Source organism: Colletotrichum lupini, chromosome 7 (assembly GCF_023278565.1).
Source record: "Colletotrichum lupini chromosome 7, complete sequence".
Lineage (NCBI taxonomy): Eukaryota > Fungi > Ascomycota > Sordariomycetes > Glomerellales > Glomerellaceae > Colletotrichum > Colletotrichum lupini.
Window position 1 is genome coordinate 3422015 of NC_064680.1, and position 280490 is coordinate 3702504.

The 280490-nt window shown below is 40.9% G+C and overlaps 68 protein-coding genes and 1 non-coding gene across 69 annotated transcripts, besides 1 other annotated feature; 36 read left to right on the forward strand and 33 right to left on the reverse strand.

Moving 5' to 3' along the window:
* Positions 1-12130: 12130 nt before the first annotated feature.
* Positions 12131-12289, reverse strand: CLUP02_14063 (uncharacterized protein; the record flags this gene model as incomplete). The annotated part of the gene is made up of 1 exon (XM_049292996.1): positions 12131-12289. A coding segment is annotated over one exon (159 nt), but the record flags the coding sequence as incomplete, so codon positions are not given.
* Positions 12290-16689: 4400 nt separating this feature from the next.
* Positions 16690-17990, reverse strand: CLUP02_14064 (CFEM domain-containing protein; the record flags this gene model as incomplete). The annotated part of the gene is made up of 6 exons (XM_049292997.1): positions 16690-16934; positions 17002-17072; positions 17132-17403; positions 17542-17730; positions 17849-17887; positions 17964-17990. 6 exons carry the CDS (start codon positions 17988-17990, stop codon positions 16690-16692), a joined length of 843 nt encoding a protein of 280 aa, XP_049150143.1.
* Positions 17991-19369: 1379 nt separating this feature from the next.
* CLUP02_14065 (methyltransferase domain-containing protein) lies at positions 19370-21029 on the reverse strand (the record flags this gene model as incomplete). The annotated part of the gene is made up of 10 exons (XM_049292998.1): positions 19370-19424; positions 19495-19914; positions 19964-20101; positions 20150-20187; positions 20253-20290; positions 20347-20476; positions 20551-20573; positions 20665-20750; positions 20803-20837; positions 20904-21029. The coding sequence occupies 10 exons, from the start codon at positions 21027-21029 to the stop codon at positions 19370-19372; spliced, it is 1089 nt and encodes a 362-aa protein (XP_049150144.1).
* Positions 21030-21561: 532 nt separating this feature from the next.
* Positions 21562-22479, reverse strand: CLUP02_14066 (uncharacterized protein; the record flags this gene model as incomplete). Its single annotated transcript, XM_049292999.1, has 2 exons — positions 21562-22232; positions 22287-22479. The coding sequence occupies 2 exons, from the start codon at positions 22477-22479 to the stop codon at positions 21562-21564; spliced, it is 864 nt and encodes a 287-aa protein (XP_049150145.1).
* A 366-nt stretch (positions 22480-22845) lies between these two features.
* On the reverse strand, positions 22846-24020 carry CLUP02_14067 (alcohol dehydrogenase; the record flags this gene model as incomplete). The annotated part of the gene is made up of 2 exons (XM_049293000.1): positions 22846-23755; positions 23821-24020. 2 exons carry the CDS (start codon positions 24018-24020, stop codon positions 22846-22848), a joined length of 1110 nt encoding a protein of 369 aa, XP_049150146.1.
* Positions 24021-24058: 38 nt separating this feature from the next.
* Positions 24059-27921, forward strand: CLUP02_14068 (chitin recognition protein; the record flags this gene model as incomplete). Its single annotated transcript, XM_049293001.1, has 15 exons — positions 24059-24079; positions 24136-24254; positions 24345-24656; positions 24760-24864; positions 24942-25026; positions 25083-25539; positions 25612-26150; positions 26201-26540; positions 26599-26698; positions 26840-27065; positions 27157-27184; positions 27221-27410; positions 27514-27556; positions 27624-27657; positions 27755-27921. The coding sequence occupies 15 exons, from the start codon at positions 24059-24061 to the stop codon at positions 27919-27921; spliced, it is 2766 nt and encodes a 921-aa protein (XP_049150147.1).
* Positions 27922-28156: 235 nt separating this feature from the next.
* On the forward strand, positions 28157-28660 carry CLUP02_14069 (uncharacterized protein; the record flags this gene model as incomplete). The annotated part of the gene is made up of 1 exon (XM_049293002.1): positions 28157-28660. The coding sequence occupies one exon, from the start codon at positions 28157-28159 to the stop codon at positions 28658-28660; it is 504 nt and encodes a 167-aa protein (XP_049150148.1).
* A 1665-nt stretch (positions 28661-30325) lies between these two features.
* CLUP02_14070 (uncharacterized protein) lies at positions 30326-31916 on the forward strand (the record flags this gene model as incomplete). Its single annotated transcript, XM_049293003.1, has 4 exons — positions 30326-30591; positions 30653-30675; positions 30728-31133; positions 31226-31916. 4 exons carry the CDS (start codon positions 30326-30328, stop codon positions 31914-31916), a joined length of 1386 nt encoding a protein of 461 aa, XP_049150149.1.
* A 1493-nt stretch (positions 31917-33409) lies between these two features.
* Positions 33410-33814, forward strand: CLUP02_14071 (uncharacterized protein; the record flags this gene model as incomplete). Its single annotated transcript, XM_049293004.1, has 3 exons — positions 33410-33476; positions 33524-33635; positions 33751-33814. 3 exons carry the CDS (start codon positions 33410-33412, stop codon positions 33812-33814), a joined length of 243 nt encoding a protein of 80 aa, XP_049150150.1.
* A 535-nt stretch (positions 33815-34349) lies between these two features.
* Positions 34350-34922, forward strand: CLUP02_14072 (uncharacterized protein; the record flags this gene model as incomplete). Its single annotated transcript, XM_049293005.1, has 2 exons — positions 34350-34425; positions 34702-34922. 2 exons carry the CDS (start codon positions 34350-34352, stop codon positions 34920-34922), a joined length of 297 nt encoding a protein of 98 aa, XP_049150151.1.
* An 809-nt stretch (positions 34923-35731) lies between these two features.
* CLUP02_14073 (uncharacterized protein) lies at positions 35732-36271 on the forward strand (the record flags this gene model as incomplete). Its single annotated transcript, XM_049293006.1, has 1 exon — positions 35732-36271. One exon carries the CDS (start codon positions 35732-35734, stop codon positions 36269-36271), a length of 540 nt encoding a protein of 179 aa, XP_049150152.1.
* A 922-nt stretch (positions 36272-37193) lies between these two features.
* On the forward strand, positions 37194-37512 carry CLUP02_14074 (uncharacterized protein; the record flags this gene model as incomplete). Its single annotated transcript, XM_049293007.1, has 2 exons — positions 37194-37274; positions 37333-37512. 2 exons carry the CDS (start codon positions 37194-37196, stop codon positions 37510-37512), a joined length of 261 nt encoding a protein of 86 aa, XP_049150153.1.
* Positions 37513-45071: 7559 nt separating this feature from the next.
* On the forward strand, positions 45072-47025 carry CLUP02_14075 (uncharacterized protein; the record flags this gene model as incomplete). Its single annotated transcript, XM_049293008.1, has 3 exons — positions 45072-45226; positions 45334-46113; positions 46197-47025. 3 exons carry the CDS (start codon positions 45072-45074, stop codon positions 47023-47025), a joined length of 1764 nt encoding a protein of 587 aa, XP_049150154.1.
* Positions 47026-47260: 235 nt separating this feature from the next.
* Positions 47261-47549, reverse strand: CLUP02_14076 (uncharacterized protein; the record flags this gene model as incomplete). Its single annotated transcript, XM_049293009.1, has 2 exons — positions 47261-47344; positions 47406-47549. 2 exons carry the CDS (start codon positions 47547-47549, stop codon positions 47261-47263), a joined length of 228 nt encoding a protein of 75 aa, XP_049150155.1.
* Positions 47550-47596: 47 nt separating this feature from the next.
* CLUP02_14077 (WSC domain-containing protein) lies at positions 47597-51466 on the reverse strand (the record flags this gene model as incomplete). Its single annotated transcript, XM_049293010.1, has 2 exons — positions 47597-49890; positions 49942-51466. 2 exons carry the CDS (start codon positions 51464-51466, stop codon positions 47597-47599), a joined length of 3819 nt encoding a protein of 1272 aa, XP_049150156.1.
* A 1355-nt stretch (positions 51467-52821) lies between these two features.
* Positions 52822-54378, reverse strand: CLUP02_14078 (nicotinate phosphoribosyltransferase; the record flags this gene model as incomplete). The annotated part of the gene is made up of 3 exons (XM_049293011.1): positions 52822-52954; positions 53023-54082; positions 54183-54378. 3 exons carry the CDS (start codon positions 54376-54378, stop codon positions 52822-52824), a joined length of 1389 nt encoding a protein of 462 aa, XP_049150157.1.
* A 1521-nt stretch (positions 54379-55899) lies between these two features.
* On the forward strand, positions 55900-58638 carry CLUP02_14079 (U3 small nucleolar RNA-associated protein; the record flags this gene model as incomplete). Its single annotated transcript, XM_049293012.1, has 2 exons — positions 55900-56875; positions 56930-58638. 2 exons carry the CDS (start codon positions 55900-55902, stop codon positions 58636-58638), a joined length of 2685 nt encoding a protein of 894 aa, XP_049150158.1.
* Positions 58639-66771: 8133 nt separating this feature from the next.
* Positions 66772-67026, forward strand: CLUP02_14080 (uncharacterized protein; the record flags this gene model as incomplete). Its single annotated transcript, XM_049293013.1, has 1 exon — positions 66772-67026. One exon carries the CDS (start codon positions 66772-66774, stop codon positions 67024-67026), a length of 255 nt encoding a protein of 84 aa, XP_049150159.1.
* Positions 67027-67842: 816 nt separating this feature from the next.
* CLUP02_14081 (PNG1) lies at positions 67843-70377 on the forward strand (the record flags this gene model as incomplete). Its single annotated transcript, XM_049293014.1, has 5 exons — positions 67843-67911; positions 68167-68555; positions 68621-68745; positions 68824-69442; positions 69498-70377. 5 exons carry the CDS (start codon positions 67843-67845, stop codon positions 70375-70377), a joined length of 2082 nt encoding a protein of 693 aa, XP_049150160.1.
* Positions 70378-70418: 41 nt separating this feature from the next.
* On the forward strand, positions 70419-70739 carry CLUP02_14082 (uncharacterized protein; the record flags this gene model as incomplete). Its single annotated transcript, XM_049293015.1, has 2 exons — positions 70419-70587; positions 70678-70739. The coding sequence occupies 2 exons, from the start codon at positions 70419-70421 to the stop codon at positions 70737-70739; spliced, it is 231 nt and encodes a 76-aa protein (XP_049150161.1).
* Positions 70740-78344: 7605 nt separating this feature from the next.
* CLUP02_14083 (9-cis-epoxycarotenoid dioxygenase 1) lies at positions 78345-80200 on the forward strand (the record flags this gene model as incomplete). The annotated part of the gene is made up of 5 exons (XM_049293016.1): positions 78345-78554; positions 78670-78793; positions 78881-79257; positions 79320-79457; positions 79529-80200. The coding sequence occupies 5 exons, from the start codon at positions 78345-78347 to the stop codon at positions 80198-80200; spliced, it is 1521 nt and encodes a 506-aa protein (XP_049150162.1).
* A 7857-nt stretch (positions 80201-88057) lies between these two features.
* CLUP02_14084 (glycosyl hydrolase family 7) lies at positions 88058-89595 on the reverse strand (the record flags this gene model as incomplete). The annotated part of the gene is made up of 4 exons (XM_049293017.1): positions 88058-88427; positions 88520-88732; positions 88794-88882; positions 88957-89595. The coding sequence occupies 4 exons, from the start codon at positions 89593-89595 to the stop codon at positions 88058-88060; spliced, it is 1311 nt and encodes a 436-aa protein (XP_049150163.1).
* Positions 89596-90565: 970 nt separating this feature from the next.
* Positions 90566-91760, reverse strand: CLUP02_14085 (myo-inositol 2-dehydrogenase; the record flags this gene model as incomplete). The annotated part of the gene is made up of 3 exons (XM_049293018.1): positions 90566-91291; positions 91371-91655; positions 91719-91760. 3 exons carry the CDS (start codon positions 91758-91760, stop codon positions 90566-90568), a joined length of 1053 nt encoding a protein of 350 aa, XP_049150164.1.
* Positions 91761-92951: 1191 nt separating this feature from the next.
* On the reverse strand, positions 92952-94690 carry CLUP02_14086 (hexose carrier protein; the record flags this gene model as incomplete). The annotated part of the gene is made up of 2 exons (XM_049293019.1): positions 92952-94115; positions 94193-94690. 2 exons carry the CDS (start codon positions 94688-94690, stop codon positions 92952-92954), a joined length of 1662 nt encoding a protein of 553 aa, XP_049150165.1.
* A 2075-nt stretch (positions 94691-96765) lies between these two features.
* CLUP02_14087 (uncharacterized protein) lies at positions 96766-98110 on the reverse strand (the record flags this gene model as incomplete). The annotated part of the gene is made up of 4 exons (XM_049293020.1): positions 96766-97137; positions 97205-97585; positions 97667-97941; positions 98062-98110. The coding sequence occupies 4 exons, from the start codon at positions 98108-98110 to the stop codon at positions 96766-96768; spliced, it is 1077 nt and encodes a 358-aa protein (XP_049150166.1).
* A 982-nt stretch (positions 98111-99092) lies between these two features.
* CLUP02_14088 (uncharacterized protein) lies at positions 99093-101534 on the forward strand (the record flags this gene model as incomplete). The annotated part of the gene is made up of 7 exons (XM_049293021.1): positions 99093-99135; positions 99207-99221; positions 99371-99526; positions 99783-99856; positions 100213-100873; positions 100964-101075; positions 101267-101534. 7 exons carry the CDS (start codon positions 99093-99095, stop codon positions 101532-101534), a joined length of 1329 nt encoding a protein of 442 aa, XP_049150167.1.
* A 1396-nt stretch (positions 101535-102930) lies between these two features.
* CLUP02_14089 (glycoside hydrolase family 93) lies at positions 102931-104157 on the forward strand (the record flags this gene model as incomplete). The annotated part of the gene is made up of 2 exons (XM_049293022.1): positions 102931-103493; positions 103563-104157. The coding sequence occupies 2 exons, from the start codon at positions 102931-102933 to the stop codon at positions 104155-104157; spliced, it is 1158 nt and encodes a 385-aa protein (XP_049150168.1).
* A 1155-nt stretch (positions 104158-105312) lies between these two features.
* CLUP02_14090 (uncharacterized protein) lies at positions 105313-106601 on the forward strand (the record flags this gene model as incomplete). Its single annotated transcript, XM_049293023.1, has 3 exons — positions 105313-105418; positions 105534-106479; positions 106517-106601. The coding sequence occupies 3 exons, from the start codon at positions 105313-105315 to the stop codon at positions 106599-106601; spliced, it is 1137 nt and encodes a 378-aa protein (XP_049150169.1).
* A 46-nt stretch (positions 106602-106647) lies between these two features.
* CLUP02_14091 (uncharacterized protein) lies at positions 106648-107541 on the reverse strand (the record flags this gene model as incomplete). Its single annotated transcript, XM_049293024.1, has 1 exon — positions 106648-107541. One exon carries the CDS (start codon positions 107539-107541, stop codon positions 106648-106650), a length of 894 nt encoding a protein of 297 aa, XP_049150170.1.
* A 473-nt stretch (positions 107542-108014) lies between these two features.
* CLUP02_14092 (uncharacterized protein) lies at positions 108015-109094 on the reverse strand (the record flags this gene model as incomplete). The annotated part of the gene is made up of 2 exons (XM_049293025.1): positions 108015-108840; positions 109003-109094. The coding sequence occupies 2 exons, from the start codon at positions 109092-109094 to the stop codon at positions 108015-108017; spliced, it is 918 nt and encodes a 305-aa protein (XP_049150171.1).
* An 8634-nt stretch (positions 109095-117728) lies between these two features.
* Positions 117729-122811, forward strand: CLUP02_14093 (methyltransferase CmcJ; the record flags this gene model as incomplete). Its single annotated transcript, XM_049293026.1, has 10 exons — positions 117729-118019; positions 118084-118291; positions 118350-119532; positions 119602-120633; positions 120694-120907; positions 121409-121996; positions 122047-122134; positions 122204-122294; positions 122348-122595; positions 122714-122811. The coding sequence occupies 10 exons, from the start codon at positions 117729-117731 to the stop codon at positions 122809-122811; spliced, it is 4041 nt and encodes a 1346-aa protein (XP_049150172.1).
* A 329-nt stretch (positions 122812-123140) lies between these two features.
* CLUP02_14094 (uncharacterized protein) lies at positions 123141-124058 on the reverse strand (the record flags this gene model as incomplete). The annotated part of the gene is made up of 5 exons (XM_049293027.1): positions 123141-123333; positions 123547-123634; positions 123735-123818; positions 123879-123973; positions 124048-124058. 5 exons carry the CDS (start codon positions 124056-124058, stop codon positions 123141-123143), a joined length of 471 nt encoding a protein of 156 aa, XP_049150173.1.
* A 380-nt stretch (positions 124059-124438) lies between these two features.
* Positions 124439-126025, forward strand: CLUP02_14095 (uncharacterized protein; the record flags this gene model as incomplete). The annotated part of the gene is made up of 1 exon (XM_049293028.1): positions 124439-126025. The coding sequence occupies one exon, from the start codon at positions 124439-124441 to the stop codon at positions 126023-126025; it is 1587 nt and encodes a 528-aa protein (XP_049150174.1).
* Positions 126026-126272: 247 nt separating this feature from the next.
* Positions 126273-128167, reverse strand: CLUP02_14096 (3-hydroxyacyl-CoA dehydrogenase; the record flags this gene model as incomplete). Its single annotated transcript, XM_049293029.1, has 2 exons — positions 126273-128032; positions 128092-128167. 2 exons carry the CDS (start codon positions 128165-128167, stop codon positions 126273-126275), a joined length of 1836 nt encoding a protein of 611 aa, XP_049150175.1.
* Positions 128168-129412: 1245 nt separating this feature from the next.
* On the reverse strand, positions 129413-131089 carry CLUP02_14097 (major facilitator superfamily transporter; the record flags this gene model as incomplete). The annotated part of the gene is made up of 4 exons (XM_049293030.1): positions 129413-129583; positions 129673-130720; positions 130790-130893; positions 130967-131089. The coding sequence occupies 4 exons, from the start codon at positions 131087-131089 to the stop codon at positions 129413-129415; spliced, it is 1446 nt and encodes a 481-aa protein (XP_049150176.1).
* A 3675-nt stretch (positions 131090-134764) lies between these two features.
* CLUP02_14098 (uncharacterized protein) lies at positions 134765-134923 on the reverse strand (the record flags this gene model as incomplete). The annotated part of the gene is made up of 1 exon (XM_049293031.1): positions 134765-134923. A coding segment is annotated over one exon (159 nt), but the record flags the coding sequence as incomplete, so codon positions are not given.
* Positions 134924-144467: 9544 nt separating this feature from the next.
* On the reverse strand, positions 144468-145197 carry CLUP02_14099 (uncharacterized protein; the record flags this gene model as incomplete). The annotated part of the gene is made up of 4 exons (XM_049293032.1): positions 144468-144576; positions 144627-144718; positions 144790-144877; positions 145070-145197. The coding sequence occupies 4 exons, from the start codon at positions 145195-145197 to the stop codon at positions 144468-144470; spliced, it is 417 nt and encodes a 138-aa protein (XP_049150178.1).
* Positions 145198-145546: 349 nt separating this feature from the next.
* Positions 145547-147840, forward strand: CLUP02_14100 (amidase; the record flags this gene model as incomplete). The annotated part of the gene is made up of 6 exons (XM_049293033.1): positions 145547-145742; positions 145913-146217; positions 146311-146722; positions 146796-147458; positions 147528-147671; positions 147731-147840. The coding sequence occupies 6 exons, from the start codon at positions 145547-145549 to the stop codon at positions 147838-147840; spliced, it is 1830 nt and encodes a 609-aa protein (XP_049150179.1).
* Positions 147841-148022: 182 nt separating this feature from the next.
* On the reverse strand, positions 148023-148838 carry CLUP02_14101 (alanyl-tRNA synthetase; the record flags this gene model as incomplete). Its single annotated transcript, XM_049293034.1, has 1 exon — positions 148023-148838. One exon carries the CDS (start codon positions 148836-148838, stop codon positions 148023-148025), a length of 816 nt encoding a protein of 271 aa, XP_049150180.1.
* A 1095-nt stretch (positions 148839-149933) lies between these two features.
* CLUP02_14102 (uncharacterized protein) lies at positions 149934-150703 on the reverse strand (the record flags this gene model as incomplete). The annotated part of the gene is made up of 2 exons (XM_049293035.1): positions 149934-150493; positions 150550-150703. The coding sequence occupies 2 exons, from the start codon at positions 150701-150703 to the stop codon at positions 149934-149936; spliced, it is 714 nt and encodes a 237-aa protein (XP_049150181.1).
* Positions 150704-152926: 2223 nt separating this feature from the next.
* On the forward strand, positions 152927-154099 carry CLUP02_14103 (uncharacterized protein; the record flags this gene model as incomplete). Its single annotated transcript, XM_049293036.1, has 4 exons — positions 152927-153004; positions 153061-153120; positions 153196-153310; positions 153363-154099. The coding sequence occupies 4 exons, from the start codon at positions 152927-152929 to the stop codon at positions 154097-154099; spliced, it is 990 nt and encodes a 329-aa protein (XP_049150182.1).
* A 2906-nt stretch (positions 154100-157005) lies between these two features.
* Positions 157006-157089: a sequence feature (Short protein (CLUP02_14104, UQC88579.1) was converted to a misc_feature.).
* Positions 157090-159897: 2808 nt separating this feature from the next.
* CLUP02_14105 (uncharacterized protein) lies at positions 159898-160080 on the reverse strand (the record flags this gene model as incomplete). Its single annotated transcript, XM_049293037.1, has 1 exon — positions 159898-160080. A coding segment is annotated over one exon (183 nt), but the record flags the coding sequence as incomplete, so codon positions are not given.
* A 455-nt stretch (positions 160081-160535) lies between these two features.
* Positions 160536-160685, reverse strand: CLUP02_14106 (uncharacterized protein; the record flags this gene model as incomplete). The annotated part of the gene is made up of 1 exon (XM_049293038.1): positions 160536-160685. A coding segment is annotated over one exon (150 nt), but the record flags the coding sequence as incomplete, so codon positions are not given.
* Positions 160686-183653: 22968 nt separating this feature from the next.
* Positions 183654-184223, forward strand: CLUP02_14107 (uncharacterized protein; the record flags this gene model as incomplete). Its single annotated transcript, XM_049293039.1, has 4 exons — positions 183654-183670; positions 183891-183969; positions 184060-184101; positions 184182-184223. 4 exons carry the CDS (start codon positions 183654-183656, stop codon positions 184221-184223), a joined length of 180 nt encoding a protein of 59 aa, XP_049150185.1.
* Positions 184224-184541: 318 nt separating this feature from the next.
* CLUP02_14108 (uncharacterized protein) lies at positions 184542-186106 on the forward strand (the record flags this gene model as incomplete). Its single annotated transcript, XM_049293040.1, has 6 exons — positions 184542-184550; positions 184745-184863; positions 184934-185096; positions 185182-185267; positions 185390-185720; positions 185786-186106. 6 exons carry the CDS (start codon positions 184542-184544, stop codon positions 186104-186106), a joined length of 1029 nt encoding a protein of 342 aa, XP_049150186.1.
* Positions 186107-189632: 3526 nt separating this feature from the next.
* On the reverse strand, positions 189633-190640 carry CLUP02_14109 (zinc-binding oxidoreductase; the record flags this gene model as incomplete). Its single annotated transcript, XM_049293041.1, has 1 exon — positions 189633-190640. One exon carries the CDS (start codon positions 190638-190640, stop codon positions 189633-189635), a length of 1008 nt encoding a protein of 335 aa, XP_049150187.1.
* A 7929-nt stretch (positions 190641-198569) lies between these two features.
* CLUP02_14110 (uncharacterized protein) lies at positions 198570-199313 on the reverse strand (the record flags this gene model as incomplete). Its single annotated transcript, XM_049293042.1, has 1 exon — positions 198570-199313. The coding sequence occupies one exon, from the start codon at positions 199311-199313 to the stop codon at positions 198570-198572; it is 744 nt and encodes a 247-aa protein (XP_049150188.1).
* A 4251-nt stretch (positions 199314-203564) lies between these two features.
* CLUP02_14111 (C6 zinc finger domain-containing protein) lies at positions 203565-204914 on the reverse strand (the record flags this gene model as incomplete). The annotated part of the gene is made up of 2 exons (XM_049293043.1): positions 203565-204767; positions 204849-204914. 2 exons carry the CDS (start codon positions 204912-204914, stop codon positions 203565-203567), a joined length of 1269 nt encoding a protein of 422 aa, XP_049150189.1.
* Positions 204915-205534: 620 nt separating this feature from the next.
* CLUP02_14112 (uncharacterized protein) lies at positions 205535-206566 on the forward strand (the record flags this gene model as incomplete). The annotated part of the gene is made up of 3 exons (XM_049293044.1): positions 205535-205709; positions 205801-206049; positions 206124-206566. 3 exons carry the CDS (start codon positions 205535-205537, stop codon positions 206564-206566), a joined length of 867 nt encoding a protein of 288 aa, XP_049150190.1.
* Positions 206567-207682: 1116 nt separating this feature from the next.
* Positions 207683-208003, reverse strand: CLUP02_14113 (uncharacterized protein; the record flags this gene model as incomplete). Its single annotated transcript, XM_049293045.1, has 1 exon — positions 207683-208003. The coding sequence occupies one exon, from the start codon at positions 208001-208003 to the stop codon at positions 207683-207685; it is 321 nt and encodes a 106-aa protein (XP_049150191.1).
* A 16233-nt stretch (positions 208004-224236) lies between these two features.
* On the forward strand, positions 224237-229504 carry CLUP02_14114 (ABC transporter; the record flags this gene model as incomplete). Its single annotated transcript, XM_049293046.1, has 15 exons — positions 224237-224296; positions 224349-224892; positions 224972-225195; positions 225269-225548; positions 225615-225848; positions 225907-226646; positions 226712-226852; positions 226953-227328; positions 227410-227533; positions 227632-227703; positions 227770-227820; positions 227888-227952; positions 228014-229100; positions 229160-229371; positions 229425-229504. The coding sequence occupies 15 exons, from the start codon at positions 224237-224239 to the stop codon at positions 229502-229504; spliced, it is 4290 nt and encodes a 1429-aa protein (XP_049150192.1).
* Positions 229505-229614: 110 nt separating this feature from the next.
* Positions 229615-230548, reverse strand: CLUP02_14115 (uncharacterized protein; the record flags this gene model as incomplete). The annotated part of the gene is made up of 2 exons (XM_049293047.1): positions 229615-230063; positions 230155-230548. The coding sequence occupies 2 exons, from the start codon at positions 230546-230548 to the stop codon at positions 229615-229617; spliced, it is 843 nt and encodes a 280-aa protein (XP_049150193.1).
* Positions 230549-231804: 1256 nt separating this feature from the next.
* CLUP02_14116 (guanyl-specific ribonuclease N1) lies at positions 231805-232494 on the forward strand (the record flags this gene model as incomplete). The annotated part of the gene is made up of 2 exons (XM_049293048.1): positions 231805-232129; positions 232265-232494. The coding sequence occupies 2 exons, from the start codon at positions 231805-231807 to the stop codon at positions 232492-232494; spliced, it is 555 nt and encodes a 184-aa protein (XP_049150194.1).
* A 186-nt stretch (positions 232495-232680) lies between these two features.
* Positions 232681-233303, forward strand: CLUP02_14117 (uncharacterized protein; the record flags this gene model as incomplete). Its single annotated transcript, XM_049293049.1, has 3 exons — positions 232681-232708; positions 232774-232983; positions 233077-233303. 3 exons carry the CDS (start codon positions 232681-232683, stop codon positions 233301-233303), a joined length of 465 nt encoding a protein of 154 aa, XP_049150195.1.
* A 60-nt stretch (positions 233304-233363) lies between these two features.
* CLUP02_14118 (heterokaryon incompatibility protein) lies at positions 233364-235823 on the forward strand (the record flags this gene model as incomplete). Its single annotated transcript, XM_049293050.1, has 3 exons — positions 233364-233697; positions 233767-234483; positions 234553-235823. The coding sequence occupies 3 exons, from the start codon at positions 233364-233366 to the stop codon at positions 235821-235823; spliced, it is 2322 nt and encodes a 773-aa protein (XP_049150196.1).
* A 42-nt stretch (positions 235824-235865) lies between these two features.
* CLUP02_14119 (uncharacterized protein) lies at positions 235866-236229 on the forward strand (the record flags this gene model as incomplete). Its single annotated transcript, XM_049293051.1, has 3 exons — positions 235866-235887; positions 235950-235959; positions 236166-236229. The coding sequence occupies 3 exons, from the start codon at positions 235866-235868 to the stop codon at positions 236227-236229; spliced, it is 96 nt and encodes a 31-aa protein (XP_049150197.1).
* Positions 236230-236344: 115 nt separating this feature from the next.
* CLUP02_14120 (uncharacterized protein) lies at positions 236345-236757 on the reverse strand (the record flags this gene model as incomplete). Its single annotated transcript, XM_049293052.1, has 2 exons — positions 236345-236420; positions 236480-236757. The coding sequence occupies 2 exons, from the start codon at positions 236755-236757 to the stop codon at positions 236345-236347; spliced, it is 354 nt and encodes a 117-aa protein (XP_049150198.1).
* A 2786-nt stretch (positions 236758-239543) lies between these two features.
* Positions 239544-241125, forward strand: CLUP02_14121 (glycosyl hydrolase family 43 protein; the record flags this gene model as incomplete). Its single annotated transcript, XM_049293053.1, has 5 exons — positions 239544-239636; positions 239690-239733; positions 239810-240197; positions 240253-240417; positions 240469-241125. 5 exons carry the CDS (start codon positions 239544-239546, stop codon positions 241123-241125), a joined length of 1347 nt encoding a protein of 448 aa, XP_049150199.1.
* A 7491-nt stretch (positions 241126-248616) lies between these two features.
* Positions 248617-249480, reverse strand: CLUP02_14122 (uncharacterized protein; the record flags this gene model as incomplete). Its single annotated transcript, XM_049293054.1, has 1 exon — positions 248617-249480. One exon carries the CDS (start codon positions 249478-249480, stop codon positions 248617-248619), a length of 864 nt encoding a protein of 287 aa, XP_049150200.1.
* A 1322-nt stretch (positions 249481-250802) lies between these two features.
* CLUP02_14123 (FAD binding domain-containing protein) lies at positions 250803-252130 on the forward strand (the record flags this gene model as incomplete). The annotated part of the gene is made up of 3 exons (XM_049293055.1): positions 250803-251812; positions 251842-251917; positions 251954-252130. The coding sequence occupies 3 exons, from the start codon at positions 250803-250805 to the stop codon at positions 252128-252130; spliced, it is 1263 nt and encodes a 420-aa protein (XP_049150201.1).
* A 2505-nt stretch (positions 252131-254635) lies between these two features.
* CLUP02_14124 (aminotransferase class-III) lies at positions 254636-256031 on the forward strand (the record flags this gene model as incomplete). The annotated part of the gene is made up of 2 exons (XM_049293056.1): positions 254636-254947; positions 255009-256031. 2 exons carry the CDS (start codon positions 254636-254638, stop codon positions 256029-256031), a joined length of 1335 nt encoding a protein of 444 aa, XP_049150202.1.
* A 370-nt stretch (positions 256032-256401) lies between these two features.
* CLUP02_tRNA252 lies at positions 256402-256491 on the forward strand. Its single transcript has one exon. It is a non-coding gene; the product is annotated as a tRNA-Phe (tRNA).
* Positions 256492-259378: 2887 nt separating this feature from the next.
* CLUP02_14125 (HET domain-containing protein) lies at positions 259379-262198 on the forward strand (the record flags this gene model as incomplete). The annotated part of the gene is made up of 5 exons (XM_049293057.1): positions 259379-259490; positions 259589-260091; positions 260866-261704; positions 261903-261987; positions 262193-262198. The coding sequence occupies 5 exons, from the start codon at positions 259379-259381 to the stop codon at positions 262196-262198; spliced, it is 1545 nt and encodes a 514-aa protein (XP_049150203.1).
* A 24-nt stretch (positions 262199-262222) lies between these two features.
* Positions 262223-263203, reverse strand: CLUP02_14126 (fructose-bisphosphate aldolase class-II; the record flags this gene model as incomplete). The annotated part of the gene is made up of 3 exons (XM_049293058.1): positions 262223-262614; positions 262704-263044; positions 263109-263203. 3 exons carry the CDS (start codon positions 263201-263203, stop codon positions 262223-262225), a joined length of 828 nt encoding a protein of 275 aa, XP_049150204.1.
* A 1371-nt stretch (positions 263204-264574) lies between these two features.
* On the forward strand, positions 264575-268719 carry CLUP02_14127 (uncharacterized protein; the record flags this gene model as incomplete). Its single annotated transcript, XM_049293059.1, has 8 exons — positions 264575-265150; positions 265198-265336; positions 265397-266571; positions 266625-266778; positions 266832-267392; positions 267449-267690; positions 267747-268133; positions 268195-268719. 8 exons carry the CDS (start codon positions 264575-264577, stop codon positions 268717-268719), a joined length of 3759 nt encoding a protein of 1252 aa, XP_049150205.1.
* A 134-nt stretch (positions 268720-268853) lies between these two features.
* Positions 268854-271711, reverse strand: CLUP02_14128 (peptidase S41 family protein; the record flags this gene model as incomplete). Its single annotated transcript, XM_049293060.1, has 5 exons — positions 268854-269774; positions 269851-269976; positions 270045-271060; positions 271115-271504; positions 271558-271711. 5 exons carry the CDS (start codon positions 271709-271711, stop codon positions 268854-268856), a joined length of 2607 nt encoding a protein of 868 aa, XP_049150206.1.
* Positions 271712-271813: 102 nt separating this feature from the next.
* Positions 271814-272125, reverse strand: CLUP02_14129 (uncharacterized protein; the record flags this gene model as incomplete). Its single annotated transcript, XM_049293061.1, has 1 exon — positions 271814-272125. The coding sequence occupies one exon, from the start codon at positions 272123-272125 to the stop codon at positions 271814-271816; it is 312 nt and encodes a 103-aa protein (XP_049150207.1).
* An 885-nt stretch (positions 272126-273010) lies between these two features.
* On the forward strand, positions 273011-275422 carry CLUP02_14130 (uncharacterized protein; the record flags this gene model as incomplete). Its single annotated transcript, XM_049293062.1, has 3 exons — positions 273011-273232; positions 273456-274048; positions 274234-275422. The coding sequence occupies 3 exons, from the start codon at positions 273011-273013 to the stop codon at positions 275420-275422; spliced, it is 2004 nt and encodes a 667-aa protein (XP_049150208.1).
* Positions 275423-276472: 1050 nt separating this feature from the next.
* CLUP02_14131 (late sexual development protein) lies at positions 276473-277641 on the forward strand (the record flags this gene model as incomplete). The annotated part of the gene is made up of 2 exons (XM_049293063.1): positions 276473-276808; positions 276895-277641. 2 exons carry the CDS (start codon positions 276473-276475, stop codon positions 277639-277641), a joined length of 1083 nt encoding a protein of 360 aa, XP_049150209.1.
* Between the last annotated feature and the right edge of the window lie 2849 nt (positions 277642-280490).

Here is a 280490-nt window from a genome sequence, read left to right on the forward strand (position 1 = left end):
ATGTACGTGATAGCCCCACTGGACTTTAAGTGGTCTGGGCTTACCTAAGGACCTCAAGAGCGATAAGGCAGTGGACTCAGCAACGATGCATGCATGATTTTAGCGAATACGACAGCAACTTCACTTCCCAGACGCTTCCCAAACTACATCAGAGTAGCAAACGTATTCAGGAGGTTAGATGCTTAACAGAAGCAGATTGCCAACTAACGTGATGTATGGATGCTTCCATACCAACGGAAGCTGTGTTCACCTGCCGTTGCGGGTGCTCGCTCCGTCCCGCGCGTGCACGCGCCACATCCGGCCCGGAGCCTGGTCAGCGGTCCCGATCCGCCAGTTTCAAACGGTAGCTGAAAAACAAATACAACCAGTGCCGAAACAATGCTGAATCCCACAGATATATCACCGATCAAAGCGTAGGAACTGCCACCATTGAAAATCTACATGAGCTCAATCATCTGTTTCTCTGCCTTTGCCTTGTCCCATCCCAAGCCAACTTCCTCCCCTGTACCGGGCCAGCCAGCTTCCCGCATGATCTTTTGCCTGAGACCATTGCCGTACGTCTCGTCAAGCTCTGTTTCTGCGGACCGGTATCTCTTCCCAATGTGGCCAGCCCATTCCATTTTTTGGCATCCAGTTCATAACCTTCCATTGCTCTTGACACATTTTGAAAAATGTATTGATGCGATAGGTCGGCGAATATCTCCAATTATGACCGAGTAGATATAAGTCGACATCCTCCTCACTGTCTTCACTATCCTCTCCGTCACTTTCATCGTCTTTTTCATCCTCCGCCTCGTCTTCATCATCTCCGTCCCATTCGATATAATCCTGTTAGTATCCCTATTATAGGGTAGTTAGTTCAAACCGTAGTTAACGAAGAGATTAATTAAACTATATAAATATTTACGTAAGTATAAGAAGGAGGTTCTAATCGTAAGTTAGGCTAGCTATAATAATCGTAAATAGGGCCCCTAATTAGCCCCTACGTAGTTAGCTATATACTATAGTTAAATTAGATTTCTAATTTAATACTAACTTTCTCTTTTTTTTATTAATTTAACTACTATAATTAAAAATCTAATTCGACCTCGGGCCCGTTTACTAAGTCGTCTCCTTTTCCTCCTTTTTTTTACTCTTTTTATATAACCTATCCCTCTATTTATATAATAACTTTTTTATTACTTATAAATTATTTTAATCCCTTATTTAATATTATTTTTATAAAAACGTTTGCGAGGTTATTTTTATTATTAATCTAACAAATCTTAAGTATCTCGCGCTTTTTATATAATTACCTAACGGCTATAATATTAATTATAAGCCTCTTTTTTTTTTTTTTTCCTAATTTAATAAGGTATTTATATAGTAAGTAAGAATTAATATAAATAACCGTTAAAATAAGTAAAAAGCTAATTCGATTAGTAATCTTCCTTAATATTATTAAAATTATATAAAAGAGGTTAACGCCGTTAACTATACTATAAACCTCTAATATTAATATACTTTTATAATAGATTCGGGATACGGCCAGCAATAGGACGCTAATAACTTAGCAACTAATATACGGATCTTATTATAAAAGAACTTTTTAAGAAGTAGAGCCCTTACGAAGGACTTTATAAGCTTTAGTTTTATAATATACCTATATTTATATTATAGCCTCGCTAGTTAAGTACTCATAGCCTAATCTCTTATAATTTTAAAACTTCTATTTTTACGGAGTAATTAGTATAAGTAATAATAGATTACGGAAACGAACGGAACGTCGACGAAATAATACCTAGCTATTAATAAAGAGCCGTTAGTATTAACGAGCTATAGCTATCCGGAGTTGACTACTTAACCCTATTCCGTCCGAGAGAACGAGCCTACTATAGGGCGAGTCCTATTTAAATATTAGCGTTTATAAAAGAGCTAAATAAAAAAGATAATTAGGGTAGATTACCCTTATAGGCTAGTTACTTTATTAATACCCTAAAGACTTTATTTATTATAAACGGGGCGTTTATTAATAACCGATCGCTAAATATATAAGGTTAAGGCGCGTATAAAGGTACGGGTAGTACTAAGATAGCTAGTTTAGTAAACCCTATAGGCCTAATAATAACTTATTTTTATAAAATAATAAAAATAATAATTAAAGATCGAAACTAAGAACGGCGTCGATACGAAGAGCTCGTCTAATAGCTTACCGAGCGGCTAGCGACGCGTCTAAGTCGACGAGAATATAAAAAGCCTCCTTTTTATAACTATAAACCGATCGGAAAAGAGTCTACGAGTACCTAGGTAGTAAACTAGATTATTATTATAGAGGTAAGTAATAAGCTTTGTATAAAAAGCACTATAAAATAGTATATTAAATAGGCCCTATTTAAGATATCCCTATTACTATAAACGTAATAATATAATTACGAGAAGAGCCTCTAGGATCCCCTCTCCTAGGGCGACTTCTTAGCGTTTATTTACTAATAGTACATAGACCCTAAGACTTAGGAACGGGAATATTATAAAGAGCTAAGGATAAAGAGGCTAAAAGAAGGCTAGACCCCTACTTAGTTCCTCACTAAGTAGTTAGCGATCTATTATAACCTAAGTATAAAAAATATAAAAAATTTAAAAATAGAAGTATACTAGTTCTTCTTTAGACTATTATTTTAGCTATAAGACGATCTAATTCGTTATAAGGTCTTAATTAAGAGAGTACGTAATATAACTTACGAGGCTAATAAACTATAGTCGTTAAATTAGTAAAAGGGCAGCGACTAGTTATAAAAAGACGGTAAGAAGAGGCTATATCCGTTATTAAAATAACCGCGTTAAATATCCCCTTTTTATAAAAAAAAGAGCAGGGAGAGCTCTAAGGGGCCAGGCTCTAGGGACTCGCTAGGAGTAATATTATAAAAGCCGTATAATAAGAGTGCTCGTACCGAGCTATTATAAAAGCGTCGTAATAGCGATATTAAGTACTTTATATATAATAAGATAAGCTATATATTTAATAAGTACTAAAAAAATAAGTCGGGAGGTAGGGGCGATAATAAGCTAACGTACCCCTAATTAAAACTAACGTTAATAACTATCTAATAAGTTATTACTAAGCCGAGAGTTATAGAGGTCGACTCGTTAGAAAACGAGTAGGCGTAAGTAATATACCTAATATACTTACGCTAAGTATTAAGAGGGTATTAATAAGAATAATTACGAAGGGTAGGGCGATAGTTCTACGAGGTATTACTAAAAGGCTAGTAAAAGTTAATATAGATATATACTCCGAGATAGATATTATTAGTACTAGGCTCGTAACCTACTTAGGGTTAACCCCGGCTACTACTATAGCTCCCTCGTTAAGGGACTTCTAGGGTAAAGCCGTAGGCTAAAGGAAAGCCTATTAGTTAACGCTCTTCTTTATCGACTACTATAAGTAGCTAAAAAAGATTTAGCGACTATTCGCCGCAGTTAATAAGGATAAAAGAATAGTAGACCTCTTATTATTACGACTATCGATAGGCTAAGAGGGTATTTATATTAATATAGCGACGAATATATAGTCGTACGAGCCTATCTCGGTCGCCGAACTAGAGGTAATAGCTCGTAATATCATTAAGAATTATAAGAGGGTATATATATTATATATTACTACTATAAAAAGTATCGCGGGGGTAACGGAAACTAAACTATAAGGGGGTCTATTACTAAAACTTTAATTAAAAATAGAGACGTTTAATAAGTAGTTAGTAAAAGGACCGTAATTATATAGCGGGGCAGAATACTCTATTAACTTAGTTCTAGATACTAAACTACTATATAGTCCTATTTATCTATTAAGTAAGAAATAACTTAATAAGCTTTGCGCGTATATTATTAAAAACCTAGCGAACGGTCGTATTATACTTTTAGTTAGTAAGGCTAGGGCACCGATCTTTTTTATATTAAAAAAGGACGGCACGCTACGCCTCTACGTAAACTACCGCGGGCTAAATAGGGTAACTATAAAAAATCGATACTTACTACTACTTATTAATAAGCTCCTAAATAGGCTTCGCAGAGCGGAATAAATCTTAAAAATAAATATTAAGGATACCTACTACCGTATCCGAATTAAAAAAGAAGACCGATAGAAAATAGCGTTCCGGAGCCGATATAGTTACTTCGAGTATATTATTATACTTTTTGGGCTAACGAACGCACCCGCGACGTTCTAAGTATATATTTACTAAGCGCTCGCCGACTTACTAAATACTTACTATATAGTATATATAAACGATCTAATAATCTACTTAATAATAAAGGAGTAGTATACGGAGGATATTAAAAAGGTCTTCTGACGTCTGCGTTTATACGGGCTTTTTACTAAATTATTAAAGTGCTCGTTTTATTAAAAAAGGGTTAAGTTCCTAGGTTATATTATTATATTAAAAAGAATCGAAATTAACTCGTCGTAAGTACAAACGATCGCTAACTAAAAAGCGCTAGAGTTTATTAGGGATATCTAAGTATTCTTAGGGTTCTATAACTTCTATTAGAAGTTTATTACTAAATACTCGGGCATCGTTATACTAATAATAATATTACTAAAAATAGAAAAGGGGTAGATAAGGGACTTTTAGTAAATTAAGGAAGTAGACGAGGCGTTTAATTAACTAAAGGTCGCTTTTATCTCAGCAACCGTACTTACGTACTAGAACTTATAACGTATTATATAAATAAAAACCGACGCTTTAGTTAAAGCTATTATAGTAATCTTATCGTAATAGGCTAATAGAGAATAGCGACCCGTTACTTATTAGTTACGGAAGCTTATAAATACGGAGTAGTAATAGGCTACGGGTTAATAAGAACTACTTATTATAATAAAAGGGCTAGAGCACTAGGCTCACTACCTCTAGGGCCTTTTATAAAAGTTCATAGTCTTAATAGACTACTAGGTACTTAAAAAAATAATCGGCGTATTAGCGTAGGACCTTTAGAGAAGGCTCGCGAGGTAGGTATATAAACTATTAGTATTTAACTTTAACTTAGAATACTAGCTAAAAAAAACGAACCTAGCGGACGGTCTATTTAGAAAGCTAGACTATATAGAGGGGGAAGTGCTTTATAAAGACGTTCTCTTTACGCTAGCTTAGAAGCTATGTCTTATTAATAAACTACTACCCGACGTTTAGTAAAAAATAATTAGCCTAAAAAGATAAAATAATACTATTAAGGCATACGTTTAAGTAGTTAAGGCCTCTTTTTGCGATCCCGGCTAGATATTAGCTAGCTCTAGGGACGGGGAATCCTCTCCCCTATATTAATAACGTATTATAGGGCGTACTAATAAAATAGTAATAGTTACTATTATAACGATTTAAAATAAAAAAGTAAGAGAGTTATTAACGAACGCTCGTTAATAGTTTAGTAAAGATAAAGAGGAGTCGGATAAAGCTAGGGTTATTATATTAAAATAGTATATCTTACGCCCTATTATAAAGGAGCTTATAAGGGGCAAAACGGTATTCGCTTCCCGTCTCTTACTAAAGACTAAGGAGCTCGTTAGAAGACTATAAACTAAAAACGAGTTTTATATATTATAATTAATAAGAGTTCGCGCTACGGCCGGCGAGCTAAGAGTATATTCGCTTAATAAATAGAGTATACTATTTTTTTAAAAAAAGACTTATTATTCTTTAAGTAAAGTCTCTTTAAATAGAGATCCTTTATTAATACTACGATAACTATAGGGCAGGTTATATAAGAGCTACGAAAACTCTCGAACTAATTTAAAAGAAGTTCTACTAAAAAAATATTTAACGAGATATCTAAAAATACGTTAAGAACTATAAGTATTATTTAGGAATTATAACTTTAAGATATAAGCCGTACGGGTAGCTATAGTTATTACTACTACTCTTATACTTATTCTAAGAAATATTTATAGACTTTATTACGGGGCTATTACCGAGCGCTCGTAATAACGGCATAGAGTACGATAGTATCGTAATTATTATCTATTATATAATAAAGTTCGCAAAGTTCTTACTTACTATTAAAATACTTAACGTAGTATAAATAGTAAGTATCTTATACTAAGAGGTCGAATATAAGTTCGGTACGCCTAAAGGTATTATTACGGATAAAAATAAGCTCTTTATAAGCGCATTTTAGGAAGAGTTTGCTAAGGAACGGGTAATACGTTACTAACTATCTACCGCGTATTACTTATAAACGGATAGTTAAATAGAGCGAACCTATTAGATATTAGAAAAGTATTTAAGGATTTATACCGAGGGCTTACCGAATAGGTAAGTAGCGTAGTTAGAAAAGGCCGAGTTTATATATAATAATAGTTAATACTCTATTATAAAAGTATTCCCGTATATAGTACTATACGGCTACTACCCTAAGTACGTTAAATATATACTTAATTATAAAGCTATAGTTTAGGGGGTTTAGGAAAGGGTCTAGAAAATTAAAGAGATTAGAGCCCAGGCTACGCGAGCGTAAGCATAAGCCTTTAAGAGCTAAGTAGCTTATTATAATAGAAGATATATTCTAAAGGAGTTTAATTATAGAAAGGTCGTTAGCTTATTAATAAAGAATATACGATTTAAGAATAATAAACTAGCGCCGAGATATATTAAAATAGTAATAGCTAAAAGGGTAGGGAAATAGGCTTACTAAGTATATTTATTAAAGTAGTATTAGAGAATATATAATATTTTCTTAGTTTCCTAGCTTAAGCTATAGGGAAATTACTAAACGGTCGGCGACTAAATAGCGAATCTCCTAGAGTTAGAGGATAAGTAAGACGTTTAGAAAGTTAAAGAAATCGTCGCGATATAAAGTAAGAAAAGAAACTTACGATACTTTATTAAATAAGCTAAGTAGCTTATTAAGTATAATACGTAGGAGCTTATTAAGTATCTTAAAGGGGTAGCGGAAGTAGTTAATAAATTCGAACGCTATAAGAAAAGGGTATATATAAAATAGGATAATAAACGTTAAGTTCGCAGCGAAAAGTCGCTAAAAATAAGTTAATTAATAATATACTATAAAACCCTTTTTATTTAGCCTAGCGCAATTTTTAAAAAAAAGATATAATATTATAACCCTCGGCGATATATTATTAAGAGATTATTAAGATCTAGCTACGTAAGGGGAGTAACTTATATAATACTAGCGGTAGTAATAGCGGCTCTAGCGTATATTTCTAAAGCTTAATAATTAGTAATAGTAGTCCGCTCGGTAAGCGAGAAGCGGGGAGGCTTCGTACGCGTACTTAGTTAACTACTCGGAGTAAGGCCGTTAACCTTATTAATACTACGATAAGTAAAAGGGAGGTAGTTAAAGTTACGTAAAGTATTATATATATTAATAATAGCGGTTCGTAGAGCGTTCGCTACCTAGTCGCCGTTAGAGGCTATAATAAGAGGTATAATAAGAGCTATAATAAGAGGTATAACGGGAGCTATAATAAGAGGCGGAGTAAGAAGCGAAGTAGGGGCCGTAATGCTATTATTATTAGTAACGGGTTGGGAATAGGGACGTTATCCGAGGCGACGCTCTCGTAGTCCTAGTTAAGCTAAGGGACCTTAGTAATATTAATATTCGTAAGGAGCTTAGTAACGTCGAACTACTTATTACGACCCGTAGTTTTAACCTTAGTACGAGTAATAACCTTATTAAGCCGTTATAAAGCCTTTATTTAGAATAAGAGGAGCGTAATACTAGCCTTATTAAGATCTAGAGTAATATAACTAAGGGCTAGGGTACCCTTATCTATACTAAAAAGAGCGTCGTAAATAGGGGTTAATAAGTTATTAACGTTAAAATAATAACGCTTATTACGACGCTAAGAAGGAAAATTCTCTAAGTTGCTACCGAGCTTTTTAAATTCGGTATCCTCGTATTAGGACTTATTAAACTTAAACTTAAAGTCGTCCTACTCGTTATTATTATTGAGAACATAGTTAGTAATAAGAATACGCTTCTTAATAAGAGTCCGAGTCTCGGGACCGTAGGAAATAGGGGTAGCGCTATATATAATAATAATATAAATAAGTACCTTATTTACTAAGAACTTAGCGACGCGTTTATAAAAAATAAAAAAAATAGGAAACTCCTAAATACGTATAATAATAACGCCCTTAGGAGTCTCTTTATAATACTAAACTAGAGCGTCGAGGTTATTTCGTAGAGCGGTTATACGGCTATTATTATAAAAGTAAGCTAGTTAGAGGTAACTAAAATAAGAAATAATCTTAGTCTTATTATTAGTATTAAGGATACTAGCCTAAGAAGAGAAATCTAAGTTAATAAAAAAAAATTCGCTAAACGATTGCCGATAACTTATTATAATCGAAATTAATAAGTTTAGATACTCGCGGTTAGTAGCGAGCTCTTAGAGAGTAGCTTATTTAAAATAGACCTTTTTTATTTTACTACCCGCCGATAGGTTAGTAATATAAGTAGTTACCTTTTCTTACGTACTAGTAATATAGCTAAAAATATAAAAAACGTAGCCGCGCTTATAAAAGTTAAGGCTACCCTACTCCTCGGTATTACGGAACTTTATAAGGGTATTCTAAGTAAACTAGGTAGCGCTATATAGCTCCTTAGGAACCTAAGAAATATCGTTAGTTAATATTTTAGTAATAGATTAGCGAGGACTCGACGACTTATAGTAAAATATTTTTTCTTATTAATTTAATAAATAATATACTTAGTAACGTAAGCGTTAGTAATATAAATAAGCTCGTCAATATCGCAATATAAACTAACTAAGTAATATATATAAAGAGTACTACCGCGGAGACCGTAAAAGCCTTTCTTAGGATTATACTCTATATTAAGTATATCTTAAATACGCGAAATAGTAAATATTTTAGTAAATACTTAGCGATAGTATAGTAAAAGAGTCGTAATTAGGAAACGATGCGGAATTAGAATATTATAAAAAGAAAAGTATAATTATATAAAAAAGAATTCGCAGAACGGTCGCTAAATAAAAAGAGGGAAAAAAAAGTAAATACGTAACTAGTAACGGACGAAAAATCTTTTATTATAATTAATAACTTAATAATAATAATAACCGCGAGGTTAGGCGGGCTCTTATATATTACGACGGTTAGAATACTTTATTACGAATATATACTACTAACTTAATAACTAATCGGCACGCTATTACTAAATAATAATAATAAAGCATCCGTTAGATAAGGAAATAGGAGTAATACCTTATTCCTAAGTAAAAAAGGATATTATTAACGCCTTACGGAATCTATTACGAATAACGACGTTAATAGCTTTATTATTAGCGTTAAAAAAAGATATTACGTAATAACTTTAGGGACTAAAGTTACGTAAAGGGGGAGTAATTATAATAAATTCGGGATACGGCCGGCGATAGGATACTAATAACTTAGTAATTAGTATATAGATCTTATTATAAAAGAACTTTTTAAAAAGCAGAGCCCTTACGAAGGACTCTATAAGCTTTAGTCTTATAATATACCTATACCTATATTATAGCCTCGCTAGTTAAGTGCTTATAGCCTAATCTCTTATAACTTTTTATTATTTATTTATTTTTAATTAACGAGTAATAAATTATATTACTATATATAATAAATTTATTCTTACCTATACTCTTATTAACTAGGATAATAATATACCCTAATTACGAAATAAGGTCGTTATTATTTATAAATAACCTATTAATAAAAACGTAAAGCTTACTAATCGTAAGGTTAATTAGGTAATAAACGAGACCTTAATTAAGATTTATTTACTACTACTTAAGCCGCTTATTAAGTACTTTAATATTTTATTTAGTTAGATTTATAGCCTATATTACCCTAGCGTAGTTAAAAATTACCTTAGGCTAATAAATACTTATAATATATACCCCTTATATAAGCTTAGCTTTATACCGCTTCTTAACGTTAGTTATGTTCGGATTAATAAGGTTAATCTTCTTGCCCTACCCCTTTTATTAAAAAATAACAGTTTTTTTTTTAATTATAAGAATCTTATTATTAAATACTAGGGGGGTGTTTATTATAAGGACCTTTTTTAGTTTTATTACGAAGCCCGCTTTTTAAAGCTCCTTATCCTCTTTTTTTATAAAATTAATATTAAATAGGCTTAATATATTATCGGTTTATATTTTAATAATCTTAAATTAGTGACTTTCGTACTCCGTAATTAGTAAGTATAAGTCGTACGTAAAAGTAATTATTAATAATTAATTAATATAAAAATCGTAATAAGTAGCTTATTAATAAGTACCCGATTTTACGAGCTTATATAATAACTTAAGTACTTTAATAATCGTACTTTTTAAATACTTACTAGCTATTTCTTTTAGTAAATAGGCTAGGATTTTCCTTATAAGCCCTATAGCTAATTAGGTATAGGCCTAGGTAATATTACGGCTCTAAATCTCGTATCCCTTCTTCCGTAGCGATATTATTAATACTATTATTAATCGTTAGCTATAGCGCTATATAATAAGCGATTATATAAGTAGCGTCGCTTTTTTAATATTACTATACCCCTAAATTACGTATTTAAACTTCTCGTATAGCTAAGGTATTCCTTTCTTTTTAATCTTACGAACTATTCGTAATTTAAATATATAGAGGTTTATATATTTTTCTAAGTTATATAAAATAAATTAATAAACCCCTCGATCGTAAAGAGTATCTACTTTAATAAGATCTAATCCCTTATATAGCTTTTTAGTAATTATAATTATACCTTCTTTACGTAATTTAACTACTAGCTCAAAATCGGCTTTTTTTATTATTATATAAAAGGTATTAATTACCTCGTTACTAATAATAAATTACTATGTTAGGGCTTACCGTTATAGTCTTCCGTAATATCTCGCTAGTAATATTAATACCCTTTTAATAATTTCCTCTTCCTTATCGTCTATTAATACTACTATAACAATTTCGTTAAGGATAATTTCCTATACCTCTACTATAAGTTATATAATTTCCCCTAGCTCTTCTTCTTTTTATAAATTAAAAATTACCTTATTTAAATTTATATAATACGGTCTAATTACTATAATTAATACTTTAAATAGCTAGTTATAATCTCTTACGACTATATAAGAGCGCTCGTTAATAAAAATTAACTTATATAACCTAGCCTATTATTAAGTAATTTCGTATTATACTTATATATCCGAATTTAGTAATATATCTAAATTACCCCTTATATTAGGCTTATTACGTATAATAATTACTTCGTTAACTTACTTTTTTAACCTTACCTTACGTAGTACTTATATTACTTTTTTAACTACTTAGGCTCGTTAGCTTATACTTAATAATAGTAGCGAGGCTAAGGTCGTTTTTAAATATACTCTAAATACTAATAACATTAATATAAGTCCGTTAGGCCTTATAGTATCGTTATAATATTTAAGTACTATTTAAAAGCATTCGTCGTTAATAGAATCTAGATTTTCCTTTTTAATAATTCTAAACGCCCTTTTTAACTATTAATATACCCTTTCTACCTTTTTAATATCATAATACGCTTTAACGGGTACGATTTTTAGCTATATACTATAAGCCGTCGTATTATTCCTAAATTTTACTAATTTAAAACTAATATTAGCGTTAGTTTTAATACTATCTAGCGGTCCTTAGTATATATTAATCTAGCTTTTTAATAGGGCTACTTATATTATTTTTATTTATAAATCCTAAAGGAATTACCCTACTTAAAAGGATATAGCTACGTTAATTATATATAGTACTAGCCGACTATTTAAATAGAAAATATCGATAACGATTTCCTAATTAAAGTTAAGCTTATTACGTAATTTAAATTTAAATCTACGTAGGCTCTACATATTTATTTAATATTAATAATATACTTTTGTTAACTACTTTAGTGCCCCTATTTCGATATTATTATTACCTAATTACTTTAAGAGGTTATATAGCCTCGTAATTAATAAGTACCTAAATCTCTAATATAATCTTCTAAGCTTACTTTCCGTTAAGTAATTAATTAACTTCGTATTATTAGTAAACTTTATAAACGCATACCCCTATTATTATTCGACTATTTTAAAGTATTTATTACTAAAGATTCTATTCTTTATATTATTAAATATAATACTTAGTTAATCTATATTTTTTAAATATAAGAGAAATAGGGTATTAATAAGTAAAATATAAAAAGTTATCGTTCTAAAATACGTCTCTACTTCTATTATACTTAGGGTAACGATTTCTTTACCTAAGCTAAAACTAATCCTTATAATACCCGCCGTTAATATATTAAGTATTATTAACGTAATCTTTTATAGCGTTTAGAATTACCCCTTTTTTCTAATTAACTATTATAATACCTTAGTATTTAAAATAATCTTATAGAAATTATTTAAGCCGTACCTTTTACTTATATAAAATACTTATACGAGCTTAGTATTTAAAGGATCTAAGTAATATAAAAAAGACCCCTCTAACTACCCTTAAATTTATTTAGTACTATATTCTTTTTTTTTAAATATTAAAAGAAATAGCGTCTTCTCTAATTATTAAGAAAATAGGCTTTAGCCTTATTAAATTCGCCTTTTTAACCGCCTCTATATCCGTTATTTAAAAAACCTTTTTTTATTATTTATAAATAAAAGCCTATTTATTAAAAGCTTTTATTACCCTCTATTTATTTAACCTCGTATATTTTCTAAAGGCTAACGGGGCAAAAAAAGAGTAGTTAATGTTATTAATTTCGTTATAATCTAATTCGTTAGTATAGGGGGTAAGATTTTCCTTATTTTCTAAATTTTTTATAAGGGGTATATACTTTAGGCCGCTACTTTAGCTACTATTACTAAGTTCTATACCCCCGGATTTACCTTTATATATAATAAGGAATTAATTAAACTAACGAGGGCTAGTTTTACTATCTATTATCCTCGACTTTTTATACTATTTATATAATTTAGTACGCTCTTTTTTAAAATAGTTACTTAACTAATATCTATCCTTTTTATAAATATAATATTACCTCTTTTATTACCCTACTTATAAATTAAATCTTTACCTATTTAATAAATCTAGGCCTCTTTATTAATAATTACTATATTTAGCTTTTTTTCCTTTCTTATTATACGTTTAATTAACTTAATATTATTAATAAGGGCCGTCGTATACTTAAAAATAAGTTTAGTACGGCATTTTCGCTTTAATATTAAAGCTAGATCTTAGCCTCGAGTAAAGCGTCTTATAGTTTTTAAGTACTTAGTATAGGGTTATTTTTACTTCTAATATACGCTAAACTACGGTATAAAAATATCTAACTTTCCGCTTATTTATCCCCTTATTTAGCTAGGTTTTTACTAGCTTATTAATTTAATTAATAAGCTTTTTAAAAATCTCTACTTATAATTTACCCTCTATTATCCTAGCTATAAATATAAAAGAAATCGCTCGTAGCTTAAATAAGAGCTCTAAGTTCTTATTATAAGTCTCGAAGCGGCTTTAAATTATATTAATTATACTAAAAAAGTCGTTTTAATCGAAATTACGTACCGCTTCGTAATAATAATTAAAAGCTTTACTTACGAGTATGATATTAATTACTAAATAGTACTAATATTCCCTAATTCTAACTTTTTCGTAATAATTATAAAATATCGTCAGGGTTTTTTATAAGACCTTATACTTCCCCCTAGAATATAATCTTTTTTTAAAAAGATCTTTTTAAAGTCTATAAATTACCTCGTATTTATTACTAAATTTTCGGTATTTATATATAATCCCTATATTACTACGTATTATTAATAACTTCGGGTTATTTACCTCCTTTTTTATTAGCCGATCGGTACCGAATTTCGTATTAATAATAGTAATAAATTATAAATCGAAATAAATAAAATTATTAATTATCGTACTTCTAATACTATATTTTACCCTAGTATATCCTTTTATAATAATAAATTTCTATTAATAATTATAAAAAAGAAATTTAGGTCGCTTACTTTTTTTTAAAAATTTATTAAAGCGATTATACGCTCTATTAACCTATACTTAGTTCTATAATACGAATTCCTTTTTTATAATTATTGCTATTAATACTTTATATAGCTTTTACGATTATAATTACGCTAATAATACCCCTTACTTATAAAGGAATTTATTAACTATTTTTATAATTCTTAAGCTTGCGCTCGCGAACTATTTATTTAATTAGTAATTAAGGTTATTTATAATCTTATAAAATAGGGGTTACCCCTATAGCCCCCTTTTTTATAAACCTTAATTAAATAGATTAATACTACGTTAATTTGCTTATTATTAAGCTAATTCGTAATTTTATATATCTACGTCCCTTAATAATCCGGGTTAATATTTACTTACTTATAAAGGATTAGGATTCTATTTAAAATCGGGTTTTATCCTCTTTTCTTTTACCCTAACTCGCTAAGGGTCGTGCTCTAGCTTATACTTATATTAGTAATTATTAGTATATTTAATTTTAATAAAAATATATTTAATTTGCGCACTAATTATAATAAATCCGTACTTTTACTACTTAACGAATTTATTAAGGTCTAAGAGATTCTTATTTCTTCTTACTATCTCGCTACTACTCTCGTTTTTACTATTTTTAATAATTATGATTATTTTTTTAAATTACTAGCTATTATACTTACTAAGATCCTCTTTTTTATTTAGTATAAAAAAGTAGGTTTTAGTAGTTCTTTTTTATAATAATAGCAGTAGACGTTTATGTTATTATAAGAAGATATAATAATTAGTCTCGGGATCTTTATTAATTACTAATTTCTATTATTTTATATATTTTTAGCCTCTTAAGCCTCGTACTTTTTATAATTTCTAAATAGCTTTTTTTTTTAACTTATTCTTTTTAAAGTAGTATTTTATAAACATAATTAAAAATAAATACCGGGCGGCTTATAAAAAAGCTATATAAGCTATTAAGAACTATATAAGCTATTAAATATAGTTAATAAAATTAAGCCCTTTTTTTTATAAAATCGTAAATTTTAAAAACTTATTAAAAATACTTACTTATCGCTCGTACGTAATAGGGTTAAATATTTTAGAGATTTTATTTTTTATAGCCTCTTAGTACCCTATTTTATATCTTTTAAGTAGTCTTTTTTATAGCTTAATTACGGTTAAGTAATTATTACTTATTAACGATCCTTTTTATTATTTAGTTAATTTTTTAAAATTAGTAATTTTATACTAAGAGTTAATATAAAAAGAAGCCCTTTAGTAGCCCTCTAAAGGATTTTTTTCTTTTCCCCTTAAATCCTCGTTTTTTTAGCCTTTTTTTAAGCTAATAATAACTCTAACGGGAGGTCGTAGGACTATTTTAAAATAGCCGCTTTTTTTTTAAGTTAATTTCTAAAATCCGTAATACTCTTAACTTAATATTATTAAGATTTTTAAATCCCCTCTTTTTTTATTAAACCGTTTTTTATATTATATTCCTAAGTAATACCCGGGGGGTAGTTAAAGGAGTTATAAAAAGGTCGTTTAAATTACGGGCTTAAAGTCGTATTTATAAGATCTTTATAATAATAAACTTTTTTATATACCGTAAATCTCTTAGCTTAATAATTTTTATAAAATTACTTTTATTACTAAATAAGAATATCTATATTTAGAGATCCCCTTTTTTAATTATATAATACTTTTTTATATTATATTATTAAGCTCGTTCGTTATATTAATTAATTAAGTAAGTAGTTATTATATAAGTATTTCTTTTTACTAATTTAACTAGTTAATTTCTAATCGCGGGCCGGCTATAAAAAAGTCGTTTAGTAAAAAAGCTACTCGGGGTAATAATAAAAAGCTAGTTATTTAAATAGTTTTATTAATTAACGTAATTTAATATAATAAACGTCGACTTTTTATAAGTAATAAAGGGCTACGATTATTTAATTCCGTACGGTATTTAAAAATTACCTCTTTTTTTATTTACTTTTATAAAATTAATTAATACGAATCTCTTATCCTATATAGTATTAAAAAGTCGTCTTTTCTATATAACGAGATACCTTACTAATTTATAATAATAAAATTTAACTACTAATTAATATTAATATCCTTATTATAAAATAGTTAGTTCGAACCGTAATTAACGAAGAGATTAATTAAACTATATAAATATTTACGTAGTAAGTATAAAAAGGAGGTTCTAATTATAAGTTAGGCTAGCTATAATAATCGTAAATAGGGCCCCTAATTAGCCCCTGCGCAGTCGGCTATATGCCGCGGTCGAATTAGACTTCTAATCTAACATAATCATTATTAAACTACGTATAGCACCGATAAGGCTTAGTAATTTTTCGAGGTAGTTTAATAAAGCTGCGCTTGAATGCAGGAGCCCACGATCTGACGAATGAATTTCTGGAGAGACGGCGACTTTTCCTTTCACCTTGTCTATCCTCGAAACAATACTTAGGCAGCAACAATATACAAACGACAAGATTTAGGCTATGGTCAATCAAGGTGATCAGATTCCACAAAGTAACATTCCATAGGAATAAGATAGCCATAGGAAAAGGCAGTCCAGCTTCTTCCACTGCGGGTAGCAACCTTAATCTTTGATATCTACATATACCAACATTAAGTCTACACTTAATTATTATACATACGGACGAGGTAAGCCCTACAATCTTACTCTCATACTATGATTCTATGGAGAATTATGGTGGCTGCTCTCGTCTATGGTGTCGAGCTCGCTCATTTGCTGCGACCCGCCCTTCTTGGGCGTGAGCATTGAGCCTCTATACTCAGCCGCAGCTGAACTCAAACGCTTCTTCTTTTCTGACTGTTGAAGGATGAACCGAACAAAGAATTGACGAAGAGTCGGTATGCAAGCTGTGAAAATTCCAACGTAAAGCTCAAGGTCCGTCCAAATGACGCTCGGCATCATGGCCACTGCGATGGAGTGAAATGCATCAGTACTCAGGCTTCATCGTGTGGAGCGAAGCAGTCAGGGGCTTACCGGTAGGGTTGAGCGGATCTTTCCTAAAGTCCAAGATTGCTTTGATTCGGATGCAGCTTACGACTGTGAGACTGAACCGAATGTGTCAGTGATCCGCGATGCTTAATGAGATGAACGCTGAGTTACTCACAATAGACCGAGACTGAACATGAACATGATCGCAAACTTCTTGCGGCGAGCCAGATTCATGCCCCAAACTTGGGTCAGGGGTAGAATGAGCATCCAAACATCCAGCGCAATGTTTATCCCTGCGTGTGCCAGCGCGAGATATACAATGTTCATGTTGGTATCCCTATTACAGGGTAGTTGGTTCGAACCGTAGTTGACGAAGAGATCAATTGAACTATATGAATATCTGCGTAGTAGGTGTAAAAAGGAGGTTCCAACCGTAGGTTGGGCTGGCTACGATAATCGTAAATAGGGCCCCCAATTGGCCCCTGCGCAGTCGGCTGTATGCCGCGGTCGAATTGGACTTCCAATCCGACAGTTCATACACTTCCCAGTCGCATCCCCTGTCCAGAATGTCCATGCAAGACTCACGGGATTGCACTGGAACAGGCCAACGAAGATGAAGATGATGCCGTTCATGAGGTTGAGGACCTGCGTGACCCACAACGCAATGGTGATCTTTTCGCCAGGCAGATGAAAAATCCGAAGGTACATGAAGAGAATCGATGCCTTGATGATGTCGATGCAGGAATGATATAATGTTTGTAGTGCATAGAAGCCCTATAAGATTTGATGTTAGCAACAGTAGCCCCAGATACAAGTCATACAGACGATATGACGTCCGCGGAGAAGCGGCAGGCGTTGAATACCTTGAAGAAATGGGTAATCTCTGAGTTACTGAGAGTCCATAGATCTCTCCCGGCACCGTTATCCTCGACTGTTCAATAATGTCAGCGCACTTTCGGAATTGAGAATCCCTCGGTGGCTTACGAAAGACATGCAATGACACGTACGCCACAAGTATAATCTTCAAACATCATATTAGTGTCTTGGTCAGGCCTTTCCGGACTGGTCGGCGACCTACGTATGCCACAATAATAGTATAGTCATCCCAACCCCACGGCGATAACCGAGCAAACTTCGTTATCAGCCGAAGGATGATGGCGAGTGTTGGAAGCATCGCGAACAGAACGATCCGAGCTACTTTCGTGGCTGGTACCTCATTGTGCAGAGGGAAATCACACGCGGTCCAGGTGATATTTTGCGTGACTGAAGTAGACGTCAGACAGATAACTTCCGCACTGGGGCGGACTGAGACCTACTGATGGCGTATTTCAGCGGGCAGCTCATAACAACACATCCTTCCACGAATTTGATGAAGTCGTCATCCTGACACAGACATGTTTGATCATTCGTGGGGCAGTTCGTTTGATTGAGGCCTCCGAGGAGGCAAGGCAGCTTCACTTCAAATTAACACCGCCGTATCTAGTTGCCGATGGGGTGGTTCCAGTCTTCTTACAGCGCATGGGGGATTATCGTCGAGTGAAAGACCGGGAACATCGGGTAGAGTTGGCTGTTGGGCGAAGATTGTCGTCACACCGACGAGAAGGGCCACCAAGGTTGTCCGCATGGTGTCAATCAACGGCGGTGACTCTGATAAGCAATCTCGAAGTTGATCTCTGGTGAACGCCAAGAAATCGAATATGGCGCGTCCTTGACGGTTTTTGTGACACCCGAAAAACACTTTCAAGAGAAAGAATAGCACCATCAGACAGGTTAGAGAGGGGGTCTTCCATTAAAACCATCACTCGTTGCACTCTGGCAACGAATAACACGCATTCCGGACAAAAGGTCCACGAGACATGGCTGCAAAAGGGTCCATCTCGGCGGCATGGCTGTTCAAAGAGCCACCTCTCCCAGGCTGACAGTCTCGCTTGATTCCGGCTACCATCGTTCGGTTTCGGTGAGGTGTCTGGGGCGAGACTCTCGTCAAATAGCAACCAGGGCGTCGATGGCTTGGAGAATCAGCCCGGATGGATCGAACGGGAGCGGGCTTGAAGACGCATCGGGCCTAGTTTGCCGGAGCGGGATCTTCATCGGTTCCATCCGGTACCTATAAATGAGCACCATACCTCGAGATCCCCGTTAGCAGATGTGATGTCTCACCCGGAATTGCCCTGAACAGACGCTAGTTCACCCGCATTCTGAGTTCGATCGCGCGCGATTTCAAGGCGATTATGCTCTGGCCATGACATGTGAGCCACACTGTAGCACAAAATTGAGTTTCGCAATCATTATTGTTCTTAGAAAGACGATTCTAATGCATGCGCTGGAGCAGACTTGAGTGAAGTAAACCTCGGGAAAGCGATCAATCCCCCCATCGATATGTGTAATATTTGTGCCATCCACTTTCCCGCGATCAAGAGGTCTCCTCCACCTCCTCTTCATCTGGTTTTTGTGCATAAACCACGTGGCTATCAAAGACAGCGTCAGTCAACTCTCCCATAAATAAAGACTAGTCGAAGCAATTGAAAGGAGACTTACATCGCAGTATGGGCATGGAAGCTCCCGGCCTTTAGCTCCTTGCGTACCTCGGCTAGCAGTACCAAGACTTCCTCTCTGGTCCATCCATGGACGCCACAGAAGGTCCTCAAACTGAATGCTTCCAAGCCATCCATTAGCTGAATGAGGTTCATCATACCAATCTCTTTGTAGTGAGGATCTTTGGCCCATGGCCCGATGGGCATCTTGAACTTCTGATGGACGACATCGACGAATCCTGTTTCCTTAACCCAGCCTTCGAGCAACGGTCCGATGCAGGGATCACGGCCAATCTTTCTGCAGGCCTCGATCAAGAGTTTACTCCACCGGTCAGTGTGGTGCTCTTCAGTCAGTGTTCCGTCCTCCGAGACATAATTGATGTCGTAGTCTTGAAACTCGACCCAGCCTCCAGGCTTGAGATTTCTAGGACTTTGGTCAGTATTGGCCTATCGACCGTCTAGAGGAGGCATACGCGTAGATTTGTTTCATGAGCTTGGGCCAATCGACAATAGAACCGGCCATGTATCGACAAAAGATGAAGTCGAATTTCTGCTCGTTTACCCAGGAGCTTTCAACGTCGTCAATTTCAAACTTGACGTTCGGCGGAACCCTGAAAATTGGTCAATGGGAAGTACTGCCTCAAATCCACAACACTTACCAAGATGGCTGAATCGCGCTCAAATCGTTTCCTAAGATCTGTGAAGAGTAGACTTTTATGAGCAATTAGTTGGTTAAGGACACAAGCATAGCGGAGCGCGTACCTCTGCGTTGGGAAAGACGTCTGCTGCCTCGATGGCCCCTTCATACTCATCTGGTTAGCAACAATCAACCAACTTGATCTCGGGCGTTGCTTACAGATGCCAGTACCGGTGCCAATGTCAAGAATCCTATGGGTGGTCTCGGATGGAATTGGAGCCAAGAACAGCCTCCTGCCGAGGATCTTCACCATGTAGGTGTGATGAAAGTCCAGTCGGTCCATCTCTAACTGTATATACGAAGTAAATAGTCAATGATTGTTCTTGCTTTCTGGGCGCATATATTCTCAGGGTTTCGGAATACCTCGTCATTCGGTCCCAAATATGCTGGTTCTCTGTTAGTCACTGGTAGAGTCTCTTTGCCCTGAGCCCATGTTGGTGCGAAATTAGACCCAAGCAGGTGTATCGAGTCACTTACCTCCCGCACGAAATGCATGATACCGTCGGCCGTATTCGGTGGGATAGTCTATCGCGCTGGAGGTTAAAGACGCCGTGTAGGTCGAGCTAGTTACGGCGTTAGTGTTGCGTCACCAAAATCATGAGCAATATCTTCTACATTTGATCACTGATACTGGAGCCCGATGCGTTAATCTAGAGTAAGGCAGTTTCCAAGTCAGTTGACCCAACTTGATCGGCTCGAGAAACAAGGCTACGAACGCTAGCTGTATCATCGACCTCTAGAGTAGCAGCTTCGTTGGCCGAGGTCAGGGCCTGTTCACGATTAGGCGATGCTGTTTCTGACCTGTCATTCGCCGCCACCGGGCTGGGTGAAGAGTTGGTCATCTTCGATGTCAATTGCTGGTGCTCTGTTTTGAGATGTCGGGCAAGGACAAGCGCAATTGGAGACTGGAATGCAAGTATCACCGGTCAACCCGTGACTCAAGTAGACGAGACCTGGGTAAAGAGGGGTTCTCAAGGGTTGCGAGTCCCTCGCCGGAGGATACACCGTTGTTGGTGCGAGCGCCTGGAATATGCATGCAACATCACTTATACGATGTTATTTCACTTGCCTGGTTCCATTTCCCTGCATGGAACAAGGATGAAGAGCAAATCAAAAACCTACCAGTTGCCTCGCAGTGGGACTCCTCAACGGCGCAGCCAACATGCAACGATGTGTGAATGCGGGCAGCCGGGACGCGACCAACAAGACCCAAGATGGGACCTCATCCCCGCATGTGGCAGAGCGAGAGAGAAAACAATCACTTGCAATAGCAATACCTAGCAATGGAGTTCGAAAGCTGATTGCGTGGCTCGGAACTTAGCAACTTTGAACAGTTTAGATGAAACTCTAGACCATTACGGCAAGTTTCAACTTCTATGTGCCCAGCATACCTGCGAGCGTGTCGACTACCTCACCAGTTCGACGTGAAATCAAACTGATGTGCGCCTCTTCTTGAACGACTCTGAGTTCCGCACCTCGAATCATCCCCGCTGCCTCCTGTGCCATCCGCAATGGGACGTTGACATCCTTGCCCGCATGCCAAATAACCAACTTCCCTTCCTGTACAACCAAATCCTTCAACTCGAACCCCCAAGGACTCCCAAATAGCTTCGCTTCCCATGCAAATCCACAACTACTCTCACGAAATGCCTCGCGTGTACTCTGCTCCAACACTCGCAAGATCTTGCCATCATCGGCGTACAGTGCCTCCCGATCCTCAACCGGACGGCTCTTGAAGGCATCAGCCGTCGCTCGGGCGAGCCTTTCCGGGTGTTCAGCATCTCGAGCGAGTTTCCCCACTTCCCAGTCGGCGATGCTCTCAATGAGACCCGGTGACCACGGCGCAATGCTGAAGAGCAGGCGGTTCATGAGCATCATGCCGCTCAGACCTAGCTCCGACGGAAACATCCCGGAGACGATTGCCACGCCGGAGAGCCGTGGTGGTGGAATGGAGTGCAGGCATGCGAGGGCGTACGGAGCACCGCCGGAGATACCTAGCACGGCGAAGCGCTGGATTTTGAGGTTGTCTGCTAGGTGAAGGACATCTTGCGGGAAGGAGAGGATTGTGCGGTTGGGTTGGAAGGTTGAACCGCCGTAGCCCGGGCGTGTTACGGCGACAACACAGATATTGCGCCTGGTGGCTTCTTCATGGACGGGTTGGCCTTCGTGGTGGGAGCCTGGGAGGCCGTGAAAGTGGAAGATTGTTAGTTGGTTTGGTTGTGGGGTGATGCCGAATGTGGTGTAGCTGAGGGTGCGGCCATCTGGGAGGCGGAGAGATTGGTCTTTTGACATGAATGCGATTGCGAAAAGTCGTGTGATGAACCTCTCAAACTATTTACCGCCGTCCTGGTAAGTTGAATTGACGTTGGATCAATCTGAATGCTGATGGGCGCCACCTGAGCTAAATCGAGGGATGCGACACGATTACGTACACGAATCCTTCGATACCAAGCCAATGACAGTTTCTCATTCTGTCGACGGCCTTCAATTCCGAGTATGAGATGTAGGTCTGTTGAGGCGCAATCGAATGGATCCTATTACTTGGCAATGCTAAGAAACATAGTGAGATGAGATGTCGATTCCTTGATATATCTGCATTAAATTATGTGCATGATGTTGATGAGAAAGTTTGTCGTAAGCTTCGAATGAGACGGTTCTTCAAGACTCGACCCTTATTATGCATCTCCCAATCCCTCCCTTGCCACTGTTCACCTTCTCACACTCTTCCTTCACCGATTTCAAGTCCGCCAGGTCCACCACTCGAAAGACGCCCTTGACCTTGCCAGTAGCGATAAGCTCCCCAGCCTTCTCCAAGTCCTCTCTGTTCTCGGGATTGCCAGACACGAATTCATGCTTGATATTGGTGCCGCGTAACAAGAACGAGTACCAAAGCTGGGCCAAGTTTAACACCCAGACAGCCCAGAAGGGAACCAGTGCTGGCCCAAGGAGCTCTTTTGTCAATGTTGGCGGGGGAATAGATGCGATAGACATGAGTATGCCCGTCTTGGGATTGAGAAGAGGTATTGCGGGACCCATAGTATTCCACTGCGTGTTGAACATGAAGTCCACGCTTCCTTTGGGTATCACAGAGCCGACGTCCGTAGTGGTGTAATCAATAAGTTCATCAACCATCCCCGGAAGATGCTGCTCAACGAGGCTCATCTTAGGAGTCGAAACCGTGGAAGTAATCTTCCTGGCGCCAAAGACATTTTTGGCAACTTGGATCGCGCTGAAGCCTCCACCGCTCAGGGCTCCGGGAATGAAGACGGTCTTGCCTTCCAGCGTTTCCTGTCCTGCGATGGCGAGTCCGCGTCTAATGGCCTGGTACGCCGTGACGGTGTATCCCAAAAGAGATGCAGCCTCTTCAAAGCTCATATGCGGCGGCTTGGGCAGGAAAAGTCTCTCCGGCCCAACGGCGTACTCGGAGCAGAAGCCTGGGTCGGGGATGCTGAAGGCTGGCCGCGTGAAGCACAGCCCGTAGACTGCGTCGCCTACTTTGAGGGTTTTTACGTCCGCGCCGACAGCTACGACAATCCCAGAGCCCTCGCAGCCAATCTTGATGGGAAAACTGAAGACAACAAGTTGTTAGCCCTACAGATGAGGTTTTGGCCCATGGGCCAGTACTCAACGTACCTTTCTTTGCGTAGCGCAACGATCGGAGAACCCTGAGATCTCTGGCAGTCGCCCTTCATGACAGCTCCAGCCTTTACTCGAATTATCACGTCCGTGGGGCTGGTAATGGTCGGCACCGGCACTTCAGCTACTTCCCAGCCGACAGGGCTGCCGTGCTTCGGCGCGACGAGAGAGCGCATCGTCTGAGGGAGGAGGACCATATTTGAAATTCGTCGTTCTGAAGTCGATGGTGTCTAAGATGAAATCATCACGAATCGAGGTTCTTTTAAGTTTGGATAAAGGCAGGCAGCAACAAGTGTGCGACGGAGTCTTCAGGTCTCGGTCGGCGGTTTCGGTGGGGCATTCGGCGGTCTCGGCGGCACGGCCCCACCGAAAGCCCCGAATGTTTCGGCCGTCCGGAAAGGCTCGATCGCGGGGTTACACGAAGCAAAGGAGTGATGGTCTTCGAACCATTCAAAATGACGCTGAAATCAACCTCGATAGTCAATCCAGTAGATCCCGCACATTTCTGACGCGTCGCGTAGAGGATGGCTCCAACCCCCTCTTCACGCGATCTTGCCCTTTATCGGCTTTGGTGGCAGGATGAGTCAAGGGGTAACGGTCGCCCTTGCAGAAAAGAGGGAACGTGACGGGGAAAGTTGGATTGACGACGCCATCGGACTCTGTCGCGGAATTCTGCATCGCAATAACGCCCAGCGGGGAGGGAGGACTATTCCCGCCGCATTTCTTTTCTGGACACTTTCCGCCCACGGCAGGACCGCAGGAGAGAAGGAGGAGCCGTTATGGAGGGGGTCCGCGCCTGGCTCTTGGAAGATGGAAGATGTAACTTGCGGGAGGTGCGATTGTCCCTTTACTTTCTAGATGTTATTTAGAGAAAGAACTACCCTCGAAATGCGTTCATTATGGAGAAGCAGCCAGCAACTGCACTCGCCTTCCCAGTTTCCTAGACTTGGGCGCCGACGTCATCGTTACTGAAGTCCGCATTGCCTCCAGCATCACGAGGACTCCTGTGTTCAAGCCAATATTGGCTGTCAGAAACCTGTCGTCCTCTTCTGTCTCTTTCTTTCGCTTGTCTGCCCTTGATTCCCCATATACCACTTTGCTGCAATGGCGCTGCTCAGGATGTTCGTCTTGTTGAGCATAGCAGTCTCATGGTGTTCTGCAGCTTTCGACCCAACTTCGAAAAACAATGTTGTTGTCTATTACGTAAGAAGACTCATTTTCAAATCGTCTTCGTGACTCTGGGACTGACAATGTAACAGGGGCAAGGTCCGAATCAGGGCGACCTAATAAACCAATGCCAGCAGCCCGAGATTGATGTAATTGTCCTCTCGTTCGTGCATCTTTTCCCAGCCCAGGCAAACGGATACCCTGGAACAAACTTTGGCAATCGATGCGGCGGCCAAGTTTACCCAGGTCCTGGCTTCAACGGTGTCATCGACCCTTCCAAAGATCAGTTGCAGTCAAATTGCCCTAGTCTCAACGCTCAGATTCCAGTATGCCAGCAGCAGTATGGCAAGAAGATATTGCTGTCACTCGGAGGTGGCGTGGTATCATACCAGCTTACAGGCAGAAACGAGGGTGAACTCCTGGCAACTTACTTGTGGTACATGTTCGGACCGAAAGATCCCAACTGGACAGGGCCTCGTCCATTCGATTACAACGGGCAAGCGGTTGAGGTTGACGGATTCGATATGGATATAGAGCATCCATCCACAGGTGTGTTAACATCTTCGCCGTCCCCTGGTCGATGCGTTCCATGAATGGCAGCTGATGCTTAGCTACCTGCAGACAATTCGGAAGGCTACATTGCCCTAGTGACCCTTCTGCGTACATTCTATGCCACAGCTTCGAAGCAATACTACCTGACTGGCGCTCCTCAATGCGTCGTTCCAGATGCCAACATGGCTGCGATGATCTCCGCCGCCAAGTTCGACATGATCTTTGTCCAATTTTACAACACCCCTAGTTGCTCAGCTGCGACTTGGGCAGCTAGCAACCCATCCTACACCCCTGGTTCAACATATCAGCAAGCCGGGTTCACGTTCGATGCCTGGGTTCAATGGCTATCGAACACCCCAAGCAGAGGCGCAAAGGTGTTCATCACCCTACCTGGTTCTTCAGATGCCGCCAATGCTGGGAACTATATCACCCATCAGCAGGCAAATAATCTCATCAGCGCGTACTACTGCCGGCCATCTTTCGGAGGCGTGGCTGTTTGGGAGGCAACTCGCGGTGACGGCAACCCCTATAACGGCAAATCTTTCCAGGCCACCATGAAAATTTGGCTGCAGGGAGCTGCAGCAGACACGCGACTCGCGAGCTGCCAAGTAGGTGAACGAATTCCAGACAGAGTATCACCCCGCTGACAAACAAGTAGGCACCATCAACAACGACAGCATCTTCTAGCCAACCGACGACATCGACAACACCGACACAGCCCAATCCAGGCGAGCCTGGTTCTTGCGGTCCCGGTGTTGGATCTTGCGGTAGCGGATACTGCTGCAGTGCATATGGATATTGCGGGACGACAAGTGCTTACTGCGGAACTGGTTGCCAGCCGGGCTTTGGCACATGCAGCGCGGGAAGCAGCTCCGGAGGCAGCTCCGGAGGCAGTTCAGGAGGCAATTCAGGAGGCAGCTCTGGTGGCAGCTCCGGTGGTAGTTCCGGCGGTAGCTCAGGCAGCGGTGGGAGCTCAGGGCTGCCGGTCGCAAGAGACGGTGCGTGTGGTGCAGGAATAGCTACTTGCCGAGGCAACGGTGACTACCAATGCTGCAGCAAGAATGGATGGTGTGGTAATTCGGATCTCTACTGTGGTGCTGGGTGCCAACCCGGTTATGGCATTTGCAGTTGATTTCGAGAGCAAAACTGGGGTCCGGTACATAGATATCTTTGGCGTGCTTGTACATGAAAAGGAATGACACCATAGTAATACAAGAGCTTAATGTTAGTTGATAAAGCTGGAGCTTGTAATTGACTGTGCATAATGTCCATGGTATGGACCGACCACACCTTTGAGAGGCTGTTACGTGAAATGGGAGGGTGATGTGCGCATCAAGCTCTTCCCTGGGCAGCAGGCAGCGAGCACAGATGCCATTCTCCACCTGCTGGGATCTTCCTCCACGACTCCACAGCCTCCCACCGTTCCACTCCATCCATCCCACTGCACATCGCCGATCCGATATTCCAACTTCACTGCCTTACTACGCACGTATACACTTGCTCTCGAATTACAACTACCTCTTGTTAGATGACTTGGACCACAACATTGGATGACAACTTATCTCCTGGAGACGGCGAGCGAAGGCCTCGGATGGGACGTCGTCGAACCTTTAGATTCAAAGCCCGTTACTGAAACTCTCTAGTTGCCCGCGGCCCGAAGATTACTAACTAATTGTAGTAGATGCTGCCGACATGCATACTCGAAACACAGATGACAGATCCGGGCTCCTCGCCATACGGCAGTTGACAGACGCCGGAGTTTTCCCCGAATGTTACCTCATTCGCGTCTTACGACCAAACCTCTCGGCTCTCGGTGCGCCATTCGATAATGGTGGGGACACTTGGAAAACCTTCTGTGTTGTCGTTCTGTCCGTCCCATCTCGCCAGACCACTAGAAACCTCACAGGCGGCTAGACTGAGTCCAATGACTCGCCAACATCTGCTTACTCCTTCTTATTCCCACGCGTCCAGGACTACTGTGGTATGCCACCGGAACGTCAATAAGAAGCTTCTTGTAATTCGCCGAAAAGCTAATCGGCTGCCGGGCTGACAGACTGGCGTTCGACTAATCGGCCCCGAAGATGGCGGGAAAAGATGTTTCCTATTACCGGCCAGGTAATTGGACCTCTCTAAAATCGATACCCACCCCTTTGCACATCTGTCGCACATGTGTCGTCCATCGAACAAAATCATCACGACTTGATTCATGAAGTGGTGGTTCCCCCGCGTATGCACGACAACCCTACCGCTATTGCTGCCGACATCGCTGCCGGTCTCTCCGCTAGGTTGATGCGGCCAACGGCCGAGAAAGATGTCATCCCCATGCGTTGGGACCTCGAGCTAATCTTGGAGCCATTGGAGCCAAGATGGGAGAACTAGCCCCATCGTGAAACCCGGCTTCGAGAAGATTTGCGGACGGCCCGCTCCTCAGGGGCTCAATGCCGCAGCTTTCTTTCTTGTCAATCAGCCTCTAGCCGAACATATTGCGGGAAAGGAACCATAGCCTCGGTGCGACCTAGACTCACAACGACATCACAAACCATTACGTGATGTTCTGGCTCCAGTGCGCTGCTTGTCTTTTGCATGCCGCTAACCTTCGGATGCCCCGCAAACGATGACTCGAGTACCCTACGGATATGGACTTTTGGCAGGGGGGCTAATTATGCCGACAACTTTCGGTTTGACTGCAGCATGCGATTGTATGCAGAGACATGTGTCTTTCGCCAACACTGTATTTGCGCCTTACTGCAACGCTGCGAGATACCGAACTCCACCGAATCTCCCCGCTCAAAAGAAAAAGAAGGAAGGAGATGAGATCCGTGCCGGCTCGCTAATCCATGCATCCCGTCTTTTCGATGGAACGTTCCTAGAACGCGCGTTTAAATCCTTCCAACGAAAAGCCGACCTGCCACACCAATATGACCTCGGCTCAAGGATGGGGGCGACGTGCTCCAAGATAACTGCCCGAAACCTCCAATATCCGATAGCTATTATGCGTAAGCGGAGCCAGGAGGACGGCAAATGCAATGCAAGCTTTCCATCTCTTCAAACCCCAAGCAGCCGCGGATTCCATCTTCCAATTACCAAGACGATAGTCGGCGCACGTTCCATGGGCTAGATTTGGGTCGAAACCTTCACAGTCACTTCCGACAAGCACATCCATGTATCCCGAAGCCTGAGGGAATACGAAGTCTTGTTAATATGAAATGGCCCTTACTTGGACAATTTCCAGTGCCCGGAGTGCCATATCCGGCACCGCTACTACGGCTCGTCCAGGAGGTTTTACGGGGTTTGATCAGGAAACCTCGAGATGGTTACACGGCGCCCGCGGCATTCCCGCCGTCTTCTTGCAGAACCAGATTAACTCCTGAGAAGCATACGTTGCCAATCTAGGGTGGGAGTTTCGCGCGAAGCATCAAGAAACTCTGCTTTGTCCTCAAGATACAGGAGGTTGTCGGCCACCTCCGCCAGCTCAGGGCTAATCCGAGCAGCTTCTTGACTCCAGATGCACGAGCCACGTGCTCCCCGTACTTCTTTTCAACTATCCGTACGGACTTTTGAAATAGAAGAAAAGACCGGCTTGGGTGATCCCGGAGCCAACAGTAGCATCTCGTGTTCGATTCGTCCATGTACGTTTCTACGCTGACGAGAAGACAGTCCCCAAGCGCAGAATTCGCAGCGAAGATCAGATGCCAAGCTTTCTTCTTTCTGCCCACTCCCTCCCTTCGTTAGGCCTCTCATCCCTCAGCTTCGCAGCCACGAAAGTCTCTTTTGGGGTTAAGTCGCCCGCCCTAATGCCGACGACCAAGTCATGTCCCAATGGCACCTTGCCAGGGATCGACGCCTTAAGCAGCTGCAGACATGTCCCTCACCGCTCCCATGGCCGATCTTCTGCCGCTCTCGCATTCCATGTCGTTCAATATTTGGCTTCGCTCTCCACTGGCACCATCAGCAGAGTTTTGGCTGCTCCCTCCACGTTGTCAGCCAGCAAGGGCCATCTTCTTTCAGCAGGAGACTGGGGGACTGGAATTGCCCTGTGGAGGATGACCATTTTGCTCACATGCTTTGCGTTTTCGCGATTGGGGGGGAGAACAGCACCCACTAGCGAACGTTACTTCTGATCCTCATCTCCCATCGGAATGGCCGGGGCTGCATGGTTTCTTCTCTGGCGTTAACGCTTACCCCGACTGGGCTTCGCCTTGGAAGGATGAAGCCGCCGTTTACTTCCAGCGTGGGTTACCTGCGGAAGAAGGCTGGTTTTCTTCCATGCTGCAGTGAAAAAACGTTCTAGTGCTAGTGTGTGTTGGCTCGTTGAAGGCGACGCCATCCGTACCGTTGTGCGTGTACCGTTCCCTGACTCGCCCATGAAACACGACGTCTTGGGTCCGATCGCAACGCTACTCTGAGTGTTTGCTGCTAGACTAAAGTGCTCGCCTCAAAAACACCAGCCCTCTGCGCATTCTAACTCTCAGCCCCCTTCCTGTGCTCGTCCGCTCTCCGTTCTTGAACCGGCCACGAACGAGCCCAACTTTTCGAACAGTCAGATCGGGACCCTGCTAGACATTTTCCGAATTTTCACTTCCAATCGTGCATGACGTCGTGGAACCACTCTTTGTTGACCATGCTATCGGTAAGTTCTGTTGTTTAATCCCTTTTGTCAGTTCTTTTCCCTTCTCATCTCAACTATCCACTAACATCCACCTTCTCCGATCATGAAGCAAAATACGGAATAATATCTGTTAATGTCTCAGCCTCGCTGCTATGATGTTCAGGCTGGTCAATCATGATGACCCTCCTCTCCCCACACTTCAAGCTCGAAGAGGTCTCCGAAGATGACATGGTCATTGCATCTCTGGCCTGGGGCTTCACTCTCGGCTTCGGCTGGCTCACAGTATGGACGGCGATCAAGCAGACCACCGCCATGTACAGGCGGCAAGGCGATCGTATCTACCGGAACTCTTACATCTGGATGATTTGGCTAGAGATCCTCGTGTGTACCATCTTCAGCATTATATGTTGGCTGCATCTCAAGGGCATCATACCGCCAAGGTAAGTCATCAGTACTACTTCAAGATGTTGTCGATTTGATACTTACTGCCGACATGTTCAGCTTTGCATTCTACTTTTGCATCTGTAAGTTACTTTGTACGACCTTGTCTGCTGGGCCATCCACTGACCACCACAGTGACCACTTGGGCTCTCCAGGTTCAATTTCTTCTCCAAATTATCATTAATCGATGCGCCATTCTTCTTACCAACCAGAAGCGGGCATGGCGACTTAAAGTGGGCGTCGCTGTACTGATTACCGCCATCAATATTTCCGTCTACAACATTTGGGTGCCGGCTCGGTTACAGGTATCAGAACGATATATCGAAATCAACGAGTGGTGGGATCGCTGCGAAAAGGTCATTTACCTGATCGTCGATGGCGCGCTCAACATTTACTTCGTCCGCATCGTACAGAAGAACTTGGTCACCCACGGCCTGACGAAGTACAAGCGACTGACGCAGTTCAACATGTTCATCATTGGGTTTTCTTTGAGCATGGACGTGCTCATCATTGCGATGATGAGTCTCAACAACACATTTGTGTAGGTGGTCTTGCGCGAAACTCAAATTCTCATTGTGGACATGGCGATGGATTTTGGGTAAGTGTGTACCGCGTACTAACGTTGCTCTATAGTTATATGCAATTCCACCCTTTGGCATACATGGTCAAGCTCAAGATCGAGATGTCGATGGCCGAGCTGATTGGAAAGGTTGCTCGGAAACGCGATCTCGGCATTCTCTCTGCTGCCGACTTCAACGGCAACAACCGAGACTCGTACCAGCCATCCGAGTACAGCTTGCAGTTACCCACTTACGCGAGAGGTCGCCCCGTTGGTGGCATCGATGCTACGATCAGCAGCCAGCCTCCGAATCCCATCGAACTCAACAACGTTGCGAAGCCAAAGATACCCGCACTGCGAGGCGTTAACGTCGCTGCCGTCAGCTCCGGCCCAAGCAGTAGGAGACCTTCGATAGGTGCCGCGAACGCTACCGATGCAGATGGACAGCCCAAGATGGCGATTTACAGAACGCGGGAGGTAGTCGTCGAAATCGAAAGGGTCCCTCCCAATCAAGGCCACCAACCGAGTACGAGCCAGGCGAGTCAGCTCACCCTCGACGACTCTTTCGATATCACCAACTTTGAGGACGATTCATCGATCAAGGGTCTCTCGGCGGCTCAGAAATCACTGGCATTGCCAAACATCCAAGCCCCGTGGGCTACACAAGAATTTAGCACAAAGATATGGGACGGCACGAATTGCGACGAGGATCCCACCCTGCCGACAACGATCGCGAAGATTGGATCATGGCCAAAGGACACCTGAAAGAGGGGTTACAAATCAAGCGCACTACACCATCGAAACCACACAGCCGAGGCACATCGTCTGGCCAAGGTGGACCCCGACCACGCTCAGACTGAACCGAGCGGGTGATGCGGCGGGCGAAGCTTGGATGACGACTAAGGAACGCCACACATCACCCAATCGCTAGATCTATCGCTGAGTGGGAAACCCTAAAAAGAAATCGGTTGAACGCCTCCTCTCCTCCCCCCTTTGTACGCCACATTCCCTCGTGCGGCTGTCTCAACCCTTTGAGTCTCGACGCTGTAGCGGAGGGAGGGGATGGAGGATTCGATACGCCTGAGACCCCCGTTCCTCGTAAGGCTCGATGGCGTTCAGTTTCAGCACTGCGGTTTCACAAAACGTTGCTGCAGAGAACTAGATCCGTAGATCCGATCTAGAGAGTCATCATTGTCGACTCGACGGGCTACTTTGTGGGGTGAACGATTTAGTTGGGGACACCTATCGGCGTGCTGCCGAATCTGAGCCCAACCCAGCACTCCATTCCCCTCCGACATCTCCACAAATACATTTACCAACATGTTATGAATCAAAATTAGACGAAGGCGAGCATGGCAGGCAAGACCTCGAGCTAGGTCTAACCGGTTGCCTCTGAAGTGCTACTTTCACCGGTTACGAGCGACGGAGTAATTACTTGGATCTTTGATTTGGGCTGCATACACCAAAAAAAGCCACGGTCACCGAGCAAGGCGTTCTACGGCCGGGGACAAACTTTTGCGAGATATTCTTTTTTGTGATTTTCATTTAATGATACATGGGCACAGGAGCGCGAGCTCCCATTGTTATCTTTCAGGAATACCCCCGAGCTAGGATAAAAATATGAAATTTGGTGTTGATGAGCCACTCGTGGCTTCATCGTTGATAAAAAAAAAAAAGATTTCCAACATGCTTCGCACATTGTGATGACTGAGGTATTGTGAGTGAGTAGCATCCAGGGTGCGGCTCTTTGCTACCTCGAGGAAGGGAGTCGGAGAATAGGTACTGACACGTCCGCGGGGGAATATTCGGAGCCAGCGGGATGGCACGGGTATCCTGGCCGTTTGTTGCACCAGTGTTTTCCCTTGGTGAACGTTTCGACTATGTTGGATTTTATGGTGCTTCGTAGGCTGGGCGCGGCGGCTGGGTCCTGTACGGAACGGTAGCACCCGCTTCTCCCGTTCCCCCCTCATCACGGTTTTGTGAAAAGAAGGCTTTGTAATGGGTGATAGTTTCATCGTTTGTTGGTTACCTGGTCTTGGTGGCTGTATTTGCTTCGGGTACGGTGCCTAGGCTATAGGCTGTGTGTAACATGATGAGAGGTAGGGAGTCTCCGAGCTAAACGACTGTGGAACCTCAATGTGTAAGTTCTAGTGATATGCTCATCTTACAAGCATATATGACTGAGTAGGACTGGATCTAGAGCACGAATAGTTGAGACTCAGATCTTCGATTCCAAGCGGGCGGCAAGCATGGTCACGATGGGATATGCTACCTCGATTATACCAGCCTCCCTCAGCCTTCTAGATAAGCAAACCCAAGCGGATGGTAAATGATTTCTCCCAAACTGACTCTTCTACGTTCAATCTGCCTAGTCTTGGCTATCTACTCTTACATCTCTGTCTTATTCTACATGCAGGCTACCTCAAGCCAGGTCAAGAGCTTCCCGTCGTTGGTTAGGTCGCTTGGCCTGGGGCATCACAAGTCGTGGCAAGCTCCTTGAACGTTTTCCTCTTTGTGCAAGCTTCGCTACTCTAATTTTATCCCTGTTGTACGTGTTTCTTTGGAACTATGCGTACCGTGTTCTGATGAACGCAGACAGGCCACTTGAAGAGCCGGCGTCTGGGCGACCCACTTTCACCGGCACTCGGATCCGGAAACAATGAACGGCTCCGAACGGAGAAGCATTCACCGGCAGACTAGAAAATAAGTCCCGCACCTCAGCCTCGCTTTTCCCACTGCTATTTGAAGATGGGGGTAAGTGATTCGCTGGAGCAGGTGAACTGTGCCTCTTTCGGATGAGTTAAAAATGCAGTGCATGATGCAACGCCCAACAAGTCAACTGCAGTTTTCAAGCCGACCCCCTTCCCCTCACCTCCCACCTCTCTACTACGTACTCATCTCCTCTGCTTGCCCAATAAGTGAGCAGAGGCCAGCACTCCAGCATTCCACAACCCTCTAAATAAGTTGAGAATGCTGTTCCGGACTTGATCTAAGACTGCATCGAAGATGTAAGTGGTGCGTGCAAATCGAGTGTAAAAACCACCAGCCTGCACCAGCGTCCAAGCCCTCACAACTGGTGGACAAAAATGAGGTCGGAGTCGCAGCATGCCAAGCGTCCACAGCGACGCGCATCCAGCGTAACTCGCTTTGTTTGAAGAATTCGAACTACATTACCATCATCTGGAAAGTCCAGAGAAGATGGCCAACTTTGGAGAGGATCCGCCGCTAACGTTTGTCTTCAGCCTATTCGAGAAGGGTGTTGAAGACCCTCCGCGTGAGTTAAGAATGCAGTGAACTACACCGCCTTTCCACTTTTCACGCAGAAAGGAGCCGAGTAAGCATCCCATTCGAGATCTCTTTGGGCGGGTTAAAGATGCAGTGAATGTGAGTGTTATGTGGCTGGGCTGAGTTGGTAACGCCATCACGATTGCCTTGGACGCCTTTTTTCGGTAACGACGGAGGGGCTGTGGTACGCGGATGACTTTGGCGGACGTGTCCGGTCGCCCAGTGGAACCCCTCCCTCGTATCGCAAACCCCTCTAATTGGTCAGCCAATAAACTCGACAAATCCCGTCACGAAGCCCGGGCGACCTCGGTGCACGCGGGGTACCGCACCGGCTCCCTCCCGGGAGCTCCGCTGAGGACCGGTGGGATAGTTATGGAACCAAGAGAGTTCCCGATGGTGGCACAGATGGTGGCACAGCACCACCAGCATCCACCCGACAGGCCTCCCGAGTTCCGAGTCCTTTGGATGCAACCATCTAATTGTTAGTGCCTCCCTTACCTCCCCGATTGCCGGTTGCCGGGCAGCGGCCAGTCCCCGTGGCTGCGGCCGATCCGACGCCAATGGTAGCCCAGCACATCAAACCATTCAGTAGACTACTGCACGTCGGACGGATGTAACGACGTGGGCTGGCAAGCTTCCGTAGCTTGGGGAGCCTCCAACCAACGGCTCAACGCGATGTTTCCTTCTCCCTTTTTTCCCTTACGTTTTTACCCTTTCTCCACACAAAGGAGGCTCCTCCTAGGACTATAACCACGCCATTATGGGCCATTACGGGGAGGATCGACTCCCACCAGACAACGGGACCAGTCTCCCAATCAACGGCCCAAATATTAATAGGATCGACCGCGGGGAAGAAAGAGAGAGAGAGCATGGTGGATGCACAACTAAACCTGCATTGCAGGCTTGCGGCTGGAGCACTGCCGGGATGAGCAGAAAGGCTTTCAGCTTTTTCGTTTGTTGTCACACGTCAGACTGGAGCCACCGCGCCCATCAGGATCCAGAGCAGGGAAACAATACACGACAAAAAGCAGGGAAACGAAGAAGAAAGAAAAGGGATGGGATTTCCTTGGACTCGCTAAAGACTTGGTAGAAAGAACAAGATCCATATTTACTTACCTCCCCGTCCCCCTTTATGTCCAGCTCCAGTGATTCTACTCCTTCTTTCTATTCTCATTCCGCAGCCGCCATCACCAATCACTGAAGCATCAAAAAACGAACATCACGACACCTCAACTCCTAATACCAAATCACAACCACGCCCACACACCAAACCACCCCAAACAAAAACCGCAAACATGTCTTCCACAGCAGTATCAACAGGCACAGCCGCCGCCCCCTCCGCAACCTCGACCTGCACCGCAAGCCTCTACGACACCCCCGAACACGACCGCGTCTGCGCGATGCCCTACGGCGGCAACCACACAGACATCATGTCCGCCTGCTGCAACGACGCAGACGTGGTCGCCTACTACGACAACTGCGGCCTCTACTGCCTCGCCCTCGACCAATCCGTCAAAGACCTCCAGGACTGCCTCTTCGAGCAGGGCGCGGGCTACACCGAGGTCTTCTGCCGCGACAACGGCAACGTGAACGCCTCCGCCACGGCGACGGGCAACGTCGACCCGCCCGCTTCGGCGCAGGCGAGCGTCGTTGCGTCGGGCGGTTCCGGGTCCGGGGCTTCATCTTCGGCGAGCGGGAGTAGGAGCAGCTCGAGTTCCACGTCTTCCGCTAATGCGGCGGCGGGTGTGCATGTCCCTGCTGGGGTGAACACGCTTGGACTTGCAATTGGCGCTTTGCTTCTTTCTGCCGCAACGTTCGGCGCTCTTCAGATCTAAGAAGAAGATCAATTATTCGAGAAGGAAACAAAGCTTTAAAATTGGGGCGATGGAAATGAACATGGCTGGGCTATGGAGGTCCCGGATATGAAGTGACAAACGGCCGATCAACATAATGAGACCACATCACAACAGTACGATATTATTCGGTAAATACGGCCGAAGGCAGCTAGCTACCAAGTCCAGCATAATAGCAGCAGAGTACGGAGGAAATTACGCGATATCCCGTCTGCGTTCACGGGAAGAAATTGTATTTAGCATGTTGTTTCAATCAAGTTAGTACCGAAACTTTTGGAAAACAAAACCGCCTGCTGCGTTCACCGTTCCGTGGAGCACTTGAAATCATTGTAAGCTGGCGAGTGTTCCTCGCGAATTCTCACCCGAGGCTCACAGCCCTGAGAGGCGCCCAAAGTGACCTGCAGTCGCATAAGCGGCACCTACCTTTTGTACATAGTAATTACCTTGGGAAATGCACCATCTCGCAACCTGCGCGAACCTGCTAGCGCCCGTCTTTCCTCTGGGATTGGATAGTCATTAGGTCTATCGGCCGGTCCTCCATTCCAGTCCAGTCAAAGCAAGGTACGATGCAAGGACTTCACTGCAATTTAAACTCACTCAAAGTGTCTGCGATGTGCTCACCTGAGATGGTAGGTAGGGAGCAAGAGTCAGCGGCGGCGGCGGCGAGAGTGGCGACTGCTCCCAACTTACTAGAAGGAAGCGGAGGGACGTTTGGCACGGATAATGATCGGAAGGGGCAGATTCGACTGCGAACATGTCGCCTCATGGGCTGACTTGTTTTGTGATTGAACCTCGCTATCGCAAGCCATCACTGCTACACCGTGAACCTGGACGCTGATCCGCATGTCCGCTCTTCCGGCATTTATGCCGCTCAGCCTCTATATCCTGCAGCGTAAGCAACGCTATGGGAGTATACGAGTTCACTGCATTGATGATTACGGCGGAGAGCCCGGGAGTGCTGAGGCACCTGCCTCAGCTTTGCTGGGTGAGTTTCACCCATACGGGCGGTCCATCGAACGCCTTCTTTCGCTCATGACGAGAAGATATTCGTCTTCGTGGCGTTCAAGAAGGACGCGCTGCGCTTGAAGGCTGCAAATGGGTCCAAAGTGTTTTGCCCCGACGAGCCAGCGAATGCCTCCCGCTCGGTGATTCCGGACCACCGCGACCGCCGGCTGCCGTTAGAAAGTGGGCCCCGGGCCGTCCCCCCGCACCCCCGAGACTGAATGGCTCGCTGCTCACCTTGTTCGTTCGACGCATACATTCATTCCTCTAAGAGGAAGTAAATCAACGCTCCCAGTGATTTCACTTCATTCATGGACAAGGTAGGCGCACTTATCACACCAAGGAACGCCATGACCAGTGGAACCAGTCAACCAGGTAGATGCCACAGTACTAGGACTTAGAGGAGATAGAGGGGCCTTTGGTTTACGGTATGAACCATACTGCCTTACGTTCTGTAAATAGACATATCCGGGAGTTTATTCTGTCGTAACATACACGATGGAGAACTTGGAAGAAAGCGTGAGAAGGTGCGAGGCTAGATTGCGGGTAGCGAGACTATCGATAATATAGTAGCAAGGCCGTAGAGAGACTTTACCCAATACCAGAGAACGAAACCCCTGCTGGACTGGCAATGGCCTTGGATGATCCTGAAGCTTAATAGAGCCGTCATGCACCACTAACCACAAACTCGGATTCAGACGTCTCCAGACAGAAATGCTGCGTCAAAGATGCATTACCCTCGGCTACCATTTGTTTATTTATTTATTTGTGCTATTTTATGCCGTGGTGTCCTTAAGTAAGGCAAAAGGCGACTATATTATATTAAATTATAAAACCGTGTACCGTGCCCCGTAGAGCCTATATAATACCCTTTTATAAGATAGTATAATATATAATTTAAGATTAACCTTTTTAGTTATATATAGCCCCCCGTAATATCTTATAACTTAGGGTAAATATACTTAGCAAGGTTTAAGTATTACGCTAGTAATATAATAAACTAACTAAGTAGTGTTTTATATATCTATAAGAAGACCGTCGTTATATTATAATAAGTATTACTACTCGAAGTAAAAAGTCTAGCTCTTTTAATAAGTAAAGAGAGAGTAGTATAGTATAAAGTATAAAGTAATAAAATAGGGGGGGGAGGTATATAATATATATTATAATATAAAGTAATATATTATATTATATAGTGAGGTAAAGTGTTAATATAGCGTAAATAAAGAGTAATACTACTATTAATACTGCTATAAATAAACGTAAGCTTTATAAGGCCGACGGGGTATATAGCTTATTACGTATCCTAGTTAAACGAGCCGTATTAACGTACTCGCTCTATAAGATTAATATCTATTAGGGGAGCTAACGGCCGTATAAATAAACTTATTATAATAGGGGGGTTTAGTTTAAAAGGGTTTATTTTAAATAATTAGTTAGGATATAAACTATATAGCACGTCTTATTACGTTAGTTTATTAATATAAGGGTTAAGGGGGGTACCCCGATACCTCTACTATAGCCGTATTATTTAATAATAAATATAGGTTTAGTATTACTATAGCTAATTCCGTACGCGCTAACCTAATTTTAATAAATATTAGTTTATTTTAAGTAAATATTAATAAAGAACCGGGAGCTCTATAGTAGTATAATATAAATAGACTAGTTTTTACTAAGTTAATGCTAAACGAAGTTAGTTTAAGTAAATTATAATATACCCCTACGTAAGACTAAACGGTAGTAGTAAATATAGTTAAGTACTTTTTCTTTTTTATATAAGTAATAGAGGTTAATATTATTATAGTTATATAGGTAGTAGTATATAATATAGTCCCTATAGCTAAACCTAGCTAAGAGGAGCTAGTAAAGCTAGCGTTATATAAGCGACTTTAGCTCGGGGTTCGCTACGTTATTAATAAATAAAGCAAGGGCCTTATAAAAGTCTAGTTAATAATCCTCTTACTAGCCCCGGAGTATAATTAGCTATTTTTTTTAAATACGACGCTTAATATAAGCGGTAGTTAAGGGGCGTATAAGTAAGTTAAGGAGACTTATAATAATACCTTTTTTAGCTAACTAGTCTACTATCTCGTTCTTTATAATACCCTTATAGCTAGGCATTTAATAAGAAGTAACGGGGACCTTAGCGTTCTTAATAAGCTCCTTAAACTTAAGAATAGCTTATTAAGAGAATAAGGGGGGGGTATTATTTAGGTACTTAATAATAGCCTAGTTATTTAAGTAGACCGTAATAACTATAATAAATTTATTTTTAAGCTTTAATACTACGCAAAGACCTATAATAATCCTTTTTATTTTAATATTAAAGACCTTAGCCCGGGGGAGGTAGTAGTACCCGAGATAAATTAGTTACGGTCCTTAGTAAATAGTATACCTAAAGCTTATAGCCTTTAGAGTTATTTATAACTTATTTATATAAGCTATAATATACGTAATAAAAAGAGATTTATACTATTTATAATAGCTTTATATCTCTTCTATCTTAGTTACTTTTTAAGTATTATTAGAGTTATTTATAATTAAGAAGTTATAAAGTAATAAGGCTAGTTATAGGGGACGTTTAACTTAACTAGCTACTTAAATAAGCGTAATTAAGTAAGAGGGGTTTTTATAATTATATAATAGTTTATAATTACGAATTTTCTAAATTAGGGAATAAGAGTAGTTTAATATAAAAAGCTTAATAATATAATAATTTCTAAGGGAGTTTAGGAAAAGCTTTATTAATAATATATTCGCTTTACGTAATAGCGCCGTAATTAGTATAGTCTATTATATTAAGAGGGAGCCCCTTAAGGTAATATTAATAGGGGTTTAGAGGGTTTTAATAACTAATTTTAACCCGTATTAAACTTCTAATTAGGTACATATCTTAGAGTTAACCCCAACCTTAAAAGTAGGTCGGGTTAGGCCGGGGTACTATAGCTTAGTACCGTATAGGGCCTTAAGAATAATAATAGTATAAATTACTTTATATATAGTAATTAAGGGCGTATTATTAAAGACTTTATTAAGGCTTTTAATATAACTAGTTATAGACCTAGCTTTATTTTAGTAATTAGTAATATAGTTATAAAAAAGTAGCTTTTTATTAAAAGTAATACTTAGTTACTTTATAATACCCTTTTCGTAAAGTCTAATTTTTTTATTACTATAGTAAATAGGGGGGGGGGTAATATCTCTAGCCCTTAGTAAGGTCCGCTTTATAAAATAAAGGACTTTAGTTTTTTTAAAATTAAACTAAATAGTATTATCCTTACCCTAAGTAATAATATTATTTAGAATTTATTATACCCGGGAAGTGGCCTTAGTAAGGTCCTTTTTAACGCTTAGTATTATATAATTATTAATATAGCCGAATTTAAAAAACTCCGGGCTAATTTAATAAATTTACTTAGTATATAATAAAAAAAGGATAGGTAAGATCGGTAACCCTTATAATAAATTATAAAAAAGGGGGGATATAAGAGTTTAGTATTTTTTATAACGGACTAAGGCTCGGCGCAACTAGTTAAAGTACTATACTTAAGTAATAATATTCTTAGGCTAACCCTATACCTAGAGCCGATTATATAGCCGGTTATATAATACTAAGTTAAAGGCTTTTTTAATATTTATTATAATAATAATAATAACTAGCTTTTTATTAAAAATAGCCTATATATTATAAGCTATTACCTTAGTTATATTCGTAGCTAATTATTTAAATAGTGCCCTAGTTATTTATAAATTAAGTATATTTTAAGTAATAATAATATAGGATATCTTCTTAATTATAAAGTACTCTAGCCCCTTCTCTAGGGTCGCTAAGAGTAAGATTAAGTACTAGCCCTTATAAGTACGTATATCCTAGTTAGGCTTTAGTATTATTATTATTTTAGTATCTTACTAGGCCTTAGGGTAGTATTTAAATACGAGATAGGCTTAGTAAAAGTAATAGACGTAGTTATTAATATATAGCTAATAGGCCTATAGTATTAAAACCGTAATATTATCTATACTAGGGGTAGTATTTCCTATGCTAAGTACTATATTATTTATTTTGCGCTAATAAATAATAAGATCCTAAGGTAATAGCTATTAAGGGCATATTATAAAATTAAAATATACGTTATCTTTTGCGGTTATACGCTCTAAGAGCTTTTTTTAGAGGAGTATTGCCTTTTTAGTAAGTTTAGTAACTATGTTTTTACTATTTTATAAAGAAGGGGATTAGACCTAAGGCCTAGGCCGGTTCTAATTTATAATTTAATATATATTTAAATTCTTTTTAATAAAGGAGACTATTTTAGCCTATATAGTAGCCTTAGCCCTCTATATAGTATTATTATATTATTAATTAGCTATAGCTATAATAAGAGATTAGGGGTCGGTTACGTATACTATTTTAAAGCGTTTATTAACTTTAGTATATAATTCGTCCTACTACTTTATCCCCTTACCCCCTATATAGTATAGGGTAAAAGAGGAAATATAAATATGCTAAAGTACGTTATTAAGGCTCTTTATGGTTAGATCGAGGTCTTATATAGTATTATATATAATATATAATACCTAGGTTAGCTCCTTAACCCTCTTTACGAACTATAGTATATTTTCTAGTTTAATCCTCCGCTTTTTCTTTTTTAACTAATACGTATTACTTAAGCTAGCGGGAGGGGGCATAGTTATAATAAGGGTATTATAATCCGATTTAGTATATATATAGCTAGTAATCTAAGTCCGGGCTAGGGGGACGTTAGAAATAGCTAAGTTAAGCACGTTACCCGCTTTATAAATAGGGACCCCTATAGGGTTTAGTATAATAAGGTAGTAGCCGTTTATTTAATTAGTAAAGTAGTTCTTAGGGGTATATAAGGGGGTCCCCGGCTACTAGTTAGTATAATAGGAGTTTAAATCCCCTATAATAAGTAGTTTTTATAGGGGGGTTTAGTAATTAAGTACCGTTAATATATACTTTTTATTAAGGGCGTAGTAAACGTTAAAAATATAATACTTTAAAATACGTACTCTAAATAAGTCCTAGTAAAAGAGCTTTATAATATTAAATATTACTAAGTACGGGAGGGTCTAGCGGACGTATATAAGGACCCGGGGTTTATTAGTAATCATAGCCTAGTTCTAAATTAATAAGTATAGGGTAAAGCTAAGGTAAGATTTAGTAATATTTTATAGTTTATTTATATTATATTATAGCTTTTATAGTAATAAAATATTTACTTATTTAAATTTAATAATAATAAGGGCGTAGTCGTATTTATAGCTATTTTTTTATACGTTAGCCTATAGTATTTTAATTTTAATATATATTAAATATACTAGCTATAGGTAGTTATAAAGCGCTTACGTAAGGCGCTTTTATATTTACTCTTACTTTTTCTTTTTAGGGTAGGCTTTTAGTATTTTAAACTATCTTTAGGGGGGAGTTTAGAGCTTTATTTTTTAAAGAGAGGGTAGTTACTGCTTTTTAAAATAGAATTTATAGTACTATTTAATTTTATAATAATTAAGTAGGTTTATTCTTATCTATTTAGGTAGTTTTTAGTATTATACGTAGCTATATTAATAATTATAAACCCCTAAATAATATTTTTAGCGAGTCTTTTTATTTTAATACTTATAATTTTATCTTAGAGCTGGGCGCTTAAGGACTTTATAAAGTTTAACTTAGGGGTAGGGCTTAAAAAGAGGTCGAGCTTCGTAGCTTACGTATAGAGTTCTTTACTTACCTTACGTAGGAGTTTTTTTATTAAAAAGTCTAGCGGATAATAATACTATTTTTCTTTTAAAAGCGTATAAAGTAGCTCGTATAATTACTTATATATAGCCCCTAGTAATTTATATACTAAGGGATAATCGTAGTATAGTTATTATTATATCTTAGCTTTTTATAATAGTAGTAGCGTTAAGTTTTAGTATAGTCCTTAGAGCTATACTAATCTAAGTAGACTTAGTATTACTTAGGAAGGGGTCGGTAGGTAAGTAGCTAGGCTACTACTAATTTAAAAATACTAAAAAGCCTTTTTATTAGTTTTAAAAAGGATATAATATAAGTTATACGGGGGCTATTTATTAAGCTAAAGGTCTAGTAATAGAGGGGGGTTATCCTTATTACTACTCTAACTTCGTTTTAGATATATATATTAAAATCGAGGGGTTACTTATTAAGGCTAGGGATTTAAGTTTTAACGCTTTTAATAATATAAGTAGACTAAATCTTAGATTTTTTAATAATAATTATATTAAAAAGTTTAAGTAGCTAAGTATAGTAACTAAGTATAGCTTATTATACTCTTAAGGTTTTTAGGGTAAGTACGTAACTAGTTAGAACCTTAGTTACCGGGCTAATATTTTTATTTTTAAGCGAGTAGTTTTTAATAACTTCTTTATAAATAAACCGTATTTTTATTTAGTAATAGGGATTTTTAAAGTTAAAGCGGATAAAAATATAAGTATTAAGGGAGGGAAGTACGTTTTTAACTCTTTTTTATAAATTACTTATTATACTTAAAGCTCGAGCTATAAGCCCCTAGGGCTAGTAATTAATAAGATATTAAGTATAGTAATTAGAGCTCTAAAAAAGTACTTTAATAAAAAAGAGGCCCGTTATAATTTTATAATCTAGCTTATATTAAGAGGTTCTAGCGGGTAATAGCTAAGGTTTTTTAAAAAGAGCCTCGAGCTTAGTAATATAATAGCTTATAATAATAACGTATTTAGAGTTTTTTAGTAACTAAAAGGACTCTTAAATAGCTACGAAGGTAATATCTTTTATAAAGTAGAGGCTAGAGAAACGGGTCTTAATCTCGTTAATAATTATAATCTTATTAAAACGCGCTCTATAGTTAGGGGGGGGGTTAGGTTATTATTATTAGTTTAAACTAAGTTATAATAATAAATACGTTTAGCTTAGGTCTCGTAATTAGAACTTTTATAATTTTAGGGGTTATAAACATTACTTTAGTAAAGTTTAGAATGCGGTATTTTTTAATTAGGGACCGAAGTAGCGTAGACTAAATAATCGTAATAAAGCTTAAGAGGGTATTAAAAGTATTTAAAGAGGGTAATAACTATAGTAGCGTATAGCGGCCGTTACCTAAGCTAGTTATAGTTAGTATAGGAGGAAGGGGGTTAAAATAGGCCTTATTAAGGAGGTTAGTGTAGTAGAGTAGCCCGTACTAATAGTGCGTACTAAGAAAAAGTATGTAGGAGGAAGGTTGCCTCGGCTAGGACATGATACTAGGCCCACACGAGCCCCAAGAGATGGCAGTTTGCCGCTGGCCCTTCCCCATCGCGGGAGAATGCTAAATGATACGGATGACGACGGTCTACGGGCCCAGCACTCTGGTAATCATTGTGCGAGGGCGTCGGGGAAAAGCAATGACCCCCCTTGCGGGGAAACAATCTGGGGAAATCGCAGCGCACCCCAGAGAATCCCCACATTCTCCGCATTTCGAACAGCATCTAAGCATCTTTCTCGAGCTTCTTTCATCTCTACCCCATGTCGGCAGTTCATCTGATCTCGACTTCTGCTGAACATTCTTCCTGCCATCCTTGCCATGCCCATGTTTCCCCCCCCTCCGCGATCTCCAGCTTGGCTCCAGCCGGGCTGCCGGCCAGCCGGGCCTCTGCCGGCCATTTGGCTATAAAGATCCCATCGCGTCCTCCCGCCAAGACCTGATCTGAAGCTGGATCTCGGGCACGGCATCGCATCTCCAGAGGAAAGGCGAAACACCAAGCTCAATCAGACTTCGTCATGCAGTTCGTCTTGACTGCCAGCGCGGCCGCGCTGCTGCTCGCGGCCTCGCCCGCTCTTGGTGCCGGCGTTCCACCGAGCGGTAATGCCACCAACCCTGTCGTCAATCTTGGCTCGGCTGGTTCTTACCTAGGCGTGGTTCAGAACAACGGAACGTATGTCGGAACTCTAACTCTAACCTCGCACCCTTGTCCTTCCTTGTCTTTGATCCTCCCGAGACGAACTACATAGCTGACTCTGAATTTCTTGGGTTCGCGAAAAGTGTCGCCTCCTGGAAGGGAATCCCGTACGCCGAGCCCCCCGTCGGCTCGCTCCGCTTCATGCCCCCCAAGGCCCTCGCGGCTCGCGGCTCAGACGTGATCGACGTGACAGACAACGCCCTACGGTGCGTCCAATTCGCCGGCGCGCCGTACGGGGTCATCAACAGCAACATCGTCGGTCCGCGCTCCGGCCCGGGCCAAGAGGACTGCCTCAAGCTGTGGATCTGGAAGCCCGCCAAGGCCAAAGCCGGCGACAAGCTCCCCGTCATGTTCTACATCCACGGCGGCGGCCTGCAGTACAGCGCGGCGCCCAACAACGACTTCAGCGACTGGGTCGGCCAGAGCCAGGACTTCGTCGCCGTCAACGTCGGCTACCGCCTGGGGGCCCTCGGCTTCATGGCCCACCCCGACCTGCCCTCGGCCAACGCCGGTCTGCTCGACCAGCGCCAGGCCCTCCGCTGGGTCAAGCAGAACATTGCGGCCTTTGGCGGCGACCCCGCCGACGTGACCGTCATGGGCCAGTCCGGCGGTGGCTACGCCGTCGTCTCGCAGATGGTGCTCTACGACGGGGACAACCAGGGTCTGTTCTCCAAGGCTGTGCCCCGTTCCGTGCAGAGGTCTCCCAGCTTCCGCGTCGACGAGCTCGCGGACCGCAACGCCGAGTACTTTAAGCTGCTCAACTGCACGGGCGGACAGGCTCAGTTGGACTGCTTCCAAGGCGCCTCTGTTCCTGCACTGGTGAACGCCTACAACGCCTTGCTCAAATACAAGGCTTCTTCAGGGTATGAGACCACCACCTTGAAACTCCGATATGCCGGCAAAAGAAAACAAGTCCCTCTGCTAACGTAATTCTCGGACCCGCCAGCGAATTCAACAACCTCACCTTTGGCAGCTCAGGCGCCTTCCTGCCCATGATCGACGGCGTCACCCTAACCGACTCAGTCTCACGGCTCTTCAAAAAGGGCAAAGTCGCAAAGGTCAAGACAGTCGTGGGCTTCGTCAACGACGAGGGCGCCAACACGGCGCCCCGCAACACGAGCGCCCTCGACCCGACCACGAACGGAATCTGGAACCTGACCGACAGCCAGGTCAAGCAGGCCGCCAGCTACTACCCCAACAACTCCACCTTTGGCTACGCCAGCCCGGACAACTTCTTCCTGACCCTCTTCAAGTCGTACATCATGGCCCTCAGCCCGTTCGGGGAGCAAGGCATCACCGGCTCCGAGCGCCTCGTGGGACGATACCTGTCCAACGCCGTCGGCGAGAACAACGTCTGGGCGTTCCGCTTCAACGCCCCCGGCGTCGGCACGAATTACTCCAGCACCAACCCGTACCCGCTCAACTACGTCGCCCACTCCGCCGACAACAGCTACCTCCAGAACGCCACGGCCGTCATGACGCCCTTTGAAAAGAGCCTCGCGCTCGAGTGGCGCGCCTACATCGGTAGCTTCATCCGCCGCGGCGACCCGAACAAGGAGAAGCTCGCCACCTCGCCGACGTGGCACAGCTACGGCGCCCTGGGAGCAGGGGAGTCTGTCGAGTCCCCCGTGAGATTGGTCCCGCAGTTCGCGTACCAGAGTAACGCGAACGCGAGCTTGCCCACGAGCACGCAGCTCGAGGTGTCGCAAAAGGCTCAGCTCGAGAGGGTGGATTGGTGGTTGACGGATGCCATTTTGGATGCGACTCGCGTGTGAACAATGAGGGAAGTATTTAGTGCAGCCGTGTTCAAATTCTGTCTCTGCCTGTTCCATCCAATGTGCTTAGAAAATAGATAATTCCCTCAGTCTCGAGGTGTGAGGCGTCATAGCCTGCTATCACGAGCCCAAGGTCTACATATAGTTAATGTTGAATGACTAGTACTTAGCTATCTCATATTCTCACTATTCTGTAGTGTGTTCAACAGGTATGGAAATTCTAGGATGATCCAATTCAGCAAGCCGACCGCACACCACGGGAACGATAGCTTGAGGGAGCATTGAGGACGCGGAACGGAGGTGGGTGTATTCTCAAGTTCTAGACCTCGCAGTCTCATCTGATTTATTACAAAGTGGACAAGCTTGAAGATCAATCAAACAGTGTTCTTCAAGATGGAACGTTCAAAGTCATGTTTCATTACATTATCTGAGGCCAGGCAATATTCATACGTCAAAGCCCGCCTCTTACCAAAAACTTTCAGTAACCGTAAGTGCAGAAACGAGAACCCAGCATCCGTGATCATAATTCATACATGATGATAACGTCGTGATAACATGAACTTCTTTCCTTCTAGACTTGAGCCTTCGCCAAGCAATCGCCATCATTCCCATCTTCTCCAACGCAGACAATACCGTCAAACTTCGCGGCCGCTCGCCGCCCTATGATACTGCTGCGCTTCATGTTCCGGCTTGGCACCTCCTTGTTTTCGTCACCATAGCGGCTGAGTCCTTCCATAGGGTTGATAGGACCCGGACCCATCATCGGCGAACCTCCCGCACTGTTATCGGGAACCGCAGAGTTGGCGGGAAGCGCGAGTCCATTGCTGTCAGACGACCCAGAGTCCCTTGCTCCAAGACTGCTGCCGTATGCACCATCAGGGGGGGCCTTGGGCAGCGCATTGATGATACTCTGGATGAGAGAAGCAATGTCGATCTGAGGCTGTGGTGCAGGATTTGGAGACGCAGGAGGAGTGCTGCTGTCTTGAGGATTTCCTGCCGGGGGTGGTGGACGCTGACCTTGACCTGGTGTCTGAGGAGGTGATGCAGGCGGTACGGAAGGAGGTGCCGCAGGAGGTCCCGCAGCAGGATTCTGAGGTGCAGAAGGTGGGGTGCCGGCACCTCCATTGTTTCCGGTGCCGGATCCACTGTTGCCGTTGCCATTGCCGTTACCGTTGCCACCGCCGGCGCCATTGGCAACGTCGTCATCGGACGGCAAGCTCAAAGCCCGGCCGCTTCGACTGTAAACGGTAACAGCCCAGTCACCTCCACAGATGTCGGTTGACTTGCCATCGCAGACTTCGTTGCACTGCTCTTCCGGGATGCGTATGGCCAGCTGGAACGCAGTGCCACACCAACACTCCTTGCCGTACTCCGTGCCGGCGAGCTGGAAACCCATCGAGCCACAATGTGCAATGCACTTCTCATTGGACATGCTCCCTGTGAAATAGATGGATGGGTCGCCATCGAGCGTTCGAACGGCAGAGTCCTTGAAACATCCAAGATACTCCCAGCCAGTAACCTCAGGAGCGGGTTGAGGTTCACGGTTATCCGGAGATTCATTGCCAGATTCTGCGCCTGCGTTGCCAGATCCTGCACCTGCGTTGCTGCCGGGTCCTGGAATTGAAGGGTCGGTGTTGCTAGGGGCTCCGTTGCCGCTTGGTGCACCTGAGCCTGAGCCGTTACCAGGTCCATTGTTTGAGTTACCGTTGGCAGGGTTCGCAGGGTAACTACCGTACCCAGCTGGAGGATTTCCGTTAGGTGCCGGGGAGACAGGACCGGGAGGTTGGTTAGGGCTAGCTGGAGGGTTTGGATTGGACGGAGGGGGAGCAGGAGATGCAGCCGGTGGTTCGGGGATGTTGGCAGGACCACTGTTTCCAGAACCATCTCCAGAGCCACCGTCAGACCCAGATGGATCCGTGGGTTGGCCACCGGTGGTTGTGCAAGGCGTTGATGCGGGGTTGCCAGGATTGCCGTTGCCTACGTCCCCGCTACCGCTACCGTTGCCGCTACTGTTGCTATTACCATTTCCATTGCCGCTGCCGCTGCCAGAGTTGTCCGGGTCGGAATTGGGGGCCGAGCCGGCACCATTTCCTGGAGGGCCGGTGTACTGACCATTGCTCGCCGTCGTGCAAGGCGTAGATGCAGCCGGAGAGCCGCCATTGCCAGCGCCAGGGTTGCCAGGCGCTCCATTGCCGTTGCCGTTGCCGTTGCCCCCGTTGCCCCCGTTGCCATTACCACTGTGGCCAGAACCGTTGGTGTTTCCACCGTCTCCGGTACCACCATTGCCGACTCCAGTAGGTTGGGGAGCGACAAAAGCTGTCACAGTCTTGATCACAACGACGGGAGGATCGTTTGCGGCAGCGGGTGCCATGTTGTTGCTGTCGGGAGCACAGTACCAGCCACCTTTGCAGTGGTAACAAGGCCATCCCATTCCGCAGGGCGCTGGCAGCATTGGAGTTTCCTCTGGGGGACAAAACCATCCATTGAGACACTCTGAACAAGAGTAGCCTCGACCAGGGCAAGGACATGAGCCGGAAGGAGGCTTTTCTGGGGAAGCCGGGCATGCAGGGCATTGGACAACGGCAGGGCAATCGGAAATGGGGATGACTGGTGTGCCTGGTGGTATGTTGTTTCCAGAGGAAGGATCTTGTCCCTCGTCAACTCCGAAGACCGAGCCGCCTGCCTGAGACGTCGGAGAAGGGCTCTGTCCGTTTCCGCTGTTGGCTGGCACGCCGTTGGGATTGGAGACAGGTGTTCCGGCAGCGACGGTCAACGTTGTTGGGGGGCTGGCTGCGGGAGCTGGCGAATGTCCTGCACCGCTACTTGCCTGGTTGGGGGCTTGAGTGGCAGCAGGTGAAGGATTGGCTAGGGGAGTAAGTCAGTACACTGTGCAAATCGAGATAGACTGTCTCTTACCTGGCTTGGGATCCACCGGACTCGAAGATTGCACAGGTGATTGAGGCTGGCCTGCTGGAGCAGTATTCTGCGGTTGGTCATTGTTGCCAGGACCTCCAGCTCCAGCTTGCGTCGTAGGATTGCTGGAAGGAGAAGTAGCGTTTGCGCCACCAGCCGGAGACGATGCTGTTGGAGGCGGCTGCGAAGGTCCAGCTGTCGGAGTTGCTGCAGGAGTGGAAAGGCCAGGTTGAGAAGATACAGGAGGCTTTGCTGGGACGACTGCAGAATTCGAAGCTGGGGCGTTAGACAAAGGCGCCGCCGACGTGGCGGGAGGAGAAGACTGCCTAGGGCAAGGAACAGCAATGAAAGTAGGAATTCCGCTCTCATACAAAACTCCAGTACAAAGATTTCCGTCGGTAGGCAAGTCTTCAGGGAGCTGAGGAGCTGTCGTTGGAAGCGGCATAATGACTGAAGCTGACTGCAGGACACTCGCAACTAAAGACGAAAGGCCTGGGACAACTGCGGTGGCACCGACGATGTCAGATACCGGAATCAGTGAGGGAAGGCTGTTAACAGCTGAGGGAATATGGCCGACAATGGAGGATACAACGCTGACAAGCACTTCTGGAATGTTGGTGATGATGGAGGCGCCGTTGCCAATAGCCGCAGTGACCTCAGAAACCGGGATGCCGCCAACGACTTGTGTCGGAAGAGGCACGGGCAGTCCAGACCCGGCAGGCAGAGGTAGAGCGAAGCCATCAACACCGACGATGCTGTTGACTGCACTCTGGATCGGAGGCAGGAGTCCACCGTTGGATCCTTGGACATTCGGGATGGCTGTTGGAATGACGGGGCCGCCGCCAGGCTGGAGTAGGGACACAACCGGCGCGGGTGCAACATTGGTGACAACCGGTACGACATTTCCAGGGTTGAGGATGGATGGAACCGGAGTCACCACTGCCGCAAGTGCTGAAGTCAAAGAAGCGAGCAGGCTGGGAATGACATGGCCAACTTGAGGAATGACACCGCCAAGAGGACCTTGCTGTTGTTGGTTGTTAGGGGTGGGTGGTGCAGCCGCAGGGAGAGGAGTAGTGATGGCGGGTTGAGCAGGATTCGCAATGGTGGTAGTTTGACCACCGCCAAAGATCCATGGAAGGAATTGCCTGGCCTGGACGATGTTGTCTCTCTGAGAGAGGGTGGACTCTTCCTGGGATGGTCGAACAGCCTGGCTCACGGCAAAGGCAGTGAAGAGGGCCAAGATGACGAGAGCGATGCCGGCTGCTGTCTGGCTTTGGCGTTGTGAGGGCATCGAGGGCCCAGGGAGCCGCATGATGATGGTGTTTTGCTGCTGAAAACGCCCGAGAATAGAATGAGGGGAATGACAAGACTGTGTTGTATGGACAGCACTGCCCGAGGAAATGAAGGTTCCAAAACTTGGGTTCCAAGAAAACGAGCCAAAATTGAAGCGAGAGTGTGATGTGTTGGAGAGAATGAAATCAAAACGAGGTGGATGGAAGAGAAGAAGAGGTTGAAGTTGGGATGGCATGGAGGTATGGGGATTATATGCGGTTCGTCATGTTGGGCACACCGCTGCTGCTCATTGCACAAAGGGGCGAAAAGCAGGAAGCAAGTGATGGAGGAAGAATGAGAGAGGGCCTTCCAGATTTCAAGTCAGACGCTCAAGAGAGCAGGAAAGGATGGTCCTCTTCCATTTTCTGCAATCATGAGAGGGAAAGAAGAGTACGCCTGTAGGCATTGACATTGAGCATCTTACCTAGTCTTGCCTGTATCTTTTCATGGTACGCTCACCATTTCCATCTGGGCAAGTCAAGAACCAGCCCCTAAGTGTGTGTGTGTGTACCTTTCTGTTGAGATTTTGGGACATCAGAAGCATTAACGTCCGGCCGCAAAAACACTGGAATGAAAATCAAAAAGGAAAAAGAAAAAGTAAAAAAAAATAAACAGGGATGGAGGGGGGATACTGACCTTATAATTCACGCCCCTATTCGGATTCGAACAGCGCGCCCCTCGTTTCCAGCACGGAAGTCATTGGAGTATTTCATTTACTATCGACTCTGCGTCAGAGTCTAACCACCCGGCCAAATGGCCGGATGGGGTGCTGGTGACAGGAAAGGCGAATAGGCCCCCCTAAGTACCCTCTCATCCTCCTTGGGAGGAAGGAGACGCGTGGAGGCGGGAAGGTGCTGGTGGGGCCGCTCCTGGGTGATATTCACCTGCCTCAGGTATCTTGCCAAGGGACCTTCCTGGCCTTGAACACTCATTCATTGCAAGAAGGTGTCTCACCTAGGAGTACCTTCCCTTGCTCCTGGATTTGGAAAGGAGGAAGTAATACCTTCCCTTCCCGTAGTGAGGCTGGAGGCACTCTTCCCTCTCACGTCGACTTTCCGCTTTGAGTAGTACATCTTATTACTCTTAGTAGCAGGTGGCCGGATTTATCGAGGCACAAACACCAGTAAGATGGCCAAGAAGTCAGACGATAGAGCTTGAACTTGGGTTTGCTTCCCCGAGGAATTCATGGCATCGATCACACATGTCTATTGCTTTGCTCGTGGTCGACATATTCAAACACTCATCACAGAAGCGAGCAGGCCACAAAGATATCGAGCCATTGCTATTCCCAAGAAGCACACATCTGACGGAGAAGGAAGAAATGTCCAATGCCAATGCTGCTGGCCATATGCCACTGCTTCGTTTATCCAATAGGTATCTCGCGAGGTCTACACCTGCTACCGTCATTACCAATGCGTTTCCAATTCCACCATACCTTCCCACCTGTGTCTCGTAATGCTCATCTAGGTACTTTCTTGCAATATCTTCCTCCCTCCTTGGCTCTTGCATAATCTGTCGCCAGACGAGCTCTAAGTGGCACTCACCACATATCTATGCCTTGCTTTCGTCCTTGCCCCAACGCTGGGTCTCGTCACCGCCCTTCCACTCCTTCTCAACGTAACCAAGCTCGCCCTTGACCTTGTTCACCGTCGCCTTGTCACCGGTGTTCTTGCCAATATTGTCGCTGGACAGTCTCCGTTAGCACACGACACCAAAATTGCAGTAGGAGAAGCAACAAGGGATGGAACTGACCTGATCTTGATTGCCGGGTTTCCGTTGGCGGAGCTCAGCTTGATAACGATATTCAACGGCACCGACTTGGCACCCGTCTTCAAATGCTTGAAATCATTCGTCAAAAACGTACCAACGCCAAACGTCGGCGTGAAGCCCGCCGCCTCCGAAATGGCCTGGTACTCCAGGCACTTTTCAATATCAAGCGAGTCCGAAAACACCATTGTCTTCTTATCCTTGATCCCCTGGCTGTCGTAGTACGTCCGCAACATCTTGACATAGTCCGCCGGGTCGCCGCTATCCTGGCGCACGCCCTGGAACAGCTCAGCGTACGTCAACAGCCTGCTCCCGTCCGCCGTCTTGAACTTGCTCTCGTCGCCATCGAGAGCGTGCACCGGCTGACTGAACGACCTCAAAAACTCCTGCGTGCCAAAAGTATCCGTCAGCGCAATGCCGAGCTTACCGCCGAAGCAGCCGACCCAGTACCGCAGCGCCAGCTCCGTCGCGGCCTTGTAATCGTTGTGAATGGCAGCGATGCCCATGAACCACTCGTGCGCGACGGTGCCCACGGGCGGGATCCCGAAGCGCATGGCCAGGTGCACGTTGCTCGTCCCCGTCAGCTTGCCCTTGAGGCCCTTCTTCTCCCCTTCCTTGCTCGCCTTGACGAGGCCGCGGAACACGAGGGCCTGGGTGTGGTAGTCGCGCCGGCGGCGGGTGCCAAACTCGGAAAAGGTGCAGCCGGCCTCGAGCAGGCGCATGCCTTTGGCGAAGGCCTGGTCCTCCTGGCCCTCGTAGCTCCAGTCCGTGTCCATGAAGCGGAAGTAGGCCTCGGAGGTGAGGGCGAGGAGGGGGATCTCGTAGAGGATGGTGTCGAGCCAGGCGCCCTTGATCTCGACGTGGAGGTCGCCAATGTCCGAGTCGGCGCCCGTGTCGTCGCCGACGGGGTGGAAGGTCGCGACGGCCTGCTCTCTCGGCCGCAGGCGGAATTCCTTGAGGAACTGGACGTATTCGTCGGTCAGGTAGGTGCAGTGCGTCTTGAGGAAGCGGTATTCTTCGTCGGAGAGGGAGATGTTGCCAAGTTCTGTTCAGGTGCAGCGCGGGGTGAGTCAGTCACAGGTATTTTGCGTCTCGATAGTCGTAGGTGGGGGTTTGGAGGGGCTTCTCTCTCTCTGTCGACTCACTTCGGATTTGCTCTTGGAGCCACTTAAAGGCAGCTCTCGAGAGTTTCTTCTCGGGGGTGCGGTTCGTGAATGCATAGGATACTGGGACGTCTTTGAAGTACTTGAAGACGGCGCATTGCATCGTCAGCTTATAGAGATCAGTGTCCAAGAAGGATATGACGCCCTCGGGGAAAGGCGACGAGCTGTTGAAATCCATGGTCGCGGATTGCAGTGGTGTGTCGGTGGTGGTGGTGGTGGCTGGATTCCGCGCAATCGCTGCAATGTGGGTGTCGCGGTTGCAATGCGATGCAATTAAAGAAGAAAAAAGGGCCGAGTTGGTTGCAACGCAAGATTGGCAGAAGAAAAAAAAAGAGTCTGCAGGCGAGGTCGGAATGCGCGTGTCACAACGGCGCGGTCGTGACAAAGCTCGGAGCAAGGAGGAGGAGGGGGAGGGGGAGGGGTTGTGTACTTGTGAAAGAGGAGGATGACGACTCTGTGGGACTTTTGGCAGCTGCTGCACGACACTCCTAAAACCAGCAAGCTTTCATGCCCAGGAATGTGACGGGACGGAAGCTGATTGATAAGGCACACTCATGGACTTAGGCAGTCGGTTTGCATTCACACTGTCAGATGGGCGAGCGGATGAGCAAGAGAGCAGGGGTTGCCAAAGTTCCCATGCGACTTTTAGTTGTCGCAGTTTCAACTCGGAGACAAGGAATGAGGGGCTGCAAAAAAGGGCCAAGGGATCCCTGAAAGTTCCAACTTCCATTGGGACCATCAAGGTAAGTGACTTCCCACTTGGCACGTCTACTAAGGTACCTATGTTTACCATATTGAACATATTGGGTATTCATTCATGACCATACTGACCAAGTACCAAATGATAGGTACGACACGAAACATGTCCAGGTCGAGTGCAAAGCAAAGAGCGCAAGTATGACAACCATCGGAGTTGGCCGGCGCATCGGTTTCGACGGGTCCCGCGCTTCCCACGACTAAGGTAGAACAAGCAGCAACCATCGTTGCATTTTACTGGCGCGCAGTCATCACCTTAGCCTTTGCAGATGAAAAGGGTCCAGCCATGTTTGCAGCCAATAATGGATGCTTCTCTGGACTGCCGCTGCGGAAGACGCCGTGGCTCAAGTACACCTCGATAGACTTATGTAAGCGAGAGTATGACATAAGCAGCAATAGCAGCGCATTCTTTGCGGAGTGAGGTGTAAGACCTTACATATGAAGCAACATAACAAATGTACCTCCTGTAGTCGGAAAGAAAGTAATTATAGATATATACCTTACTGAGCATCATGTAGGTAGAATTATCAGCATCATACTTTGCAACCAACTCCTTCAGGAATCGAGACTCAAGAGATGCGACTTGGCGCTCTCGTCCTCTCAGATGCGTGCCGCCAGCGGGGTGGAGGGGCACAAGGCGCACATACCACACCTTAATTATTTTTTTGCATCCTCCGACCGCCGACAAAACTTTTTGGCAGCCGTAGATTTTTTTTATTTTATTTTTGCCAAAGCAGGACGAGTAGAGGTCGCAGGAAAAAAAAGACAAGCTGCAACCCGCCAAACCTCGCCAGCCTCACCACCACCACCACGCCGAACCCCAAGAGCTTGCTTTCAACAGCTGCTCCTCGCGAGATCGATAGGGCCGATCAATCTTACTACCAATTGACCACCGGAGCCCACGATCGCAAGGCCTCGAGGCCAACCCACGGTTCCCTTCGCAATGGACCTCCATCGCTGCCGCTTCGTCCCCTACCCGCCCTCCGCCATCAACGCCCTCGCCTTCTCCCACCCCTCCACCCGCTCAAAGGCCCAAGCGACCGCCACCCGTCTCGCAGTCGGTCGCGCAAATGGCGACATTGAGATCTGGAACCCGCTGAGCGGCTCCTGGCTCCAGGAGACCGTCCTCCGCTCCGGCTCAGACCGCTCCGTCGACGGCCTCGTCTGGGCCAACGATCCCGACGCCAACTCGACCTCGCGTCTCTTCAGCATCGGATACACCTCCGCCGTTACCGAATGGGACCTCGAGACCGGCCGCCCCATGCGCCACGCCAGCGGCCAGCACGGCGACATCTGGTGCCTCGCTGCCCAGCCTCCCGCCTCCCCTTCCGATCCCGTCAAGCGTCTCGTTGCTGGTACCATTGACGGCATGCTCGCCATATACTCCATCGAAGACAACGACCTGCGCTTCCAGCGTATGCTTGTCAAGTCTCCCAGCAAGAAGGTCCAGATGGTCAGCGTTGCCTTCCAGTCGCGCCACATCGTCGTTGTTGGCTGCTCCAACTCCACCATCTGCGCCTACGATACCCGCAACGGCAACAAGGTGCGGACCATGACCCTCGGCGCCGATCTGGCTGGAGGCGCCAAGGATATCATTGTCTGGAGCGTCAAGGTTCTGCCTTCCGGGGATATTGTCTCGGCCGACTCGACCGGCCAGGTCTGCATCTGGGACGGCAAGACGTACACGCAGATGCAGCGCATCCAGAGCCACAAGCAGGACGTTCTCAGCCTTGCCACCAGTGCTGACGGAAGCGCCATCATGAGCGGCGGCATGGACCGTCGCACCGTTTTGTACAAGAAGACTTCTGGTGCTTCAGGCGCCCGATGGGGCAAGGTTTGGAGCAGAAAGTACCACGAGCACGACGTCAAGGCCATGGCTTCTTTCGAGAGCAACAAGATGAGCGTTGTTATTTCAGGAGGTAAGATATCCCATTCTCATAACGCATTTTGCGCTTGCTAACTAGCTTCCCAAGGCCCTGACGCTTCCCCCGTCGTCCTTCCTTTCAAGGAGCTCGGCCGCGAGAACCACAGAACCCTCTCTAGTCTTCCCCAGTCACCGCCTCTCACCAGCGCCCCGGCAGCAAGATTGGTCGTGGGTTGGTGGGACAGAGAAATCCACGTCTGGAAGCTGCAAAAGTCCTTCGACGGCCTCTACGGCGAGGACGGCGCCGAGGCCAACGCAGACGCGAACCTCGAGAACAACCGCAAGCTCCTCAAGACCATCCTCGTCAAGGGCGAGTCCAACATCACTTCGGCCGCAATCACCGCGGACGGTTCATTCCTCGTGGCCGCCACCGGCACCGACGTCAAGGCCTTCCACCTGCAGCACCAGAATCCCACAAAGCCCTCGGACGTGAAGCTCGCCTCCGTCGCCGTGCCAAAGACCTTCTCAAACGGCGCCAGCAAGATTATTCTGTCGCCCAACGGCAGCTACATCGCCGCCGTCCAAAAGGGATCCAAGGTCCTCATCGCCAAGGTCATCCGTGGCGACGACGACAACACCATCACCATCCAAAAGCCTCGCGTCGTCCGCCGCCTGGACCGCAAGACCTCCAAGCAGCAGCCCCAGGCCGGCCTCGGCAACTACGAGAGGACCATCACCCAGCTCGCCTTCTCGCCCGACAGCCGCATGCTCGCAGCCGCGGATCTGACCGGCTACATCGACACCTGGGTCCTCGGAAACCCGCAGGACACCACCTCGGACGAAGACGACGACGAAGCCGCGTCATCGGACTCTGACAGCGAGGACTCGTCAAACGAGGACGACACCTCCTCCTCAACCGAGAGCTGGATTCGTAACCCCCGCGCAGCCCTCATCCCCAGACTCCCCGCGCCGCCCGTGGTGCTCTCCTTCTCAGACGAGACCGTCGCCGCCACCGAAGGCGCCTCGACGACAGACTACACCCTCGTGGCCGTCACGACGGCGTGGCACATCCTCGCCTTCCACCCCGTCGCCGGTTCCCTCACCTCGTGGTCCCGCCGCAACCCCATCTCCAGACTCCCCGCCACCATCCGCGACACCCGCGACCTGGCAAAGGGTCTCCTCTGGCAAGGCCCCCGCATCTGGATCTACGGCGTCTCCTTCCTCTTCATGCTCGACCTCTCCCAGGACCTCGGCATCCCCTCGGGCTCAGCGGACCAGGATCCCACCAACGCCCTCGCACCGCACGCGGCCGGCACGAAGCGCAAGCGCAGAGGCGGCCCCGAAAGCGGCGCCGGAGCCCGAATGGAAGTCGGCGCGATCGTCCCGCAGCAAGTCGACCGCTTCGTCGGCTCCAAGGCCGGCGGCAAGGAATGGCAGGACGACATTGAGAAAAACGCCCCAGCCAAGGACGAGGACGCCATGGACGTTGACGGCGCTGAGTCCAGCGACTCCGACGACGAGAACGAGCGGGAGAACGCCAGCGACAGCGAGGGCGGCGAGCTCGCGGCCCTGCGGAACCGGAACCGCGAGACGCAGACGGAGGCGGGCGCCGAGGGGAAGACGAGGTGGTGGTACACGTACAAGTACCGTCCCATCTTGGGCATAGCGCCCCTTGCCGGCGCTGTTGGCGCTGCGGGAGCCGGAGCGGACGGGGAGAAGGGCGAGACGCCCTCGCTTGAGGCTGTTCTTGTTGAGAGACCTATTTGGGAGGTGGATCTCCCCGCGAGATACTTTGGTGCCAACGAGTGGGAGAGGTGAAAGGGGGGATGGTTGTCTCTGTTTGAGGTACCTTGTGTTTAGTGGACGTTGAAAAAAAACGGTTAAGAGATGGGATTAGGCTTGGACGGACTAGGTCCGGTGGACGAAGGGGGAGAGTGGACGTTGACACGTTGGGCCGTGTGGCTCCCTCGAGCCACCACTGTTGGTCTGAAGATATTCAATCAGGCGGTACTTCGTCGTCTTACACCCATCTCCCGACTCACTCAACGAGGGTACCGCCCAAGATTCCAAGTTTAGTCTGCACATGTCGCATTAGGTACCTATCTCGGTTCTCTTTCGGCGCTACTTGTTCCTAGGATCTGAAAATCTTTCTTGCGTAAAGGGTACTTGAGGTAGACTTGAAAAAGTATAGCATCGAATGGATGTAGATGGGACTTTTTTTTATTTTTTGCACATCTTCTCTCTTATATTGCCTACGTCACTCGCTTCGACTAGTCTCCGTGGGTTGGTTTGCTCAATCCTGCTTCTTGCCTCCCTCTCTCTCTTCCATCTTTCATAGACACCATGACGACCGGCCGATATGTCTTGATAGGTTCCCCGAATGATCTGGTGATAGATATCGGAGGGGTCCTTGAAGTTTGCCCCGGCGACGGAAGGGAGAGCAGCGAGGGATACGCGGTAGTCGAAGAGTCAAGGATACTGCGTGTGCAGATACTCTACGTAACTAAGAAAAAGGCAACATCAGAACGAGAACAAGGGCATGCAAAAAAACGTATGGGTAGCTTCTCTGCAGCGTAAGCAGGAAGTCGTATAGGCCGCGCAATTCCTTCGTCGTCAGTATGTCTTGGCACCAGATCGGATAGGACTGTACGGTATAAGCTTACGGGCCTAGCCTTGATTCGACATGGACTGCCAAGCCAAGGACTCGTCAGACAACTACGGGAATACACATATTGTTTGGCGAACTAGTTTGCTCTATTGGTTGAGTTCTTGTGTGCCTGTCTTCTCTTCGCTTCTACTCAGGTTGCCCTTCTTCATGTGTCTGTGGATAAGGACCGGGTACAGATACACAAGTCAAGTTTAGTTTCCATATTTCAGATGTTAGATTCACAAGTCTTTTGATAGACAAAGGGTGCGGGGGAAGTGAAGAGTTGAATATCTGGTGATTACATGCCAAACACCAAATACTAAACACCACATCCACATGCATCAAATATCACGATATCGAGATAGTGTTTCCGCGTAAACATAGACGCACGTCACAACACCAATGTAGATAAACTCAACACATCAATTCACCACATCACCCCTACAGAAACCTCCATGCTAGTCTCCGTGGATACCTACTCCATCAAACATAGAGAGATCCGAAACGCTCTCCCACCTTTCCCTTCGCGCCGGAAAGTCAATCCACATTTGCCATCCTCAGAATATGGGCACCACCGCCTACCTCCCAAAACACCAAGCGAGAAAAAGCTTGTCTCGCACATCCGTAAATTGTCCACATCGCCTACTTCGCCTAACAATAAACGAAGAAACCTTCGCATTACCCATGCCGCACAGCCGTTGTCGTCTACCATCCAATATCTATTCGACGTCAAGCCGGCAAGGCTGCCTACCTACCTAACCACGCTCAGGACCAGGACCAGGGCAAGGATCCCCGTTTTACTGTTCCTCTCTCGGCGTCGCCTACATGACCGTGCGACCTTACGGATATTCGTCCCTCCACCCCCTAGCCTGCCTGCCTGCCTCTAGTCTCTCCACCCTTCGTGACGTGGGGTGTAGTAGCGAGACGACAAACGAGTGGCCCTCAGCATTAGTCCAACACGATAGCGAGGTGGAAGCATCCGTACTTCCTACTCCATAGTCCATACTCCATAGCCGCATATGATGTAGGTATCCGTATCCGTAGACGCTAGGCCTAGAGGACCCGAGTTTGGCAAGGATAGAGGAGCGAGAAGGTACGTGATGGCTTCACTCTCGGCCCATCTTCCTCCCGTACCGCGCGTCTAAGCCTCTAGAGAAGCAGAGCTTACCCGGAGAAAGTGCCCGCATACCCGCCGTGATAGGTGAACACACCGACCGGCTTGTAAGACGGACGAACGGTAAGGCTGTTCGGGTCCATCAGTCACTCGACTATGCTTGCTTACTTGGCCGCCTAAAGCGTCAAGAAGCTCACAAGCGAGGCCATCGAGGACACCTGGAGGAGCCGGCATATGGGTTGACCGTCCGCACTCCTTGGGCCTCATCCTCTGTTGCTCGTCTGCTCGATACTCGCCAGCAAAGCGTCATCCAGAATCCTTACCCGTCCCAAAAGGCAAAAGACAAGCCCAGTTTCCCTTGCTCTCCCACTTCCTACATGCCATCCGGTATTGAAAGCCAAAACTTACGTTATCGACGCCACGGGTATCGGGATCGAGGACACACCAGATGGGGCCAGAGCCGCGTAGCCCGACACCAAGTCAAAGCTAGAAACCAGAAACCAAGCCAGGCTTACGTAGTTTAAGCTTCAACCTCGCCGTCGAGGCCAACCCTGTCGGGGAGTGCCAAAGCCTCTCCCTCTCTCTCTGTCTCCATCTGTTTGCGCCATGCTGTCAAACGTCGGCCACTCGACCAACCTTGACGCCTTGATAGCCTCGCTTCTTGCCGTGTCTCTCTAACCCCCGCCAGCCGGAGTCTACTCCTGCGTCCAGTGTCGCCGGGTCATGAACCCCACGAAGCCTGAAGAGGGATATGACGATGGACAGGATAGATCATAGCGGCGACAGTCCGACAGGCAAGGGCAAGGGGGCCGTAGGACAAGGCACCGAGAAGGGAGACAGACTTCGGTCTTCCTCCACGTTCCCCCACGACCCGTTGCCCACGAGTGTGCGCCATCTTCCAATCTCAAAACACCAGATCACTCTGCCCGTGACACGAGGCTTGTGTACGACTTACACGCGAAAGCCGCGCTGGACCGGACCACGCTGCTGCAGTGCTGACATTGACAAGAAGCAAAAGTCAGACGCAAAGAAAGAGCCTCACTCAATTTGACGTTGCTGTCATCGGCCCTCTAACACGGGGGCGAGGGGGATGGAGGGTCCAATATCCGCTTGGCGTCGTGGCCTGAGTGGATTCCCATTCTTCCTCCAACAAAGTCCCCCCGAGCCCCGAACGGCACCGCCGTCCCGTACGAACACAGAGACATATTCTCGAAGTCTCTCGGTAAAGGGCCAGGTGTAATATACGCCCAACCCCCGGACGAGGCCACAGGTAACTAACCTATCAACCAGCTTCAATTAGCATATTCGGCAAGATCAAAACCAAAAGACCGGATGAAAAAGAACGGGGGCTCTGGATAGAGGTTGGCCCAGATATCCCACCGGGATTCGTTGTATTGCTCAGCCCAGGGCACCCTTCTTTGTCCAAAGAGACCAATACCTTAATATCTGGCCTGCGGACAAGAGCGAGCAAGGCGACTGAGAGAGGTTTAGAGGGCGGGCATCGAATGACACTAGCCCAAATTGTCTTGACGGTCGCCGTCCTTCTCGAGTCTGATCTGCATCCATGGGGGGAACGGCGAGGGACGGAAGTGGTCCAGGGTACGCGCGTCCCGCTCGAGGTTTCTTTTGGCCGCCCCCCCCCCCCCCTCCCTTGTGTACAAACGGCGATGGACCGGGTCAGACCACGCAAGTAGCCCCGGGAGCCTGGGTAGCAGGGCCGAGAGAAATACAGAGCAGTTCGACGACAACGGCATCTGTAGACAGAGCTTTGTCTCGCCGTCTGTTCCTCTCGTCGAGTCACGGAGGGTGACTGAGCGATAAGTGATGTGGCTTGACTATCCCGAGGCTGGTTTATCCGGAAAGGATCTGAAGCGCGGCTAACGTGTAATTGCGACTGCAAAAGGGCACCCGGAAACTTGGGGGCGGGGCGCCTGCGGGCAGCGGTGAAGGGGAAACGAAAAGGCAACGAATATTCAGAGGCACGAAACCTTGGACGAATCAATGGTTCGTCATCTCGACATTTGGGATCATGGCCAACCCGGTTTCACAGGTCAAGGGAAGGGGCAAAATGGGGGCCAAGAGGACGATCGAATACGCAGCCCGGGGCGGAGTCCAATATGATTTGAATGTGCTGGAACTGAGAGTGCTGGAAGTAAACCACACGTCGTGTGAGAGCATGAGTCGCGATCTTGCACACTCGTGACAAGGCCGGGTTGATGGGCAGGATGCTAGGAAGAGGGATTCGTAGCCCTTCTCATTTTGAAGTTCGCGTAAATCGGAGTCCGGCTCTCTCAGTCGGGATGAGGACGATCCAATCAGGTCCCCGGTTCCATCGGGTTATGCCGACTCTCGACCAGGTACAACTCGATGCCTATGTCTTCACAGGGTCGGGAGGGCCATAAGAGACTTTCGATGTCGTTAGCACTCGTTCGTCCCATTATGGAATGAAATGCCTTCATCGTGCAACCTTCTCGCTGGCGGCACGTTACAACAGCCTATCCAACTGGGTGTTTCCACTGAGACGTTTCGTTTCCATGTCTTGAAGAGAGGTCGACCATCTGAGCAACTGAAAGCATTCCGCACACATTCAATTCCTCAAAACACCAACCAGCCCGAACGAAAATATGAAAGGTCCGAACTCTGCAGACGGGAGGTGGGAGAAGTGTAATTGGCTGGTCACGATGCAAGCCCCCTTGGCAACTCTGCCGAAAGCCGATGTGGACTGATGGAATGAGAGGTTTCCTGAGCCCCAGGAAGCTTTGGTACCTGTAGGTAAAGTGGCAGCCCAGTAGGTAATGAGGTGTTTCCGTGCCCACCCCTCGCTGGAAGCTCTGGTGTTTTGCTCTCTAATTTGTGAATAAGGCATTATGGAGAATTGCAGAGTCGCTTGTCTACGACCTTGTGGGAAGTTGTGGCAGTTCGAGACGAAAGGAGTGCAGTCTGATGTGGGGTGGCAACGGGTTTGGGAACAACACGCAAGCCACCATTGGAGCGCCGATGTGAGACAAGGTGGATGACGCGTCACTGAGCCGCTAAGGCCCACGCCCCCAGGGTCAAGGGGGGGTCGCCGCATCGGGCACGCACCCAGAAGTTGTGTGCCAAAGAAAGCCATCGTGGATGTCGATCAGGTCCTCTGTTCCAGGCTCTGGGGAGTTTAACCTGGAGAACGGGTCCCCAAGAAGGACGACCGTGAGATTTGGAATCGTTGGGACGCAAACCGCAACAGATATCGATATCCTTGCTGCTGTTGGCGATAGTATCAATATGCCCAGCCGGAGAGGTCGCCAAGATTCGAGCATGGCCAGAATGGTAAGAATCGGGCTTGATGGCGCCGGGCGGGTACAATTTGCGGCGTACGGAGTCACGGACGCCATTTGGGCTTCTGCTCTAGCACGTCGCCCGTTGACTCGTCATCCATCTGCCTGAGGATGATTGTCTTCATCAAGATGCCGTCTGAGGAATACCAACTTGCTTGGTTCGTCTCATCAAAGTCAATCAATTCGTCCAGCCTGTGCGAGTCGAGTGAAAGGGGCGAGACGTCGGCATGCCGCAGACGATAGCAGCAGTCTGTACCGCTGCAGGCCTGTGAACATTTGAGTTTGCGAGAACGATTGACGAGCCCACCTGTTTACGCAAGCACACGTAACAGACAGGAGGATTTGACGTGGGATCAGACCTGGATCGGGCGAGGATCTCTTAGGATTGGAGAGTCTATCAATCATGGTTCAGGGCGGCCGCTAGGAGATTTCGGGAAGACCTGGCCCGCCGAAGAAGCTCCAAGAGGTTGTCGCCTATGAAGTTTGTCCGAAAGACGGGTGTCGATAAGGTAATACGGCTTGCCGCCTACAGACGAGGCTACAGTCGTTCATCAGGTCAACCACCTTGCCTCCGCCATGCACAATTCGTACGAGTCGAGTCCGTGAGAACAGGAACCACATGCGGGGACCGGGGGAACCGTGGCCAGCTAAATTGGATAGGCGAAGTGCCCTTCGTAGAGACCGGGACCAGGAGGGGAAAACGAGGCTGAGTGGGAGGCGAATGGGGCAGAACCTTGAGGCCGGGGTGTTTCTGACAACTGGGAGGACCCAAATACATCCGACTTCTCGAGCGCGTACCTGACTGAAATAGAGTGCAGATAGTCGTCAAGCCCCTGCGGCGCCTTTGCCGATGGGAGCTAAAGACCAATGGGAGCTTGGGTGGAAGAAAAGAGAGTACGAATTAAAGGTGCCGCACTCTGTTGAAGCTTTTTCTGGTTTTGCTGGAATTGAGTCGTCGTCGCCATGGGTGGGGGGGCCTGGGGGGTTTCTGGATGACACTAGCCACAGGCGAGAATTTGAGGTCAAGGACGACAACGAAACGGGACCAGGTCGGTTCACCCATAAGGACAACCTAGCTGCCCAGGTTCTCGAGACAAAGTTTTAGGGGTCCAGAAGGCCGAGAGAGACGCGAAAGGAGCGAGGCGAGATGGTGTGCCGCAGCCGGCGACGAACCAGTCATCCAGTAAGAAATTGGCATTACGGTGCAACTAGGCGATACTGGAGCAAACTCCCCTTATCACGGGATACTAAGTACAGGTTTGGCGTTTGGCGCCAGTCTGAAGTGACCGTTGGTTTGATGGTCGGAGCTGGTCTCACATGGCGAATCCTCGTGGACGGATGCAAATGTCGCGCTGCCTGTCGGGCAATTTAGCATGTCTTTGCAAAAAGACCGTGAGCGGGAGGGTCGTGGCGGCGTGGTTGATTTGATTGACCCCATCAAAGAACTTTTTGGCCTCTGAGGTGCATATGGGAGATTGGTTAGTGCGCAATGAGGGTAATGATGTGCAGCGGCGAAGAAGATGAGGTGGACTGGCGAGTGATTGGCGACGAAGGATGCTGTTTCTGGACGTAGTTGCCGGGCGCGGGAGCGCAAAGTGAAAATATGGAGTGACAGTCGGCCACTGTCATCGCCATCCTTTCTCGACCGCGTTGTGCCGGTCCTTTGTGACATGATCGATCTCTCATGACATTATGGGTCCTCGATTGCTCGGGACTCGGATAGGTTGTACAATTAGAGTCGTAGCATGTAAGTCCTGCTTCATCGACGCATCCCCGGCTCCTCCGCGTATGCTGGCGAGAAATCAATACCTAGTACGGATACTATGTACGGATGTAGATGCTGAAAGTGTCGACAACTGGCACGGATGGCAGCAAGTGCTCATCGTCGTCGTAATCATCCACGGCCGGCAGCCGCCTGGCGCCGGAGCTGCCGCCTTCCGTGGGCCTCTTCCCTCCCCAAGGTTCTGGTTCAGTTACAGACGGAAGAGAGCGTCGAGTCTTGCTGTCTCAGAGTGCCTAAAGAGGTGCCTGGGAGGGGGGAACAGAGCGGCGCCGTGCGTGTAGTGAGTGCCTATAGTGTACTGGGTAGACTGTGGTTTGCTGCTGCTGCTGGTTGCCGCTGGCCGCCCACTACCACTGCCACAGGTGATTTGTGCTGCGGCGGGCAATCAACAAGAAAGCGGTGCTGAGAGTGAGGCTTTGAGGCTTTGGGGAGCCGGCTGAGCCACAGATCTGGGACGAGGGGGACCAATCTGGGGTCTTGTTTCCGCCGACACTTGCGTAAAAGTCTTGGCGGGCAGCCCAGATTGGTCTGGGGCAGATGCTGGAAATAGACCTCAGCCACGCCTCGTCATCACAGTTCGGGGCTGCCAGAGACCCGTCACAGTGAGAAAAGTGTGTGGGCGGGTGTGTGTGTGAGAGGTACTCCTTAGACCTCACGCCTCTGTCGTCCCTCTCCAAGAGTGCCAGGGTGAACCGTAAGAGCGAGGAATTGGAGGAGTGGAGGGCACGGAGGGAGGGATGCGGTGCCCACTCGACTAAGGTTGAGAGGTGGGATCTGGCGCTGGCCAGTGACAGAACCTTTAATTAGGTACAAGCGAGAGGTACCGGTACATCGGGTGCGACAGTGAGGCTTGTCCCCTTTGAATGTCCGTCCTCGTTGCCGTGTGGTGTGGTCTGCATTCTCGAGGTGAATGGACTAGCTGGGAGTACTGTATCCGAGTGTAAGTGATGGTATTCGCGGATGCGGATGGGAATTCGGTGAAAATCTGCTCCGTACTTACAACGTGCTTGTCGTATGTAATCGTACCCTACTAGTAATCTCCAATGTTTTGGTTTGCATTCATGGAGCTGCTGTGGACAGCAGACTGTGGATGTTCTCAGGTTGGTGTTTGTTTCTTTGCTTGTTTCCGCTTCATCATGTCCATCTGATGAACCTCTCTCGCCCACAACCCGTAGAACGGGTGCCAAGAAGAAGAAACAATATTGCCATCGTCGTCGCAGGTCGTCAGCCTCGCTCGGATTCGCAATTGAGTTACGAGCAGGTAAACTATCGTGAATCGTCTCCAGCAAACCGTGAGTGTAATTTCAGCGTCTCCAGAGTTCAAGTCGGTATATTGCGTAGGTAGGATACGGAAGGGGGGCTTCTCCGCCCCCAGGGACCGTTCGGCCGTCGTCACTGGGGAGGATTGCGTCGCCGTTGCCTGGCTTTTTCTCGAAATTGTTGCCCGCAGAGGGCACTCCGTCGAGGCTAGAGCAACGCAAGCCTTGGCACAAACGAGAGCAAAGGATGTGAAAGGACCGCAAAAGAGTCGCAGCTCGAAATTGTGCCCCTCTGAACAGCCCAAGAAGGGCTTGGCGCGAGAAAGGTATGTGGGAGGAGGACGGGAGGACGTTGGATAGGTAAGCTCGCGACAGCGACAGGGCAGTACGTAAGGTAGACCGGCTCTATTCAGGATTCGTCACTAGTAGCCGGACCAGGTGCTTGTCGAGGGTGAAGCCATAGGACACGGTGACTGGGAGTCTGGAGAGAAAGAGAGCCGTCTGTCTGACTGATGATTGAGTGTTGTCGTTGGCCAGTGGCGGGGGGAACGGGAGTACGGGAGTACGTGAGCGAGAGAATCCGCCAAAATGGAGAAAAGAGCAAGGAGTGAGATGGCTGTGATTGGCTCACGAGACTCGTGATCCCTTAGGTAAGATGGATACGGTACTTAGGTACAAGGGTTGGAAAAGATACATGTCACGAGGTACAGTACATCCACGAGGTGCAGACAGGAAGGAGAGAGGGAAGGCACACTGCCCTCAGTCTCTGGATTGCTCTTGCTCACTTGGGACAGAAAAGACGGAGTCGTGGTACGTGCCGGGGCGGATTGAGCGGGATCCACTCTGAAGCAATCTGGCCCCTGCCATTGGCCCGAGTTGCACAGCTTACGCGTAAACCGCCCATGAGGAGCCAGCCAGAGAGCGGCGTGCGTACGCTTTCTGCTGCTTTTCGCACTCCTCCCGCTCCCACCGTACACTCCCCCCTCTGTTCTGTGCCTCTCTCACAGTCTCGCTCTCTCTCTCTCTCTCTGCCTCACACACTCACATCTCTTCCTTTCTCGCTACCATTCTCTGCCTCTTTTTCTGTCACCTTTGCGTGTCCAAAAGTCTGCTCTTCTGAATACACACCCCTCCCCCCCCCCCCTGGACCTGGACCTTGACCCCTTCCACTTCCCTTGCCTCTCTCTCACTCCTCACTCCTCTCTTCCACCTTACGCCTTACGCAGACGCAGCACACGCAACGCAACGCAACGCAACTTCTCTCCCACCTCTACCTACCTACGTACGCTTGCTCGCTACCTTACGGATACTGCTGGCGTACGTTACGTCCGCTCTTTTGCTCCCATCAATTCCCCTGGCGGCCCACTCCCCAATCGCACCCTCCTCTCCGCCCGCTACCAACCCTTTCAACACCCCCATCCCCCCCATCCCATCCCTTCCTTCTCGACACCGCACTTCACTCGCCTTCTGAAATTCGATTCTCGATTTCTACCGACGACAAGGCACGGAATCTTGCGAACCAACAAATACTCTCCCGTAGCGGCCACGATCGCTTCGCTGGGACTCGCATTCACCCTCATGACCGACGCCTGAAATACTCCCGACCGACCCGGAAGTCCAAGCTAGAAACTCTTGGCTAAGGAACTCTCGACAGTGCCGAGCCTCGACTGTTCCAACTAGCAGACGAGAAGCAACCCGGCTTTGGGAACAACACCATAGGCAGCTCCAAGCCCGACTGGAAGACATAGCAGTTGCGCAGCCTTCGACGACCAACAATTTCGACGACGACGACTTCCACTCTTTAAGTCAACCCATCTCGCCGACCTGATCTGACACCAATACGATTCAACTACCCGACGACCACCGGGAGAGTTCCGTCGAAGACTCTCTATCCGTTTCTTCTCCTCCCTTCTTCGACACTCTCAACATTAGCATCCACTTAACCACCGACGACTTTGAGATGGACGGCCACGGTTACCCCCCGGGCGAAGGCCCCCCGAACGGCGATGGAGAGTACGGCGAAGAGTGGGCTCGCGACCTAAGGGTAAAGTTCGAGTCACTTCTTCGTGACAAGCGTATGACCGAACTTCGAACTACCTCTCGCCAAGGCACTCCTCAACCCAGAGAGAGCGCAAGCAGTGCCAACCTCCGTGGTCTCGCATCACCCGGTCCCGGTCGACCTTCAACTTCACACAGCTCGACACCAATGCCGCCGACACCACCTGCTTACTCTCGCCACCTTCCCAAGATTCCCACACCACCCGCCGCCCACGACCGCGATTCACAAAAATTCCGCAACCTGATGATCAGTCTTTCTCTCACTCCGACAAAGTACGAAAACCCTGGTTTGTTGGACGAGGCTCTGCAGTGCATACCCCTCGACCGGATATACGGCGAGGCGGAAGAGGAGTGCCAAGTGATGCAGGCCGAGGCTGAGAGTATGGGAGATGGACGCAAAGCCACTTGGGGCTACCAAGATTGCGTTATCCGCGCACTACTGAGGTAAGCTGGATGTTTCCACTTGGATTCTTTGAACACAGTCTAATTGTCTATTCAGATGGTTCAAGCGATCATTCTTCACCTGGGTCAACAACCCCCCGTGCCCTGTATGCCTTTCGCCCACAATCGCCCAAGGCATGACGCCCCCGACGCCCGACGAGAGTGCATGCGGTGCCCTTCGAGTCGAGCTCTACAAATGCTCAGCCGGAGACTGCGGCGCTTACGAAAGATTCCCCAGGTACGGCGATGTTTGGAGACTACTGCATACCCGCAGAGGACGTGTTGGAGAGTGGGCGAACTGCTTCAGCATGCTTTGCCGTGCCATGGGAGGCAGAGTTCGTTGGATCTGGAACGCAGAGGACCACGTCTGGACTGAGGTATACTCCGAGCACCAGAAGCGATGGGTCCACGTCGACGCCTGTGAGGAGGCATGGGACAACCCGCGCCTTTACACCGAGGGCTGGGGTAAGAAGATGTCCTACTGCATCGCTTTCTCTATCGATGGCGCCACCGATGTCACCCGCCGATACGTACGCAAGAGCGATTTCTGTGCAGAGCGCAACAGATGCCCCGAAGAGGTCCTGCTCTACATCCTGAACGAGATCAGAGGCCTGCGTCGCGGCAACATGAACAAGGATGAAAAGTTCAGACTCGAGAAGGAGGACAGCCGCGAGGACCGCGAGCTTCGGGGATATGTCATCAAGTCTATTGCCCAGGCCGTCACCGACCTCGTTCCTGGAATGCCCAGCCCATCGGCGAGCAGCGCACCCCCTCCCCGTCAAGCAGCTCCTCAAAGACGCGACGACACCAAGTTGCCTGCTGAACAGCCCGGTCGCCAGACCGGATCCGCGGAGTACCTCGCGGCACAGGCCAACGCAAACGCAAGGCATCACCAGTTTCCCCCGCACGACCCGAGCCGCCGCCGCGATCTGCCTTGAAGCATGAGCGCAAGTTTTGCGACCACGATTTAACTCACACGATGGCACACCCGCCACACAACCTCCTGCCGACCCGAGGCCACTTCTTTTGCGGGCTGGCAATATCTGCTACTTTTTTCAAGATACCCAGTGGATGCCAGAACTCCCCACCTCCATGGCCCCGAGGTCGTCGCCGCTCACCCGCCATAATGAGCGGCTTTTTGCGCAAATGTGCAGCACCAATCAAGGCAATGATAATATTTTCTATGTCTAATCTACCTAAATCCGATACATTGAAAACAAAAAACAACGGCATCATAGACCGGCGCTCCGTCCCTATATATCAACTCGGTACCACTCTTCAGACGGCCGTACACATCTGATCGTCATCACACTCTGGATATCGCATTGATCTCATCGGGCAACGGGGCTCGAAATGTATCTACCACCACCTCATTTACTTCGCTTCATTTCCTTTGTCGAAAAATATCGCGCGTTGGACATCCGCTGGATGTTGGCGGTAACAGGCGCAACCATGGAATAGGCAGGGCTTGCCTGGTCACTTTTATAAACAAATCTGCCTCGCACGACACGAGGCAGAAGGGAGAGGAAGCCGGCGATCGAGGTTCGAAGCCAAGGGACAGCAATGGCTCACCATCGCGCCGAGGTTCTTCTGGAAGGGGCGTTTCGGGGACTTCCACACGTGTACGCTGGGTTGTGTTGCATCTTCGAGTCTTTTTTGCATGAGCGATGAAAGGCACCAGATACGCTTTCCATCTGGCCGAAATGGAGTTGACGATTGAAGAAGTTTTTTTTTTTATTTACTTATTTTTCTCAAAGAGAACTTTTTGTTTCTCTTGTCCCTCTGAGGAGAGGACGTAGATGGAGACATCCGGACCGCGAGCTTGAGAAGCCATGTCCGCAGGATTTAGAAAGCAAATTTACCAAAGTTTGAAACGTTCAATACTGTCCCCAACAATATGCAATGTGAACATGCACCTGTCGATATTCCCAAGTTATCCTAACATAGTCATCGAGCTCATACGAAGCGAATACAGCTTCAAAGAAGCAAGAGAATCGTACCACCATGGCCATGCCTTCATGATAGAATTGCCTCAATGTCGGTGAGGTTGATGCAAGTTGACGGTGCGGTGCATCTCAAAAGTGGAGTTTTGTTGGTAGTCCACTGTCCACCCCCCATTATTTTACCCAAACCCGACTTTGATCTATGATCTATTCCGATCCGCGCGCCCGCCCCGTTTCATACCTTGGCTTTTAGTGTATCGATACCTAGAGCGCTGCTGTGGAATGGAAATGGTTCCCGTTGAAGATGGCGGCATTGGCATTTGGCATTGGGCTTTTGCCGCGCCGGGCTGCGGTTTCTTGGCTGGGGGTTGGCGCTACAGCGGGTTCACGACCTGCCTGGGCTTCCATGGCTTCTAAGTGGGAAGTTTGGATCTTGGCCTGGATGTGTGACGCAGCCACAGCCTGCGCGATTCAGCCCAGGTGAGGCGAGGTATGCATTCAAGGTTGGTTAGGCGAGACAAGGTAAGGCAAGGCAGGAGAGCACGTGTTGTGGGCGAGGCTCTTTCTGCCTCTGAGAGCCGTGACACCATATCGTAAGGGAGGGGGAGAGGTTCCGCCAAGAATTGGGATTTCTTGACACAGGCGGTCGGCTTCTCTTACTCTTTCAATGGGCCAGGGATGTGAATTGGTTTTTCCAAGGTTTTCCTGGCGCATGTGTTTACGGCAAGGATATATTTGACGGGAAGGCTAGGAGGGGGGTTTATTCTCGCTACAGTTAGTCGAACGGGCGGGGAAGGGGGTTAGAGTCTCTGTATTTTAGAGGTGGCCAACGGGAAAAGGGACGACATGGGTTTAGTCTTCATGAAGTAAACGGAGATTGGCATCAGACGAAGGGGTGAGACGACGTTCAATCAACGGAACGGGCGTTTGGTGAATGGCACGGCATCCATCATCGGCTGCCCGGGGAGCTAAGGCACGTAGTACGGTTCTAGGCACGTAGTAGGCAAGTGAAGACGGATAGGCGGCAGGGCTGGAGGAACTGAGAGGGAAAAAATCGACAAAGGTTGAAAGGGCTTGATGGGAAGCCGGCCGCCGGGTTGGCGTCTTGGCAATCCGGCAGTGCAACTGCACGGAGGTGGGGCTTCCTCCCGGTGCCTACGGATACTTGACCTTCTCCTGTTGGTTGAGTAGGGAGTACACTGGAGACGGGGATATTCTTACTGTTCTTGGGGGAGTTTTGAATGCACTAGGGGAGGATGCGATGCAGACTGCAGTTGTGGATGGATGGCAGCAGTTGGAACTTGGAAGTAGAAGAAATAGTAGAGTCGGAAAATCGGGTTCGGTTCCCATGTCTGGTTTCTGGACTTTGGGAAGGTGTTGATGCATCTATCCGGATACCCGAGGTTTCCCTTTGCAACATACTGCGCGGAGGTGGAGGGTTGTGGTAGGTATCCCGCCGGAACAAGCGCCCGCGCACGCGCGCTTGTACGTGTGTGTGTACTCCGTACAGTATGGTATGATCAAATAGAAAGAGGTTCAGGTTAGAGGGTACAGTGACGACGCAATTCCGCTCAACCACGTGATAACAAGACCGAGAGAGAAGTGGGAGAAAAAGGGGGGACACCTCGTGGTGGTGACCTTGTTTGGACATAATGGTTCGGGTTCGAATGATTGAAATTCGAAAATTGCACGAGCTTGTCGGACTTTTTGAGTTGTCCGATGATTGGGACGGGTGAACCACACGGCTGGAGAGCAAAGGTTCGGACATGGACCGCTGGGTGGACCGTGAGGTTTCGATGATCAATGAAGCGGATACTGAGAGGAGAAAGAGAAACACTGAAATGTGACGGTGAGAGGCAAATCACAACAGAGGGAAAAGGGGAGAAGCCAGAGATCAAGAATTGGCTGCTGGCACTGGCAGCATGTACCCTTGCTCCGTCGTCGTCGGCGGGATGGGCACAGGGGTTTAGGTGGTGACGAAGACTTGGGTCGGAATGTGGGGGTGAGGGAGCTCGAGACCGAAAAGAAAAAAATCTGGCGTAATTCCCGAGCGGCTAGTGATTTAAGGCTTGCGCGTTGCGTCTGGCGCTTTTTTGGTATCTTGTCTTAAACCCGTTTTGGCTATAGTGTCCCGTTCGTCCTAAAGTAGATAAGGCACAAAAGGGGAAGAAGGTTCGCTGCAAGTTGCGTACTTGCGGAGTGCCGGTGCCGACGGAACGGGGAAGCCAGTGATTTTTAAGATGAAAGGGGGCATCGTCTTTTGAGACGGGATGGTGTGGGTATGGGCCGTAGGGTGGTTGCACTGTTGCAGTAGGCAGACGGTTGGTGTTGTATAGATATTAAAATAGAACCCGGCTATTTTGACTATATCGTTTGGCTATTTTGACTATACGCCACTATCAGAAAATTTCTGCTAGCCGCTACAGCCCGCCTCGAGTGCCAGCAAGTGGCAGAAATTTTTCTACTACCTACCTACTTCTACTTCTACTTTTACTACGTACTATTAATTGAACTTAGTGGATTTCTGCCTACTTACTTGTGACTAATTAATCTTAACTAAATTACTACTATTACTACCGCGCCGCTACTACTACTACCGCTACCGCTAACGTTATAATACCTCTCGAATTACCGGTTAGAAATCTTAATAACTACGATACGTACGAAGATCTTCTTATAAATATTACTTCCTTTATAAAAGCTTAAGGATTTATAATTATTAAGCGCCGCACTTCTAACTATTATAATAGAGTTCCTTCTTAATTCGACTTCTATTATAACGTAAGTAGCTATAATTTACTAAGCTCTGCGTACCTCCGAGAGATATTTATAAGAAAAAAGGACTACGAGTAGGTAGCTAAGGCCGTTAAGTTAAAGACTAGAGGGGACCGTTAGTACTTCGAAGTACGAGTTAACTATTATAACTACGAGCCCTTTACTAATCCTATTGCTTATCCTTCTTATTATAAGCGCTTAGCTTAATAAAATAAGGAGATTAGTTAGGCCTTCCGAACTACGACTACGGGTAGTCGTAAGGTTACTACTATAATATTTAAGAAGTATCTAGACTACTTATTTAAGTATAAGGATATTAAGAACGATATATAGAAAATACGGCTATAGAGCCTCGGCGGGTATACTCCTACCTAGGCCCTTATTATATTATTCTAAGAGCGTAGTATTAAGTACTTCGTATAATAGCTCGACGGCTATATTACCGGCTTCCTCTAGACCTACCCTTACTACGAGGTTATATAAAAGCTCTTTTTAGATATTATTTCGCTAGATAATACTTATAAGACTAACCGCTTTAAAATACTACTTATAAACGTAACTAGGGTAGCTAATATAGGTACGACTTTTAATATAGTATTCTACTTTATTAACTCGGAAGATTACTAAGCTTACGAGTAGGCTCTAGGTTAATTAGAAGACCTCTGTGCTTAAATTAACGCCCGCAAGCCTATCGTTGCTATTATTAACTTCGAAAAGGTACTAAAAAAAGCCCTTATTACCGTCTAGCCCGATACGTAGTAGTAGATTTGTATATAGTATATTAATAAGAATATTGCGCACGAGGTTAAAAAGCGGTGGATTTACGCCGACGGCTCTTAGGTAATTAATAATAACAAAGTAATTAGTAGTAACTATATCGACCCCGTCTTTGCTGAATTATTAGTAGGAGCTTCGTTAGAAGAACTAATTACCGTCGGCCGGCCCCGTAAGATTCCGGATACTTATATTAGCTTTCTTTTAGTTTAGAAGTCTGTGATTTATGCTAATTTAGAAGGGGACTTTACCGAGGCCTAGAAGTTAATACTTAAGAAGTTCGAACGGCAAGAGCCCTTAATTACTTATATTCTCGAGACTTACTTTAGCTAGTATAAGGAGTTCGTAAACTATTAAATTAAATAGTACTATAACTTTAGTATTAAGGTAACCTCTCGGATAGAAAGTAGTTATAAGGAGATTAAGAGCTACCTCTTTAACTTAACTATAAATCTAAAGTTCTTTACGGATCGTATATAATAAATAATTAGTAACTAAAAAGTAGCTTACGAGGTCGATCTCGCTAAGTAGAGCTCTCGTTAGCTCGTCGAGTTTAGTATTAATAACCGCTAAAAAGCTTAAATAGGTAATATACGTACCCGCTACTCGAGGAAAGCGTTAAGACTTATTATTACGTAGTACTACTTAGTTTATAGAAGGCTAAAGAAGACCGAACCCGACTTACTTTATATAAAGCAATTTACTACTTAGTACGGCCTCCCTTATTTATATACTATTCGTTAGTATTTTGAGCGGAATGAGCCTCTCTCGTACCTTAACTATAACCGCTATTAATACTTTAGCTATAACCTTATTACTAATAATACCCTATACTAGATCTTAGATCCCCTTATCGTTATACTACGAGGTCGGCCTCGTAATAATAAAGTCGATATCCCTATAGCTATGCTACCGTTATAGTAGTCTCCCGTTAGTACTAATTATTAATAGGGCTCCTAGGCTACTTAAGTAAGGAATCCTTTATATTAGGAACGACTAGATAAGGGTTAATCTGTTAGCTAGCTAGAACTAGGCTTTTAATAAATTGCGGTAGATCTTTAACGTTAACTTAACTAAGATCTATATATAACGGCTATTACCGAGCCTAAGTAAGGCCGAGGTTGAGGCCGAGGTCGAGGCCGAGGTTACCCGCGAGGTAGAGGTTACTCGCGAAGTAAAAGAAGTTAAGGAAGTAGAACTATAAGTAATACTACTAACGAGGAATAATAAGGGATTTACGCTATAGTTATTACTAAGTAAGTTTAGTAATCCCTCGATCTAAATAGTTAGTATAGATTATAACTAGGGGATCTTAGTACGGCCGTTAATTACCTATAATTAATTGCCGTAATCTTAACGATCGGAATTATTAACTTAAGTAGGCTAATAAGAGGCTAGCTTTTAAATTAGTTATTCCGCTTAGTTAGATAATTATATAATTAAATTATTTTAATAAAAAGTACGGTAATCGTCGAATTAGCTCGAATCGTGGATTTTTATTAAATTAGCCTAATTAACTTAGGCTAATTCGTGAGTTGGGCCAATTGGTTGGAAAAGTGGGGACTGTTAACTGTGGCGTATAGTCAAAATAGCTAAACGATATAGTTAAAATAGCCGGGTTCTTAAAATAATAACTGTATAGGAGGTAATAGAGCCATGGTACGGGAGGTATGGGGCTAGTCCGACGGTGGTGATTGGGTGTGTTAATACGAGGTACGAGGAGCAAGCCAAGTGGTAGACTGAGCACCCTTCAGCCTTGGGCCCTTGAGCAGCGTGGATTGGGAAAGTCAGGTGACGAAAGAGGCAAGTAAGGTAAATTGCTTCCGAGGTGCTAGGTTTGGGGGTATCGGAGGCGGAGCTTTGCTTACGAATTGGGATCAAGCTTTATAGATTCAAGTCTTGGAATGTAAACACCTGTGTTGTGGGTATGGCTATTGTTAGTATGGTCAAGGACGATTTCCGTGTTGTCGACCTGACGAGGCATCATTACTTTGTTACCAAGGCATTATTCAAAATCTACATTTCGATGAAGTCATTGACCACTTTCACCTTAAAGCTAGTAGTTGACATATGACAGCTGGATTAAGAGTAAAAAGTTGACAAGGTTTGGATGCTATTACTATTGGAACTTGAAAGTGATGTTCATAATTGTTTGTTTATTTTCCATTGGAGAGTGCAAATAATGAACTTTCGCATGCGGACATGATGAAGGAAATTGAAGCCTGGATGTTCTTTACCTATGCTGGGATAGACTTAATCATCGTCTTTCTCGACTTAGATAAATTCCATTCAAACTTGTGTCGCAGATGTCTTTTTTACAAATGCCAGATGTCTATGTAAGATAATGAGACATCAAATGATAATTAGCAAAGAGAAGTTGAAAGTAGGCATTGTGATTAGCAGAACAGTTGCGTCTTGAGATTCAATTGAAGTTCTGGTTCCTTTTCTCTTACGTGAAATATCGTACTGATGGAATAGAGAAGAGGGACAAGGCACAAGACCTGTCTGAGCTGATTCTGCATAAGCTTTTTGACAAGTGTACATATCGACTAGAAATATGATCTCTCAATGGAAATCCAGTGTATGGCTCCCCATGGAGACTAGATTTCTATCATGGAGATTGAATCTCAAGACCTTGCCTGCCTTGTGTAAATATAGCATCGTGAGTTTATTTACCGCTTTAGAACGTAACATAACATCAGCCAACCCATACGCTTGGGTTTTCCCGAGGTGTTCGGACCAAGAACTATGTCTCTATACAGAACGTGACGGCATCTTAAATCATCATTCACGGTAACCTCGCGCTTGTTTGATATGCCGTCTCCGCTTACAAACTCTCTCCAGCCGCGGACTTTGAGCTGGCGGCCCGGGGAGATAGGGCGGCTGGACGGGTTGGACCAATAGCAGCCTTGGCATTTGGCATAGCCAAGCCCGCAACAGCCAATTGGTATCCAGTTTAAACACGGCAATTGAGAATTCTGCGCCTGGCATGTTACTGAATGATCATCAGTTCGCTATCATTAGGTATTTCACGACAGCGGGAAGCCTGTCGGGACGAAAAATAGTAGTCGTCGGGGTGCAGCCCGGGGTAAAGTGGGGCTCCCGGGCTCACGTGGCGGGGATATTGGCCATCCCACATTTGCCGCTTGCGGGTGATACGAAACTTGATACCAATCCCTCGTGGTCATCGTCTCAAATGATGGAATAGAATAAAGGTTTAAATATCTCCTCTCCGCATCGTAGCAAAGCAGGTTTTCATCCCTCGTCTCGAGGTTTCTAGTATCCTGCCCAACTTTGTATATTCCTTAAAACGTTCTTCTTGTCCCACCCACACCCACGCTCCTGCACGCGCCACCACCACCGACACCGTAAATTCGCAACCGCACCCGAAGAACCACAGCTCAGATCACACAATGGCGGGCCACTTCCGCGCCTCGCTCGCAGACCCACCCGCCAAATCCTTCCCGGATCGGCCCCAGTTCTCGGCCTTCATGAAACCGTGCCGCTTCGAGGGCGAGGTTCGGAATCTGGAGGTCGTCGGCACCGTTCCCGCCGAGCTGGACGGCACGTTCTTCCGAGTGATGCCGGATCCTCAGTTTCCGCCGTTCATTGAGAATGACCCTGTATGTATTTGCGTCGCGATGCATCAATTTCTTTCTTTGCAATTACTTTCTGATTTGCCGTGAAACATTTCATGTTTGTGTTGAAAACTGGGAATATCATCTGATTCGATGTTAGTGGTTTAATGGCGATGGAAACGTATCAGCGTTCTGTTTTCACAACGGCAACGTCGATTTTCAACAGAAATACGTGCGGACAGAAAAGTTTGTCCGAGAACGAGATGCAAATCGAGCTCTCGCAGGTTAGTTAATCACACTCGTCCCTCTCTCTACAAAGGTTTTACGACTTCATACGACTCTGACACGTTGCTTCCCGGCAATGATTACAGGCGCATATCGAAACAAATACACGGACGCAGTCGAATTCAAAGTACGCACCACAGCCAACACAAACATCTTTTACTTCAACAAGTCTCTCCTCGCCATCAAGGAGGACGCACCGCCATATCTCATGGACCCGATCACACTCGAGACAAAGGGGCTCTGCGACTTTGACGGCCAGCTGCCGAGCTGTACTTTTACGGCGCACCCCAAGCTGGATCCCGCTACGGGCGAGCTTGTGTGTTTCGGGTACGAGGCAAAGGGTGACGGAACGCCTGATGTTTGTTATTTCAGTATCGCCCCTGACGGCAAGTTTCTCGAGACTGTTTGGCTTGTTGCGCCTGTTGTTGGCATGATTCATGATTGTGCCGTGACGGATAATTGGGTATGGGCTACTGGGAAAGCAGAAGACTTCGAATGTGTTTGTTTGCTGACTTTCGTTTTCAGGTGTTATTCCCGATGATTCCACAGATATGTGATATCGATCGGTTGAAGGCGGGCGGGGAGCACTGGCAATGGGATCCCAACGTGCCCTTCTATCTAGGCGTCCTACCCAGACGCGGCGCCAAAGGAACCGACGTAAAGGTGAAAACCATACCGCTATCCTCGCCATGCTCTGAGTTTAAAAGCTAACCACATCTCTCTCTACTTCAAAGTGGTTCCGCGCTCCAAACGCCTTTCCAGGCCACACCACAAACGCCTACGAGACCCCCTCAGGCAACATCGTCTTCGACCTGCCCCTCACAGACAAGAACGTCTTCTTCTGGTGGCCCGACGCCGAGGGCAACGCCCCAGACCCGCACGACATCCGCGCCGAGTACGTCCGCTTCGAATTCGACCCGCGCGCCAACTCAGACTCGGCCCTCGACCTCCCCGCGCCGACGCCCGTCCTCCGCCACGACATGGAGTTCCCGCGCATCGACGAGCGCGTGCTGTCCAAGCCGCACCGGCACAGCTTCTTCGACATGATGGATCCCTCGCTGGGCACCGATTTCCCTGCCATCATGCCCGTGCTGGGCGGGGGGCATCCGCTGTATAATTCGCTGGGGCATCTTGACCATGAGAGTGGGAAGTTGGAGGTGTATTATCCTGGGCCGCGGCACATGGTGCAGGAGCCTGTGTTTGTGCCGAGGGGGGAGGATGCGGAGGAGGGGGATGGGTTCTTGATTGGGCTCGTGAACAATTATGGGACCATGTCGAGTGAGTTGCATGTTATTAATACCAAGAGGTTTACGGAGCCTACGGCGGTGGTGAAGGTGCCTATAAGGTTGAGGGCTGGGTTACATAGGAATTGGGTTGACGGGAAGGAGTTGCGGCAGTGTCAATGATGTTTCTGGCGTGGAAGCACGTAGCGAATATGTCACTCGTACATTCAACGATGTCTTTTCAGAAAAGATACCTATATGCAGAAGGAAACGAGCGCATACTATGCAGATACGCCATCGATACCGTGGTGTCAACTGCGTGTTGAAGATGTTAATGAAGAGACTAGATTCTGTCCTTTGACTAGAGTCTAGATCTTCATCCACTGCATTGTCGAACTCACATTCCCTTTCGACATTTTTCGACTAAAGTTACACTATTGTCCCAATAGGTCCTGTCGGATTGGAAGTCCAATTCGACCGCGGCATACAGCCGACTGCGCAGGGGCCAATTAGGGGCCCTATTTACGATTATCGTAGCTAGCCTAACCTACGGTTAAAACCTCCTTTTTACACCTACTACGTAGATATTTATATAGTTTAATTAATCTCTTCGTTAACTATAGTTCGAACTAACTACTTTATAATAGGGATATTAATACTAATTAGTAATTAAATTCGATTATTATAAATCGGTAAGGTATCTTATTATATAGAAAAAACGACCTCTTAATACCGTACGGGATAGGAGATTCGTACTAATTAATTTTATAGAAGTAGATAAAAAAAGAGGTAATTCTTAAATACTATATAGAATTAAGTAATCGTAGCCCTTTATTACTTACGAAAGGTCGACGTTTATTATATTAAAATACGTTAATTAATAGAACTACTTAAGTAACTAGCCTTTTACTATTACCCCAAATAGCTTTTTTATTAAATAACTTTTCTATAACCGGCCCGCGATTAAAAATTAACTAGTTAAATTAAAAAAAAGAAATACTTACGTAACGACTACCTACTTAATTAATTAGCGCAACGAACGAGCTTAATAATATAATATAAAAAAGTATTACGTAATTAAAAAGGGGATTTTTAAACGTAAATATTCTTATTTAGTAATAAAGGTAACCTTATAGGAGCTATTAAGCTAAGAGATTTATAATATATAAAAAAGTCTATTATTATAAGGATCTTATGAGTATAACCTTAAGCCCGTAATTTAAATAACTTCTTTATAGCTCCCTTAACTACTCTTTAAGTATTACTTAGGAATATAATATAGGGGACGGTTTAATAAGGGAGGAGGGGATTTAAAGGTCTTAATAGTATTAAGTTAAGAGTATTACGGATCTTAGAAATTAACTTAAAAAAAAGGCGGCTACTTTAAAGTAGTTTTATAACCTCCTACTAGAATTATTATTAACCTAAGAAAAGGTTAAAAAGACGAGGATTTAAGGGGAGGAAAAAGAATTTTTTAAAGGACCGCTAAAGGGCTTCTTTTTATACTAGCTCCCGGCGCGAGATTATTAATTTCGAAAAATTAACTAAGTAATAAAAGGGATCGCTAGTAAGCGATAATTACCTAACCGTAATTAAGCTATAAAAAAAACTACTTAAAAGATATAAAATAGAGTACTAAGAGGCCGTAAAAAATAAGATTTTTAAAGTATCTAACCCTACTGCGTACGAGTAATAAGTAGGCATTTTTAATAAGTTTTTAAAATTTACGATTTTATAAAAAAGAGGGCTTAACTTCGTTAACCGTATTTAACGGCTTATACGGTTTTTAATAGCTTATATAGCTCTTTTATAAGCCGCACGGCATTTACTTTTAACTATTCTTACGGAATATTACCTTAGAAGAGGTAGGTTAGGGAAAAAAGCTATTTAGAGATTATAAAGAGTACGAGGCTTAAGAGGCTAGAAATATATAAAATAATAGAAATTAGTAACTAATAAAGATCCCGAGACTAATTATTATATCTTCCTATAGTAATATAAACGTTTATTATTATTATTATAAAAAGGAACTACTATAACTTACTTTTTTATACTAAATAAAAAAGAGGATTTTAGTAAGTATAATAGCTAGCGATCTAAAAGGGTAATAGTAATCGCTAAAAATAATAAAAATAAGAGTAATAGCGAGATAGTAAAAAGAAGCGGGAATCTCTTAGACCTTAATAAATTCGTTAAGTAGCGAAAGTACGGATTTATTATAACTAGCGCGCGGATTAAATATATTCTTATTAAAATTAAATACGCTAGTGATTATTAATATAAGTATAAGCTAGAGCACGACCCTTAGTAAGTTAGGGTAAAAAAAAAGAGGATAAAACCCGATCTTAAATAAAATCCTAATCCCTTATAAATAAGTAAATATTAACCCGGATTATTAGGGAATATAGATATATAAAATTGCGGATTAGCTTAATAATAAGTAAATTAACGTAGTATTAATTTATTTAATTAAAGTTTATAAAAAAAAGGGGCTATAGGGGTAACCCCTATTTTATAAGATCGCAAACGACTTTAGCTACTAGCTAGATAAATAGTTTACGAGTATAAGCTTAAAAATCGTAAAAGTAGTTAATAAATTCCTTTATAAACGAGGGGTATTACTAGCGTAATTATAATCGTAAGAGCTATATAAAATACTAATAGCGATAATTATAAAAAAGGAATTCGTACTATAAAACTAGGTATAGGTTAATAGAGCGTATAATCGCTTTAATAAATTTAAAAAAAAGGTAAACGACCTAGATTTCCTCCTTATAATTACTAACAGAAATTTATTATTATAAAAGGATATACCGGGGCAAAATATAGTACTAGAAGTATAATAATTAATAATTCTACTTATTTTAAGTTATAACTTATTAACGTTACTAACGCGAAATTTAGTACCGATTAGCTAATAAAAAAGGAAGTAAACGACCTAAAGTTATTAATAATACGTAGCGACGCAGGGATTGTATATAAATACTAAAAATCTAATAATAAATATAAAGTAATTTATCAACCTTAAAAAGATCTTTTTAAAAAAGAAATTATATTCTAGGGGGAAGTATAAGGTTTTATAAAAAAACCCTAACGATATTTTATAATTATTATAAAAAAGTTAGAATTAGGGAATACTAATATTATTTAGTAATTAATATCGTACTCGTAAGTAAAGCCTCTAATTATTATTACGAAGCGGTGCGTAATCTTAATTAAAACGACTTTTTTAATATAATTAACGTAATCCGAAGCCGCTTCGAGACTTATAATAAGAACCTAGAGCTCCTATTTAAGCTACGAGCGATTTTTTTCGTATTTATAACTAGGATAATAAAAGGTAAATTACGAATAAAGATTTTTAAAAAGCTCATCGATCGAATCGATAAGCTAGCGAAAACTTAGCTAAATAAGGGGATAAATAAGTAAAAAGTTAGATATTTTTATACTATAGTCTAGCGTATACTAAAAGTAAAAATAACTCTATATAAGTTACTTAAAAACTACGAGACGCTTTATTTAAGGCTAAGATCTAGCTTTAATATTAAAATAAAAATACCGCGCTAAACCTACTTCTAAGTATATAACGGCCCTTATTAATAATATTAAGTCGATCGAACGTATAATAAGAAAAGAAAAGAGACTAAATATAGTAATCGCTAATAAAGAGGCCTAGATTTATTAAATAAGTAAAGATTTAACTTATAAGTAAGGTAATAAAAGAGGTAATACTATATTTATAAAATAAAAAAAATTAGTTAAGTAACTATTTTAAAGAAGAGCGTATTAAATCGTATAAATAGTATAAAAAGTTAAGAGTAGTAAATAATAAAACTAGCCCTCGTTAATTTAACTAATTCCTTATTATTTATAAAGGTAGATCTAGGGGTACGGAACTTAATAACGGTAGCTAAAGTAGTAGCTTAAAGTATATACCCCTTATAAAAGATTTAAAAAATAAAAAAGATCTTACCCCCTATATTAATAAATTAGATTATAATAAAATCGACGATATTAACTACTCTTTTTTCGCTCCGTTAGCCTCTAGAAAATATACGAGGCTAAATAAATAGAGGGTAGTAAAAGCTTTTAATAAGTAAGTTTTTATTTATAGATAGTAAGGGAAGGTCCTTTAAATAATAAATACGAAGGCGGCTAAAAGGGCAAATTTAATAAGGCCAAAGCCTATTCTCTTAATAATTAAAGAGAAGACGCTATCTCTTTTAATATTTAAAAAAAAAGAATATAGTACTAAGTAAATCTAAGGGTAGTTAGAGGGGTCCTTTTTATACTACTTAGATCTTTTAAATACTAAGCTTATATAAGTATTTTATATAAGTAAAAGGTATAACTTAGATAATTTTTATAGAATTATCCTAAATACTAAGGTATTATAATAGTTAACTAAAGGAAAAGGGTAATTCTAAGCGCTATAAAAGATTACGCTAGTAATATTTAATACGTTAACGGCGGGTATTATAAGGATTAGTTTTAGCCTAAGTAAGGAAATCGTCGCCCTAGGTATAGTAGAAGTAAAGACGTACTTCGGAATAATAACTTTTTATATTTTACTTATTAATACCTTATTTCTCTTATATTTAAAAAATATAAATTAACTAGGTATTATATTTAATAATACGAGGAATAGAATCTTTAGTAATAAGTACTTTAAAATAGTTAAACGACGATAGGGGTATATATTTATAAAGCTTATTAACGATACGAAGTTAATTAATTACTTAATAGAAAATGAGCTTAGAAAACTATACCGGAAATTCGGGTACCCGTCGGTTACGAAGCTATATAACCTCCTAAAGTAATTAAGTAATAATAATATCGAAATAAGGGTGCTAAAATAGTTAATAAAAGTATATTATTAATACTAAATAAATGCGCAAAGCCTACGCAAATTTAAGTTTAAATTACGTAATAAGCTTAATTTTAATTAAAAAATCGTCGTTAATATTTTCTACTTAAATAGTCGGCTAGTATTATATATAATCGACGTAGCTATATCCTTCTAAGTAGGGCAATTCCTTTAGGATTTATAAATAAAAATAGTATAAGTAGCCCTACGAAAAAACTAGATCGATATATACTAAGGACTACTAAACGGTATTAAAACCGACGCTAGTACTAGCTTTAAGTTAGTAGAATTTAGGGATAATACGACGGCCTACGGTATATAGCTAAAAGTCGTACTTATTAAAGCGCACTATAGTATTAAAAAAGTAGAGAGGGTATATTAATAGTTAAAAAGGGCGTTTAGAATTATTAAAGAGGAAAATCCGAATTTTATTAATAACGAATGCCTCTAGATAGTACTTAAATACTATAACGATATTATAGGGCCTAACGGACTTATATTAACGCTATTAATATTTAGAATATATTTAAAAACGACCTTAGCCTCGCTACCGTTACTAAGTATAAGCTAACGAGCCCGAGTAATTAACAAAATAATATAAGTACTGCGCAAGGTAAGTATAAAAAAGTAAGTTAACGAGGTAATTATTATGCATAATAGGCCTAATATAGGGGATAATTTAAATATATTACTAAATTCGGATATATAAATATAACGCAAAATTACTTAATAATAGGCTAGGCTATATAAGTTAATTTCCGTTAACGAGCGCTCTTATATAGTTATAAAAGATCGCGACTAACTACTTAAAGTATTAATTACGGTAGTTAAACCGTATTATATAAATCCTAACGAGGTAATTTCTAACTTATAAGAAGAAGAAGAGCTAGGGAAAACTATATAACCCGTAATAGAAGTATAAGAAATTATCCTTAATAAAATCGTCGTAATAGTATTAATAAACGACGAAGAAGAGGAAATTACTAAAAAGGTACTAATATTACTAACGAGACGTTATAAAAGACTATAATAGCAAGCCCTAACGCGGCAATTTATTACTAGTAACGAGGTAATTAATACTTTTTATATAATAATAAAAAAAGCCGATTTTAAGCTAGCGGTTAAACTACGTAAAGAAGGCGTAATTATAACTATTAAAAAGCCGTATAAGGGATTAGATCTTATCGAAGTAGATACTCTTCGTAATCGAGGGGTCTATCGATTTATCCTATATAACCTAAAAAAACATATAAACCTCCGTATATTTAAATTATAAATAGTTCGTAAAATTAAAAAGAAAAGAACACCCTAGCCGTATAAGAAGTCTAAATACGTAATTTAAAAATACGGTAACGTTAAAAAAGTAACGCTACTTACCTAATCGCCTACTATATAACGCTATAACTAACGATTAATAATAATACTAATAGTATCGCTATAAAAAAAGGGATACGAGATTTAGAGCCGTAATATTACCTAGGCCTATACCTAATCGGCTATAGGGTTTATAAAAAAAATCCTGGCCTATTTACTAAAGGAAATGGTTAGTAAGTACCCAGAAAGTACGATTATTAAAGTACTTAAGCTATTATATAAACTCGTAGAATTAGGTACTTATTAATAAGCTACTTACTACGATTTTTATATTAATTAACTATTAATAGTTACTTTTACGTACGACCCGTACTTATTAATCGCAGAGTATAAAAGTAACTAATTTAGGATTATTAGAATATAGACCGACGATATATTAGGCCTATTTAATATTAACTTTATAAAAAAGGAGGATAAGGAGCTTTAAAAAGCGGGCTTCGTAATAAAGCTAAAAGAGGTCTTTATAATAAATACCCCCTTAGTATTTAATAGCGGGATTCTTATAATTAAAAAAAAAACCGTCGTTTTTTAATAAAAGAGGTAGGGCGAGAAGATTAATATTATTAATCTAAACGTAACTAATATTAAAAAGTAGTATAAAGCTAAGCTCGTGTAAGGGGTATATATTACGAGTATTTATTAACCTAAAGTAACTTTTAACTACGCTAGGGTAGTATAAGCTATAGATCTAACTAAATAAAATATCGAAGTACTTAATAAGCGGCTTAAGTAGTAGTAAACGAATCTTAATTAAGGTCTCGTTTACTACCTAATCGACCTTATAATTAATAAGCTCTACGTCTTTATTAATAAGTTATTTATAAATAATAACAACCTTACTTCGTAATTAGGGTATATTATTATCCTAGTTAATAAGAGTATAAGCGAGAGCGAATTTACTATATATAGTAATATAATTTATTACTTATTAACTAAAAATAAGTAAGTAATAAGAAGTATATTAGCGTTAGAAATATATAGTATAGTTAATAGCATTAACCTCTCTTACGTAATTTTAATAACGCTAAAGAAGATTACTAATTAAATTAGCCTTTTACTTATTTTAATAGTTATTTATACCGATTTTTACTCGCTATATAAATACTTCGTTAAATTAAGAACGATAAAAAAAAAGAGGCTTATAATCGATATTATAGCCCTTAAGTAATTATATAAAAAGCGCAAGATACTTAAGATCCGTTAGATTAATAATAAAAATAACCTTATAAACGCTTTTATAAAAGTAGTATTAAATAAGGGATTAGAGTAATTTATAAATAATAAAAAAGCTATTATATAAATAAAAGGATAGGTTATATAAAAAGAGTAAAGAAAAAGGGGAAAGGGAGACGACTTAGTAAACGGGCCCGAGGTCGAATTATATTTCTAATTATAATAGTTAAATTAATAAAAAAAAAAGAAAGTTAGTATTAAATTAAAAGTCTAATTCGATTGTAGTATATAGCCGACTGCGCAGGGGCTAATTAGGGGCCCTATTTATAATTATTATAACTAGCCTAACTTACGGTTAGAACCTCCTTTTTATACTTACTACGTAAATATTTATATAGTTCAATTAATCTCTTTGTTAACTACGGTTCGAACTAACTACCCTGTAATAGGGATACTAACAGGTCCAAACCGAATGTTGGACCACGCAACTTTACTATCGAAATATTAGCTACCGAAAAAGTCTCTCGTACCGAACCCTCTATAGACTCATGCGTTAGGATAATATCTCTCAACCTCTTGAGGTTCCGGTCCGTTACCCCATGAAGGACAAGGTCCTCGCTCCGCTCCTAGAAGACCCGCACGATCCGGCGGGAACGTAGAATCGAGCCAAAGGTTATTGGCCCAGTGCTAGTTGACAAAATCAGCTCCCCTTCAAGAAGGGCGAGGGCTCTTGTGACTGGTGATGGACTCACATCATTCGAGATGGACATTGTCAGAACCATGGGGCGTCGTAGGGCCTCATTGTGACGCGAGTAGCCGCCGACTTGAGCGAAATACTCGGGATCTTGAAAGTTCGTGGGCAGAGCTTTGCAGTAGTCAGGACTCAGGCCGCTGGCGTTTGGGAATCCGGAATAAGATGTCGCGGGTGTTTCGATCCTCTTTCCATCTTGGATGAAGAATTGCTTGACGTTGTCCTCGGAGAACTGTGTCACTACCCTATGCATATTATTTGTATCAGCAGTCACTCAGGGATCTTGTGCGGTTCTGGAAAAAACAGTATGGTCGACGCCATCGGGAGAGTTTCTTACGTGAATTTCCTACTTGTATCCACGGTCTTGAACTTGCCATAGAACTCCTTGTCGCCAAGTCTGTATGGGTTGTAGTCGCAACCGAACTTGTCACATAGAACTTGGCCCGAACCCCCTGTGTTGGCAGCATCACAGTCCGTAGTTTGGCAGACTTTATAGCCAGTGTCGACGCAAGGTTTCGAGATCATGGAGTATGAGTGAGCATTGGAGTTCCTGGAAGTTTCGAGACATGCTTTTAGTCCTTTCTTCTGATAAAGCGTACCAAGATCCTTACCAGACGTCAAATTCAGCACAGCAAGCGCCGTTATTCCCTGTTCCACGGACCTGGTCTGTCTCTGAGGGCACCCAACCCTCGACGTTTGCCTGCATCAGTGGGCCCAGTCAGTTGAGACACAAAATGAAAGATGCTAAATAAACATGATAACGTAGATACTCACCTTTCCCCCGACGAACCGATTACTCCTCGGACAACTCGCATCACAATATCCAGTCCCGTACTTCGCCCCCGCCTCATTAGTAGGATACCTCGCCATGCCACCATCAGGCTCCATAGCCACAAAGTACAACGCACTGTTGATAGCACACTCAACAGACGACAACTCAACATCAAAAGCGAGTTCACTCTCCATCAGCACAAAAGTCTGGTACCGATCCGTCCCACCCGGCTCCAACAGAAAGATGCGCGAGTTGACGTTGGAAGAAAAGGCATATTGCGTCACAAACTTTTGCGACAGGCTGTTGCCCCCAGTGGTGATGCCGTACCCGTCTCTATAGCTCTGCGCGTCTGCTCCCTCGAGGGCGCAGGTTAATGTGCAGGAGGCGGTCGTGTTGCACTGCGCGAGGTCCCATTGGTTGCCGGTGTAGCAGTTGCTGATGCTGTTTGCGTTGCGGATCCAGCGCCATTCTGCGTCGAGAACGACTTCTGCATCGATGGTGGAGCAGAAATTGGTTCCGTTGGGGGATTTGCTGCAGTTTTGCCAGGAGAGTTTTGGGTGTTGTTCTTGGACTAGGTTGCCTACTTTCTGAGCAGCCGCCACGGTTGCGAGGGCGAGGATGATGGTGGGTAGAGGATGCATAGTATTCCGCTGGAAATACTGAGATTGAATGCTTGTGGGACGATGAAGACAATTGTCAGATTGAAGGCAGCAAAGTAAACTTTCTACCAGTTAGCTAGAGATTCATGGGTACTTTATGTACTAGCCAGCTGGATATTTGGATAGTTCGTATCGAAGTTGTACTATCATTGCAAAAGACATATAGAAAGAAGTATTTCTACAACCACAGCAGGGAATTAAAGCAGATTGGAGTATCGATGTGGTCATCAGGAGGACCAGTGCAGCTCGTAAATGTAAGGTGCCGGAAGGTGCTCCTCCTTGCGGCCGACACCAACGAAAATACGTTCTCGGCAAAGCTTAATCTAACAAAATGGTGTGATGGCTGCTGACGGAGGATCCGGTTGAATATAGGAGAGAGCCGTTGCTGACGCATCATGATCTTGTAGAGGGCCCAAACTCATCGGGCGTCACAACCTGCAGGTCGGTCCTAACATGGTAGTATTTGGATTCGTGCTACATGAAGATGCTACTCGAGGAAACCTCCTGAATACGGTCTCAGAGGATGGAGAAAACAGACAGATGAATTCGAAATAAGGTTGCTCCGCTACTGGTAATACAGTTGGGGATGACCCTGAGTTGGGGGGGGGGGGGGCGGGCGACGCTGACCGGAAAAGTGGACCGCCTCAGCACCGGAGCCCGGTGAAGTGGAGTTTGGGTGATCGGCGAGCGGGAGTTGGCCGAGGCCGGAAAATACGTATCATTCCCGCACTGCAAAAGGTAGGGTATCTCCCGGTCCACTGAGCTTTGAAAGTGTGTGTCAACCGTTGGCTTGACCTCAATCCCCACTGAAATTCGCCTTTCGAGCGAGCGCGCTTGCCTAAGTTATTCTTGGGACTCGAAGCCAGTACCTGAGTATTCGAACTTTCTATTCAACTAGAGCATGTATTGCAATTGTTCCAATCTACCTAATCATGGGATCCCCCTCTGTCCTCTAGATACGCTCTCCCTTTTCATTAAACCTCTGAACCTCTCCTGTGAGAAGAGCGTCCTGCAAAGCGCGGCCAATCTCCATAACCTTGACACCCTTCTCAAGAGGCAGCGGAACTGGCTTGTTCCTGAGAACCGACTCAGTGAACTCATTCGCCTCCAGCGCAAAAGCGTCTTCAAAGCGCTGCCAGTACTCAGGCTGCACCTCATTCCGGATACCAAGCTTATCCGCGACAACGACATTATTGGCCCTCGGGACAACATTCACCGAGACTTTCCCCTCAGTGCCCGTGATCTCGGTACAAACGTCGTGACCGTGGGCCTGCGTGCGCGAGCAGTAAAAGTAGGCAATCTTGCCGCCCCAAAACTCAACGACGCCGACGCCGTTATCGACGTCGTTCATCTGCGCGAGCTCCGGGTGGTGCTGCAGCGTGCCCGTCGCCCAGCACGACTTTGGAATCGGGTCAGAGAGGTACCACAGTGAGAGGTCAATGTCGTGGATGGCGCAGTCGACAAAGATGCCGCCGTTGCGCGGGGCGTAGCGCACGAAGAAGCCGGTGTTGTCGAGGAGGTCGCACGTGTTGGAGCGAACGATGAAGGGGCTGCCGATGGCCTTGTTGTCGAAGATCTTGGTGGCGGCGTCGCGGTAGGAGGCGTCGAAGCGGCGGGAGAAGCCGGCCATGACTTTGAGGTCTGGACGGGCTTTGGCGGCGTCGACGCAGGCTGCGATCTAATATGACGGAGAGAGATTAGCCCAAGGGCCGGGAATTATGTCTGTCAGGTCGCAATGGGATGAAAGCTGATCGTACCTCATCCATCTTCGTACTCAAGGGCTTCTCACACAGCACGTGGAGACCCTTCTTAATAGCTGCTAATGTTTGGCTTGCGTGGACATCGGTGCTGGTGGAGATCCACACAGCTTGAAGCCCCGGGTGGGAGATCATCTCCTCATACGAGCCGTACACTGTGACGTTGAACTCCTTGTATTCCTCAAAGGAGCGCGCCCACTCCAGCTCGTGGGCTTCGGTACTACAAACTGCCACTACAGAGGCTCTCGGGACGCGGTAGATGAGGTTCTGAACATGGCGACGACCCTATGTTTGTTGTCAGCCGGGGCTCTTTTCTTCGTGTTGTTGTGACGAATAAGAATTTCTGACCATTCGTCCTAATCCTGCCACTGCGATTCTGAGAGGTTCCATAGCTGCTGATGTGTTGCGAATGCGACAGATTGTGGGTGTTTCGAGGGCGAAGGTCTGGCGAGTTGACTTCTTGATGGTGCGATCAAGCCTCTGGACTTCATCTCTGCAGATGCCATGCTATTTATCCTCCATGGACCCAATACCATCTACTGCTCACGGCGAGAGGAATATGAATTCCGTCGTGAACCCGCCAGGAAACATGTCGAGATGCCTTTGCGACGTATCAAGGCAACTGACCTCGCGTAGATATTTCCTCTCCTGACGAAAAGAGAGATTGAGACGCGAGTACAACTCTCGGTGGCGCATAAGGTGCGAGGGCCACAGCTCCCCTCAAAGCTCTCCCCCGCATCATGGGGCTACCTTCTTCCACGCCGTCCGAAGAAGACCGACGGGATGAATGAGTTTATCTGGGGAAATGGTTCAGTTGGACCCTCTTGAGGGGCCAGTCTGGTCTGTCTGCCAGCGTGTAAGTCATTGGAGTTCCTTCGGCCATTACTCGGTGCAGCCGCCCCTTCCCCCGCGTACGGGGATGCATGATGGATGTGTGGAGGAGATTGGGGTGATGAGGGGAAAAGGGCGGGCCGGTCGTCGATCAGTCCAAGACCATCGCCGACGCCTACCAAAATAGGTAATTTGGTCTCTGTCCTCCAGCGAAAGCGAAGTCTGGCTAGAAAGTGTGGCGTTTCAGGAGCAACCCAATGACGAGGGGTGAAATGTAAGCGGCGTCTACAAGATTTGTGTAGTCGGATATCTGCCGGATTGTGAGTGCCGTGTCTTCTCTGTCCTTGGCCGGTTCCTTCAAGTTCCTATGGCTGAAAGGAAGAATTCCAGGTTGTGCCGCGATTCAAGTCAGTTAATGTGTTCCTGACATGTATGAACGTGCCAATTTCGGCCAGGAACCCGCATCCTGCTGAGACCACACAAGGGTCAAATGGCTTAATGTTGCCATAGCCTGCCCTTTCGCTGGCCACCTAATAACGCCACATTAGTGCCATAGGTAATTCAAAGATCGTTCTGATCAGTGTAAATCACTTCAGGGGAGAATGCTTGTGAGTTTGAAATGGTATCTTGATATTCATATCCCATAGCCCGTAATCGTACTAGTAAATGTACAAAGGTGATCAAAACAAAAGCCTGCCTAGAGTGATGCCATGAGAAACGCCTCCCGTAACTAGATGTTGCTATGCTTGATCAAACAGAGTACTTGGCTCCCTCCACACCAGCACCGCCTTGCGGTTGCGCACGCTGAGCGAGAATCTGCTGCCTGATGATATCCTTCTCCTCCTGCGCAGAAGTATCCTTGAAAACCTCGTCCATCTGCTCTAGCGTCCTGCCCTTGGTCTCCGGGACGAGGAAGAAGGCCCAGACGGAGGAGAGGAAGCACCAGGCTCCGAAGAAGACATAGGTGCCGAACCCGAGCTTGTCCATCATGGGCGGGGTCGCGACGCCGACGATGAAGTTGAAAAGCCACACGGTTGCGGTAGCCAGGGCGACACCTTTGGAGCGGTGTGAGTTGGGATAGACTTCCGCCGGGAGGGCCCAGCCCAGGGGGGAGTAGGAAACTCCATAGAGGAGAACGAAGAGGAAGGCCATAGCGACGGCGGCCCAGCCCGCAGCGGTATTGGCGCTCCAGTTCTTGGAATATACACCTGTGAGGATTGCCATGATGCCCCATGAGGTGCCACCGCCCAGACCACCGAAGATTGCCAGCGGTCTGCGTCCCACTTTGTCGATAACGAAGAAGCACACGCACACGGCGACGAGCTGTAGGACGTTGAATACACCGGACATGACGAGCGCCATCTCCTCCGACTGTCCGAGGGACTGGAACAAGGTCGGGGCGTAGTAAATAAACGCGTTTATTCCGCTTAATTGTTGGAATACGGCCACGCCGACGGCGACCGCCGTACGACGCCAGAGACGCGGGGAGAAGAGGTCCAGCCAACCAGCGAGTTCGAGTCTCAGGCCACGTTTTCCGGGGTGGTACTTCTCCTGCATGATCTTCTGCACTTCGACCTCACTGATGATGCCACGGTGCTCAGTCTGAACGCGGTGGTCGTCGGCGGGCAGTCGGCGGAGGCGGACGAGGGAGTCGAGAGCTTCCTGGGGCCTGTTGACGAGGGCAAGCCAACGAGGAGAATAGGGGTAGAAGAGGATGCCGATGCCGAGGCCGGTCGCGCAGACCATCTGGAGACCGAGAGGGAGACGGAAGGCGATCTCACCGGTCATGTGACGGGTTCCGTAGGTAATGAAGAAGGAGACGACGACCCCGAGGACGATGGAGACAGATTCGAGCACGAGAAGAGTTCCTCGGAGGTTAGGTGGTGCAATTTCGGAAATGTAGATTGGAGAACCCTGTCATCGAGATTCGTTAGCCAGCGTTCATTCTCACCATGAGACAAGACGGTTTCAAGAAGGAGACTTTAACTCACCATTGCAAGTGTTCCGACGCCAATGCCACCGATAGTCCGGCCAGTGACCAAAACTCCATAATTCGGCGCAGCGGTCTGCATGATAGCACCAATGTTGAAGATGACCACAACGGCCGCTAGCGCCCTCTTACGGGAAATTTTGTCGGCCAGCGTAGGCATGAACAAACACCCGAGGAACGCACCAAACTCGAGCATGCCCGTCATGAATCCCTTGCCAAAGGGTGTTGCGGCTTGTGGGAACACGTCGTGGAACTGCTTCATGACGTTGATGATGGAGATAACACCCTGATCGTAGCCAAAGGAGAAGCCACCCAGAGACGCCAGGAGGGCGGCACCGCCAACGTACGGAGAATCGGCGAGGCCACGGAAGCCACTGCGGCCGTAGGATACGTCCTCGGCGGGGTTGAGGTTGATTTCGACATTGTCGATGAAGTCCTCAACGTGTTCGGGGTTGTCGAGGCTTTTGGCCTTTTTCAGGGAGTCTGAGCTGTTCGCCATGGTTGCGATCTGATGGGTGTTGATGTGTGCTCTAAGGAGGAATGAGGATGAGACCACGGGGATGAGGCAATCACAGCCGCGGAGGGTAGTATTTGACAATGGATGATGGGGTCAGAATGGGATGAAGATCAGAAGTCAGCTGAGACGAAGAGGCTCTTATATACTAAATACGTTTCTGGGGGGCTTGGTGTTGAGGACTAGGTAGATGGACTACCAACGGGTCGCGCAGCATTAGACTAGGACACGACAAGAACCGGATTTCTGGGGAACCCCATCCGTTTACAGACTAGGGGGGCTCCTGCAATGTTGTGTGAGTGACTGAGGGCGTCGAGGGTTCGTGCCAGGACTATCTGTCAATTTCCCGGCGACGACAGACTGCGGGCAGCATTAACGCTCTCCACCGGCAGAGTGGAACACACGGCCCTCAGGTTGCATCTCTCCCCCACGGGGAAGTGTGGAGTCTCCCTCCATGTTGTGCAAACCTTCGAAGCCTTTTTCGGCGAAGGGCATGGAGAGGAGGGTAACGGTGGGTGGTGTGGGTGACTCGCACGCACTCGAGGCTTCGGTCTGAAAGTGGTGAGCAAAGAAGGCAAACAGTGGGCTGAGAGTCAGGACCAAGACCATCATCAAAGACAGCGAATATCTCATTGGTTAGACCTAGGCTTAGACTGCCTGCGGGCTGCGGCTGGGCGTCATGATAGCGGTCTTTTGGCCGAAGGGTTTCCTTTTCAGGAACCCGTCGGCGATGAGGCCTTGCCCGCCCCCCTCAGCCGCCCCGCGACGCTAATGTCCATTCTTAGTATAGTGCTATATTCTGACTTTCTGAGACATCAAAGGAGCCCGGTCAGGGGTGCTTGGTTGGCTGGAGTCGGGGAGTCGGGCGCTGAGTTGATGAGACTTTGCCAAGGGGGATCAATAATGGTCCGCTGAGCACCCAACCGATGTTGTGGACTTGTTGTCAACTTGGAGGAAACTGGATTGAAGCGTTTGGTTGTTCTTAATCAACCTGTGATGACGACATGGGCTCCATCTTGCCAAATGTGTTTTTTTGCTAGGGCCGGGGTTAGTCGGGATACAATCCCGCGCCCGTCGAGAGAAACCGGAGCCTCTTGCCCCCCGGGGTTACATCCTTGGAGTTCATCGCTCTGCTTTAGGCCATTGGAGTAGGTGATCACCCTTGCGGACTACATAACCCGCGGGATTCGATTTCCGACAACACGCATACCAAATGGGACCTCTTAAGGAAGGGTTCATCCCCCAGCATTTCTATGGGCTCTGAATGCGATGAGAAGATTCTACGAGGCGCCTTGGTCAACTTCCGACAAAGTTCAACCAAATGTGAGTTTTGCTAGGAGTGAGTTGCCCTGTTGGAGAATCCCGCGGGTTTCTGTCCAATGCGGCGGTGTCAGACACCACCAACAACGAATCAGGGAATTTCAGGCACGAGGGTGCCAAGGACTACCCCTACTCCGATCCCGCTCGCTCCCGAATAAGTAATTTCCCGACTTGCTGCTTTCGATTTCGTAGGCCTTCCAACGTGGAATCATGGGTATATAATCTGTTCGAGTTACAATTGGTAGACGTGGGCGATGATGGGGTCGACTGGGGCTTTGAAGATGGATCATTCGGCCAAACGCCAACCAGCTGAGAGCTCAGGCTCTCGCTAATTGACATTTATGTGCTGACTTACAAGGGAATCTGAAACTACGTCATTCATTAACCAGGGCGCATTTGATTGTGGATTGCGATACTGCGATTAGAACGCGCGTGAAGACCAAAGAAATAGATCGAAGTCGAGTCAATTATTAACTCACTGGCCCCGTGACCCCGGAACCCACCCGATATCATGACAAGGGCGAGATAATGACGAAGAACCACGTTGTTTTTACTATCAAACGTGTCTAATTCGAGCACACATGCCCCCCACGCGACTATGAACATGCAAGATTTTGAAACATCGTCAATTCATCAAAGCAAAGTTAGCTCTAATGTCGTCACCAAACATCAACGCGCCTACGTTCCCATCCACTACATAAGACGCGCGATTCTATGCTCATTTTACTCCATCTCGATCTCTACAGCTTAGCACTATCAATGCGCTTGCCTGACTCATCGAAATCAATCTTCTTCCCAGTGATCAAACTCTCCTGCAGCGCGCAACCAATCTTGACGGCGTTGACAGCACCGGCGAGCTTCATGGGCGGCTCGGTGTTGTTCAAACAGCACGCAGTGAACTCGTTGGCCTCGGTGATGAAGGCCTCACGGAAGCGGCCATAGTAGTCGGGAGGAATCTCGCGACGGATACCTGTGGGCTCGTAGAGGTTGACGAGGTTCAGCTGGGGCTGTGTGTTGACGGCGACCTTGCCGCTTGTGCCAAAGATTTCGGTCGTGTCTTCTTGGCCGGCGGCCATCATGCGGGAGCAGAAGAGTTGCGCAATCTTTCCACCCTGTAGTCGCATATGATTAGCTTATGTTCCATCTACCGCAAAGTCTAAGATTATCGGGAGAACTTACGTAGAACTCAACGACAGCGACGGCGTTATCCCTATCATTATGCTTTCTCAGACCCTCCTGCACAGCTGTGATACCAATAGCAGACACGCTCTTGACGACGCTATCCTCGCCGAAGAACCAAAGCGCTAGGTCAATGTCGTGAATAGAGCAATCGACAAAGATACCACCGCTGAACTCGGCGTAGTCGACGAAGAAGCCGGAGGGGTCGAGCTTATCGCAGGTCTGTGAGCGGAAGACGGAGGGCGCACCGATGTCGCCGCGAGCCACTCGTGTGAAGGCGTCTCGGTAGGATGCATCGAACCGGCGTGAGAATCCGCAGATGACCTTTTGGCTGGGGTTCTTGATGAGGGACTTTTCGTACGCCGTGACGACGGATTGCGACTGTGTGACAGATGGTAATTAGTCTCCTGACTCTGCTACTTTCAAGGGGTGGCATGGAGTGGATTCTAAGTATGAACGTACGATATCGACGCTTGTGCTAAGAGGCTTCTCGCACAGAACGTGTAGGCCCTTCTCGATGGCCTTAATGGCCTGCTCGGCGTGTACCGTGGTGGCGCTGGCGACGATCACAGCTTGTAGTGTCGATTCCTTGCGCAACATCTCGTCGTAGTCGAGGTACGTTCGCAGAGGGCCAAACTCTGCGACGGCGGCATCGAGTTCAGCTTGCACCGGCGAGCTGACGGCGATGAGGTCGGCCTTTGGTGTCAGGGTCGCAAAGTGTCTGGCGTGTCGCAAACCTATTTGATTCAATTGTGGTCAGCCCATGTAGGAGTCGCTCGAGCTCAGCACTAGAGCTTGCTTCTTCGCTGAGGTAGCTATGAGAGCTACCCCTCGGTGGAATGAGGGGCGAGACATACCCATGCGCCCGAGTCCGGCGACGGCAACGTTGAGCTTTTCTCCGGCCATGTTGTTTTGATTGCGAATATTTCAAGAATTGATGTGTTTTTGGGGTTCAAGAGAGTCAATTGAGTTTCAAATCTCGCAATTCGTCAAGGTACACGTATGGATAAGAGGTAGAGAGACCACAGCAATACAGCTCAGCTTTCAAAGTCGAGGAGCTTTGGGTGAATACGGTCTCTTTTATCATCGGCGACTCCTGCTCTTCTTGGTTCCTTCTGGAAAGTCCCTATCAAGCCAAATGGACACGTCTGAACGACTCGTTCCAAGACACCGAACGCCATCCCAACGCCGGCGGGCAAGAGTCTCGTAGAGCCCTCCAACACCTTCGAAACTCGGCATCTCCATCGGCGCCTCTTACCGGATACGGTAATCAATTACTGTCGTCCCCAGATTTAGATCGCCTCCCCAAAGTTGGCGGCAACTTTGTGGGGGAAGAGGGCTTGAGGGTGCGGGGTAGTTTGAACACATAAGACCGGTTGGTCCTATTTTCTATGAAGAGTTACACCGCATGTTTTTGGGTATTTGTCTTTTGTACTCTCCGAAGACCGAGGGCGCTTAATGCACGTTCATCTTTGTGGACTTGAGTTGTCTGTTTGCGCCGGCCACGTTTCACGGGACCAGACGGATGCATCGGCGAAGCCAAGTTTCTCCACACGTCTGAGATTACTTCTTCCAGCAAGCGTCGCCGATGCTCCGCTTCTTTCTTTCCATCCTCCTACTCTCTGTCCGCCTATCTTGGCCCCCGCCGACGATTTCGACTCCCCACACCTCCTGAACCACGGACCGCAAACCAGGCGAGACTTGCCCTTCCGAGTTCGAAGAGGAAAACGACATAATATCCCCATCCCACCGGCCGGCGACAACAAGCAGGTGTCACTTTGTCAGATCAATTTTGGAGGGCCAGCAAGCTGTATCCGTAGCCGTGGTCAATCTGCGTCAGCAGTGCCCCGCGCTCATCCCCGCGGGAGATGCCAAGCGCCACGAAGCCATGTGCAAGATGCAAAGGTATGTGCCCGGGCGCGCGCGTGCGCGTGTCTCCATACCCTCGTGACCTTGTTCAGGGTTCCACTGGTCTGACGTCAACTTATCTGGGGTAAAACAGAGCGACATGAGAAGTGTAAGTTGCGTAGAGTTTTATTATCTGAAGCAGTGTTGCCGGGGTTGAGACTGGGGTTGTGATTCTTAGTCGGAAATGATCACAGTTCGCAACCTTTGGCAACTCATCTGAAGTCTATCTGGGTATCTGACAATGATTCGATACTTTAGGCGATGACCAGCAACCCCGTTGTAGTAGATGCGAGAAGCGCAACGTCGAGTGCTTCCGCCCTGAGCGACGACCTTCCTTCCGCCAGGGTTCTACTGCCAACTATGACGGGGCCTTCTCCCGGGAGCAGCGCTGGGTGAACAGTCGGCCTCGAGCTTGTAAGTCTTAGCTACCTAGAAGAGAGTTACCCTGGGGCGATGCCATCGATCTCGACATTCTGACTGGCGTATAAGTCCGGTTCGACAGTCGAGCCCCGAACAGCACTCCTACGCTGACTCAGGAGAAGGACAGCAGCAACGACTCTCCTGCCAGTCATGAGCCATCATTGCCAGATACTCGGGTTGCTGCGAGTGCCATCTTACACGAAACTAGTCGAAATCTTTCCGAGGCACCGGTGCTCGTGAACCATGATAGGGGGGTCGAAGACACTCTACCACCAATACCGACGCCTACTAAACGTCGAAGAACCGAGCCTGCGCCGCAAGATGGTGGACACTTTTTTCCTGCTTCGCCAGCTGGGTCAGGAGCATCAGGGGCCTCTCCCTGGTCAAACACAGCTTTGTCAACTGGGAGAGTGCGATTGAGAGAAGACGATATATCAATTCACAGTCCTCATGCCGTACCTCAAAGCGTCGACCACTTTTCTCCTTCCGCCGGAAGTTACCACACCACGACCCAAGACCATGATCTCGTGGGGAATATACCAAATGCTCCACTACCCGAGGGCATCCAAGAAGCTTGCCTACTGCGGTACTTCGTAGAAGAGCTATCTCAATGGGTTACGTGCCACACAGTTGCAACGGTACCTAAGAAAGTACAATCGTTAACCTTTTCTCGCGTGTAGTTCGACCTCTGCGACGAAGAGAGGCACTTCCAGCTCGTCGTTGTGAGACGCGCACGCTCGTGCCAACCCCTCCGCGACGCCATATTCGCCGTCGCGGCGCGCCATTTATGTCGACATCCCAAATTCCGATCAGAGCCAGGGGGTGGCGGTGTCGTCGTCTACCAGCGCCACCTTCTCCCTGACCTCACGCCGCAGAGTGCCTTCGAGTATATGCTCCGCTGCATACCCGCACTGCACGAGGTCTCAAGCACGCAGGACGAGGAATACCGCGAGAATCTGGCCGCCGCAGCGCTCATTCTTCGCCAGTTTGAGGAGATGGATCCCGAAGAATCCCAAAGCGCGCCGAGTTCAGATTTTGGGACCGCGAACGGGGACGGGAATGGGACAAGTTATGGCAGTGCGAATAGCAATGTCAACTTTATCGATATCACAAAGGCAATTTTGAGGGCCGCTCCGTCATCGCGATGGTCTGGACTTTTGAGCGCCGTGTACTGGGTGGCGGTGAGGCAGGAGATTTACTTTGCACTCACGCTGGGGCGATCGCCCCAGATCACGGCAAGGCCGGACCAGGGCCGTGAAGTGTCGTTTGCTAATCGGTTGATATGGTTTATGTCGGAGGTGGCCAAGTGGAAGATGGGAGACAGGATCGAAGGGGAGTGGGGTAAGTCTTTCACTTGTGCTTTTCTGAGAGACCGCAAAACGTCTGGGGCCGAGCTTTACTCCATTACGATGACTGACGTATACCGTCCAGAGAGACTGAGGGTTGAAGAGAGCATCCTTGCAGTCGAATGTACGCGGCAGTTTATACCCATAATGCAGAGGCCAGCAGACAGGTCTCAAGGCGAAATATTTCCCTTGGTATGGTACGGTTCCGATGTGGAAGTTACTGCGCTACAGCATTTTATCTTGGCAAGGATGATTCTCCTAGCCGAAGATCCTAGTCTACAGTATGCAAACGCTTCCCTGCCTCTCAAAATAGATAGCTACTTTACACTACGCTTCTATGAATCCTTCATGCTTTTTGAGGATTATGCTGACAACTTTGGGCTTCCAGTGGACAAGTCTCCAACCGGCGAGCACATCGAGAGGCCGAACATCAAGTCCGAGAAATGACATTAGAGCTATGTGGTCTAGCTATGCATCATCTAAGAGCACCGCCAAACTTGACCACTGCAGGGATAGGGATCATGTTATACGGGGACTATTTCAACGACCAGTGGGAGAGAGCGGCATTGGTTGGAGTGCTGGAAGAGTGGAAGAGCCACCACGCTTGGCCTGTGAGAAAGGGGTACCAAGCACTCGGTGTGGACTACGTCCCATGAATGTTACAATGGGGAAACCTCTGCACGTATATCGTACACAGGGACAGCGACTGTATCTGTCGAGTGACTCTATGATACCTGTGTCGAATGAGTGAACGATAAGCTGGATTCGGCGTTCTACTTGTCTCATAGGTAGTGTAGCTGCATGAAAGCATCTATTCCAAGGTTGACATTTGCGTTGGATTGGTACTTCCGCGCCATTGACATCAAAATACAGGCGAGACTTTTCTAGCTGCTGGGAACGACATCGACAGTCCTCATTAATCAGACAGAATTCGAAAGTCGAGTGAGTCATGGCCCGGGCTTTCAATGTCAGTGATCTTCACCTAGCGCATTCGTCAAGTTGCGGATCAAGCCAAGACAATAGTTTGAGGGCAACAAAGACTGGAAACATCGATTATTCGACCGGGTAAGCCCGAAAGATCCGCAATGCGCTGTTAGATCCAACATCACTTAAGGTACATAAGGTATGCGACTTCCACAGGGATGTTGACGATCGATGTGTTGACGATGTTTGGTGCCTGACGGAAGGAAAACTGCCAGAAACCAACTGCACTGCGTTGTCCCGATACCTCGGCTCAACAGTCTCGTTACCCCGGTCCGGACCGACCTACTCCTGTGGTGTGACGGGCATCGCATGATCCCAAGGGCGGCATCGTGAGGTTACGCCATTTGCGGGTCTGATTGCCAATTGGGCCCAAAGAGACACGTTTAAACGAATTTCTACCAAATCCTTCACAAAACCTTAGGCCTTGGAAGTTGCAGTTCAAGAACCCAAACTGTCAGTTGCACGTGTACTCCATACTTGTGAAGTCTTTCAATTTTGCTGATCCCCGGCCGGATCCGAAGAACAGTCAACCTCATTGGCGCGCGTCTTTAAGCTTCGGCAATCACCCATAAACATGGCTGGGATATCCCCACACAAATCCCCAGATCTCAACGGCAATGAACTAAGACGCGGGGAATGTGACACTGCCCTCGGCGAGCTTTTGACCGATGTGACGGCCTTTCTATGAGGTCACATTGCTGTCTGCGAAAACAAAACACACCATACGCGCCAATGATCACGGTGTCGGACCTGCATGTGCTGTCAGCTAACCCCAACACGGCCAACCTACCGTCTTGGGGGTGGATTACCATCACTCGTTTACGAGTCACGAAATCAAGGAAAGCTTTCCTCCGAGCTTGCGAAGCTATTGATGATGATCAGGTTGACATTGTCTTGGCGTTGACATCGTATCCCCTCACTCGAAGCTCAATGTGGGCGGCGTATATAACATACCCCGCTGCTCGAGCAATGCCGTCTCTCGTCCTCCTCCAAGGCACCTGACTCTCTCGCCGTCGGCCTCGTCATCTCTCAAATTTTCCACGAGATTAGTGTTCGGAAAAACACATCATGAAGTTCCTCGGAGCCGCCGTTGCTGGTATTGCCAGTCTGCTCTCCTACCAGGCTGTCGCGAGCCCCGTCCCAACCCCAGTCGAGGCCCGTCAAGCTACCGGAACCATCTCGAACAATGTCATCTTCTCCCCGCCGTCAAACGCTGGCTGGGTTGACCCCCGCGTCCTGTACGCTCGCACCATCCAGCTGGACTCGGGCGACCTGATCGCCACCTGGGAGAACTACTCCCCCGAGCCTCCCATCGTCTATTTCCCCGTCTACCGCTCTCAAGACGGCGGAGCCACCTGGGCTGAGATCGGCCGTGTTCAGGACACCGTCAATGGCTGGGGTCTGCGCTACCAGCCCTTCCTCTACGAGCTTCCGGAGGCGTTCGCTGGTTATCCCGCCGGCACTATCTTGCTCGCTGGTAACAGCATCCCGACGGATCTGAGCTTGACCAAGATCGATGTCTACGTCAGCACTGATGGCGGTGCCAACTGGGAGTTCCTCAGCAGTGTTGCCAGCGGAGGCGAGGCCCTGCCCAACAACGGCCTGACCCCCGTCTGGGAGCCTCACTTCTTGTAAGTCTGAGTCTAGCTTCACGAAACGTTCATCTTAGGGTAATTGCTAACCACTTCCTCCTCACGCAGGCTCCACAACGGCGAGCTCATCATCTACTACGCCGACCAGCGCGACACGAAGTACGGCCAGAAGCTGTCCCACCAGACCACCACCGACCTCAAGACCTGGAGCGCCATCGTCGACGATGTCCACGATGACAACGCCTACGAGGCACGCCCTGGCATGCCCGTCATCGCTAAGCTGCCCAACGACGACTTCATCTTCGCCTACGAGGTCTGCGGCACCGATGGCTGCCGCGTACACTACCGCCTCACGGCCGACCCGCTCAACATCCTCGCCGCCCCCAGCATCTCGCTTATCTCCACCTCCGGCACCCGCCCCGTTAGCTCCCCCTACGTTGTCTGGTCCCCTGTCGGTGGCGTCAACGGTACCATCGTGCTTAGCGGCGGCAGCCAATCGAACATCTTCGTCAACCGGGCTCTGGGTGATGCTAGCGCTTGGGTCGAGTATGCTGTTCCTCAACCCAATGCTTACTCTCGTGCTCTGGCGGTGCTTGATGATGGTAGCAAGTTGGCTATTATTGGCGGTGGAAGATTGCCTCCTAGCAGCACCAACCAGGTTAGCATTAGTGTTGTTGATCTCAATGCATTGCTTGGATTGTAGACATATGTAGCCAAAGGAATGTGACAGTAATTCGAGAGACTTAAGATTGAAGATTGAAGATACAGATTAACAATAGCCATATCAACGCGCACAGCTTCCTACTCTCTGGGGATAGCTTCGATTACAGCCACACGTGCGGTCATCAGCTATGCACAAAGTCCTTGTTCCGTACCAAATTCATGTAGCACAATATTGAATGATCATACCAATGAGTGAGGCCATGGTCATAGCACGTCCGACATTGCCCAGTGGCGCAGTTATCGCATGCGATAGACGCTAACCTCTCCCATTCAGGGCTGCATCAGGTGTCGATTTCCGCCCGGGATGTGAAGCGGGCAAACACAAGTGCGCAACCAAGAAGTACATACTAAGGTAGCACACAACCAGCTACTGTTCGCATAACTCCAGAGTTGGATGGCCCCCAACAGTCCTCACGACGTTGCTTGCCGTACAGTTCCACCAGACACCAACGCCCTGATGGAATTTTACAACTCTTGGAGCATTATATAGCCAAGGTAGACTTCATGGAAGTTCAATACTAGTCTTTGATGGGCCAGGTTTTCCACTCTTAGAGAAGAGACATTAGCCCTCGGTGCTTGATAAAAAGGCCGGGTTGCGTGTTAGATGTCTGAATGAGGCATCGGTGCAGTGAGAAAATTGGTTGCCTCGTCGTCTCAGTGCATGGTTGTTTCAAGAGTTCCGGGGTGTGTAAGGAGGCTAATGGCCTGACTTCAAGATATGAATTTTCGTAAGGTAGTGAAAGAAAACAAAAACCGTAGGAGGGTTTAAGAAGGATTTGAATGATTATTACAAAAGGTTGATGTTCCTTAAGGTCTATTTTCATCACAACAACTAATGAGACTACCTTGGCTAAAGAAGTGGCTATATATCAGTAGTTGCTGCTAATTGGACTCATCATTGTTCTCCATAGGAGATGTTGTGTAGAATTACATGGCTACCAATGGCTATCATGTTTGGCCGGAGAAACTGGAAACAAGACTTAATCGAGACTTCGAAGAACTTCGATATAAGAAAAGCGATGAGATCTAAAGCAGCGAAGTGCGAGGCATGATAATATGCACTTCGAGAAACAAAAGCGTCATATAGTTGCTGTCTTGAATTTGAAATGCGTTCTCCAATATAACTACTTCGATGATGGGATACGCTGGCAAGGCAACGTGGCGCATGAAATACTGCCTCTCTAAGGATTTGCGCTCCATCTTAGTGCAGGAGGGTGTGTCACCCTCATCGGAACCGGGTGGTCAGCCTGCATCACATATGCGAGGCCGGCTGGCCTGCCTTCTGATAAATAAGTGCTTGGCCCAGACGCAGCGCTCTTTTGCGGCAAGCAACGTGACACTGAATATCCCCTTTAGCTCCATCCCGACACCCGCCCCAAACTGGCCTTTGGAAGGCATTTCACACGGCTGACAACATGACCTGCGAAAGCGGTTTCGAAGGAAATAGCGACATCTATGGCTTGGGCGTAAGGATCGGCGTTTACCTCCAATGGTGTACATCGATACTGGCTCAGAATTTCTATGAGCCTGCTGTCGAAGGGATGCAGGACGCCAACAGCACGTACCAGCTGGCCATGACATGCGGCTTCATGTTCATTACCAGTAGACCGAGCGAGGGGCTCAAAACAATTGAAGGTTACATTGCCCTGCTTTTTTGTTTTGCTGGTGCCTGCATTTCCTCCTTGCAGAATCGATCGGCCTTCTCCACCGTCCTGTCGAAAAATGGTGTCGGAGAACCTCCACGACGTCGTGTTCGAACCGCAGGCGATATGCTTCTCAACGCTATCATTTCTTCATACGGCATATGGTTTTTGTTCATCGGCATTGGGAAGCTCGAGCGCACCGTATGCCAGGAAAGGGCGTTCTTCTTCACGTCTGTGGCTTTATTTGGGTGGTTTCGGTTCTTCCTCAGCGCAGGCTTCATCTTGGGTCTTCTAGTGTCAACACTCTTGCTAGTCGCCCAGGCGATAATACTCATAAGCTGGGTTTCCAATAGTCTCGACAACAACATCAACATGAATCAACGTATCTTTGGCGGCGTGAACGACCCAACGCCTAATTCGACTCGCCAGAATCAGCGGGTAGATGTTACTATCTCTACAGGGCAGCTTTTTGGAAGCATGCTTGCGCTTGGACTGTTTATTGCGGCGGTGGAAGAGACTTTGGATTGGAACAACATTTCGGGTGTTCACCAGTGTGCTGATTTCAGCCAACTGTTTCCGCTGATGATAGGAGCCACAAACTTCGCTCGCGTCGCGGCACAGTTTCTCCTGGATCATGGGAAAGGAAAAATTGCATTGAAGTGGGCAAAATAAAGGTTCAGTGGTTGACAGAACAAGACCGTCAAAATTGACCGGCATGACTACGAACAATATCATGGAGCATTTGAAGCTGATGCCGGTGCGCTGTACGCGAAGTGCGTGAAAAAGTCTTGCGGTTCAGTCCTCTCTTCTGGTCAGATCTTCGGCCGTCATTTCCACCCGATAAGCTCAAGAAGTATTCCATTCTTATCTGCACTCCGGTTGTCTGCTTGTTCAACAGCGGCGAGGTTTCCAGCCATGTGATCCTTGTCGGTAGTGCCATCGAGAACACAGATATTCCAGCCGGATGCTGTTGTTTCTTCGACCATCTGCTGTAGTAGAGCTTCGTGGGCGCTGATGTGCTTTCTCTGGGCCCTGTACTGCACCGGCAGGCTGTCCAACAGCCATGAATTGCTAGCGTCAAAGATGCCAAATAATTGATAGACAATGCCTTCCTCCTTGCAGATGACGGCCACATCATGATCGTATCCTGTCTCTTTGCGAAACCAGTTCTGCACAAATGCTGGTTTTATACGCGAGTTCTTGAGTACTGAGCGCAGTTTTTGCGGCTTGACGTTCGAAAGGCCGAGATATCGGATGCCCCCACGGTCCACAACTTGCTCCAGAGCGGGCCAGATTTCCATGATTGTTCTAGTGGGGGTCCTCGAGGCGTTGACGAAGTAACAGTCAATGCTATCTACTTTCAGTCGAGTCGAGCTTCCCATGACACTTTCCAAAGCGAGGATAGCAGGTGCCTCAGTGTTTGGCTGCTCCTGGCCTGTACTCCTCAGATGAGCAGACTTCGGGGTTGGAATGTACTTTGATTGAAGGAAAAGATCACCTCGTCCGACCGAATCTTGCTCATTTGTCTGTGCAAGAAGGAAAGCCGATGTGGCCTGACCATCAAGTGTCTCGTCATGATGTATAGTGCCAGCTGCAGTATCGATGCCTCGATATCCCACGCTGAGTGCGGTCCCAATATCAGGACATGGTTTGTGTCGTCTTCTTGCCGTACCATACAATATTTGCGGTAACGGGTTTCCGTTGATTAAGGTCGGAGACATAGGAACTTGATGCAAATGTTGGAATACTTCAATGTGAGTGGATCGTTTGTCGGATCCCTTAAAACGCTTTTGTACGTATCCACCGGGCCCGGATGGAGTGCCGTCAGTTAAAGATTGAACAAAATACGCAGCTGGTACAGAGGAGGGGCTCGGGTGTATTTTTCAAGGTCATATACATAGACAATGCCAACAAGAAACCCCTTGTGCTTAGCCTTGTACGGCGCACCAAGGCCCCCTGTAGCAGAACTGGGCGTTGGTTCAGTGCTGTGGTACCGGTACGTGTGAGTGACATGGGTCTACTGCTCACTCCTTGCTTACCCACCCCCTCCATCATGTAGAGTCAACATTTATGTCACTCACTTTGCATGAAATATTTGATTTAAGGGTGGGTGGACTAGGGTGACAGACGTTGTTGGGTCTTCAATATGATAACAGGAAACCTGGCTTTCCGCATCCATGGAAGGAAATAGAAATCAATAAGCACTACACCAGCGCCCACCAAGAGGGAGCTTGTTCTTCTCCAGAAGCTCGAGCCTAGCCTCATTCTTGCCGTCGTCTGCGTACTTTTCCTGAATCTCCTTCTCCAGCATCATCCAATCTGGTTCGCTGTCTTCCACCGTCGTTGTATCCGAAAGAGTGAGATCTCCTACAGCTAAGGTATCTGTGTCGCTTTCGGAGTTTTCCCAATCATCGACAAATCGAACCGTGATCTCATCGCTCTCGCCCTGCAAAATACTAGCGTCGGTTGTCCAGTGGAACAAGTCGCTGCCAGTATTGAGATGAGGCCCAAAACCGTTGAACTCGATGACCTTGGCATCCCACCTAATACTATCCTGACTCGGCGGGGTCACCAAAACATCCATGGTGCAGGTGTCAAAGGGAATGTGGCCTTTGACGTTATTCCATACATCAACCACGGCTTCCACGAGGCCATCCGAGTAGCGCTCACGCCATCCTTTCTTTTCCCACCAAATATCTTGACTGACAGCAGTGACTTTCCCCTTGTAGCAGAAGACACGGAGCTCATGTTCAAGCCTGATTTCCGGTGACCATCGCTCGACTACCAAGGCCTCACCTGGGTCTTCGCTCCAGACTCCGTCCGCAAGAGCCAGCAGTCGGCCAGCAACCCTACCACTTGTGAGAAGACGGCCGAGAACAACTTCAGCGGTGGGCGGAAGAGGATCCGGCTTGGCAGTAGGTGCTCCGTTTGCGAAGCTGTCCTTGGCTGATGTCGCACTGAGTCTGATGAAGATAGGGTCCTTGCACACCTTGGTAGCGTCGTCCAAAATAGACTGAATACTGGCAACAACGAACTTCCCTTCTGGCGTGCCGAGAGCAGTCCTCATATTGGAGTTGAGCATCTTTTGTAACACATAGCCGAGTTTAGCCAAGAGCTCGGCTGAGAGTGTCTCGATTTTCAAGACTTCAGTCGCCATGAAAGGCGTCAGCTGATCAGAATACCAGAGATGGTAAAGGTACTTGTTGTTTCCTTCGGCATATAATGCATCGAACTCTTTGGTACCGACAGAAATCTCATCACCCCATGGGTGCATTGTATGATGGTTGTGAGAGTTAGCCCCAGCATGATGACGGAATGGGTCATCAGCCACAGGGAGTGCGAAGGAGTAGACATCGGATGTGACCCATTGAACCACAAATTTGGAAGCCATATCAGATATTGCGGTGGAAGGTTCGTATAAAAGTGACCGCAGAACGCAAAGAGGACCATAGTGAATGTGAGATAGGGCTAGAGCAGGGGCTGATTTCCAGTATATATACCACCCGCTCCTAGGGATTTGCCAGTTTAGAGCACTATCCATATTATGAGTTGTCCATCTTTGCTCATGGCTACCACCAGGGTTACCCAGGCTCCTTTCCCCTCACATAGTGGTCCGCCATCGAGAACCCCGTCACGTCGGAGTTCCAAAAGCTGTGTGAGGTTATGCCGTTGCCTGATGTCACCGTGTCAGCAAATTACATGAGACGTCGTTGGCCACCACAATCAGTAAGGGAAGGCAGTGTGTCAGCTTTCAAGTTATGTGACTTATCATCTATCCTTTTTCGTCGAGACGTACCCTCTGGCACATCGGGCGTCGTGTGATCAGCCACATATTCAATATTTAACCAACCAGCCATCAGCGTTCACATGCCTGTATCGATCAGTCCATGCTCACATACCAAATTAACCGGAAGCCCGCATGGTAGCTTGGACTTGTGCCGTTCCGCTTCCATCCTCGTAGTCAGGCGGAGCTGTCGTACCATCTCACTGCATGCGCGGGACTTGTCGAATTGGTGTTTATCTTTGAATCTCTACTTGATTGCTGAGGTCGGGCACAAAGCAAAAGTCAGAAGATCTACTACAGTATTAGAAAGACGGTGCATAAAAACAATTCCACTGTGTCAATAAAATCAGCGCTTCCAGATTTTCCGATGCCTTTTCGACTTTCGCTCCTGCAAAGTTTACGACCACGGACGTAACGTGTTGTATCACGGTGTTAGTATCCCTATTGCAGGGTAGTTGGTTCGAACCGTAGTTAACGAAGAGATTAATTAAACTATTTAAATATCTGCGTAGTAGGTATAAAAAGGAGGTTCTAACCGTAGGTTAGGCTAGCTACGATAATTATAAATAGGGCCCCTAATTAGCCCCTACGTAGTTAGTTATATACCGCGGTCAAATTAGATTTCTAATCTAATACTAACTTTCTCTTTTTTTTATTAATTTAACTACTACGGTTAGAGGTATAATTCGACCTCGGGCCCGTTTACTAAGTCGTCTCCTTTTCCCCCTTTTCTCTATTTTTTTTATATAACCTATCCCTCTATTTATATAATAACTTTTCTATTACTTATAAATTACTCTAATCCCTTATTTAGTACTGCTTTTATAAAAGCGTTTACGAGGTTATTTTTATTATTAATCTAACGGATCTCGAGTATCTCGTGCTTTTTATATAATTACCTAAGGGCTATAATATTAATTATAAACCTCTTTTCTTTTATCGTTCCTAATTTAACGAGGTATTCGTATAGCGAATAAGAATTAGTATAGATAACTATTAAAATAAGTAAAAGGCTAATTCGATCGGTAATCTTTTTTAGTATTATTAAAATCGTATAGGAGAGGTTAACGCCGTTAACTATACTATAAACCTCTAATACTAATATACTTTTTATTACCCGCTTACTTTTAATTAACGAGTAGTAGATTATATTACTATATATAGTAAATTCGTTCTTACTTATACTCTTATTAGCTAGGATAATAATATACCCTAATTACGAAATAAGGTCGTTATTATTTATAAATAACTTATTAACGAAGACGTAAAGCTTATTAGTCGTAAAGTCGATCGGGTAGTAAATAAGACCTCGATCGAGATTCGTTTATTACTACTTAAGCTACTTATTAAGTACCTTAACGTCTCGTTTAGTTAGATTTATAGCTTATATTACTTTAGTATAATTAAAAGTTACTTCGGGCTAATAAATACTCGTAATATATACCCCTTATATAAGCTTAGCCTTATACCGCTTTTTAATATTAGTTATATTCGGATCGACGAGTTTAATTTTCTCGCCCTACCCCTTTTATTAAAAAACGACGGTTTTCTTTTTAATTATAAGAATCCCGCTATTAAATACTAGGGGGGTATTTATTATAAGGACCTCTTTTAGCTTCGCTACGAATCCTGCTTTTTAAAGCTCCTTATCCTCTTTCTTTATAAAGTTAATATTAAATAGGCCTAATATATCGTTAGTTTATATTCTAACGATCCTAAATTAGTCGCTTTTGTACTCCGCGACTAGTAAGTACGGGTTATATATAGAAGTAATTATTAATAATTAATTAATATAGAAATCGTAATAGGTAGCTTATTAATAGGTGCCCGATTCTGCGAGCCTATATAGTAGCTTAAGCACTTTAATAATCGTGCTTTTTAGGTACTTACTAGCTATTTCCTTTAGTAAATAGGCTAGGATTTTTTTTATAAGCCCTATAGCTAATTAGGTATAGGCCTAGGTAATATTATAGCTCTAAATCTCGTATCCCTTTTTCCGTAATAATACTATTAGTACTATTATTAATCGTTAGTTATAGCGCTATATAGTAGGCGATTATATAAGTAGCGTTGCCTTTTTAACGTCGCTATATTTCTAAATTACGTATTTAGACTTCTCGTATAGCTAGGGTGTTCTTTTCCCTTTAATTTTATAAACTATTCGTAATTTAAATATATAGAGGTTTATATATTTTTTTAAGTCGTATAGGATAAATCGATAGACCCCTCGATTGCGAAGAGTATTTATTTCGATAAGATCTAATCCTTTATACGGCTTTTTAATAGTTATAATTACGCCTTCTTTACGTAGTTTAACCGCTAGCTCGAAATTAGCTTTTTTTTTTATTATATAAAAAGTATTAATTACCTCGTTACTAATAATAAATTACTGCGTTAGGGCTTGTTACCGTAGTCTTTTATAACGTCTTGCTAGTAGTATTAGTGCCCTTTTAGTAATTTCCTTTTCCTCGTCGTTTATTAGTATTACTACGACGATTTTATTAAGGATAATTTCTTATACCTCTATTACGGGTTATATAGCTTCCCCTAGCTCTTTTTCTTTTTATAAGTTAGAAATTACCTCGATAGGATTTATATAATATAGTCTAATTACTATAATTAATACCTTAAGTAACTAGTTACGATCTTTTATAACTACGTAAGAACGCTCGTTAACAGAAATTAATTTATATAGCCTAGCCTATTATTAAGTGATTTTACGCTATACTCGTATATCCGAATTTAGGGGCATATTTAAATTAACCCCTATATTAGGCTTATTATATATAGTAATTACCTTATTAACTTACTTTTTTATACTTACCTCGCGCAGTGCCCGTATTACTTTTTTAATTACTTAAGCTCGCTAGCTTATATTTAGTAACGGTAGCGAGGCTAAGGTCGTTTTTAAATATACTTTAAATATTAGAAGCGTCGGTATAAGCCCGTTAGGCCCTATAGTATCGTTATAATATTTAAATACCGTTTAGAGGTATTCGTTATTATCGGAATCGGGATTTTCCTTTTTAATAATTTTAAACGCTCTTTTTAATTATTAGTACGCCCTTTTTATTTTTTTAATATTATAATACGCTTTAACGGGTACGATTTTTAATTATATACCGTAAGCCGTCGTATTTTTTTTAAATTCTATTAACTTAAAACTAATATTAGCGTTAGTTTTAATACTATTTAGCGGTCCTTAATATATATTAATTTAGCTTTTTTATAGAGCTACCTATACTATTTTTACTTATAAATCCTATAGGAATTGCCCTACTTAGAATAATATAGCCTCGTCGATTATATATAAGACCGGTCGACTATTTAAGTAGAAGATATTAACTACGATCTCCTAATTAAAGTTAAGCTTATCCCGTAATTTAAATTTAAATTTACGTAGGCTCTATATATTTATTTAGTATTAGTAATATACTTTCGTTAACTACTTTAGCGCCCCTATTTCGATATTATTATTACTTAAATGCTTTAGGAAGTTATATAGCCTCGCGACTAATAAGTAGCTAAATCTTTAGTATAATTATCTAAGCTTACTTTCCGTTAGGTAATTAATCGACTTCGTATTATTAATAAGCCTTATAAACGCGTGCCCCTATTATTATTTAACTATTTCGAAGTACTTACGGCTAGAGATTCTATTCTTTATATTATCGAATATAATACCTAGTCGATCTATATCTTTTAGATATAGGAGAAATAGGGTATTAACGAGTAAGATATAAAAAGTTATCGTTCCGAAGTACGTCTCTACTTTTACTATACCTAGGGTAACGATTTCTTTACCTAGGCCGAAGCTAATCCTCGTAATACTTATTATTAACGTATTAAGCGTTACTAATACGATTTTCTATAGCGCTTAGAATTACCCTTTTTTTCTTATTAACTATTATAATGCCCCAGTATCTAAGATAATCTTATAGAAATTATCTAAGCCGTACCTTTTATTTATATAGAATACTTATATAAGCTTAGTATTTAAGTAATTTAAGTAGTATAAAAAGGGCCCCTCTAACTACCCTTAAAATTACTTAATACTATGTCTCTTCTTTTTAAATATTAAGAGAGTAGAATTTTGCGCTATTAGATTCGTCCTTTCGCCCACCTCTATATCCGTTATTTAAGGGACCTTCCCTTACTATCTATAAATAAAAGCCTACTTATTAAGGGCTTTTATTACTTTTTATTCGTTTAGCCTCGTATATCCTCCCGAGGCTAACGGGGCGAAGAAAGAGTAGTTAATATCGTCGACTTTATTATAATCTAATTCGTTAATATAAGGGGTAAGATCTTTTTTATCTTCCGAATCTCTTATAAGGTACGGGTACTTTAGGCCGCTAAATTAGCTACTTTCGCTAGGTTCTATACCCCCGGATCTACTTTTATATATAATAAAGAATTAGTTAAATTAATAAGGGCTAGTTTTGCTATTTACTACCCTCGATTTTCTATATTATTTATATAATTTAATACGCTCTTCCTCGGAGTAGTTACTTAATTAATATCTATCCTTTTTATAAATAAAACACTACTTTTTCTGTTACCCTACTCGCGAGTTAAATCTCTACTTATTTAACGAATCTAGGATTCCTTACTAGCGATTACCGTACCTAGTTTCCTTTCCTTTTTTATTATATATTCGGTTAACTTAATATTATTAGTAAGGGCCGTCGTACGCCTAGAGGTAGGTTTAGTATAATATTCTCGCCTTAATATTAAAACTAAATCTTAGCTTTAAATAGAGCGTCTCGTAGTCTTTAGGTACTTAGTATAGAGTTATTTTCGCTTTTAGAACGCGCTAGACTACGGTATAAAAATATCCGACTTTTTACTTATTAATCCCCTTATTTAGCTAGGTTTTTACTAGCTTATTAATTCGATTAATAAGCTTTTTGAGGATTTTTACTTATAATTTACCCTCTATTATCCTAGCTATAAATACAAAAGAAATTGCTTATAGCTTAAATAGGAGCTTTAGATTCTTATTATAGGTCTTAAAGCGGCTTCGGATTGCGTTAATAATACTAAGAAAGTTATTTTAATTAAAATTACGCACCGCTTCGTAGTAATAATTAGAGGCCTTACTTACGAGTACGATATTAATTACCAAATAGTATTAGTATTCTCTAATCCCGACTTTTTTATAATAGTTATAGAATATTATTAGGGTCTTTTATAAGACCTCGTATTTCCCTTTAAAGTATAATTTTTCTCTTAAAAAGATCTTTTTAAGATTTATAAATTACCTCGTATTTATTACTATATTTTTAGTATTTATATACGATCCTTACGTCGCTACGTATTATTAATAACTTCGGGTAGTCTACCTCCTTTCCTACTAGCCGATTAGTACCAAATTTCGTATTAATAGTAGTAACGAGCTATAGATCGAAATAAGTAGAATTATCGATTATTATACTTCTAGTACTATATTTTACTTCTATATATCCTTTTACGACGATAGATTACTATTAGTAATTATAGGAAGGAAATCTGGGTCGTTCACCCTTTTTCTAAATTCGTTAAAGTAATTATACGCCCTATCGATTTATACTTAGGTTTATATTACGAATTCCTCCTTTATAATCGTCGCTACTAGGATTTCGTAAGGTTTTTATAATTATAATTGCGCTAGTAGTACCCCTCGCTTATAAAAGAATTTATTAACCGCTTTTATAATTCTTAAGCTTGCGCTTACGAACTATTTATTTAGTTAATAACTAAGGTCGTTTATAATTTCGTAAAATAGGGGTTGCCCCTATAGCCCCTTTTTTTTATAGACCTTAGTTAAATAGATTAATATTACGTTAATTTACTCGCCGTTAGGCTAATCTACGATTCTATATATCTACGTTCTTTAATAGTCCGGGTTAATATTTACTTACTTATAAGGGATTAGGATTCTATTTAGGATTGGGTTTCTTTTTCTTTTTTTTTACTCTAACTTACTAGGGGTCGTGCTCTAGCTTATACCCGTATTAGTAGTTATTAGCGTATTTAATCTTAATAAAAATATATCTAATCCGCGCGTTAGCTATAATAAACCCGTACTTTTACTACTTAATAAATTCGTTAGGGTCTAGGCGATTCCCGCTTCCTTTTACCGTCTCGCTACTACTCTCGTTTTTATTATCTTTAGTAACTATTATTAGCCCTCTAGATCGCTAGCTATCGTTCTTATTAAGATCCCCTTTTTTATTTAGTATAAAAAGGTAGGTTTTAGTAGTCCCTTTTTTATTAGTAGCGGTAGACGTTTATATTACTATAAGAAGACGAAGTAATTAGTCTCGGGATTTTTATTAGTTACCGATTTTTACTATTTCTAAATACTTCTAGCTTTATAAGCCTCGTGCTCTTTATAATCTCTAAATTACTTCCTTCCTTAACCTACTTCCTCTAGGGTAGTATTCTATAATAATAGTTAAAAATAGACGCTAAGTAGCTCGTAAAGGAGCCGTATAGGTAGTTAAGTATAATTAGCGAAGTTAAGTCCTCTTTTTTATAAAGTCGCGCAGTTATTAAAAATACTTATTACGATTTACGCTCGTACTAACTAAGGTTAAATACCTTAAAAATCCTTTTTTTACGGCCTCTTAGTACCCTATTTTATAGTTTCCTAGGTAGTCTTTTTTATAAGCTAATTATACTAATTTAGTAATTATCGTTTGCTAGTAATTCTTTTTATTACTTAGTTAATTTCTCGAAATTAATAATCTCGCGCTGGGAGTTAATAATATAAAAAGGGGCCTCTCGACGGCCCTCTAAAGGATTCTCTTTTTTCTTTTTAGACTTTAATAAGAGGTCGCTTACCCTCTCTTAAACTAATAACTTTCTTTTTCTCTTTAAGCTAGCTATCTCCTTCCCTAGGCTAACCTCTAATACTCATAATACTCGTAGCTCGAGGTTATTATAATTTTTAAATCCCCTCCTCCCTCGTCGGACCGTCCCCTTAACTATATTCTTATAGAATACTTAGGGGGTAGCTAAGGGGGCTACGAGGAGGCTATTTAAATTGCGGGCCTCGAGGTTAGATCTATAAGATCTTTATAATAATAAACCCTTTTATATACTATAGATTTCTTAGCTTTATAACTTTTATATTAATAGCTATTATACTTATTAAAAAGACTACTATACTTAAGGATCCTTTTTTTAAATCGCGCAGTACTCTTTTTATACCGTATTATTAAGCCCGTTTATTATATTAGTTAATTAAATAGGTAGTCGTTATATAGGGAATTCTTTTTACTAATTTAGTTAGTTAATTTCTAATCGCGGGCTAGCCGTAGGGAAGTTATTTAATAAAAAAAGCTACTTAAAGTAATAGCGAAATACTAGTTACTTAAGCGGTTCTATTGATTAGTATAGTTTAATATAGTAGACGTTAACCTCTCGTAGGTAGTAAAGGGCTACGATTACTTAATTCCGTGCGGTATTTAATAATTACCTCCTTTTTTATTTACTTCCGTAAGGTTAATTAGTATAAATCTCCTATCTTATATAGTATTAAGAGGTCGTCTCTTTTACGTAACGAGATACCTTACCGATTTATAATAGTAGAATTTAATTACTAATTAGTATTAATATCCCTATTATAAGGTAGTTAGTTCGAACCGTAGTTAATAAAGAGATTAATTAAACTATCTAAATATCTACGTAGTAGGTATAAAAAGGAGGTTCTAACCGTAGGTTAGGCTGGCTACGATAATCGTAAATAGGGCCCCTAATTGGCCCCTGCGCAGTCGGCTATATGCCGCGGTCGAATTGGATTTCTAATCCGACATACGGAACCTAAAGCTATCTAATAGGACTTAATCAACGGGGCCTCCTAAGTAATTGCAGTCATGGCTTTCCTCTTATCAAGTTAAGCAACTAATTTGAGAGAATGCTACTCACTGTTGCATTGGATTCTCTTCTTCTCACGCTATTTGGCAGCCATTTATCCAGATCGAGTTCCTCTGCAAACCAGTAATTACGCAAACGAACCCCGCACCAAGCCATGCAGTATTTCCATTCGGATTTATACGCAGGAAATACCAATTCTCCCTTCAACTTTTGGACACCGATTTCGCACAATAAATTGTTGCTCAGCCTTGTTCGCATACAATGACTCAAATCAATCAACGCCAGGACTGGGAAGGGCCATTGAAGCTACTGCAAAAGCAGCTCTACGAGGAAGAACTCTGCCGTTTGCGGGAATGTAGATCTCTCGCTGTTTTTCAAGACCAGCTAGAAACACTCAAAGAGGATCGGGGAGCTCTCCAATTCGAAGGATCATGGAAGTTTCTCCAAACCGTGGTCAAGCGGCTTAGCCCTCTAGTAGCAGCTGTTGAGTACGTTGCCCCTAGTCTAGGCATTCCTTCATGCATGTGGGGGGCCATGATTCTACTTCTTGATGTTAGTTATCCCTTGGTTTTCATTGCATCTGAATGAACGACATTGCTAAAGTGGTATCATCTAGGCCGTGAGCTTGAGAAAGCAATATTTGGACACCGTTCTCGGGTACTACGATGGCTTAATTTCGATTCTGCCATGCCGAGAAAATCTCAAGTCGATAATGGCAGATAATCCAGAGCTTGAAGGGGTTGTGTTGAATTTCTACAAACACTACCTCGATTGTAGTGGGCAGTTTCTCCAAATGTTCTCTCCAAGACGATCTGTCGCCAAGCGTTAGTAGCACAATGAAGCGAAAAACTGGCACGTATCTGACTCGACATCATTTGACAGGGTTTTACCGGAGGGTTCTTTTTCTTCGTAACCTTTATGGGCTCTCAGATTCCATGAATGCTCTCAAGTCAGCGGCAGAAAAAGCTACAAAAGCATACCGAATCACCTCGGAGCAACAACGTCAAAATATTATACAAGAGGATCTGAATCAGATCAAATCAGCCGTCGAACAAATGAACCGAGATCCACCCCAAGAGTCTCTCAGCCGGCTTGCGTATGTTCGATCTAGCAGCTTCAGGCATACACTCCCCCCCAGCGGCATCACATTCACTGGGCGATCGGCAGAGTTGAAAGCACTACATACCTACCTTGGTCCTCTTACTGAATCAGACCATGACCAAACTCCTGGTCTGCGTTCTGTCGTTTTATGGGGCCTTGGTGGGATGGGCAAATCGCAGCTCGCATTAGCCTACGCCCATCAGCATAAATCTTCATACAAGGCTTGTTTCTGGATACAATGTGAAGATTTGGTCAACATATGCAATGGATTCATGAAGATTGCGAGAAAACTCGGTTATGAGCCTGCGGGCTTAGAGGCAGACGTACTAAGCGTCAAAAACTGGCTGGAGAACGAAGGTACTAGCACAACAGGTTCCAAATATCCCGTACTTTCATTTTCAATACTGGCGCTAATATCTAGTCTTTTCGGGGCAGGAAAACAGTGGCTTCTTGTGTTAGACGGTGCGGACATGGGGCCAACCCCTGAGTTTCTCCAGCAGTACTGGCCATCGGGAGACGAGGGCTCCGTTCTTGTGACAAGCCAAGATAAACAATGGCAGATTTCCGACTATGTCCGCCACAACCTTGAAGTTTCCAGTCTATCTGAAGATGATGGACTTCAGTACATTAATCAGTTTATGAGGAATCACGGAAGGAGTGTTGGACCAAGAGAGGCGGCGACCATTCTTGCAGAGTCAGGCAGGCTGCCCCTGGCATTACATCAAATGCTTTCCTTCATGGTGACCGAGAGCCTTAGTGCAGAAGAGTTTTTGGACCAATTTATGAATAGCCGATCGGTGGATGACTGGGACATGTCGACATCGCGCAATCTGGCAACTTTTCTCAACCTCGCCTTCAAGAACCTCAACGATCCGACGAAGAAGGTACTCGAGAATTTATCGTTACTCGATGTCAATCGAATTCCTGGTTTCCTGGTGAAGAAAATAAAAGAACTTTTGGCTAGGTAAGTCAGCACCTGGATTAAGGCACAGAACCCTTGAAATAACTCAAGGAGCCGTCTAACTTACAACAGCGATGGCGCACAATTCAATCATTTGACTCGATACTCCCTCATAAACAAATCAAAAGAAGATGGCGATTTCTACGAGATGCATCCGCAGGTCAAGAGACAAGTCATCCTACGTATGCCCCCAGAACACCTGAAAGAAAGGGCACAGTGGGTTACCGGCCAACTTCGAGAGTATTTCCCTCGCCAGTCAGTCTTTGGCGCTGAACTGGACGACACAAATCCAAATTGCCCATCATTGATAGCACATGTACTAGCTTTTAAGACGACCATAAATCGTTACAACTGCGATATTCAAGATATCGAGAACCTTGCTAGCTTGTATCTAGATGGCGGCATCTACTCTTGGGCCCGTGGGCTACTCGAGGTCGGACGAGACCTCACCGACGCAGCAAGGACGCTGTGCGGAACAGGCAAAGTTTCTCTGTTCACCAAAGCACAGATATTCTCCTTCCATGCTTCCATCATCTCCGACAGTGGGAGACTCAGGGAGGGCCTCCGCGAATTCGAGTACGCACTCATCTTCAGCATGCGCTACGTTTCCGAAACGGAGGACTCTGAGCCTTCGGAGCCCCTAGCACTACTTTCAAATGCCTATAACAATGTGGCGGCAGCCCATAACCGCCTCGGCAATTTTGAGGAGGCTTCAAGGTACAACAACCAGGCCTTGAGCTTAAAGATGAGTTTGGAAGAACGCGGTCTTCCTATGTCACACTCCCTCTGTCTAACATACCAAACGATGGCCTATACAAAAGCACAGCAAGGGGACATTGCGGGTTCAGTTTCGTGCTTTGAGAAAGCCATCGAATACGGCTCTGTGTCTGAAGAATCCATTCCGAGATTGGCATTGGCGCAACATAACTTCGCACATCTTAGGCTATTGGAGGGCAATCTTAAAGATGCCTGTGATCTATTCTTTACAGCTTGGGGAACCAGAGCTGAGAAACATGGCGACCACCCAGATACGGGTATTTCACAACACATGCTAGCTCATTGCTATCATAAATTGGGGGGAAAGGAAAACTTGGAGTTTGCTAGGTTTGCTCTAATCTATTTGAAGCCTCAAACAAGGCAGGCTTGACTGACATCACTCACTAGATCGTTATTGCAACAGGCAGTCGTACTGTTCGAGGAGCGACTTTCGGAACCCGACAATAAGAGATTAGCCTGGTCTCTGTTTAAGCTTGCGCTGGTTCAAGATGAACTTGGAGATCTCAAGGCCGGAGAGAACCGTATAAGGGCAGAGGAACTGTATTTCCAGGAAACGGGACATTCCGAAGTCACATTGACCGAGGATCTACTCAATGATTTAGTGCCATATATCTAACGTACTTTAAGGTAGTTAGGGATAGATGATATCGCGCCCTGCGCCTCCACCCCTTTAAACTTAAGCACGAAAAGAAAGAAAAACTCGGCAAAATTACGTATATATCGAAAGATCATACATCACTATTCCAAGATTTGCTTGATAGATGATGTCGCTATGTAAAGTGTCGCCGATTTACCTTCATCGTCGTCTGAATACGTTACTCTTCTTCTTTTCTCGAGAAAGTAGAAAATTATGCACAGAATCCATGTTGATCTACGAGTCAAGCAGTGGAAACGCGTTTTCTCAGCTGCATGCACCGTGAAAACCGGGGGAGGGGGGACGTCATAGGATTCCGGCGAAGCCCAGAGCCTACATGAACTCAACCCATCCCATGTCACTGATACCCGGCTTGATTTCCTCTGCAATTCAAAAGTCATTGACACCCTCCTTCCTCTTTCAGCAACACACCCGCATAAAGTCTAGTTGCTGCCACACCTGCTGCAGAGTCCCTTAGACCCGATGGTAGCCTCGCTAAGCCTCAATGTACAGGGTCATTTGGACTCCCAATACATTCCATTCCGAAGTGCACGCTGGAACTTTCTGAAGACCCTTCGCTTCTCCCTCCTACTTAAAAATGGTATCTTTTCGAAGACAGAATTCGGCAGCAACCGCCCAGTCTCTCAAAATTCGTTCGCAGTTTGTTCCGCAGGAGCACCTATCTATTTCCGTGAAATGGATACACAGGAAGACCATAAAACACTAGGGAAGATCGGATACCTGAAGCGGCTTGAACTCTATGGAACAGAAAAGCCGTATCAAATAACGGTCCGCCCGAAGTATGTCCAAGACTCGGACGCGCAGAAGACAAACATTGTTATCGATCCACAGGTCGTCAAGATTACTGATATCATTAATCGACGGGGTGAATTTAGCACGGATATTCAGGGTTTCGAGCTCGCCACTTTTCCCAGTTCGTTATCCTCTGATGAACTCCAGGACTTAGACGAGATTGAGTCTCGTTACTATGCCGAAGCCAAGGAATTTCTCATGCGAAGATATAATGCTCACAGAGTGCTCATATTCGATACGACGGTATGCTCAGTCTGTCGTTCATCCAAGATATCAAGTGTAACGCAATATAGATTAGACGCTCGAAACCAGGTCGCAACACGGACACTACCCTCCTCAAGAACCAACAGATTCTAGGGCCATCCATTGACTGTCATGTCGGTAAGTCACCCTAGACTGTCTCCCAAACCTGCTCGAAAGATCTGACTTTGACGACATGACTCTTCGTAGATCAAAGCCCCAATAGCGTTCGCAAGAGAGTGAGGAAGAACTTTCCTAATGACGCAGACCAGCTATTGGCTCAGCGCGTGCAAGTAGTCAAGTAAGCTGATCTAGACCAGCCCGCGTCTTTAGATCTGACAGACCCTATCACAGCATATGGCGAGCTCTCCGCTTCCCATGTCAAATCCGTCCTTTGGGCTTGTGCGACTACAGATCGACCAGACCTGGAGACTATACACCAGCTGATCTTGTCTCATCCGTTTGGGAAGGCGAGACATTGCAAATTTACCACAACCCTAACCACGAGTGGTGGTTCGCCAGCAAGATGGAAGCGGACGACGTGCTTCTCATCAAAATGTTTGACTCTGAGGGAGAAAGGGAGGGTAACGAAACGGCCATGTGTGAGTACCTTCTAGAATTCTTCTTTTCCATGAGTCAAGTTCTGCTTCTGGTATCGAGTCTTGCGGTCTTACCTAGCATGCACGTGGTTCGATATTTTCTAACAAGCACGCTTCGCAGGTACACCTCATTGCTCTTTCGACTGGGAAGACGCCCCTGAGGGATCGCATGGGCGAGAGAGCATGGAAATCAGAGCAATTATATTTTCTGAACTCTAGGAAGCTTGAGACTTTCAACTTTGGGTAATAATAGGAAGCTCCACACTCATTTGATTGAAACGAATTCACTGTGCAATTTCCGGAAGACTTTATGATATTAATGAGAGTTTTTATATCTTCCCCCTTTCCGCTGCTATCAAGTCATAACAATCTTCTTGGACAACACATGTATTAGAGTAAAGAGTGTTTCTCCATGAAAGAATGTCACGGATAAATTTCATTCCTATCAATATGCGACACGTCCTCGAACCAAGCTTCGTATGGTGCTGAGTATCTAATGTGATTAATCACTGATGGGATGCAGGGTAAGGTGTTAAAACTCACTTAAATCAGCCGGCCTTGTTGACGAAGTCATCGTCGTCGTCTTCATCATCGTCGTCGTCCTCATCAGGATTGGGCTGCTTCGGCTTCGCAGCATTACTCTCCTTCTTGGCGGCTATCTCCGCAGCCTTCCGACGAGCTTCGAGCTCATCCTTTACCCATTTCTTCCACGGCTGAGATCTCTGATCTTCATTTGGGTTGCTAGATACCATGTTGCGTGATGATGTTGAAATATTCAAGCTGACAAAGTTTTAGGGGCGAAGTTTTGATGGAAGACCGCGAAACATTGGCGCTTGAGAGTTTCACAGCCTCGAAAACAGGCCCCGAGGCTTAAGTATCCCTCTGTGTGGTATCATGCTCATAAATAGATCAGAAGGCCTTGAGAGCTCTCTTCCAGCATCTGGCCAACATCACGCTCCGAGCTGTTTGCCGATGGTATGCGTTAATGCATCCTGCTTTTGCCATCCTTCCGTATGCACGGGAACATGTTGGAACACGTAGCCTGTTGGTTGTGGGTGTTGTGTCACCACACCGCTCGGCGAATCTGACACAAAGCTACATCGAGAAGGTCATCATATAATTTCATCGGGCGCGGGTGAAACAGACCACAGCTATCTTGTATGGCTGTTCTAGGTTCCTGCAATTGATCTCAATCAACCACACAGACTCTGATTGGTGAAGCGTAACTGACAGTCTTCTTTCATTGACTGGAGCCCCGCACACCTTTTACGGCAATAATGTCACACTGTGGATGCGTGTGCCTTCGGGCATTTGGGACAATTTGAGGGGATGGAATATTCGCAGCCTGCCTTGAATGTGCATCAGGACTGAGATATCATAACTGCAGCCAGCTGGTTGTCAGAAACTGTGATCCAAGCCTTGGAATAATTTCGTCTGATTGGATGGCTGACGTACCCGAACTGCATGCTCCTTCCATTGGGGTCAAGTATAGGTACTTTTATGAACACACAGCAATCATTCCTCTGAAGCCAAGGTAGGTATGCACAGGCAGCCACGCAGCCTGATGATCTGGTGCCACCTGCCTGTCTTACAATTCACAACAAATATCCCTGTAAGAGGCAATACCTACCTACCCATCATTGGGACATTCCCCTCCTTCTCACGCAGACAATGATTTCCGACCGCACCAAACGCAAGGTTCTGAGTGGCAATCCCGACCCCGTCCAAATTCTCACCCTCTCCTGATCTTTCGTTAACAAGACTTCTTATGTGTGACCTTTTCGGCCGCCTCTTTCGTCCCCTGCAGGGCTCTACCAGTAGCTACCCTCAGCGAGTTCCCGCAACCATGACCGCGAAAATCGAGGAAGTGATCCGGTCACGTCGTGGCGTAGTGGAGGAAATACTGGAAATCACACATCAGCCTGCTTTGTCGATGGGCGTCATCCATCATGGGAAAGAAGTCTTTAGACACAATCGGGGCATTATCAACAATGAGACTGGCCAAACACCAGACAGCGATACTCTGTACTGCATTGCATCCCTTTCGAAAGCCTTCGTTTCTGCCGCTATAGACATTCTCGTCCAACGTCAGGAGCTGAGTTGGGACACAACAGTGGCCCAAGTTCTTCCAGGGTATGGTCGATATGATCAAGATGCAATGCTCAATGGCATGACGCTTCGAGATATCTGCTCTCATCGGACTGGCCTTCATGGTCTAGACGAAATAATTCAGGGCATGGACGGGCGTATCCTCCTTCCGAAAAGCGAGGTTGTCAATGTCGTCAACGCCCTGCCCAAAAAGTTCGGATTTCGAACAGACTTCCACTACAACAACGCCCTATTCGAATTGGCCGGTGCAATAATTGAACGGATTTCTGGATCCCAGACCTGGGGACACTTTCTCAAGGAAGAGCTGTTCGACCCACTAGAGATGAAGCGGACAACGGCCTTTCGCAGCGTCCACAAGACCGACGACAACATTGCTACGCCATACATGTGTCTGACAGACGGCTCGCTATGCAAAATAGCACCCACCGAGCTATCTGCGGATTCTATGAACGGTGGCTCTGGAGGACTCCGCAGCTCCGTGAATGATCTGCTCAAGTGGTGTTCCAGCCTGTTGGCATCCTTTGATGAGAAAAGCACCGTCAACCCCATTCGTCACAGATCACCAATCTTTGATCGCGCCAATATGGCCAATCCGAGCTCTGTTGAGGATGGCGACTACTGCACCGGGTGGTGCTATCACCAAACCCCCTCGAAGCTGGGATTAATCTCCCCTAATCGAAGCCTGCTCTCACCAGTTCTCGGGACCAATTCTGAATCCTTACTCGTCTACGGCCATCAAGGCGACGTTCCCGGGTATACGTGTTCCTTGTATCTTATCCCAAAGACTCAGTCTGCTATTGTCGTCCTATCCAACGGTACTGGCCTCTCTGACGCTACCGACTGGATTGCCCAGGATATCCTCCAGGCGATGTACAGCCTGAAGCCAACCGTGGATTTTGTCTTCACTGCGCATCAGGCATCCATTCTCTACAAGACCACGTTCAAGAGGCTGTTTCAGTTGCCTCTCGAGGAACATAGAAAGATGGGTACGCCTACTCCGCCCTTGGACGACTTCACTGGGGAGTATGTAATGGAGAACCTGGACATCGCCACTCTCAACATCAAAGCTGGCCCGGAAACCTCATCAACTGGTCTTCGAATGAGAGTCAATGGTCTCGCGGACCAGGAGTACTATTTGTGGCATTATCATGCGGACGTATGGTGTTATCTTCTGGAGAGCGCTGACCAATGTTTGAGACGTGGTCTCGACAGAAGTGACTGGACCTCATACCTTATCTCATTTCAGAGGGATGCAGAAGGTCAAGTCGAGAAGTTGGGATGGGATATGTGTGGTGTGAGTGTTGTTTTCTACAAACGAAAATGAGATTATGGGAGCACTGTTGAATCTTGCTGGATGGTGTGAGAACGGAATATGAAGCTGGTGATGGGAAGCAAGGATGAAAAGGCGCAGCAAAGGCCGTAGTTACGTTAATTAACTTCAATTGACAAGACAACCGCCCAAGCCGGGATATCGATCTATAGCTTCTATACACAACTCTCGCCAGAACAACTCCCATGACCCAAAACGCCATCTAAACCATCTTCTATCCTTTGCTCTGAAATGACCAAGTCTAAATTCGAAGAACAGCAATACCGGAGATAGTGCGATTATCGTCAGAGAAGATCTTCTTCTTCTCAGATCCATCCACATTGCAGCGATAAATGCTGCCGCCAAGATCGCTGAAGTAAACATGTCCGTTCTCCTGGTCCAGCTTGACACCGATCGCCTCATTGAGATGTCTCACCAAGATCTCATACTTCCTGGACCCCTCAGACAGCAACAACGATCCCGTCATAGGGTCGATATTCGCCCGGTTGAGCGTGTTGCCCTTGGGAATCTCTCCACGGTCAGTCCAGAAAATAGTATGTGTCTCCTCGTCAACTTCCAAGTCAATCGGCTCTGGCAAGTCGCTAAGGAAACACTCGATATCGTCTCTCGTCTCAGCCGTCTTGCCCGCCGGCATCTCAATGTTCGCGCAGAAGATGCGGCCCTGTCCGGACTTTGGCGCGCCCTTTTGGGTCCAGTAGAACTTGCCCAGCTTTGGCGCGACGGAGATGCCGACGCACCAAGTCTTCAAATCAGAAGCGTCGTTGCCGCCAATGATGAGGGTCTCGAGGTCGCTTCCGTTAAGATTGGAGCGGTAGACTTTCATACCCTCGCGGTCGCAGAAGTAAATCTTCTTCGAGGCCGGTTCGATGACGAGTTGTTTGGGCGTGTTGATGGTACCAGGCTCGAAGAGGGACTTGACGTCTGTGCCATCGATGTTCGAGGAAAGGACGGCGCCGTCTTGCTTGCCTGGTGTACCCATACAGGTCCAAATCATGCGCTGGGTGTCATTGGCGTCAATGTCGATGCCGTCGGGGACGTGTTGCCGATCGACGAGAACACGTTCTAGCTTGCCCTCTGACGAGAGTTGGAGAACCTGTCCAGAGGCCGAAGCGTCGTTTTCGTTGGCCAAGCCGAGGTCAAGGGCGATGACCTTGGGGAGGTGGGGGTAAAGACCGCCCTTTGCTGACTTGTTGCCGAGACGGCCCTTGGAGATGTACTCGCGTTGCAGGAAGTCGACTGTGTTCTCGGGAGACAGGCCGCGCTCCTTGACGTAGTGGTCTTCGATGAAGGCGACGGTGTCGAGACCGACCTCTGTGATTTCGTTAGCTACTTGATCTGCGGAAAACTTGCGTATGAATGCAAACTTACCGTCCATCATCGTGCAAGGGCCCTTGCCGTGTTTGCTGAGTTCGTAGAATAGCGTATCGATCTCCTCTGGGCTCGACACGCCCTCAGTGAGAATCGACAACGTCTCTCTCTTAATCGCAGCCCACAACCGGTTGAAAACAAAGCCGGTAGACTCCTTGCGCGCAGTAAACGGTCTCGTTCCAACCTCCTTCTGCCTCTCCGTCATGAACGGGAAAATCTCCGGGTTCGTGAATCCGTCCGTCATCAGCTCGACAACCATGTTGTGCGGGGGCATGTAGTAATGCGTGTTCATGATGCGCGTCTTGGTTTCATCCCTCACTTTGCCGAGCATTTCTGAGGATCTGTACGATGACGAGTTGCTGGCGAGAATGGCGTCCGCGGGTGCATGGACCTCCAGGTCGGCAAAGGTGTCCGTCTTGATTTGGATCCGTTCGGGGACGGCTTCGATTACGAGCCAGGCATTTGCGACGGCGGTTTCGAGATCAGTGAAGACTTGGACGGTTCCGGCGCGCTTGCGGCCTGATGCTGGGTATGTGTCGACATTTTGCTTAACGTAGTCCAGGCAGGGCTGGTGTTGCTTGGAGTCGGGCTCGCGGACCTGGACGTTGTAGCCGCCGGATGCCCATGTGCAGGCTGATTTGGTGTGTCAGGATATCATTCAAGAAGTGTGCTCAGGAGTGAACCGAACTTACCAATGCGACGGCCGAGTACGCCGCCTCCCAGCACAGCAACCGGGCGGTCGCCGTAGTTTGATGGTAGTGAAGTCATTGATGTGTTGGAATGGTGATAGTTGACGATTAAAGTAAGGGTCTAGGGTCTAATGATGTAAGATCTACAGTACAGAATGACACCTCAGAAAGCCAAGACGGCAGATGAATTTATACATGCATCGAAGACGGGGCTGCAGATCAGTCTAGAAGCTAGAGAAAGCCTCCGTCAAACAATTCGGCGGAGCACATCGTCATTCCCCTGAGCGCTCGCAAGTCGCCGAGGTTGCCGGAGACCCGTCAAGTCGGTCATCGTGGGTCCCGATAACGAGCCTGCAATCCTTAGTAAGTGGTCTTGAGCGGTCTGGTTGGTGGCGCGAAGCAAACAGCAGAGGGATAAACGCATTGACGGCTGTGGGTATGACGCAAGTTTCGATGATGGGCCTTGGACTATGAATCGGGTTTCGGTGCCGATCGCGGGTCGGTGTCGCCGGTACAGGATCCACTTTAATATTGAAAACGTTGATTTCCCATATGGAAGTCAAAAGGCCCGTTGAGGTGTCGAGAACAACCTGGATGATGATGGGACCAAGCTATGATAAGAACAACGTCAATTCCGTCTTATCATAATGAGCGCGAAACAGCGAGATTGAGCTGCTTTACGAGCAGACGCTACCTTTGGTTTGGGAAAAAGAGTTACATCTCAAATCCGTCACCTCGGCACTTGGTGGGGCGGGCCCGTTCTTTTAGTTCCGGCCTCGGCAGCCGCAAGCTTGTAAAGTGGGCCCGTCAGCTCCCGGCCTCGGCAATTCCAAGAATATCTGTCAGGGTCCGCGTCGGTCTCGCTCTGGACGGAAGGGGTCTCTCTGAAAGTGCCGTGCGACGTGGGGGCAGTTTGAATTATTTCCGATCAGGTGCGGCCCTTATTCCGTTGCTTGCGGTCTGTCCCGATTCGAAATACATCTCTATCCTCCCCGGATTCCGTTTACTTCGGTGTTCAGCAGCATTTCTGCTTTTGACCTCCACACGGCTTGCCTTCGAATAGACTCAAGACACAGGGAACCTCAAGAGAAGTCATGGTCATCTTGCGCTGTGTCAAGCAATGGCCTGGGCTTAAAATCACGGTCGACCAATCTTAGCTGCTCATCAAGACATTTCCATCAACCGCAAGAAATCATCTTGAATCCGGTTTTCAACGAAAGGCTCAATAAGGAACTCTTGATTTTCACTATAGCTTCACTATAGCGTCATCTTCTGTAGCCAGTGAATACAATGTCTCAACCATTTTCCGCACGCTTTAGTACTTTCAGACTTGCTCATCGTCATCCTTCGCAATAGGTCCCTTGGTGATGGATCCAGTCTCCCCCGCCTCAGCATTGAGCACACGCCGCTTTTCTTCCCTATGCGTGAGCAGGGTGAGCCCACTGGTCCAGACAATCAAGGCAATCGAGCTGGCGATCATGGCCCACATGCCCCTCTGCAGTCCCAAATATCAGCACACGTTTCATTCCCAACAGTCTGGTTCTCGAACCCTCACCGGGCAGAAAAAACAAAAGGGTTACTTACGGTAAACCACGGTGCCATTGAAGCGCCGTAGAAGATGATACTCCACCACGCGTTGACGGCGTTACTGCCCAGATTCATACCCGCGAGAACGACACCACGGAAGATGCCCTCCTCGTACCTCATCGCATCATTGCACCATGCGAAGAACGTTGCCTGGCAAGCATACACAGCACCAGCCCAGTAGTACGCGCCAAACACGACCGATGTCGACGCCGCGCTCGTCGGGTCCCTGGCTGCGACCAGAACCATCGCAGACGTCGCCACACCAGTGATGCCGATGAAGTACGCGACGAGATACCGCTTCCCGCCTAGGAAATCCGTCAAAGTCGCCCAGAAGAGCGTCGAGACGATGCCAACAGCGGGTACGCCGGTGGGATAGTTGTTGAGCTGTGCGACAGTGTACTTGTGCGTCGGGTGGCTCTTCATGTACAGACCCAACAGGGAATTCGTGCTAAAGGACTCTGTTTCACCGGCAATGATCCAAAGCATGACGAAACCCCACCAGTACCACGACGTGAGCACTTTCTTAGCGAAACGGAACGTCAGCGGCGAACGCTCCTGGATCTCGGGCACGCGGGACCGCGCCAGGACCTTTTCCTCTTCCGTGAAATAAAAGGCCGTTGTCGTGTGCGGCGTATCGGGGAAGCACACGAAACCGTAGATCGCGACGGGTACAGTCATCAGTCCGTCAATGATGAAGAGCCAGCGCCAGCCGGAGAGGCCGTGCAGACCGTTCATGCTGCTGTGTATGCCCGTCTGAATGAAGCCGCCGAAGAAGGTGCCCGCGAGGCCGGAGGCCGTGAAGATGCCGCTGCGCTTGCCGAGCTCGCGCTCCGTGTACCACGCGCCGAGGATGTAGTGCGTTCCGACAAAGGTCGAGGCCTCTGCTATGCCTTGGAAGAAGCGGATAGCCATGATGGATTGCGGGCTGTGAACGCTGGCGGTGCACATTGTCAGGCCACCCCAGATGATCATCATGAGGGGAAACCAGATGCGCGGTTTGACGTAGTGCAGGGACAGGTTGGATGGGATTTGTCCGATTACGTAGCTAGTTGAGGTGTCAGTCGTTGTCAGGGAGCAGTGAGAGGTGCAGTCCGATGATATGCTCTTGGCTTACCCGACTGTGAAGCATGTATTGATCTCGTTGAGCTGGTTCCCCACGAAGCCCAGCTCCTCCTTCATACCGGATACGTACGCATTGTTCAGATTGGTACGGTCAAGCTAAAAGGACCTAATAGAAACTTTGTGCTCATCACGAACACCAGCAGAAATCTGGGAAGAGGCATTGACTCACGTAGTTGACCAGGTAGCTCAAGCAACAAAACGTCAAGATGAAGAAGTCAATCTTGGAAACGAGCTTCTTCTCCCCTGGTTGATACTGCACATTCAGATATTGACGGACTTTCTCGAAAGCCATGTTGGGCAATGGGTTCGGCAAGTTATACTGCAAGGAACCAAGCCTCTGTAAAATCAGCGAATCAACTGATGGATTGCCGATTTGAAGGGATGCGGTGACAAGTCGAGCAGCTCAAGCACACCGTTCACCGTGGTAGATGCACCCGAACGCTGACCGACGTGAAGTTCTTATGGGAATTGCAACCGTAGACAGTTTGCACCTCCTTGCCAGCAGTTGCCAAGCTGCCAAAGACCTAAGCTTGACACTTATCGCGGGCCGATATCTCCCAGGAGATAAGAAATATGGTCACAGGAATAAAGAGCAGGGGTCTTGCGATAGGGCTGGTGTTGTTTTTCCCCCGTACGGTAATCGAGACCGGGGGATAATCAGCGCCATAGGAACCGTTTAGGCGTTTTTTGACATCCTGTTTGAGTATGGTTTTGTTAGTATCCCTATTACAGGGTAGTTGGTTCGAACCGTAGTTAATGAAGAGATTAATTAAATTATTTAGATATCTGCGTAGGTGTAAAAAAGAGGTTCTAACCGTAGGTTAGGCTAGCTATAATAATTATAAATAGGGCCCTTAATTAGCCCCTGCGTAGTCGGCTATATACTGCGGTCGAATTAAACTTTTAATCTAATATTAACTTTCTCTTTTTTTTATTAATTTAACTACTGCGGTTAGAGATATAATTTAACCTCGGGCCTATTTACTAAGTCGTTTCTTTTTCCCCCTTTTCTCTATTCTTTTTATATAACCTATCCCTCTATTCGTATAGTAACTTTTTTACTACTTATAAATTGCTCTAATCCCTTATTTAGTACTACTTTTATAAAAGCGTTTACGAGGTTATTTTTATTATTAATTTAATAGATCTTAAGTATCTCGCGCTTTTCGTACGATTACCTAAGGGCTATAATATTAATTATGAGCCTCTTTTCTTTTATCGTTCTTAATTTAACGAGGTATTTATATAGTAAGTAGGAATTAGTATAAATAACCGTTAGAATGGGTAGAAGGCTAATTTGATTAGTAATTTTCTTTAGCGTTATTAAAATCGCGTAGGAGAGGTTAATACTATTAATTATACCGTAGACCTCTAACGCTAGTATACTTCTCGTTACCTACTTATTTTTAGTTAACGAGTAGTAGATTATATTACTATATATAGTAAATTCGCTCTTACTTATATTCTCGTTAGTTAGGATAATAATATACCCTAATTACGAAGTAAGGTTGTTATTATTCGTAAATAACCTATTGACGAAGACGTAGAGCTTATTAATTATAAGGTCGATTAGGTAATAGATAAGACTTTAATCGAGATTCGTTTGCTACTACTTAAGCTACTTATTAAGTACCTCGATATCTCGTTCAGTTAGATTTATAGCTTACGCTACCCTAGTATAGTTAAAAGTTATTTTAAGTTAATAAATACTCGTAATATATACCCCTCGCATAAGCTTAGTTTTATATTACTTTTTAATATTAGTTACGTTCGGGTTAACGAGGTTAATTTTCTTACCCTGCCCTTTTTATTAGAAAATAACGGTTTCTTTTTTAATTATGAGAATCCTGCTATTAAATACTAGGGGGGTATTTGTTATGAGGATCTTTTTTAGTTTTATTACGAAGCCCGCTTTTTAGAGCTCCTTATCCTCTTTTTTTATAAAGTTAATATCGGATAGGCTTAATATATCGTTAGTCTATATTCTAACGATCTTAAATTAGTTACTTTCGTACTCTGCGATTAATAAGTACGGGTCGTACGTAGAGGTGACTATTAATAGTTAATTAATGTGAAAATCGTAGTAGGTGGCTTACTAATGGGTGCCCGATTCTGTGAGCCTATATAGTGGCTTGAGTACTTTAATAATCGTGCCTTTTGGGTACTTGCTAGCTATTTCTTTTAGTAGATGGGCTAGGATTTTCTTTATGAGCCCTGTGGCTGATTGGGTATATACTTAGGTAATATTATAGCTCTAAATTTTGTATCCCTTTTTTTATAGCGATATTATTAGTACTATTATTAATCGTTAGTTATAGTGCTATATAGTAGGTAATTATGTAAATAGCGTTGCTTTTTTAACGTTATTATACTTTTAAATTACGTATTTAGACTTCTCGTACGGTTAGGGTATTCTTTTTTTTTTAATTTTACGAACTATTTATAATTTAAATATGCAGAGGTTTATATACTTTTTTAGATCATAGAGGATAAATCGATAGACCCCTTAATTGCGTAAAGTATTTATTTTAATAAGATTTAATCCCTTATACAGCTTTTTAGTAGTTATAATTATGCTTTCTTTACGTAGTTTAACTACTAGCTCGAAATTGGCTTTTTTTATTATTATATAAAAGGTATTAATTACCTCGTCGCTAGTAATAAATTGTTGCGTTAGTGCTTGCCGTCGTAGTTTCTTACGACGTCTTACTAGTAGTATTAGTGCCCTTTTAGTAATTTCCTTTTCCTCGTTGTTTATTAGTATTATTATAACGATTTCGTTAAGGATGATTTCTTATACCTCTATTGCGGGTTATATAGCTTCCCCTAGCTCTTCTTTTTTTTATAGGTTAGAAATTACTTTAATAGGATTTATATAATATAGTTTAACTACTATAATTAATACTTTAAGTGGCTAGTTACGATCTCTCGTAACTATATAAGAACGCTCGTTAACGGAAATTAATTTATATAGCCTAGCCTATTGTTAAGTAATTTCGCACTATATTTATATATCCGAATTTAGGGGTATATTTAAATTAACCCCTATGTCGGGCCTATTGCGCGTAGTAATTGCCTTATTAACTTACCTTTTTATACTTACCTCGCGCAGTGCTTATATTACTTTTTTAACTACTTAAGCTTATTAGTTTATATTTAGCGATAGTAGCAAGGCTAAGGTCGTTTTTAAATATACTTTAAATATTAAAAGCGTTAGTATAAGCCCGTTAGGCCCTATGGTGTCGTTGTAGTATTTGAGTGCTATTTAGAGGTATTTATTATTATTAGAATCGGGATTTTCTTTTTTAATAATTTTAAACGCTCTTTTTAATTACTAGTGCGCCCTTTTTACTTTTTTAATATTATAGTGCGCTTTAACGAGTACGACTTTTAATTATATACTATAAGCCGTCGTATTTTTTTTAAATTTTACTAATTTAAAACTAGTACTAGCGTCGGTTCTAATGCCGTCTAGCGGTCCTTAGTATATATTAATCTAGCTTTTTTATAGAGCTACTTATACTATTTTTATTTATAGATCCCGTAGGAATTGCCCTACTTAGAATAATATAGCCTCGTCGATTATATATAGGACCAGTCGACTATTTAAGTAAAAGATATTAATGACGATTTCTTAATTAAAGTTAAGCTTATTACGTAATTTAAATTTAAATCTGCGTGGGTTCTGCGTATTTATTTAATATTAGTAATATACTTTTATTAACTACTCTAGCGCCCCTATTTCGATATTATTATTACCTAAATACTTTAGGAGGTTATATAGCCTCGTAACCGACGGGTAGCTAAATCTCTAGTATAGTTATCTAAGCTTATTTTTTATTAAGTAATTAATTAACTTCGTGTCGTTAGTAAGCTTTATAAACGCGTACCCCTATTATCGTTTGACTATTTCGAAGTGCTTATAGCTAGAGATTCTGTTCTTCGTATTATTAAATATAATGCTTAGTTAATCTATATTTTTTAGATATAAGAGAAATAGGGTATTAATGGGTAGGATATAGAAAGTTATTGTTTTAAAATACGTTTTTATTTTTATTATACTTAGGGCGACGATTTCTTTGCTTAGGCCGAAGCTGATCCTCGTAATACTTATTATTAACGTATTAAGCGTTATTAGCGCGATTTTCTATAGCGCTTAGAACTGCCCTTTTTTTTTTATTAACTATTGCGATGCCCCAGTGTTTAGGATAATTTTATAGAAATTATCTAGGCTATACCTTTTGCTCGCGTGGAATGCTTATACGAGCTTAGTATTTAAGTAATTTAGGTGGTATAAATAGGACCCCTCTAGCTGCCCTTAGATTTACTTAGTACTATGTTTTTTTTTTTTAGATATTAAGAGAGATAGCGTCTTCTCTTTATTTATTAAGAGAATAGGTTTTAGTACTATTAGATTTGCCCTTTTAGCTGCCTCTATATCCGTTATTTAAAGGACTTTCCCTTATTATTTATAAATAAAAGCTTATTTATTAAGAGCTTCTATTACCCTCTATTTATTTAGCCTCGTATATTTTCTAAAGGCTAACGGGGCGAAAAAAGAGTGGTTAATATTATCGATTTTGTTATAATTTAATTCGTTAGTATAGGGGGTAAGATTTTTTTTATTTTTTAAATTTCTTATAGGGGGTATATACTTTAGGCCGCTACTTTAACTACTATCGCTAGGTTCCGTGCCCCCGGATCTGCCCTTATATATAACGAGGAATTAGTTAAACTAACGAGGGCTAGTTTTGCTATTTACTACCTTTGATTTTTTATATTATTTATACGATTTAGTACGCTCTTTTTCGGAGTGGTTACTTAATTAATATTTATCCTTTTTATAAATATAGTATTACCTCTTTTGTTGCCCTGCCCGTAAGTTAAATTTCTATTTATTTAACGAATCTTAGTCTTTTTATTAGTAATTACCGTATTTAGCCTCTTTTCTTTTTTTATTATACGTTCGATTAACTTAATATTATTAATAAGGGCCGTCGTATACTTAGAGGTGGGTTTGGCACGGTATTCTTACTTTAATATTAAAGTTAGATCTTAGCTTTAAATAGAGCGTCTCGTAGTTTTCAGGTGCTTAGTATAAGGTTATTTTTATTTTTAATATACGCTAGACTGCGGTATAAAAATATCTAATTTTTCGCTCGTTTATCCCCTTATTTAGCTAGGTTTTTACTAGCTTATTAATTTAATTAATAAGCTTTTTAAGGATCTTTACTTACGATTTGTTCTCTAATATCCTAGTTATAGATACAAAAGAAATCGCTCGTAGCTTAGATAGGAGCTTTAGGTTTTTATTATAAGTCTCGAAGCGGCTTCGGATTACGTTAATTATATTAAAAAAGTCGTTTTAATTAAGATTATATACCGCTTCGTAATAGTAATTAGAGGCTTTGTTTACGAGTATAATATTAATTACCGAATGGTATTAGTATTCCCTAATTTTGACTTTTTTATAATAATTATAAAATATCGTTAGGGTTTTTTATAAGACCTTATACTTCTCCCTAGAATATAATTTCTTTTTTAGGAAGATCTTTTTAAGGTTTATAAATTGCCTCGTATTTACTATTAGATTTTTAGTATTTATATGCGATCCCTGCGTCGCTACGTATTGTTAGTAATTTCAGGTTATTTTTTTTTTTTTTATTAGCCGATTGGCGCCGAATTTTATATTAATAGTAGTAATAAGTTATAGATTAAAATAGGCGGAATTATTAATTATCGTACTTCTGGTATTATATTTTGCCCCGGTATATCTTTTTGCGACGATAGATTTCCGTTAGTAATTATAGGGAGGAAATCTAGGTTATTTACCTTTTTTTTAAATTTGTAAAAGCGATTATACGCTCTGTTAACCTATGCTTAGTTTTATAGTACGAATTCCTTTTTTATAATTATTGTTATTAGTATTTTATATGGTTTTTATGATTATAGTTGCGCTAGTAATACCCCTCGCTCGTAGAGGAATTTATTAACTATTTTTGTAATTCTTAGGCTTACGCTTGCGAACTATTTATCTAGCTAGTGGCTAAGGTCGTTTGCGATTTCGTAGAATAGGGGTTGCCCCTATAGCCCCTTTTTTTATAAACCTTAGTTAAATAGATTAATACTACGTTAATTTACTCACTATTAGGCTAATTTACGATTTTATATATTTACGTCCCCTAATAATCCGGGTTAATATTTACTTACTTATAAGGGATTAGGATTCTATTTAGGATCGGGTTTTGTCCTCTTTTTTTTTACCCTAACTCGCTAAGGGTCGTGCTTTAGCTTATGCCCGTATTAGTAGTTATTAGCGTGTTTGATCTTAACGGGGATATATCTGATCCGCGCGCTAGTTATAATAAATCCGTACTTTTATTACTTAACGAATTTATTAGGGTCTAGGAGATTCCTACTTCTTCTTATTATTTTACTATTACTCTCGTTTTTATTATTTTTAGCGATTATTACTACTTTTTTAGATTACTAGCTATCGTACTTACTAAGATCCTCTTTTTTATTTAGTATAAAAGGGTAGGTTCTAGTAGTTCTTTTTAATAATAGTAGCGGTAGACGTTTATATTACCGTAATAAGATATAGTAATTAGTCTTGGGATTTTCTAGCACGTATAGCTTTAACGAGGTAATGCGGGATATTCTTATATAGAATATGAAAAGTGAATATTCATATAGAAGCAAGAATATATGAATATAGGGGAAATAAGCGTATATAAAAGAGGTTTTTGTAATAAAGAGAGTAATATAGTTGAATTACTATATGAGAAGTTGCTTGCTTAACGAAAGGTCTAGGTAGGCAAATACACGCCTACATATAGGCATAAAAACCTCCTACTAGAATATTCCATTGCTTATTAATTATGATATAATTAATAAGCATATACGTAAGTGAATGCGTAATCGTAGTACGTAATTCCGCCTCGAGTAAATTCCAGATTATTCAGTTATCTTCCAGTACTTTCCACTGCTCACGTAAGCTTATATAAGCAGTATTGCTTACATAATCAATACCTATAATAATCTACAGAAATCGTAGATTAATATGGTATATAGTTTGCTTACGTAATATTGATAATAAGGCGAATAATAAGGTAAACAAAGTTACCTTCGTAACACTCCCTCTTTTGCCTTATTAGCTATGTTGAAATAGCTAACCAAGTACCCTAGAGTAGATTTCTAGTACCCTAGAATAGTTTTTTGGTACCCTAGAACAATCTTTTGGTACCCTAGAGTATTTTCCTTAAAGTATTCATAAAAATATAAGGAAAATAAATACCTATATTAGGGGTATAATATAGGTTAAATAGGGTTATTAGGATTGTTTAAGCCTATTAGCTTAACGAATTCCTTATGTTTAACCCGAGGTAAGGGTTTTGTTAACCCATCGGCAGGCATTATAGTAGAAGGGAGATATTCTACTTTAATATTCCCTTTTTCTACTTCCTGTCGAGTATAATAATAATATAGGGCAGTATGCTTAGTCCTTTGGTGATATTCAGGATTATAAGCAAGAGATAATGCCCCATTATTATCGGTTTTAATAGTAATAGGTTTAACTTGATAACCTATTTCCGATAATAAATTCTGAAGCCAAATAGCTTCCCGAATAGCTTCCTGAAGTCCATTAAATTCAGCCTCTGTAGTAGAAAGTGCTATAGTAGACTGTTTTTTAGACTTCCAGCTAATCGGACCTCCATTTAGTGTAAATAAGTACCCAGAAGTTGATTTTCTAGTACTTTTACACCCGGCCCAGTTAGAATCAGTATAGCCTACTAATTCTACAGGCCCAATATTACCATTATAGGTAATATTATAGTGAATAGTGCCACTAAGGTATCTATAAATACCTTTTACTACCTTAAGTAGGTAAATAGTGGGCTTATGGAGGTATTGGGAGACGAAAGAGACTGAAAAAGCTAAATCAGCCCTAGTCACAACCATAGCGTACATTAAAGATCCTACTAGGTGCTGGTAGGTCTTTAATAGCTCTTTTGAAGGTAAATAGTCATCTTTTTCGTTCCCTAAATCACTATTTAATATACCCGGATTTATAGGTATATTAGTGATTTTAGCTTTGGAAAAATCATTATTATTAAGAATTTCCTTAATATAATGACTTTGAGAGAGAGAAATAGTCTTATTAGACCGATTTCTAGTAATTTTGACGCCTAGGAAATTCGAGGCTTCGCCTAGGTCTTTAATATCGATATATTTCGATATTTTACCCTTAATTTCCTCTATATATTTAATATTTTTATTAAATATAAGGAAATCATCGACGTGGGTAACAATAAAAGCAGGATTTTTGAAATCCTGGTTGAAATAGGTAGCCTCATCGGATTTTAGAGGTAAAAAGCCTATTTTATTAAAAATAGACTTCAGCTTTAGTTGCCATTGTCTAGGGCTTTGTTTGAGCCCATATAAGGCTTTTAAAAGCTGTAATAACTGATTTTTTGATTTATCCCAATTTATAGTATTTAAATTAGGGTATTTTTCAAAAAATTCAGTTAAAGGTATATTAGAAGGGTCTATATATACCTCTTCTAATAAATCCCCATTTAAAAAGGCACCAATAACGTCAATTTGGTGTATATGCCAGTTTAAAGGGGCAGATAGGGCTATAAGTACCCTATAGGTAGTAGGATTACTTCCAGAAGCAAAAGTTTGGAAATAATCGACTCCATACTGTTGTTCGAAGCCTCTAACTACTAATCGGGCCTTATATTTATCAATATTACCAGTATTAATATTGATTTTTCGTTTAAAGACCCATCTAGTAGATAGTGGATTTTTATTAGCTTTATAGACCTTATTTGGGTCTATAGCTAATAAAGTACCCTTTTTAATAATAACCTCTAGCTCAGAATATATAGCTTTTAACCATTCTGATTTTTCTGAGCTATTTAGAGCCTGTTTTAGTGTATTAGGCTCTGGAGGTAGGGTAATACTCTGAGTAAAATCTTTATATTTAGATTTTTCTTCCTCAGATAATTTGGGAATTAATACCTCTATTTTAGAAGGTATTTCCTGAATATCTTCGATTTTATCAAAAATTTTAGAATATAAAGGAGGATTTACGCTTTCTACCCCCTCTATTCTATTATTTTGAATAAATCGAATATGCGAAGTCCGTAATAATCGAGATCGAAAAGGATTAGAAGGGCAATATATAACATATATATTATTACCTTCTTTTCCTAAATATATACCATTTTGAGTATAGGTATACATTTTATTCGAAGTGACTCGCTTTTGAGTAGGGTAATAAATAAGTACCCTAGAGCCGATTTTTCTTAGATTAGATAAATCCGGCTTATTATTTCTTTTTGGGAAGAAATAATCGAGAAAAGCCTCGATAGGGGTCTTTTCAAGGCGTATATTAGCGGTAAAATTAACTAATTTAGTTAATTCTTTCAAAATTACGTCCCATAAATATAGGGGTAATTTCTCTGCTAATAAAATAGTTCTAGCCTTTTCGATAAGGGCCCTATTAGTCCTTTCGGCTATACCATTTTGCTCGGGCGTATAGGGCGTGGAAGGCTCTAAAATAATGCCTTTTTCGTTAATATAGGGTAATAATTCCCCTATATTGAATTCCGTACCATTATCTAAGCGTATATACTTAGGGTAGGAATTAAACTGGTTAAAATAAAATTCCAGTTTGTTTTTGAGAATATTAATTATATTCTCTTTGGTTTTTGAGAATTCAACATCTCGAAAACCAGTAAAATCATCCGTAAACGGAATAGCGTAATTATTTCCACTAATAGTAGTAGGGGTAATTTTAACTGTATCAATACAGACCCTTTCTAGTGGAAATAATGCCCGATTATAGTTAATTTTAGGCTGTTGCCTAGTTAACTTAGCTGTAGTACAGCTCGGGCAATTTAGGTCTTTTTCCTTTAATTTGTCTAAAGGAATTCCCTTAGTTATTTTCGCAGTTTTTAATAAATAAGGGTAAGAAGGATGACCTAATTTTTCGTGCCATTCCTGGGTGATTGAATAGGCCTGATTATCTGAATTTTCAGATAAATAATCAGTATTTTTCTCTATATTACTATTATTAATAGTAATATTATGAAGAGAATTTTGAATGGATTCTAAAATATTTTTTAGATCCAAATACTGATTTTTAGGGTCCAAATCGTTTTGTTGGTACCCTGTAGTAGGCCTTCGATTTTTCCAAGCAATATTAAGGAAAAATCCATGCCTTTTGAAATCCAAATAAGCAAATACATTGCCCTCAGAATCCACTAAATAATTCTTTTCAATATATCCACCATTTTTGTAGTGTAATATACCTGAAAAGATATTAAGTGGGAATTCTGGAATATATAAGGTATTTTTTAACCTTATAGGTATAATTTTACCCCGTAAATAGATAGGTAAAATTAAGTCCCCAATACCCTGTGGGTAAACTGGGCCAGCTCCGGTTCGAATAGGGGGTAAATTGTCCCTATTATCGAAATTTTCGAATAAATCCATACTATTAGTAATATGGACTGTTGAACCCGTATCATACAACCACCTTTCAGTTGTATTTGTGCCCATATTAGCCGAATTATTGGTATTTTCTCCCGAAAGGCCCAAATTATCATTTGGAGTCGAGTTGGGTAATATATGAGGGAGAAAAGGTTGATAATTTTCATCAAGTGGGTCTATGGTATAGTGGTCGGAACCACTAACCATATAATTCCTTGATTGTAAGGGCTGAGGGTTCAAATCTCCATGTGGGCGTTGGTTTTTCGTAAAAAGATTGGGCTGGTTTGGTTGGTTTCGGGGCTGGTTTCGGGGTTGGTTTGGTTTGGGTTGATATGAGGGCTTATTTGAGGGCTTATTTGGGTAATTTGAGGGCTTATTTGGGTTGGTATTTGGGTTGGTATTTTGCTTATAATAAGTCTTAGACTTATTATACTTATTTCGAGAGTATTTATTACTCTTAATAGTATTACTAGACATAGGAGTATCGATTTCTCTCCTATTTTCGTCTAATATATCCGTAATAAGAGCCTCTAAAGTAGGGGGCTCTTTAAGTCTTAAATTAGACCTTTGACGATCAGCCCAAATCGGAAAGATATTAGTTAGGGCTGATATAAAGACCGTTTTTTGGTCTATATCCTCAATAATAGCTCCTACGCTTTTTAATTTGGAAATATAGCTTTTAAATGAGCTAATAAACTCATTTAAGCTATTAAAATGCTCCAATCTAATAGCGTGGAATTCGAGGTATAATTGTTGACGTAGAACTGGTCCTGTACCCTCATAGGATGCTTTAAGGGTATTAAGAGCCTCTTTTGGATCAATTTGATCAAAAATAAGTGAAAGAGGCTCAGGTTGAATATTTTGCCTTATTAATAATAAGGATTGGGTTTTTTGCTCTTCAGTAATATTTTCATATTCGTTTTCAACTTCGAAATAGGTATTTAATTTCAAAAGTCGAAGATAAATATGAAGAGTAGAAAGCCAAGTAGTCCAATTTTGACTACCTTTTAGGCGTTGATTTTCAGGCATAAGGCAGCCTGTAATTGCCTTGATAATATCCGCCATTATATATATTTTAGAATATATATAATATAAATATATACTAGTATTGTTCCTAGTATAAATAAGCTTACTTTAAGCTTAGAATTCAAGCTTGTTTTTAAGCTTGAAAATAGACTTATTTTAAGTCTAAAAATATATATAAGAAAAAGTCTATTTTGACTTCTTTTTCTTATAAATAGATATTTAATAAAAGTAAGTATATAGTATAAAAAGGACTTACACTTCGTCTGCCTTTTTATATATATAAATCCTTTATTAAATATAAAGGTCGATTTCGAATTTTCGAATTCGAAAAAGTGATTTTGGGCGGAGTAAGATATCTCAATATATGAATATGCATATACCGGATAAAGGCATATACCTAAATGATAATAGGTATGATATAGGTAAATAAAAATAGAAGAGCTCGGATAAGTGAATAATATTCACTTAAGTAAATAAAACCTCAGTTATATAATAACTGGGCTCATAACCTCTAGCACGTATAGCTTTAACGAGGTAATGCGGGATATTCTTATATAGAATATGAAAAGTGAATATTCATATAGAAGCAAGAATATATGAATATAGGGGAAATAAGCGTATATAAAAGAGGTTTTTGTAATAAAGAGAGTAATATAGTTGAATTACTATATGAGAAGTTGCTTGCTTAACGAAAGGTCTAGGTAGGCAAATACACGCCTACATATAGGCATAAAAACCTCCTACTAGAATATTCCATTGCTTATTAATTATGATATAATTAATAAGCATATACGTAAGTGAATGCGTAATCGTAGTACGTAATTCCGCCTCGAGTAAATTCCAGATTATTCAGTTATCTTCCAGTACTTTCCACTGCTCACGTAAGCTTATATAAGCAGTATTGCTTACATAATCAATACCTATAATAATCTACAGAAATCGTAGATTAATATGGTATATAGTTTGCTTACGTAATATTGATAATAAGGCGAATAATAAGGTAAACAAAGTTACCTTCGTAACAGATTTTTATTAGTTACCGATTTTTCGAAATTAGTAATCTCGCGCTAGGAGCTAGTATAAAAAAAAGCTTTTTAGCGGCCCTTTAAAGGATTTTTTTTTTTTCCCTTAGATCCTCGTTTTTTTAGCCTTTTTTTAAGCTAATAGTGACTCTAGCGGGAGGTCGTAGGACTACTTTGGGGTGGCCGCTTTTTTCTTAGGTTAATCTCTAAGATCCGTAATATTTTTAACTCGATACTATTAGGACCTCTAAATCCCCTCTTTTTTTATTAAACCGTCCCTTATATTATATTCCTAAGTAATACCCGGGGGGTAGTTAAGGGAGCTACGAGGAGGTTATTTAGATTGCAGGCTTAAGGGCGTACCTATAAGATCCCCATAGTAATAAACTTTTCTATATACCGTAAATCTCTTAGCTTAATAACTCTTATAAGGTTACTTTTATTATTAAATAAGAATGTTTGCGTTTAGAAATCCCCTTTTTCGATCGCGTAGTACTTTTTTATATTATATTATTAAGCTCGTTCGTTACGCTAATTAATTAGGTAGGTAGTCGTTACGTAAGTATTTCTTTTTATTAATTTAACTAGTTAATTTCTAATTACGGGCCGGCTATAGAAAAAGTCGTTTAGTAAAAAAGCTGCTCGGGGCGATAGTAAAAAAACTAGTTATTTAAGTAGTTCTATTAATTAACGTGGTTTAACGTAGTAAACGTTAACCTCTCGTAAGTAATAAAGGGCTACGATTACTTAATTCCGTGCGGTATTTAAGAATCGCCCCCTTTTTTATTTACTTTCGTAAAGTTAATTAGTACGAGTCTCTTATCCCGTGCGGTATTAAGAGGTCGTCTCTTCTACGTAGCGAGATACTTTACCGATCTATAATAATAAAATTTAATTACTAATTAGTGTTAGTATCCTTATTATAAGGTAGTTAGTTCGAGCCGTAGTTAACGAAGAGATTAATTGAACTATTTAGATATCTGCGTAGGTGTAAAAAGGAGGTTCTAACCGTAGGTTGGGCTGGCTATGATAATTATAAATAGGGCCCTTAATTGGCCCCTGCGCAGTCGGCTGTATGCTGCGGTCGAATTGGACTTCCAATCCGATAGGTTTCTTATCTCAATGGCTTTCGCTGTGTAGGCGATCGGTGTTTACCCGACTCAGTTGAGCTATCGTCGGCTCCCTGTGTTGGTCGGCTCTTGTCGCAAAGCGTTGTGATTCGATGTCCCTGTTGCACTGTGAGCAACCAAGGTGCCGTTATCAAATGCTGGAGATCACAGGCACCCCGCAACGAACCAGAATGGAACGATAAGCTCACAGCTCTCCCCGGAGACGTCGTCCGATGGTTGTCCGAGAGGTTTAGCCAAAAGCTAGGAGGCTATAGTTCGGCCTCTTCAAAACACGCCGGATACGCCCTGGATGTGGTCGCGATAGTTCAGACGCGACGATGTGGTGTTGCGTAGTGCTTCACGTCGTGGTGGCGAGCGTTTGCGATGGCGGCCGTGAAATTGAATGCGTCGATGGAAAGGCTCGGCGATATCGATTTGAGAGAATTTTACGTAGGGCTAAGGCTCTTTTAGACGCGTCCCACTTTGCTAGAGCGCGTTCTCAATCAACTTTTGAATGCTTGATGAAGAGAAGTTCTAGAATTGAACTCCACCGTCTTATTCGAAAACGCCTTGAGCATCTACGATCGTACATGTACTATCCGTAGGTTTTACCAGTGCTGCGGGAAAAGAAACCCGGCAGCGATCCTCACGGTCACATGGCGGTGTTTATTCCGGTGCGACAGCGGAGCTAGCTCATTAGGTTCAATCTGAAGACACTGGCTGTCTGCGTCATGGACCATAATGAGCAGCACCCGAATCGCCCTCCCGCGTTACACGGGGCGTTAGTTCAACTAAGATCACCACTGTTGGCGGTTTCTTTGATTGATTGTAGAGAGCTGGCACGCGCGGGGAGGACGACTTAGCGTCCTTTCCAAGACTAGGGGGCAGTCCACACTCCAGCATTGCCCCTCCATGAACGTGCTTCGAAGGATGTCTTTACCCATGGGGCCGTACTGGAAAAGTACCCGCTTCTACGCAGTAGAGCTCATCGAAACAAGTTGACTTTGTACAGGCTTGACAGCCTGTGGTCAAGCTTATCAAGGTGAATTGAGTTGGTGGTCGAAGTCTCCGCACGCCGTCTCAACATGAATGTTCCCCGGCTGTCTTATCTGTCGAGACAACAGCCCCCTCGCCACACCACAGTCCCCGCGGATCCGAACTGACACTGTGACCCGTCACTTTGGTCACTCTCCTCAGATCTCGGGCGATGCACCCCGAATCAAATCACCGATGACCGGCGGCGCTGGGCGGTTCGTTCGCGCCATATCGCTCCTAGACTACGAATGTAAGTAGTACTTAGGCCACCAGTAGCCGTTGCTGGTCTTATTTAACAGTTCCGGAGCCGAGCTTGATCTGTCTAAACTCAACTTGTGAAGAGGCTATCGTTTTCCCTGACCACCTGGTTATCTTATCGTACGCGAACCAAAGAGACATCCTCATACGAAACTATCTCAGCCAATAGGTATTTTACTATGGGAAGCATTAAGACCGAGACATGGGAATTGGCAGCCGCCAAAAAACGAGAGTCACTCGCGGCAGCACTCCCCTCAGAATGGCTTGTTCCCAAGAACCTACTTCCTCCGGATTCCCAGGACGACGTCACATCGTGGCCCGAGACTTCGGGCTGGTTCACAGAGAAAGAGCTCGCCATCACGAACAGTGACGCCGCCGATCTGATCCCCAAGCTCGCATCCGGAGAAATCAAGTCGGTAGAGGTCACAAACGCTTTCTGCAAGAGGGCCGTTGCCGCTCATCAGTTGGTGAGTACCCCTCCCCTCTCCTCCGCCTGACTCTCTTCACTTGCAGGTGGGCTCTTCACTTGCAGGTGGGCTCTTCACTCACAAGTAAACTAGACAAACTGCCTTTCTGAAACGTGTTTTGACCGCGCACTCGCAACAGCAAAAGCCAGAGATGAGTACCTCGAGCGCACTGGAAAGCCCATCGGGCCCTTCCACGGCTTGCCCATCTCCCTCAAAGACAACTTCAATCTCAAGGGGCTTGATGCCACCGTAGGCTTCGTTTCTCACATTGACAACCCCGCCGAGTACGACGCTGCCCTCGCCACGCTGCTGGAGGAGGCCGGCGCCGTCTTTTACGTCAAGACCAACGTGCCGACGGCGATGATGATCGCGGAATCGGTCAATAATGTCTTTGGCCGGACGGTGAACCCGAGAAACAGGAATCTTACTAGTGGTGGGAGCTCCGGTGGAGAATCTGCGCTTATTTCGTTCAAGGGCAGTCCGCTTGGTGTCGGAACGGATATCGGTGAGTCTTGGATCACTCCAACTCTGGCTGTTGCTTGAACGAAGGCCGGACGCTAATTCTCTCATTCGTGAAGGCGGTTCTCTCCGCATTCCCGCCGCTTGCACCGGCATCTTCACCCTCCGACCATCCTTCGGCCGCTTCCCCACCTTAGGTTGCCGCTCCGGCATGGGCGGCCAGGAAGCCGTCCAATCTGTCAACGGTCCCATGACCCGAACCATTACCGATCTCGAACTTTACAGCAAAACCGTCGTCAACCAAAAGACCTGGCTCCACGACCCGCGCTGCGTCCCGATTCCGTGGCGCGAGGTGCAACTTCCTTCGAAGCTGAAAATTGCAGTCATGTGGAACGACGGCATGGTCAGGCCCACTCCGCCCGTCACACGCGCGCTCAAGGCGACTGTCGAGAAGCTGAAGGCCGCTGGTAGCGAAATCGAAATTGTTGACTGGGAGCCCGTTGACCACAGGCAGGGGCTGACTCTGTTGGAGCGCATGTTTGTCGCTGACGGCGGTATCTCCATTCAGAAGGAGCTTGAGAAGTCCGGGGAGCCACTCAGGCCCGAAATGGCGGCGTACGGGACCGCGAAGGAGCTCGGGACGTACGATATGTGGCAGCTTCACCTTGAACGCACCGCGTTCCAGAAGCGATATCTCGACCGGTGGACCGCGGCTGGGATCGATGCGATTCTGTGCCCCACAACGCCATTTGCGAGTGTGAAGAGCGGAGGCTTCAAGCATGGTGAGTTTAAAGATCATAACTACCTTTATGTCTTGTCTTGAGGGATTGTTCTGACCCGTGATCTTACAGTTGGATACACGGGTGTTTACAATGTCCTCGACTACTCTTGCGTTTCCTTCCCGACTGGCTTGACAGCAGACCAAAGCTTGGATACGCCTCTCGACTCCAAGGAAAAGCCGCTCAGCAAAGACTGTGAGGCTATCCACGCCGAATGTAAGTCACGTTTGTATTTCTATAATCAAGGATCAACATGGCTAATGTTTCCTACGCAGACGATGCCGCGACAGTACATGGCATGCCCATCAGCCTGCAATTGGTTGCTCGGCGGTTGGAAGAAGAGAAGGCGATAGCCATGGTCAAACATGTTCTTAGCGTGATCTGATACTATCAAGCAAGCTTTGAATAGAAATAATTTTAAGTATCACGGATTGTGTGTGTTCTAAATAGTGGTCCACACAAGCCACGAGACCTTCTAACGAGACGAAGTGCGTCCTTCTCTATTATGATACACCTGCAACGCTCATCATTCGTGTACCCAAGCCGTCTAAATCGTCTTTCACCTTTTTATTTCACCGCGTAGCTGACCTTTGACTTCCCTTTACTCCTCGAAATCTTCTTCACGACAGTTTCCCCGCACAAATCCGTCGTGTCGACATGCGTACCACCGCAAGGATACACCTCGGCGCCCACAATCTCCACAACGCGGAACTTCTCCCCGGGCGGCGCAAGACTCCGGTCCGGAATCAGCCTCTCGAGCCCCCGCGCCCGGAAATCGTCCTCGTCCCAGAAATCGACCTTGACCGGCATCTTGGCCGCCAAGAACTCATCCACCTTGCCCTGGATCGGCTCCTTCCATTTCCCATCAATGAGGCCCTGGAACTCGCATGATGCCGAGTCCGGGAAATGCGACGCCTTGAGCTCGTCGAAGCCCTCGACTTCCTTCTCGAGGAGGTGCCGTACCGCTGCGCCGAGGACGTGTCCTGCTGTGTGGAGGCGGGAGTACAGCAGTCTCTTCTCGACGTCGATGGCTTGCTCTACCTCGTCGCTCTCTTTAAATACCGCGTCTCCGTTGAAACGTCCGAAATGTAGGACTTGGCCGTCGCGTACGGCGTCCATGCGTACAGAGTTGACGGCGAAGGAGGAGCCTGCGGTGGCGGTCATGGAGCCGATGTCGGAGGGCTGGCCGCCGCCTTGGGGATGGAAGATTGTTTGTTCCGTCACGACTACGTGATCTTGGTCGCTTCCATCTTTGAAGAGTCCGCGATTGGCTTCTTCGAGGTCTGCAAAGGGGCGGATGGCGGTGACGATGGTCTTGAGAGTGGTGAGTTTTGCGTTGTGCTGGAAGGCCAGGTATGTTCTGGCTGCTGCTGTCGATGCCATCGTTGTGTCTGTGTCTGTATCTATGTATGAGGCCTTTCTGTTCCGAAGGCGATCTGAGAATGAAACTGTATGAGACGATTTCAACGTCTGGATAAGCGCCTATGATAGCTCTATAGAACTGGTGAGTAATTGCGATGTCTCTTCTTCTTGGCTATTCTAAGCGGTTCTATAGCCGGCGGGTTGACATGAAGGGCGCGAGTGATGATGAAATGTGGTCCGAAAGGCACTTTGGTAACATGAGATGGGGCCTCGGAGCGGCGCGTGCGCGCTCTTTCAAAGCAATTGACAGGGATTGATTTTCTCATCCCCCTAAGAGGGGCTTTAAGAGCCGCCGTCCACTTAACCTCTTTAAATATTGAGTCAGGTCATCAACTGATTGTAGGTCAAGTAGAACCAACACAAGCTTTGCTGATGAGAAGTGGACGAGCAAACCGGGCACACACTGTACTCATACTCCAGAATAACCATTGCGTGATAATTTCTTTGTACATTTTCGGCGGTCGCCGCACCCACGCAGGAAGACACTAGAGACAGTGGCGAGGCACTCTATTCTTGCATCCGGCTGCTCACCTTTGAGTTGCTGACTTCGAGTGGTTAGATGAGACCTGGATGTTTTCAGCGTAAGCGGCATGAGCAGCGGTCTGACTTTGCCCCAGGAAACGCCTTGGCAGCTCAGGCTCCTTGACAATCTACTTACGCGTGATGCCCATTTAGCAATCGCACCACCTGAGCCATGCTAGAATCAGGCAACTATGAACAAAGCCTAGGTAGCTAAAAACGTTTCTTGTGTGAGTGAAAGCTATGCGCTGTGGAACACAGTTATAGATGAATGTAGCTCATACTTTCGGAAATCCTGCCCTGCATAAAGATCTTGGAGCGTTGCAAATGTAGTTCGGCGCGTCACTAGCATCTGGCCCGGCTGAAGGCGAATCGATCACAGAGGATTGCGACAACACTTCATTCGCTACAAAAACTATCTCAATGAATCTCTTGATCATGAATTTCCTTGAGAATTGAATGAAACATTGACAGTTCGAACTTCCAGCCTGTTACAATCCGTATACGTGTTGTTGGTTCGAACCAATTTTAAGCTACTCAGCCATGATTGCCTCCTTTCGATGCCTTAGATGCCTTCGATGCCTTCGATGCCTTCGAATTGGCGGATTCGACTGAATGCCACGAGTTCAGGGAATTCTTGCCGTTTTCACCTATGTCGCCTCTGTCCATACGCAGGTGATTCAAATCGTGCTGATAATCATTCTCTTTACTATTGACTTCGCCTCGTGATGCCCTTGAGCCTGGGAGATTTGGCGCATTTCGCTGTTTTTCTTTTAGCTCCTTGCTCTGTTGGGAGCGGTGAGAGTTTAAGGAGTCCTGGCAACCTGTACCACATTGTTTGGCATTGGCTCTGTCGAGGTTGTTAATGTATTTTGCGTCGTCTGGTCGTAGTTGATCTCTATGAAACTTCTTGTCGTCGGCCTTTAATTCAGCTTTCGTCGGCTTCTTGTTTGCTCTTGGGACGATTGAGAGATCATTATTGGGAGAGACGTGAGTGATCTCCTTGTCATAGTGCTGGATGGGCAACCCGGCATCTTCGGTGTCTAAGCCGAGGACATCAACCACAGCCTCATCCCTAGTTTGAAGGTCGGGCTGATCTGTGACCAACATATCAGAATCAGTTGGAAAGGTCTTGAGGCTTCTTCAACTTTACCTTCTTCCCCTACTTTGATTTTGATATTGTTCGTGTGCATGCCATTTCTGAATGATGGCGCCGAGGCGTAGGAGAGATCGGAGGAGACGACGATGGGATGTGCGGCTACAGAGGCTGCAAGGGTCTCCAAGAGGACGATAATGACGAAGTACATGTTGTGCAACTGGCTTTCACCTGGTCGTAGGATAAGAATGTAAGGCAGCGGAGTGCTAAGGTGACTTGCAGAGATAAAGGATTAACACGATGTCTTCAAGTGGGCTTAATGCTGCTTAAATTTGTTACGCAGAACTTTCTTTCAGTTTGGGAAAAGATAGCTTCCAGTTGTGGCATGACTCGCTCTCATTCGAGCGTGGAAAGTATCGACTCAAAGAACAGTTAAACATCCGGTTAAGATTTATATTAGCGCCGATATTGAGTTAAGCTAGAGCTTTTGTGTTGTTCCTTACTAGATAGAGTTAAGCAATAGAAGTGAGGCTAACATGCGGCATTTCTAACGAGCGATACTTGCTAAACTAGAATTTTTAGAAAGGAAACTAATTTTCTAGCAAGCTTTCAGGGCAGTTGTGGTTGCGAGATTGGTCTGCGCTTTTCGAGATCGAAGCCTTGAGGGATGAGCTGTTTGAGAAATCCATAGAAGTTAAGATAGGCAAATTACCCCTCTGTTGGTATCCCTATTACAGGGTAGTTGGTTCGAACCGTAGTTGACGAAGAGATCAATTGAACTATATGAATATCTGCGTAGTAGGTGTAAAAAGGAGGTTCCAACCGTAGGTTGGGCTGGCTACGATAATCGTACATAGGGCCCCCAATTGGCCCCTGCGCAGTCGGCTGTATGCCGCGGTCGAATTGGACTTCCAATCCGACACCCTCTCCAACCCATGGTTCACCAATGATCCTCGTTAACTCAATTCCTCGCAGTACACGTACGCTCCTAAGCAGTCGGCACCTTAAAATTCACAAAATCCCTGCCCTCACTCCGCACGCCATCAATACCATCACAGACGAGCGAAGACACACCGCGTGAAGTGTGACGCGGCCGGCAACTTTGTAAATGGCCAGATAACGAGCCGATAAACCGCACTGTGTGCTCCTCAATGATATTTTGGAGCTTAGATGTCGCTGTGGCGGGGTGTTTGGATGTACTGGGAAGAGTGTGCGCTTAGATCTGCGATTTGAACCTCATACTTTCACCACGTCGCAAATAGGGACAGGATATTAAACTTATGCCTGTCTACAGATTCGTAAGTGCACCTGGAACTCTTGGTCGGCCGTCGAAAACCGGCCGTCGAAAATTCAGATCAGTATTAAGGCTCGAAATTTTACTTTAAGGCTTACAAGCCTTATTATGATATAAGCTGTGGGCTTCTGATTCTTGCATGATGCTGAGTTTACGCGCACTTTTGCGGAAATGCCCCTAACAATGGCTGCTTCCCAAATACTGCATTTCAATGTATGCACCTAGTAAGGTCTCTGAAGCCCAAATGTCGCTGGTTCAATTCCAGTTACCGGCACACAAGATCCTTGGTTCATGAATCTGTGGCAAGTAAAGGGAGGCGGAAAATCTGGCCGAAGCTTAATGGGAGAGTGGCAGAAAGATTGAGACGATCATGATGCCGACCACCTCACCAATAACAACACCCTTGGTGAAGAATCCGACATGATTGTTCTTTTGGCTACATTCGTAACATGATCACCAAGCGACCCAATCTTACTCCGGCAGGACCTCACACGGACTGAATACAACGGCAAGCCCACCGTAGTACTGGCTGCAGCATACTTTAGGCAGAAGAGGAAACGTCGGAAACGTGAGAGCGGTGGATATCAAACTGGAAGACGACCAGAGATTTTGTTAAAGCGCCCAATCCCGTCTCGACGGAAATCGCGGATTTAGAACAAAAGTCCACATCCACGGCCCCATTGTTGGGGAGAAAAGAGGAAAGTTCGGGCATTCAATGACTTGAGTTCAATCTAACGGTACAGGGCTGCCCAAAGACCCTTTCAAAGGCGGGCACTAATCACTTTTGCTGGTGGACGTGACACAGCTGACCCAGCTTTGGTGTCCAATTGCCGGTGTTGGCCTTGCTGGTAGAAGCTACTGGAATGTTCTCAGTCAGCTTGAGCTCCTTCCTGATTATCACCGGCTTCGCATTTCCATGGAATGACCCATGACTGACTGTTGAGCCAGAATAAACCAGGAAGCAGATCATGATGGCCACACGTGGTTGGTCGAGCCAAGAATTGCCGCGGAGGCAGAGCGACAGGTTCTTTCAAGATTTGTGACCCCTTCCAGAGGAAGAGAAAGACACGCTCCGCCGATAAGCCTATGTATGTACTTCCATATTCTACATCATCGAATCGCTTAACGCCCGAGTGACGTATGATTTGGTTTCGCGGAAAGGCGCGGGCTTGGCTACGCAAGTCCAATCGAAAGAGGAAATTGGATCTCAAACTACATGTACGTCTCAGCATGCGGAACTCATAATAAGATCAGGTTGATGCTTCGATGCTGAGAGTGGTCCTGTGTTTCTGTTCCACAACACATGTGGCCAACTTTTCATCGGCATGGGCCGAGTACAGCATTTGTTCCACCATCCAAGAAGTGGCTCATGAACCAAGGGACGACCGCCCTGAGTACATATACTGCAGACGATGCCCGAGCATACTATTCACCACTATTGCCAGGAATCTCACAAGCACGTTCACCGCAAGAAAACGGCCGTAAAAATGCCACAATCCAAACGGACAGTACAATCAGATGAAGGTAATGTTGTCTTCCCGAGTATTAAGCCTCACCAACGTTGACATTTCTTAAGTTTGGGCTAGTCTCATCACAAATATGAGTTACCTCCCCGGGCTTCTGACCTTACATCATTCCCTCCTGGCCTCGGATACAAATTACCCCTTCATCGCTCTTCACACAGACTGCTTTCCCGAGGAGGGCCGCGCCGCCATTGCTGCCAGAGGGATCCCCCTCCAACGGGTTCCACGGCTAAGCCCCTCGAACACAAGAGACTACTCAAGCGAGCCACGTTTTGAAGACACATGGATCAAACTGACCGTCTTCTCTCTCACCGCATACAGCCGAGTCGTCCTCCTAGACTGCGACATGCTAGTGCGCAAGAACATGGACGAGTTGATGCTGCTGCCACTGAATCCCGCCGGCACCACCATCACTACCGGCACAAAGGTCTTCGCTGCCGGTCACGCGTGCACCTGCAACCCTCTCAAGAAGCCTCACTACCCGGTCAGCTGGGTCCCGGCCAATTGTCCGTTTACGTCTCACCACGCCGACCCTGATGCAGCCCAGACCAACGGCAAGGATCTTACTCAGCAGCCACTTGGGCTTCTAAACAGCGGTCTTCTCGTCGTGATCCCCTCCAAAGGTCAGTACGAGGCGATAGTAGACTGTGTCAAGACCGCACCTGCAGAGTGGGTATTCCCTGACCAGGACCTCCTCGCCAATCTGTTTCGTGGACGATGGGTGGGGTTGCCCTACGTTTACAACGCACTGAAGACGCTGAGATGGAACGGCGTGCACGATGCTATTTAGAGGGACGAGGAGGGTCAAGAACATTCACTACATCCCAGCGCTTATACCCATTCAAATCAATCAAATAAATAAGTTAAACAAACAGTCAAATATAGGAATTTTAGTAAGTTAAATAATTAAATATTATAAGGCCCTATATTTAACGTATTTAATTAAATATAAAGTTGTTTAAAAAAAAGAAAATCCGGGGCCGGGCTAATTAAAAATTAATATTCCTAACTATATTTTATAAAAGTTTATAATTAAAAATATAAATACCTAGAGCAGGATTCGAACCTACGACTCTTTATTTATAAATATAAGTTTAGTATTATATTACTTAATTAAATAGATTATTAATAATTATTATAAAAAAGAAAGCCTAAGTATTATAGAGCCCTAAATTTAGTATTTTATTATATTTAAAAATCTAAGAAACTTTTAGTACCCCTTTTTTTTAATATTAATAAAACTAACGAAGTTACGTACTACTACTTTTAACTCTTTATAACTATTATAATTATTATTAAAATTAATTAAATTATATATTAATTAATTTATTATATTATAATTAATTAATTAGTAATAAGTTATATAATCTTTAGTACGTAGCTACTATTTCGGATTACCTTATAGTTATAAACCTTAATTAATACTAACTTCGTATTATTAACTAATCTTAATAATTATAATAGCCTCCTTGCTTTTTTAAAAATAATTTAAAAAGGGAGGACTTTTATTAATAATAATTTAATATTATAAAAGGGTATAAAGCTAAGGAAGTTATAAATCCGCTTAGAGGGGGTCTTTATTTAAAAAATCTATAATAAAAATAGTGAAAATAAAGTCTTTTAGTTTTATTATTACTATAATAAAATAAGTATTATTACTTACTTTAAAGTAGTAATTATAAGCTTAGTAACGGCTTATTTAAAATTAAAATACTAAGTAATAAATCTAAGCTTTAGTAAGTTATTATATTTATTAAAATCCTCTAAGTACGACTTTATACTAAGAAAACGAAAACTTATTATTATAGCTAGCTAGTCGTAATAAGTATATTAATAAAAATTAAAGCCACGAGTACTAAGTAAGTAGTATCGTAATTATAAATAGCTTCTCTAAAGCTATATTTATAAATCGTAAAATAAGTAAGGCTTCGGTAATAAATCGTAGTTTTATTAAAAAGGGTTCTTAGTAAAGATAACTAAAAGCGATTATAAAATCTAATACTAAGTTAATTATTAAAGAAGTTATAAAAAGTCTATTCTTAAGCTTAGCTTAAGTCTATAATATATATAGATTTATTTATAAATATATCCTTTATTAATAATTACTCTTATTCGTTAAGTAATTACTTAGTAAATATTAATAAGTAATTACTTAGAGTAATTATAATAGGAATTAATATACCGGCGTCGCAAATTAATATATTAGCGTCGCTCTTATACTAGCGTCGCTATTCTACCTTTTAATTAGTTTAAAAAAATTTATTAATATAGTTAGATTTTACTAAATACTTATAAAGTATCCTAAGCCTTTATTCCTTTACTTCTTTTATACTTAAGTTATATTATTAAGCCTCGAAATCTAACTTATAATATTTATTTATAATAACTTTTATAATTAGAGTTAGAAACGTTCTCTAAGGCTAATTTTAAAATAATACCCTTACTAAGAGACTTCTTTTTTTATAAAAACGACTATTAATTAATTATAACTTCTTATTATTATCTAACTAATTATTATTATCTCTTTTTTTAAAGAATAGCTGCCCTAGTATTAACTAAATTTATAAAATTAGTAATTTTAAAAAGTAGCGCGACCTTATTACTAAGCTCTTAGTTAGTATATTATAAAATACGTAACTTCTTATAAATAATTACTTTAGTATAGAGCTTATATTATACCTTACTTATTATTTCCCTAAAAGAATAATAAAAACCTAGCGGACTACTTTTTTATGACTTTTTTTAAAATATAACCCCTCTCTCCCTAATAAATAGTCCTAGTAACCTAAGTATTTTATAATAGAGTAGTTTAATAATACTCTTTAGCTTATTAAATAGGTTATTAAAACTAATTAATAATTAATAATAGTACTACTCCGATAATAAGAATATATTTATTAATAATAATAAATATAGGGTCCCTAAGTTAACTTATTACTCTATTTACTCCTATAACTATCCTTTACTTAAAGTAAAGCGTTTTTTTAAACTATAGCCTCTTATTATATTCTAAGTAACTAATCCTCCTCTCTTTTTATAACTAAAATCCTAAACTTACCGATTCTTAACGATTTAAAATAAACCTATAATACCCTTTTTAATTAAGTTAATAACTTTATAAGAGCTAATAAATTTAGTATTATAAAACGGAATAAGTATAAAGCTTAAGGTCGAATTATTTAATATACTATTTAATATAATCGTTTTAATAAGCCTAGGCCTATATTAAGCACTAGTATTTAATAGCGTAAGTTTTATAAATATAATTATAAATAATAAGTTATTACCGAGGCTTATAAGGAGGATAAGTAGTTATTATATTATTATTTAAACCCCTAGTATAATTAATATAATTATAGCTCTAGTTTTAAAACTTTTACGTACTTTTTATATTATAAGCTTATTAAAGTAATTAAGGATATTATTAAAACTATAAGCTAACGAGTTAAGATTCGGGCTTATAATATATATATTATTATTTAAAAATAGTTCTTAGAGTTCTTATTTATTTAATAAGATATTTATAACACTAGGGCTCGTATAAACTAAGAAAAAGTAGCTAAATACTTACTAATTATAGCGTTAATTAAGTTATTTAATAAGCGAAATATCTTATATATAATAAAATAGGTAGATAACGAGCTAAACTACTGTATTAGCCTTATTTAGACCTTTTTTTACTATTTTTAAATATAAAAGCGATTCCCTAAGGTAATTAATTTCGATAATACTTATAATACTAATCGCTTTAAGCTCCCTCTTTTTAAAATTATTAAGTAGACCTATTTTAAATTTATTTATAACGCCGCGTTCGGCCTTATTAATAATAAGAAACTAGAGGGTTTTTAGTTTTTTTTAATAAGTATTTATTAATTTATAAATTAATACTTAGTCCGTTACCTTATTATTATTATTATAAACTATAATAAATAGATAAAGGCTATACTAAACGAATAGTTCCCGGACGTTTAGTAATAACTTTATATTTATTATATTAACTCTAATATTATACTTAGGGCTAAGTAAAAGTAAGTTAAGGACCGTAGTTATAATAGTAATAATAGTAAGTTTAATAATAAGAGATATTAGTTATTAATATAAGTAATAGCTACGCTAAGTAATAAAAATAAGGCTTATATTAATACGCTTATTAATAAGCCCCCCTCTTATATATATTATAAAGTCTTTATAATATAAAAGCTTATTATTTTTATTAAAACTAAGTATACTTTTAAAAAAGCCTAGACTAAGCTTTAGAAAAAGTTTAATAATTAATACTTAATTTTCTAATACCTCTACGTAATATACCTACTTTTAAAAATATAATAAGCCTATTACTTTATCTAAAAATATTAAAACTTTAGTACTCGTATTACTTTTAATACTAAGTTAAGTAATAATAAGATTAAAAGATATTTTTTAAATAGTCTTAATTACTTATATCGGCTTATTAACGTTATATAAACTATAATTAGTAATTAAGAGCTATATTTTTACTAAGCTTATATAAAGGACAAAGTACTTATAGACCGGGAGTATATAAGTACTCGCTTTAAATACTTAAGTAAACTTCGAATAATACTTTTTTTAAAATATCTTATTTTAATTAAGATATAAGGCCGGCTTATAAAAAAAGTAATATTATTTAATAAGAGGCTATTCCTAGACCCCCTTAGATCTTATAATCTAGACTATACTATTTCGATTAAGCTAAGTATTTTATATTATTATAAAATCTATTTTAAAATATTAAATTTAGCTATTTTTAATAAATAAGAGGTATATTCTTAATAGCGTTTTTAAAAAACGTTTTCCTTAGATCTATATTACTAAATCCTTAATTTTAAAATTATTATATCCCTTTATAATAAGCTAAAAAATATAGTATAGCCTATTTTATTATAAGTAGCCTTATTTAAAAAAGGCCGGTTAGCTAGTTAAGCTCGTATTACTTATAATAAATAAAGTATAAGTAATAAGAAGTAAGGCTATTTATTTAAAAATAAGAATTAATTAATACTAGCTAGGCTTATAAAAAAGATAAGTTAGCTAAGTTAAAGCTAAATATCGAGCTTATTTTAGTAATAAATAAGGAGCTAGTTTAGCGTTTTTAATAAAAGGAGGATAACGGAGAATTATATAAATAAACGGCTAATATAGCTTAGTATTTAAAAAAAATAGAGCTAATAAAAAGTAGTTTATAATAATAATAAATTATTATAACTACGTTAAAAAAAGTAATTAAGTAGACGTTATTATAATTTACTTTTTATATATTTTAGGTATATAATAAGAAAAAGCCTTACTTATTTAAGATTTATAAAAGCTTATATTATTAGCTAATTTAAAATTTATAAATCTTAAATAGGTAATATAGTAGTTCTAAATAAGTACGTAAGTTATAGTAGTATTCTTATTTTTAAAAATCTTAAACTAGAGCTTAGGTTAGAGAGGATAATAAGAATAGTTATATTAATATAATTACCCTTACTACTTTTATAGGGAGGTACTATTTTTTTAAACTAATTAAAAAGTAAAATAGCGACGCTAATATAAGAGCGACGCTAGTATATTAATTTATAACGCCGGTATATTAATTCTTAATATAATAATTATTTTATTATATAATTACTACTTTCTATTTATATATAACTTATTTATAGTTCTTTTAACTTATAAAAGTTATTTTATATTCTTATACTCTTATATATATAATATATTATAGCTATTATAAGCCTATAGAGCGGGGCCTAGTTTTAGTTATATATATTAAGTCGTAATATTAAGTCTCCTTTTTAAAAATCTTATTTTTATAAACCTATAAATAAGTCGTTATAGCTTAAGTTAGGGCTCGTTAAGTAGTTTTTTTAAAAATATTAAAATATTTACTAAATCTTTAATATATCGTTAGTTAAAACTTATTCTTAAAATTAAAAAGCGAGGACTTAAGGTTAAAATACTTTATTTATTTCATCGTTTATCGGGGTAAAAATATAAAATACTAAAAAGTAAATTAAAATATTATAAATATATATATCGTAGTCGTTCCTATAACGTAACTACTAGTACTATATATAATTATAAGTTTCTTTCTTTTTTTATTAATATTTCTTATATTAATTATATTTATAATAAATCGTTTTTTATTTAAAGCTAATAAGTTAGAATATAAGGAAGAAGTAAAAGAGCTTTTTTTTTCAAAATGGGCAAAGGCTTTACGTTATACGTAGGTTAAAATAGATTAGTTTTTATTAAAATTAAATCGTTTTTTAAAAAAGAAAATACTATTTAAAAAAGAAAAGATAATTCCTAATCCTCTTAATATTATTAACGAAAATAAGTTAGTTACTATATAAAAAGCGTAGTTTAGTAATACTTTTAGAGTAATTAATTAAAATATTATAATAACTAAGAGTTCTAGTTTTAATTTTAATTTTAATATTTTAAAAAGGATTCCTAAGAGTTCTAAAAGTTCGTAATAAGTTCTTATATATTTTCTTTATATTTATAGTTTTTTTATTTAATTAGAAATTCCCGTATTTTATTCCTAACTCTATAATTAATAATTTATTTAACTTTATACTCTAATTAGTTTAGTTTAATAATAATATAATCTTTTATATATAGACTTCTTAGTATAAGTTCGAGTAATAAAGTATAAAAAACGGGATAATATTGTATTATATTTAGTAATCTTAATTTATAATTAATTAATAAGACTTTTTTAATAATCTCGAAAGGTCTAAGTCTTTTATAATCTAACTTATTATTTAGTCGTTTTGTTTTAATATTATAATAAAAGAGATAAGTATTATCCTCTTTTCTTTAAAAATAATTCTTTAATTTTTAATCTATTCGCATTCTTTTTTATATATTATTATATAAACTCGAGGTTTAATAAGGCTTATTTATAAATCTTTTTTAAATTTACTTATATTTACTATAACCTTTATAACTTATAGTCCTTATTATACTTCTCTATATATTATTAATTAGAATCCGTAATTAAAATAAAACGGAAATTCTCCCGTACTTTTACTAATTATACTATTATATATAAACTAAGTTATTAATAAAAGTACTACTTAATTATTCTAGTCGTAGTTTATATAATAATAAAAGTATATCTCGAAGATTTAATTAATTCTTTTTATCTATTTATTAGTTTATAAATAAAATAATATTAATAGTTTATAGTTTATACTAAGTTATATAATTAGAGATTTCTAAAACTTCGAAATAAATAGCTTATTTTTATTAGAAATAACTTCTTTTAATAAATTATAGTTTAAGAGTATAACCTTAGTAAATATATATACTAAGTCTTTTATAGTACTAGATTTTGTATAGAGGATAAAGTAGGTAAACTTAGTAAGTTAGTTAACTATAACTAAAATATTATCGTATTATACTTTAATAAATAGTTCTCTAAACTTTAGTAATTTAATAATAAAATCTTATATAATTAATTATTATATTTTTATTAGTAATTATAATAGTTATAGCTCGCTATATAGTTTATATAAGCTATTTTTATTTTTTTTATAAATTACGTAATCCTTAATTACTTTTATAATTTTAATATATATAGCGGATTTATTATAATACTAGCGAATCCGTTTTTACGTTTTAATAATTCCTTAATAACTATATATTAGTATATTATAAACCTTTATAATAAGCTTAGGGGTTATTTTTCTAATTAAGCTAGTATTAATCCTTTTAACTATTATAAAAAGTTTTATAATTAGTATAAAGCTACTATTCTTTTTTTACTTAAAAATAACTTATATTTCTTTAAGAACCGTAACTTTATAATTAGGTTTTTTATTAAGAGCGTCTATTTTACTATTTTTTAAACCTTTTTAATAAATAATTCGGAAGTTATATTTAAATAAAAATTCGCCCTATTTAACTTATTATTTATTTAGGTTCTTATTCGTTATAAAGTTTATAAAGTTCTTATAGTTTATATAAACTATAATTTCGTACTTAGTTCTAAATAACTATAATCTGTATTTTTAAAATACTTTAATAATTATTATTAGGTTCTTATTATAAATTTATTAATTTAACTCGACTCTATAAAATACTTTAAAATAAAAATAATAAAAATAAACCTTTTTTTACTTATTTTATTATCTTAAGACCGCTCTTATAGTAAAGTTCAAAATATTAATTTTAATTTTAAAAAGTTTTAAAAAGTCTAGGATTATTATAATTAGTTTAGAAACGATTATATTCTTAACTTTAATAAATACTTTTTTATACTTTAGATTTTAAATAAATAGGGTATTCTTTTATAGTAAGTTATTAAGCGGTTTAACTATATTAATATACTTTTTAAAAAATCGTTAATAAAAATTAATAAATCTTAAGAATCTTTATACGTTCTTAATATTTTATAATATAAGCTAGTCCTTAACTACTTCTATTTTTAATATTTATATATAAATTTACTTTAATATAATAGTATGTTTAAAAAAATCTACTTTTTATATATAAAACTCGTATTTAGAGGGTTTAGTATATAGTTTAGTATTTTAAAGCTTTTAAAATATTATATAAATATACTTTTTATATATTTCGAAGTTAAGAGAGAAAATAAGAATATTATTAATATAAATAATAATAAAGATATTAACGTACTCTCGGAGTACGTAGTTAACTATTATTTAAAAAGTTATTAAAATATTAATAAGTTTAAGGGGTATAATAAAGTACTTAAAAAGTCCTCTATAAGTTTAAAATACTATTTTTTATTTATCTCCTTTTTTAATCCGAATCTAATTAAATACTTTCTTAAGGTTTATAATAATAAACTAATTAGCTCCGTAAAGTAGATCTCTAAGCTTAATAATAAGTAATAAAGGATAATAATTTATTTTATAATTTTATTAAGTTTTTTATAATTAATAATAAGTTTTCGTTTTTTTATTCCTTTTTTTAATACGAAAAATAGAAGTAATCCTACGAGAGAATTCGATAGTTAAATACATCTCTTCTCGAGTTCTTTATTAATATATTTATTAAAATACTCTTATTCTTTTTTATTTATTAAGTATATTAAAAAGAACCTAGGTTACGTTTTTTTTTTAAGTTCGATTTTTATATTTTAATTACTATATTTTAATAATCCTATTTTTTTAAGTTCTATAAATAGTTTTATATATATTTAGTACTTTTTAAATATAGTTTAAAATCGTTACGATCTCTAATCGTTAGTATTAATTATAAACTTTTTAAAACTTCTTATTATTTTAATAAAAGCTATATATTGTATTTATTCTTATTTTTTAGGAGTTTTTAAAAATCCGTTTAAACCCTTTTTTCTTTAAGCTATTTAGTAACTAAATCTTCTTAGAGGACCTAGTTAATAATCTAATCTATATATAAATTATACTTTCGTAATTACGAAGTTTCTAAGATAATATCGATATTTCCGATTTTTATAATATTATACTATAGTTATTCTTAGTAATTATTAATATATATTAAGAAGTATACGGTTTTTTAATTAATATATGTATAGTTATAGTTAACTCGTTCTCTTTTTACTATTTATAATTAATATAAGTTATCTTTTTATACTTATAATAAGTTAAGTTTATTTACTATTCTTAATAAAATATAAGTTTTTTATGCACTATTATTAATAATAACGTTTAATCCTTATCCGTAAATATTAAAATTAATTTGTAAATATACGTCGTTACGTTATTTAATTATATATAAGAACTTTTGTTTTATTCTCGCCTCTTATCGTTCTTTTATAATTAGCTTTTTTAGTTTTTTAATATATACTTTTTTTATTAAGTACTTTACTTACGTAGTTTTTATTATTTTCTCTATACCTTAGCTTTTTTAATATAATAAACTTAATATTAATTATATTTATAATCTTCCTATTTTATATATTTATTATTAAAGTACTTTATAAAAAAGTTAAGGTCTAGTCCGAATATAGCTCTATTATTATTATTAAAGCTTAGTAATATCTAGCTAAGTAATTAATCCTTTACGTAAATATCCTTAATAGTTTTATTATTACGTCTTTATAGGTAAAAGCGACTATCTTATTTAAATATAAAATACTAAAAGTATTTATTATTTAAATATTCTATTTAAAATAATTCCTTATAAAAGGGGTCTTCGGGGTCGAGTCAAGAGTAATTTTCGTTTATATAAAGGGTTATTATAACTTTTTTATATTCTCTAGTTTTATAAAACTAAATAGTTTAGTTATTTTTAAATAAATAAATATATTTATACCGTAGTTCGTTATTATCCTATTTAGAGCTAGTATTATTAACGCTAAGTAGTACTTTATAATTAATCTCTATTTAAGTACGTCGTTAGGTAATATTACGAAGTTCGTCCGAATTATAAAATAATTCTATTTTATTAAAATAAAAAGAACTAGTTCTTATTTTAATATCTTCTTTTTTAAAATTAAAATTAATTTTTCTTTCTTTAATAATTCCGAAGTTAAGAATTAATTTTTTAATTACTTCGATCTTATTTTCGTATAAAAAGTCTTTGAGTTATTTTTTAACTTTATAAATAAATTCTTTATTACTATTTACTCGTCGTATTATATAAATAAACTTAGTTATAGTTTTATTTAAATCGAGTCCTTTTTTAAACTTAATAAGCTATTTTTAATTTATATAGTTCCGTTGTATTATGTAAATCAGGCTATTTATAATTTCGTTTATATTAGGTCCTCTTTTTTTAAATTTAAAGAGCTACTCTTTTATATTAACTAAGAGTCTTTATTAAATTCGTCTTTTAAAAAAGTTAAATATAGTTTTTATAATAAGGTCCGTTTTACTCTTCTTTTTTATATTCTCATAAATTTAAAAAAGTATAATAAAATATTTAATATTATTCTTTTTAAAAATATAGGGTTAATAAGTAAGTATTTCCTCTTTTTTTATTACTATTACTAGGGTTTTAATAGAAAATAAAGTAATATTATACCTAGATCGCTTATTATCCTTAAGTTATTTTAAGTACTATCCTATTTATTCCTTACTATTTTAATAAATAAAATAGTTATTATTATAATAAGCTATTTATAAGAGTTATTTATAGGGGACTTTTTTTATTTATAATATTAGCTCGTTTTTTTAAAATAGGTTAGTATCAAATATATTTAAGTTATTAATAATCTCTAGTTATATATCCTATTTTATTATAATTATAGTATTTAAAGTCCTTTTTTTAGTAAGGCTTTTTGTATTTAGTAATACTAAGGTCTATAGGTCCTTTATATTATCTATAGGACGTACTTTATTATTATTAATTTCTTAAGTTAATTTAGTAATTACTTAGTAATTTACCGTAACTTTAGTATTTTTTATTAGAATTAGCTTAAGGTTATTATACTTCTCCCTTTTTTTTATATTATTTATATAGTTTAGTATTAGAATAGGGTAGGGCGATTAATCCTAGTAATCCTTTTTAAAACTAATTAAGTTTAAAGATCTATAAGAGAGCTCATTAGAATAAGATATAAAAAAAAGGGCCCTAATTAAAAATAAGAACTAAGTAGTACGGACTTATATTTTAATTATATATATACCTTTTAAGATCGAACTAAAGCTTTTTTAATAATTTATTTTTATATATAATAATATAAGACGATTAAAAAGTTTACTTTTTTAATTTAGTTAATACTATTTTCTTTTTTTTAATTATAGCTCTATTAATTAAGACCGTATTAACCTGATTAAAAGAGGTATTTTATATTCTTTTTATAAATATTAATAATTCTTTTAAAGTACTATATTACGAGAGTCCCTTATACTTTATACGTTTTTAATAATCTCTTTTTTTTAAAATCCCTTCTTTATTAAATAAGAGAATAAGTAAAAAAAGTCCGATTTAATTAAAAATACTTTAAATAATTAGTTAAAGAAAACGGCGTAACGATTAAGACGAATATAAATAATAAGACTTTAATCTAAGAAAAAGTAACTAAATAATTAAAATACGAAAATAAAAACGTATAAAAAAAGGCTTCTTATTTAATAAAATAGGAAAATATAATAAACCCCGAGAGGTAAACGAAATAGATAAGTAGAGGAAAATAGGGATACTTAGGACCGGATTAGACCTAAATATAAAACGCTATAATAATATAATAAGATAAATAACGAGTTAGGATTAGAACTAATAAAATACCTTAATAAGTATAATTAGTTATTTAATTAGACTTTTCCTTATTAATTAATATAGCTTAGAGACTTAATAATAAACTTATTTAAAAGTACGGATACTTCGGGCTAAAGGCGCTTATAAAACTAGCTTTTAACTAGACCTATTAGTAATTTCGATTAGTATTATCGTAGGCCTAATACGACGTCCGATTAAAACTTTAGTTATATATATAGTAAGGACTAAAAAGAACGGCCTAAATTATATTAATTAGGATAATAACTACGCTCTAATTATTAAAATAGCTCCTCTCCTCTCTTTTTAAACTCTATTTAAAATAAATAAACTAATATAACATTATTAAGATTATAAATAGAATCGACGAACTATACTTTTAATAATTTTAAACCGTAAATATAAATAATTAATACGTTATTTTCGCTACTATTAGCGCCCCTTAGGACGTTTAATTATACGAACCTAATCTTTTTATTTTAAATAAACTATTTATTAAATTAGTTTTTATAATTTATCGAGACCCGTAAGCTACGGAGTTATTTAATAATAAAAAAGCTACCTTTTTTAATAAATCTACTTACTAATTTAATTAGAAAAAACTAGTCGTAACTTAAGTTAAGATAAATACTTTAATTAATACCCTCTTAAGTACTATTATTACTTAGATCTAAATTATTATACCTTAAACTGAGGTTTTTACGATTCCTTAGCCTAATTTAATAAAGAATATAAGTTTTTATAAAATACTATTCCCTAATTAAAAAAGGACTATAATTTTCAAAAATAATAATATTATAAACTTTTTAAAAAAGTTCAAAAATTAGTACGAGCTTAATAAGGTCCCGGACCGATTTAAAAATAAGTTTATTATATATATATTATAAAAAAAGACTATTAAATTCTAGTTAAAAATACGATTAGAGGACTACCCTAAGCCTAAACTAAGGATTTCTTTTTATAAAAGTATAAAAAATAGGATATTAACTACTTTTTAAATAAAAAAGAGTAGATTTAAAAAGTTACTAAGGGGCTACTTATTTCGTTTTTTAACTTAAACTCTACTTAAGTACTATTTACTAAAATTAATAACGTAATTACCCTTACTAAATAATAAGACCTTTATATCGTAATTAATAAGAGCTTAATTAAGGCCGTATATAAGTAGTTCTATATTAATATTATAAAAGAAGTAATAGAAAAAGTTAGGGTTATTTTAAATAGCTTTATTAAATTAATAAAGTATACGAAGTTTAAAATAAGACTTCTTAACGTAATTATATATAAAAAGGAATATAGCTTACTTTTTATAAATAATTAAAGTTAACCTAAACCCTTATTATGACCCCCTACTCTTTAAGTACGTAATAATACTTAGTATCGGTATCCGAACTATTAATAATATTACTAATTAATAATAGAGGTTTAGGTTATCTAAGTAGCTACTAATAATACTACTAATTTTAACCTAGTTAATAAAATAAATAAGCTAAAGATTTATTAAAATAGCGTTTATTCTCGAGGCCCTACTTATATATTTAATATAAATACTACGCGTCCTAATCGGCCCCCGATTATAGGACCTAGGGATCGTTACTAATACTATTAAAATTAATATTACTAAATTATTAAGAATTACGATTAGTATACTCTTAATAAGGATGCCTATCTTATTATTTTAATTTAAAGAGCTTAGTATTACGAAAAGCGTCATAAGTATAAGCTTATAAACAATATCCCCTTTATTATAATTAAAAATAAAAAAAAAGTACGTAATTACTAATTATATTACCCTCCTTTTTTACGTAGCGAATATATTAATTAAAAAAATACTAAGCTTTCAACTAAATAAATTCTAAATTACTAAATCGGACTATTTTAATAAATTATATTTATATTCTTTTTTATTAATCTTATAAATACGGTTAAATACGTTTACGTAATACGACCTAATCTAAGTTATTATAACTAAGCGGACGTTTATATTATTTATAAAAAAAGACCTCTTAAGAATCGTACCTTAATAACTAAATTATATTTTAAAAAGACGTATAGTATCGATAGCCTAAGCTAGCTTTTATAATTTAAAAAAAAATAGTTTCCTTTTTTAATTAAAAAAAAGAAATTATAAAGATTAATGATAATAACGAGGTTCTTAAGATAATAGAGAACGTAACTCCTAAATCTATTTTTAAACCTTAGTTTATTAAAGTCCTAATTAGTACTTATAATACTAATACTTAAAGAACTTAAAAACCTCTTTTTTATAAAACTTAAAAAACGATGACTATGAGTTAGCCCCGTAATTTTAATTTTAAGGTCGAGGTTAAAAATTTAATAAAAAAGAGGCTCGAGGCCCCGATTTTACTTTTTATAAACTTTTTATAAAAGATTATATTAAAATATACTATAGTAATAATAACTTTAATACGTAATTAAAAGTATTTTAATACTAATAAAATCTTATTAAAAACTCCGAGATTCTTAACTAACTTAATAAAAAATAAATAATAATAAAAGGATATTAAAAATCTTTTTAACGAGTATAATAAGAACCTTTTTTTAAAATCGAGCTATATAGTTAAAATTAGTAAAATTAAAAGTACTAATCCGATTTTTAAGTTTTTAACTTCCGTAATTTTAAATGCCTATTTATAGTTAAAAGTCTAAATATTTAGTATAAATTAGGATAATAAGGGTTCGATAATCGTTACGATCCTAAATATTAGGGTATAAGTTAATATTTTTTTGAAATAATACGTTAAGAGAGCAGGTATTTTTTATATAAGAACGAAACTCTAAATATAAACGTTTAAATACGATCTAACTAACTAAATAACTTTTAATAGCTTTTACTTTATAAATATATAGATTAGTAAGTTTAAAATAACTACTTATGTTTTTAATAAGGACGAGTAAGAGACCTCCGATCCGTTATTACTAAGTCTTCTATTTATATAAAATACTAAGCTATTTTTTAAATATAATAAGTTAATAATTACTACTCTAATCTATATTAAAAACGCGAAGCTAAGGATTTTAATAAAGATAATTAAAATAAACGGTTTTTAAGACGTAAAAGATATTTTATTTTAGTTTAAATAATATATAAAAGAAGTTTTTAAATCGGAAAATTAAATATTAATAATATAACTAGGAATATTACTAGTTCCGATAACTCTTATTTAGAATCCAAATTAAAAAAAGACGAGCGTATTATAGTAGTTTTAAACTAAAACTAAGCTAATTAAATTATAATTATAGTTACGCTCTATATAATCTAACTTTAAATTATATAAATTAAGAAAGTAATAATAACTATTTATAATAAGGTTAAAAATAAGCCGAACGGATTAGCTAATTAAAACGATTTATATTTTTTAATAAGAATACTTACTTCTTAATAAGAGGAGTTATATATTAAATAATAAATTAAAAAGCTAGGATAAAAAGCGTTAAAATTATATAAAGTAGTTAAAAAAGCTTTTTATAAGATTTCTTATATTATTAAAACTAATACGATATATAAAAAAAAAGACTAAAAAGTCTAACTAGTTAACGATACGCTTTCTAACAGATCGATATTTAATAATAATCTTTATTAAAAACTTAAAAAGCTCGAGGAGGTTAAAAATAAGTTATAAAACCGATCGGGCCCTTATAGAAATATTATTATACTTAAGTTCTTAAATATAAAACTAAGCTCTAGATTAATAAACGATTAATTCTAAGCTATTTTTAAGGATTATAATTACTTTTTACTTTATAAATAAGATCTCCTTAAGTAAATACTTTTTAATTAAGTAAAAGTATTAGTATAGGATTTTTTTAAATACGGCCTTTTTAACTTTATAATTACGCTATTATAATTAATTAAAACTATATTTTATAAAGCTTAGTAAGTAAAGAGTATCCCTATTTTAAAAGCTCTATTACTAAAAGTTTTTAAAGTAATCCGAGAACGTATTACTTAAGGTATTATTAAAAAAAGTTATACTACGTATTAAAACCCCTAGTTCTTAATAATAAAAAAGAACGGCGGTTTTTAGTTAATTAACTTAGTAACTAAGGTTAACGCTATTACTTTTTAAAACGCTTAATAACTACTTAGTATTAACGAGGCTTTAAGGGAATTTATTATAAATTAGCTTATTTCCTTTTTAAATTTCTTTTTTAATCATAATTAAATCTTTTTAAATAAAAAGGACTACGATTTAACGACCTTTTTAACTTTATTTAAACTATATAAATACTATACTCTCTTATAAAGGGTAACGAATTTAATAGCTTAGTTCTATCGGATTATAACCCGTATTCTCTATAACTTAATTTTAAAATACTATAGCGCTTTTATTAATAATATCGTAATTAAAAGCCCGCGATCCTATTATAATAATAAATATCTAACTAACTATCCCGGGATCTAGTAATTCGTTTATAAATACCTCTAGAATATCGATTAGGTCTTAATTAATATCGAGCTAGTTAGTTATATTATTTCTAGAGCGAAGTTATAATAGTATTAACTATTTGTAATTATTATAAGCTACTTTTATAATATAAAAAAGAGACGGCTTAATTAAGCTAAAGTCTTTAAAATTATCGAATAAATAAAATACTTAAACGTCTTAGAAATTAGATCGTTTCTTAGTATTACTACTTTTTATTATTATTAAATTAAGTATTTTTTTATTAAAATAGCCCCGTTATACTCCCTAATTAATAAGAACTAATTTTTTAAATAGGGAGCGCTATAAATTAAGGTTATAAAAATACTTAAAGAGGTAATTATTATAACCCCTATTTTAATTTTACTAAACTATAGTACCGAGGCCGGGCGGATTATTTTTATAATAAATATTAATATTAAAAAATAGGGTAGTACGCTTAGTTAAATTATTAATAATAAGTATACTATTACTTAATATAAGAGCGGGATATAGTATAAGTTAGAACTTAATTATAACTTTAATAAGCTCGAAATACGAGGCATTTTAATAAGCTTAAAGCGTTTTTATAATTATTTATTTAGAATTAACTTCTTATTAAAAACCGATGTCTAGGTCTGAGTTACTTAGATTAATAGCATAGTAAATAACCTATTATTAATAATAATAACGCGCTAGCTTTTTTAAATTAGACTTTTCGACTTTAAAATTAAATATATTAATAAAAAAAGAAATATTATAATAAATAGCTTTTTAAAAAAAACCCCTAGCTAATTTAACTTAGTTAAAATAGAGCTTAATAAAAATATCGAGGACTTTATTAATATACGAGTTTTGCAAATACGTATTATAAAAAACTTTTTTTTATAGTATATAGCTATAGTAATACTATTATTAATTAAGTACGAGAAATAAATATTCTAGCCGATATACTAGCGCTAAATAAATAATAATTAGATCTTTTAAAATAAATTACTTATTTTTATTTTATTTTAAAAAAGCTAGCGGGTATACCTTTTAATTAGTTTAAATGTTTTAAATAAATAGCGACGCGATTTATTATATAAAATAAACTTTTATTTTAATAAGGAACGAAGACTTATCCTTAACTTACTTAAGTAATTAACGATAAGTACTACTAAGTAAACTTAATTAATAAAATATATAATAAATCTAGGTACTAGGGATAAGAGGCTATTTATTTCCATTTTATAAAACGATATTACTAACTAAGAATATATGCTTAAACCCGGGAGCTAATTACGACTTATAAGGCCTATTAAAAAGCTAAATTACGACGCTTTAATAACCCTTATATATTTATAGTCCCGATTTATAAATCCTTTTTTAAGGTCTATTTAAACGTTTAGTATATAAATAAATAAAAAGTCGTTAAAATACGTTATAAGTTTATAAAGTACTTAGAAGTACGGATTAGAACGAACGTTATATTAAAAAATATTACGAAGTTTATTTAAAAAGATATTATTTATTATTATAGGATTTATAATACTTTAATTATTAACGGGGGATAAGAGAATATAGGCACTATTACCTAGCTTAATTAATAATATAATACTTAGTAAAAAGTTATATTAGCTTATAACCTTTATATTAACGGGCTCTTTAAAAAGGGTTATGAACTTATTATATATATACTTTATATCTAATTAAATTAAAATAAAAATATTAAACTTATATTTATTACGGCCCTTTTTATAAATAAGATAATTATTAAAGTATTATTAAGTTATATACCGTTCTATTTTATTTATAATTATTATATAATAACCCTAATTAAAAAAAGAATAGTAATTTAAAAAGTATTTAATTAAAAATATATATATATAACGGATTAAAAAGTCTAAATCTAATTACGAGCTTTTATTTTTTTAATAAACGACTAAGAAGTTATAACTAATAAAGTTATTTAATATCGAGCCCGAACCCGTAACTAGTTTAATTCTTTATACTCTTTTTAATTAACGAAATTATAACTTAATAATCTAGTTCTTATTTTTAATATTTAATAAAAAATCAATATATTAACTTTTAAAAAGCTCGATTATTATTAATAAGGACCTTTTTATATTTACTTAGCTACTCCGAACGGATTATTATATTAATTAAAAATATTTATTAATAACCTAATTATAGGAATTATTTATATTAATAATCGGTTTAAAAAGTTCTTAAAGTCTCTAAAAGGCCTTTACTTATTACTTAACGAGTCTAATTTTTATAATAACTTTATTTTTAACTTAGCTAACTTTTTATTCTAATAAAATAATATAATTAAAGTTATAACCCTATTTTTTAATAATAATAATAATATAATAAACTCTAAGGATAAGAATACTTAACTACTTACTAAATAAACCTAATTATAAATAAAAGCTTCTTAAGAAAAGCAAATTGCTCTTTATTATTACTAATCCTTAGTATAAACTACGAGTTTTATTTATTAAATATTTATTTTATAGGGATATTACTAAATCTTATTAATTCTTTAGTCACCTCTTTATTTAGATTTAAAATAAAAATATAAGGGGATAATAAAAAGAAAAGGATTATTTTTTAATTATTATAATTAAGAACCTAACGACTTTATTTACTAACTATATAATCGTATTAAGAAACTCTATCCCTCTTTTTAAATATCTAAGCTTAGTTCTTTATTTAATCGAGCCCGATTAGTATTTAGCTTAGCTTATATAGCCTCCTACTCTATTTATTTTATTTTAATATATTAATAACTTTTATGAATTATAAATATAAAACTTTTAGTAGGGTACGTTAAAGGGGCGTTTTTAAAAACGGAATTGTACTTATCCTCCTCGGTTTTAATATTATTAATATAATTAAAAATGATATAAACCGAAGTCTTAACTTTTTGAATATTAATTAGGATTAGAAACGCTACCCTATTACTACTTATTATATAATAATAATAATAGCTTTACGTAGGGTCGGCCCCGGACTATTTAATATTTTATTAATCGTAGCTCTTTTTAAAATAGTATTTCTTATCCTTAGAATATATATAATTATTATATTAATTGTTAAAATAACTTAGTAGAAAAACGTATTCGAAGTAAGGGACTATTTTTTTAATTAACTTATTAATATTAAAACCGATATATCTTTAGAAAAACTATGTATAATAATTATAAAATATAGTATTTTAAATACTATAAGCTTAGATAAGTAAAAAATTAATAATAAGGGTTCGTTTATTTAATTACTAAAATAGAGGGCCGAAGGGACTAATATAATTATAATTAATAAAAACCTAACGGCTTTATAAAAACGATCCGCTTATAATACCCCGTTTACTAACGTACTTCTTAGTAACGTTCTAATTTATAATTAATTACTAAAATATCTGAGCTATTTATCCTTTAGTATACTTATTAACTTAAGGATTTATAATATAGAATTTAGTATAAAGCTTTTTAAGTAATTTAAAAAGAGTTAACTAATTAGTAGTTTTAAGGATTTAAAAAGGAGGAACGTTAAATTAAGACGGGAATTAAAAAGATTAAATAAAATAATACTTATTATAGTTTACTTTTTATTAACCTCTTAGAACTTATAGCCCTAAGTTTTTAAACAATTAACCTTTTTAAGAATAGAGGAGGAATATTACTAAGGCCGGACGTCGTAATAAGTAATTTTAGTAATTTAATATGCGTTATTAATAGCTAAAGTATTAGATATAATAAGTAAATAAATTATATTATTAAAAAAAAAAGAGACTAAGTAAAAAAGGATAATTATAATTAAAAAGCTATTATTAAAAAAAAAAAAAGGGATTAGAGGAATTAGGAGAAGGCCTCTATATACCCCCCCTTAAATTTAGAATATTAAAAAGAAAACTATTATAAACTTCTTAACTAATTAATACTAAATTATAACTACTATATAAAAAGAGGAAAGAGTAAATTATAAGATTAGGCCTTCTTATTATTCGTAATTTAGTACTTTTTTTCTTAATTAATAAAGGCTACTTCGTAATTAGTATAAAAAGTAGCTTTTTACTTAGTTATTTAACTTTTCTTTCTTCCCTCCTTAATTATTACTACTACTATTAAGTAGCTATTTTTAACCTAAATATTCTTTAGCTTTCTTTTATATTTTTAAACCTAAGTTACTACTTCCCTATAACTATTACTAATTAAACCTCCTCTAATCTTTACTTTCTAATTTACTATATAAATACTAACTTAGCTATTTATAATAACTTCTTCTCCCCTTATCTCTCTTTTTAAACTAAATAATAAAAAAGACGTAGTATAAATTTAGGGCCCGATTATAATAAAAAACCTTAAAAGTAATACTAAATACTAACTAAGAAAGTAGAATTTAAATAGATATATTACTTTTAATAAGACTAACCCTAGGACTATAATAAATACTAAGAGCTTTTAGTTTATTAATTTTAATATAAACTACTAATATAAAGCGTATACTAACTATTACCTAAGCCTAGTACTTAAACGAACTAGTTTTTTTTAAGTAATCCTAACTTTTTATAAATTTAACTTTCTTAATTAGCTTAATATAGGGGACGCACTTCTCTTCCTTAATTAGTACCCCGAGGCTTTTAAAAATTAAAAAAATAAAAAGACTTAAATAAAATAGAGCTATTATAAGGTAATAAAAATCCTAACTAATTATTATAACTTTTAAAAACGCTTATTACGTAAAAGCTAGATTTAAAAATACGAGATTAAATCCGTAATAAAGGTTATAATACGAGACCTCGCTCTAATATATAATATAATTATAATTAAAAAGAGATAGGAAAATACTTTTAAACTAAATAAGACCCCTACTTTAATCCCTTAAACCTAAAAAACTATATAAAAAATTAGGACTTTAGTATACTTAGTAATCTTCTCTTTTTATACTAATAATCCGGGCTATTTTATAAGAATAATTATTAACTAACGGAATAATATAATTTATTAATACGATCCGAAATAAGATTTTAAGCATTTAAAAAGGATATTTATTAATAATATCTAAGTATTAAAGGCTTTTTATAATCGGATCGATACGCCTCTTTATATTTAATAACTAATTAATATAAGCGCTTATATAATCCCTATAATGTAATAACTAAGTAAATAAGAATATAGTCTATACGTATTTAAATAGTTTCGTAACTTAGTCCGATATAACTAGCTTAATTTAATTTATAATATATACTAAATAACTTATAAATATTTTAAACTATTTAATAATAAGCTCTACGTAGCTTAGATTTAGTGAATTAACTATAAGTTTTCGTACGATAGTTATTACTTTTTTAATATAATAAAACTTCCTTTAAGAAGGTTTTTTAAAAATATAATATATAATTAGGATTCTAAAAGTAAGCCGTATACCGATTCGGATAACTCTAATTACGTTATAACCGATATTTATAAAGTATTAACTCTTTAAAAATCTAGTTCTCGTTTACTTAGCCTTAGATTTACTAAATAGAATTTAAAAATTTATAACTTATATAATTACGACTATTATACTCTTATAAACCCTACGTATTTTAAAAAAACTAAGAATATAACTAAGAGCTTTAATCAAAAACTTATTATTTTTAAAAAGTTAACCTTACTATTTCGATTTTTAAAAATACTTAAAAATACCCGAGGATTTATAATAAATAATAACTCTAATTAAACTTTATAAGTAATTAAATTAATAAAAGTTATTAACTAGTATTTAGACGCTATTATTAATAATTAACTTATATACTTAATTAATATTCTTAAGACTTATTAAGTTATATAGTTCTTATTAAATATATTATTACTAAAGTTATTACTACGCCTTAGCCTAGCTTTTAATAAAACTAATTTAAGTAATTAGAGAGGTAGTTTTTTAAATACTCTAGTTAAGAGTAGGGATAGCCCCGTTATCAAGACTTTAATTAAAGTACTAAGGGTTTAGTTAAAATAAGAAGTTATTAAACATACCCTTTTTAATTACGATTGGACTATATAAGAAAATAGCAAACGCTAGCGTTAAAAACTAATCAAATTTTATTAAGACCTCTTATAATATTATAATATATATACGAGTAAAACTAATATTAATAAGAGTATAAGAGAGTAATAAGTTAATTAGTACGACGACCTAATTACGGAAGCTATATATATAACTTTAACTTATACTTTTTAAATATTATTATTAATAAAAGAAATTAAGAAGAATTAGAGTAATAAAAGTTAGGATTAAAAGATTATTAAAAAAGAATAAAATAAGAACTAAGTAAAAAAAGTAGAAGAGGTAAAAAAAGTAATTATAAAAAAGAAAAGTAAATAGAAGGCTTAAAGCGATCAACTATATATAATAATTAGGACTGATTTAAAATAATTTCTTTTTATAAAAAATTAGAAGAAGAAAAAATTAGAAAATAATTAGAATAGGGTAGGGTAATTAGTTTTAGTAATACTTTTTAAAACTAATGAAGTCTAGGGATTTATAAAAGAGCTAATTAAAGTAAGATATAAAAAAAAGGGCCCTAATTAAAAATAAGAACTAAGTAATATAGATTTTTACTTTAATTATATATATACTTTTTAAAATCGAACTAAAGCTTTTTTAATAATTTATTTTTATATATAATAATATAAAACGATTAAGAAGTTTATTTTTTTAATTTAGTTAATACTATTTTTTTTATCTTAGTCATAGTTTTATTAATTAAGACCGTATTAATTTAATTAAAGGAGGTATTTTATATTATTTTTATAAGTATTAATAGTTCTTTTAAAGTACCGTACTACGAGAGTCCCTTATACCCTATACGTTTTTAGTATTAATTTTAATAATAAGCTCGATATAATATAAGAAATCTATTAATTATTTTACCTTATTAAGTTCGTCCTTAACCTTATCTTTTAGTCCTTAATAAAATAAAAAGATACGGGTTATTTTAGTAAAGTCGAGTCGTATTATAAGTTTCCTAAACTTAGTAACGTAATACGAAGTAAACTTAGTTTATTAAAAATTAACTAGGTCTCTCTTAGCTTATTATTTTTTATTAAAGTCCTAAAATAAAGATTTAAAAGCGCTCTAAAATCCTACTATATTACTAAAAATGTTCGTAATTTCTTTTTTATAATATAATAAATAACCGTTATTACTAAGGAATTCTTCTTAAAAAGGCTTAAACTACTCTAGGGCTCGTCCTTTAAAAAAGATTATTACGTAAATAACTTATTTAGTCTTATTATAAAAATTAGTAATATAAAACGTTTAATAAGTTCTAATTTAAATTAAAAATCCCTTAAAACGTTTAGTAATTCTGTTAAAAATAATAAGTATATTAAACTTAAGTTTTTTTTATTTATTTATAAAAGTCTTAATAATATTAGTAATAGCTTAGAGGGTTCTAACTTTTTATTTTAAATCGTTTACTTCTCTCTTTTTAATTCCTAAGTTAGTTATAGCTTTATTAACTATATTCTAAAAAGTAGTAATATTTTCGTTATTTTTAACTAAAGTTATAGCTATTTAAGTAAAGTTATTATTAAAAAGCTCTATAAGTTCCTTCTTCCGCTTACTACTCTTCTTAATAATACGTCGTATTTTCTTATAATTTATTTTTTTAAAAACTATATTACTATTAGAATTATAAGTAACGTTAGGTATCTTATTATCCTCGGCCTTAGCTAGCTCGCTAACTAAGTTAATAAGTTTCTTAGAGTTAAATAAAAAAATACTTAGGGTTTTAAAAAATATCATTATTCTATTTATTATTTAACAAGTTTTATAAAGCTAACTTATTAAATAAGAGTAATTAAAGTATTATAATTAGCTAGTTATAATAAGTATATTAATAAAAGTTAAGGCTATAAGTACTAAATAAATAGTATTATAATCGTAAATAGCTTCTTTAAAACTATATTTATAAGTTATAAAATAAGTAAGGCTTTAGTAATTAATTATAATCTTATTAAAAGGGCTTTTTAATAAAAATAGCTAAAAGCGATTATAAAATTTAATATTAAGTTAACTACTAAAAAAGCTATAAAAAGTCTATCCTTAAGCCTAGCTTAAGTTTATACTATATATAAGTCTATTTATAAATATATCTTTTATTAATAATTACTCTTATTCGTTAAGTAATCGCTTAATAAATATTAATAAGTAATTACTTAGAATAATTATAGTAATTACCTTATTACGTAATTACTACTTCTTATTTATATATAACTTATTTATAGTTCTTATGTTCTATAAGAATTACCTTATATTCCCGTACTTTTATATATATAGTATATTATAGCCGTTATAAGCCTACGGGGCGGGCCCTAGTTTTAGTTATATATATATTAAGTCGTAATACTTACCTTTAGTACTATTATAAAAAGCTAAGTAATAAGAATTAAGGAATTAGTAGTCGGGTATATTATTAATAATAATAGCTTATTTATAACTTTTTAAAATCCTTATTTCTAGGCCTTCCTCTATTAGTTAAATTATAATACTACTAACGAACTTTTATTATTATATAGAAATATAAAAAAGGAGCTAAGTAGGATCTTTACTAAGAAAAAAAATATAATTAAAATAAAGATCTAGAGGTTAATAACGAAAGTCTACTTATTATTCGATCTATAAACCTTATTAATACGGAATACTATTATTACTATTTTTACTTATTTTCTAAACTATATTAAGTAATAAATATAATACTTTATTACTCTATAATAATAATATAGTACTTATAATAAGGCTAATATTACTTAGATTATAAAATTAGTAATAAATAACTAAGAATTAAGTAACTAAGTCGGAGTAGTTATTTATAATAATACCTTAAATAATAATACTTACCTAAGTTACTTATATCCTATATTATTTTATACCTATACCTAAGAAAATATTTTTAATTAGAAAATAAAGTACTATAGTTATATTCTTAACCTCGTTAGTAAAGCCTTTTTATTTAATAATAATAAAGAGGTATTTAAATAAGAATTAACTATATTAATTAATACTAAGTAACTTTAAAAAGATCTTAACTTCTAGCGCATAAAGGGCCCTATCAATAAACTTCGGAACGTCGTTAAATTTATTTACTTATTACTTTTATAATATAAGGCTTTTTTTAAAATTAATAATAAAACCGACGAGAACGATATATTTACTTTTTTTAAGGAGTTATCGTAAGAGCTTATACTAATACTTAATAATAATATGAAATAAAATTCGATATACTTTATAATATAGCGCTCTTTACAAAAGAGAAAGTAGATTTATACCTTCTTAGTAACTAGTCGAGCTTATAAGGATTTAAAGTAACGGATCCTTATTAAAGACGTTCTTAATAATAATAATTAATAACTACTAACTAAGCTAAAAGTAGTACTTAAGTTATTTTATTTTTAAATAATAAAATACTAGGGCTAGGGTAAAAGAGACGGTTATAGCTATTTATAAAAAGTAATAATAAGTTTTAAGTACTTTATTAACTATTTTAAAAAGTAAAAGAAGTTATATAATAAACCTTTTTAAAAAAATAGATCTTATAGCTTTTTAAATTATAATATTATAATTATAATTAATATAAATAATATTACCTCGTTAGTAATTAGCTTATTATTAATTTATATCCTAACCTCTTTTTTAATTTCTAATTTTAAATAATATCCCTTATTATATTTAGTTTAAGTATATACTTAAGGAGCGAGTAAAGCTATTTTTTAATAATAATTTTAACTCGCGAGGATACTTTTAATTATTAATTATTAATACTTAGTAAGTCCTTAATAAGTATTATACTAAGTTAAGTAACTCTTTGCTTTATATTATAATAATTATTCTTTACCCTAAGTAAGGATTAAAATAGCTAAAAAAGAGGTAGGATATACCTAAGTAAAGTTATTAACTATTTAATATAAAAAAGGGACTTTATAATTATTAATAAAAATAATATATAAACGAGATAATAAGTCCTCCTCCTCCTCGTTATCTAAGTCCTCCTCTTTTATTATAATAGTTATAAGTTATTTTTATTACCTTTATACTTTTAAAAAGTATTATAGAAACTTATAATATTAATAATACTTAATATTTTAAATAATAAACGTAGTAATTAACTACGTACTTAAGCTTAATTAATATTACTTATAAATTATCCCTTAGCTAGTCCTTAACTTAACTTAATAATAAATTAATTATTAACTAACCTATTTAATATTAAATAAGCTTATATTTAATATTTTTATGATCCTTATAATAGTAATAAACTATAAGAGAATATTTAGCCTTATAAAGTTAACTTTAATTTTATAATAATTATTAATAAAATCTTTTATATTAAAAGAGGTTTAATATTTTAAGAACTAGCTTTGTAACGGTACTATAAAAATAAGAGGTTAATTTTTTAATTAAAAGAGCTAATCGAAATAAAGTCCATAAGTTAGTATTATAAGAACTCTTATAATAGCTTTATTTAATTCCTAATTAAGAAATTAGTTAAATTTATTAATTAATTATTAAATAATTAAATATAGCGCGAGAAATGAGCTAAATAATTAAATACGAACCTTATATTTAATTTATTTATATAGGTATAAGCGCTGCTATATCCTTAGCCCTAAACCTTGGGCTGATTGTAAATATAATATTTCGGATTATGACGAGTCCTATTAGTAGTAGTGGGCGGCGGATAAGAAGCGCAGGGCACGGGAGGAAGCCGATGGGATTTCTGATGGGTATTGAAACATGTAAAAGAATAATTAATTAGAATCTTTGTATATGCCATTGATAATAGATTGATATTATGGTCCTTTATAGATCTTCTACGCTGCGGATGGTGCTACGTAATCGGATACTTATGCAACCCGAATATAGACTAAGAAATGCCAGTACGTGAAAACACTAGGAAACTATATGGATACCTTGCAAGTGAACGGCATATGACTTTCTTCAACAGACACCAGTAGCCTTGATAGACAAACGATCCCTAGGTATCCTTATTGTTTACTTAGTGAGCCAATGGGCGGTGGCCCCAAGTACTCAAATGTTGTACGCCTGAGTCAATCATCTCTGTTTCTCTAGGTAGTTACGAGAAGAAAAGTTTTTACTACTGTAGCTTGCTTGACCTATTGTAAGGCCTTTGGTTAGGTGCCGCAGTGTTCACATAATACGCCCAAGGTGTGATCTGGGTTACTGGGTTTGAGTTAGACATCTACTTAAGTAGCCAAGCACTTGCTGCTGGCCTTCTTGATCACACGTGTGGTAACTACCCCTATTACTTGGGAAGGTTCTAGCGTTTCTGATCGCGAAACAGCCGTAAATTTGACAAGTGGTCCTCTGTATGGAATAGGCTTGGCGCACGCCAAGTCATTTCTTGTCGCTGTAAGCTTGTATGTCTTGTCCGTAGCTATCGTCAGCTCCCTCGGTGTTCTTATCGGATCAACTGTATTTACTTGTCTAAGCGCGGTCGGATTTCGCCCCACCGTTGCGGAACGCAACCAGATTTTCCAATGCCAGACGCAGCCAAGCCAAGGCTGGTGCCGTATACTTGGGAAGCCGATGCGTTGGAAGACCATTTGGAGTTGGGCATGCATGTATTTCGTATTCTTCATGGAAGCCTGAAAGTAAATGGAAGATTCAGACGATGACGGTCAGTATCGACTTGGATGCTATGGTGACGAGAGAGCACGAGAAGCTTTGTGGGCTAGGAGAGCAGGATCGAATAAAGCTTAAGGAGGTCGTTGACAGAGCTGCTGGCTTCTATTGATGTAGTAGCAATCGACTGTCATAACTGAAAACACTTAAATACCAGTGATTATAAGTGCCTTTCTCTTAATATCTGAAAAATAAACTCCTCTATCCGATGTGAACTTCAAAATGGGGTATTGATCACACCGGTAGAGATCTCTGGACAGTAAACTGGAGTCGGCGCTCGTAATAAAATTTAGAAATTAGCCTGAAGTCAACAAGGTGCTAAACAACAAAGATGGCGTCAAGAAATGGTATTCCTCTGTTGCCACAGTTGCCACACAACTACCATAATCTTTGCTTCAAGACCAGAAAATCTTTGTGGTTTTCACTTGCCGCTGTCGGGTTTTATGACCGTTGAAATGCGATCGGTCTGAAATTCTTCACCCCATACACCCCTACGTTGCTGACTCAGAGGGGTCGTCCAGATTGGGCTTGTGAGTGGTTGCGGCAAAGTCTTTATGCGCCATATCAACCGCCAAGATCAAAAGAAGCGAGGCTTTCCCCGCCTTCAAACGGTCGAGAATGGATGCTAAATGCATCCGTTAGTCGATGCGAGTGTAAAGAAGCACACTCTAAGTTCCTACATCGGGTGGATTTAAGCTTCATCTCCGCTGGCTGTCAGCAATGCCACCGGAAGAACTATACAGTCGGTCTCGGTTTGACAGAAGCTTCAAGCACGGACCGGCATCCGGCAACCGGCCGCTACAGGGGTTTATTTCAGAAGCTTGCATCCGTACTCCATTATAGCCGGCCTTCTTCCTCGTGGGGGTACAGGAGAAAGATTCAGGCGCAAATCTCGGCCGTTCGCCGAAGACATGCCGCTTCGATCCTTGGCGACTGACAACCGCGCGGTCGGTTGTAGTCAGATCTCCAGACGGTAGTCTCCATGCCTACCTTGGAACCTGCAAACCTTGCCAATTCTAAAGCAGCAATGGTAATTAAAAACTTAGACAGCAGCTTCCGAATCGCGTCTGATGGACTGCATGTTGGTACGCTCCTTCAGCTCGGTCTCTCCGTCCCCAATGCCTTTACCTGGTACAAGAATCGCGATAGATCACTGATCTTTGCGTCTGCGAGTCTTTGACACAACCTCAGAGTAGCGAGGCCGGCAATGAGGCCCTGGAAGACATATTGATAATAATGAGGAATACGTCATCCTAGGTGACGATAGCATTGGCGGCCTATAGCTGACTTCGGTATATCGCCCGGCTTGGTGCGCTAGTCTTGCAACTTCGGACCAGTTGGTGACGCGGTCTGTTAGGGTTACATCGCGGCCATTGTTCAATCGTCAATGTTGCCAATGCTCGTTTCTTTTTTTCTCAAAAAAATTCCCCGCTAGAGTGGAGCTGATGTCGGATGAACTATGGATTTACTGCGAGCTATGTAGTTGTGCTTCATGAAACAGGTTGCCGAAATGGAAATGTGATATTTGTTCTTGCACGTGAGGTAAGCAATGGTGAGGTCTAAACTTTCCTAAAGCACCTCGCGTACGCTTTAACTCTGCTATCAAGAATGGCTCGGGACTGTTAACCTATTAAAATCTTACAAAAGCATAGGTCAGCATAGTATTATGTAGTAAGGAGGAGGAAAGGGGGCGGAAGGGGTGGGCCTGGCAGTGGCGGAGCGGGGCGGATATGGGTCCGTGTTTGTCATGAAATGCGCGTATCCGCGGGGATGCCGTTCACAGCATGGACGAGGTAAGTAGGTCTTCAAAAGGCCTCCAGTGATTATTGAGTTGTAAAGTAAGATTAATAGCGATGTTCGTGTGGCAACTTCCCTTTGGAGAAATGCTCCTATCTAAGACGGAGCCTGATCATTGCCCTGGATTGGCAAATGCTAGATCTTGATTACTAATATCCCCGAAAAAAACATTGTGTCCAGCGATATCCGTACTTTGTAGGAACGTCGATGCCCCTGCATGTTCTTCGTGGAGACCACGGATTTACTTAGTTAGAGTACGGCCCGATCATGGCCCACTACAAAAGGTGTGCTTGCATGCCTTCGGATGTACCCGTGGCCGCGGGAGAGGATCTCAGGCACCGCCTCCACGAAGAAAAGCTTAAAAGCCAAGAGTCGAAACGGAGTAGGATATGACTCGCTCTACGTGCTCGAAGAACAGATATCGGAGGGATGACAAAGCTGACCGTGAAGATTAGATTAAGTTGTTCAGGGGTAAGGTAGTTATCACAACAGAGAATTGACCAGCGGACGGAGTGCGGCAAGTGCCACAGATGGCAACATCTTAAACCCACTCCGAGAACGCAATCTCCGCCACGGTGGCGGAGTACGTTCTTATTTTTAATGGTATGCCCGGACGTTAGCCGCGGTCAGTCTGACATCTTATGGTTATTGCGGCATGTTGACCAACCACCAGGTCACCTACCTACCTACACCAGAACTGCATGAGGGTTCCAATGTGTAAAGTAGACAAGGTTGCTCTAGTAGCAGTCCACACTTTCTCAACCAACATGACGAACCACATGTTGATTTCACCAGGAACATTGGGCCCACAACCTTGTGCTTGCCATATCGATCTAAACCTGAGCCGCACTAGTCTATACTCAGCATCGGACTACGCGTCCTAGACTTTAGATCAGGACAGCGACTCGTGTGATGTAGCATTCTAAGTGATGGAATAGCATCCCCAGAAGGCCTTATCTCTGTCCCCTAGTGGAATGCAGCTAGAAGCGCGGGTAAGGAGATGTGCCTCGGTGGTGGTAATGGATGCTCTACCTTATGCAGCACGGGGGTCTCGGTCGGCCTTAACCGACTTGGCGTATTGCGCCATGCTCAGGTACGCAACCTCAGCAAGTTCGAATGGAGGCTGACTGCCGGGCAGCTTATTCTTGGCCAGAAATGATCCAGGTAAACTGAATGCCTTCATAAAGTCTGTATACTAGAATCTGGTCTAGATAAATAGATGTTCATCTGTCCCAAGAAGTGGATGTCTCTTTTCCGGGCAAGTTCACACTCTTTACTACGATTGCCACTAAGTAATTATCACTCGTTCTTTTACCACAAGTCATTCTCTACAGTCACTCTTTTTTATCTCTTTAAAGTTAGAAGATATTCGCCCACTAGCAAAGATGCCCTCCCTCTTGTCCACAGCCATCACCATTCTGGCTGCCTCTCAGGGGGTTCTAGCAGCCTGCACTAATCCTTCCGTCCGCAAATCTTGGTTGGTGCCGCCCTCTTCACCTGAGAGAACGAGGCTATGGAGAGGAAGTTCGCTAACACGATTTCAACAGGTCCGCCCTGACTGACGATGAGAAGACCTCGTACATTAGCGCGACCCTTTGCTTGATGGACCCTGCCCAGGCTCCTGCCAAGACCGGGTATGCTGGCTCCACGACTCGCTGGGAAGAACTCCAGGCTGCCCACGTCTCTCAGGCTCAGTTTGTTCACTCTGTCGTAAGTGTTAAGGCCCATTAAGCGTCGAGTGAATTAGGCGAGTACACGATCAAAAACGAAGGCTAATGCAGAGTTTGTTGTTTAGGGCGCCTTCTTCCCTTGGCACCGTTGGTACATGACAGTCCAGGAGAAGCTCCTCCGCGATGAGTGCGGCTACACTGGCCCCATGCCGTAAGTGACTCATTACAAGCCACTTCATCCCTTTTGCATTAAAGGCTCTTCTATAGGCTTGACATAGATGCATCATAACCATACCTGGGCGATACTGTTACTAACGAGTGGGCCACATACAGATACTGGGACGAACAGGCTGAGCAAGCCGTCCTGCCCTTGGAGAACGCGAGCATCCTGAACGCCAGCGCCACGGCCGGCTTTGGCTCCGCTTCCCTTGACGCGAACGGCTGCGTTGTTGATGGACCCTACACCAATGTCAGACTGACTCTCGACACCGAGCTCAACCGTGTCGCCCCTGTCTGCCTGAGCCGTGACTTCAAGCAGAAGCAGTACGATCAGGTCGCTCAGAAGATTATCGATGCATGCATGGCTCTGGAGGACTATGTGAACCTGAACAACTGCTTGGGTGCCTCCCCTCACACTGGTGGCCACTACGCCATCGGCGGTACTGTAAGCAACTGCTCCATTCTCACAATGCGCACCTTTTCTGCCATGAGACTAATGGCATCCCTCAGATGGACGACCCCTCGCTCTCACCCGGCGACCCGCTCTTTTTCCTCCACCACACCAACCTGGACCGTCTCTGGTGGCAGTGGCAGGCTCAGAACGAGTCCCGTCTGACTGATATTGGCGGTAATAACGTCGCTCAGGGTTTCTTCTGGTCTAGCGTGCAGCCCTCCTCCCTCGGTGTCAACGCATTCCTGCCCTACTTCAATGACAATGGCAATGAGACCACGCTCAACCATGTCATGTGGATGGCTGGTATTGCCGAGAACATCACCATTGCTGAAGTTATGGACATCAAGAGCGATGCCATCTGCATCGAGTACCAGTGAGATTACACGTAGTGAGGTCTGTATCGAGAGCAACTTGTCTTAGCTTCTCGTTTGGAGTTAGACTCTAATTAGACAGTTTCTATAGAGGTGTTGATGAGAGAATTGCGATAGTTTCCGCTTTGGGCTGAGCGAAAATTGCATCTACATTTAATATGGGCGGATGGATATTATATAGACTGCGTTGCTTCAATGGAAAATTCTTATACCCAATTCCCATGCCAGACTATTATTACTGCTGAACTTTCGTTCTTTGATCGGTTGATCCTTAGAGGCTTTCGCCTGCTTTCGACCCTTGCGAGAGGAAAGAATCCAAACTTTCATGGCGAGTGTCTCACGGCGGACATCCGTACCATGAGATGTTCCCCATGTCATAAACGCTGTACGTATCGATAAGGTATTATAAGAGTGATCAAGTACAATGGAGACAGCATTCCGGATATCCCAAGCTTAAGTGTGATTATGCGATTGTTTAAGGCAGATCCTAGATAATAAGTCGACCCACCCCCTTTTGGCCACCCCCCCCTTTTGGCCACCCCATTAAAATATAGTATTAAAACATCGCTACTAACTATACTTAATTAATTAACTATTTTTTATTACTATAATAATATAGTTATTATTCTCTCTAAGTAATTCGACCCTTATAAGTCGACTAGGACTAATTAAATAGTTATTAAAGTCCTCTTAAGCTCTTTATGTAGTAGTTTTTTTTCTGGCTTTATAAGTATAAAAGATCGACCTTAACGGGATTACGCTTTTAAGGGAAATCACACGATATAGTATACTTTTTAACTATATAATACGTATAATATATCCTAAGTACGCGCTTAACGCAATATAGTGATTTTAATATAAAAACCGCTATTTAATTCGGGATAGGTAAGCTGCCCTTTACGCGGCGGCGCCGGCTAGAAAAGTTAATAATAGAAGTTAGCTATAATAGTTAGCTATAATAGTCGGCCGCTATAGTCGGCCGCAATAATTAGAGGCGGCCTTCCTTAACCATAGAGGTTCTAAACTTTAATAGCGACGTAGAGGTTTTTAGAAAAAGGGCTAAATAGGTTAATATTTACTACTCAGAGCTCGCAAAGATTCTTTTTATCCTTATTACTTCTAACATTACCTAAAGCTACTCTCTATTTAAACTAAATAAATTTACTAAACAAATCTATTAAATAAACCTATTAATATATAAATTACTACTCTACTCCTAGTATATAGTTAGTAATTAGTGGGCTAAAGATGCCCGTTAATAAGTCTACCCCTCTCGGGCTAGGCGCCCTCTTCGGCTAGCTCGACGCTATAGCTATCGTAACTAACGTAGGTATGCTTAAGAAGTGGCAAAGTACCTTTTAGTAGTACGGAATTTAGCTAGGTAATATTATAAGCGCTATAAATAGCCGGGCCGGTACGAATACTAAGATCCGGTATATTAACGTTAGCCTAGTTATAATAGCTATAATAGACGGGCTAGAGGTATATAGGGTTAGGGCGATAAGCCGACGCCTTAAATAGCTCCTACGGGACCCCCTGGGTAACGATAATACTTATATAAAAGAATAGATTATGCTAGACCTAGCTGCCCACGCGGGTTAGTACTAGGAGGTCCTGTGCGCGTTAGAGTAGGTAAAGCTCGCCCTGTAGGTAGCTAGAACTTAGGAGGACTTTACGTAGTAGAAGGTTAGGAGTTAATAAAAAGAAGACAACGGTCGAGTCGGTTGACTACTATTTTGATTAGTAGTTAGGTATGGAGCGTAATATACCCAGTTTTCCTTAATACGTAATACACGGTACGGCCCCGGCGGATTGCTCCGTCGGGGGGACTTAAGCTCTTTATATATCCTAAATATTTACGAACTTAGTATTTAGGTTTATTAGTATACTCTTCTTTTTCCGCGGCCTTAATTAGTTAATTTTAGCTTTTAAAACTCAAATATAATATTAAAATATTACTAAATAATAGGCCTACTTATTAAATACCTTTTTTACTTTTTTAAATAGTAGTCGTTAAGTATTATAGTCTAGACTAAGCTCTATAAATAACTTTAATTAATCGCAAAGCTTATTAGCCTTTTTAAGTATTAACTAGTTAATAATAAACGCCGCTAATACCTAATTAATAGCTTTTTTAGTATTATTAGTTACTTACTTAGTATTTACGGTTTTTTTAATTAGTATAATTAATTTAAGTAAGACTATTAAATTAATAAGTAGTCTAACTATATTGGGGGATATAGTCTAGTTATTTTTTACTTACTTTATATATTTAATAACGTTAAACTAGCTAAACGAGCTTTTTAATAATAGCTTAAGAAGTACCGCTTTTTAATAATAATAAAATTATTTATTATATCCTTTTTACTAAGCTCCTTCTTATACTTAAACTTAATAAGTTTAAAAATAGCTATATTTAACGGCTAGAGGATATAGGAAGTATATAGTAATAAGAATAGTAAGTAAACGTTATTTTTATAACATTCCTATATAAATTCTATTATTATATAACTCTTATAACTATTTAGAATTAATAATTAAAGCTTATTAAGTATACTAAGCTCCCTAAGGGGGGGGGTTTTAGTTTATAATAAAAACATTATTTTTAACTACTTAAGGGCAGTCTTATCGGTTATCTAGCTATTATTTATTATTATAAACTCCTAACTAGTATAAGGGTTAAGTTTAAATAAAAATTACTATTATTATACCGACTTTCCCTTATATATAATTAGTAGTTTAATAGCTCGATTATTAGTAAAGATATACTTAATTATAAATACTTAAGTACGCGAACTAAGCTCTTTTTTTCGTATTATTATAGTCTCTATTTTACTTAAAACTAGGCTATTGAATCCCTTACCCTCTAGGATACTAGTCTTATTTATATTATACTTCTTAGCCTATTTAATATTATTAATCTTTAGTATATTAAGTAATTTAAACTATAACTTAATTATATTAATAATAGCCCTATTTAAATACCTCGAATCGATAATACGACTTCTCTAGACTTTAATTAATAAGTTCTTTTTTAAAAAAGCGTCTATTTATCTCTTTTTAAAAGGATTTATATCCCCTTAAGATTTTAGAACTTATTTAGCGAATTTTATAAGCTATTTATAAGTTAATATAATATTTAAATTATACTAAATACGAACTTACTAAGCTAGCTAATCTTTTTATTATAAAAGAAGCTTTTAGAGGTCTACGAATATTATTACCCTCGTTTAGTAGCCTCTTTTATAGTTATAAAAAGTTAACTTTAAAACTCTAAACTTAATTAAAGCCCGATTAACTAAAAGACCTCTTTTAATAGCCTTAAGAGCCCGAATAACTTTATTTTTAATATATAAGACTATTATATATTAATAAATAAGTATATAAAAAAGAATTATATTTAGATGATTTTTATAATTATTATAGTGGTTTGAAAATCGTGGGTAGGGTTTTAATACGGTGGCTGGGATGGAGAAATGGGGTGGCCAAAAGGGGGTGGGTCGACTTAACTAACAATGACAGAACTTGCTTCTCAAGTCTTGTTGACATGAACGATAATCTTCCCCGTTGTACGTCCTTCCCTAAGCTTCGCATATGCTCTTGGTGCGTCGCGCCACTCGAATTTTTCATCAATCAACACTCGTACTTTTCCCTCTACTATCAACCTGCTAATTGAGCTCAGATCCTCTTGGCTCGGCGTTACCCTCACGGATTGAAACTTCCTCTTACCACTACTGAAAAAACCTGGCAACAGGCTTCTCCGCAACATACCTACCATCGACTTGGACATACCAACCTGCACGAACACTCCCTCTGACTTGAGGAAATGCGAGCAGCTTTCGTACAAGCCCTCTGTGCTGCCAACATTGTCTACAGCGATATCGAAAACACTCCCCTTTCTCTTGAGTTCGGTAACAACATTGAGTTTGCGGTAGTCGATAACTTCATCAGCCCCGAGACGTTTGCAAAGATCGACCTTTGCCGTCGAACAAGATGCGACCACATAGGCCCCGGCAGCCTTTGCGAACTGGATAGTGAAGGAACCAACACCGCCACTTCCACCGTTGATAAAGACTTTAGACCCTGGCTTCAACGACTCTTTTGGAAGAGATTGAAACGCCGTCAACCCAGCGGTGCCTATAGCAGCTGCGTCGTCGTGGTCGACGCCCATAGGGAGCGGCGCAATGTTGGAGGAGGGAGCGACGAGGAGCTGACCCAGACTACCAAACCGCGGGAGCTTGGTCCCGATGCTCAAGGCCCCGAAGACAACCTGACCCTCGGAGAATCCGTCGGCACCGTTTTTGGAACGGATTCGGCCGCAAAAGTCTGAGCCTGGACTCGTGTCCGGCTGGAGCATGAACTTGCCAAAGACTGGGATCTCGGGCAGCTTGTACTCAACGGGGTTAACGCCCGCTGAGATGACTTCGATAAGGACATGGTCTTTAGAGAGCGATGATGCATCTAGTGGGATCGCGTTTTCGTTAAGAGTAAGGGAGTTTTCTAGTGTCTCCTTAATAGAGCTGTATTGCCAAGCTTGCATCTTCACTAGCAGAATCGAAGGGAGGTGTGCAGCGGAAGTTATGCGTTATGACTTAGTATTAAGTCAGATAACCCTATAGGGAACGTAAAAAGGTAGTGCTTAAGTAAGTCTTAATAGAAGATTAAAGATCGTTAACTATCCTTAAGTACTAAGTAATAATTCTATCGGATTAGAAATCTAATTTAACCGCGGTATATAACCGACTGCGCAGGGACTAATTAGGGGCCCTATTTATAATTATCGTAGCTAGCTTAACCTATAATTAGAACCTCCTTTTTATACTTATTACGTAAATATTTATATAGTTTAATTAATCTCTTCGTTAACTTATAGTTTAAACTAATTATTTTATAATAAGAATATTAATATTAATTAGTAATTAAATTATATTATTATAAATTAATAAAATATCTTATTATATAAAAAAAAAACCTCTTAACATTATACAAAATAAAAAATTTATACTAATTAATTTTATAAAAATAGATAAAAAGAAAAGTAATTTTTAAATACTATACGGAATTAAATAATTATAGCCTTTTATTACTTATGAGAAGTCGACGTTTACTACGTTAAACTATACTAATTAATAAAACTATTTAAATAACTAGTTTTTTATTATTACCCCGAGTAGCTTTTTTTACTAAATAACTTTTTTATAACTAGCTTATAATTAGAAATTAACTAGTTAAATTAATAAAAAAAAATACTTATATAGTAACTACTTATTTAATTAATTAGTATAACGAACGAGCTTAATAATATAATATAAAAGAGTACTATATAATCGAAAAAAGGGATCTTTAAATATAAATATTCTTATTTAGTAACGAAAGTAACTTTATAAGAGTTATTAAGCTAAGAGATTTATAATATATAAAAAGGACTATTATTACGAAGATCTCTTAAGTATAACTTTAAGCTTATAATTTAAATAATCTCTTTATAACCCCCTTAACTACCCCCCGGGTATTATTTAAAAATATAATATAAGAGACGGTTTAATAAGAGAGGAGGGGATTTAGAGGTCTTAATAATATTAAGTTAAGAGTATTATAAATCTTAGAAATTAACTTAAAAAAAAAGTAATTATTTTAAAATAGTCCTATAACCTCTTATTAAAGTTATTATTAATTTATAAAAAGGTTAAAAAAACGAGGATTTAAAGGAAAAAGAAAAGAATTTTTTAAAAAGCTATTAAAAAGCTTTTTTCTATACTAGCTCTTAGTATAAGATTATTAATTTTAAGAAATTAACTAAGTAATAAAAGGGATTATTAATAAATAATAATTACTTAATTATAATTAAGTTCTAAAAAAAGACTATTTAAAAAATATAAAATAGAGTATTAAGAAGTTATAAAAAAAAGATTTTTAAAGTATTTAACTTTACTAAGTATAAGTAATAAGTAAGTATTTTTAATAAGTCCTTAACGTTTATAATCTTATAAAAAAGAGGGCTTAACTTTACTAACTATACTTAATAACTTATATAGCTCTTCTACGAGTTACTTAGCGTTTATTTTTAACTATTCTTATAAAATACTACTTTAAAAAGAGTAAGTTAGAAAAAAAAGTTATTTAGAAATTATAGAAAGTACGAAGCTTAGGAAGTTAGAAATATATAGAATAATAGAAATTAGTAATTAATAAAAATCCTAAGACTAATTATTATATTTTCTTATAGTAATATAAATATCTATTATTATTATTAAAAAAAAGAACTACTAAAACCTACTTTTTTATATTAAATAAAAAAGAGGATCTTAATAAGTACGATAATTAGCAATTTAAAAGGGTAGTAGTAATTATTAGAAATAGTAAAAACGAGAATAGTAATAAGATAGTAAAAAAAAGTAGGAATTTCCTAGACCTTAATAAATTTATTAAGTAATAAAAGTACGGATTTATTATAATTAGTATGCGGATTAAATATATCTTTATTAAAATTAAATATATTAATAATTACTAATAGGGGTATAAATTAGAGTATAACTTTTAATAAGTTAGAATAAAAAAAAAGAGGATAAAACCCGATCCTTAATAAAATCCTAATCTTTTATAAGTAGGTAAATATTAACCCGGACTATTAGGGAACGTAAATATATAGAATTACGGATTAGCTTAATAATAAGTAAATTAATATAATATTAATCTATTTAATTAAGGTTTATAAAAAAAAGGGCTATAGTAATAACCCCTATTTTATAAAATCGTAAACGACCTTAGTTATTAACTAAATAAATAGTTTATAAATATAAACTTAGGAATCGTAAAAGTAATTAATAAATTCCTTTACGAGCGAGGGGTATTATTAGTATAATTATAATTATAAAAACTATACGAAATATTAATAGTAACGATTATAAAAAAAGAATTCGTATTATAGAACTAGGTATAGGTTAATAAAGCGTATAATTACTTTAATAAATTTAAAAAAAGAGTAAACGACTTAAACTTCTTTTTTATAATTATTAGTAATAATTTATTATTATAAAAGGATATATAGAGGTAAAATATAGTACTAAAAGTATAATAATTAACGATTCTACCTATTTCGATTTATAGCTCGTTATTATTATTAATACGAAATTCGGTATTAATTAGTTAATAAAAAAAGAAATAAACGACCCGAAGTTATTAATAATACGTAACGACGTAGGGATCGTATATAAATACCGAAAATTTAGTAATAAATACGAAGTAATTTATAAACTTTAAAAAGATCTTTTTAAAAAAGAAATTATACTCTAAAGAGAAGTACGAGGTCTTATAAAAAACTCTAATAATATTTTATAATTATTATTAAAAAGTTAAAATTAGGGAATACTAATATTATTTAATAATTAATATTGTACTCGTAAATAAAGCCTCTAATTATTATTATAAAGTAGTACGTAATTTTAATTAAAACGACTTTCTTAGTATTATTAATATAATTTAAAGTTATTTTGAGATTTATAATAAGAACTTAGAGCTCCTATTTAAGCTACGAGCGATTTGTTTTATATTTATAACTAAGATAATAAAGGGTAAATTACGAGTAAAGATCCTTAAAGAGCTTATTAATCAAATTAATAAACTAACGAAAACTTAGCTAAATAAGAGAATAAATAAGTAAAAAGTTAGATATTTCTATACTATAGTTTAGTACGTATTAGAAATAAAAATAACCTTATACTAAGTACCTAAAAACTATAAAATACTCCATTTAAAACTAAGATTTAGTTTTAATATTAAAGTAAGAATATTATACTAAACCTATTTCTAAGTATATAATAGCTCTTATTAATAATATTAAGTTAATTAAACGTATAAAAAAAAATAAAAAAAAACTAGATATAATAATTATTAATAAAAAAGCCTAGATTCGTTAAATAAGTAGAGATTTAACTTATAAATAAAGTAATAGAAAAAGTAATATTATATTTATAAAAAGAATAAATATTAGTTAAGTAATTATTTTAAAAAAGAGCGTACTAAATTATATAAATAATATAGAAAATTAAGAATAGTAAATAGTAAAACTAGCCCTTATTAGTTTAGCTAATTTTTTATTATATATAAGGGTAGATCTAGGGGTACGGAACTTAGTAAAAATAGCTAAAATAGCGGCTTAGAGTATTTACTTTTTATAAGAAATTTAGAAAATAAAAAAGATCTTACTCTATATATTAACGAATTAGATTATAACGAAATTAAAAATATTAACTACTCTTTTTTCGCTCCGTTAATTTTTAAAAAAATATACGAAATTAAACGAATAAATAGTAATAAAAGTTCTTAATAAATAAGCTTTTATTTATAAATAGTAAGAGAAGGTTCTTTAAATAACGGATATAGAAGTAGTTAAAAAAGTAAATCTAACGGGGCTAAAGTCTATTTTTTTAATACTTAAAGAGAAGATATTACTTTTTTTAATATTTAAAAAAAAGAAATAAGATATTGAGTAAATCTAGGGGTAGTTAGAGGGGTCCTTTTTATATTATTTAAATTATTTAAATACTAAGCTCGTATAAGTATTTTATACGAGCGAAAAGTATAGCTTAGATAATTTCTATAAAATTATTTTAAATACTAAGGTATCGTAATAATTAATAAAAAGAAAAGGGTAATTCTAAGTACTATAAAAGATCGTATTAATAATGCTTAATACGTTAATAATAGGTATTATAAGAATTAACTTTAGCTTAAGTAAAAAAGTTATTACCTTAAGTATAATAAAAATAAAAACGTACTTTAGAACAATAATTTTTTATATTTTACTTATTAATACCTTATTTCTTTTATATTTAAGAAATATAAATTAACTAGGTATTATATTTAACAATATAAGGAATAGAATCTCTAATAATAAGTATTTTAAAATAATTAAACGACGATAGGGGTATACGTTTATAAGGCTTACTAATAAAACGAAGTCGATTAATTACTTAACGGAAAGTAAGCTTAAATAACTATATTAAAAATTTAAGTACTCGTTAGTTATAAGGCTATATAACTTCTTAAAGTAATTAAATAATAATAATATTAAAATAGGGGTACTAGAGTAGTTAATAAAAGTATATTATTAATACTAAATAAATACGCAGAGCTTACGTAAATTTAAATTTAAATTACGTAATAAGCTTAATTTTAATTAAAAAATCGTTATCAATATTTTTTATTTAAATGGTTAGCTAGTTTTATATATAATTAACGTAGTTATATTTCTTTAAATAGGGCAATTCTTCTAGGATTTATAAATAAAAATAGTATAAGTAGCCCTATAAAAAAGCTAGATTAATATATACTAAGGACCGTTAAATAATATTAAAACTAACGCTAGTACTAGTTTTAAATTAATAAAATTTAGGGAAAATATAATAGCTTATGGTATATAGCTAAAAATTATACTCGTTGAAGTATATTATAATATTAAAAAAGTAAAAAGGGTATATTAGTAATTAAAAAGGGCGTTTAGAATTATTAAGAAAGAAAATCTAAATTCTATTAACGACGAATACCTTTAGATAGTATTTAAATACTATAATAATACTATAGGGCCTAACGGGCTTATACTAATACTATTAGTATTTAGAGTATATTTAAAAGTAACCTTAGTTTTATTATTATTACTAAACGTAAACTAACGAGCCCGAATAGTTAAAAAAGTAATATAAATATTATATAAAATAAATATAAAAAAGTAAATTAATAAAGTAATTACTATACGTAATAGGTTTAATATAAGGGGTAATTTAGATATATTACTAAATTTAGATATATAAGTATAGTACGAAATTATTTAATAATAAGTTAGGTTATATAAATTAATTCTTATTAACGAGTACTCTTATATAGTTACGAGGGATCGTAACTAGCCCCTCGAGGTATTAATTATAATAATTAAACTATATTATAAGGATCCTAGCGAGGTAATTTCTAATTTATAAAAAGAAAAAGAGCTAGAGAAAACTATATAACCTATAATAGAAGTATAAGAAATTATCCTCGACGAGATCGTTATAATAATATTAATAAACGACGAAGAAGAGGAAATTACTAAAAAAGTACTAATACTATTAATAAGACGTTATAAAAAACTACGATAATAAGCCCTAATATAATAATTTATTATTAATAATAAAGTAATTAATACTTTTTATATAATAAAAGAAAAAGCCGATTTTAAGTTAGTAATTAAATTACGTAAAGAAGGCGTAATTATAATTATTAAAAAGCTATATAAGAGATTAAATATTATTAAAGTAAATACTTTTTACGATTAAGGGGTTTATTAATTTATTTTTTACGACTTAGAGAAGTATATAAACTTCTATATATTTAAATTATAAATAGTTCGTAAAATTAAAAAAAAAGGAATACCTTAGTTATATAAGAAGTTTAAATATATAATTTAGGGGTATAATAACGTTAAAAAAGGCGACGCTATTTATATAATCGCCTACTATATAGCGCTATAATTAATAGTTAATAATAATATTAATAATATTACTATAGAAAAAGAGATACGAGATCTAGAGCTATAATATTACTTAAACCTATACCTAATTAGCTATAGGGCTTATAAAAAAAATCCTAGCTTATTTACTAAAAGAAATAGTTAATAAGTACTTAAAAAGTACGATTATTAAAGTACTTAAGCTATTATATAAGTTTATAAAATCGGGTACTTATTAATAAGTTACTTATTATAATTTTTATATTAATTAATTATTAATAGTTATATTTACGTACGACCTATACTTATTAATTTCTAAGTACGAAGGTAACTAATTTAGGATCGTTAGAATATAAACTAACGATATATTAAGCTTATTTAATATTAATTTTATAAAAAAGGAGAATAAGGAGTTTTAAAAAGTAAGTTTTATAATAAAACTAAAAGAGGTTCTTATAATAAATACCCCCTTAGTATTTAATAGCAGAATTCTTATAATTAAAAAAGAAACTATTATTTTTTAATAAAAGGGGTAGGATAAGAAAATTAACCTCGTTAATCTAAACGTAATTAATATTAAAAAGTAATATAAAGCTAAGTTCGTATAAGGGGTATATATTACGAGTATATATTAATTTAAAATAATTTTTAACTATATTAGGGTAATATAAATTATAAATTTAACTAAATAAGACGTTAAGGTACTTAATAAGTAGTTTAAATAGTAATAAATAAATCTCGATTAAGGCTTCGTATACTACCTAATTAACTTAGTAATTAATAAGTTTTACGTTTTTATTAATAAGTTATTTATAAATAATAATAACCTTACTTCGTAATTAAAATATATTATTATCCTAGTTAATAAGAATATAAATAAAAGCGAATTTATTATATATAATAATATAATCTACTACTTATTAATTAAAAATAAGTAAGTAATAAGAAGTATATTAGTATTAGAGGTTTATAGTATAATTAATAGTATTAACCTCTCTTATATAATTTTAATAACGCTAAAGAAGATTACTAATTAATTTAGCTTTTTACTTATTTTAATAGTTATTTATACTAATTCTTACTTATTATATAAATACTTTATTAAATTAGGGATGATAAAAGAAAAGAAGCTTATAATCGATATTATAGCTTTTAAGTAATTATATAAAAAGTATAAAATACTTAAGATCCGTTAAATTAATAATAATAATAATTTTACTAACGCTTTTATAAAAGTAGTACTTAATAAGGGGTTAGAATAATTCGTAAGTAATAAAAAAGTTAACGTACGAATAAAAAAATAAGTTATATAAAAAAATAAAAAAAAAGGAAAAAAGGAAACGACTTAGTAAATACACTTAAGGTCGAATTATATTTCTAATTATAATAAGTAAATTAAAAAAAAAAAGTTAGTATCGGATTAAAAATCTAATTCGACCGTAGTATATAACTAATTATATAGGGACTAATTAGGGGCCTTATTTATAATTATCGTAGCTAGTTTAACTTATAGTTAGAACCTCTTTTTTATACTTATTATATAGATATTTATATAGTTTAATTAATCTCTTTGTTAACCTACGGTTCGAACTAACTACTCTATAATAGGGATATTAACAAATTTATATATTATTATAACTGATCTCGATACGGATGCTGTGAGCGTTAAAGGAAGTCCGCACCTAGTCCGTCGGATTATAGGGGTTATTTAAAGTTATCTCGGGTTCGGATTGACCCCTGGTTGGAAAGCTTGTTTGTAGGGGCCTTATAACCTCTGTGCCTGAACCACTAGACGGAATAGAACTGGGCATCTTTTGGTCTTTATGGACAACCGGCGGAGTTTTGAGAAAAGAGGAATGCGATTGATAGCTAGCTAAGAAACCGCCAACTTCTCTTGATAAGTCTCTAACGAAGCGAGATCTACTTACTAATACCCTTGAAGGGAGGCTAAACCTGGTTTACACGCTTACTCCGACTTTATCTCCTCTACCAGCTAAGTGTGTTGGGGTGGAGAACCTCCATGTTATCAACGATGCCAAAGTCGCGAATGCCACCACCGGGCGTGTAGACACTTCCATTGTACGGAACAGCCGCCATGCCGTGACGAGGGGTGTTCATCGGCTGAAGCTTCTCCCAGGAGTTGGTGCGCGCGTCGTACACCTCCGTTTCGTTGAACACGAAACCAGCCTCCGGATCCAGATTTCCTTCGCCCCCAAAGGTGTAGATTCGTTGCCCGACAATAGCCACTGAGACACCGCCTCGAGGGGTAGGCATTCGCGCTCGCTCGCTCCACTTGAGCGTCTTGAGATCGAGGACGTAAACTGTGTCGCGGACTGCCGTCTGGCTACGGAATCGGCCGCCGACGACGTAAAAGTTGTTTCCGATGACGCCACCCCCGGCGTGCTCGCGGCCTTCAGGTAGACTAGGTAATGGCTCCCATTCCTTTGTGATAAAATTGTAAGACGAGACAGTATCGACAGTCTCTTGGAGCCCATCTTCTCCGAGCTCGAGCAGACTGATGCCGCCGGCAACAATAATCCTATCGCCAGTGACACCAAGGATGGAACTGCCCCTCTCCGTGCCATTGGGCATGGAAGGGAGCTCACTCCACGTGTTGGTCGCAGGATCATACTCGTAGCAGCTTGGAAGCGCGCGGAAGGCCGCACCGCCGGAGAGTCCGCCGAGAATGTAGATCTTGCCGTTGGCCGCAGCAGCATTGGCGTGGTTCATAGGGACTGGGAGGGGCGCGACGAAGGACCACTCGTCTTTGGGAACGTTGTACACCTCCACAGAGTCGATTGTGGAGACACCGGTCGGCTGGCTTGCGTCGGGTTCGATGCCGGCGACAACGTAGATACTATCGCCGAGAGCCACGGCGGCGTGCTCCTGGCGAGGACCGCCGACCAAGGGTTGGAGTACTTCCCACGTCTCGGTGGTTGCTAAGGTCAGCGCTTATACCCATATAAACAAATTAAATATAAGGTTCGTATTTAATTATTTAGCTCATTTCTCGTACTATATTTGATTATTTAATAATTAATTAATAGATTTAACTAATTTCTTAATTAGGAATTAAATAAAGCTATTACGAAAGTCCTTATAGTACTAATTTATAAACTTTACTTCGATTAGCTCTTTTAATTAAAAAATTAACTTCCTATTTTTATAATACTATTATAAAACTAGTTCTTAAGATATTAAACCTCTTTTAGTATAGAGGATCTTATTAATAATTATTATAAAATTAAAGTTAACTTTATAAAGCTAAATATCCTCTCGTAATTTATTATTATTATAAGGATTATAAAAATATTAAATATAAACTTATTTAATATTAAATAGGTTAGCTAATAGTTAATTTATTATTAAATTAGGTTAAGGACCGGTTAAAAAATAATTTGTAATAATATTAATTAAGCTTAGGTACGTAGTTAATTACTACGTTTATTATTTAAAATATTAACTATTATTAATACTACGAGTCTTTTATAATACTTTTTAAAATTATAAGGGTATTAAAAGTAGCTTATAATTATTATAATAAAAGAAGAGGATGTAGATAATAAAGAGGAGGAGGACTTACTATTTTATTTATATACTATTTTTATTAATAATTATAAAGTCCCTTTTTTATATTAAATAATTAGTAACTTTACTCGGGTATATCTTACCTCTTCTCTAGCTATTTTAATCCTTACTTAGAATAAAAAATAATTATTATAATATAGAGCGGAGAGTTACTTAACTTTGTATAATATTTATTAAGGACTTACTAAGTATTAATAATTAATAGTTAAAAATATCTTTATAAGTTAAAATTATTATTAAGAAGTAGCTCTATTTACTCCCTAAGTATATACTTAAACTAAATATAATAAGGAATACTATTTAAAGTTAGAAATTAAAAAAGAGGTTAGGATATAAATTAATAACGAGCTAATTACTAACGAGGTAGTATTACTTACGTTAATTATAATTATAATATTATAATTTAAAAAGTTATAAATTTATTTCTTTTTTAAAAAGTTTATTATATAATTTCTTTTATTCCTCGAGATAGTTAATAAGGTACTCGAGACTTACTATTACTTTTTATAAACGGCTATAACTATCTCTTTTACCCTAGCCCTAATATCTTATTATTTAGAGGTAAAGTAGCTTAAGTATTACCTTTAGCTCGGTTAATAATGACTAATCGTTATTATTAAAAACGTCCTTAATAAGGATCTGTTATTTTAAATTTTTATAAGCTTAATTAGTTACTAAAAAAGTATAGATCTACTTTCTTTTGTATAAAAAGCGCTATATTATAAAATATATCGAATTCTACTTTATATTATTAAGTATTAATATAAGCTCTTATAACGACTCCTTAAAAAGAGTAAATATATCGTTCTTATTAGTCTTATTACTAACCTCGAAAAAGGCCTTATATTGTTAAAGTAATAAATAAATAAATTTAATAACGTTCCGAAGTTTATTGATAGGGCCCTTTATGCGCTAGAAGTTAAGATCTTTTTAAAGTTACTTAGTATTAATTAATATATCTAATTCTTATTTAGATACCTTTTTATTATTACTAAATAAAAAGGCCCTATTAACGAGGTTAAGAATATAACTATAATACTTTATTTTTTAATTAAGAATACTTTTTTAAGTATAAGTATAAAATAATATAGGATATAAGTAACCTAAGTAAGTATCGTTATTTAAGGTATTATTATAAATAATTACTCTAATTTAGTTATTTAATTCCTAATTATTTATTACTAATTTTATAATCTAGGTAATCTTAGCTTTATTATAAATATTATACTATTATTATAAAGTAATAAGGTATTATATTTATTACTTAGCATAGTTTAAAAAGTAAATAAAAACGATAATAATAATATTTTATATTAGCAAGGTTTATAAATTAAATAATAAGTAGACTTTCATTATTAACCTCCGGATCTTTACTCTAATTATATCTTTTTTTTTAATAAAGATCTTACTTAGCTCTTTTCTTATATTTTTATATAATAATAAGAGTTCGTTAGTAATATTATAATTTAATTAATAAAAAAGGGCCCGGAGGTAAGGATTATAAAAAGTTATAAATAGGCTATTATTATTAATAATATACCTAATTACTAATTCCTTAATTTTTATTACTTAGCCCTTTATAATAATACTAAAAATAAGTTTCTATTTTTTTAATATAAAGTCGTATTTAGAGGATTTTAATAAATATAACGACTCGCTAAAGCTTAGATTTATTACTTAGTATTTTAATTTTAAGTAAGCCGTTACTAAGCTCGTAACTACTACTTTAAAATAAATAATAATACTTATTTTATTATAATAATAATAAAACTAAAAGACTTTACTTTAAATATTTCTATTATAGATCTCTTAAATAAAGACCCCCTCTAAATAGATTTATAACTTCTTTAGCTTTACGCCTTTTTATAATATTAAATCGTTATTAATAAAAGTCCTCCCTTTTTAAATTATTTTTAAAAGGGTAAAGAGGTTATTATAATTATTAAAATTAGTTAATAATACGAGGCTAGTATTAGTTAGGGTTTATAGTCACGAAGTAATTTAAAATAATAGCTACGCATTAAAAATTATATAATTTATTATTAATTAATTAGTTATAATATAATAAATCGATCAATATATAATTTAATTAATATTAATAATAATTATAATAGTTATAAAGGGTTAGAAGTAGTAGTACGTAATTTTATTAATTTTATTAATATTAAAAAAAGGGAGTACTAAAGGTTTTTTAAATTCTTAGATATAATAAGATACTAAATTTAAGGCTTTATAATACTTAAGCTTTTTTTTTATAATAATTATTAATAATTTATTTAGTTAAATAGTATAATACTAAATTTATAATTATAAATAAGGAGTTGCGGGTTTAAATCCCGCTCTAGGTATTTATATTCTTAATTATAAACTTTTTTAAAATATAGTTAGGAATATCGATTTTTAATTAGCCCGGCCCCGGATTTTCTTTTTTCTAAGCGACTTTATATTTAATTAAATACGTTAAATATAGGGCCTTATAATATTTAATTATTTGACTTGCTGAAATTCCTATATTTAACTATTTGTTTAACTTATTTATTTAATTAATTTGAATAGGTATAAGCGCTGGCTAAGGTGCACTTAGAGGGCGTAGGGGCGGTAGCTGACTGTCCGCTAAGGAGTGGCAACAGAGCGAGACAAGAGGCGAGGTGCTTTGTCAATATAATAAAGTAATAAGGTAGAGATAGGTTCAATGTAGATGATTAAAATGTGATGTCTTCAAGTCAAGATGTCTAATATGATAACGGTTTTAAAGAATGATCGAGATTAGCTCTCTGGCTTTATATAAATTCGTCACCCCTTCCCCTGGGTATCAACATCAAGGAATCCAACTCACTTTCTCATCATATAGTCGTAACGAGCGCCAAGGTGCTCCATCAGGAGTGAATGGCTGTCTTCAGCAGCACAGCCTCAAGGAACTACAGCAGACATGGTATTATTGAGAGCGAAAAGGCTGGACTCCAAGCAAGATGATCAAATTACTGTGTTCTCGGGAACTTTGAACTGTCCGCGTGGCCGTAATAGAAGCCATGCGCAAAGAAGACTGCTGTCGTAGATGACATCTTGATGTAAGGTAAACCGCCTTTTGTTTCGGGTTCGGATTGATACTGATTCTTGGCAACGGAGCACTTTGTAAGTCTCCATGAATTGCCTCTCACGCCAGATTGCGCACGATGATTCCTACGTCTCTTGGTCTCTTGAGTCCAGTACTATCCATTTTCGACATTTGTAATCATACCGTGTCTTGATTTAGGCAACCAGCGGGGTACGAGGAACAAGGTACGCAAAGCTTCTGTTTGAGAATATAGATGGCTATCAAGGTCATGGTAGGAAATGAAATCAGCTGATATATTTAAATCGAAGAATGACCACGGGTTGATTCGGTTCTCCGCCTCATTTAACACTCGTCTGAGGGATATCTCCGTTTTGACTAGCTAGCCTTGGGTTAACATAGTCTTCTGGCCACTTTATCTCATTGCGCCAACTTGGCGGAAGAGATCTAGTTATTGCGGCAAGCAGGTGACGTCCCCACGCTTTCATGAACCAAAATTGAGATCCCGCTGCATGAAGGACGGTACAATAATGCGCAAGAATGACTAAAGACGCAGGGTCTCTGACAACAAGTAAGGCCATGAAGTTTTCACGCAAAACCATAGGCCAAGACACGGCAACGTTCAACTCAGGAGTGATAGAAGATGCCCGTTCAATGCTGTCCCGGAAGCCCGAGATTGTCTCGCTGATGACATTCTTAATCTCCGGACTAACGTCTTGCTGATCCAATCCACACTCAATTCGCGAGATGTTCTCTTGCAGCAATGTTAGCAACTCGTTGCCGCCTAGATACGGATTGCATTGCATGAAGTCCTTCAATATGCAATGTCGCACATTCTCCCTAGCCGAGGCCATGACACTGCTGACACCGCGGATGAGGGTAAAGACCTCCAAGATGTCATCAACTTCTAGCTGCCGAAAGGGACTACGCGGCGTTGGACCAGAGGCAGCGAAGGCGCCAATAAAGAGTAGTGACGAAGCAGCGAAGAGAGCGTCGCAGTTCGCAGGCGTGACGTGCGAAATCTCAGCCTGAACTCCACGAATTGCATGGTGTTGGTGCTGTAACGCCAAAGATAGTTTTTCCTGACGCTGTTGTTGTTGCTGCATATGAGCTCGCGTGAAGAAAGATCCAAGTGGTTCCATGGTTGCGAGGTGAAAGGCGGAGACTGCGAGGATCTGATGCATGAGGTAGGGCGAGTCCGCTGCCACTGCCGGAACCTTGTCGCGCCAGGTGTGGAGGTTGGCACCGGGTAAGGTTGCGGAGGTTACGGAGGTGAAGTGGTTCATCAAGCCGAGATCCATCATCCAGGGGTAGGCGTTTTCGGTCACGGGTCCGACGGGGAAGTCTGCCCCTAAAGAGGGCGGCGGTGTTTTCGATGAGGCTCCTCCTGGTGGGGTGCTCTTGGATGAGATGGTCGACGAGTCGTCTCCATGGCCATCTAGTGTAGAGGCGCTGATTTGCGAGCGATCTTGAATCGAAGATGGCGTCAGGCTACACTCGATCTGTAGTCTGACGCATGCGCCACAAGGTCGATTCTCATCGCACTGAAGCTATGTTAGCCTTGGGTTGTCTTCTTGGTGGGAAGAGGTGGAATAAAGCGGAGACAAGACCATAGCCCGACGCACCTTGACCTTTCTCTGTTTACAGTTGGAACAACCGTTACGGGACTTCTTGTGTCCAATTCGCGGCATATTGGGCAAAGGCGAGGGACACAACTAACTGGGCCGGTTTCTTTCGATCATCGACTCGAGCCCGCAGAGATAATGGACTGGGGCGCCCGAATCCGAAGCCGATCGACCGCTCATACATATTTATCTATCCTTAGTGTGCAGACTGGGTTGCGGAGATTTGATTTCTAAGAGCCGCGGACTTTCTAAGCTTAGACAGTGGGTGAATCAACACCCGCGACAAAACCTAGTCAGTGCTAAACTTACACGTATTCGACGCAAGGGCCACCAGTCATTCGAACATCAGCCAAGACTTAAGCCAAGAAATTGACAACTTCAAGACACGAGATATTAATATCGACAGAACAGCAAGCATAGCCTCAATGATGTTTACGAAGAGCCTGCGGGAAGAGATGTCGATTTCAGAAAAATTGTTGATAGGTCATCGAAGCCAAGGAAGGATATGCTATTAGCAACGCGATGTTTATATAACCATGAGGTGGAACATCATGCCGAATTTCCATTACTTTATCCAGGAAAATACCTATTATTGCAACAACTTCGGGTTGTCGTCAAAGACATCATAGAAGAGTGCTTCATTGTCTGAAAAAAAGTCTATACTTCATCTTCGAGGTCACCCAACCATGGACTCACCAACAGATAACAGCCCCGGCGAGTTCGTCTTCTATCACTACGACCCTTCTCTTCCGGCAGCATGTATCTTCATCGCCCTCTTCAGCATTTCATCCGCGCTGCACCTTTTTCAGATGATCAAACTGCGGGCCTGGTACTTTGTTCCATTCTTGATTGGCTGCTGCTGTAAGTGACGCTTATTGACGCAGATCCATGCCTCCATGGGCGCATCTTGCGATAGAAATACCTTCCACTTACTGATATTCCAATTTCACAGTTGAAATCGTGGGCTACATAGGCCGTGCATTATCCGCAACAGAAACCCTGAACTGGTCGACGACCTCGTACACGATCCAGAGCCTGACGCTCCTTCTCGGGCCCGCGCTCCTTGCTGCGTCTATCTACATGGTCCTGGGCCGTCTCATTCGCTTCCTTGAGGCCGAGCACCTAGCTTTAATCAGAACAAAGTGGTTGACCAAACTCTTCGTCTTAGGCGACGTGATTTCTTTCGTGACGCAGGGCGCAGGTGTGTTCCTTTCCGTCTCTAAAAAGAGAGACTTCAGACCCGCGGGTAGTCGGGCTAACATATACCTTGAATAGGCGGTGCAATCCTGTCTAGAGCAAAATCCCTATCCGACGTCGACCTTGGGGAAAACATCATTATCGCCGGCCTCGCAGTTCAAATCCTCTTCTTCGGAGGCTTTATCGTCGTCACCTGTCTCTTCCACTATCGCATCAACCAAAACCCCACTGATCCCTGCAACTCTGCCTCCTTGCGCTGGAGACCGTTCCTCTGGATTCTGTATGGCGCAAGTCTTCTGATCATGGTCCGTTCCGTGTTCAGGGTTGCCGAGTACGTAACTGGTAGTAACGGAGCGCTGATGGCAAGCGAGGTGTACATTTACGTCTTCGATGCGGCGCTGATGTTCCTTGTTGCCGCCGTGTTTAATGTGTTCCATCCAGGTACCATTATACAGACAGAGAACAAGTTGACAGCCATCTCGGAGAGCAGCGTGCCTCTTGATTTGCAGACGTTTACTTAGGTGCTGTAGTTACCTGCTCCCTGGCGCTGAGCTTAGGTCAACGGCGGAGACCATGATACTGAACGCTTGTGAAAGCGGGGGATTTTCGTGGACATCGAGCGGTTCAGCAAAAACGTTCAGAATCTTAGCAATTGACATCACATGTGGGACTTGAGTTTGATAGACACGGATCATTACCTTCTACTTGGACCCTTGAACTGTAGTCTTGGGTTATCTTATCTTCATACAGTTTTCTCTCACGACCCGAAGAAGTCTCGTAGGCTCGTCAAGTCAACTCATTCCATTTTGCTGTGTGGTTGCGGCACAGCAACACTCAGCCAGGGGTGGCTTGCCCCTCAAGTACCATACACCTACCTCGTTGATTGTTTCTCGCCCTTTCAGCGTGTTTATCCGTGTCGACTCCAGCAAAGTCGTTCAAGATTGAAATTTTTCGTCTCAGAGACACCAGCATCCTAAATCCTCTCATCAGGGAGGCAATCCATCGAGTGACATATGTGAGCCTAACGCCATCTTGAAGTCCGTCTCTTCCCGATGTTATCGTCTGCTGACAGGGAAATCTTTTCGGGGGAGGGTCACTGTACGAGTGCCAATTAGGCTCCTTCAGGCAGGTGAACCGTCAGCCTAAAGCGCCGAGAAACATGCTTGGGGAACGTTAAGACCGGCTACTCCCGATTGTCCGGGGTCTTTGTCCCGGTCTTACAATTTCGAAACTACCCTGCTGCGAATCCTTCGCCAAAAGGGACTTTTGTCGGGTCGTCGCGGTCTCGCGGTGGTCAGTCATTCTTGGGCGCGACATCTTACTGTCGAATGTGGTGAACTATCAGCGAGGCGGTAAACGTCGAAGCAATCGAGCCGCAAGCGCTTCATAAGAATAGGTACTCAGCGACCGGCGATTCTGTCGCTTGAGCCTGCGATGAACTCTCTGATATTCACACCATCCGCAACGACCATGGAGCTTAGACACAGCCAACAGGTCATCCCGAACGACGCATTTGCCTGTTCCGATGATTCACCGTGGAACTCCGTGCTGTGCTATCAAGGCTATGACCTCAGTCCTCTCCTTGAGGAAGTCATCTTCTCCATCATTCCTTGCTCAATCGCATTGGTTTCGGGGCTTCATCGTCGACACCAGCTCCAGGCTAGAGCAGTGGTCTCACATGGACACATCCGCCCAGTGGCTAACCTGGTTAGCCACATCGCTTTAAGCTTCCTTTTACTTTTGATTGCACCCGCCTCAATCGCCATCGTACCAATCGCTGTTGTTCTGACTTCTGCCATCGTCAGATATGCTGGGCAGCAGAGCGACGCGTGGATGGGCCAAGGGTCAGGTCTTCTGTCACAAAAAGCGGGCCCACTCAATGTGGGCAGCATTAACCACATCCATATCTCGTGACACACCCCCCAGACGCCTAGAGCCGTTATCCGTATAATAGGCATCTATACTACGCCTTAGCCCTATAGATAGTAGCCTTAGCCCCATAGGTAATAGACTAGTTAGAAAACCCTCTGCCTATACGGAGACTCGAACGGCCGCCTCTCGCTTTCTAAGTATACGACTTATAAATAATATAATACTTAACTATTATAATAATAATAAATAGGAGCTAGGCTTATAATTATTACGAGTTATAATACGTAATAATAAGTATATAGAGTATAATAAAAATAACTTAATTATTAAAGTAAAAATAGATAAAAAGAAAAGGTCTATTATTAAATTAGAAGTCTAATTTAACCGCGGTATATAACCGACTGCGCAGGGGCCAATTAAGGGCCCTATTTACGATTATTATAGCTAGCTTAACCTATAGTTAGAACCTCCTTTTTATACTTATTACGTAAATATTTATATAGTTTAATTAATCTCTTCGTTAACTATAGTTCGAATTAACTACTTTATAATAAGGATACTAATACTAATTAGTAGTTAAATTCTATTATTATAAATTGGTAAGATCCCCCCAACAGAGCAATCCGCCGGGGCCGTACTATATATTACGTATTAAGGAAAACTGGGTATATTGCGCTCTATACCTAACTACTAATTAAAATAGCAGTTAACCGACTCGACCGTTATCTTCTTTTTATTAATAGCTCCTAACCTTCCGCCGCTTTTAGCCGCTTATAGAGCGAGCTTTACTTATTCTAATGCGCATAGGACCTCTTAGTACTAGCCCGCATAGGTAGCTAGGTCTAGTATAATCTATTCTTTTATATAAGTATTATTATTACCTAGGGGGTCCCGTAAGAGCTATTTAAGGCGCCGGCTTATTACCCTAACCCTATATACCTCTAGCCTATTTATTATAGCTATTATAGCTAGGCTAGCGTCGATATACTAGATCTTAGTATCCGTACTAGCCTGGCTATTTACGGCGCTTATAATATTACCTAGCCGAATTCCGTATTACCGGAAAGTACTTTGCTACTTCTTAGGTATGCTTACGTTAGCTACGATAGCTATAGCGTCGAGCTAGCTAAGGGCGCCCAGCCCGAGAGGGGCAGACTTATCGACGGGCATCTTTGGCCTACTAATTACTAACTATATACTAAGAGGTTCTCGTCGAGGTAGTATTTTAACTAGCTAACCTCTTAACTAATTATCTAACTAGCTATCTAGGTAGTAGTTTGTATATTAATAGGTTTATTTAGTAGATTTGTTTAGTAAATTTGTTTAGTTTAAATAGAGAGTAGCTTTAGGTAATGTTAGAAGCGATGAGGATAGAAAGAATCTTTGTAAGCTCTAAAGAGCAGTAGATATTAGCCTATTTAGCCCTTTTTTTAGAAACCTCTACGTTATTATTAAAGTTTAGAACCTCTGTGGTTAAGGGCCGCCTCTAACTATTGTGGCCGACTATAGCGGCCGACTATTGCGGCTAATTATTACGGCCGACCTCTACCGTCGACCTTTTTAGCCGGCGCCGCTACTAAAGAGGGCAGCTTACCTATCCTAAATTAAATAGCGGTTTTCGTATCGAAATTACTATATTACGTTAAGCGCGTACTTAGGATATATTATGCGTATTATATAGTTAAAAAGTGTACTATATCGTGTGATTTCCTTTAAAAGCGTAATCCCATTAAGGTCGATCTTTTATACTTATAAAGCCGGAAAAGAAAACCACTATATAAATCGGTAAGATATCTTATTATATAAAAAAGACGACCTCTTAATATTATATAAGATAGGAGATTTATATTAATTAATTTTATAAAAGTAGATAAAAAAGGAGGCGATTTTTAAATACCGTACGGAATTAAGTAATTATAGCCCTTTACTACTTACGAGAGGTTAATATTTATTATATTAAACTACGTTAATTAATAGAACTACTTAAGTAACTAGCCTTTTATTATTACCCTAAGTAGCTTTTTTATTAAATAACTTTTCTATAGCCGGCTTATAATTAGAAATTAACTAGTTAAATTAGTAAAAAGAAATACTTACGTAACGACTACTTGCTTAATTAATTAGTACGACGAACGAGCTTAATAATATAATATAAAAGAATATTACGTAATTAAAAAAGGGGATTTTTAAATATAAATATTTTTACTTAGTAGCGAAGGTAACCTTATAAGAGTTATTAAACTAAGAGATTTATAATATATAAAAAAGTTTATTATTACGAGGATTTTATAAGTATAACTTTAAGCCCGTAATTTAAATAACCTTTTTATAATTATTTTAATTACTCCCTAAGTATTATTTAAGAATATAATATAGGGGACGGTTTAATAAGGGAGGAGGGGATTTAGAGGTTTTAATAATATTAAGTTAAGAATATTATAAATCTTAAAAATTAATTTAAAAAAAGGTAGCTACTTTAAAATAATTTTATAACCTCTTATTAAAGTTATTATTAGTTTAAAAAAAGGCTAAAAAAACGAGGATCTAAGAAAAAAAGAAAAGAATCTTTTAAAAAGCTATTAAAAAGCTTTTTTTATATTAACTCCTAGCGCGAGATTACTAATTTTAAGAAATTAACTAAGTAATAAAAGGGATTATTAATAAGCGATAATTACTTAACCGTAATTAAGCTACGGAAAAAACTACTTAAAAAATATAAAATAGGGTACTAAGAGGCTATAAAAAATAAGATTTTTAAAGTATCTAACCTTACTACGTACGAATAATAAGTAAGTATTTTTAATAAGTCCTTAAAATTTATAATTTTATAAAAAAAAGGGCTTAACTTCGTTAATTATACCTAACGGCTTATATAGTTTTTAATAACTTATATAGCTTTTTTACGAGCTATTTAGCGTTTATTTTTAACTATTCTTATAAAATACCGCCCTAAAAAAAGTAAATTAAAGAAAAAAGCTATTTAAAAATTATAAAGAGTACGAGGCTTAAGAGGCTAAAAGTATATAAGATAGTAGAAATTAGTAATTAATAAAGATCCTAAGACTAATTATTATATCTTTTTATAGTAATATAAACGTTTATTATTATTATTATAAAAAAGAACTATTGAAACCTACCCTTTTATATTAAATAAAAAAGAGGATCTTGATAAGTATAATAGTTAGTAATTTAAAAAAGTAATAATAATTATTAAAAATAGTAAAAATGAGAGTAATAATAAAATAGCGAGAGGAAGCGGGAATCTCTTAGACCCCGATAAATTCGTTAAGTAATAAAAATATAGATTTATTACGACTAGTCCGCAGATTAAATATATTCTTATTAAAATTAAATACGTTAATAATTATTAATATAAATATAAATTAGAGTACGACCCTTAGTAAGTTAAAGTAAAAAAACAGAGGACGAAACCCGATTTTAAATAAAATTATAATCTTTTATAAATAAGTACATATTAACCCGGATTATTAAGGGACGTAAATATATAGAATTACGGATTAGTTTAATAATAAGTAAATTAACGTAATATTAATCTATTTAACTAAGGTTTATAAGAAAAAGGGGCTATAGGGGTAACCCCTATTTTATAAAATTATAAACGACTTTAGTTACTAATTAGATAAATAGTTCGTAAATATAAGCCTAGGAATTATAAAAGTAGTTAATAAATTCCTCTATAAGCGAGGGGTATTACTAGCGCAATTATAATTATAACAGCTATACGAAATATTAATAATAATAATCATAGAGGAGGAATTCGTATTATAAAACTAAGTATAGGTCGATAAAGTATATAATCGCTTTAATAAATTTAAAAAAAAAAGTAAACGACTTGGATTTCCTCTTTATAATTACTAATAAAAATCTATTATTATAAAAAGATATACTAGGGTAAAATATAGTATTAAAAGTATAATAATTAATAATTCTACTTATTTTAATTTATAACTCGTTACTATTATTAATACGAAATTCGGTACTAATTAGTTAATAAAAAAGGAGGTAAATAACCCGAAGTTATTAATAATATATAACGACGTAAGGATCGTATATAAATACCGAAAATCTAGTAATAAATACGAGGTAATTTATAAACTTTAAAAAGATCTTTTTAAAAAAGAAATTATATTCTAGGGGGAAGTATAAGGTTTTATAAAAAACCCTAATAATATTTTATAATTATTATAAAAAAGTCGGAATTAGGGAATACTAGTATTATTTAGTAATTAATATCTTACTTATAAATAAAGCTTTTAATTATTATTATAAAGTAGTACGTAATTTTAATTAAAACGACTTTTTTAATATAATTAACGTAATCCGAAGCTATTTTAAGACTTATAATAAGAACTCAGAGCTCTTATTTAAGTTATAAGCGATTTCTTTTATATTTATAGCTAGGATAATAAAGGGTAAATTATAAGTAAAGATCTTTAAAAAGCTTATTAATTAAATTAATAAGTTAGTAAAAACCTAGTTAAATAAGGGGATAAATAAGCGGAAAGTCGGATATTTTTATACCGTAATTTAGTATATACTAAAAATAAAAATAATTTTATACTAAGTACCTAAAGATTACGAAACGCTCTATTTAAAGCTAAGATTTAGTTTTAATATTAAAACGAGAATACTATACTAAACTTATTTCTAAGCGTATAATAGCCCTTATTAATAATATTAAGTTAATTAAATATATAATAAGAAAGAAAAAGAGGCTAGATATGGTAATTATTAATAAGGAGGCCTAGATTTATTAAATAAGTAGGGTAACGGAAGAGGTAATATTATATTTATAAAAAAGAAATATTAGTTAAGTAATTACTTTAAAAAAGAGCGTACTAAATTATATAAATAGTATAAAAAGTCGAGGGTAGTAAATAATAAAACTAGCCCTTATTAGTTTAATTAATTTTTTATTATATATAAGGGTAGATCTAGGGGTATAGAACTTAATAATAGTAATTAAAATAGTAGTTTAAAATATATACCCCCTATGAGAGATTTAAAAAATAAAAAAGATCTTACCCCCTATATTAATAAATTAAATTATAACGAAATCGACGATATTAACTACTCTTTTTTTATCTTATTAGCTTTTAGAAAATATATGAGGCTAAACGAATAGAAGGTAATAAAAGCTCTTAATAAATAAGCTTTTATTTATAAATAGTAAGAGAAGGTCCCTTAGATAATAAATATAGAGGTAGTTAAAAGGGCGAATTTAATAAGGCTAAAGCTTATTTTTTTAATAATTAAAAAAAAAACGCTATCTTTTTTAATATTTAAAGAAAAAGAATATAGTACTAAGTAAATCTAGGGGTAGCTAGAGGGGTCTTTTTTATACTATTTAGATCCTTTAAATACTAAGCTTATATAAGTATTTTACGTAAGTAAAAGGTACGGCCTAGATAATTTCTATAGGATTATCCTAAATACTAAGGTATTATAATAGTTAATTAAAAAAAAGGGTAATTCTAAGTACTATAAAAGATCGTATTAATAACGCTTAATACGTTAATAACGGGTATTATAAAAATTAGTTTCGGCTTAAGTAAGGAAACCGTCGCCCTAAGTATAATAAAAATAGAGACGTACTTTAAAATAATAACTTTTTATATTTTACTTATTAATACCCTATTTCTCTTATATTTAAAAAATATAAATCGATTAGGTATTATATTTAATAATATAAGGAATAAAATCTCTAGCAATAAGTATTTTAAAATAGTCGAATAATAATAGAAGTATATGTTTATAAAGCTTATTAATAATATAAAATCGATTAATTATTTAATAGAAAGTAAACTTAGAAGATTATATTAAAGATTCGGGTACTCGTTAGTTATAAAGCTATATAACCTTTTAAAGTAATTAAGTAATAATAATATCGAAATAGGGGCGCTAAAGTAGTTAATAAAAGTATATTATTAATACTAAATAAATACGCAGAGCTTACGCAAATTTAAGTTTAAATTGCGTAATAAGCTTAATTTTAACTAAGAAATCGTTATTAATATTTTTTATTTAAATAGTTAGCTAGTACTATATATAATTAACGTAGCTATATCCTTTTAAATAAGGTAATTCTTCTAGGATTTATAAGTAAAAATAGTATAAGTAGCCCTATAAAAAAGCTAGATCGATATATACTAAGGATTATTAAACGGTATTAGAACCGACGCTAGTACTAACTTTAAATTAATAAAATTTAGGAATAATATAACGGCCTACGGTATATAACTAAAAGTCATACTTATTAAAGCGTACTATAGTATTAAAAAAGTAAAAAGGGTATACTAATAATTAAAAAGGGCGTTTAGAATTATTAAAAAGGAAAATCCGGATTTTATTAATAACGAATACTTCTAAATAGTACTTAAATATTATAATAATACTATAGGACCTAACGGACTTATATTAATATTATTAATATTTAAAATATATTTAAGAACGACCTTAGCCTCGCTACTATTACTAAGTATAAGCTAACGAGCCCGAGTAGTTAAAAAAATAATACGGGTACTGCGCGAGGTAAGTATAAAAGAATAAGTTAATAAAGTAATTATTATATATAATAAGCCCGATATAGGGGATAATTTAAATATATTATTAAATTCGGATATATAAATATAGTACGAAATTACTTAATAATAAGCTAGGCTATATAAATTAATTCTTATTAATAAGCGCTCTTATATAGTTATAAGAAATCGTAACTAGCTACTTAAAGTATTAATTATAGTAATTAAACCGTACTATATAAATCTTAATAAGGTAATTTCTAACTTATAAAAAAAGAAGAGCTAGGGGAAACTATATAACCCGTAGTAAAGGTATAAAAAATTATCTTTAATAAAATCGTTATAATAGTACTAATAAATAACGAGGAAAAGGAAATTATTAAAAAGGTACTAATATTATTAATAAGACGTTATAAAAAACTATAATAGTAAGCCCTAATACGGTAATTTATTACTAATAACGAGGTAATTAATACTTTTTATATAGTAAAGAAAAAGCCGATTTTAAGCTAATAATTAAACTATATAAAAAAGGTATAATTATAATTATCAAAAAGCCGTATAAGAGATTAGATCTTATTAAAATAAATACTCTTTATAATTAAGGGGTTTATCGATTTATCTTATATAACTTAGAAAAATATATAAACCTCCGTATATTTAAATTATAAATAGTTCGTAAGATTAAAAAGAAAGGAATACCCTAGTTATATAAGAAGTCTAAATACGTAATTTAGGGGTATAGTAATATTAAAAAAACGACGCTACTTATATAATTACTTATTATATAGCGCTATAGCTAATAATTAATAATAATACTAATAATATCGCTATAGAAAAAGGGATATAAGATTTAGAGCTATAATATTACTTAGGCCTATACCTAATTAACTATAGGGCTTATAAAAAAAATCCTAGCCTATTTACTAAAGGAAATAGTTAGTAAGTACTTAGAAAGCACGATTATTAAAGTGCTTAAGCTACTATATAAGCTCGTAAAATCGGGTACTTATTAATAAGCTACTTATTACGATTTTTATATTAATTAATTATTAATAATTATTTTTACGTACGACCCGTGCTTATTAATTATAGAATATAAAAGTAATTAATTTAGGATTATTAAAATATAAACTAATAATATATTAGGCCTATTTAATATTAACTTTATAAAAAAGGAGGATAAGGAGCTTTAAAAAGCGGGCTTCGTAGCGAAGCTAAAAGAGGTCTTTATAATAAATACCCCTTTAGTATTTAACGGCGGGATTTTTATAATTAAAAAGGAAACCGTTGTTTTTTAATAAAAGGGGTAGAATAAAAAGATTAACCTCGTTAATTTAAATATAATTAATATTAAAAAATAGTATAAGGTTAAGCTTACGTAAGGGGTATATATTATAAGTATTTATTAACCCGAGGCGACTTTTAATTATATTAAAGTAGCGTAAGTTATAGATCTAACTAAACGAGACGTTAAAATACTTAATAAGCGGCTTAAGTAATAAAAAATAAATCTTAATTAAGGTCTCGTTTACTACTTAATTAACTTTATAATTAGTAAGCTTTATATCTTTATTAATAAGTTATTTATAAATAATAATAACCTTATTTTATAATTAAAGTATATTATTATCCTAGCTAATAAGAGTATAAATAAGAGCGAATTTATTATATATAATAATATAATTTATTACTTATTAACTAAAAGTAAGTAAGTAACGAGAAGTATATTAGTATTAAAGGTTTATAGTATAGTTAATAGCGTTAACCTCTCTTATATAATTTTAACGACGCTAAAGAAGATTACTAATTAAATTAGCCTTTTACCTATTTTAATAATTATTTATATTAATTCTTATTTACTATATAAATACCTCGTTAAATTAGGAATAACGAAAGAAAAGAGGCTTATAATTAATATTATAGCCCTTAAGTAATCGTACGAAAGGCGCGAGATACTTAAGATTTATTAAATTAATAATAATAATAACTTCGTAAACGACTTTATAAAAGTAGTACTAAATAAGGGATTAAAGTAATTTATAAGTAGTAGAAAAGTTATTATATAAATAAAGGAATAGGTTATATAAAAAAAATAAAAAAAGGGGGAAAAAGAGACGACTTAATAAACGGGCCCGAGGTTAAATTATACCTCTGACTATAATAGTTAAATTAATAAAAAAAAGAGAAAGTTAGTATTAAATTAGAAATTTAATTTAATTACGGTATATAGCTAACTACGTAGGGGCTAATAAGGGGCCTTATTTATAACTATTATAACTAGCCTAACTTATAATTAAAACCTCCTTTTTATACTTACTACGTAAATATTTATATAGTTTAATTAATCTCTTTATTAACTACGGTTCGAACTAACTACCCTATAATAAGGATACTAATATTTATATATATAATATTTAAAATAGATACGTAATTTAGTACGTAACGAGCACTTTATAAAGTACGATTACTATCCCTATTACGTAATATACCCCCTAATTACTATTATTAGGGAGCTATTATACTTAAAATAAAAATTTTAAATATCCTTATAAAGGCCTAATTTAGTTAAATATAAATAAAGGAAAAATAAGTATAAGGGATACGCGTCTTTTAAACTACGTTTATTATAAATATATCCTTTTATTTAAAATAAATAAAATTCTAACTTAGAATAGTACGTATCTTACTACTTTTAATATATAAATTACTAAGGGCGAGGCTACTTAGCTACTTTATATATATTTAAATTCTCGCGGCGTTATTTAGTTATTATTTTTTCTTTTCTTTTTAACTTTTTATAATTATTATAAGTACTCCCGTTTATTATATACGCGCGCTTATATTATTAAATCGTTTATTAATTTTATTTTAAATATAAATATTTAATATATTTAGAAATAATAATAAGTTTTACGTAATTTTTATAATACTTTTTATATATATATTATACGGTTTACTAAGAGTTTAAATAGGTAATAATATTAACGAGCCCCTTTAAGTTATTACTCCCCCTTATAACCTCTTACTTACTTATTAAGGCCTAATTACTAAGCTCTCTCTCCTTAATTAAAAGGATATTAAAACTATTAATTAAAATACCGAGGATTTTATTAAGTTTAAAGCTCTTTTTAATAATTATAACAAAAATAATAATAGAATAAATAATAATAATAAAAGCTCTAACGGGCTTTTACTTATCCCCCCTTTAGAGTTTAAAAATAAAAATAAGACTAGTTTAAATAATAAGCTCTTTAAAAAGGGTATATCGTATACTTATTATTTTAAGAGTTTATATTTAATATTATTTTAAAGTTTAAAAAACGTAAAGCTAGCTTTTTTTAAAAAAGTAGTAAAAAATAAAAAAGAATATTAAAAAGCTAAGGTACCTCCTATAATAAATATAATTCTCTTTATTATTCTAAGCCTATTTAACGTATATTTAGTCCTTAAAAAGCTTTAAAAAGAGGCTCCTAAGGAACGGGAGATTTAGTACTTACTCTATTTTAAAATAGCCCTTTAGTATACCGACCCTAAGGATAGTAATTATTATTTTATAAAAAGTAATAGCTAGTATATATACTATTTTAATAGCTATTTAGCTAAAAAGTATATTAATATACTAATTATGTTATAGTTAATAGCCTAGGCCCTTATTAAAACTATTATAAATAATACTCCCTTTTTTATAAATATATTATCCTTTTTTATTATTAAAAAGCGTATTTTTAACTATAATTTTAATAAAATATTACTAAGCTCCGTAATATTATCCGCTAAATATTTAATAACTAGAGAATATATAAGAATTATATTAGCTTTTATATAAAGGACTTTTTTAATACGTACCCCCGGTCCTCTTTTATATTTATTATAATTATTTATAATTAACTTTTTATTATACTACCCGCTTCCGTACCCTAAGTTATTAACTTAATAATTATTCTAGCTCCCGCGCCCCCCGCTACCCCTACTATTCTTAGCTTTATAAACTTTAAAATATATAAAACGTATTTTTTAATATATATACTAACCCTTTTTTTAATAACGTTATATTCTTAGTAATTATATACTTCGTAAACTAAGAGTTTAAATAGTAAATATAAGCTTAAGTCTTATTTATATATATATATACTTTATAAAATAAGGTTATTTTAAGAGTTTAAGTTTTTAAGCTATAAAAAGTTTTTATTTTATTTATTTTAGGCCTCCGGGCCGCACTCTAAGTTCCGTTTATTATTTATTTTTAAGTATTAAGTTTTTTTAAGTATAGCCTAAAATAATTATTTTTAACTATTTTAACTATTTATAATAGCTTTTTACGTATCGTAGAGGTTAAAAAGTAGACGGAAATATTCGAACTTAGCTTATAAAAGGTTTTTAGTAAGTTTATTTATTAATATATTTTTTATTAATATATAAATAACTTTAAAGCTATTTTTAGCGTACTTTTATTTTAGCTATATATTTTATATATTAATATAGCGAAGTTAAGTAGCTATTCTTTTTCTTTTTTTTATAATAAGTCGAATCGTTTACTAATTATTATAGTTAACTAACTATACTTCTTCTAAGTTAAGGGTAATATTTTTAAAAAGGCGCTTTAGAGCTATAGTCTCTTTTATAGTTTTTTTAAAATAAAAAAGCTTAGTTTTAGTAATTAATGTCGTAACTATTACTTAGCGTACTAATTTCTATTAAATTAGGCTATTAAAAAGGAATATTATATATCCTTAAGATAATCGTCGTATTACTTTATTATTTATAAAGTTAGTATTTTTAACTAGAAGTAATAATTACGTACTTAGTATATTACTATAATAGAGTATAAAATATCTCGTTATATAAAAATATTAAATATAGTAATTAATTATTTTAATATAAGTTACGCTTAAGTTAGTTAGGAACTATAATAATTATAAATAAGTAAAGGTAACGTTTAGTCTAATTATAATAGCTATATAAAATATACTCCCGACCTTTTCTTAGTAGCTCTTTATTTCCTTTTTCATTACCTACCCCTTATTTAGTTTAAACTCTTTTTAAAAAAGACGGGTAGTTAAATATAATAAATTTATAAGGTCGAAGCGCTTAGTAACTCGCTCGATATATATATTATAAATAAAATAAACTTTATAAGTAATACGGTTTTATAAAATCCGTATTCTAAAGAAGTAATTAATTAGTTTATTTTCTTTAAAATTGATATATTCTTTTATACCGTTAACGATCCCCTAAGCTACCTTTTAGTCGTTTTAATAATATAAAATAATAAAGTTATTAATATAAAATATTAGTATTACCTTCCTATTTACGGTTTAGTAAATATAGATCTCTTCGTAGCTATATATTATATTTATATTACGAAGTATAGAGGTAAAAGTTTAGAACTAGAGAATTAGTAAGTTTTAAAGGCTATATAGAGCGTATTAGAGCTTATTTATTTTATTAATAACCTTATATCCCTTAAAGAGTTTAATAATTATTAGCTTATTATTTCTAAAAGGCGCGTTAAGGAATGCGTTAATAGTATTATATTAGTCTATTTTAAGGTTAAATTAGGTAATTATTATTATTATAAGCCTAAAGGCCTTTATAATAAGCGTTAAAGCGTACGTATTTTATAAAGGGTTAAGTAGTTATATATTCCCCCTTATATATATACGTACGTTTACCTCGCTAACCTCGTTATTAATATCGTATTTATAAGTATATACTTATTTTAATAAAAATAGGATCCCTTATTTAAGATTATAGTCGATTTCTTTTTATATATTAATATCCCTTGGCTTTTTTATTTTTATATTTATAATATCCCTAAGTAGCTTTTATAGTTATAATAAGAAATATTTAATATTATTAAACTTCTTTAATAAGCTTTAAAAATTAACTTTAATAAGTTATAATTTTTAAACTCCTCTAGAGCGCTCTAAGTAGGTCTTATAAACTACTCTTTTTATTATTTAATAAAGTATTATGTATCTTATACTACTTTTCTCTATAGCTTTTTATTAATTAAGTATAAAAGTAAAGAAAAAGTAGTCCTAAAAATAGTTATAATAATCGTTATTTTTTATATTTAAATATAAGAGCGTTATAAAGATATTACTATTAAAGCGTTATAAAAGTCTATAAGCCCGGTTTAAATATTTAGGACTTAATAAAGCTTTACTTAATACTTAATAAAATAGTTTTTATAAGCTCTATTTTTATATAATAATAAAAGTTTATTATAAAGGTTCTTTATTAACGTCGACTTTAATATTAAGAATTACTTTTTTATAATTAGTACTTTGTTTATTATATACTTTAGCGTTTTATTAAGAGCTATTAAAAATTAAAAACTTAAGAACTTTTGTAATATATATAAGCGCTCGTAAAGAGGATTATAAATTATATAGAGCCGTTTATAACTTAATTATTATATTCCCTTTTTTATTCCTATCCCTAAGCTTATATAAGGGGGTTATTTTAAAAGTTAATAATAATAATAAAACTATATTAGCTTTTTTAGCCTTATTTATTATATTCTAAAATATATTTATTAATTACTTAGCGTCCTAAATAATTAAAAATCTATTAATAATACTATCCTTAATTATAAAATTATTTTAAATATTAGTATTTCCGAAGTCTAGATCTACTTCCCTAAGTATTTAAACTAACTTATTATTAATATTAAAAAGTTTTTATATTTCTTAAATTATTAAATTTACTTATTTACTTATAATAGCTTACTCCTTATATACGGGATTATAAAAAACTTTTTTATTAAACTTAATATTTTTTATAATAAATACTTATTCGAGTATAAGTACCTAGACCCTATATAAGTTATATATTTTTAATATATATCTAATTAAGTATTTTATATACCCGCGGGGAAGCATTTTAAACTCTTTTTAATATATACCCCTTTTATAACTTTTATAAAGAGAGTATACTTAGTAACTATATATATAAAAACTATTAAAATATAAAATAATTAGTTTAAAATCCCGTATTTAGTAACTTATTTATTACTAGCGTTAATACCGCTTTTACTAATTAATTTTTATTATAATAGGCAAATCTCTTTTATTAGCCTCCCATAGGGTAATATTATAAATAAAAATTACTATTAGTACTATTTCGTTCTATAAATTTATAAAAAGGTTTATAAAAAAGCGTATCTTATGAGCTTTAGTAATTACAAGTTAACTTACTTTTTTAGTATTACCTATGGGTTTTTTTATATATAGAGGTAGAAGTTCTATTTTAATTCTTAGCTTATTATACTACGTTTTATATACGTATTTAACGTTTATAATTAGGAAAATAGTTTTATTATTATTTTTAAAAAAGTAAATTAAAGTCCCTTTTTAATAATAAATCGCTACTTTAAGGCTCTATAATATAAAAAGTACTTCTTCTTCTATTTTAATTTTTAAAAAGAACCCCCTAAGCTACTTATTATATTTATTAAAAAATTATAAGTATATATTATTATTTATTAAAAAATAGTTCGAAATAAAAAAGATCTTAATATATATACTACTATAGCTATAAGGCTCTTTTTAAGGGTAGTCCTCTTAAAATTACTATTTTAGCTTTAAATAATATATATACTTTATACTTAACTTATAATAGAGGTTTAATATATATACCTTAAGTTTTATATAGTAATTAATAAAGAGTATTAAGTCCGAGATAACTTATTTTAAAGTATTAAAAAAGCGTATTATTAAACTTCTTATAAGTACGTTAATATAAGCGACGGAATTTTCTATAACTAATTAGTAATATAATATTAGCTAGGTTTTATAAGATATACTTAAGGTTTACGGAAAAAGGATAGGATTAAAAGAGCTTATATTTAAAAAAAAACTAGATTATTTTTTTAAATAAGCTACTTTTTAATAATACTTTTATAAAGCGTTCCCTATTATAAAGTATAATCTAAACTATAATACTAGAGTGCGCTTTTATTTAGTAAAGTCTCTAAAACTATATTAATATAAAATCCCTTAATACAAATAACGTTCTAAAGCTTTAAATCGTAAGTTCTTTTTTTTTAAGTCTATCTAAGACGCTCTTTATAATATAAATACTACGTATAATAATAAGTAATATAATAGTTCTTAATTTAATATAGTTTTTATTACTTAATAATACGTAACTCTTAGGTTTAAATAGGCTTTTATCGTTAATTAAATATATTATTTTATAGCTATTTATTACTATATTTTAAAAAAAGAAGTAAGCGCTACTTATAAAAGTACTAAAAATTGCGTTTATTTCTAAGTCCTAACTCTTTATAAGTATAATAACTATATAGCCCTCGTCCTAGTTTATTAATAAGCTTACTATAAGTTAGTTAAAAAATCTTTTTAAAAACCTAAGTTTCTTAGGGGTTCTATTATTCTTTAGTTAATTAGCTTTTTTAAGCTTATTATAAAGTAATTTTTACTTATTTAATTTAATAATAATAAGGACTTTTTTTATATAGCTCCTTAGTATTCGTATTAATAACTTATTAATATTTCGGTTTATAAGTACTTATTTTAATTTTAAGTACGTTATAGGGCGCTATAAGTATATATAATTATAAAAATATATAATATTACCCTTATTATTTACGTTATTAATTAAGTTAGAGCGTTTAGTAAAAGTAAAATAAGCCCCTTTTTAATTTAAAAGTCGTTTAGTATATACGTCCTAAGTTACTAAGCTAAATATATACGTAATCTTTTTAAGGGTCCTTATATACGTTTTAAAAGCTATTAATTCGCTAAAGGTTTTATATATACGTTAGCCTTATATAAAATTAAGTTTAGACTTAATTATAATTAAAAAGTTAAGTACGGTAATCTTTTTATTAATTTTTAAAATATTATACGTTTTAGCTCGGAAGTAAGTAAACTACTACTCCTTATATTAATATTAGGGGTTAATTCTGGTCCTTACTTTATTAAGGGCTTATTAATACTCCTCTCGAACCGTATTCCTTATTATTAGTTCGGGGGGTATAAATTCCTATTTTAAATATTTAATAATTCGCTATATACTAAACTTAGCGCCGTTTTTAATAGCTTTTTAAAATACGTATTTATATAATATAGTGTTAATTAATTTTATTAATTACTAAGCGAGGACTTTAATATATATATTAATAATATTACGTTTATAAGCTATAAGTTACTTATATTTAGTATCGAGCTCTTATTATTTTTAAATACTCTTAAGTATATAAATCCTTTTTATAAATATAATATAAAAATAGATTTATTTATATAAAGTAAGTAATATAGCTAGTTTTATAAAAAGAAACCTAGCTTAGTTCTATAAGTTACTTATACTTAAAAAAGTTAAAAAGTTCGTATTAAAAGTTATATTTAGAAACTATTAATAAAGGATTTCTTAGTTTCTTTAATCGTTCTTAAACGCTTTATAACGGGCTTAGTAAGCTCGTAGTTCTTTTTTATTATAAGTTATAACTAATTATTCGAATTTTAAGGGCGAAATAAGTATTATAAAGGGGTTAAGGAATACGTCGGAATTTAGAATATTTAGGTTAATATATTTCTAAACTCTAATACCCTTATTTATAATACGAAGTACGTTAAACTATTTAATTTAACTATTATAATTAGTTAATTTAGCTTAGGCTAAAGTAAGTATAAGTAAGTCGGTTATTTTAAAGAGATCGTAGGAATCGTGTTAATAAGTACGTTATCGTAGTATAGGGTCTTAACTAAGAGCTGGGCTTATAACTGTTATAAAAAGCGGGCCCACTCAATGTGGGCAGCATTAACCACATCCATATCTCGTAACATCTTCTCACGCTCAAACAGGCATGTTCCGATAGATCTGAGTTGGTAGAGTCGACGAGGCTAATTTACGGCAATAGGTCCTATGGCAGGCTCTCATGGCATTCCAAATCATCTTATTAATGAGAGCCGCCCTTGAAAGAGACCGTCAGAGTCAATTTAGTGTCAATCTTGCTTCTTGGATCTTGTCGGTTACGACGAGTATTCTCTTCACATTGCTATCGGATCAAGAGCACCGCAAATCACTCGCTCCATCAGCCCTCCTCCAGCTTTTCCTACTAATAACCATATTTCTCGACGCAGCTCGCGTGAGAACGGCTTGGCATCTATCACCACAAAATAACGAGGGATATATCGCGCTGCTCTTGACAGTCCAAGTCATCCTCAAGGTACTCTTACTCGCGGCCGAGTCTGTGTCAAAGCCAGTCATCCTCGCCATACCTGCTCGTCGGGTCTCCCGAGAGGAGACATCGGGTATCTTTGGCAAGAGCTTCGCGACATGGGTCAACCCTCTGCTGCGGTTAGGGTGGAAGAGGAATCTCTTAGCAGAAGACCTTGATCCTCTTGATGGAGACCTTGATGGAGAAGCGGTGCTTGAGCGGCTTTCCTCAGCGTGGAAGAATGGTACGTAAATCTCCTCATCTCCTCCTGATAATTGTGCTGCTTCTTGAGTGACACCTGGTACTAATTGATGATCCCATAGTCGACCAGGACAAGAATCACGCCTTAGCCATAGCGGTCCTCAAGGCCTTCCGAGCCGAGCTCCTCTTCATTCATATCCCGCGCATCGGTATGGTGGCTTTTGGTCTAGCACAGCCCCTTCTCGTGCAAACCACAATTGGGTACATCCAAAATCACAATGACGAGCCCATTACCTACGGCCAAACCCTCGTCGCTGCCTTTGCCATCACATACCTCGGCCTAGCCGTACGTGCCACTATTCCGAACTTTGGCCAGCTGAGAACACAGGACTAACCACACGCCTCTCGCATACTTACAGATCTCTACTAGATGGTCCGGCCAACTCACCCATCGCCTCATTACCCGCATCCGCGGCGCCCTCATTGCGATAATCTACCAGAACATGCTCACCCTCCGCGCGGAGACAGGTAATTCCCAAGCGGCAGTCGCGTTGATGAGCACCGAGGTTGAGCGGATCACGGTGGCGTCTCAGTGGTGCGTCGCCATCGTCCCTAATCTCATCCAGCTCGGGTTCGCTATGTGGATCATGAGCGAGCAGCTTGGGGCTGTGAGCGTTGCTCCCATCATCATTGCGCTTCGTAAGTCAATGAGTTGTCGGCAGCTCTGATATCTTGAACCTCGTGTTTGTCTAACAGATTTGATAGTCAGTGTGTCGGCCGGTATTAGAACGGGCCAGTTGATCCCGCCGCGGCAGAGGAGGTGGATGCAGGCGATCCAGAAGCGTGTTGGCATCACAACAGAAGTCATCGGCTCAATTAAGGGCGTCAAGATGAGCGGCCTGACTAGCACAGTCCAGGACCAGATTCAAGGTCTCCGAGACTTTGAGCTGGATGAGTCCAAGAGGTTCAGAAGAGTGCAGATTCTCAACGTTCTCATCGGTAAGTTAGGCAATCCGTTACCCCTGGTCGGCGGCATGTCTAAAACTACAAGAACCAGGTCAATTTCCATCAATCATGACTCCGTCTATTACCTTCGCCGCCTTTGGCATCATCTCAAAGTTATCCGGCGGTCAGCCGCTCAACGTAGTCCAGGCTTTTACATCACTCAGCCTCCTCGGTATCCTGATCAACCCCGTCTCCGAGCTAGTCATGATCCCAAACAACCTCGGAGCCGCCATCGGATGCATAGACAGAATCCAGGAGTACCTCGTCAAAGAGAAGCGGGTGGATTATCGCCTCTTCAAGTCAAACACCTCTCCAGACACCGCGGCGCAGGGAAGCAACGGAAATAGCGAGCCGTCGCAAACTGACAGCCAGGTCCGACCCCTGATCAAAGTCTCGAACGGTTCCTTCGGTTGGCACAAAGACCAAGCCATTCTCAAGTCACTAAACCTCGAGATCCGCCGAGGGAGTCTCACAGTTCTCGTCGGGCCCGTCGGCTCCGGCAAATCTACATTGCTCAAGTCCCTTGTGGGGGAAACCTACCGTACCTCAGGGTCGGTGGAGTATGCAAGCTCAACGGACGTGGCATACTGCGACCAAGACCCCTGGATCCTGAACCAGAGCATCAAGGAAAACATCATCGGTAGCGTTGCTACGCACGACACGACTGACTTCTACAGCACGGTTATTCGAGCATGCCAATTGGAAGAGGATTTCGATCTACTCCCGCAGGGCGACGAGACCATAGTTGGAAGCTCAGGCTCGGCTCTCAGTGGTGGTCAAAAGCATCGGATTGTACGTATATTCACTCAAGCCTTTTTCGAGATCAGGTGCAACATGGTATTGACGATTTTCGATAGGCACTTGCCAGAGCCGTTTACAGCGGAAAGCAAATCATCATCATGGACGATAACCTGAAAGGCCTCGACTCCAAGACGGCTTCGAAATGCTTCAGCGCCCTGTTTGGCACTGATGGAATCTTGCGTGGGGAGGGTAGGGCCGTGATCTTTGCGACGCACAATGGTGAATAACCCTCATATCTGCTCCAGTGCCCCTGATATTTTGCCATCAAGATGTATGAACGAGCAAACACTGACATAGTCAATGATGGCCACAGCCTCATGGCTTCGTGCTGCGGATAACATTATTTCCCTCAGCAGCGACGGAATCATCTCGGAGATGGGCTTATACGAAGACCTCTACAAGACCGGAGGCTACGTCAGTACTCTTAAGGTCACCCAGAAGAGTGACCACGATAATAGCGATTCAGAAGAAGCAGAAACAGAAATCCAAGAGCATGCCAACAAGAAGGACAAGGCTGCCGCGGTTCGCAAGCCAGATGACTCTCTCAAAATAAAGACTCGTGGCGCAGCGAACACGAGTTCGCTCTTGTATTACATCAAGTCAATGGGAATTACACCCTTTGGGCTTTTTGTGGTGATGGTCGTTTTCCAGACAATCTGCAGAATCATGCAACGTAAGATCGCATCCAGCTTCCATTTCGCTCGGCTATCAGTCTCGCCTTGGAGCTTTCTCGAAGATTATTAATCAATCCTAGGTCTCTGGGTCAAATTCTGGGTCGCTGCCAACGAGAAAGGAGGACAAGATAACCTAGGGTTGTGGGTTGGCGTCTACATCCTCTGGGGCACCTTAACGGAAATGGCTCTCGCCATCGAGTGCTAGTGAGTCCCATACCTCGTCAAATCCCTCCTACCTATTCCCACCTACCTATATAGAGGCAGGACTTGAGTTACTGACAGAGTTGTGTTCCGCTCTCAAGCTACTTCCTCGTTATCATTGTTCCTCACTCGGCTAAGGGGCTTCACTTTAGCGTTCTCAAAGCCGCTCTCTTGTAAGATTTGTTCTGTTTTGCCTCTTTGACTGGAATGAAGATATCTGACGTCTGAACTGTTGCCAGAGCGCCCCTGTCTTTCTTCATCAAGACCGACACAGGCATTATTATTAACCGGTAAGCCTACCTGTACTCTCCCTCCAGTACCATCTAGACCCTCAGCTGGCCTTGATGCTCCATCCAGATTCAGCCAAGACATTAATCTCGTCGACCTCCCCCTCCCTCTCGCCTTCATGCTAACCTTTGACAGTAAGCAGTCAACTTTCGTTGCTCCCATCTCCTCAAGTCCGGTAACTAACACCATAAACAGACCTCACCCTCGCAATAGCAGACATAACCCTAACAACCCTCGCCACACCAACCCTGTCCCTCTCCATCCCCATTCTCATCCTCCTTCTCTACCTTCTCCAACGAGTCTATCTCCAAACATCCCGTCAAATCCGCCTGCTCGACCTCGAGACCAAATCCCCGCTCTTCTCGCACTTCATCGCGTCCGCCACCGGCCTCATCACCATCCGCGCCCTCGGACCCCACTGGACCTCCCGCGTGCAATCGCAGAACCTACAACGGCTAGATCTCTCCCAGCGCGCCTTCTACGCCATGGGAAGTCTGCAAAAATGGCTTCTACTAGTACTGAACCTCGTCGTTGCGGCGTTGGCGGTGTTGTTGGTGGCGTCTGCTGTTGTGTTAAGGGACCGGATCGATGCGGGGTTGCTCGGTGTCGCGCTCGTGAGCGTCATGACGTTTGGACAGCTGTTGACGCTGTTGTTGAACTATTGGGCGCAGCTGGAGACTAGTTTGGGTGCTGTGGCGAGGATCAGGGAGTTCGAGGCGGAGACTCCATCTGAGGAGAACGAAGATCATGACGAGGATCCTGCGGTGAAGGAAGAGTGGCCTTCCAGGGGGCGGATTGACATGCGGGACGTGTCGGCAGCGTACGATGACCATCAGGTTCTCAGCGACTTCAATCTCACCATAGAGCCTGGCGAGAAGGTAGCCATCTGCGGACGAACGGGTAGCGGGAAGTCTACTCTTCTCGCGCTCCTGCTTCGACTTCACGAGCCATCTACTGGTGTGATTGAGGTAGACGGTGTAGATATCCGCAGCGTACCCGTCACACGGCTTCGAGAGACTCTCGTCGCGCTGCCACAGGATCCGCTCTTCCTACCCGGGACTGTTCGTCTCAACCTAGACCCGTTTAACTCTTGCAAAGACGATACCAATATCTGGAATGCTTTGGAGAAGACGGGGCTGAAGGCTCTATTCGAAGACAAAGGAGGTCTCGAGGCCGATCTGAACACTGACTGGCTGAGTGCAGGACAGAAGCAGCTATTTTGCATGACCAGGGCCATCTTGAGGGACAGTCGTGTCTTGCTGCTGGATGAAGCGACAAGCAGGTGAGTCTTTGCTCTCCATCTTCACTCCGAGGCGTCAAGCACGCTAACATTTACCAAAGTCTCGATCAAGCCACAGAACAGATCGTGCAAGATCTCATCGGCAGCGAGTTCCAAGGCTGGACAATCATCGTTATCGCGCACCGACTACGGGCTGTCGTGGACTTTGATAAGGTTGTTACGCTCCAGGATGGGAAGGTTGTCGAATTTGATAGTCCCAAGAAGTTGCTCGAGGGCGGAGGCACGTTTGCTGCGATGTGGAAGCTTCAAGAAGGTTGAATGATTACTGTCTTCATCGGGCTCTTGCACAAAGATGGTGGGTTGCAGCAGAGGAGCCAAGCGTTGTGTTCCAACTAGAATTATCGAAAAGGGGCTTGCAGTGTAAATCTGTGCATTCATCTCCATAGATGAGCAAGGGCTCTCATTACCAGAACATATATACCTATTTTCGTGTGTATCATTCTCTCCCCGGTTTCAGTCCATTTGTCTCCAAGACATGTTCATGATCCCTTCGCCCCTATTTAGTCTTCAGCTTTGCGGCAGCCTCCTTAGCGAGGGCGCGCACCTCCTCATCAGAAGCCGTCTGCGATATCGACGTAATGCTATCAGCCCAGACACCATACCTCGCCTCGTTCATTCCCTTCCACTCGCGATCCGCAAACTTGCTCCCCGGCTTGCCAGACTTGCCGTCAAAGTCGCGTCCCTTGAGACTCAAATCATGCAGCGCGTCCGGGGCGTACGACAGCCATTGGTAAGCCAGCCTAGTGGCAATAGAATTACGTTCTACACTCGCTGCAGCAAAGTCTTCCTCGAAGGCCTCACGCAGGGCCCAGAGGGCGTAGAGGGAGAAATCAAAGGGGTCTTGGGAGTTGGTAAGGTCGGCGCGGGCGGTGAGCTGGGCGGCGAAGGCGGAGAGGTTTGTCCAGCTTGCCTTTTCTTCTGCTGATGCGGAGGCGTCGGAGGTGTCTAAGTGCGTTAGTGAGGGCTTTTCTCGTCTGACATAGCACAGTGGTATTCATATGGCACACCCGCTACTGCAAGTGGTGGATGTACTCACCAAAGTTCCACAGATCACGGGCAACCCATCCAAAGGTGGGGAGATCCTTCCAGACGACTTGGTTGTTCAATTTCAGGGGCTGACCATCCGAGGCTGTGACAGTGGTCTCGCGCAGGCGTTGCAGGAAATCGAGGAGCGGGGTTTGTTTCTCTGGAGGGGTCTGCTTCGCAACGGCAAAGATGGCGTTGTATGTGTCCCAGAGAAAATCTTCGATCTGAGATTCGGACTTCTTCGCCAAGTCCTTGAACTCGTCAACGGTGTTTTCGAGTGCCTGCTTGTCGGTTGCCCCTTCGGTCTTGAGGAAGGAGCTGAGGGACTTGTAGGCGGGCAACGCAGCAATGGCGTCGTTCACGCCCACCTTGGGCGCATCGGTTTTCGGCAATACGTTACTCATTTTGGGTATATGTGAGAAAGGATGAGGACGAGTAAAGAGAAATGGCTTTCTAGAGGTATTTGAACAAGAGGTGGAAGGGTTGCGATGTTGACAGGTTGACAGAAGGTGTGGCGGTGGTGGAGGTGCTAGTGTTGATAGCCGTTTTATGGCGATATCACAACGGGAAGGTGGGAAGCCTGGGCGAGGCCAATTTGGCCAATCTCGGCCCACGTGGAGGCAACGCAGCTTCACTGACGTCGTCAGCGGGGAGTCGCGCATGCGGTACGTACTCACAGTCGTACCTGCCAGAGCCTGTGAGAACCTTAGGTAAGCGAGTAAACAAGGAAGGAAGCCCCGCTCTCGGCTGGTATGCACCGTGCACGGAGAAGAGAGGCAGGAGCCGGCCGGGCAGCCACAGAAGGCACGGCGGGCAAGGACAAGACGAGACGCGCAAGCCATGCAATCTTTCTCGATACCTCCAAATGCATGTGGCTATGTCTAAAAAGTGTTTGATAAAGCGTTCAAAGTGTGGCACGTCCAGCTGAATTATGTGCATTTATTTCCATTGGACCTAACTGCATCTCGTCTCGGTTGATCGGCTCCTCCCGCCCTCCAGCCCAGGACCTGGCGCTGCAAAGAACCCAAAGCATCCAGCTAATCGCTCCCAAACAAGTGGAGACGGCGGCCTCTGGAAAACAGGCACGAGATTAAGCTTATGTTTTTTGTCAAGCTTTGATTGGTGCCAACTCCGATTTCACGTGACTTTTCCCCTTCGTTCCAGCACCGTCTCTGGACCCGGCTCACCTGAAAACGCCGTGGAAACACCTAAAGAATCTAAAGACCAATAAAGTTTTGAGCTGTTTGGGAGCGTTTGGGAGTTGGGAAGGAACCGCCTAGCCTGGCCTGGCCCCGGAGCAGGAAGGGACGATGTGAGCTGAAATTGACTGGATTTAATTTGCATTTTCCACACTTGGCACACGGGAATCGGGTTCCTCGCGCCGGCCAAGTTTCTCGGCAACTTTGTTGTCCCTTCTTCGCTCGCCTTATTCTTTCAGTCAACTCAATAAAGCATTCGCAACTTTTAATCGCGGGCAGGCCCATCATCTCCTTGATTATTGACTTGATTCACGCCACACCTTGTCCTCATCCATTTCTCGTCACGTCTCGAAAAGTCGTTGTAGGCCCGCATAAACACCACATCACCCAACGTCCTCGGACACATCGACATCAATCTCGTCTCACACACCATTCCAGTCCACCAAACGACGCCATCCAAAATGGTTTCCTTCAAATCCGCCCTCACCCTCGCCCTCTGCGCCGTCTCCGCCGCCGCGAGCCCCATCGCCAATCCCGAGCCCGAACAGGCCCTCGAGAAGCGCCAGGGAACAACTGACGTCGGCACCGTCACCTGCGGCAGCAACAAGTACTCTAAGAGACAAATCCAGGACGCCACTGCAGAAGGCTGCCGTCTCTATGCCGCTAACCAGCAAATCGGCACCAGCCAGTACCCCCACCGATTCAACAACCGCGAGAGCCTCGTCTTCGCCACATCGGGCCCCTACCAGGAGTTCCCCATCATAACTTCTGGAAACTACAGCGGACGTAAGTCGCATTTGGATCCCCTAACATCTCATCATTCCCCAGGAACCGGTTTCTTGGCATTTCAACTGCCACCTTCGCCGCTCTTGGCACGTCATCGAACATGAGAACACGCACTGACATTGCTGCATTATGCAGGGGCGCCCGGAGCCGACCGTGTTGTGTTCGACCCGGCGTACCGGGGCAGCTGTGTCTATGTCGGCGCCATGACCCACACCGGCGCTGCATCGCGCAACGGCTTCGTCTCCTGCAACCAGACGAGGTCGTCGTCATCGGCCAATGGCACATCTGCTGCGTCGAGCTACAAGGGGCCCGGCTCAATTGGGGCTGTTGTCTCCATTCTCTCGCTTCTGGCACTCACTGCTTAATCGAACTCGGTACGCAACGCGAGAAAACAAACGCCGAGCGAGGGTAATGTGAGAGACGGGGACATGATGACGCCGCTGGCCGAGGAATAACGGATCGACCCAACTCTCGACGTATAGACTCTGGTCTGGCCCTCATCGGGTGCCGTCCCCGGATGAGAGAGAGTTCAGTAGGGGAAAACAACAGAAATGAGGCTGTCTGCGCCTGATGTTTATGGTATTTGAAAATCGCCTTTTCGAACATTACGGGTAAAAGGGGCTCGAGCTGGGGATTGAGTTCAGAGCTTAGCCGACCGCGGTATCTTGCCCGCCCAACTGAGTTGTTGCCGCACCAAAAGACAGGGGAACCCTCTTCATCGCAAGTTCGCAACACCATGCGAGAGCGAACTAGAGCTGGGAAACTTTCAACGAGTGTCCAGTCTCTTACATCTGGTTTGTGGCTCGACAGAGGGTGCCGCAGGAGGGATCTGCCTCTGCAGCTTTTGGGCTGGTGTTGAGGTAAACCATTTAGGCCTCTACTCACTAATATGAGCCAAGCCAGTAATAATGAAACTTATCCGGACGCGTGTTGCACCCGGAACACAGTCACTTCAATTGCACTCATCTCATCGTCAATTCTCACTTCAAGCCCTACTAATTTCATCTCTGGTTTGATCCGCGTACTCACTCACAGCATCCAGCATCCAATCATGACCCCTGTCTGCGTGCTGGTCAATGACCCCACCACTTTCAAGATGATGGCTGCCTGCTCATCTCAGCCCAAAATCTCACTCAAGCATCGGGACAGCTCATTCTCAATCTCAGCCTCATAGATTTACATCTGATGAAATGAGAGTCAGAAATGAGAGTCCACATTTCAATCTGCACCAACAATGATCATCTGTAAATTTTGCCGGACTACAGTCCTTGAGTCTGGGAAACTATGGGACTATCACCACCAAGACTCCGACTCATTCAAGGGCTCGCTGCGATCTCAATGCGTCTTTTGCAAGAGACTGGCTGAAGGCCTCGGTGAGATCAATCCTTGGTTTGACCATGACCTCAAGACCAAATCCCTCTTTCGATGGAACATGCGGCAGGTCGCTCAGATCCGTGAGACAAAGAGCCATGTCTCTGTCACATTTCGACCGGTGCCAGGCCGCGCTTGTGGGGATGTGAAGAGCGATGATCTGCCAGAAGTCACATTTTATCTCTTCCCCGAAGAAGGTTGGTCGCTCTCATCGCAGCTTCCACATTTGCATTCAGGAGTTCATGCACTGACTCACCCCCTCGTAGACTTGGGGGATATTCCCGAGCAGCACGAACTCGGAAACCGAACAGACTCGGATGCGTCCAAAACCCAAATGATAGACTGGATGCAAGACTGCATCGCCAACCACCCAAAATGCATCCGAAGCCATAGCATCAAGTCCTTCATTCCAACCCGTGTCCTCGACGTCGGTCCACCAAATACCAATACCAACGACGCAACCCCACCTTCTCACATCCGCGTGATCGATTCCACAAAAGAACCCATCACCGGCCCCTACATGACCCTCTCCCACTGCTGGGGTACAGGATCCTTCATCCGCCTCACAGAAACGAATGTCGACGAGTACACCACTAACGGCATCCCCTGGGCAGAACTCGAGGCCAGCAACGCGAACTTTGTCGACGCGGTGCGCGTTGTTCGCACGCTGGGGATGAGGTACATCTGGATTGACTCGCTTTGTATCATCCAGGGACAGCAGCACGGCGAAGACTGGAACCACGAGGCGCCCTTGATGCATAAAGTCTACCGCAACTCATGGTGTAACCTCGCGGCGGCAGACTCAAAGGATCATACGCGTGGGTTGTTTAGGGAGAGGACGGCGGAGGTGGTGCCTGTGAGGTGCGAGAGCCAAGAACCATCCGTGACGTTTGGGGATAAGGTGTGGAGGATTTTGCCTGCGGATTTATGGGACCGAGATCTCTTGGGGAGTCATCTGTACACTCGTGGCTGGGTATTTCAAGGTCAGTATCTCCATCTCCTATCTTCGCCCTCGTCATCATCTCCAGCCGGTATACTAACACGCTAAGCAGAACGCATGCTCTCCCCCCGCCTGCTTCAATTCACTTCAACCCAACTCTTTTGGGACTGCGCAACCCTCACCGCAACCGAATCCCTCCCCGATGGCTTGGCCCCACCCCTCGATACCAAATCCGCCACCGACAGACACTGGCGCGAACGACTGCAATCCTCCGCCCTCTCCGTCCGGCCCCTCGCCGGCACAGCCGAGGACTCACTCGAGGAGTTCTGGAAGAGCGCAGTGGCGGCCTACACGAGCTGCGACCTCACCTACGGCAAGGATAAACTCGCCGCGCTGTGGGGTATCGCGAAGCTACTGCGGGACGCGCTGGGCGAGGAGTACGCTGCAGGGTTGTGGGGGATTAATCTCGCGGAGCAGCTCGCGTGGCGGGTCGTTGATTGTTCTACCGCGGAGAGGTACGGTGAGAAGGAGAATGTCGTGGTTCCTGGGGGTCAGGCGGTCGGGAATCCGAGTTGGTCGTGGACTTCATTGAAGGGGGAGGTGGAGGTTGCGGGTAGGGTGCCGAGATTGCCTAGATTTTACACTGCTTGCGACCATGGGGGTGGGAACGCGAGGTTTCAAATCAAGAAGCCGCTTTTTGGGAGGTTTGAGGGGGAGCATTCGACGGTGTGGCGGGAAGAGGTTGTGAATATGACGAGGAAGCTGAATCGGGCTTCGGAGAGGGTGTCCGAGAAGGCTAGGGTGAGTGGTGTTACTACGATTACTCCCATTGTTGAGGATATCGCGGAAGAAGAGGTTGGGAAGGACGGGACGCCGAAGGTGGCGACGCAGCCGGAAACGAAGAGGGGATTTGCTATGGATAAGCCCTCGGAGCTTCTATCTGCTTCCCTACGTATTCAGGCGCATTTGTGCCGGGGGACACTCGAGGCATCTGGGGCAGGTCACTGGACGTTCACGTTCCCGGGACTGAACCAGAGCGACGCGCTCATCGAGGCCTATCCCGACATCCAGCCCACAGTGAACAGCATGTCTTGCGAGATGCTCTTGCTCGCTGCGTCAAAGTTGCTGCAGAATAAATGGGGTCATTGGTTCCTGGATGATGGATATGTCGAAGACGAGGATATTGCCGAAGTCAATTACTCCGGGACGGGGATTCTTGTGGAGAGGGTTGGGGAAGGACGGTATAAGCGGGTTGGCGCTGTTGTGTTTCGGCAGGTGAAGGGAGAGAGTTGGGCTTGTTTGCGGCAGGCTTGTGGGAGTGGTGGGATGATGTTGGAGGATGAGCTCCAGGCTGAGGATGGTGAGAAGATTTGGCTTGAATAGGAACCTGGGTCTGTATCCACCGAGGGTCTTATGGAATCAACGATGACAACCTTTGAAGCTTCAAGTACATTGCGATCATCGATGGGCGCTTAAGGTGAATAGAGGGTGACTTGCAACGGCCGTCAGATGTGATCAAGTGACATAGGATGGGTGGCTGATAGAGCTGCTATGGGGAACAGCCTCTGCATGCTAAGGCAATGACAGTTGCCAGTTAGGTGGGCTAGAAATGGTCTATAGGCATCATTTAGTGAACATGGCTCCTTGGCTACTTACGCATAGTTTAACTAGGTAGGCGGTACTTCACATACCTTATGGTTGGACACAATTTGACAAATCCTGCAGTTCACCTCAATTTGAGCTATTGCGCAACCTCTGTCATGTCGTCATCATTTATTCCAGGCTGTAATGGTTCCCCTCACTATAACACGGAGCTAAATACCAACGCTATCAAAACGCTGTGAAAAACGCTCACAAACAAATCAGAAACTCAATAGCCAATCCTACCAACCTCCCCTTGTTCCTCAGTTGGGCTTGGTAGGAGCAGGTCCAGGACCAACACCCGCACAACCAGTATAGCCTGCCACGGCCTTGGAGGTGCTGCAAAAACATTAGTCAAAGCCCTCGAGGAACTGGTCCAAGCCGTTCTGTGAACTTACCAATCCATGATACAACCCTTATCCTTGCCGCCCTTGCCTTTGTCGCCCTTGTCTCCGAGACCCTGGTCTGCTCTTCTCAACAGGGATCTCTTGGCGGCTCCGCAGGCGTCTATACACTTGACATGATCGGCGGCGGTTTGCACCTCGCAGGAAGCGATGGCACCTCCCTCTTTCTTGCCTCCTTTGTCCTTGCCGCCGTCGGCTTGTAGGTCGGCTGGCGCTGGTGCGGCGACGACGAGTGTGGCGGCAAAGAGGGTGAATACTGTTGAGAAACGCATATTGAAAGTGGTGTGAGATTGATAGAGTCTTGTTGAGGCGTTTTGAGCTTGGCTAAGTTGGTAGGTTTGGCTCGACTGTGAGATGTTGAAGAGTCTGTATTCGTGATTGGTCGGCTTAATTGCACGTTATGACTTGGACCTGAAGCTGTGGTTTGAGCAGTGTCTTGTGGGTGTTGTTTGTGGTAGATGTGGTAGACAGTGTTTGATGTTGGTCAATGTGGAAGATGTAGAGGGGAGTTTTCACTCGCTTTATAAAGATTCTGGCAATGATAAAAGCCCCTCTTGAACTTCTCCTTGGCTCTGCGAATGCGATCCCGCCATACCATGTCACGATGAACATTACCTCAGAGTTCAATCAACACCCAACGACCCACATGCACCTTGGAGCCTATTTCGATCAGTCCCTGGAACGTCAGTGGATGACGTCCATTCATGCTCTCGCATTAAGCATCCGCTTTAGGCCGTGGGGCACAGATTTAGACTTTAAAGGGCCCGCTGGCCGTTGTGAATTTAGTAGACCAGCAGGGATGGTATCTACGGTCTTTACCCATACAACATCGGACGACCAAATAATCCGAATACGCAAAGGGAGCAGCCGCAAGGCGCCAAGGCCAGTAAAGCAGCGGTGACTTAGTGGTGGCCTTGGGCGAGTTTGGTATAAGTGACGTGTCCGTGTGCCTTACTTCGGATGAGATGCCGAATAATTGACATGTAAGCTAGGATAATACTGTCAAAATATGGTTATAAGATCGGGGTTCCACCTCGTTGGAAGAACCTCGGAGGATTTTACGAGCCTCGGGACCAACACGTGAAGGCTGTCGTCTTGAACTTTGAATTGCATCAATTAAATTGTCAGTTGAAAGTTCTTAACCTCTGGAAGATTCAAGCATCATCAAGTCAGGAGATCGCATTCGATTGGGGTGATGATTGGTGGTTGAGGACCCTCTCACCCCTGACAAGGCGCCAGGGAAGGCTTCTTTCAGCGGCTGGTTCAGAGCCTCATTGTCTCGAATGCGATGGAACCTCGTCATCGTCGATCAATGATTCCGGGTACCTGGGAGAGTCGTCATAGCCCGGGGAGCGAGTGTTCGGATGGCCAGCTCAGTTTAGAGCCCCTAGTACCTGCATGCCGAGAAAGATCTAGATTGAGAAGCCACTTCGTCGGCCTGTTGCAGCCTCAATCTGAGTAAACTCTGGAGTCGGTAATTCTCTGGATCCATCGAATCATCGGACACTTACAGACGAGCTACTTGCATTACGGCCTTCATCGCACGCTTCTCGTTTAGACTTTGCGACCCCCTCTCCGGTTATGCAGACACAAACTTCATGCCATTCAGTAGCCTCAAGAATTGATTGTTTTTGGTTGCGAGTTAAAAAATCGGGACATATCCCCCCCCTCCTGGTGAGGAGTGACTTGTGTGATGGAATGACGCATTTCTACCCTCCAAGTCGGCAATTATGTTCACGCCGGCCGAAGTAGATGGAATAAGTGAGATTCGCTGGCGAGTCAATTGCATGTTATCCAGTGATAACGAGTCCGAATACGCCAATTTTCCTAATGGTTGCTCTAAATCAAATGAAACTCACATGCTCATTCCGACTTCAAAGGACGTAGCGTTCCGTAAGTCATGCTTCAAGTGATTACCAGCCTGGCCGCCTGAATCTTGTGTTCCAAGAATACTTATGTCTTTTTGTTATGTACGTTTCTCTCTCTAACTCTCAATCTCTCTTACTATTAGTTAGCATCTTCTTTGACTCCCGAGGAACTCAAGTTGATGTTAGTACAAATCAAAGCGAAGTTATCTACCGACAATTATTACAACCTAGGCCGAACCTCAGTGGGGCCTGTGACTAAAGTATGCACGCTGTGATGGTCAATGGTTCAAAGCTGGCAGGTTATGAGGCTATTTGGAAGATGCCCTCATCGAAGAGCTGGTTGCAGCTTGTTGAAGCGTTTTGAGCCTTGCAGTCAGTCAAAGGCGATCATGTCCATTAAGACTGTGAGAGATTAACAGGTGATGGGGTCTGAGCTACGGCTTCGGGTTCAGAAACAATTCCTAACATTGAGTCGACTGCCATCTTTACGAATCCAAACAATCTGCATTGGGCAAGTTGAACAAGAGTGTAGATGATGTATCTCGTGGGGCAAGAAAAGATGCACAGCCGGCTATGCCCCAGCCTTCAGCCATTCAGCCATACGAAGCTGACTTTACTTGGCATTCGACTATTGAAATACCAATACGACGCACTGCAGGATCACGCGGACTGGTCGCGGCGTTCCCCTCAACCGATGCCCGTGGTCTTGGCCCTGTCGATCACCGCGTTGAGCAATCGCTTGAACCTGATGATCAGCAGGTTTTCCCGCCTTGGATGCGGGGTCACTGTGGAGGTTCCCATCGACAATCACCGTTACAGTGTGATGAAGAAGCTGGGGAAAGACGCTATGCTCGGCTCCGAGATCCCCACAGTGGTCGTTTGATCGGAAGACTAACCGAATTCAACCTGTCGAATGTGACGCTGTATGACCTGGAGATTCTGCTCATTCGCTTCATACTGACCCGAACCAGTGTTTTTATATGCGCAACAACCAGAGAAATTCCCAATGTCTGGGCAACTACGTAATGTGTTCTGACATGTAAGTTGCCAAGACATTGGCATTGGACCTCGAGTGCGTATACAAACATCTTGACAGCCGCGCAACTTTGGCACGACGTTTGAACAACTTCAAGTTCGCATCCCGAGTCTTCATACTTCAGCAAGAAGCTTCATTAAGACTCAGAGTCGCGATGCGTGCCTCACAGCTTGCTTTGGCCGCCGCCCTTACCGTGGGCGGCGTAAATGCTGCCCTGAGTGTTGTTCCAGGGGCAACATGGACTGCCGTGAGTGGACCCTAGTCGCTCGAAGAAGCTTATTCTGACTCGCCTTACCACAGACGAACACTGGAGAGCACGTCCAAGCTCATGGCGCAGGTATCATGTAAGTTGAACTCAGCCCTCGCGCTTGTTGAAATATGGCAATGGTTCGAGAGTATGAGATAGCTAACATGGACCAGTGAGGAAAATGGTGTTTACTACATGATTGGCGAGGAGAAGACAGACGGTGCTGCGTTCCAAGCAGTCAACTGCTACTCTTCCACGAACTTGATTGAGTGGAGCTTCCAGGGGCGCCTCTTGACTCGAACCGAGGAAGCCGGTGACCTCGGCCCCAATCGCATCATTGAGCGACCCAAGGTGACCAAGAACGATGCCACTGGAAAATACGTTCTGCACCTCCATATCGACTCTTCCGACTATAAGGATGCCAAAGTCGGTGTTGCGACGGGCGATAGCGTCTGTGGCCAGTATGAGTATATCCGCAGCTTCCGCCCCTTCGATTTCCAGAGTCGCGATATTGGCATTTTCAAGGACGATGATGGAAGCGCCTACTTGTTGAGCGAGGACGTAAGTCTTAAGTCTGTCTTTTACTGCTAGAAGAGTTGGTCTAACCATCAGACAGCGGGAGTATGGTACTCGCATCATCAAGCTCACAGATGACTACCTCGATGTTGCTGAAGTGACGTTTGGCTGGCAGTACTTCGCCGAGTCACCCGCGCTTGTCAAGCGCGATGGCACGTACTTCATCTTCGGCTCTCACCTTACGGGATGGAACCCCAACGACAACGTAAAACTACTTTCACTAAGGTTTGAGTGAAACTTGCTGACATCTTCGCAGGTCTACAGCTACGCTACGTCTCTTTCCGGACCTTGGTCTAACTGGACGGAGTTTGCACCCGTCGGCTCAAAGACTTACAACAGCCAAGTCAGCTTCGTCCTCCCCCTTGGCACCGACAAGGCCATCTACATGGGTGACAGATGGCACTCGACTAACTTGGCAGCGAGCACCTACATCTGGCTGCCTCTTCAATTTGACGGTACTACCGTGACTCTCAACTGGCATGATTCCTGGAACCTCGACACTGCTGCAGGCACCTGGTCCGAGAGTACAATCACATCCGAGATCGAGGGCGAGACTGCCGCGCTTTCGAACGGTGCTCACATCGTCGACTGTTCGCAGTGCAGTGGCTCTTCGGCCGCAGGGTATCTGGGCGGCGACGAAGATGGAACTGCTACCTTCAACTTCACCGTGGCTACAGCTGATCGGGTCACCCTCGTTGTCAACCACAAGAACGGCGATACCGCCTCTCGACATGCTGCAGTATCTGTCAATGGAGAAGAGCAGGCAGTTGCTTTCCTTTCGACTTCTCATCTCTCTACTACTGGGAGCAGCGCCATTCACGTCAACCTAAAGGAGGGAGAAAATACAGTCACGTTCTCGAGGTCGGAGGGATGGGGTCCGGATGTTGACCAGCTGATAGTGCCTAGCATATAGAGAAATCAAGGTAGTAAACTCTCACTTGCGCTGGACTATAGATACCTCGGGGGTCATTACAAATTGTAGGATTACCGTGATGTTTGGCTCCAGTAGAGGAAGCTAACTTTGATTGGAATATCTCCAGATGGAAAACGTTTCTCAGAGCCCCTGACAAAATTACTGGAATCACAGGGCGATGCTGTAGCTAGGCGAACAATTGAGCTGGGCCTGGTGAGAACATCTAGGAGTCTGAATTGCCCTTATCTACCTTAGTCTTCCAAAGTGGGCGCAGGTTCCTCGTCCGCTGGTACATCCTTCCCCTTCCCCCGGTTTAGTCCCCCGTTGACTCGCGCCGAAACTACTTCGAACAGCTCAAAGCCCTGTTTGCTTTTGTCGAAGTCTGCATTGAGATAACATTCTATCATGCTTAGGAGAGTGCATGGATGCTTTTCCCTTTGTTTATATCTGGTACGCCATTCTGGAGAACGGAAACTCCTGACAATCTTCTCCGTGTCTTCGATGGAGTATCCTTGGTAAGGCTTGACTGGCTTGGGGTCGAGTAGCTCGTATCTATCCATTTCTTTAGTCAGGGCTCCAAAGAGAACGCTGCTACATGTAAAGTCGCAACCAGCTGTATCGTATCGGAACGCATCAAGGAGATTTCGAAGCACTCCGAAGATGAACTCGACCGCGTCTTGTCTGCGCCAGTCCACCAAATCTTTGCAATAATTAGCGAGCGAGCAAGTGAAGCACAGTTAGAATACTTACTAATAACTATCGAGGGAATAGGAAGTTCCTATTAGTATCCCTATTACAGGGTAGTTAGTTCGAACTATAGTTAACGAAGAGATTAATTAAACTATCTAAATATTTACGTAAGTATAAAAAGGAGGTTCTAACTATAAGTTAGGCTAGCTACGATAATCGTAAATAGGGCCCCTAATTAGCCCCTACGTAGTCGGCTATATACCGCAGTTAAATTAGACTTCTAATTTAATACTAACTTTCTCTTTTTTTTATTAATTTAACCGCTACGGTTAGAGGTATAATTCGACCTCGGGCCCGTTTACTAAGTCGTCTCTTTTTCCCCCTTTTTTCTATTTTTTTTATATAACCTATCCCTCTATTTATATAATAACTTTTCTACTACTTACGAATTATTTTAATCCCTTATTTAGTACTACTTTTATAAAAGCGTTTACGAGGTTATTTTTATTATTAATCTAACGGATCTCGAGTATCTCGCGCCTTTTATATAATTACCTAAGGGCTATAATATCGATTATAAGCCTTTTTTCCTTCGTTATTCCTAATTTAACGAGGCATTCGTATAGCGAGTAAGAATTAGTATAAATAATTATTAGAATAGGTAAAAGGCTAATTCGATCGGTAATCTTCCTTAGTATTATTGAAATTACGTAAGAGAGGTTAACGTTATTAACTATACCGTAGACCTCTAACGCTAGTATACTTCTTATTACCCACTTACTTTTAGTTAACGAGTAGTAAATTATATTACTATATATAGTAAATTCGCTCTCGCTTATACTCTCGTTAACTAGGATAATAATATACCCTAATTACGAAGTGAGGTCGTTATTATTCGTAAATAACTTATTAATAAAGATATAGAGCTTACTAATTATAAGGTCGATCGGGTAATAAACGAGACCTCGATCGAGATTTATTTACTACTACTTAAGCTATTTATTAAGTACCTCGACGTTTTATTTAGTTAGATCTATAGCTTATACTACTTTAATATAGTTAAAAATTACTTTAGGCTAATAAATATTTATAATATATACCCCTTATATAAGCTTAGCTTTATACCGCTTTTTAATATTAGTTATATTTAAGTCGACGAGGTTAATCTTCTCGCCCTACCCCTTTTACTAAAAAATAACGGTTTCCTTTTTAATTATAAAAATCCCGCCGTTAAATACTAGGGGGGTATTTATTATAAAGACCTTTTTTAGCTTCGCTATAAAGCCCGCTTTTTAAAGCTCCTTATCCTCCTTTTTTATAAAGTTAATATCGAATAGGCCTAATATATCGTCGGTCTATATTCCGACGATCTTAAATTAGTTGCCTTCGTACTCTATAACTAATAAGCACGGGTCGTACGTAAAGGTAACTATTAATAATTAATTAATATAAAAATCGTAATAAGTAGCTTACTAATAGGTACCCGATTCTACGAGCTTATATAGTAGCTTAAGTACTTTAATAATCGTGCTTTTTAAGTACTTATTAACTATTTCCTTTAGTAAATAGGCTAGGATTTTCCTTATAAGCCCTGTGGCTAATTAGGTATATACCTAGGTAATATTACGGCTCTAAATCTCGTATCCCTTTTTCCGTAACGATACTATTAATACTATTATTAATCGTTAGCTATAGCACTATATAGTAGGTAATTATATAAGTAGCGTCGCTTTTTTAATATTATCGTACCCCTAAATTACGTATCTAGACTTCTCGTATAGTTAGGGTGTTCCTTTTCTTTTAATTTTACGAACTATTTACGATTTAAATATATAGAGGTTTATATACTTTTCTAAATCGTAAAAAATAAATCGATAGACCTCTCGATTGCGCAGAGTATTTACTTCGATAAGATTTAATCCCTTATACGGCTTTTTAGTAGTTATAATTACGCCTTCTTTACGTAGTTTAATTACTAGCTCGAAATCGGCTTTCTCTTTTACTATATAAAAGGTATTAATTACCTCGTCGCTAGTAATAAATTGCCGCGTTAGTACTTATTATTATAGTCTCCCGCGACGTCTTACTAATAATATTAGTACCCTTTTAGTAATTTCCTCTTCCTCGTTATTTATTAGTACTATTACGACGATTTCGTTAAGGATAATTTCTTATACTTCTACCGCGGGTTATATAGCTTCCCCTAGCTCTTCTTCTTTTTATAAGCTAGAAATTACTTCGATAGGATTTATATAATATAGTCTAACTACCGTAATTAATACCTTAAGTAGTTAGTTACGATCTCTTATAACTACGTAAGAACGCTCGTTAATAGAAATTAATTTATATAGCCTAGCTTATTATTAAGTAATTTCGTACTATACTCGTATATCCGAATTTAGGGGTATATTTAAATTAACCCCTATATTAGGCTTATTGCGCGTAGTAATTATTTTATTAACTTACTTTTTTATATTTACTTTGCGTAGTATTTATATTACTTTTTTAATTACTTAAGCTCGCTAGCTTACGTTTAGTAATAGTAACGAGGCTAAGGTCGTTCTTAAATATGCTCTAAATACTAAAAGCGTCGGTATAAGCCCGTTAGGCCCTATAATATCGTTATAATATTTAAGTACTATCTAGAGGTATTTGTCGTCGTCGGAATTAGGATTTTCCTTTTTAATAATTTTAAACGCTCTTTTTAACTACTAGTACGCCCTTTTTACTTTTTTAATACTATAGTACGCTTCGACGGGCACGACTTTTAACTATATACTATAGGCCGTCGCATTTTCCTTAAATTTTACTAACTTAAAACTAATATTAACGTCGGTTCTAATACTATCTAGCGGTCCTTAGTATATATCGATCTAGCTTTTTTATAGAGCTATTTATATTATTTTTACTTATAAATCCCGTAGGAATTGCCCTGCTTAGAATAATATAGCCTCGTTAATTATATATAGGACCGGTCGACTATTTAAATAGAAGATATTAACGATAATCTCTTAATTAAAATTAAGCTTATTACGTAATTTAAATTTAAATTTATATAAGCTCTGTATATTTATTTAGTATTAGTAATATACTTTCGTTAACTATTTTAGCGCCCTTATTTCGATATTATTATTATTTAAATATTTTAGGAGGTTATATAGCCTCGTAACTAATAGGTAGCTAAATCTCTAATATAATTATCTAAGCTTACTTTTCGTTAAGTAATTAATTAACTTCGTGTCGTTAATAAGCTTTATAAACGCGTACCCCTATTATCGTTCGATTATTTCGAAATACTTATAGCTAGAGATTCTGTTCCTCGTATTATTAAATATAATACTTAGTCGATCTATATTTTTTAAATATAGGAGAAATAGGGTATTAATAAGTAGGATATAAAAAGTTATCGTTCCGAAGTACGTCTCTACTTTTACTATACCTAGGGTAACGATTTCTTTACTTAGGCCGAAGCTAATCCTCGCAATACCCGCTATTAACGTATTAAGTATTATTAATATAATTTTCTATAGTGCTTAGAATTGCCCTTTTCCTCTTATTAACTATTACGATACCCTAGTATCTAGGATAATCCTATAGAAATTATCTAGGCCGTACTTTTTACTTATATAGAATGCTTATACGAGCTTAGTATTTAAGTAATCTAAGTAGTATAAAAAGGGCCCCTCTAGCTACCCTTAGAATTACTTAGTACTATATCTCTTCTTTTTAAATATTAAGAGAGTAGAATTCTATGCTATTAGATTCGTCCTTTTACCTACCTCTATATCCGTTATCTAAGGGACCTTCCCTTACTATTTATAAATAAAAGCTTATTTATTAAGGGCTTTTACTACTTTTTATTTATTTAGCCTCGTATATCCTCCTAAGGCTAACGGGGCGAAGAAAGAGTAGTTAATATTGTCGACTTTATTATAATCTAATTCGTTAATATAGGGAGTAAGATCTTTTTTATTTTTTAAATCTCCTATAGGGTGCGGGTACTTTAGGCCGCTAAATTAGCTACTTTTACTAAGTTCTATACCCCCGGATTTGCCCTTATATATAACGAGGAATTAGTTAAATTGATAAGGGCTAGTTTTACTATCTATTACCCTCGATTTTCTATATTATTTATACGATTTAGTACGCTCTTCTTTAGAGTAGTTACTTAACTAATATCTATCCTTTTTATAAATAAAATACTACTTCTTCTATTACCCTACTCATAAGTTAAATCTCTACCTATTTAATAAATCTAGGATTCTTTATTAATAATTACCGTACTTAGCTTCCTTTCCTTTTTTATTATACGTTCGGTTAACTTAATATTATTAATAAGGGCCGTTATATATTTAAAAGTAGGTTTAGCGCGGCATTCTCGCTTTAATATTAAAACTAGATCTTAGCCTCGAGCAAAGCGTCTCGTAGTCTTCGGGTACTTAGTATAGAGTTATTTTTACCTCTAGAACGCGCTAGACTATAATATAAAAATATCCGACTTTTTACTTATTAGTCCCCTTATTTAGTTAGGTTTTCGCTAGCTTATTAATTCGATTAATAAGCTCTTCGAGGATTTCTATTTATAATTTGCCCTCTATTATCCTAGTTATAAATATAAAAGAAATCGCTTATAGTTTAAATAGGAGCTCTAGGTTCTTATTATAGGTCTCGAAGCGGCTTCGGATTACGTTAATTATACTAAGAAAGTCGTTTCGATCGAGATTACGTACCGTTTTGTAATAATAATTAGAGGCTTTACTTATAAGTACGATATTAATTACTAAATAGTACTAATATTCTCTAATTCTAACTTTTTTATAATAATCGTAAAATATTATTAAGGTTTCTTATAAGACCTTATACTTCCCCCTAGAGTATAATTTCTCTTTTAGGAAGATCTTTTTAAGGTTTATAAATTGCTTTATATTTATTATTAGATTTTCGGTATTTATATACGATCCTTACGTCGCTACGTATTATTAATAACTTCGGGTCGTCTACCTCCTTTTTTATTAGCCGATCGGTACTAAATTTCGTATTAGTAGCGGTAATAAGTTATAGATCGAAATAAATAGAATTATCGATTATCGTACTTCTAGTACTATATTTTATCCCAGTATATCCTTTTATAACGATAGATTTCCGTTAGTAATTATAGGGAGGAAATTTAGGTCGTTTACCCTTTTTCTAAATTTATAAAAGCGATTATATACTCTATCGACCTATACTTAGTTCTATAGTACGAATTCCTCTTTTATAATTATTACTATTAGTATTTCGTATAGCTCTCGTAATTATAATTACGCTAATAATACCCCTCGCTCATAAAGGAATTTATTAATTACTTTTATAATTCTTAGGCTTATGCTCGCGAACTATTCGTTTAGTTAATAGCTAAGGTCGTTTATAATTTTATAAAATAGGGGTTACCCCTATAGCCCCTTTTTTTTATAAACCTTAGTTAAATAGATTAATGCCGCGTTAATTTACTTATTATTAAGCTAATCCGCAATTCTATATATCTACGTTCCTTAATAATCCGGGTTAATATTTACTTATTTATAAAGGATTAGGATTCTGTTTAGAATTAGGTTTCTTCCTCTTTTTCCTTACCCTAACTTACTAAGGGTCGTGCTCTAGCTTATGCTTATATTAGCGGTCGCTAGCGTATTTAATCTTAATAAGGATATATCTAATCCGCGCGTTAATTATAGTAAATCCGTGCTTTTACTACTTAACGAATTTATCGGGGTCTAGGAAATTCCCGCTTCCTCTTACCGTCTTACTATTACTTTCGTTTTTATTATTTTTAATAATTACTACTACCTTTTTAAATCGCTAGCTATTGTACTTACTAAGATCCTCCTTTTTGTTTAATATAAAAGGGTAAGTTCTAGTAGTTCCTTTTAATAATAGTAGCGGTAGACGTTTATATTACTATAAGAAGATATAGTAATTAGTCTCGGGATTTTTATTAGTTACCGATTTCTACTATCCTATATACTTCTAGCCTCTTAAGCCTTATACTCTTTATAATTTCTAAATAGCTTCTTTCCCTAACCTATTTCCTTTAGGGCGGTATTCCGTAAGAATAATTGAAAGTAAACGCCGGGCGGCTCGTAAAGGAGCTATATTAGTTATTAAGAACCGTATAGGCCGTTAAGTACGGTTAACGAAGTTAAGCCCTCCTTTTCGTAAGATCGTAGATTTTAAGGACTTATTAAAAATGCCTACTTACTACTTATACGTAGTAGGGTTAGATACTTTAGAGGTCGTGTCTTTTGCGGCCTCTCGGTACCCTATTTTATATCTTTTAGGTAGTCTTTTTCGTAGCTTAATTATGGTTAAGTAATTATTACTTATTAGCGATCCCTTATATTACTTAGTTAATTTCTAATTGCGGGCCGGCTATAGAAAAAGTCGTTTAATAAAAAAGCTACTTAGGGCGACGGCAAAAAACTAGTCGCTTAAGCAGTTTTATTAATTAACGTAGTTTAATATAGTAAATATCGACCTCTTATAAATAATAAAGGGCTACGATTACTTAATTCCATGCGGCATTTAAGAATTACCTCCTTTTTCGTCTACTTCTATAAGGTTAATTAGTACGAGTCTCCTATCTCGTATAGTATTAAAAAGTCGTCTCTTTTATATAGCAAAATACTTTACCGATTTATAATAGTAGAATTTAATTACTAATTAGTATTAATATCCTTATTATAGGGTAGTTAGTTCGAACCGTAGTTAATAAAGAGATTAATTAAACTATTTAAATATTTGCGTAGGTATAAAAAGGAGGTTCTAACCGTAGGTTAGGCTGGCTATGATAATTGTAAATAGGGCCCCTAATTGGCCCCTGCGCAGTCGGCTGTATGCCGCGGTCGAATTGGACTTCCAATCCGACAGTTCCATGGTTTGTATAGGGTCAGCACTTTGCAGCACGGCCAATCCTGTCATGTCTTTGAAGATGGCGTCTTCTCTAAAAACGTGCGATATGAGAAGCCAGAGAACCGAATCTCGACAGTAATAACTTGGGAGATCTTCTCTCATAGGCTCGATCCACAAAGAATAGAAAACCTCGATGACTTCATGACAATCATAGTAGTCCACAAGGACCGCCAGCTTCGCCAACATCTCGAGATCTACCTGACGGGGCACACTTCTCGTCTTTCCGTGGATGATTTGCATCAGAATCAGGAGCGCTTCGGGATCCCAATCTGTTGCCTCCATGTGATAACAGCCATCAATGACCCTGACCGAAGCTTCAATCCACGGGCCAGAGAGCTTAGTCGAGAAGTACCGGGATGCTAGAGCGAGGTGTCTCGACGATACAAGATATCTCACCTCTAGCTCTTCGGGTGTCTCTGGCTTCGTTTCTTCATATGTCTCCGGCTCTGGGTGTAGCCTTCCATATGCCTCTGGATCTGGCTCTGGCTCGAGATATGCCTCCTGCTCTGGTTCTGGCTCAATATATGCCTCCTGCTCTGGTACTGGCTCGGAATATACCTCCGGTTCTGGTATCAGCTCTTCGTATGGCTTTGCTGCTTCGACGGTTTCAGCATCATCGAAGTTGAATAAGGGTGTCTTTATTTTCTTCTTTTTCTTTCTTATGCCAAAACCCCCCCAAGGATCAAGGGCATAATCTTCCGCTGGGGCTTCCTCCATTGGTGGTTCTGGAACTGATTCGGGTGCATGAATTTCGTCGTAATTGGGAGAAGAACCGCAGATGTCTTGTGCTACAGGGCTGCTTGTATGTCAGCATCATCCGAGCAGAAGGACGAAATCGACATAGCATTATGCTTACGGTTCCGTCGCCCTCTTTCTTGAGGATGACAGGTCAGCGTCCCATACAGCAAACGAAGCCCCGGGATTGCGAAGCAGAATGACGACGTCTCCATGAGGGTCGATCCGATGGAAATTCGCCTCAGACATACTGAGATGATGTAGGACTGAACTAGAAACGGTTGAGTCTGAACAATTTCCGACATCCTTCGGACGGGGAAAACCTCTCTTCTTGTAGCTCGCTTTTGCCGTCGTTGGCTCGTCTGTTGGGCAAGGCAACTTGCAAGTGTGTGTGGAGTAGATTGACGGCCTCCGGCAGTAGCTGAACAAATCAGAAACTGAGCGGCAACAGCTTGCAGCATCGACAGCCAACAGACCAATCCAGACTTCAGCTGTCATCTCATTGCTTCTAGCTGGAGGCCAGATGGACTGATGATGCATTGTTATTGACCTAGATGCAGCGACTTGCATGTCCAACGAACGTTGCCTGCCGTAATCGCCCTGGCTTGGCGTGAATATTGATGCCCAAAGCCATTGAGATTCTGATTCTGATGACCCCCCCCCCCCCAAGGTTGTTCTATTTAGTTTCACATAAGACGGGACTGATGATGGAATTTGGTGAATGAATAGATTTATTGATCTATCACCGAATGTTCTACTTTGCGTCCTTATCTTCCGCTATTGTTGATTGAAGAGGCTGGTCTCAAGCACGCCTACGATTGAGCAGAAAAGTCTGTTAAAACTTCCCATCCGGATTTTAGAAGTGCTGCAAGTGTTCCAACTGGCAACCACCTTTTGTTACTTGCCTAAGTTATGGATGGGACTCTTGGAGAGAGTATCAACTCATTCAGACACGACAAAACTTTAGCAAGCGAATCAAAACCACTGTTAAAAATGGAAATACGGAGTCCAGTAAGATTGAATAGATCAAATGACTGTTGGAGTTTTCACCAGATGAATGTACTAGGGCCGTTTCAAAACTGCGCTGCTGCTGTCCGAGTGTTCACAGTAAGCCAAATTGAGAGCCTTAGTTGAAAGCCACAGACTGAGACCTGCGTCATCCATAACGTCATCACGGCCTGAGCAATGAATCCAGGTAAGCTGTTTTCATTCTATAGAACCTGTCTTGCATTCAACGTACATCGTAATGGTGCATGACATGCACTGATTGATCTCATTGCTCATCTGAACCTGAGTACTTCAGTATGTCCGAAGTCGACGTCCTCATCGTTGGGGCAGGTCCTACAGGCCTAACGTTAGCCATTGAGTTAGCCGCGAGAAACGTCAGTTTCCGGATCGTGGAATCGAGGGTGGAGGTATCGGATAAATCAAGAGCGCTCGTGGTGCAGCCTCGGACACAGGAGTTACTCTATCGCTATGGAGACGTCCAGGAACTCATTTCACGGGCACGGCAACCGACCGGCATAGCGACGTGGATCAACCAGAAACCCGTCCTTGACATCACCTTCGGCAGCTCCGATGGAATTGCGCGCGAGTACGGAACAGACTTTCCTCGCCCCTTGTTGGCGTCACAAGCTGAGACGGAGCGCTTCTTGAGCAAACGCCTGGAGGAGGTTTCCGAGGTCTTCCCTGAACGTGGAATTACGGCACAATCAATTACCCAGGATGAGACCGGAGTTTCGGTGGCACTCAAGAAGGGATCGCAAGTCGGACGTCTCCGTTGCAAATATGTCGTCGGCGCAGACGGATCAAACAGCACCGTTCGGGAAGCTGGCAAAAGGTTTCAGTTCAAGGGCGCAGAGTATCCGCAGGAGTTCCTCCTATGCGACTGTCGCGTCAAGTGGAAGCAACCTCAAGCAGGCAAAGCGATGTTCATGCTGGGTCAGGGCTCACTTATTGTCATCCCGCTTGATGACGATGTTATTCGTCTCGCCGGGAGCAGCTGGCTGGGAAAGACGGAGAGAGACCCGACACTCCAGGACTTCCAAGACCAGCTCAACAAGATGGCACCAGGCCAAGGAGAGCTCTTCGATCCGATATGGCTCAGCAAATTTCACTTGTCCAACCGTGGCGTCAACAGTTATCGGGATGGACGTCTGTTCTTGGCAGGTGATTCAGCTCACGTTCATAGCCCCGCTGGCGGCCAGGGCATGAATACTGGCATACAGGATTCGATCAACCTAGGCTGGAAACTAGCGGAAGTCCTGAAATGCAGAAGGAACCCCGAATTTCTCGATACGTATAACAACGAGAGGTCACCGTCGGAAAGACAGTTCTCGCTAGGACCGACCGCATATTTACGGTCATGACATCGCAGAACTTTGTTGCCACCTTCCTTCGCAACTACCTCGGGCCGATTGTCCAACCTTTCATATTCAAAGACTCTGATCGCTAGAAGATGGCTTACAGATTCTCATCCCAACTCCACATCCGCTATAGAAAGAGCGACATTGTGGCTACTGGCAGCGGCTTCACCGGTCCAGTGCGCGGAGGGGATAGAGCGCCAAACGGTACCTTGATAGGCCCGGACGGGCAGGTGAAGCTGCATGATATCTTTCGTTCTTTGGACTAAGTCAAAGCACCCACTTTTGGGCACCCCCCCCTTTTGGGCACCCTAACAAAACATAGTATCCAAACATTAATACTAACCACAATCAATTAATTAACTACCTTTTACTACTATAATAATATAATTAAAATTCTCCCTAAGTAATTCGACCCCTATGAGTTAATTAGGACTAACTAAACGGTCGCTAGAGTCCTCCTAAGCTTTTTATACGTTCTAAATATTTATAAACTTAGTATTTAAATCTAAATATATAATTTTTTTTTCCTAGGCTTTATATACTTAATCTTAGCCTTAAGAACTCGAACTTAGTACCGAGATATAGCTAATTAATAGGCCTATTCTTTAAAAGCTTTTTTTACTTTTTAAAATAGTAGTTATTAAGTATTATTATCTAGACTAAGCTTTATAAATAGCTTTAAGTAATTATAGAGCTCGCTAGCCTTCTTAAGAGTTAACTAGTTAATAATAGAGGTTATTAATACCTAATTAAGTAGTTTATTAATATTATTAATCGTCTACTTAGCTTCTATACCCCTTTTAAATAGTATAACTTATATAAGTAAGATTATTAAGTTAAAAAGTAGCTTAGCTATATTAAGTAGTTATAGTTTAATTACTTTTTATTTACTTCGTATATTTAATAACGTTAAACTAGCTAAACGAGTAAGCTAGTAATAGCTTAAAAAGTACCGCTTTTTAATAATAATAGAATTATTTATTATATCCTCTTTATTAAGCTCCTTTTTATATATAAACTTAATAAGCTTAAAAATAGTTATATTTAATAGCTAGAGGATATAAGAAGCGTATAGTAATAAGAATAATAAGTAGACGTTATTTTTATAATATTCTTATATAAATTCTGTCGTTATATAACTCTTATACCTATTTAGTATTAATAATCGAGGCTAGTTTAGCTTATTAAGCCCCTTAATAAGGGGGGTCCTAGTTTATGATAAGAATACTTTTTTTAGCTAGTAAAGGGTAGTCTCGTCGGTCGTTTAGTTATTATTTATTATTATAAATTTTTAACTATTATAAGCGGTAAGTTAAAGAGGGAACTATTATTATTAAACCGACTTTCCCTTATAAATAACTAATAATTTAATAGCTCTATTATTAATAAAAATATACTCAATAATCGTTATTTAAGTACGCAAACTAAGCTCTTTTTTTTATATTACTATAGCCTCTACTATACCTAAGACTAGCCTATTAGCTCCCTTACCCTCTATTATACTAGTTTTATTTATATTATACTTATTAGCTTATTTAATACCGCTAATTTTTAGTATATTAAGTAATCTAAACTATTATTTAATTATATTAGTAATAGCTCTATTAACGTAATACGAATCGATTAAATAACTTCTCTAGACCCTTATTAATAGATTTTTTTAATAAAAGTGTTAATTTATCTCTTATTAAGTAGTTTATTATCCCCCTAAGACCTTAGAACTTACTTAGTAAATTCCTTAACCTATTTATAAGTTAGTATAATACCTAAGTAATACTATATACGAATTTACTAAGCTAGCTAGTCTTTTTATTATAAAAAAAGCCTCTAAAGCTCTATAAATACCCTCGCCCTCGTCTAATAGCCTCTCTTTTAACCTTAAAGTATTATCTTAAGAACCCTAAACTTAATCGAGGCCCTTTTAATAAAGAGACCGTTTTTAATAATATTAAGTGCTTATTAAAGCTTATTTTTAATATATAATACTATTACTTATTAATTAATAAGTATGCTAAAAAGGAATGTATTTAGACGATTTTTATAATTATTATGTTAAATTAAAATAATAGGTAGGGTTTTAATATAGTGGCTGGGAGGGATTTTTGGGGGTGCCCAAAAGGGGGGGTGCCCAAAAGTGGGTGCTTTGACTTATCAATTCCTTTTATTTACTGGATTGGGTGAGAAATTCGCATCCGAGAAGGAGCTGAACGCTTCTGCACCTGAATGCGGACCTGTTGATTTCCACATCATCTCCAGTCAAGAAGATGTGGGATATTTTGACGAAAACGGGAGCTTGCATAAGTTGTATGGGTTTGACAACCCCGGATACGTCTACGTTCGTCCGGACGCTTATGTGGAACACATTGGGCTACTTGATAGAATTGGCGAGCTTGAAACGTGGATGAAGAATATGCAGGCTGATGTTTAGGCTTGCCAGCCTGAGATGCACACTGTCGCAGTTTCCGCTTCATTACATGTAATAATCATTGAGAGTCTAACAGTAGCCAACTTCCTCGGAAAACTGGACAAAATTGAGAGGCTTGTGCTCAAGAACAGGCGGGACTGTTAATATGCTCCGCGGGAAAGATATCGCCCTCGGGCAAGTTGAGATGCCCCTCAGCCCCGCTACCCGCGGTAAACTCACACATGTTGTTATCATCCCAGATAAATACTCACGGTCCTGCAAGATCTAGACGCAAATGAGGTGAACCATCGTCGGCGATCTCTTTCCATTCTAACGAGCATTGTTATCCATCTATCAATCATTTATCATGGCTACCGAGAGCACAACCGCCTTCTGGGCGAAGACCGACAAGTATCTGATGTCAACGGGCGTCCCTTACTCTCCCGTTATCATCACGAAAGCTAAGGGCACGAAGCTATACGATGCTGAAGGTCGCCAAATCTTGGACTTCACGTCTGGTCAAATGAGCTCTCTGCTGGGCCATTCACATCCGGAAATCGTGGAGGTCGTTCAGAAATATGTCGCTGAGCTCGACCACCTGCTCAGTAACATGATCACTCAACCAGTTGCTGATCTCGCCGAGAGATTGGGCAAGCTGCTGCCCTTTCCCTTGGAAAAGGTAATGCCCCTATCATGGTTCTCAGTTTGTCTGGATCATATTGACTAAGATCCGCCTAAAGTCCTTCTTCCTCAACACTGGTTCAGAAACAACAGAAGCCGCCATCAAGATGGCAAAGCTCCACACCGGCAAATTCGAAATCGTCGCCATGTCCGCAAGTTATCACGGCCTCACATCAGGTTCCGGTTCCGCAACATATTCCGCCGGCCGAAAGAACGGCGGTCCTGCAATGCCGGGCCAGCTCGCATTCCCCGCACCTTACGCCTACCGTTCCATCTTCCGCACTGCCGACGGCGCCTACGACTGGGAGAAGGAGATGGACTTTGGTTGGTCTATGATTGATAGGCAGAGCGTTGGCTCTCTGGCTGCATTCATTATGGAGCCCATCCTCTCCACCGGCGGCATCCTTGACCTGCCCAAGGGCTACCTCAAGCGTCTAGGCGAGGAGTGCAAGAAGCGTGGCATGTTGCTTATTCTCGACGAGGCGCAGACAGGTGTAGGCCGTACTGGCCAAATGTTCGCGTTTGAGCACGACAATACCGTCCCGGACATTCTTTGCCTGTCCAAGACTCTGGGATGCGGCCTACCTCTGGCATCTGTCAGTACGACCGCCGCGGTCGCGCAAGGGTGCAAAGACGCCGGCTTCCTATGGCTGACGACGCATCTCAACGACCCTCTTACAGCCGCAGTTGGCAACAAGGTCCTCGAGATTGTGGAGCGAGACAACATTTGCCAGCGCGCTACTGATCGCGGAGAACAGCTTCGGGCCGGTCTCTTGAAGCTTCAGGAGAAGTACTGGTGCATTGGCGATGTCCGCGGACGCGGCCTGCTTCAGGGTATCGAGATTATTTCTGATGCTAAGACGAAGGCACCTGGATCAGATCTTGGTCAGGCCGTGTCCGATAGGGCGATGTTCTTGGGACTGTCGTGTAACGTTGTTAATCTGCCGGGTATGGGCGGTGTTTTCCGGCTGGCACCTCCTGTGACTGTGGACGCGGATGAGATCGAGGAAGGTTTGAGGATACTGGATGAGGCTTTCGGCTATGTTTTGGACCAACGAGAGAAGACGATCCCCGTAGTATGAGAAATTCAAAGCCGTTGAAAAGAACGGATTCTCCTATGTTGCATTGGCATCCGGCATTTCGTCTCGGTTCTTGACATCATGAAATGACCGCGATCCATCAAGTCTGGAAGAAGAACTATATATTCGCCTTGGTAAAAGCCAATCCTGAGTTCTTCAAGTGAGTTGAACTTAGTCCTCATCAGCCTTTGTGTACCTTAGCTAATTCAAGACCCAACCGGCTGGCTTACTGTAGGCGGCCTGGGTTGTCCCGCGTGCATGAGGTCTTCGGCTGCCGTGCCGGGATACATCTGACCTGGACCCGCAGGGCCTGGAACCCTAGATCACGATTCATGACTGCCACTGCGTCCTCCACCGTCAACAACACCCAGCGGCGGACATAGCTCAGTTGGGAGAGCGTCAGACTGAAGTCAACTTCAATCACTTAATCTGAAGGTCGTGTGTTCAATCCACACTGGCCGCAATGAAAAACTTTTGCTCGGTGGTATGGTGTTCGGTCCGCTATGCATTGCTTTTTGAACTGACCAGCGCGCAAGGCAGTCCATAGGAGAGGGCCCATGTCAGCTGGCGGCTGAGCACGGCTCAATTTTGCCCTGAACTTAATTGGGCTCAGAGAAAGCTAAAATTGCATCTGTACCTACCGCTAGCGCCATCATTTGCCAGGCTTCAATTTCATGTCCTGTTCAAGTAATGATAACCCGGCGACGAAGAAATTGTTTTCGCTTGAATTATTGCAGCCTCGAAGCTCTAAGCTTTCAGTGAGTTTCGTAATTGAAGTAGATAAGGTCAGTTACTATTGACATTGGGCACGCCAAGGCAATGCTCCAATGAACAAAAGATGACGCTGAGTCCGTGAACCGGCGAGTTTCTGTGCTACAGCACTTATTAGAGGCAAATTTCGAAATGAGGTTGCGGAACTGCTCTTTTTTCGGTCCGGTGTTTGTGTCGCGGTCGTGCCAGGTCCACATTATGCGCACTTGTAATTGAGGTTCAAGGACTTCCACAGTGCATGCATAGATAGTTTCGATTAAACCCTGTGCTGCCAGACTTGATCCTAAGGTGAGAAAGCCTGCCGAGTACTCAGGGCGGACAATTTCATAGCCCTTGCCTCAACTGGCACGAAATCGAACCTCAGATGGCGGCTTGATGAGTTTCCATCTGTTAGTAAGACGATTTTGAGCGAATAGAAATTGAAAAGCAGAATGCGATACTTTGGGCCCTGCTATTACATCAATAGATCACGTTACTCCATCGTCTTGACTGCACCATTGGGACCAAATCCTTTCCCCTTTTTGATAGCTCCACTGGGAGCTTCTCACACAATCGGGACTTCAATTCAGATCACCGGGGGTGACATAGAATGAAACAGACTCGTGTTTTTGGGGTGGATTTGAGCCCGCAGCCAAAGGGGCTAGTTACCAAAGTTTCGATGGCTTAGCAGCTAGCTCACGGTTCGACCACGTTCGTAGATATTTGATGTCGAGCTTTCAACAGAAGTTCCGTGCTCGTGTAGGTTTTTTGAATACTCGTATACGAAATCAATTGCGGAAATTTTCGGTTGTCCCTCAGACCAGTAATCTCAATGATCAGGTGGCAGTGGTAGAGCGAGGATGAACGGAAGCACAAAGATACGATTCCTTCGGACTCGTATCCCAAGTTAAGACACCCAACGGGAGGTTCGGCACTCTGATGCGCTCGCAACAAGATCCCATTTATGCGGCATTAGTCGGCAGTCCCTTGCAGCTTAGAATCCTACTTTACTATATGAGCTCCAAAGTAGCTACGACTAGCGATACACGTCAAGCCGACATTATTGGCTTCTGTCTTTGTGTACCATGTTTGATCATTCGGTGACGCAGTTTTTGCTTGTCCTTGTTGTATTATTCTAAGGCATCTATACTTCTTATGAACAATGCATGCGCGAGCTGACCGCTTACTAAGTCTCAATATTGTAGAGGAGTCAGGAGACCTCTGGTTCTTCACATGTGCAGCATTTCGGCGGTTCTCGTAACAGGCCCGAATGACGAATCCGCTAACTTACTACGGTATCAGGCCGAAGTTTAACCCCCTTGTCAGGTATCTTCGCCCATGCTTCTCGAGATTACATCAGCAGCATTACTTTCGAGATTCTTGTGCACGTCGAACAAAATTTTGGCCATTGAGAGTCACTGCTCTACCCTGGTCAGATCCACACTACCTGGTAGGGAGTTTAAACATGAGTTTTGCTATTGGGGCAGTACCATTTGGCTATTGGGGTAGTAATCCACTTTATTAGCTAATCAGAGCCTGCCTTCCGAACTCTAAATCTTTTAGCCCCGCTATCTACGGGCTACCCGGCATAATTACCCACGGTCATAATTACTTATAGTTACGCTTACCTACGGTTATAATTACCTACGGTCGTAATTATATAAAGGAACTACGGATATATACGGTCGTAATTACTTATTAAAAAAGATAATTAAATAAGTAATTAAATAGGTAATTATAATTATAGGAAATTGCGACCGTAAGTAATTATAATTATACGTACCCGTAGCTACTTTACGTAATTGCGACTATAGGTAATGACGCCGGGTAGCCCGTGAGCAGGTGCAGCGGGTACAGGTGTGGGGTTATGGTCCGAGCCCTATGGCTGTGAGCCCTCATTGGTCTAAAAAGTGGATTACTGCCCCAATAGCCAATTAGTACTGCCCCAATAGCAAAACTCTTAAACATACCCCTAAGGACCAAGTACATGTAGCCAACCTAAATCTACTGGTTGCTAGTACTTTGAAGGTTAGTGCTCCTAGGTCCTTTGGCTTCTATGAAACCTTTTACGCCTGTAGGTGATTTCTCAACCGTCGTTTCTTTACCGCTGGATTGATTCACTTCGGAGCATGCTCTCATGACAAGCTTTCTATCACCCTTCAGCTAGCTTCTATCGAAGGCTTATTTGAGTGTTCTCATCGCGAAGCTTTTCGACATTGGACGTGGTGGTGGTGTCAACTGAACTTTGAGGGGGAACGAGCCAGCATGGAGACATTGCGCCTCTGACAGCGGAGAGACCGGATGAGCTGAGCGGTTCTTGATGGGGCTGTTCAGCTGATTTCACGGAATATTCAGCGTCCAATTCACTAACGGGGTGCCCGGGATAGTGTCAACTCAATGAGATGAAGATAGCTTCACGGCTGAAGGTAATGGATGCCTCCGACCTCAGTGCAAAGCTTGACAACAACTGAGCTCGCTTTGGAATTATAAAAAGAGGGCCAACTTCCTATGGATAACTTTAGCTATCAAGCTCATCACACATTCTTTCCAGTTCCCTCTTCCACAACCAAAAACCTATCAACGATCGCTCAGTCTTAAAAATGGCACCCATTATGAAGTTCTTCTATGCTAGTCTTCTCGCAGCTAGCACCCTTACCTCCGCTGCATTCGCCAGCCCTATTGACAACACTGGTGTCGCCATCGAGGCCCGAGGTGAGATACTCTTCCGAGTCATTCTCCACAAATAGTGTCTTCTGATTCCAGGAGAGATATGTCAAGGAATCAAAGCTAATCTCGAGACCTTTTTACAGATGTTAACTTCCTGGCCGAGGGTGTCGAAGCCCCAGTCAGCGTTGAGGTCACCAACAGTATCGCCGTCCGTAGCGTCGATGAGGTTGACGCATCGCTCGAGAAGCGCTTCTTCACTGCTCCCCACATTCGCAGGATCTTCAAAGTTGTTGCCGGCAACATGATCTCTGCCGCCTCCTGGGCCTTCAACTTCTGGGTTGAGGAAGACTACACGGGCAAGTCCACGGTCTGGTACAGCGGAGTCACCGGCGAAGGTGTTTCGACCCCCAAGATTGGCGTTGAGGGCGCAACTTTCCTCTCCAAGACTGGCACCGAGCTCGACTTGAAGGTTCCGTTCATTGTGAAGGGCTTCTACGCTGGAAAGGAGCTCATCGTCCACTTTGTCGTGCGCATTCTCAGTGATGCTGGAGAGACGTCTGTCCAGTATTTCTATGACCGTCCCACGGCTACTATCGCCGGCCAGAACGCCTCCGTCACCAGCTGGGATCTCGTAATACCAAGTCAGGTCTGTTATGTGCAGTCACAGAGACTTGTCTGTGATGTGCAGTCACGGAGACTTGTCATGGGGGATGAACCTGCGACACGAACAAGGCGGAGCAAGCATGAACGCATGTAGACAGCATATACCTTGTAATCAGTAGCTGTTCACGGCGGCGAGCTTTCAGCATGTGAATCTTGCAAAACATGGTACCTCTGAAGCAATTCAATATTATTACTTGGTCGGGTATGTTGTCCACAACGAACAATTTGCAAAAGGTAAGGACCTTAAATCAATACCTTCGATGTTGTTTACGTACCTGCACACTGGAATCCCACGTCGCTGCACTAGCGTGACTGGCAAATGTAAGAATTCACACCCGCCCATCATTAGATGCAACCTCACACCGGAAAAAGTACCTTGCAGAGCAATCGCCACTGCCCAGCCTCAGAGCCACGTCATATGGGCTCGCTTACTGGCGAATGGTTTCCATCTGACTACAGCTAAGTAAATACATTTCATAAAATGATTGTCATCATTGGTCAGTGAGTTTACAGCCTGCTCAGGAGATCAGATCCTCTTAGGTGAAAGGATTCTAGACACATCATGCTTACTTAAACTTCCACCCTTCGTGCTACAAATAAAGTCAAGCATCTCCTCCTTCCCCACCTGTGTGGTTTTCATCGTTGTGGTATTATGTCGATTACGCCGGTTCAAGCACCCAACTCTACTCATTAAACACAAATTTAACTCATGAGACTCATAAACACCACCTCGTTCGAGCTTCAATCTGGGGAGCAGTCTGTATACCGCGAAGAAGGCTATGCCATTTTGTCGCACCGCTGGCAACCTTCGGAAATCAAGTTCAATGAGTTCCTCGATCATACTGAAGAACTCAAGAATGGCGCGGGACCCCTTCCGTTATGTTTAGATAAGATTCGCGGTGCTTGTGCCACCGCGCGCAACAAGGGTTACAATTGGATGTGGATCGATTCGTGCTGTATCGACAAATCGAGCACCACTGAGGAAACCGAGTCAATCAACTCCATGTTCAAATGGTACCGCGATGCAAAGCTGTGTATTGTTTACCTTTTTGATGTTGAGGTAAACACCACTCTGGCTGAGACCGAACTGGAAGCGAACCCTCTGATATTTAATCGTATCGGCCGCGGAGACCCTTCTGAGTGGTTCTATCGAGGATGGACCTTGCAGGAAATGCTGGCACCACAAGATCTGGAGTTTTATGACACAAAGTGGACTTACATGGGTACAAGAACAGAACTTAAGGTTCAGTTGGAGAAAGCCAGTGGTGTTTCCCGGAAGTACTTGACTGGCCTCCAGGACTTTACGAAAGTCTGCATTGCTGCGAAGATGAGTTGGATGGCCGACCGAACCACTAGTAGGGAGGAAGACATCGCTTACAGCATGCTCGGCATTTTCAACGTCTTTATGACACCCCAGTATGGCGAAGGGCCACGAGCCTTCCAGCGTCTGCAGGAAACGATACTATCCAGCCAGATGATGGACGAATCATTGTTCGCCTGGAGGATGCCCGAGCATGACTCTGGGAAGAAGTTCAATAGTTCGCCTCAAGGTTGGGCACCAGATGAATGGGGTCTCCTTGCCCCTTCCCCTACATGGTTCAGCGGCTGCGGAAACATGACCCGGCCCGACCTACCGGTTTCACGCATTTTTACCTGGACAACACAAGGCATTGAGGGGAACTTCAATCGGAGTCGTTCTACCGGCAAAATTAAGGCTTGGGAAACCCTTACCCTGCTTGCATGGGTAACATGTGTCTGCATCCCGTTGGGATGTTGTATGTTCTGTTACTCCAGGAAACTCGCGGAGGAAAAGAACACCAGAGGTTATGCGTATCTTTTGAACTGCTTCGACACAAATGCCAAAGGGGAGATATTTCCAGTAAGTATCTTCCTCGCCATTAAGACTGCTGCGATGGGGTCAACGCCAATGACTCCAATTCTTGGATACCGGCGCGTTCGATGCACCGAATATGGCGCCAAATTGCAAGGCAGTGTCTACGACTCATCAAACAAAGCTGTGGTGCATCAGCCACTCCCACGAAGTCAGGTTTAGCGAGAACGTTTCTTTGACTATTATTTCCCAGTGCTAAAAAAGATAAATTATACGTTACATCCTACGCCTTTGCTGCGCTGCCGCAAATATCGATCCATCTCTCCGTCTCCTTCTGCAAGATGGTCATCCCATCCTCCATCAATTGCGTCAGTGGCTTATTGGCGTTCTCCCTCAGGTGGACATTCCAAACCTCCAGAAGCAGCTTATTGACATTCAACTTGATGGCGCCGTTGTCGATGCATTTTCTCATGATCTCTGGGCTGAAGTCATTGGTGCCATGCAAAGCCATGAGGACGCGGTTGTTGATTTGCTTGTTGACATTTGTCAATCGCTGATAATCGAGTTGAGGGCCCTTGGGACCGTAGTCTCCGTGAATGTTGCCGATGCTGGGTGCCAAGAGATCAATCTCGGCATCGATGAAATCTTCAACCTCTTCAGGGCTCGTAAAAAGAGCTATTCGAGTCAGCGGATGGATATCATGCTGCATGGGCCCCAAGCCTTGCCTTCCAAGTCGCCAGTGTCTGCGATGCCGTCTTCTCCACCGTTGATGCGTCCACTTTCCGCCTCGACAGCAATGTTGTGGTCGTGGCAGACTCTTGTCAGAACCTTGGTCTTGGCGAGATTCTCCTCATGATCGTAGTGGCTCATGTCAACCATGATTGAGTCGAATGGCAGCGTTCCTGCGATGTCGCGGATTTGCTGTTCGTCTTGGGCGTGGTCGAGGTGCAGGGCAAGTGGGACCTTTGCTGACTTGATGGCAGCGGCGACGGCCCATGGGAGAGTCGGGAGCTGCTTGACAGTAAGGGGGAACAAGAGAATCAGCATAGGCGATTTCTTGGCCTCTGCTGCGCGAACAACGGCAGTGAGATGCTCAACATTGTAGCTGAAATATAAGATGTCAGTACCATACTCTCATAATACGTGTTATGGTAGCTGATAATACTTACATGACCACGGAGAGAACTCCATATTTGCCCTCAGTCGCGGCTTGGAGAATCTGTAGACTGCGATTTTGTGACTTGCTTTCCGCCCAGGACGACATTTTGATGATTACGTGAGGTGGATGATTCACTGAAGCTGAAAAATAGTTGGAAGATCAGCAGAGCAAACGAGTTCTTTAGATCAAGCTTTTGACATGCAGACAACGATCACTACTTATCATTAGACCTGGATGAGTTGTGTCGTTGTGAGCTCGGCGGAATGGCCGATGCCCCGCGTTCCATCGCTGAGAACCCCGCGACGAGAGTTTCGGGAGTGGGACTGGGGAGTACGTACCTAAAGACGTCCTTCGATTTCCGGAAATGCAGTGAGAACGCCGCAATTCTCACCTCCGCCATATCGAGACCGAGGATGGGAACTCGAAGATCATGAATGCTTCAGGCTCTCGAGGAAGAAATCCCACTCTTCTCAATTTTGCGCTGTTCAATTTGCGGCCACCTTGAGCTAAGCTAGATGCTGCCCTACAAGAATATCGACAGAAACTGACGCGAGTCGGTTGAATCCCGATCGCCAGCGAGCTGCTGTGCTCTCACGGAACTTCCGTACCGTCAATATTTGACTACAATCGTTAGGTACATGCAGCAAGGCCTGGTCGACTGACGAGAAAAGCCGTCGACTCCCACGTTCTCCTGCTTCATCTCAGAATGTCCCGCTTAGAGCAGATGACTGCGAGCGCTCACCATCCTCAATGTTGATGGTCGCGCGATTCACTTCGGATACGCGGCACACCTTACTTCAGGGCGATTTTAGCGGGCGAAGCCGCCAAGTCCTGAGTTGGCATTCGACTCATCCAACTCCTAGACACGCAACCTCTGAGTGTGTCACAAACCTTGTGGGATAGTCGACCATACAGACTTTATGAGTATGAGGCTCTTGTGAGACGTCTTAGCATTCTCCATCTCTTTATGTTGCATTCTCACAATGACCAAGTGTTCACACACAGTCGCACCTCAGGGCTGAGACCCCGATGCCTGTCTAAGCATAGCCGCCGTTGCCTGTGGCCTCTATTGTCCAGGTGATGGTCGTAGCTGACCACGAGGAGTTAGCGTAGGCTGATCCTTCTGCACGCTACCCGCACACATTGCGCAACCTCTAATCTGAGGTGAAGGTCCGCTGAGGCTCGGTCCGCAGCTTGTCTTCGGGACTAGGGGAAATTGAGGCTGGCGAACAAGCCAGCCTGCCACCGTCAGCAATAATGATGCAGCCTGGTCACGCAGACTCACAGGGGTTCGGTCGCCTTGGTGGTTGCATAAGCAAACAGGCGTCCGGTATGATGACTGCGCTGTCGAGAATTGAAGACAAACAGAATGAGTTTGGCAAGGATCTCATTGTTCCTTAAGCGACAGTGTCCCAGGTCGCTTTTCGCAAGAAATCTCCATGTCATTTCCTCGGTAGATCAGAGTGATGAAGCACAATGTCAGAGTACAAGGACTGGACGCGCGAGACTGAGAACGCGGTCCTCGACGAAGTAGCCGCCGCTCAGAACGACAGCCCCGAGCGCACCGACCCGCCTCAGACGTTGCCGCCTGGCCAGCCATCGGAAGACACGCAAGTTGACAGAACCGAGTCGCCTCCGCGACCTAGTACTTCATCACATTGGGAACCCAGACCAGGCTTCGCGCACATCGACGGCGATGTCAATGGACGTGGGTACAACGAGACTTTGGTCGACATCGTCTGTGTGCCGTGTCCCGGAGCCGACCCAGTCGAGACATGGGCCCGCGACCCACTGCCGGAGGGATACTTCGGACGGGCCGCTGATGTGCCGCCGACTGCGTTGAAAGAGCTCGCGGGAGCGAGTATTCTGTCACCGACGATCAACCGACATCTTCCCAAGGCGACCCATCTGTGGGTGAGGCAGGGGATTCGGAAGGAGGTTAGCGAGGCTCGCGTGCTTCTCTACCGTCATCGCGAGTTAATTGAGGGGGTTACCCTTGAAGAGCTTGCGAACGATTTGATTGAACAAGTTTGGAACACGAGATATGGCAACGTGAGTGTTTGACAACATTTCTTCTTGAGATCCACGGGATAACATAGCTTCAGCAACGGTCTCGTCCGTTGTTCTTCATCGCGCATAGTGTTGGCGGCTTAGTTGTCAAGCTGGCTCTTTTGAAAGCAACCAAGAGCGAGTATTTCAAACCATTTATGTATAACTGTCATGGAGTTACCTTTTTCGGTAAGTTCGACGTCCTATTTGAAGACATCGGGATACGTCTAGATGCTGATGCCGGTATAGCAACTCCGCACAAGGGCTCAAGTTACCTGTCAATGAACAACTTGGAGGACAGTATTCGCCACCTTCTTCGCCTCCAACGACCACTTCCACGCTCAATCTCCAACAATTTGAGACTAGGCCACAAGCCTCTTCTCAAGATGGACGAGGAATTCTCGACAATCGCAAGCGAGCTCAGGATATGGTCCTTCTATGAGACCATCGACTCCCAGCTTTCAGGCTCTGGGTCTACGAGTAGAGGCTTAGCGAAGGAAGTTCGATTCGGCGCCCCCATTGCCTCCATAAAGTCATCATTACTTGGCGTTAGGCAGGAGCGGGTCTTCTCGTTGGACAGCGAACATGCCAATTGCGCCTCTTTTGGTGAGGGGAACACAGAAACGATGAACACCTACCTACATGAACTCTCTGTAGCGGTTCAAAAAGCTACAGAACTGAGCTCCCAGTACATTCACACTCCGCTGAACCTCAAGAGACATGTTAAGGTCGAGATAATTGGCTTCTATGAAGACCCAGATGCAGACATGGAGTCCGCCATTCGTCTTTACTTCACAAAGCTTCATCTCCAAGAGTTTCTGGACAAAGGTCCTGAACGATGCCTGGAAGAACGGCTGAGAAGAAGCACACTCCGGCCGCGGTCCGATCCCAATCCGCCCCATCCAAGCCAGGCAGACTCACAACATAGTTCTCATGGCCTGGGAATTATGGCTGGCTTCCAAGAGCTGGGGCAAAAGATATGGCGAGCTGGCTCGGACGCTGGGAGTCGGCCCAAGAGCTCCGACTCCGAAAGTCAGGGCTCGCCCGGCATCGTCGTCACTCGTCCATCCATGGCTGGAGGCTCTAATTCGATGCCTGTGGATACTCTACGGCGAATGCAAAGCCTCAAGGTCCCGGCCTTGTCTCCGCCGGGGTTCAATCGGCCATCCAGTCGAGGTAGCAACGCCGACAGCACGAGGTCAGATCCAACAGAACTTGAGCTGTCGCCGAAGACGCCAGATCCCGAGCCTTTTGCAGCAACAGGTGTAGAGAAGAGCTATTCAGAGCCATTTTCCAGACGACAAGACCGGTACTCGAGGGCTTCTGCCTTGGAGGATCTGACGGCTGGGTTTTCAAGACCTGACCCGACCGGTAGAAAGTTTATGTGGATTCACACTCCATTCACCAATCCCTCTTGGGTCAAGGTAAGATCGGGACCGCAATTCCTCACTCGGCCGAGCTAAATACCGCAATACAGGATGTTTTCAGTGTCCTAGCCAACCCTAACGACCCAAGTTTCGTGAAACTCTTCAACCATGATAACTGGGCATCGAAGCATGTCATCGGAAGACACTCTCAATCGCAAGCATCGTTCGTGAAACCGGCCTGCAACATCATTCCCCTCAACTCAGGTGAGCTTTCAAATTAAATGAGTCGGTGTAACGTAAGCTAATTATGTCGAAAGCTCCCTCACCTCATCCGTCCCCTAACCTTTCTGGCCGTGTCAGTCCAGCTGGGCCTTCGTCGGCGTATCTGTACATGTACCTTCCGTTCCTTCACTTCGACACGTATATCGACATCGTCCGCCGACGCAACTTCATCAAGCAGCGCATGCAGCATGGTAGGTCTCGTCCGGTCCCGCGAGAAATTGCACAGCTAGACTCCGCGGAGCTTCGAATGATCTGGGAGTACATAGGATATGACCCGCCACTCAACTACCGCCGGACTCTTGATCAGTTTGCATACCCCTCCTTGAGAGACACATGGGCTCGCGATGACGATCAGATGCTTTATAAGCTTACCAAAGATCGCGCGTCCGCTGGAGTTGACTTGGAACAGCTGGGACTTCAGAGACGACAAACCACAGGGTCGACATGGAGCCCGATGAACAAGCTCACGCCTTCGAGCACGGGACTGCTAGAGGATGAGGTTGATACAGATGATGAGAACCAGGATCTCGATGAGGTTATCAAGGATGGCAAGGTTCTCATGGTCGATGAGCTTTGGCTGTGGGCTATTGATACGAGTGGGTTCTCCCAGTTCGGTTCGATTGAAAGAATTCAGAACTGATAAATGCCTTAGAAACCTTAACCACATTCTTCAACAGAAGGGAATCAAAGCCAAAAGAGGGCCCCCTATTCCAGCAGGCAGACCTCAGGAACAGCGTATACAATGAGCTCAATGGAGATCTCACGGGCCGTTGTGAGAATGCACTGGATCTTGCAGCATTCATCGTACTTCATGCAATCACTGTTCTGCTCGATCGGGCTTCTCATCCTGACCTCGAAATCTTCAGAATATTTGAAGAAGCAATCAGCATGCTCGTCGGTCACCTCCAGCATCCTTCTGAGTTTCCAAGCCCTGAGACTAACGGGTACAGACCGAGCGCATGACTTCTTCCCTGAAGCACTTCCGCATGCAGACATTCAAAGACGTTGGCTTCGAATCTGACTCGGATAGCAATCGGCCGGAGTCCATCAAGAAGCGCCATAAGCGTGAGCTCGAAGAAGCCGAGCGGGAGAACCGCGAAAACACGTCGGCACTGATGGAACTCCGCGATCTGGAGGACGAACTCAAGTCCCTCGAAAGGCTGTTCGAGACCCAGGATGGCGTAGTTCGAAACATGAAGGCGATCTTTGAGGGAGAAGACCTTAGAAGTGTCACGAGGAACGGGCAGATGTACCTCGAAGAAGCTCTAGCCAAGCTTGAAGAGTACAAGAGCCAGACGCTAGAGATGCTGAAGAGAGTCGACACGACGAGGAATGATGTGAGTGCTTTACATCTCAACCTGCACTGCTGGGTCTTAACAGTCGGCTAACATGGCACAGTATGAGAAACTTTTGGAGATGGTCCAGCGTAAGGCTCAAGTGGATGAAGTTCGGTGGTCACGCCTTCAGACCGAGCTAGCCTCTTCGCAGAATCTCTCAGTCATGATTTTCACTACATTCACCGTCATCTTCCTCCCCTTGTCCTTCTTTACAAGCTTATTCGGCATGAACACAGTCGAATGGGATGCTCAGCTTCCAACTATCGGCTTCATCGGTGCCGTTTCGCTGCCCCTATCCGTGTTCATCATTGCAGCGGCGCTTATTGCGGCGTTCAGTAGTCGTGTGCAAGGATTCGTTCGGATGGGATACAAGGGTGGTAAAAAGGTCGTTGTGCTTGTGGCATCCAGCATCAAGAAGATTGTACCACGAAAGAAGAGGGAGAAGAGACGCGTCAACAAGGTGGAACGGGAAGAGAGGAGAACGAGGAGGAAAGATGGTGGATATGACTTTTGGGAGAATGTAAGGAGGGAAAGGGCGAGTGAGTATCGTATCCCGGAAGTTAATCGCAACAAGGCGAAAACATAATATCAGTGAGGGGTCAGGGACAGTCACTCAATCAATGATATTCGTTAAAATTATTTACAAGAATTTAGGTGACTTTAGAATACTGTTGCTGGTAGACTTTTGACGCCAACATACCTAGTTCAGCAGCTCGCCCTTCAATACAACGGGCATCCCAGCGACGGACTTGCAAATTTGGGTACACAGTAGCCCTGGGTCACCGTCCCACCCGTGAATGTGCTGGCAGCATTCTTCTTCGATGCTCCATACGTCGCCTGGTTCGTCGTTTGAACGTACTCAGTTTGGGGAACGCACTGCAAGTTGAGATCGCCGCATTTGTTCTCTGCAAGCGAGCACAACGGGAGACAGGCACACGGGATATTGCCTGCCGGGCTATTTGCACAGGAAACCGGGACATTTAGCCACGCTCTCCCGCCCAAAGGGCATCTCAAGTTAGGATTGGCGTCGCAAGCTTGGGGCGTCACCTTCTTTCCAATGTTGCCCTGCCCCGCTGGGAGTCCGTTAGGAGTCTCCGGGTCATAGTCAACAGTGAACTCGATCGCCGTCTTAAGTGTGGACAGCGGAACTGGAGTGGCTTTGGGCGGCGCTTTTGGTACCGCGCCGTTGCGGGCCGTGTACCCTGTCGAACCTTCAACGCACATGGTGTCATCCTCAAAAGCTGCGCGAGCAACGTCTCGCCATAGAGCAGTCATGTTATTGACATTGTCGAGAGTGTAGTACAAACGACAGTCAGCCGCAGAGTAGCGGAACTGGAGCGGGGTCGAGACGTCGTCCGCGCGAAGCTGGTCTCGGAGGTTGAAGGCCGCGTAACTGACGTACATGCCCGACTCGCGAACGTCCGGTAGTCTGGCCGCAGCAGTCTCGTCCTTTTCCCGTGCAAAGGCGAAGTCGGCGTCGAGAAAGTCGCCAGAGTAGATGCGGGCTCCACGAGTACCGCCCGCCGCTTGCATTGGGCCGGGCTTGGGCGCACCGCCTACAACGATGGTGCGGGCTTTGCCTTGAGTGGTAGCGACTTCGAGGAAGAGAGCGCAAGCGGATGAACAGGCACCATCGGTGAGCTGCGAGCCGTGTTAGTCAAGAGATTCTGTAATATCGTGAACCAGCCGGTTTATGGCGATAGGTGTCTTGACTTACAATAACGATGTTTCCAGGCTCGAATGGCGGCGACTCGCCAACATCTTTATTGTCAATATAGCGGGTCATCAGCCAGCCGTCAAAAGCAGCTTGGTGGAAGTACGGATTCGACAGATCGTAGCGTTCCTTGTGTTTATGTCAGCTAAGAGCTTTTCAGGATACTTATATATTCTTTTGTTTCTGGGTCAACTCACCACCAAGCTGAAGTCGTCGTCCTTGTATCTTCTCGGGCCTTCATACTCCTGCCATGACGTGAAGTTCTCATTGGTCTCTGCGTTCAAGCGAGACGTGATAACCCACTCATCTGCCACGAGTTTGACCTTTGTCTTGAATTCTGTCAAATTACTGGTTGGAAGTCCCTCCCAGTAGTTCGTCGTTGCAGTGCCTAGAACATTGGCCATGTCAAAGCTGCGTCTCCGGCTTCCGGCGAAGGGGTCGATGCCAGGGAATAAGTCCCGTAGCAAGAGAAGCGCAAGACCAGTTGTGCCACCATAGTTATTCGTGAGATCAATCACGAGCTTAGAAAGGCTTCTGTTCTGGGCACCCTCGAGAATCGTGTCGACAGCCAAGCTAAAGTTGCCAATGTCCCACCCGTACTGGTCAAAGTGCGGAATACTGAGCACAGCCGTGGAGATGTCCTCATAGAAGTATCCGGTCACGACACCGCCGTTTCCAGTCGCGTCCAAGTTGTTCTGCACGACATCCGGGTTGGGCGGGAATGCTCCCAGACTCTCGTTGTAGAAGCTTCGGCGTTGTTGCTGCGGCACTGGGTTGAAGATGCCGCTTGACGGTTCACCGCCTCCAAACGCAGGCGGCAGCGGAACTTCACCATAGGATGCAGGCAACAGTCCAAGGACGAAGTAGTTGTAGAAGTCACCGCCGGTTGTCAGAGGACCAGTGAAATCTGGGTTGTTGTAGATTGCAACCCAGTAGGTCTCTTCGACAGCGACTGCGTTCAGATTGGGATCTTCGTAGGTGAAATTCAGCGAGTCCCCTGGGTAGAAGGTGCCGCTGCCAGCAAAAATGTTCAACGCCCCTATGATATCCTGTACAGGGTTGCCCATGATCTGGTTCCAGTCGGCGTGGGGTTCAAGCATGCCGACTGAGTTCAGAGCAGCGTAGCGAGTTAGAAAATCGACAATGGGTTCGTCATTAATGTGAGAGATGGCGGAAATCTTAGCTCCATTGTCTCGATAATCGCGGACCTGAGCTTGAGTTCAAAGTTAGTAATGCCTACACAAGGTTCCGGGCCAGAGCCACTCACATTCAAAGTACACCTTCGGGGTTTCCTTGCCGTCGATTGATGCAGTGACGAGTGACCAGGGACTGGAAAAGGAGAAGGCTGAGAGAATTCCAGCGGCAAGATCGACATGGGCATCATGAACTGAGTAGACCAAAAGCTGTAGATCGGCCTCAAACTGGTACTGGTTCTTATAGACACCCGAGGTTACGTTCGCCTTCAAGTATTCCAACCCTTGGTTAAGGTCAAACGCGGGTTGTTGATAACCTTCGGGAGGGTTCTTGAGGTATGCCAATGTACTTTGAAACTGCATAGTCGCGTTGTAATATTCGATAAAGCGAAGTGCCACGGCATCGTTGAAAGGAACGCTAGTCAAGCAAAGATATACGTCCGAGGCATAGAAGATCCGATATCCTGCGTTTTGATCAACACCAAGGAGAAATCAACTCTGCATAAGCGATACTTACCATCATTGACAGCCTCAATGATCTCGCCACATATCGATTGTGGTGGAACAGGCGCATCCTGTCGTCGTGGCAAACTCTTCGGAGCCTCAGACGGGCGAGCAACCACGGCACTTAAGCAGTGGCTCAGCAGCAATAAAGGGACTTTGAACAGCATTTTGACTTGACTTCAACCAAACGGTGGTTGATTTGACTTGCAAAAAAGCTCTTGAACACAAAATTCAACAATGGCGAGCGATGGCTGCAATCCTCTTATTAATCAGGTTCCATCAGTGAGGCAAAAAGCAAAGGTCTGCACCTGCGGGCGCCATTTCCCATCTAAGATTAGACATTCGGCCCCCATGACCCTGCTAGGCAATCGTAAATCCAGAGTCTGGGGACCAGACTGCTGGGCTGCATCGAGGCTGCATATAGTTCGGCCCGATGTAACCATTGCTTCTTCGAATGTGGAATACCAGACGTAGAGACCGTCATTGACCAGTCCTCCAAGGCTACGCGAGACTAGGCAACACCATTCCCAACTTGAGGCACGCAACAGCCATGAAGTCACAACTATTTGACCAGTGCACATCGACGAGGTCAGGTATTCTCCTATCTACATCAAATTATGTGTAAGTCGCTTCAGAGAACTTCGAAGTACACCGTCAACCCTCTGTATCTGAAAATGAGCTCACGATGCGTCAATGTCGATAGAAAAGAATAGCTCCAAGGGATGTGCCAACGGCTTGTGGCTGCGGCCCGTCGTTGTAGCATGAGTGGGACCTGCTTCTAGGGCTGGGCTGCTTATCACGCGATAAGTTCAGTCAATAAGACATGTGGCTTGTCTGGGTCCCGTAGGATTCACGGCTGAGATGTAAGTCAGCACTTAAGCATATTGGTTTGATTAGTTTGGTAAGTAAGGGAAGATGATTTTGCGTGAGATTCCAGCAACTCGGTGAGGCGCAGCCCCTGCAGCTGCATGGGTAGCTTGATTTTCCCCTCTACAACCCCGGTAGTATCAACACACTCGATTTTACGAACCGCCAGAAACGGTAAGATTGTACGCCTGCTGGTAAGGCCCTGCTAGGCAACCGTCAAATCTCTGCACCCGTTTTTTTGGTGACACAAGGCGCTTGCTGACCCGGAAGTGGGTGTGATGAAGTCGATGGTTCTGCTCACCACGTGCATCTTCGAGCACGGCGATTTTCTAGAGGTGGAACTAATTGAGTTTCTTGAACGGGTGGCCTTTTCGCGACTCACGCTGATCCGATATTTCTTTCCCGTTGAGGAGCCCTATCCGTAGCGTCCGGTGGCACGGTGAACGAAAGAAACTTAACCAACGTTTCTTGAATGTCGGAAGACCGCCGGCTCCGTTGAAGATTTGAACTCTGCTGCTCTGCTGGGGCCAAGATACAGCCGTTGCGCCGTTTCGACCCTGAGCCTTTCAATACTAGTACCGAAACGGAGACCCTAAAACATGGACGCCGTTGAAGCAGAAGAAGTGCACCATCCCGCGGTGAGGGAACTGTTCGAGAGCAGGTCAGAAATGCACCCCGCATTGAGCGAGTCGCACGAACCGGGCGCGGATATCTGGCAGCCACTGTGGGACTGGGTGTTCATGAACGACATCTTTCAATGCTGGCAACGGGATGACAACAAGTGGATGCTGCGCTGTGTTGGTAGACCAGGTTCAGGCAAGGTGCGTACAAGTTGTTTCTTGTTTTACGTTTTCCCTGGCATTTTCCTTTGCATCTCCTTCCTTTGTTTTGCAGGTCGCAGTTTGCAGTTTGCATGAAGGTCATGGGCCTCCAGATCGTCCCAAGGGTTGTTCGGATGCCAAGACGCTGGTTGGTGATGCATCACACTGATAGAATTCATGCGCTGATTACCTACTTGCTTACTTACAACTCGTGCCATTTCAGACGACCTTGTCCGCGCTGGCGACCAAGAGGTTGAGAGAACAGTACCATGGGGAGAAGGAAGCCGTCGCCTCAGTTTTTGTGCGGACGGACGTGGCCTCGGGCGGTACCGCCTTTGTGGAAGACGTTCTGACGAGCATATTCCACCAACTGTGCGTCAACCACACACAGGTCGACGAGGACGAAGCGTACGTCGCAAAGTATCGACTTTACCTCGACGCTAGGAAGCACGGTCATCGCGACATCTTCCGGATTAAGCTTATGCGAGAGGCGTTGCAGTCGCGACTTGGCATGCTCGATCGCGCGTTCCTTGTCGTCGACGACTTTGACAGGTGTAGTCCGGCCGTTGACCTGTTTCTCGAGAACGAGCTGGCCATCTTGGCGAACGACTCAAGGCTCAAGGTACTCATCACCTCCCGCGTCTCATGTCTCAAGACGATACCTACTTGGCAATACTGCGACTCTTGCGACGACGATGCGTCAAAGTTCCTCCATGTCTACTGGCGATGTGAGAGCTGTAAGAAGGGAAAGGTGAAACTGGATTCATACATTCTCTGCCAAGAATGCAGAGACAATGAGAAGACATGCACCAACTGGTAAGTTTGCCATGGCCGTGCCAAACTAAACACTCTCTTTGCATACTTCACCCATAGTTGTGATGCTTTCTCACTTCATGAAATGAACTTTCTTCTATTACGGGAAGACATGCGGCTCCTTTGGAACCAAGTTGAAGTTGAGACTATCGAGTGGAATAAGGCTAACATCCGAGGCGAATGCGAAGCGGAGACGCCGCAGACTTCGTCCAACCTTTTGATCATATTGAGCTTCAAGTCCATGCCGCCATGGAACCAGTCTCACGATTCATCGATTGGGACCTGGAGACAGAGCACGGAGACCTTGGCCTGGGCAGCCGCAGCAACAACAGCAGGGAGAACAAGCCCGACGAGCTACCACCACTATCCGCGTTTGGCAGACGGCTGGTCGACCCCCGAAACCATGAGGCCTTTGCCGACTTGCGACGGCAAATTGAACGTCAGGCCAGCGGTAACATCAGTCTCGCTCGTCTGCGACTGGACGACCTCCACCGAACCCAATCTCTCGACGCCGTTGCCGTTCAGGCAGATAAACTGCCTGCGAATGTCGTCTCCTTCTTTGACGCTGGCATTCGACGCATCGAGGAGCAGCCGCCTGCGCAGCGAGACCTCGGCTTGAAGGCGATTGCCGCCGTCGCGCATTATGATTTTTCGCAAGATGGTGTAGCGTATGAGATCGTAGAGAAAGTCCTTCATCGAGCTGCCAAGGCCTCCGCTCGAGCTTCCGCCAAGAGAGCAAATTCAACTCCGACGGTATCATCGTCAGTGAAGTCTCACAAGAGTTATACGGCACCCAAGAGGCCAGAAACAACGACATGGGTTCATGTACCTCATCGCAGCCTCGAAGAGATGCTGCATGCCACGCGTGGGTTCCTGGAGTTCGGCAACCAGGAACATCGACCATTACGGGCCTATTGTCAGGCTTTCCACACGTACGCGCAGGAGAACTACAATGAGTCGCTCGTATGGGCGCACGCGCAGCTCGACTTTGAAGGGGAGGGCTTGGCGGAGTTCGGCAACAAAGGGATGAGGCGCTCGCGGACGGGCGTCGCGCATTTTGTGGAGAAGAGGGACCAAGCGATGACGCCGGGGCCTTTTCATCAGGAACCACCACCAATCTGGACTAATAGACAGATAGGCGAAGGAGGATGGGGGCCCAGTCTTGTTGGTGGTGGTGGCTCGGGTGCGAGCCGTGGTAACGCTCCCGATGCTACCGTTACTGCCGCCGCCGCTTCTGACGGCTCGGGAGCGCATGGGGAGACCCCGTTAGGATCTGCTGCGGCTATGGCTGCTGCTAAGCGGAAAGCGGTCAAGGCCTCCGACTTTGAACGGGACCAGAGCTTCAAAATGGCAAGGAGAGGCACGAGCTGGGCCTGATTCAGACACAGATACGTTCGACGTTTACCTTAATCGATGTTTGGTGTGACTCCATACGGGGACTGGGGTTTCGCTTCGGCAGTGACATACCGCTAAGGTTGGTCCATGTTACCTGAATAGGGTAGCGAAGAGAAACACACTGGGAGGCTTGGAGGGAGACAACGTTTGACGTATGGATACCTGTCGGACGGGGACGGCAAAATTCGAATACAGCGCCTAGAAGAGAGAAAGGCTCGAGCACGTGTCAGGTTCGTTCAATCGAGAGTGAAAGCCACTGACTGGTGGTGGACCGCGGGGAAAGACAAGTGAGAGATTGCGAGAGACAGACGAGAAAGAAAAATGATGTCTTGTTTGAGGACTCGGCTTGGCTGACAGGGCGTTAAAGGCTCGCCTTAGAGCTGGCATCGTCCTTGTTGATTCCCTGTCTTGGTAGACGATCCTTCGAAATCGAAGACCCAACAGTCTGTCCGTTCCCAGAGACGTCATCCAGCTACCCCCCTGTAACATGCCAGTTTGAGCAAGTTGAGCGGTGCAACTTCGTTCCGAAACCAGCCCTACCTGCGATTCCTGTGGGTGCCTTGGTGTGGTCCATTTCTGTCGGCCCAGGATCTTTCCGTAAGAGCGCTTGGGTATTCCTCTCCGAAAAATCTGATGTGCCTGTGTGTAAGTGTGTGGATGGTGTGTCGCGATGTGTGTACCTACGTCGTGGAAGAGTATGTGCGGTGCTCTTCTCCTCTACCCACCTAAAAGAGTTGCAAGTCCACGTGCGCCAAGCAACAAACAGGTTTCAAGATCATGTATCGAAACAAACTCCTCGAGAGTATAATAGTTCGTCCCGGTCGCTCCAACCATGTCACTGTAGCTCTCGAATCTCATGCCAAGTTGACCTGTTTCGTTTTAACCCGCCTACTTCAATTCGCTTCCCCTGTCTATCGTTCACCTCTTTTTCTTCGTGTAAATTATTGGGTATTTAACACACCTTTTCCGATACTAAAGGATATTTCTCTGCACAAACTTGAACTCGGTGGTACACAAACAAAAAACGTCAAGATGCAGCTCACAACAACTCTCGCGACCGCCGCGGTGATGCTCGCCGGCTTCTCGGCAGCGGCCCCACTCGAACGCCGGGCCTTCAGTGCCGAACTCCCGATCAGCCCGGAGCAGATCAAAGTTGTGGAGGAAGAGGCGCGAGGATCGCTCCCCAACTCTGCACCACCGCCCAAGTTGGAGCCGAGCAGTTTGACAGCTTTCCAGCTCATTCAGTTCAACGAACAATTCGAGGTCGCCTTCTTCTCATCCATGCTGGAAAACGTCACCAATGGAGGACCTGGCTGGGAAACAACCGAGAAGGATAAGATGGTCGACGCGCTTAAGGTTGTTGTTGCTGTAAGTTTCTCTTACCTTTGGTCAGCGAAGAAGCAAAAGAAGGTTGTCATCGGGATTCGCGGAACTGGCACTGACAGCTATGACAGCAAGAAAAGCTCCATGCGCTCGACGCTAAGGGTGTCTTGGACCACTTCAAGGCTTTTTCACCTCCGCCTTGCAAGTATCAGTTCCCGACAAACGACTTGAAATCAGCCGTGGCCCTCGCCGAAACCTTTACCTCTGTGGTGCTCGGCACTCTGCAAGATGCAAACCAGCTGCTGGCAAAGAATGGCGACGCCGGACCCGTCCGAGCCGTTAGTGCCGTCATCGGCCAAGAGGGCGAGCAAAATGGTTTCTATCGCAGCATTCTCTCGCGCCCGCCGTCGTCGCAGCCTTTCCTTACGACCTCTATCGCGCCATTCGCCTTCTCTGCGCTCCAGTCTTTCGTTGTCAAAGACTCTTGCCCGTTCAAGATGAACCAGATCGACATCCCCGTCTTCGCGCCACTGAATGTTATGCAGATGGCTGGAGGAGAAATCGAAGCTAAGAACCAGATGCTCAACTTCGAAGTCGACTTGCGGGAGATCGTCACGGCAGGCCGTTTCCTCGGCAAGGACAAGGCACCTTTGTTCGTGACCTACCTGAGTGGACTCAACGTTCCCCTGAGCGTCCCAGTCATGAACCCACAGTGGGACGGCGCGAGGATCGCCTTCCAGGCCGAATTTCCCTTCGATAAGAACAGCATGTTTGGCCTGTCTATTGCTGCACTTACGTACGAGGGCAAGTTCACCAACCCTGACGACATTCCCAAGGCAACCCTGGCAGGTCCCGGATTGATCCAAGTCAACAAATAAAGGGTCGCAGCCTGTAGAGTTGTAATTGTACAAATGGTGTGGCATGTTGGCGAGCGTTGTGTAGAAGATCTGGAAGATATCCCAAGCCAAGGCGTTTTTTGGCGTTCAAATAATACTATCAGATTGGAAGTCCAATTCGACCGCGGCATACAGCCGACTACGCAGGGGCCAATTAGGGGCCCTATTTACGATTATTATAGCCAGCCCAACCTACGGTTAGAACCTCCTTTTTATACTTATTACGTAGATATTTAGATAGTTTAATTAATCTCTTTATTAACTACGGTTCGAATTAACTACCCTATAATAAGGATACTAATACTAATTAGTAATTAAATTTTATTATTATAAATTAATAAAATATCTCGCTACGTAAAAGAGACGACCTTTTAATACTATACGGGATAGGAGATTCGTACTAATTAACTTTATAAAAGTAGATAAAAAAAGAAGTAATTCTTAAATACCGCACGGAATTAAGTAATTATAGCCCTTTATTACTTACGAGAGGTCGACGTTTATTATATTAAACTACGTTAATTAATAGAACTACTTAAGTAACTAGTTTTTTACCGTCGCCCCGAGTAGCTTTTTTACTAAATAACTTTTTTATAGCTAGCCCGTAATTAAAAATTAACTAATTAAATTAGTAAAAAGAAATACTTACGTAATAACTACTTACCTAATTAATTAGCGTAACGAACGAGCTTAATAATACGGTATAAAAAAGCACTACGTAATTAAAAAAAGGGATCTCTAAATATAAATATTCTTACTTAGTAATAAAAATAACCCTATAGGAGTTATTAAGCTAAGAGATCTATAGTATATAAAAAAGTCTATTATTATAAAGATCTTATAAGTATAACCTTAAGCTTACGATCTAAACGACCTCTTTATAGCTCCCTTAATTACCCCCCGGGTATTACTTAGGAATATAGTATAGGGAACGGTTTAATAAAGGAGGAGGGAATTTAGAAGTCCTAATAGTATTAAGTTAAGAGTATTACGGATCTTAAAAATTAACTTAAAAAGAAAGTAGCTACCCTAAAGTAATCTTATAACCTCTTACTAGAGTTACTATTAGCTTAAAAAAAGATTAAAAAAACGAGGATTTAAGGGGAAAAGAAAAGAATCTTTTAGAGAGCTACTAAAGGGCTTTTTTTTATACTAGCTCCTAGCGCGAGATTACTAATTTCGAGAAATTAACTAAATAATAAAAGGGATCGCTAATAAGTAATAATTACCTAACTATAATTAAGCTACGAAAAAAACTATTTAAAAGATATAAAATAGGGTACCGAGAGGCTGTAAAAGACATAACTTTTAAAGTATTTAACCCTACCGCGTACGAGCGGTAAATAAGTATTTTTAATAAGTCCTTAAAATCTACGATTTTATAAAAAAAAGGGCTTAACTTCGTTAACTATACTTAACGGCCTATATAGTTTTTAATAGCCTATATAGCTCTTTTATAAGCCGCTTAGCGTCTACTTTCGACTATTCTTATAAAATACTACCCTAAAAGAGGTAGGTTAGGAAAAAAAACTATTTAGAGATTATAAAAAGTACGAGGCTTAAGAAGCTAAAAGTATATAGGATAGCGGAAATCGGTAACTAGTAAAGATCCCGAGACTAATTATTATATTTTCTTATAGTAATATAAACGTCTACTATTATTATTATTAAAAGGAACTATTAAAACCTACCTTTTTATATTAAATAAAAAGGAGGATCTTAGTAAGTACGATAGCTAGCGATTTAAAAAAGTAGTAGTAATCGCTAGAAATAGTAAAAACGAGAGTAGTAGCGAGATAGTAAGAGGAAGTAAGAATCTCTTAGACCTTAATAAATTTATTAAATAGCAAAAGTACGGATTTATTATAACTAGTACGCGGATTAGATATATCCCTATTAAAATTAAATACGTTAATAATTACTAATACGGGTATAAGCTAGAGCACGACCCTTAGCGAGTTAGGGTAAAAAAAAAGAGAATAAAACCCGATCTTTAATAGAATCCTAATCCCTTATAAATAGGTAAATATTAACCCGGACTATTAGGGGACGTAAATATATAAAATTGCGGATTAGCCTAACGGTAAGTAAATTAATACGGTATTAATCTATTTAACTAAGGTTTATAAGAAAAAGGGGCTATAGGGGTAACCCCTATTTTACGAGATTATAAACGACCTTAGTTACTAATTAGACGAATAGTTCGCGAGCGCAAGCCTAGGAATTACGAAAGTAATTAATAAATTCCTCTATGGGCGAGGGGTATTATTAACGTAACTATAATTATAAAAGCTATACGAAATACTAATAGTAATAATTATAAAAGAGGAATTCGTATTATAGAACTAGGTATAAGTCGATAGAGCGTATAATCGCTTTTACGAATTTAGAAAAAAGGTAAACGACCTAGATTTCCTCCCTATAATTACTAACGGAAATCTATTATTATAAAAGGATATACTGGGGCAAAATAGGGTACTAGAAGTACGATAATCGATAATTCTACCTATTTCGATCTATAACTCGTTACTATTACTAATACGAAATTTAGCGCTAATTAATTAATAAGAAAGGAGGTAGACGACTTAAAGTTATTAATAGTACGTAGCGACGTAGGGATTATATATAAATACTAAAAATCTAGCGGCGAATACGAAGTAATTTATAAACTTTAAAAAGATTTTTTTAAAAAAGAAATTATATTCTAGGGGGAAGTATAAGGTCTTATAAGAAACCCTAACGATATTTTACGATTATTATAAAAAAGTCGGAATTAGGGAATATTAGTACTATTCGGTAATTAATATCGTACTCGTAGGTAAAGCCTCTAA